Source organism: Sander lucioperca, chromosome 11, assembly GCF_008315115.2.
Source record: "Sander lucioperca isolate FBNREF2018 chromosome 11, SLUC_FBN_1.2, whole genome shotgun sequence".
Taxonomy (NCBI): Eukaryota; Metazoa; Chordata; class Actinopteri; order Perciformes; family Percidae; genus Sander; species Sander lucioperca.
Window position 1 is genome coordinate 11652822 of NC_050183.1, and position 288358 is coordinate 11941179.

Here is a 288358-nt window from a genome sequence, read left to right on the forward strand (position 1 = left end):
TAATTACAGTTTTTTTCAATTGCTTAAGCACAATTTTGAAAGCAGGGACCGTTTTTTTTCAAAACACTACACACAATTAGCACAACCCCACACCCACTTAGCAGAACACCTCAGATCCTTTGCAAATATGAAACACTCTTGCAAAAACTATACACTAATTTATAAAAAACATATTTTGTTACCATATGAAACATACGTTTTATTTGACTTAATTATGTTTGAACCAGATACACACTGCTGTTGCTAACCTAAAACACTTTTAGCAATTCTACTTCTCAGTGATTAGAGTAATGAACACAGAGAAAGTGCAAAAGAGCAAATTTACAATAAGTTCACCAAACACTACACAAGATCAATGCTGCAGACTGAGGAAAATATAATGTATTTCTCTCCATATACCCAAATCAGTCAACATGTCAACATGGAGAATCAACAACAAAACATGTCCCAGTTTTCATGCTACTACAGTAGTGTGCATAACACTGTTAGCTCAGCAAACAACAGACAAACATAAAATACTGTATCCAGTACAGGTTACAATCACAGAAAAACAACAACAAACAAAAAAAAAAGATCTGAAAAATTATGACATTATCTCTTTGCCTAGCTGGATCTGGCCAGAGAATTTCATCAACATCACAGGCAATATCCTCATTGGCAAGACAACGTGGGAAGAACCGTCTTGAATGTCGAATCCATCCCAATCCACAGCTGCGGCGTCGACTTGGTCACAGGTGTCCTCCAGTGCATGAATGAGGGGTACCTGAGCCTGGGGCTGGAGATCGTAAACCCTCCACCGCCATGCAGAGAAAACCTCTTTGATTGGGTTTAGAAACAGAGAGTATGGTGGAAGGTATATTACTGTAAACTGTGGATGGTGTTGAAACCAGTTCTGGACAAGAGCAGAGCGGTGGAATGACACATTGTCCCAGATGACAATGTGTTGCATCTGGTGCTTTTGGTTAACTGCTGTGACGATGTGCAATCGGTCCAAAAATGCGAGAATGTGAGGCGTGTTGTAAGGGCCCATATTGGCATGACAGAGGAGGACCCCGTCCTGTGTAATGGCAGCACAAAGGGTGATGTTACCCCCACGTTGCCCTGGGGCATTGATTATAGCCCTGTGGCCAATGATATTTCTGCCTCTCCTTCTTGCTTTTGTGAGGTTGAAACCTGCCTCATCTATGTATATGTATTCATGCAGGATTTCTTCAGCATCCATCTGTAAAACTCTCTGAAATACAGTGAAAGTTTGTTTAGTTCAGGATGGATCTAGTATACAGTCAATGTACATGTAAAAAGGTCATGTGTGCAGTATGCAACATCACAGTGCTAAAGTGAACAATACATACGTCTTCTTCTGACTCCTTCCATTTTGGTTGAAAGCAGGTGAACTTACCTGCTGCATTTTATATAGTGCTTAAACCTGATTGTTGTGTCTACAATTAAGCAATCATGTGTTTGCGTACCTGGTGGCTGTGTTTAACCAATTGGTTCATGGGTGTGTTCATTTGAAAGCCTTTGCTTTGAAATAGCAAGGAAATGATATCATGATAAATTTCTGTGTCAAATCACTGTGTGTAATGTTTTGCAAAAAGTGTGAAGCTGACAATGTGCTTACATGGGTGGGAAACTTAATTGTGGGAAAGTTTTAATTTTAGTGTGTAAACAATTGAAAAAAACTGTAAAAGGCCTGCATTCATAATTTGAATTATATATATATATATATCTCTTACAGTTTAACTGGATTCTTTTTACTGATGCATTTTAACTATAACAATTCATCTTTTTTATGAGCTCATCATTGGGTTTGTGTTTAAATTTGATAAATTTGTAGCTATAGCTTTATATATATATATATATATATATATATAGTAAGTAATGAATATCCACATTGCCCTTTTTTTTTTTTAATTTATTCTCTATTGTTATTCTTTTTTTCTGTTTTAGCCTATTATAAAACATAAATGAAAAATTGGTCACATGCTGCCTTCAATCCTCCCAAGTGGGCTTCTTCTCCACCTCCTTCCCTCATGTCTGTCTTTATGGATAGAAAAGGGCACAAGCCCTGAGCTATCCTCCACGCACAAGAAAAAAACCTACCTAGCTAGTACTTCAGCAGGGTGGATGTTTGCTGAGTCCAAGTCTCCTGGTCTAACCTGGGGCCAGAATGGCTCCTCTGCCTTTTGCTTCTTATGTCTGTATGGAGATCTTTTACATTTTGTGTCTCCTGTGTTTTGAATGCATTAGCCATTCAATTTACCCTGCCACTTTTCCACAGTTACTCGTCATTTGTCATATTCTCCTGTACATGTGTCTGTGAGTCATGACAGCATACCGGGATAAGTCGTTTGATGTCCATTAAGAAGGAACATCCAGGTTAAAACCTCTCCACTACTGCACATACGTCATCTAGAGGAAGAAGGACCCATGCACCTGCCTTGACTGAATGGAGCTCAGTACTACTTAAGTACATCAGTAATTACATTAGAGGATGTGAATGGAGCAGTGGAGTGTGTGTGTGTGTGTGTGTGTGTGTGTGTGTGTGTGTGTGTGTGTGTGTGTGTGTGTGTGTGTGTGTGTGTTCTTGTTTAACTATATTCGTGGGGTCCTAAAACCGGGAATACAGTATACTTGTGGGGTCCGGACAGCTTTGTGGGGCCAAAATGCTGGACCCCACAACTTTAAAGGGCTGTTTGAGGGTTAAGACTTGGTTTTAGGATTAGGGTTAGAATTAGGTTATGGTTAGGGTGAGGGTAAGGGTTAAGGTTAGGCATTTAGTTGTGATGGTTAAGGTTAGGGTAAGGGGCTAGGGAATTCATTATGTCACAAAGATAGTGCCACGCACTATGTGTGTGTGTGTGTGTGTGTGTGTGTGTGTGTGTGTGTGTGTGTGTGAAGTCAATGGGCTTATGGATGGTCTCCATACATTTGTGAAAGCCTGGCACCGAACATATAGGTGACAGCAGCACAAGAGCATTTAGTAAGCACAGTGTTGAGAACCAAAGTGTTAACAACCAAAGCCAGGGGTCCAGTCAACGCAGATTAGGTTTATCAACACAACGTAATCTCTTCATAACAGCTCTTGTGCTGGTATTATTATCCCATCCATGTGGGGGTGACATTCCTGACATGGTGAAAGAAGTTATTGCTGGCTTATGGGCAAGGAAATAAATGGCTGGTTTCCAAGGATGGTCACTTGTATCATATTTCACCCTTATTTCTTTTTTGTAGCTGTGTCAATGTGTGCCTGGATTGCAGAGGGAGAGCTACCATACACACGGGCCGGGAAACCAGCCAGCTTTAAGGTCATATCACCAAGGATGTTTTCAACAAAACAATTTAAAAAAAGATACAGTCCATGCCATCACAGATGCATTACTATGCAACTTTTACATGATTGCCAAACACATGCTTATTGTTATGTCCAGCTATTGAACTGTAAATGTTAACTTAACCACCTGTAACATAAACAAACAATACACTAAACACAAGCAAACCAAACAAAACCAGGTTGGGTGCCAGAAAGGCAACAGCCTTCCAGGAGGGAGAAAGAGCGAGCCATCTTGGAATCAGCCAGCTCATATACAGTAGACTCCCAGCAGGTAAGGCCAATCCCTTAACGAGGTAGGAGGAACCAGTCAATCAGGGGCGACTAAGAAAGGGAACAGAGACAGGCCAAATCAGGAAGTCATACAGCCCAGGGCCATCACAATCAACACAACGTAATCTCTTCATAACAGCTCCATCCATGTGGGGGTGACATTCCTGACAAGGTGAAAGAAGTTACTGCTGGCTCATGGGCAATTAAATGAAAGGCTGATTTCCAAGGATGGTCACCTGCATCATACTGTATTTCACCCCTATTTCTTTTTTTTTTTTAGCTGTGTCAATGTGTGCCTGGATTGCAGAGGGAGAGCTACCATACACACGGGCCGGGAAACCAGCCAGCTTTAAGGTCATATCACCAAGGATGTTTTCAACAAAACAATTTAAAAAAAGATACAGTCCATGCCATCACAGATGCATTACTATGCAACTTTTACATGATTGCCAAACACATGCTTATTGTTAAATGTAAACTTAACCACCTGTAACATAAACAAAGGATAAACTAAACATATTCAAACCAAACAAAACCAAGTTGGGTGCTAGAAAGACAACAGCGTTCCAGAAGGGAGAGAGAGCGAGCCATCTTGGAATCAGTCAGCTAATATAGGCTGAATCTCACTTCCCTTATTTGATAGCTCCTCGCTCCTCGGTCCTCCACTGAATTGGAAGTTGTTCTGCCCCTCCTTCTTGAAGGCCCTCTCAAAGCTCTTATTAATGCCTAGAGGAGCGAGGAGCGAGCATCGAGAAGGGGTCTCCTAAGGAGCAATGATCGAGGGTACAGGAGAGCAGCCTTCCTGGAAGCCGTGCAGCTGAGCTAACGCCACCTACCGGTATACAGCTGACAAATTAACATGATGCTTCAGAGGAAAGGACGTCTCATCCCTCTAAGGGTACATCCCATGTCCCTTACTTGATAGCTCCTCGCCCCTCGGTCCTCGGCTGAACCGGAAGTGTTTCTTTCCCTCCTCCGTGGAGGCCGTCTCAAAGCCCTTATTTCTCTCTTTGAGTTTGTGAAAAGCGCTATATAAATTCAATTTATTATTATTATTATTATTATTATTATTATTATTATTATTATTATTATTATTATTATTATTTCTACCCGAGGACCGAGGAGCGAGCATCATGGAGGGACACACGAGAGCAGACTACCCAGAAGCCGTGCAGCTAAAAGGGTTGCTAACTCCGCCCATACAACTGATGAATTCATGTGATGCTTTAGAGGAAAGGACGTCTCATCCCTCTATAACACATTTGCTCGTTTCCTCTCTCTTCCCATAATTTCCTTGCGTTGCTCCTGTGCTTCCTCGGTGGGAGGGACTAAGACGCGAGTAAGGGAGGCAAGTGGAGGAGTCGAGGATGCAATTTAAGCGACATGAGATGCAGTGCATAACACATTTCCTCGTTTCCTCTCTCCTCGCATGATTTCCTCCGTCTCTCCTATGCTTCCTCGGTGGGAGGGACTAAGACGCGAGGAAGGAAGGCAAGTGGAGGAGCCAGGGTTATGGATGTTTATGGATTATGGATCCCACTGCAGTTCTAGGCAAGACCTGCCCTACGAAGCAGCCCGATTGGTTGAAGTTAGGCATTGACCTTGAGTAGTTAAGGTTAGGATAGCTAATAGTAGCCCCGCTGTTGTTTTGGTGGAGGCAGTGTGATGGTGTGGGGCGGCATCTCCCTCACTGGAAAAACGAGGATTGTCATCATTGGAGGCAATCTCAATGCAGAGAGATATAGAGATGAGATTCTGCAACCTGTGGCAATCCCATATCTCCACAGTCTGGAACCGAACTCTATCCTCCAAGATGACAACGCTCTCTTTATCAGAGACTACCTCCAGAATGTGGGAGTGGAGAAGATGGAATGGCCTGCCAGCAGTCCTGACCTCAACCCCATTGAACACTTGTGGGATCAGCTTGGGCGTGCTGTTCGTGCCAGTGACCAACACAACCACGTTGGCTGACTTGCGACAAATGCTGGTTGAAGAATGGGATGCCATCCCACAGCAGTGTGTGACCAGGCTGGTGACCAGCATGAGGAGGAGTTGCAAGGCTGTTGTGGCTGTGTATGGTTCTTCCACACGCTACTGAGGCTCCTGTTTGTGAAATGAATACATTGTTAAATTGCCAATATGTCTTGTTTCTTCAAACTTCAATCATCCAATCCACCAAACACCAAACGAGACAATGGCAGAATAAGCTGTTTGGCAGAGAAGATTTGGCACATTTTTTATGGGCGCAACCCACATACTCAGCGCTGCTGCTCATCCCACAAATGCATGTTCCTTACAAATGGGGCACCGTTTGAAAGGGAATTAAACAGGCTTTCCAACGGTATAAGATTTATTGCCAAAAAGCATTGTTACCACAGAGAAATAATCTACCAAACACAAATTTCCTTACTTTTTGTGCTAAATTTATATCATTTAATTAGACAGAGACAGTTTTAGAAAGAGAGTTTTGTTGATTTTCACCACCTCTCCACCCCTCACCCTGGGGCATTGCAAAATGGAACAGTGCCACGTAAGTGTGGAGTTACATAGTCCTCTGATAAGCTACTGATAACTGTGAAACTCATTAAGTTAACCTCATGACAGATCAATGACATTGACGAAACAAGGGCAGTGGGTTTTCAGTGGGGCCAGCTCAAAGGTGAAGAGAATGTCGTCAGCTTATGGCCTGTGAGGTCTGAGACAACACACTACTTATGTGACCTCAGATCATCCGTATTATGTATCAAGAATCCAGCCTGTAATGTTCTGTAAACGCATATGATCTGTGCTCATCTGTTTTTTAATCCTGACAGTTCAGTCCACACTCATAAACATGCAGTACTCTTTTCTCATTGAAGAACTGACCCTTTAATTTGAGATGGCAGATGGACATACTGGTTCATAGACAATGACTGAGACACAGGCTTTGCTTTCCTGCAACTAAATGAGGTTTGAATTCAGATTCATACAGTAGACCAATCTGTTGACATCAGCACTTTTACAAATTCATTGTGTCACCCATAAAGTAATAACATGGTCCTAACACACTTTGAGTTACAATAAAATGACATCTTTTCAGATGTTGCATCAAACTAAATGTGGCATAATAGGTGCACTAAGCTACCAGTTACTGTTAGATAATAAGTTACAGATAACACCTTCTGCTAACTGATAACTGTGATTGTGCAGACCCACAAAGGCTCACTGTAGTCAAACACGCTCTCTAGTCTTTCCCACAGATCTTTGCCAGGCGCTCCTCTCGTCCCCACAGAAGGAAGAGTCACAAGAGTGTCACAAGAGTCTAGCTTTCTGTCCCATGTAAGTAAACAAAATCTCTGTCAGAAGCTCTTTTCAAACTTTCCACCCTCCTGTGGTCTGTCCCATTCTAAGGATGTGGGTCAGTTCAGTGAGAATGGAATGGCTAGATTTTGTTGAAATAAAAGACTTGCTAAGCGGCAAACTGAGCTGCTATCTTGACCTTGTGTTGCATTGATCTTCCTGGTGGACACTGCCCAGGTGGACATGAAATGTGACCTAGATAACATCATAGGTCAAACTTCAAGGAGTTCAAACAGGGACACACAACTCAAACACATGTTGTGTGCACATGCATTTAGGCAAACGCACAATCACACTCATCTGCACACACACAGTGGCTGTTGGCTATCATCAGTGATATTATGTTTAACCTTTAACCAGTGTGCCACCAGAGAGGAAGCCTTGCATCACTTTGCCCTTAGTCACATGTATCCATTTATAGTTATTGGAAAACTCACCATAGCTGTGGTACCTTTTTAATCCCAAAAAGGCAATTACTTTTCACAAAAACAAGCAACAGAGTAAAAACCTCCAGCGTTGTTTACACAGATGGATTGTAGAAGATACACAGTCCATTTTACTATCTCATCAAACTGCTGTAGCGGCACATTAGTAGTTGTACCTGAGATTCACTCTTATCAGCTCAGCTGTCCGAATTAATCAAGGTCACCGCAATTAACTGGAACATTTTAGATTTTCTACTGATTAACAGAAGAAATGACTGGATTGCTTTTGGCTCAAAACTCCACTTTGAAATGTGTCGGTCTGAACATTTGCATCAATGTCCTTTTTAGGGCAGTTGACCTTGTTTCTATATGCACTTGTCTCTTTAAAGTTAATTTGGGCTGCAGATTTCATTGCGGCTATGAATTTTGAAAATTTACTTTTTTTGCAGTTTTTATACCTGTAATGATACTTGAACATGCTCCATGCTTGCTATTGTTTGAATGCTTCACATATAGAATGTCTGATCATATTCACCTTTGTTTCTAGACAGGTTGCCTCTTAGAAGTTTAATGAACTTTTCCAGTAAGTGCTTAATCTACTTCTTTCTCAACTTTAGTGTCTGTGTTTGTTAAATTAAATGGAGGATTAACTGAGCAGACAGATGATGGTGAAATCCATCCCCAACTGTGCAGTGCTGTAACAGGAGAGGCCATGACATTTACAGACCGTGCTGGAGAGTGTGAATTAATTGTGCAGTTGTGGAGAGACTGGAGTGCTAATGCATGTTGATAGGTATGTGGTAGTTATCTGTCTATCTTTTGCATACTGTATGCATCACACAAAAACACACAGACACACACACACACACACACACACACACACACACACACACACAGTATGCTTTGAGCTACTTGCAGATCTAGCTAATGAGAGTAAACAGACAGAAAGAGAAAAAAAACTGGAAGAAAAAAAAAACTGGCATTGATGTTTCCAGTTTAAATTCAGCAACCCAAACAGAAATTGAGACAGTAGCCTTGATCATAAATTATGTCTGCACTCTCTGCTCACTCAAGTATATAATGATGAGACCATGTGCTTATTTTGTGGAAAGTGTGCAGATCATCCTCTGTGCTGTTGTGTTATCCAGCAGCTTCTGTTTTATCATTGTTGTCTGTGATATGTTTTGTTATGGCACCAATGACAAATGTCAGCAGGCATTTATGCCGTGGAATGACCATAATATTTACTTTAGAAATTGGATCCATGGCTGTCTCGCTCCAGCATCACATATGAAAATACATAATTGAACATGGCACAACAATGTACTATAACATTCAATTTAGAAAAATAACATATTGCACAATATATGCACAATATTATATAATAAACAATCTTTATAATATTTAGCTTATTTTAGCTGTAAAAATGGCAAAAACTGGCTTGTGGAGTTGAAGTTAAAGGACTGGTGAAGTTAAAGGACAGTAAGACAGAAGCTTGATAAATAAAAAATTGTATCAGGTGTTACACTTTTTATGCTTTTATTGCTTTAAAGAAATGCCTTTCTTTCCATAAGTGTTGTAGATGGTTTTATGGTTTTACTCTGCAATGCTGTTCCTTTTAAACTACTTTAAGTTATTATGTGTAAATGTGCCTGTGTTTCTATCTGTACATACTGTATACTAAAAAAATTATTTTTTTCATCCCTGAAAGACACAGCTGACATTACAAGCAGCATGCAAATATGAGAGAGTTTTCGGATTGTATGCTTGTGACCATTCAAAAGTAAAAAAAAGAATTGTGCTCAGAATGAATTAGAGTTGAAAAAGAGCCAAGGAGAGTACTTTTTTCGTTCAAAGCATTCAGAAAAAAGAGTAAAGTGGATAAATTGCAGCAAGACAGCAATGTGAGGTGCTTCTTAAAATGAATATACAGCCTTTTTTGTAGATGCATTAATAATGCATCCGCCTTAGATGGAGTGGCTTCTTAAAAAAGAGTCCCGTATTGTGGCTCGGTTCCACGTGTATCTTGTATTTTCTCAATGTCACATTCCAGTAGTGAAGAGCAGTGTTGATATTTTGGCCATGATCTTGTGTTTTGGTCCAAAACAATGACTCCCATTGTGACAATCCTTTCTCTGGCCTTCCTAAAGGTATCACCAAGCTGTTTCATGTTAAACAAGGAAGAAGTGATGGCACCCTGTAAAACATGATAGTTCAAGCTGAACTCAACTCAAAGACTGTCACCTGTCCTCAGCCTCACAAAGAGGATTGTCTTCATTTTGTCTTCGTCTTCTATTTAATGAAATGGTATTCGTTAGCCAGTTTAATACAGTTTAGTGCTTGGAGAAAAATTGGGAAAACCATTTTGTATTGGTTGAGCTAAAATGGAACTTTTTAGCCTCTGACTGCACAACGGATGCAGCACTGATGACTGCAGGCCACAAAGTAGCAATGGCCCCAGTCTAATGTGTGTTCTCTAAGAGGTGTTCACTCCAGTCTACTCTACATTGTTTATTGAAATTATACGGAATAGACACATTTCTGGTTCGATTTAATCCAAAACCAACAAAAGGCACATTTCGTTTGAGAAACCTCTGCTGTCAATTTTCTCAATCACTGAATATTAGTAATCTTCTGCCTTTTGCATTGCTATGCATGTACAGTAGATGCACTGCTATAATGCGAGCTTATCATTTCCAATAAATGTTGGAGAGAGATAACTGCCTTTTAAGTTTTTACCGGAAGCAATTGTGAAACTGTGAAAACAGAATTGGACAACAAATTTAATAATAGGGATTGCAAATCAGCAAAAAGAAGAGATTACATAAACCAGAGTTAGACCATTTTGCTTCATGCCAGGAAGAAAGAAAGTATCACAAGAGGAATAAATAAAATGTAAACACGTGTGATAGATAGATATTCTTTTTTTAGTTTTGAGTGCACCTCCTGTTAAGTACTGTACCTTGCAGCCTATGGCACATGCATCACCATACAGTAAAAGCTCAGCCAGTTCAGAAACAAATCTGTGCATTTAACAGATGTCCAAGGTCACTATGATATACTGTATAGTACAGCATATCTACCGTGAAGGGAATATGCTGAATATGCTGTAGGAATGTTGTTAATGATTCATTTTTGTCAAATGAAAACAAAACAAGAGATATCATAGGTCACCTGCTTCAATAGGGCGTTAAGCATTCAATCTGTCACACCTACCTGCACACACACACACACACACACACACACACACACACACACACACACACACACACACACACACACACACACACACACACACATACACGTTTGTTTCACTATCTTTGTGGGGACCCGTCATTGACATAATGCATTCCCTAGCCCCTTACCCTAACCTTAACCATTACAACTAAATGCCTAACCTTAACCCTTACCCTCACCCTAACCATAACCTAATTCTAACCCTAATCCTAAAACCAAGTCTTAACCCTCAAACAGCCCTTTAACCTTGTGGGGTCCAGCATTTTGGGCCCCACAAGGCTGTGCAGACCCCACAAGTATACTGTATTCCCCGATTTTTGGACCCCACAAATATAGTAAAACAAGCACACACACACACACACACACACACACACACACACACACACACACACACACACACACACACAAACACAGATACAGCAGTCTGATTAGGAAAGCCCTTGACATGACCTTGTTGATACCTGATATGCCTTTCTCCACATATAAATCTACTCACTAGTCTATATCACGGTGTTACCATGGTTAAGTATACAGTATTAGTAACTCAAATCCCATGCTGCTGCAACAGTTTGAATTTCCCCATTGTGGGATAAATAAAGGATTTTGAATGTTGAATCTTGAATCCCATACAAATGAGTTATTGTGGTACCATTGAGGTAGACAGGGTTGATATATACTGTATATATTTCTCTTGCAAATACAGTATGTTGTGCTATTTATTTACTACATTTGCTACATATTCTACAACATGTGTGAATGCGTTGTTTTGTTTTTAAGCATGCTTCTATGTGTGAGTGTGTATGAATGAGTGTGTGATACTGTGTGTGGGTTTTTCTGTGCATATTTCTCCTAGAAACTGATTAAATGTGCCTTTTTCTCTCGAATTGGTCAGACACACATTATAATACCAAATACCACAAATGAAGGACATACTAATCATATAAAATGAAATTATAGCATTAATTTAGATCAAATAAATTAAACTCTTTTCTGCCTCCCCACCAGGAATTTTAGCTATAATGCAGATGTTGTTTTCATAATCCAGTGCATATGACTTTACTGTCAGATGTTGGATAAACTAGGTAACACCATAACTAGAAATATTTTAATATTAAACTTCTTAAGAACAAAGAGTTTTTTTCTAAATGTATTAAGGCCTAATACTAGTTTTCTATTAACTTTATGGATTTCTTTGACACAGTTGCCAAAACAGACCAGCAATCTTTAACTAGCACACATGTTAATGGTTTCCTCAAGGAAAATTACAAGCAGGTATAAGCCTATTTTAAAACAGTCAAATTTGACCTTGGAACACAATTGTTTGTCACATTTTATTTATATTCAAACCAGTGGCATAAGTGTAACAGTAACGTGTAATAATTGTAACTGACAACAATTAGCTACCTAGTTTTAACAGGTGCAGTTCTGTCATCCAAATACTAGCATAGGTAGGTGCAGCTAGCTAACACATTTGTGAAGACACATAGCATAGTTAAAAGTTCGTATATGAAGATAGTTAATGACTTTAACTGAGTTGATTTGGAAATAAAATATGTTTGGCCATAGTTTTATAGTGTATATTTATAGCTGCAGCTAGCATACTGTAGCTATTGATACTAATTAGCTACAGGAAGCTAGCACATTTACTGTAGGTTGTGATTTTGTTAGTGCTAGCTTTCTTCCAGAACATAGAAAATGACCATAGGGAAAATTACAAGCAGGTAACCTCATTTTAAAACAAATAGAGTAAAACACAATTGTCCTATTTTATAGCAACAACTTGGGAACCACAGAGCTAGCTCACTTTGCTGTCCATTCATTTTCTATTGTGAATGTATATTATTTTGACTGACGGATAAATGTTTAACTCTCGTTTTTGAATCATATGAAAACTCTGTTGCTGGTAATGTAACATTATCTCAGTAGCCTAAATGGTTTGAAATTGTTCCATTTTAGGCCTAGGTATCTTTTGAGCTCCTCATGATATGTTCAAACATGGATATGTTAATGAAGGAGGTATGCAAGCAACCCAAAATAAATGTCTCACCTTTTACTTTAATGTGCATATCAATCTTTCTTTTTTTCCCTGAATGTGTATGATGTTACTCATAGTTTGATCAATTCTGTGACAAAAAGTATTGTTATGATTCCATTAATACACGGTAGAGTATTAGAATAAAGCACTACAAAATGGCAGACACTAAATTAGAGAACAAGTTTGCTTTGCACAGAGCAACAATTCTGTGGAGAGGCTGTAATAAAATATGTGGTCAAACTAACAATAATTAAAGCTAATTATTAAAGGAAGAGAGATGTTCCATGTGCGAGCTTGTTTATTAAGTTCCTGTTCAACTGTAAAAAGCCTGTATTTTCAAACATTCAGACTTAGGATTTTCAAACATACTCTTATGTAAGATAAACATCGATGAGTCAGCTTCCTCAAGGCCATAGGAAGTGAGACTTACTGATGAAACTCGTCTCTATTTTTTGACTGATGCTTCCTTGTGAGGGGGTGGCAGTTTGGAGACATTATGTTCCCCACACCTTCTGTCAGGCGAAAACTTAGTGGGCTTTGAAAGACTTCATTGTCAGAAAATCCATTGTGATTGTGGTAGAAGTTCCTTGAGTGGGATAAGGTCAGGAAAATGTTTTGAGAAAAGGGTTGTATGGGAAGAGATAAAATCTGCTTTCCCATGATCTAGTGCACATGTGTCTACTTATTGTTTTGTATCTTGTGTGTGTGAATGAGAATTTAGCTGCCTACATACAGGTGCGTGAGTTTACGTAAAAAGGAGAGAAAGAGACAAAGCGATAGTTGACCAGACTGAGAAAGACACACAGTGTAGGCTATTTATTGCATAATGCAGCCATTTGTAGTGCATGTCCTCCCACCCTGCGTCTCTCTTTTCTCTAAGCTTTTACTTTATTTTCTACAACTTAAATCCCTTCTCCCTTTCCATCATCCCAGCACTTTATTGTTGTCATTATTTGCCGGTTTTTGCTTGAAATTCCACTGTTCTTTTGTCCCTTGATTTCCACAGAAACTCTCTATTGCCCACACATGCTCGCTGTGTGGGAAAAAGGAAGGAAGACATGGAAAGATGTTGGCAAAAGGAAAAAGTGGAGTGACATCAGCAATAATGGTAAGAAGAATACAAGGAAGGGGATGGGATGGAGACAGAGAGATACATAGATAGATAGAGTGGAGAGTATCAGAAAATATCAGACAGTTCATCAAAGTTTTCTCTTCTTCTCTTGTGTGTGCTGCAGACAGATTGGCACACAGACAATAGCCAATTGCCACAGTTCGATTGGTCCATTTAGCAGAGCGGTAAAGGGGGAAATCTGTAATAACCCTGATAGAAACAGTCAATAGTTACTGGGCAGTACTATAGCCTCCTAACAGCTTTGGTATTACTGTGTGTCCATTTCCGCTGTGGGATTATACTTGGTGGATTTGTGTTTGTTTTTTTCTGACAAATCCACTGTCCCCAGAAAGCAGCAGTGACTGAGTTTCACAAATGCCTTGGTTCTGCAAATTACTGTTACGTCTGTATACCTGTCGCTTTTGTGCCACACTCGCAGGCAGGCAGGCAGGCAGGCAGGCACGCATGCAGACACACATACACACACACACACACACACACACACACACACACACACACACACACACACACACACACACACACACACACACACACACACACACACACAGTGTAAAACTCCATACATCATCCTTATATTTCAAAACCACAATGGTGTCTATATGAAAATGTGGTATATTTTTATCTTTTCAACAAAATCTGTATACCCACTGAAGTTGTGTAGTAGTCGATGAAGGTCATGTTCTTCTGTGGCGGGGGGTGGGGGGGTGATTCACTGTAATGGCTTAATCATGCATTTATCTTACTTGGCCTGTTAGCAGTAGTTTCATAATTGTGGCCATGGCAACCAAGGCAGTGACAGCCGCAGTGAATTGGGACAAACAGGTACCTTTTCCAATGTAAACGAGCCTTTAGACCTTGCTGTAGGTCACGAATCATGTTGTTGCTAACAGTTTTTTTGTAGAGTTTTCTCTGACTCTCTCACCCTTATTCTCTGTATCTCACTTTCACTTTCTGACACGCCTGTACACTAATTACATGCACACACACGTACGCACACCGTTCTCGCAGAGTCTGTGTTCACAGTCAGTGAAAAACCAAAGCCTGAATGAACCATAATTATGTCATCAGCATTAACAGTAGCTTTGAAGGGAGGAATGTGCAGAGCAAATACAGTAGTAGCCGAGTAAAGAGAGTGACAGAGAGAGATGCAGTCTAGACAGATCCAGTTAGATCTGAGTCTGATAGAGAAAGAAAATCTTTTTTTACTCATCTGTCTTTTCCATTAGACTACCGACTACACTTGAGTAAAAAACGCATTCAGAAGTCAGATGTCCTAAATTCTCTTTGTGTGAGGTTAACAGTGGTTTGTGCCTTAAAGTTACAGACGGTAGAAGCCACATACTGAATGAAATGTCACATGTCACATTTTCTAATACTTTTTTAAAATATTTTTTTTTACAGTCTACTGTTCTCTCCTTCTCAGTACTTTCACTCTTTTTTCGTCATTTACAAACAAACTCCTGATAAACTCCTGACAAAAATAGCCAAGGAACAAAGCAATGTTTTCATCACTGATTGTGTGTGACTGACGTGAGTGGGTGAGAAAGAGGATCAGAGAGTCAGAGAATGGGGACAATTGTTTGTGCACACAAATGTTGGTATTCGCGTGGTTACCCATGTTTAAACTGTACAGTGTGTGTTTATGAAAGTGGGAGACCCAGAGTGTGAGAGAGAGATAAAAAGAAAGAATGGAGAGGGATTACAAAGGATATGTTGGTGTGCACAACCAGTGAGCCTTATTGGCCAGATGAGTTGTGTTCCCTACAAAAGAGTGATTTTCCCGAGATGAGCGGCAGTAAACCCAGGGATTAGGTCTGTTGGGCAACAGAGCACTACGCCCCAGGACGGGCTTTCTGGTTGGCTTACTGGAGGAATGGAGCCCTTGTGTCATGTGGCTCATGTTTGTGAGCTAGAGTCATGCTTGTCCTGTAAGGCTGTATTTTTGAGGCGGTAATTTGCACTTTACCAGCTAGCCTTTAGAAAACTACCAACAGAGGCAGAAACACACACTCACATTGGGGAAAGAAACAGTGTAATGTGGTTCACCTGGCATATATATACAGATGGATTACCTCACAAAATGACCACAGACATATGCAGAGTAGCTCACACTAAGAACACACACACCTTTTCTAGCACTTTCTCCCATCCTGGGTATTTTAGAAAACAATTGAGAGAGAGAGAGAGAGAGAGAGAGAGAGAGAGCAGGAAATGAAAGATGATGTGACTGCTAGAGGCAGAGAACGGTGCAGACATGAAAGTTCTTCATGTAAAACCTGTATTGTGACCTGAGTTTCTCACCATTTCCATCCTGTCATTACCTCAGCTGTCTTCCTTCTGAGAGGCATTTGTACACCACTCTTGAGTGACAAATAACTGTATCACTTAGCAACACAAAATGCATTAACTGTATGTTGCACTCTCATTGATCTCTCTTGAGATCTCTTGCTTTCAATGACTTTGTCTATTGTCAGCACATTATCTTTATTGTGCAACCAATACATTATGTCATGTATAATAAAGACTGCAGGAATTACAATTTTAATTTCTATTTTTTAGAAGTGCATGATGGTCAAAGTGCATATGTTGAAAAATAATTTCCAATCTGTACTTTTCCCTTCCTAGCCTGAAAAATAATGAAATCCTCAGGGAAGATGAATTGTTCTTTAGAGAAAATAGGCTTCTTTCCTCTTCAATCTTTTTCTGTAAGTGTAGAGTCACAGTGGGGTTTGTGACTAAAATGTGTCATTCTCCATTTCCTTGTCTCTTCACTGTATTATCCAAAAACTACTGGTAGACGAAGAAGAAAGTTAGTCTCATGTAAGTTTGCGAAACGTGGGTTGAAATTTGTTGCGCAATGAAAAAGGAAGTTATGTAACTATAATGTCAAGTCCATAGAATTAGTTGGTTTTTGTCAGGTTTGGTAACTGGGGAAACTGCCTCAAGCCAGTGTATTCCCGCCAAGCCATCAAACCTTTCCGGAGAACATAAACAAACCAGTCCTCTAGCATTTTGGTTTTAGTATGACAAGTGATGCAGTGTTTTCCCCAGTACCTGGATTAGCAGTCACAGGAAGACAACCTAAAAACCTAAGCAGAAGTACGTACAAGTAATAGTACAAGTCATAATAAAATTGAACCGAAAACCAGTCAAACAAGTACTAGTAAGATCCGTGCCTATTAATTAAGTAAATCATTGATTCATTGTCTTTGGATAAAGCTGTGGTAGCCTTGGTGGTTGCCTTGGGACAGTGTTTGTGCCAGTGAACAAATATCCTGTTCGTACAAACTGTTCAAGTTCTACAGTATTGATTAGAAAGTAAATATATTAGATATAGCAATTTCTCATTTTAAACAGAATATTGGAGGAATGAATGCCAAATGAAAATGTAATTTTCTATTCTAATTAGGTATTTTGCTACCAGTTGATCTAAATACCTTGCTGTAATGATGAATGATTGATGTCTTCTTTCTACTTAATCATTTACACTTTTCTAGTCAAAAGGCCAAGGTTTTTTTTTTTGTTTTTTTTTATCTCTACCTTCGTTCTTTAGTAGTTCTTCCCCGGTTCTACATTGTATGCTTTAATTGTGTTTTTCTGTAACAACTGTTTTATGTATACAGATTAATAGCTGTAATTTTACTTTCACTGTTCTAAAAAAAAAGAAAAATGAATGAGCACTGACTTGACTAATTCACTGTCTGTACAATACTCTGTAGCTCAATAAAAAGAAATAAAAAAAAAAAAAAAAAAAAAAAAAAAGGCCAAGGAGGTTCATTTAAATGTGTACCAGCGTATCTGGGTTGGGATGAAGAAATGTACCACCTTCACCTGAACTCAAACAACTTTATCTTCCACTCCTGATAATTAATCTCTTCACTTTGGCAGAATTTAATCTGTTTACCTTGAAAACAAGCAATATGTATATGTATCAGAGAGACATATTCAGCTTGTGTGTTTGACAAGTAGATATACTTTTCATACAGTTCTTTAAACGCTTCCTTCTCTCTGTCTGAGATTACTAGTACCTCTCCACCTTGTTTGTGGATTTACAGTATTTCAACAAACCTACTTCTGCAGATTGCCTTTTGATGAGTGTATTATATTGCTGGTTTGCCCATAGTAGAAAGACATGATACTGTGCAAATACAATTATGTGAAATGAGTTCGCGAGAGCGTGAACAATCCCTTTATTATTTTTTCTTGTATGAACTTGTTAGGAACAGGATGCACCTTCAACAGTTTTCCTTGAACAAGTCATGGTTTATTTATTTTGAGAAATGTGTTGTGTAATCACTGCCTGCATTCTAGATTTGTCATGGTGCATTTTATAAAAGCTTTAGCCTCCCTATTTGTTTGCCATGCAAAATTCTCATCAGCAGATGCTCTCTTCCTACATCCCCTGAGTGTGTTTTGGTTAGTGAGGTTTGGATTCTTATTTGAATGTTTCCGTGCAACTTTCCATCCACATCCTTCAGTCCTTCAAGACCTGGTCAAATTACCTATGAAAAAAGTCAGACACTTCCCTTGTCAATGCCAATCATTTTACATAGTCATTCATTGCTATGGCAGTCCTTTTTATATGCTCAATCTCTTTACTTGTCTGTTATTTTATATTGCCATGATCTCACTTACTCAGTTGTAGGGCCGTGCAACAACAGCAATATGAGATATCAGTGGTGTACTAGCCCCCCCTAGTGCCAAACTATGCTAATTGGTTGCAGTTTATAACGATGGTGCGAAGTAAAGAACAAAGAATGTTTGCAGAGAAATCAGCTACTGAGAACATTTTTTTTTTTTAAAGATTATTTTTTTTCGGCATTTTAGGTGTTTATTTTTATAGGACAGCTTAGACTTGAAAGGGGAGATAGAGGGGGAATGACATGCAGCAAAGGGCCGCAGGTCGGAGTCGAACCCACGGCCGCTGCATCGAGGAGTGAACCTCTATATATGGGCGCGTGAGCTACCCAGCCGCCCCTACTGAGAACATTTTAATAATAGATTTATGAGAAAGATTTTTATTTTTCCAGTTATTATTAATACAATGATGATAACAATGTTGTCCTGGTGGCCTAGACATACAAACTGGAAACTAAATAAGAATGATGATATTGATGCCTCACAGACAATTCATAATCAGGTAGTACTGTCAGTTCCAAACAACGATCTATCTTACCAGGAAATCATTCCTTTTTGGACTGTGGATGTGACATTACTGGTTAGATCTTGATTCAATATTTTATTTCTTGATGATCATAGTAATTTAAGGTTTCTATTCTTTGGTGCAAAGGTATGCCAAACCCATCAGAAATATCAGAATATTTTACACAGTTTTGACAGAACTATTTAGGGCACATAACATATGGTAAAGGCAAAAAAAATATTTTGTACTTACAGATGTGCATGAACACAGTCTCTCAGACCTCTTTTGTGCTATTCCTCATACACAGAAGAACCCTGCAACTTGAATACAGTTGAACTTTGAATTAACATCCATCATAACTCTAATACAACCATAACATTTCTGATATTCATCAGCAGTTGCTCGTTGGTGCTTAAACTTCAAACAGATATGGATTGAAATAAGATGTTAAATTACCAGGACAACTTCCCAGCCCATTCCCTTTTCCATACTGACACTGCTTTGGTTTCAGGGTGCTGATATCATAGACTGTATAAAAAAAAAAAAAAAAATATATATATATATATATATATATATATATATATTATATTATTTTTACAGTCTATGGCTAGTATAGACCTTTTTACAGCAGACATTTTGACTTGAATTATGGCAACATTTCATTTAGCCATAATTTAACATGACATTTAGTATGCATAATAGACTTTTCCAACAACAGACATTAAGAACAGGTGTTACTAATAACATTAACAACAGCTCCATTCTATTTAAGTGTCCCAGTGAGGGGCAGTGAGCCAGCATGCACAATACCAGGACCCTGAAATCCAAGCAGCTAAATGGAATTCAGCTATCATTAATTTGATTATTTACACATGGTGCTTTTCCTACTGTGTAAGGTCAAAATGTCTTCCGTGCAAAAGGCCCATAGCATGGCTATACTTGGAACACCTAAATTGCGTGGAGCTGTCGTTAATCTTGTTAATAACACCTGTGCTTTTCCTACTATAACAAGTCAAAATGTCAGCTGTGAATAAATGCCAATGATTGATGCTCTCAAAAAACTTAAGGCTTACTTGATAAGTACTTGTAGGTGTTGGAAACTTTGAGGATGTACCCCAGCCTTAAAACTGGTCAGGAGGTTGTAGTATCCCCTCGCCAGTTACTGTCTGTGGAGTCTCTTCTCGAACAAGCCAGAGCAGGCTAGTACAAGATTAGATGGAGACCGGGATTACTGAAAAGTCAACAGGAAATTACATTTGCATCTTTTAGCCAGAAAGATGTGATGGGCTGGATAATTTAGGTAACTGAGTGCTGAAATCATCAGTGAAAACTGCTGAGTAAATTGAACAGTAATATGTTTCATCATACAAAGACAGGCTTTCAGAAGTATTGTTGCCTGCAATATTGCTACTGATACTTGATATTGGTTGTATTTGTGTCTAACTAACTACATCCACTGTGTTGACTTTCAAACAGTGTAAAAAGTACTCATAACATTATCAGTCTTTTACTCTGTTGCACTGTTTAACATTGTAATGTGCTTTATTTATAAACTGATCACATGTGCTTCTAATGTCAAATCTTAATTTTAAAAGTAACAAGTAACTCCTGCTGTCTGAGAAATGTAGTGGAGTAAAAAAAAATCCAATATTCCTCTCTAAAATGTAATGAAATAGTAAATGGAAATGCTTAAGCGCCTCAAAGCTGTACTTAAGTAATACTTGTGTACATATCCTCACTTACTTTCCACCACTGCTTTTGAAGGACAAAATGTGTACGTGCCACTGTGTCCCAAGGGGGAAAATATATGTATAATTTAAATCCATTCATTATTAGTTATTTACTTCCATGTTTCACTTTTTCTGTTTTTTTTCACTCATGTAAAACTCTTTGCTAATATTGATGCAGATTGTTATTGTTGGTGTTGTGTTTTGCCACCTTTTTTTTATGAACTTACAAAATATCTCCTATCAACACTTTTTAACGATAGTGGTGTAGACATCTATTCCTATTAAAACTCTTCAGTATACTGTCCATTGCACACTACATACAAAATGTGCTTTATGTTGTAGGCAATTGATTGTGAGGTCAAACTACAACCACCAGGTGGCGGTAGAGAGCTCAAAATCACTGAAGAGCTGTTTTTTGATTGTCCTTGTCTCATACCAGCTTGTCTCATGCATAGGATCAGCATTTTAAACTATTGCTTACTTTCTGTCCGAGTTTTATGATTCACAATAGTTCGACATTAATTGCACTTCTAATAATTTGCATGTAATCGCTTCAGATCCATAATTGGTTCTCGAAACAAAAACAGTGAGAGCTGCAACACAACAAGTGCATTACTGGCATGTAAATCCAACAACAATACACATTTATGACCGTATATTGGCTCACGGGAAACATGGCAGCCGGCGCTGCAGCTCTTTGTGTAACGCATGGATGTATTAAGAGACGCCGTAAAGTAAATTATACGAACACCCGGTCCCTCGAAGTCACCAAAAACATCTCGTCCAATCAGAGCACCGCGATTCTGCATGGGGTAGTCTGCGCCCTGAAGACTTTCTGCCCAGCTGAGAGGTGGTCTTTGTATGACAGAGCTGAACAAGGGCTCCTGACTCTGCAGACAACAGACGACAGGCACTGCTGCAGCTGCTGGGAACGCAGATCAGTTCACAGAGAAGTGAGTGGCTGCGACTTGTGCGCACACAAACTGCAGAAGAAGACGCGCACGAAAACTCAGAGATTCCTACATTTATTCCGTTTTATTTGGCTGATGTTGTACCCTTTGTAAGTTGTTCTAAATACGTTCCAGTCCATTTTTAAGAGCCCGATGTCTCTTCCTTTATTTCGAGACTCACCCTGAGGTTTAACTGGCGAGAACAAAATACTCAATAACTTTGCTTGAGAAGCATCTTGGATCTGAAATGGGCAGCAGGTTGGTGTGGTTGTCCCTTGCGCTGTCAGTGGTGTTTTCCGCCGGGCAAGACACAGGGACCGGGACCACAACGGAGGACATCCCGGAGGGCGCATCCACCCTGGCATTCGTCTTTGATGTAACCGGCTCCATGTACGACGACTTGGTTCAGGTCATCGAGGGCGCGTCCAAGATTTTGGAAACATCCCTGAGCAGACCACAGAAAACTCTGTATAACTTTGCCTTGGTCCCCTTCCATGATCCAGGTAATGTAATGAAAGCATGTGGAATGAAAGTCTGATTCTACAATGGTCACTTTTTTACGCGTGACATTTTTGTTTTAGCTTTCTTTGTAATATGTCTGCACACGTTTGTGATTAATTGGAGTTTACTCTCTGCTGTGACCACAAAAGCACACAGAAAAGTGAGAAATGTAATAGTTTGCTCACAATCCGCCCTTTGAATGCCTAATGTCCCTCACACCTCCAGAGGAGGGACTCTGGGGGATTTTGTCTCTGCACACAGATGTTCAGCCTGACGGTCACTATCATTAGCATTCCGCCAGGGTTAGTGTGTGGCGTTAGGTTTGCAATGCAACTTGATGATTATCATCACCCCTGGGTGCTCTCTCATTCTGAACAGCTAATAATGCCCAGACAATATATCATTGGGCTATATAACAGTAACACTGGCATGTACAGTAGGTCAGAGGTGCATGGTCTTGTAAAAATAAGAAGTTCTGTGTAATTAATGTTAAATATCCAGGACTAATTTGATTTGAGACCTCCTTGGCAGTTGTATTGTAGTATGGTAATGAAAACAATGTACATTCAATGTAACTTACATTAGTTATATCACTTTCAAGTAAAATGCATCTTTACCATCACAACCACATTATTGAAGTTGACGTATAAAGTTTAAAAGTTTTGGTGATGTAAAGTCTTTGTGTACACATTCTAAAGTCCCTGTAATTACTATTTTCTGAGAAGGAGGAGAGGTCACTTACCTGCTTGCAAAAGCACCATCAAAGGCTGCTGTGATGCCATGTGAAGGGGGTTTGTTTGCTGATTCGGAGGTGAGACATGTTAAATGTCCACCTGTGAAAAATACTCCATCAAAAGCAAGAGCAGCCAGAGACAATTAGTGGCAGAAATGACAGAGGGAAAATCAGAGTGTGTGTTGCACTCAATAGCAAACTTTTTTGTAGGGTACTACCTATTTCAAACATTTCTTACGATAGACTCTTTTGAATTGTTTTGTAGTATTTGGGACATATCCTGCCAAAATGTGATTTGGGTCTTTTTAGATGTGCTTCCCCTTTGCTACTTCATGATATATATATACATTTAAAATATACTTAACTTGAATACACTTAGCAACTGCAGAGAGAAAGAACGAGATGAATCGACAAAGGTGATCTGTGTGTTGAAGAGACAGATTCCTTTTCCAGATGTTTGCTCTCCTCTGCTAAATTTCAGCATGTCACAAATTCTTATGAAGCTCAATTTCTCCATCACAGAGTCTGTGCCTAGAATAATAATTATATTCAAGGAAGAAATATGCTCCGTATACACAAGTGTAATAAATGATGAATTTATTATTGTGTGCTTCAGGGGGTAAAAGGAAATCTCAGATCATTAGCAGATGATAAAAGAGCTGTGATGCATTGTATGTTGGACAAAGCAGTAACAGTAAAGGAATTATGTGATTACAACCTGTATCCAACTTCAACAATTGATTAATAGCAAATGTTACTACTATACTGTCACTAGGAAGTAATTATACAATTCTCCTCCTACAGTAAACCAAAGCTGCAACAGCTTGATTCAGAAATTTGGTGTTGACTTCTCTTTGTGTTTGTCCCTCACCAGCAAGTGATGTTCGTTTGCTTCTTAAAATGTTTACGAGGATGTCAGAATGTGTTCTCCAAACCCCCCCCCCGGGAATAGAGGAATGATTAGCAGAGCACACTGCAAGCAGGGGTAGCTTAACATTTCTGCAAATGTTGTTCTACCCTTTCCTCACTTTTTGTCCTTCTCTGACAATTTCCCAGATCCTCAGAGAGAATCAGCTTTGTTTTCATAAGAACTTTTATTTTGGGTTTGTTTCGTTCTGACACTGATCCATTTTCTCTATCCGACCCAGTGCGATAACACAGTCCCTCCTGTTTGATTTGGCTCTTTTTAAATCAGAGGCCGGAGCTTCCCCTTTATTTACACTGCAATCTGACACGGTAAACATTAGAGTGTGTGTTTGTGTATCTTTGTTTCTCTCGGCCTGTGTGTGTGCGCGTGTGTGTGTGTGTGTGTGTTCGTGAAGCGAGAGTGTCAGGAGGATGCCTGGATATTGGGGTCAGGCTTGTGTGGGAAGATCAGTCAGGAAGCCTCCCCCCTTCCTCCATCCTGCAGGGAGAGAAAGAAAGAAAGCAAGAGGATATTTTACTGAGGCACAGGGGTTGTGTATTTAGCACTATAGTCTGAAAACACTTTAATAAAACAGTGGTGGGGTTGAATTGTTGGCCAACCTGTTGTGTTATTATTTCATACCGAGGTTACTTTTGAAAATAACATTCACTTTATCAGAGAATACCTTTTAAAATACCGTCCTAATAACCGACCTAAGAACATGAACATCTCTCTTAAGTAGCTACAGTCCAGAGAACAATGACGTCTTTAAGGAATCCAGTCTTAGGCTGGTGGAGTCAAAGGTGTATTGCAAGCAGACTCTCTGGACTTATGGACCATTTATTTGAGAGTTTACAGCCAAATAAACTTCATTTCACAACACTCCTACCATTACCAAGCCAGGAAATGTAGCATTATCCCGGAATTAATGTTAAATTGTGCGGTTTTCCGATTAACCATATAAAAAAGACACTGTGTGAATAATGTGCTGTAAGGAGTTGATGTGAAATATAAAGAGATTGTGTGTCCACAGATTTGTTTCCTGTGTCCTCAGAGATTCTACGTTCTTCATGGCTCTGCTGACGTCCTTACATACATGCTCGTCCTTGTAAATACTACCTTGCTGTGAGAGGGTGTGTTTGTGTGCCCTGTACGTGTTCGTGTCAATGTTTAATTAGCTGACTTTGAGATGGTTCAGAACCCAGTGCCTTGGGTTAGCGACACGTTTTTGTTGTGTTAGCTGTGCACTCCAGCATAATGGATTTCAAATGGAACAATAAGGTTATAACCTTATTGCTCCATTTGAAATCCTTCAAATGCTTTAATTTGAGGGTGTTTGCATCTACATCAAAAGTGGCACATTTTTTCCTTTTTTCCATAGTGGTTAGCAGTGTAGTCCTCCAATTTTAAATGTCCAAAAGCAACAAGTTAACAAAAACTTAAATAAAGTAATTATATTTAATGTTTGGTTGCGAAGCCTTTGCAGTCAGTAAAGGTTTGGACCCTTTCCAGGATGCAATCAATCACTGATGTCTTGAAATTGTGCCATCTTCAATTATTTGCTTGTTTTGATTTTTGTTCTTCTACATTGTCCTATGCATGGTAACCTTATAAAAGGTGAAGTAAAAATGTGGTCCTTTTTCAGCTTTGCTCTGAAGCAGTGACACAGTGGTGCTTGTGCACGTCCGTGTGAAGGTCGGGGCCCTGAGAGCAGGGGGAGGGGTTGGATGGAGCCCGAGGAGATGCTACTTTCAGATCTTGCTAGCTTTTCAACATAACCAACTATGCCTTTAACAGATATCTGCATATGAACACAGATAAATAATCAATCACTGACAGTGACAGCTTCTGTTTTAAGTATTTGTTTCAGTTATGAGTTCTGTAGATTGATTACGCTGAGTTGATGGCCTGCCTTGCTACCTTTTTCCAGCCAATTAACTTACGTTAGAAGGAGATGGCCCAAAGCTCTGGGTGTGGAGTGATGAGAGGAGGTGACGGGATAGCTTCTACCTCCTCTGCATGATCAAAGGCACTCATCTCAGGGCTTCCTTTGTTGGTGTTCAGCGTCCTTTTCCACCATCCCCTTTTCCCTTTGTTTCCTTCTTTCCAGAGCAGCATTTTTTTTGTCTGAACCGACCCGCCCGTGTGAGATTACAAGGAGTCTGCATTTAGCTGGACAGAGTCAATAATGATGCTATTAGGCAGGAATGCCATAAGAGAGAGGTGGAGGTTTTTGGAGAATTAGAGGAGAGAGGAGTGTGGTGGACTACAGTGTGTGTCTTTGTGTTTCATGTTCAAATAGACCTGCCCTGGAATATTAAAATGGCCTTTAATTTTTAGGACTGTACATGCACCTTCTGAAATGCCCCGTGGTGTTCTTAGCACAATAATTTCAACTCTATTTAGCTTTGTAATCGGTGCTCAGAGGTTGTCCCCCTTTCAGCTTGAAAGGCAGCACATACCTGAGGGCTGCTAAGTCGCTTTAAACGTCCATTTCTGTTCCCTGTTTACAAATGTGTATGTATGACAGCTTTAGAGAGTCCGAGGTGCTTAGAAAAGTCACAGGTAGCTGACCTTTGAATGCAGTGGTTGACATGAATGACCCATGTGTCAAACGTTACGGTACTTTGTACTCTCCACCATGTTGGGTTTGTTTCCCTCCAGGCTTTGAAATTTGTTTTCCAACCTCTGTTGAATACCTCATCCTGAGGTCCTGAGGGTTCCTGTGCCCTGGTCTTGACCTTAAGGGCTCTTTGACATCACTGTCTGGGCTCTTATTAATATCCTCTTGATCTTTTGTTCCTGGTTTTTTGTTTGTAAACCAGCATCTTTCAGGTAACTGTCTGAGCATGGAGGTGTGAATGTTGGACAGGCTGCAGTAGTGAAAAAGTGGAAAAACTGACTTGGAAAGTTTAGATGACACGTAGCTATAGGGGTGAAGACATTATGCTTCATGGCTGGAAGTGAGTTAAGGCTTAAAGTAGAAAGAAAGGAAGAATGGGAAGAGTGTATGCAATAAAACTAAATGTGTTTTTCATCTCCCCAGACTGTGGAAGTTAATTATGTGACAGAATCATTTAATGATGGAGGCCTTAGAAATGCCTTGTACATTCATCTGAATGAGGCCACTCTGTTGGCACAACATCGGTGCCAACACTGAGGGCACTAGCAAAAACATTAAACCTGGCTCAACTTTTACCGCAATGCAATATGATGTCATCCAAGACGATTGCAAGCTTACGGTACATCCCAGGTTGATTACTTTATAACATGAATGCTGTATTTCTACTGTTTACCTGACCAAAGATAGAATGATTGTTACCGTGATAACTTTCCAGACTTGTAACATCCTGTCTCATACTGTTATAAACCGTTTGCATTTCGTTGTCTCACCGGTATCTTGATACAACACACCACAAACTCAGCCCTTTGCATTTTTTCTGAACGCCCAATAATATTATTATAATATATTAATGAACATGGAATGATTATTTAAATGTAAAGGAGTCAACAATGTACTAAATATTTTATTTGGACCCTGTAAACCCTACGTCCCCTTAAGCTTGTGGTCCAGTTGTCAAGCTTAGAGTATAATTTGCCCAATTAAAATGTATCTGCATCGAAAGAGCGAGAGAGAGTGTTATTTAAGATGACAAGTTTAAAAAAGAACAGTCTTTTGAAGGCAGTTTACTATGTCACAAATGCCCGTTTTGCTGCATGTCTGAGATGTGTTTTCCCTTTCCTTGGGCAGACATGTTTACCTGACCTATCCCTAACTCTTACCATGTGTCCACAGCATAAGCAGCCAGTCACTCCAAGTCCATTCATCTAGGAGAGCTGAGCACCCGAGGCAAGTCAGGTGATTTTGATAACAGCTGCCACTGGTTGCCATATGTTGGCGGGAGCGCCTTTTAAATGCTGTTCTTGCAGTTTTGTCCACTGCTGTGCAGTGGCTAGAGAAGGCTTAAGTCACATAAAGCGTTCCGCTTCAAATAAAGTTGTGAATAACATATTGACCCATTTTTCATGCCTTTACAACAAATGTTTGGGTCCTCTTTCAAAATCACTACCCTGGAATCCAAGTGGATAGTTTCCAGCTTCTCATTGCAGACATGCAGACATACATACACTATATTGTATTTAGTAGTATTTAGTGCTTTATTACTCATGATAATAATAAGCAGGACCTCACTTTTACTGTTGCCCCTTTAATGAGGGCTTTCCTCAAATCAGCGTTTTTATAGTCAGTTTAGACTCTACAGATTGATGTCTAGACAATATTATTAAGAAAGCATTTTTCCTAGCACAGATTCATTTGATTTCATTGTTTTACGTCATACTTTTGGGGTCTGGAGGACTCATTTGGAACACATTAGATTTGCGTCCATATAGAACTGGTGCCAGAGTTGAACATTCCCATGGTTTGGTATGGCATGACCTCATTTTCTTTACTGTGTAAGCTGTTTATGTACATTTTAGTTGAAACATATGTAAAGTTTCAGCAGCTTGGCGGGTGTGTTCAGAGTGACATTTACTGCCAAACCATTAATACTTGAGTGATGTGCTCCTTCCCATAGAAACAGAAGACATATTTTTTGAGTTATTCCGTCTTATGCCGCATACAGGCATTTATTTGAGCTGGATGAATCTCAAACACATGCCATGTACATTGTGAATGTGCAGGACAGGAGAATAGGAGGGGTACAGCTTGTCTCTTGATTTTGTGGCCAAACTTAATTTTCCTTTTTTGGTACAGATTTGAATCCGTAAAGCTGCACTTATCAATTCAGTAGCTCATTGTGACAAACCGACAGAGAATTATCTGTGAAGTGAACAGTGAAGCGTTTAGCTGCTAAAGAGATATTTCAGATATATTTCAGATATTTCCCTCAGCAGTTAGTCTAGACCAAAACAGTGATAAAAAGAATGTGAATATTGGACTTGCATGTCAGTTTGCCTGAGACACAACTCCAAATGAATGTTGACTGTTTGCTAACACGTTCACCGCTTTACGAGGTGATAATATGTCAGTGTTGTTGCCAAAAAAGTCAGTTATTGTTGCGTTAATTAAATTCTGTCTACTGGGCCAGCTTTGCTATACTGGAATAGACCAAAGAGGGCATAACTTCCTTGTAAAACTTTAATGATCTTTTTATCGCAGGACAATAGGTTTACAGCCATACGAAAGCAGGACGTTTTCAGTGACAAGATGTACTAGATGAGTTCATGGGTCACTGTGAAAGAAGTCTTGTCAGTTTTGGCTCAGTGAGCCAAATCTCTCTGATGCTTTCTGTTTAATTGCATTTTTGCAGGTATATTCTTATCATTTATTAGGTCTTCTCATCCTCTTATTTCTCTCTTCCAGAAAAACCTGAATAATTTACTGAAAGGCTGCACAACTAGTGACATGTCTATGTGTCTGCGCTAGAGGAAAGGACATAAAGATAGAAGCAAGGGATAGAAGTAGAAATGAAACAAGGCATCTAAGAATTTTGATTGACATGGAGGCCTGTGTGATTTTTAATTGTGGCAAAAAGTGTTTTGGGAATTTGAATTACAGGCTGCAAGGCTGAAGGTCAGGCTGTCAGTGCCCTCTGCCCCTGCCTCTGAGCAGTGTGTGTTGGGGGAAGACATGTATCATGAAGACCCCCTCAGAACAGCGTTTCCCAACATTGACTTTGCCATAGCCCACTTTCTATGTTCCAAAAATCCCTGGGCATTCCATAAAGTATTTACAAATTACAAAATACACGTTTAACTCTGTTCATTCCCTATAAATATAGTATAATTCTGTCTGAAAGCTGAGCTTATTTTGATGAACCTGGTATTCTGTGTCAACCTGATGACAAGCACATGCTGGGCTCATGGTCAACTGTCATGGAAACCTGAAAAGACTAAAATAATCTACTTTTCCATATAACCATTTATAACTTTAATTTTAAATTCAAATCACAGCACATCTGAGCAGTTCTTAAGGCACTTTTGTGGCACACTGGTTGAAAATCAGGGCCTCAGACATCTGAGTGTGCATCTGTGTGTGGTCGGCAGTGCTGATCTGCTCAGTGCGCACAATTAGAATTTCCTCAGTAAAACAAGAAAAGGCACACAACACAGAAAACACCACCCAGTCACTTTTGAGCTATTTGGGATTACACCATCACTCATGAAATACTTGGTCATGAGCTTAACAGTTTTGTGGTTGTAGTATTGAGGTTGTTGCCATTTATTTTAAAGCCTTCTACTTCATTTTTGAGGCAAGTTAATGCAATTAAAAGGCCACACTTAATTGTAAAGATCATTTTTTTTCTGAGAGTGAATCATAGAGTCAGCCTCAGCCAAGTCTCAGGGTTTTGGCCTGTATTTCTACAATGGAGACCATATGTAGAAACATCACAGCGTTCTCTGTGTGTTTGCTGCCCGTGCCAGATTTTGCCCTTTCATTGAAAGGCATTTAGAGGCTTTACAGAGACAACACTACCTGATGCCTCTCTAAGCCACAGCTTTGTCTTTTTCATCCTCTTCTCCAGTCCTCCGCATCCTTAATATGTTGTCAAGGCAATAGAATGATCATCTGTCTTACCTCTTTGCTGTGATGCATTACGGTTAAGGGATATGTTGCACAACACAACACATCAGGGGTGGGGGCAGTCTTGTAAGCAGTTTGGTTTTGTAAGATGTCGTTTTAGTGATACAAAGGTGTCACCACCAGTACTCATGACCATGATTTATATGTTTTTGAGTTTTACATTTTTCACAGGTGAAGATGATGAAAACATTACTTACTGCAAATAAGTGAGGACTGTGTAAATTCCAAGTAATCTCAAAATATACCTTGATTGCCTACATAAAGTTGTATTCAAAGATGTCAAAGAGAGATAAACTCAAACGATAACCAACAAAACCTGACCTAGGATGTCAGATTGTTAACAGACTGTGTCGTGCTTCAATGAAGCGTCAGAAAAGACAGTGGAGTATAGATTGTTGAATTGGGGATGTTTGTTATGTGAAACATCTGCTTTCAAAAACTGCTGTGACATACTTGGCTCAAAAAACAAAATCCTTAGTGAGGTTTTTTTCTACAGTACAGTGAACTAGAACTCTAGTCTAAACTTAACTAGTACTAAAAAATAAAAAAATAAAAAAATCTGAAATAGCATAAAAGCTAAACTAATGTGCTCTAGGTGGATTTATGTAAAGATTACTCTATCCAGACCCTTTACAGAGTTCAATAGCATGTTTATCAGTCTGTAAAGGTCAAAAGTCAACCTGAAGACAGGGTCAGACCGGGTCTGTTTATTTTTATATATATATATATTCTCTTGTTGCTGGTATTCAGACATAAAGTCTAGGCGGTCACCCAACCACGCAGACAAGATTACATTCAACGCTCTCTTTTATGTTTTTCTTTGTAGGAATTTCCAATTCCACACGTCACATTCAGTCATATAGAGCTTGTAGTGAGAAGGCTCTGACTGTCGACATGTGATAATGTTTATATGAATCCTAAAGAAAAGACATCTTTGTTGGTTCCACTATGATTGCCTCCACCCTTTCCAAAACCAGATGTAAATGGAGCATTAAAAATATGCAGTTAACAAGTTGAAATTATTATTCAATTCCTAAACTTAACTGCCTATGTTTGAGTTAATGACGTCACCACGAATTTTTATGAAGATCACCGGGCGATAATAGCACTCAGATGGCCGTGTTGAGATATTTTGCAATCTTTGGACGACCACAACAGTTATTTCCTCAGATAATTTTAATAAGATACTGCTGTCAGGGGCAAATAAAAAGGATGGTGGAGGTTAAAGTAAAATAATGGTAGTTTGTGGAGCATACCTCACCAAAATCACGTCTCAACAATTAACATCACATATTGCCTGTTCAGGTCATTTTATATTATTTAGCATATTAGTATATTATTATATGAACAGTATCATGTTGACTTTACTTTAAAAACCATTAACTCAGACGTTTAGAATTACTTTAACCCTATTTCTGCTTTCTTGGAAAGAGGACAGTGACAGGAAAAATAGACAGAGACAGAATATGAAAAGCAGCATTTCTTTCTTCAGCATTTCATTGTCTGATATTTATTTTAACACCTATACACAGTATAGTAAATACACACGTAACATATACACACACAGGCAGAAGATATCCATTTACTGCAAGGTCACCATGTTTCTTTGGTTGCATTAATGGCCACACCACAGAACCACACGTCCCCATAAATGACAATCATAGATTTACACACACACACACACACACACACACACACACACACACACACAGACGTGGCACACACTTAATTACTGTAAGACTTACCCTTAAGAGGTTGCATCCTCTTCTGTGTTCTGTCTCCGGCACCAGTTATCAAGTGGAATTGATGACTTGTGGAGGGTTCAGAGCTGTCATCTGTCTCTGGAACACGCTCCCCCATCAGGCCATGCATCTGGGAGGGATTACATGCCTGTGTGTGGTGTGTTCATCAGTTGGGTCTCACTCTATGTTTATGTGTGAAAGGCTGTGTGTGATCATTTGAACTCATGAGTGCCATTATTAGGGATCTGTGGATTTGTGGCGCATCGTCCTGAGAAACATCCAATTGCGTAGAGCGAAATGAAACAAGAGAGGCAGCGCTGCAGCTAGCAGAGTTTAGCTGCCTGGTGGTCCTGCTCTCTCACTCTGTCGGTTGTGGGAAGAAGTTTCCATCACAAATTCAAGTTTGTGGTGGTTTGAAATCAAGCCTGTCGTCAGCCCTGGGCTAAACCGCAGTCATTAGATGGCAGCTGGTGAAGTCAGGCAGGGTAAAAGATGCAGTTTAAAAGAGCAAGGGTAAGGAAGAAAATAGGGAGAACCAGAAACATACTGTAATAAAGGACAGAAAGAAAATGTAGTGAACAAACATAAAAGAAAAGATGAGATTGAGCATGGATTTTGCAGCCTCGTAACCAAGAAGTGTCCTCCAATCCAGAGGAAAGAGTAAAAGGAGAGATTTTGAAAACAGTCAGTTTACATCAAGCCAAAATGTGATCTTTTTATGGTCTTTGATGCATTACGGAGAATATACCTGACAGTAGATGTGACAGGAAATGAAAATTTGTAAATCGTACCCTGTCCATGTTGGAAGCAGTACTTGCTCCTTAAATTACCTTTCTGCTAAGCTACATTTGAATACTTTATTTGTTGAATTTATTTCAAACGTCATACTGCTAGAAGAAGAAGATAAAATTAAAATGTGTATGAGTTGGGCTCAGCGTGGTGAAAGAACACATTTCTGATCTGGCACCATTACAAGTGTGGCTATTGTTCTGTAGCAGTGAGGAGATGGACAACACCAGAAATATTGACTGTGTTTTAAATAAATGGAGATTATTATCCCATAAGAGAAAAAGAAGAATTAAAAAGAAAACAAAGGAATAAGAAGTTACCAATGGATAATAAAGTGAATAATTAAAAATGGAAGAAAAGGACAGCAATTGCAAAGGAAAGAACATTAACAATTAAGTGCCACACATTGTTTGGATGCAGTGTACTCAGACCTTTTTTAGGGGTCCAAGCCCGAGTCTGTAAGAACGGGCAATAGCAAAGCTATGCCGTTCATACAGCAGGGCTGTAGAACCCTATTGTTTTGCTACTGATTAATCATCATCATCATCATACATTATTTTTATTTTTCTTCCCCGCCTAAAACTCCGACTACAGCCTAAACCGTACATGGTGGGGGGTTGGCATTTTCAGTAATGGTCCCAAACTCCGCAAGGACCTCAGGCGCAAAAATAGACCCACTTCCACCACTAGGTGGCGCTATAGCAGAAAAAACGCGTTTGGCCCTATAACTCCCACACCGTACACCTTACATTCAAAAACCATACATCCCCGCGTTCCATGGATCCAACTGAGTCACGTGATATAGGCCACGCCCATTTCCGCCTAAACTTTTATGCATGAAAAATCGCGATCGCACAAACAAATTTGTGTAGCTAACTATGAAAACACCAACTTTGCCATATCTCAGCCAAATGATTTTTTGCCTTTAACTCCCACATTACACATCATACATTAGAAATCCTTACATCTACGTGTTCCTTGAATCAAGCTGAATCAAATGATATAGGCCACGCCCATTTTTGCTTAAAATCTTTTTCGCAATATCGCACAATGCGCAAAACCAACTTTTTCTAACTCCTCCTAGGCCGTGCGACGGATCAGCTCGAAACCTGGTAGGTAGCATCTCCAGATGGACCTGACCAAAAGTTACTCAAGGAATTTTGCTACATTAAAGCATGCGCATTTGACAACCAAACAAATTTTCATAGCTAGCTACCACACACGTATCATATCATATCTCGGCCAAATTAAATGTTATCAGCAAGGAACTTGGGAGCAACGTTTATTTGTTTTGGCCAATAACTCAATGCATTTAAATGGAAAATTTGCATATGCAATATCTCTGCCACGGTAAAAGCAATCACCACAAACCTTGTGGTGCTCGTTTGGCATGCGGCTCTGAGGCTCTGTACCAAATTTGGCGAAGCTCGGCCATTAGGGGGCGCTATAATCAACGTAGACAAGTTTTGGCCCTTTTACTCAATGTTAATGGGATATTTGCAATGGAAATGTACCACAGACCTTGCAGCCCACACTTCTCAATAATTACTGATGTTTGCCTCCTACCGTTACATTTTGGTTTTTACTTTTGTGTGCTACCCTGGTTTTTTACAATAAAAAAACTTCTTAACCCACTTGACAAAGTTGCTAAACCTTCACAGTGGACAAATGCAACTCTTTTCTCTCACTTTTTCAATCCAAAATCAACACCATTCATAGGAGCCGATACCGTGCAATTAAACATTGCAGTTGGTGCTAAGTGGAGAGTCTGTCATAGTGTGATTGGTTATGTTGGTGTCATTGATTCTTAATTTCCCACGAAGCACCCACGGAGGAAAACATAAATCGGTGTCTATGACGCCCTTTGCAACAACGTGACCACCTCCCCTGCTCCTTCAACCACCACACCTGCCAAAATCCTTAGTGAGGTTTTTTTCTACAGTACAGTGAACTAGAACTCTAGTATAAACTTAACTAATACTAAAAAATAAAAAAACAAAAAAATCTGAAATAGCATAAAAGCTAAACTAATGTGCTCTAGGTGGATTTATGTAAAGATTACTCTATCCAGTCCCTTTACAGAGTTCAATAGCATGTTTATCAGTCTGTAAAGGTCAAAAGTCAACCTGAAGACAGGGTCTGTTTATTTATATATATATATATATATATATATATATATAAATAAACGGCGACGTACCGCAGACGTCGCGGCTCTCGCCTCTGGATGTTTACCGACGTTTGCCTCCCCGCCGCCCGGCTTCGGGTTCCGCTTTCGCGCGCTCCCCGGGACCTATTCCCAAGAGAGACTTAGCTTATGTGCACACTCTAATAAGACTGATGGCTGCTCATACTGAGGCAATTACAGAGCACTATGTTGTTTACCTTTTATCCACCGCATATGTGTTTGTGCATTCATTTATATGTCAAGAGTGTAAATGGACTTGCGTGCCTTACCTACCTATGCTTTGCAAACATGTTTGCTCCATTGCATGCAGTATATATAGTGCTGGTCACTTTCCTCACTGAGGCACACTAATTGCACCGTGTGCTGTTTCACATGTGTTTTCTCAGTGGGGCTGATTAAGTGAATTATGCCTCATAGCTGACGGTCAGAATGACAGCCACTCTTTTCCTGGCAGATTTTACCCTGAGTCAGCAGAATGACAGAAAGCTGTGTCTGTTTATGGCCTCTGTTGCTGTTAAGTACTGTAACAGCTACATGTTGTGTAACCTGTTGGATATTTTTGGATGGGAAAAGCCATAGAAGCTCCTTTATCTGATCTTTATTTAAGTAAATATATACCAGTAACATACAGTGGCTCATTAAACTAGTTTGATAAACTGGGCACTTTGGGCAAATTGCATTAATAAGAATCTTGAACCATCAATGAACTGGTGGCTGTAAATAGGAAAAAAGAACATAACCCTTTGTGACTGTGTTGCTGCTGGTATTGATGAACTGAAGGTTCAGTTTAGGGGTTCCTCGGTTGTTGTTCACTGCACTGGTTTTATGGAGCTTTGTGATCATGTTTTTATAAACCAGAGTAATTGTAAGTTAGAAACATCCTGGTCTTTGCCTTCATGAATGAAAAAATGACAGTAAATGGGCGTAAATAAGTAAATTGGGCAGCATGGTGGCCCAATCGTTAGCACTGTGGCCTCACAGCAAGAAGGTTCTGGGTTTGAATCCAGGTCGTTCCGGGCCTTTCTGTGTGGAGTTTGTATGTTCTCCCCATGTTTGCGTGGGTTTCCTCCGGGTGCTCCGGTTTCCCCCACCATCAAAAAACATGTACTAGGTTCTCCAGTCTGTGCCCTTGATCAAGGCACTGGCTCAGATCTGGAGTTGGTCCCCGGGAGCTGTAAATGGCTGCCCACTGCTCCTTTGAGGGATGGGTTAAATGCAGAGAATGAATTTCGCTACATGTACAGTATGTGTATGTGACAATAAAGTACCTTTAAAAAAATGTGATCACTGCCACTGCTATATAAACTCTCCAATGTGGCAGAAGGTCTTGTAGGCCAGAGAAACTTTCCAAAGTGCCAAATCATATCATGGTCACAACTTTGAAGTAATGTCAGTACAATGACTCTTTCAATTGTCTGTAGTGGCTTGTGAAGCTCTCCTGTCTTATGTATTGCTGCCAAAATTCAGAATATATTTGGTTGGAAGACGTTAACGGCTGTGACCTTTCATTGCATTGGCCTTGAAATTCCTTGCTGGTGATGTTGTAAGGAAAGAGAAACTCACTTTGCAATGAATGCATTAGTGATTCCCAGCAAATTACTTTAAATCTGAATGTCAGCGGAGGTGAAACTGAGTCTGTCATTAGACAGTTTCCCAGTTCGATCCCATTAGAATTTCTGTGCATGTTTAGGTTTACACGTGATTTGCAGTTGCATGCTTTTACAGCCGGCATTACGGATGAGTGCTGTGAGAATATCAAGGTTGTTTTGATCATTTATTTCAAGTCCCCTTGTGTCAACAACTTACACAATAGATACAAAAAAGAGGATGAGATGCAGACCTTTATCTTGATTTGTTTTTGTTTTGGTCATTTTCTCTCTTGTGTTACTCCTTCCTGTCAGACTTTAGAGACTTTTGAGTTCATTCACTTTGTCATGTTCATGCCGCTTACAGTATGTGCTCCGTGTTAAAATAATTTCCTGTGTGGCAGCCAAAGGACTGCCTTGAGATTTCCCTTAAATGTGTTGTCATTTAAGGGGAGTTAGCATCCTATATCCTCAATCATGTTTTATTTATAATATTCAGGTTCTGATATTTTGTGCAGGGAAGGAACCATTGGTTTGACTCTACAGACCTGCAGGCAAATGTGTTTTTGGAAATGAAGACGTAATGTAATTCATATGGTGCGCTTGGGCAAGGCACTTAACCCCCAATAGTTCTAGTGGAAGCTTCGGGAACGTGTCTATGTTCCCCGGGTCCCATGTTCCCTGGGTCCTATGTTCCCCTCTTTGTATGAGACTGGTCTCATACAAAGGTCTGTTACTTTTTCCACCATTACTGCCAAATTCCATGGCTAACCCTAACCCTACCGTAAAGATTGATAGATTTCAAGGCCAATGCAATGAAAGGTCACAGCCGTTAACGTCTTCCAACCAAATATATTCTGAATTTTGGCAGCAATACATAAGACAGGAGAGCTTCACAAGCCACTACAGACAATTGAAAGAGTCATTGTACTGACATTACTTCAAAGTTGTGACCATGATATGATTTGGCACTTTGGAAAGTTTCTCTGGCCTACAAGACCTTCTGCCACATTGGAGAGTTTATATAGCAGTGGCAGTGATCACATTTTTTTAAAGGTACTTTATTGTCACATACACATACTGTACATGTAGCGAAATTCATTCTCTGCATTTAACCCATCCCTCAAAGGAGCAGTGGGCAGCCATTTACAGCTCCCGGGGACCAACTCCAGATCTGAGCCAGTGCCTTGATCAAGGGCACAGACTGGAGAACCTAGTACATGTTTTTTGATGGTGGGGGAAACCGGAGCACCCGGAGGAAACCCACGCAAACATGGGGAGAACATACAAACTCCACAAACATAGGACCCTTTTTCTGGAAAAGGGTCCCCCAATAGTTCTAGTGGAAGCTTCGGGAACGTGTCTATGTTCCCCGGGTCCCATGTTCCCTGGGTCCTATGCTCCCCGGTATGTATTGCTACAGGGGAACATAGGACCCTTTTTGGGAAAAACGGGGAACATAGGACCCGGGGAACATAGGGATGACCCCGAAACTTCCAGGCATGTTAGACTTTGGTGCTGGCACTGAAAAGCATAGGTTAGGTTTACGTCGTCTCATGCTGTTTAGATCTCATGAGCACTAGCTATGATTTTTCACAGTGCTGGTGCAAAGACAGTGGCTGTGGTTAGGATCACCGTAGCCAAACTAGTCTAAAGAATACTTACAACAGCCATGGGAACTTCTCCCATAAGGAACAGGACGTCAGCTTTTCCAGCTCTGAAAAGTTTGGCTCGAGATGCATGTTCCGTTCAGAGCAGCCAGACACATTTCCATGTTAGTTTTAGTTTGTAAATGTTCCTTCGCTCCACCTTGAGGATTTACATGGATGCCAAAATCTGGGTCATTTGGAAAAAGGCTTCTTGCTTCTTTGTGTATCTTATAGAAATTGAAAGTGCTTGTGGAGTGCTTTTCAAGAAGAAATGTAAGGTAATGCTGGTGGCGAAGAAAAGAACATGCTTCTGATTCCTCATTGTATGCGGTGTAAAGTTATGTCAAACTCAAAAACCTTAAATCTTTTACTTTACAAAATCACTTGAGACAGAAAGAGAATAGAAAGTCCTTCATGATAATTCTGTTTGAGAAGTCTTGTCACTGCACTAAATTTGGGCCCTGGCTTCTAGACAAAGTATAAGACTGTTGTAAAACAGTTCAAACAGTAACCTTTTTCAAAAGTCATGGATGCTTTGTAATTGTCCTCTCTTCAACAAGGGAAACCTTGTTTTACAATATGCTTGCATGTGCAAAACTGCAGTGTGTGTGTGTGTGTGTGTGTGTGTGTGTGTGTGTGTGTGTGTGTGTGTGTGTGTGTGTGTGTGTGTGTGTGTGTGTGTGTGTGTGTGTGTGTGTGTGTGTGTGTGTGTGTGTGTGTGTGTGTGTGTGTGTGCGTGCGCTTTTTGCAGTCCCTCATCAGGCTCATTCCACAGCACAGCTGCAGTGGCTGAAGTCACACAGTTTTGACTCAAGAAGGGGCTTAGCAGCTCATTAACGGATAGAACAAAGTAAGCTGAGAAACAGCAGTGACTACCAACCCTGGGAGAGATGGTGCTCGACTTTCATGGTACAGTTAAAAAGTTGGTCCAACTTCAGCCAAATCCTAAGCAGACACTGACACAGGAACATTTCAATAACCGAATTATAAAGTATTTCGTCTGCAACCAAAGAAGAGCCAGTAACACAAAAATGGCAGGGAGGATTGTTACGATTGGTCAATTAATCAATTAGCCTCACTGACTTCCACTATATCTAGATTCAATTCTGGTTCATCGCAGCTTTTGTGCATCAGTGACAGAATGAATTGGAAGTCTTTCAGAGCTCACATGATATCAGTACGTACACCTTCAAATTTTCATCATCATTATATCTGTCTTGAGAAACATTTTAAGACTATAATTCCAACCTTCCTTGTCATTCCTTTTATGTTTTTTTCTTTATTATCCATCAATCTATATGTCACGTATCTTTCTCACATTTCCTCCTCTCCCTTTTTCTGTTGGTTAAATATATCTCCTTTCCTGAACTTTTTCCTCACTGCAATTCATATCGTGACATTATAATCTGGACATCCGTGCTAATCTGCCAAAAGCAATATTTGGCTAAGGACAAGAATTTAAGAAACAAAAAATGCTTCAGCCTGTGGCCCTATTAATCACAAAACCTCTTTCTGTTGTTTCTTTGCAGAGATTGGACCTATAACAATCACAACAGACCCCAAGAAGTTCCAGTATGAGCTAAGGGAGCTGTACGTTCAGGTGGGTTCAAAGATCACATTCATCAAACCTAGGAAACAGCAGCAGTAGCCTTTATGCTATAGCATTAGCATAATGTCATCTGGCCTTGATAAAAGTGGCAGACTGTGGTCATACCAGACGTTTGGGTGGGAACGTTTGTTAGCTGATTAAGACCAAGTCTAATGGGTCAGTCTACATTGGATGATGAAAGAAGTTTTAAACAATAGTTTATTTTTCTTTACTTTTAGAAGAGACATGCCATTACTGTTCCCTGTTTTAGTGGGGTCTCATCCTTCATATAATGTAGCTAGGTGTTCTAACACTCATGGCTTTGGTCATATGGTGACCTTACTGTTGTACATAAAAAGAAATCTTCATCCCATGTTTATTTGACTTCCTGCACCATTACAAACAAATGTATAAACAAAAACATACAATGGCTAGACAGCTAAACAGAGAGACAAGAAATTGTGCACAAAGCCTGTTCTGTAGCAAAGCAGAAAAACTGCAAATCTGGTACTCCTTATGTCTAGCTACAGTATGATAGACAGAGACAGACACGGCAGAGATAAGCAGCATTCAGAGGTCTGTCCTTTGAAGAAAAATATTTTGGCAAGTGTCTGTGCATCCTTGGCATGTGCTACAGTTGATCTGGTGTGCGAGCGTGTTGTGTGTAGAATGGAAGAGATCCAGTTTCCTCTCACTTGCCGCTTCATTCCTGAGTCTGTTTTTCCTCCCCTCACCTCTTCACCTGCACACCCCTGAAGAGGTTTTGGCCAGAACGCACGGAAAAGATACACTTTGGAATTGACATTTTTCTTGAAATTTAGATTCTCCTGCCATGAATTGTGTTTAAGGGTGAAGATGTTAGGCAACACTTCATCTTTTTAAGCCACAAGAACAAAACTGCACAGAGGGTTTATCAGGCTTAATGTTAGGGGCAATGGGGGTATGGGGGAGTGCATTTTTGTCCAGAGGGGAGATGTTCGTGTTCAGGAGACACAGATGATTCCTGTCTCTTCACCTCCCCCCCTCCTTGGACTAAAATCATGGGTCACTTCATTCTAGATGTTACTCTTGGGGGTGATACTAGCTAGATGTTGAAGATGTTGATGTTAGATGTCCCCCCTAAGAGAATGACAGAGGATGAGAAAGACAGATTGAACATTCACATTCACACCTACGTCACAATTTTTTTTAAACTATGTTTGTTGCTTGTATGGTTAAAAAATATTGTTTTTGCATCCTTTTGTCTATTTTTAGCGGCATATCTTTAAAAGCTACAAAGTTCATGGATGTGATATTTTTACCACTAGATATCTTTTTCAAGATGTAATGTTGGTGCTATTTATGTATTGCTGATTGGAAAGTCTGGCATCAAGGACTTTCACTTAAAGCCGGCTACAGGGCACCGCGAGATGACGGTCCTTTCAGGGGCTGTGGCAGTTAAGTTTAACTGACAAAAAGTGAGCGCTGACAGTTAAGTTTAGGCACCAAAACGACTAGTTCAATTTAGGAAAAAGATTTTGGTTTGGATTAAAACACTCCAGAGGAAAGTCTTTTGTTTTCCCCGGGAAGTAGAGCCAGGATCGGGCCGAATTTTTCCGTCCGAACCCGGCCCGAGCCCGACAGAGCCGTGACCGAACCCGGCCCGAGCCCGTCAGGCATTATGATATTTATGTCCGAGCCCGGCCCGAGCCCGACACAGTTAAAATCTCGTTGTTTTTTTTCTCATACTAATGACACATGTACGTGTGTTTGTGTGGAAAGCCCGCTTTTATTAAGCAACTGGAAGGCATTCGGAAATGTCAACAGATGAGCGCATCAGCGCACACGGGGGAACAAGCTCACGTTAATAAGCTGTTTAATTTAAAATGTTCAATGTGTTAACCTTTCCTGATCGCTTCGATTCCGACCGTGATCAGAAAACCAGGGGAGACTCGTTACCTCCAGGGCCGACGTTATATAACGTTGGGGTTAAAATCCCGTTTCTGGTGAGCAGATGAATGAACTTGGTTAGGTCGGGTATCCAGGCCTTACCAGGAAGTGAACTCCGCTCCCCGGCTTGAAAGCTCTGTGTTTTATACAGCAGCAGTCAGTGTGGTGCAAACAGCAACAAATACGTTAAATACATACAAATCATTGTGCTTTACTTTTCGTAGCTATATGTACAAATGGTTCATGAGAACACCTGACTTGAATAATGCCTATAATGTTCAGTTTATGTTAATAATTGTCATTGTACAGGTATACCTAATGAAATGGCCATGTATTACCTTAGACTGCATACTAACTAATAATGACTAAATAAATCAGAGAGCTGTGTTGGTTGATCACAAACTCACACATACATTTATGTACATACACACCATTTGCTGATGATATCCTGCTCTTTCTCAGGGAGGTGGGGACTGTCCAGAGATGAGCATTGGCGCCATTAAGATTGCCTTGGAGATCTCCTTGCCAGGATCCTTTATTTACGTCTTCACAGATGCCCGTTCCAAAGATTACAAGTTGACTCATGAAGTCCTGCAGCTTATTCAGCAGAAGCAGTCACAGGTTTGGATATTACTGCAAAAAATAGCATATTGTATACAGGTTTAACATACAGGTAAATAGAGCACATGTATATATGTATATATATAGTTATATATATATATATGTTTGTGTAGGTGGTGTTTGTGCTGACAGGGGACTGTGATGATAGGACTCACATCGGCTACAAGGTTTACGAGGAGATTGCTTCCACCAGCTCTGGGCAGGTCTTCCATCTAGACAAGAAACAGGTCAATGAGGTAAGAGCATTACTAAACAGAAATGTGGAGCTGCACTTCTGTTCAAGAAGAACAACTTTCTGGTAAAAGACGTGCTTTGGTCACAGCATTTACATCATTTCAGCTTGGCCTGGTTTCAACTCCTAAGCTGTGTAAATTAAATGGCAATAGAAGGTTTTACAGCCGCTCTTATGTCTTTTGCTATGCCCATGTTCAAGTCTGGACTCCAGATCAAATATGCAGGAAACATTCAATTGAATTATGGATACTGTAGCTTTTTCAACCATTCCAAGAAGTGTAAATCAGCAGTCTTGGACTGGGCAGTAAGTCCAAGCCTGTAGTTTGAATAGCATTGCTGTTTTATCACTTTAATATAAGAGTCAGGGTAGGGGAAGAATGAATTCTCGATTTTGAACAATTTTCTATAAGACTGCATGAGAGTCCTTCGATCCTTGTCTGTCATTTTGTTAATACTCCCATTTCTCTATTAATCTATTTTATTTACCTTCTATGTCTCTCTTGGTTTGTCTTATTGATACGTTTGCTAATCAGCAGCGTCATTTTCACTAAAAACATTTGCAGGATAACTACAACCCTCCTTTTACTATTTGTGCCACTAGGGCTGATTTCAATTAAAGCAAGGATGTAAATTAGAAATGTTGTTTTATAACTAGTTTTGAGAAACACTAGCATCAAATATATTGACCATGTTTGGTCTGTTTGCAGTGATTATTCTAAAAATGTTTGTAGCTTTCCACAAAATCCAGAAAATTTACTTTTATGGAGCATCTCAGTACATTTGAGTCAAACCAAGTATTTTTCCCTGTGCACCCAGCTTTACCCTGAGACTCTGGATGTGCTATATCACATTACTCTCAAGCCACAAATGCTTGTTTGACTTTTAATGGGTTAAATAGTGTGTGGGTCTCACACAGTAGCTGTTGAGTTCTCCATAGGGACAGGGGGGAAACAGGGGGGCAGGACACGGGGGAATGTTAGAAACTTCCTGATGAAAGCTTTGCACATGTTGAGGGGATGACCTTGTGTGCAGCTGGGGGGGTAATGTATGTGTGTGTGTGTGTGTGTGTGTGTGTGTGTGTGTGTGTGTGTGTGTGTGTTAGTCATTGATAATGGACTTCCTTTAATAATGTTATTTTCAATTTGTTAAACATTGTGGTCTTAAAATAAAGCACCTTATCTGACAGGTATACCATCATAGAGACAGATTACATTTCCCACCCTATAAATGATGTGTAATTCCTACATTCTTCACATTTTCTTCCCTTTGCTTTAGGTTCTGAAATGGGTGGAGGAGGCGGTGCATGCATCCAAGGTCCACCTGCTGTCCACTGATCACTTCACTGGTGCCAGCAACACTTGGCAGATGCCCTTTGACCCCAGCCTGAAGGAAGTCACTGTGGCCCTCAGCGGCCTAGCACCTAACATTGAGATAAAGAACCCACAGGGTATGATAAGTGTTACCATACATAAACAGGATTGCCAGTGGGATTCCAAAAAATCTTAATTTTTAGATTGATGTTTATATATATATATGGTTGACAAAGAAAATAGAAATAACAGCGGAGTCTTCTGTATAGGGTATGGGGGCTCATTGAATGGTTTGTTGAGCATGAAAATGATTGAATCATATGTTATGGACATCTAGGGGAGATTTGTAACACAGCGCTCTCCACCACATCATAAAAGATGTCGTGGAGAATAAATACTGTACCTTTTGGAAAAATGATCTTCCATTGCTCGATTAGAGCAGTTCAGACTTAAAGACTATGACAAGTAGCATGGAAACTGTTGTAGCTGGTTGTGGTGATCCCAACACCTTATTAATCCACTTTATGTTGTGTTTTATGTGTTGTTTATCTATATATAAACTAACTTATATATTTATTGCACATTTATTTGTTAAACTGATATTGTGTAAATTAGCTTTGATTTCTGTTAGCTTTCTATGAATCTTAGGTGTTTCCATGTGTTTTTGCACGTAACTGACAAAAGAAAGTAGTCTTTAGACTTTTAGTTTTTCTAGTCTTTGTAGGCCATTTTCACATAAGAAAGGAAAGACCACAACATTACAGCAATTACAGTACATTTTCTTTATTGATACAAAAATAAATCAGTGTAAAAAAATTATTAGTGGTTATTCCCTGGTCTATTATGTTGTTTGCATAGATAATAATACAAACTTTGAAAATGCAGCATCAAGATACTTCCAGTGCAGATACAGTGTATTTGAAAGCAGACAAACTATCTAAACACCGAGGTGTAAACTTTAGGTCTTGGTGTCAGTCTCGCTAAATCAAAGAGAAGCTTTTTTAAGACTATTTTGGATTAAGATTCCACATTCATACAGGAAGAGTTTGAAGACGAGGAGAAAATTTTACTTTTTAGCAAGTGAAGCTCACTGTAGACGCTGAAGTACACTACACAGACCAGGTCTAGTTAAAGTGAGTACACAGAAAAAAAGATTTCTCTATCATAGGGCTGGATGTATTCTAACATCATCTGGGGTCCACTAATTTAGCACATGTTGTTTAATGCTAAAACCATATCCTGAGTCTTTATATGTTGATGACTTTTGTAACTTGAAGCCATGCATTAAAACGTGTTAAGAATTCATTTGTATTAGTCATAGCTGCAGAAAAGGTGAATAATTGTCTCAGTGTTCATGTTTGGCCTCTAGGGAAGCTCGTGGGGAACAGTGACGGCCTGACGGAGCTCTTGCACATTCCCAACTCTGCCAAAGTTGTCAACATCAAGGACCCACAGCCTGGGATGTGGTCTATCAAGGTAAACAATTCATTCTTTTTGGGAATGTGTGTAAAATTGCAGGCTTTTCCTAACAATTCCCAGGGCTGAGCAGTCTTTAAAAACACAAATAGCTCAGTAGTATAACCTTCCCGAGCAGGAAACTGTGCCCTTGAAGAAAGTTCTTAAGTTGAATTACTGCAGTAATATATCAGCATGTTGAGATACACTGATATGTAATCAATTTAACATGCATGACGTCTGGTGAAAGCATCTCCAAGCAAACAAAAAAACATGATCACAAAGACACATTTGAGCACTGAAATGATTTTTAAGACAGTCCTGGTAGATGAAGATAAAGTATGTTCAAGGCCACTGCTGTCAACACAAGCTGCTACATTTTTGTTTGGGGCACTCTTGCTGTTGTTTTCCCCTTGCCGAGTTGAAACTGTTGGCACCCTGCTGTCAAGGTAGTGCAAAAAAGGTCACACATTTGACTGCCTGCACTTTCGATGCCAGATGTTGGGAAATGGCGAGCATTTTAACCTGAGTGATTTGTTGAAGGGGCCTTCTGGGACACTTTCCCTCATCTCTGCATAGCTGTGTAATGTGTTAGCACCGATTTGATTTACAGGGGAAGAGATTAGATAAAAACATTGTCATCTCTATGTTTCCTCTCCAAGAAAAGTGCAGTTGTGAGGAGATGAGGATGTCTTAAGGATCGGATTTCCCATGATTTGTTCTAGCACTTCTACACTTCTAGGCTCTTTTTATTCTTGTACAACATGAAACTTTTCTAAATACGACCCTGCGTCTCTTTCTTGTTGTGCCTCTTCTTCTCTTCTTCTTGTCATGTCTTTTAATGCCTATGTAATCATCTCTCAGTGGGCAGTAATGGCATTACGGGCATTATGGGAGATCCATTGTCTCGATGTAAAGGTAACTCAAAAAAGTAACATGGATGTGGAACGTACATTCAGTCAGTAATGCATTTTTTGTTTTTTGGACTGAGGTTGATTTACTGTATAGGATGAAACAAGCCTTTTCCAGCTGTGTCTGCACTTAACCCACATGTTAATCTCATGCTGTGGTCTGTCACTAAACACCGGTGTAAGGAGCCCTTTCTCTGTTCACATAGAAAAACTGGCAGGAGCTTAACATTTCTTACTGTAGCATTACAGGCTTTTTTCTCGTGTGTGATAACCCTGTGAAAACACTCCACAGTATGTTGCATTACCTCTGGCAAACCTTTTTCAGCTTTTGATTGGTTGTTTGCATTGGATTTTTGTCTTCATAAGACCCTGTTTTCTGATTGGGGGAACTTGTTAAACAAAACTTTGGGGTTAACAGATGCTTAACTGCATTAATGTGTGTTCTGTTTAATTTCAACTTAAACACCATATCAGAAGTCTTTGATTGAGGCCTTTGCTTTCAGACTTCAGCCAATTAATATGGTAAGGAGCCTTCCGGTCATGGCGGCGTAGAAGTCACACGCGGTGAAATCAGCTCCCGTGCAAATTCTTAATTCCTAACCCTATTCCAGTGAGGATACGACACATTCTCCTTGCTCACGTAAGCTACAACTATGAATTTAGTTTTGAACCCAGAAAAGGGCCGATCATCTTCTAACCCCAAAACTCTAACCCAAGCAGCCACGGCACTAAAAAGAGAATTGGCTGACTCAAACTGGTAGATATTAGGAGGGAAATTAATAAAACGCTACGTGAGTACTCGTTCTACTCACATGCTCATAAGAGTTACTCCAGAATCGATGTTTTTCTTATTCATAGTGAAAAAATCCACCTTATAGATTCATGTGAATACCTAGCTATGACTCATTCAGACCACGCTCCTCTCATGCTTCATATGGCTTATAAAAACACCTCAAGGAGTTTAAGACTATGGCGATTTCCCACACACCTGCGCAATGACACAGACTATATCAAATGAATCAAGAATAATATTGCCAGCTTCCTAAGTACAGTACAAATAAGGGGACTGCCTCACCATCCATTGTGTGGGAATCCTTACAGGCTTAATTGAGAGGTGTGACCATAAGCTATGTATCATGGAAAAATAAGCATCATCTGTTAAAAACCAAGACACTCAAATCAGAGATTAGGATCCTTGAGAGGGAACATTTTCAGACTCAAAATCGGGATACCTTCAACACTCTAAATAACAAAAGGATTGAGTATGACATGCTAACATCACAAGTGGTTGAAAATGCTATGGCCAGAACCAAACAACAATATTATGAACATTGGGACGAATGTGGAAAAATGTTAGCCTGGCAGATCCGAAAAGAGGATAGCTCAAGATGTATCCCCTCAATTAAGACTAAGGCAGGTGTCACTTTAGTCCACAAACCTAAACTAATCAATGAGGCCTTTAGGGACTACTATGTGGATTTATGCTCTTCTCAGGGTGTGGGTATTTGTAAAATTGATAATTTTTTGGAGAGAATTTCTGTGCCGGGGGTGGCTGGGGGGACACGGGACAATCTCAGAGATTACTAATCAGGAAGTTTTGAATGCAATAGGAAAGCATTACCCCCCTGATGGACATGCTCAGACATGCAATTGAGATTAACCAGCTACCCAAAACATTAGAAAAAGCCCTGATCATAGTCTTGTGTCACCTTTTTCAGCCCTTCTGAGTTTGCAGGTATGTGATTTTCAGTTATACTATATGGCTGCCTAATCTAAAGCTATTTGGACTTGGATCAAAAACCTGGAACACCCTCCAGCATGGAAACAAATTGAACAATCCCGTACAACTGAAGCTGTTTGCATTGTACTTTTTGCTGTACTGATCTCTTTTGTACTGCCCTCTATCTCTGCAAGGAAAGAAAATGAAAATAAATAAAGTGTTTAAAAAAAAATGTAATATGGTAAGCTGATCCATGGATAGTGCTCATAAAAGTGATGAAGGATATCAAACAGACATACTGAAGAGAAATTGCATCCTCCTGTTTTATTTCTGTCCCATATTTGCATCTCGTTCTGCTCCTGTCTCATCTTCCTTCATGAATCTCTCTCTGTCACTTTTCTGTTTCCTCATACCACCCCAACACATTTACTCCTCTAATTATCTCCCTCAGAGAAGCACAGGAGGATCTTCTGTTCTCTCTCTCTCTCTCTCTCTCTCTCTCTCTCTCTCTCTCTCTCTCTCTTTGGCACTAATACATCTTTATCTTAATACATCGTTTTTCCCATTTCTCCTCTTGGACACTGCCTTTTCCAACCTCATCTGGCTTGCAGACTAAAATATCTCCCTCTTATCTGTAGCCTTGTTTCCCAGGACATCGAAAAAAATGTGGATAAATACTTTAGGGGGATTTCTCTGTTCTGCCATGCTGGGTTTCAGTAATGCTAATGGCCCGTGACACCCCAGTGTAAGACCCAGGCCATAGATTGTGTGTGAAAAGGAATTTGATCCATTTTAATCTGCCTTTAATTGGATGTTGTGGCGAAGTGTAGAAGGTGGGCTCACCCCACTATCACCCCCTGCTTCTTCAGTTTTAAAGGTCCAGTGTGTAACGTGTTTAGTTGTTCATTATCAAAACCTGTGTTGCCCGTTCACAAACTTGTCCTTTTTCATGAATATTTACCACCACCATCAATTCCAAGTATTCCTTTTGGCTTGAAATTTTACATTTGCATTCGCAGGAACCGGGGTAGACGCTCCATATTCATGCGCCATCTTGAAATACGTTAGCCGGTAAGGGACATACAGGACATACTGTTCCGCCTTTCGCGTTTTCGCTGTCACATGATAAACTCACAGGTGCTGCTAATGCTGCTAATGGGTATCGTAGCTTCCCGGCTCCGGCAAGTTTGAAGAAGGAAACATGGAGGACCACACGTATTCAAAATCCAAATTTCAGGAACAGGAGTCTTCTTCTTTGCCCAGAAAAAGAAAAAGGATATTGAAAAGAGCAAGAGACCGGCTTTTTGAAGCATGAAGGCTACCGTAGCTGTAATACGTACTTTGAACTGCGTGGTGCGAGAGAGTTGATTGCGATATATGATCTCAACGCTAGATGGGAAAAATTCCTACACATTGGACCTTTAAACCTTGCCGACCTACCTTACATTTAATTTGTGCTTTGTGGGACTATAGTGACTGTGTGTGTAAGTGTTTAAATATGAGTCATCTAGGTCAGACTTCTTTGTGCTGCAGTGACATCAGCATTGATGAGTGCATTTGAAGGTTTGCATGAGTACAAAGAATCACATCAGTAGGTGTTATGAGTTATCTCATCCCAGCCACACGAGCTGATTGAGCTGAGTGAGGGTGTATCTGAGACATGGGTGTGAAGTTGGCTTTAATGACAGGGATTCTTCTTGTCTTTGGTAAGAGCGTGACCTTTAAGGGACCTCTCCTCTAATTATGGCCTCATTTACAACCAACTAATGACCCAGGATAATTCCATGGTGGCCATTACGGCAGGTTTGATGACTACTACATGTATTGTTTTTCATGATGTGCAGGTATTAGCATTTAAGGCTGTGCCCTTTGTCCTGGCATTACCTCGTTGTTTGAGCAATTTCACCTCTAGCTGTGGTATGCGTCTGTCTAAATGCACTGCTCAATCCTGTTGGCGGGTTTCTTTTAACAAGGATTTAGGTTTTTATCAAGTAGAACTCAGTAATTGCAAAATACAGTAAATCCACGCATTCTCTTTCATTTCAGGCAATTGCAAATGACAGTGTAGGTTTGCATGCCTCACTCTGCATCATGAGTAAATGTCTGTGACACCTCCAAGGTGTTTTACCTAAGATGAGGAGTTTCCACCTCTCTCCAACCTATATTTTATTGTAATTACTCTGTCTCTATTTCTGCAAAGCTTCAAAAGACTTCCACACGAAGAAGACCCCATGATTATAGTGGTCGTGTTTGTTTAATTAAAGTATGAATGTCAGACTGAATGGGTCATCTATGAATTGTGGATGTTTTATAAGCTTTGGTGTGAGGCATCTGACAGTCCGCCTTGACTTACTTAGAGTGGCTTGTCTATACATGCAGGGATGGTTGGCATACAAAAGACTGTTACACAACAGTCCCAGTGCTGTGTCTGTCATTTAGACCACTTTGTGCTGCTGTTAATGCAACAACTCTTCTTTCTTTTGTTTTCATAAGTTATAAAAAATTGTTAGCCGGGGTTTTTGACCAAATCAATTTGTACCAAACATCTAATACTACAGCACTTATCAAACAACAGTTGTAAACAATAAAGATGTGACCGCAAAAAGTGCTTGTTTTATATAGATACTGATCTTTCATAGGATGTTAAGACAACATATTATCATTCAGATTAAGCCAGAAACATGGATGTATTAACCAGTAGTTCTAAGTCACATTACCCGACATACAACACGAGTCCTGGACATATATAAATCTACAGTTCCCCTTTCATTGATACAGACCTCTAGTGAAGGAAGACATTCAGTCCGTATCTCAGGTCTCAGCACCATTGACTTCCGAGCCGGGTTTTCCAGAAAGCCCACCCTGGACTTCAAAAAGACCTCCAGTAGGCCAGTTCAAGGTCAGTGAGGTCAACCATACCAAATTGTTAAAAAAAAAAAAAAGGACTACAGCTGTTGTTGCTTTTTTCACCTGTTGTGTTCACCTACAGCCTTTTGCTTTGGTACATTAAAGTATACAGTATGAATTTGACCATCTTTCCAGGCATTCCCACTCACATCCTTCTGAACACCACCGGGCTCTCACCGCCTGCTCAGGCTGACAGGCTAGACCTTGTGTCAATCAAAGGCGAAGTGATCAAAACTTTGCCAATCCGCAACTACCCTAAGCGCGAGCCATTTGGCCTCTGGAACATCACAGAGTTCATTCCACCCAACGAGGCCTTCTTCCTGCAGGTGACAGGATATGACCGGGATGGTTTCCCATTCCAGAGAGTCTCCAGTGTTTCCTTCTCCAGCATTGTACCTGGTCAGTGATACAGGTTGTCACCTATATGTATTGCTTGGTAATTTGATTAACTGCCTGATATGAGTGATTAACTTTGTTTGCTGATTTCCAATCTCTCTCATAGATGCCCCTAAGGTGCTGATGCCAGCCACAAGTCATGGATACTACCTCCAGAGAGGGGTTGTCCACTGCCAGGTAGAGAGCCTGATCCCCTTTACTCTGCGCTTCAGCAGGGATGGGAGGCGACTTGGGGTGGACCAACTCTTCAGGTGAGCAGGGTTGGGGAGAACTATGCGTGTCAGTTTAGACACTGTCTTTTAAAATCAAGTCGTTTCACATCAAGACAATATTATGTACAGTATATAGCCCGATATCACAAATTTGCCACAAGGGAAGTTACAATCTGTACAGCATACAACACCCTCTATCCTTAGACCTTCAATTCAGATAAGGAAAAACTCTACCAGGACAGAAGAGGGACTCCTTCTCTGGTGCTCTTCTTAAATAAAAGTCACAAAAGTCAGATATGAAGAGGAAAAGCATTGCAGTAAAGTGCATACATCTGCCAAAACTGTAGTAACAATGTATGCCAGTTGCACGTGATGTACTTTCACCATAAGGTTTTTTTATCCATATCCCATTTTCAACCTGTTTAAAGTCAGGAGATTCACACATTCGTATGGCTGTTCCTGAACTGTGACATGGGATACATCTTTTAAAGTCTTAGCCACCGTTTAAGCATTTCAGAAGATTATTTCAGCAACATGTGTTTGATCAGAACTGTATTTGTTCAGCGGCTTTATGGGTTGCCGTTCTACTACCTTACCAGTTTTGGAAAGCCATCACTCATTTTCAAACTGGAAATGAGCTCCACAGATGCACTGCAATGCATGTTGTTAGATGGGGCCGATGATGAAGCGGTTGCTCCTTCTTCTCTCTGCTGAGAGTTTGATGATGATACGATCTGTTCAATCATTACATGCTGAGAAACCATATCACTTACCCCTTTGGCCAATGACCAGTCATGCAAATCTGCAAATCTATTGATAGCTTCTAAGAGATATCTCTCCAGCAGGCAGAAAGACAAACAGAATGGATCCAAACTATGCTTCCTTCCCTCCTTCCAACTTGGTTTGAGCTTAAAACTTGCATATTATGTTTCCATCTCTGCACTCCTGTGTAAATAAATCTGATTGGATTTTCACCAGATCAATGGATGTAGTAGTTAGTAGGAGATCGAATGAATTCAGCATTATTCTGAAGGAATAGTGAAGCTAAAGATACTGAACATTCTTCCTTTTGATTCTAGTGAGTCCGACAATGCATTGTGGGAAATAGCACAGGTAACTCTGAAGGATGAGGGCTACTACGAGTGTATTGCAATCAGCAGTGCTGGGACAGGAAGAGCTCGCACCTTCTTGGATGTATCAGGTAAGCACAAGACTCATTCACCCTGTCACAGTTTGATAATAGGCAATTTATTCTATCTATTTGGTGATTTACTTGTAATGCAATAATTCCATTAAAATCATAATTACAAGCAGACACAAAATGCTGAGGTCCTCAGTAAAGCTAAACTCTCTGTCAGCACAAATCAACTATGTTGACTAATACAATGACATTAGTAACCATATTGTTAAAAGAAAATAACTGAAGCAAAATTAATTTGAAGAATATGAGACAAATTATGTATTAAGGCACTATTACAATATGTCAGAAAGACTCGCTACATAGACAGCAGTGTTGACTTTTGTCAATGGACTGTAATACTGTAATTTATGTTAATTAACAGTGTATTGTGAGCTACCCTCCATCACAATGTGTAATGAGCCAGGACCGTCGGACAGAAATGCTTAGGGGCTGGCAAGCATTAGACTGTCAACAAGTGTAATTGGTGTGTGATGGATTGATTTGCAGGGCAGTGAGCAATTTAAAGTCCAACTGAAATTGAATTGCATTTTTTGTCTGCACTTTTTTGTGTTCTCCTTTAAGAAAAGAATGTAAAACCAAAAGAGAGATTTTTTTATTTTTGGTTTCGTAGTGGCACCCCATAGTTTTGCATTAAATCAGCGAAATACTGTTATCCGGTATCCGTCTATATAGCTGTGTTCCTGTTCGCTGTCTGCCCCTGACATGTAGGCTGCAGCGCAAAGTTAGTTTACTTTGTCTCTCATTCCCTACGGTGTAGCATTGGCACTCTGGCAGCCTGCCAGCTGCTGTCAATCAAACACAGACACCAACAAGCCAATCCAGCCATCTGAGACGAAAAGGAGCAATTCTGATATTTCCCCAAAGACCTTTTTTCTTCCATTTATTAATAAAAACTGTTAACAATACATTTAAAAAGCATGTTGACATTCTTTTTGACAACAAAAAGGGATGGGAAATGTGATTTCCCTTGGACTTTTAAGTATCATTGTTTTTAATGAACTGTATCATGTTTGGAAAATAATACTTGTATAAAGACACAAAATACCTTGAGTGAAATGGTGCCACAAGAGGACGTTTATGTCATGCTCAATAGGTTTACATACACTCTCGGTCCCACCAAATCATACACTTACACTACTTATGGACATATGTTTGGAATCCATGTGCCTGTTGATGTGGGTTGAATTTCATAGGGTTCAAGGTCTCTTGCTGTGCATCCCAGCAGAGAACTTGCATGATGGCAGAATTAATGTAGCTTTAAGGAAAATTTGAAAATATGGTATTTTTGTGTGCCTGATTTGTAAAGCAATGGGCTGTAAATATGATGTAAGCTGAGAATACATATAAAGCTGTAAATAAATTCCAGGCTGTGCACAAAGAACACAGTGTAGTGATAGTTTAGGTCGGTATACTGTTGCTCGTGTGCACAGTTTCAATACAACAACAGAGCTTAAATACTCACAGGTCACCACCATAATAAATGCATAACAATTTATGCATTTTATATTTTCCCACTGAGAAATTCATAATCTATCTAATAAATTACGTGGGAGAGTGATTTTGTGATCATCATGATGTCAAAGCTTTGAGAACAGACAAAACCAGTGGGATCTAATGATTTACACCTTTAGTTTCACCACTGGGCAAAAATTTATATTTGCCTATTCAAAAATCCTCTGTAGTGCATTTATTTTTCAATCTGAGCCCTTTCCATTATGAGACCCCAGAGCTGACACCACATAAGTCCTAATGCAGTCAGTAAAAGGCTCCTTGTCCAATTTTTGCTTTCCAAAAAACGTTCTGCTTTGTGAAATTCACTGGAGTTCCATCAACATGATGAATGTCAAGCCGAAAGGAAAAAGGTGGAGCGCAGAGAAAAAGAGAGCGTGAGGTAGTTGAAAGACACTTTGTGAAACAGAAGAAGGAGAAAGGGAGCCAGGCAGTGATCTGTGTAATGTCTGAGCGTAATTTATTACTATAACTCACCCACTATGTTTGCAGTACAAAGGTGCAGAAGGGGACTTGGTTTGTTCAGCTTTTACCTCTTACGACGTCTCTAAAATTAGATGAAAAAAATTCACCTCAGCCACAACTCCAACCTTTGTCATTGGGTCAGTGATATTTGGAACAGGAAGACAGGCCTCCACAGTTTAGACTTGAACACAGAAACATACACATAATACCCACTCAGCTGCCAAATTTATGTCATCCTAATCCCGAGGAGCTGTGCTGAAATCCCCAGCATCCTTGTATCAGAGCCAAAGCCTCTGCTACCTCTCCTCGCCCTCATCTACTCTTTCTCTCCCCATTTCCCTGCTTTGCTCTGGCTCACCCTTGAAAAAGATGATTGAAGACACACTGAAAGATTGTGTTGAGAAGAAAGACAGAGATAGTGGAGATAGCAAAGATAAGATACATGTAATACCTTTATTAAAAGTTAAGAAACACACCCAAACACACACTGTAGGTGACAGCAGAGCATCATAAAAGGGTTAGACAGACATCAATATGCTGATTTTGGTGATGAAATATGGATAAAATAACATTGTATTTACTTTGTATGTTAGTATTTTACTGTCATAAAGTTGGTCGACTTGTGAGAGACAGATTAAATAAATAATGGTTAAATTGAAGCCATAGATGCAGAGATATCAAATCAACATTATACAATGTCTAAAACAATGTTTTCTCAGGCTGAGCAGTACTAATGATGGTAAACTCACCTTTATGTATAAAATCAGTGGAATTCCCCTTTTAAGAATTCCTAATTTAAAGGTGCCGTAGTTAGGATTGCATAGATCCAGGACTTAGCCAAAAAATTTGAACATCGACAACTTCTCAGTCCCTCCCCCCTTTCCGCTAAAGCCCAAAATGGTCTCCTAAGCCCCTCCCCCCACAAGAGAGAATGAATGCGTGTGCATGAGCAGTGATTGACACGCAGTTAGACACCCCCCCCTGGCCCTGTTTGGTGCATCTGAACAGGGAGCGGTGGATTTTTGCAAATCGCACTACAGGCTGTAGGTGGTGCCAGAGTAGCCGGATTGTTTTTAAAATTACCTGCTTCATGTAGTTCTACTCGAACATAGGGTCAGTTTCAGCAAATATATAGTTTTATAAGGCTTACCTACTGCACCTTTAAAAATTTCATGCGTGAGATTCACCTACTATTGAAAACTTTGAGGTGAGTTTTTGTGTCCAATGGTCTAAATCAATGTTTCCCAACCTTTCTGGGAAGTGGCCTTTTAAAGTGAAGTAATGTCTACTTGTGACCCCTTGTCACAATTTCAAAATGTCCAAATGTCCACAATTGTGACAACAAACATAATTTGTGTAGCAGAAATGTTTTTTCCCCATCATCTCCTAACCCCTCACATTTACCTTGAAAACTGTTGGGGTCCTGACCCACAGTTTGGGAACAACTTGTCTGACTCAAGCAGAAAGTCAAGTTTTGGCACGAAGAAAAATACATTTAGGGTAAAAACAAATGCTATAGACTTCTAAAAATGAAATGAAAAAATGCTCCCCATGACTGGAACATATTAGATGTCTCTCCATACTTAAGTGTTAGCAAGAAAGTAACTACTTGCTCTGAATTCCTGTCTAGCTTTCTTTATGGTGTAAAGTTCCTGGCAGCTGTCAACAACATTATTCCCTCATCCTGCAGAGCCGCCTCCAGCCATCACAGTTGAGGGTAATGTAACTGTGTCTCCTGGCTCCAGTGCTGTCCTCACCTGCCATGTCGTCAGCACGGTCAGCTTCAACCTCACCTGGCTAAGAGGAGGTCAGGATGCCCGTTTGGACCCACGGGTGCACATCTTGACCAACCTTTCGCTACAGGTGTCCGCTGTGACCCCAGATCACTCGGGCTGGTATGAGTGCATCGCTATAAACGAAGGAGGGGTGATGGCAGAGCGAATCTACCTCACTGTGCAAGGTGAGGAGTGTGTGTTTATATCTGCATGTGTTTAATATGATTCTGTGGTGTAAGATCAGAAATGTGTGAGAAGTGTTATTGTATATAAGTTGTTGCCCGTGTTCAAATACACATCGCCTTTCAAAAGCTCGGACTCCCTGGCTACAGTTGAACTTTAATCTTGTTGCTGGTGTATGTGTGTGTACTTATGTACTTACGTGTGTACTTATATGTTTGTGAGACTTCTGAGTGATTTACAGCCTGGGGGAACAGGACTCTTGCCAAACACAACCCCCTTCCCTAATACATGATCATCTCCCAAGTGCCCCTACACTTCTTTCCTCCCCAGCTCCCTATAATTCACCCTAATGCTTTATGGGACGTGTGAAAATTATTTATGCTTGATACTTAGGCAGCTCTAAAGTACAGTTTTTCATCTTCAGACAGCTCTGATAGTCCTGTTCCTAAAATTTCACTGACACTGAATCAGGAACACTTTTTTGTACAGAGTATTGCTGGCTATCTGACCAGCACCACAGAGTAGCGCCCTGTGCTTGGCCAGGAAATGCTGATGTATTACAGCCACTCAAACTATAACTATAATCCAATCCAAATGAACATCCAGTATTTACTTTGTTATACAACCATCAGTCCCAGAGTCAGTCAGAAGTTAATTCAAAGACCATATGCTGTTTACTGTCGCCTAAATTCCTCCTTGTATGTGTCTTGCCAGGTCTTGATGCTTTGAAGCAAAAACATGTTATTCTTTCACTTTTAGAATAAAAAAAGAAATTATTCCACTTCACCTTAAACTGACTATTTTTCTTGACCTAATTTTGACAAATTGGAAAGTTAAGTGTGATTTTGGACCAAACAGTTGCCTCTGCAAAGTAAACCTCAATGACACCAATTAAAAAGTTGCAGGTTTAATACCAGTGCTGCAGACAGGTTTGAAGGGCGAACTCTGTCATTTGGCTTGTTTCACTGAGTGATGAGTTGAAAAGTTGACCCTTAAACATTTCCCCTGGTATAACTAGACATTTTTCTCTTTTTATATCTCCTCAAAAGTGCATAGTTTTTCATATTTTATCACAGCTTTCTTTGTTATTCTTTTCTTTAACCAATTTCTTACTGCTTCTTCATTATTATTGTTATTTTTGGTCTCATCTCTTTCCCTCTCTAATCCAGCTGTCAGCAAGCCCTTGGGGTTTCCTAATTACCCCCTGGTCATTCTTTTCCTAGTTATTAGTCTCACTTTGAAGTGAGTAAAGTCTGTTGACATCTTACAACACTTGGACGGAACACAGTGGAACCACATGCCAACAGAAATATGATGAAGTAGAGGTTTCTAGCTGACTTTTTATTAGACAGTACAAATTGACAGAAAGGGGATAGAGAGAGGTGATGACACACAGGAAAGGGCCTCAGGTCGAATTTAAAACCCAGGCCGCTGCCAAGAACTCTAGAACTACTAGGTGAGCTAAAGGTTTTCCCTAGATGCACAAAGTTAATGAAGAGAAAAGGGGGGATAGGAGGAGGATGCATTGTGAGTGGGAGTGAATGCTTGTGAGTTGGAGTGAATGCAGATGAGTGGGGGAGGAAGAAATAGGGAAAATCCGAGCAGGTGATGAAGGGAGTGCTAAAGACAGGCTTCTTCCTGCTGCTACTCAGGGTAGAACAATGTGTCTTCCCTCTCAGGAACCTCCTTGTTCCTGAACTCTGAGGTGTCCCTGCCCCCCTCAGGGCAGGGTGATCTCGCGAGTTGTCTTGTCGTACTATCAGCACAGTACATCCTTAGGCACTGCTAAGAATCATAGATCAATACAGTGGCAAGTTGAGGTATTTCAATTTGTTTCAAGTCAAGGTTGTAATATATCAAAAGTATTACCTGTAAATTTATTGTCAGCATTTGGTAAATGCATTGTGTTTCTTTCAAAACGTGGCATCACTGATGATTGAAGTTGAAGCATCAGTACAAAAACTCTAAATATTCCTTCTCACCTAGTGTACTCAGGTGTGTCAACCTTTTGATCCCGTGTCTACTGGCCTTCTATCACCACAGCATTTACTCAGTCAACACAAGATCACTGTCATATTTTGGTTTATAGATGGCTTGCAAGGAATAACAACTTTGACTTACTGTCTTCCTTCTCGTTATAGGAAAAAAGTAGATCCCTCACAATAAATCCCTCACTGGCATCTTAGATATACACAAATCGGAGTTTTGTTGTTTTGGAAGTGTTTTTCTTTATTGTTACAACTAGTTCTCACATTGTATTTTCTACACTTTGGAAAGGTCAGAGACTTGGAGATATTTCTAGCAGTGGGAATAGAATAGAGAAAACACGCCCTTGAAGTGATGAGTTACAGTACACATCATGAATCAATTGGAAAATCTTTTCAGATTCCACAGCTTCTCCTGGTCTGGATTCAATAGTCCTCCCTGTTTTACCAATGAAGAGGAAATGAGGGTGAAAGATATGCTGTGAAACATTATTAGTTGTAGTAACAGCCACCAGCCGCCTCTTCTTGCTACAGTAACAAAAGTTTATGCTCTGATACATCTTGTGGCTGAGCCTAAATTCATTCAGGGTTATGGAAGAAGTTCCTCACTTGCATATAAAGGTCCAAATCATCAGTGACATCATCTTAGGTTTACTAATATGTAACAATATTATGTATCTAGATTTTATGTGACATTTCTCAAAGCCAATCCTTAATGATGAAAATATTTTATTAAATATTTTCACATTGAGAAAAGAAGCCCCAAAACACCTTTATATTACAATATATTAAGTGAAACGAGTGACTGAATTAGATGGAATATTGATTAATTGATTAATCTGGCAAATTTGTATTTTTGATTCCCTTCTCTTTTCCTCTAGAGGTGCCCAGAGTTTCAGTAGAACCTCAGAATCAAACCTTTACAGCAGGAGGTGAAATGAGGATCAGATGCTCGGCCAGGGGCTACCCTCCACCCCGTCTGGTCTGGACCCACAATGACATGTTCATCATTGCATCCAGCAGGTGAATTCATCTTCTTTCACATGAATAGATTTGAGGATTTTATGTATCGTAATTGTGTTTGTGTTTTATGATGCGTTTCACTTCTTCTCTCTCCCATTTGTCCACTCCCACTTCCATTTGCACTTTTTGATCATGCTGAAATGTCATGAAAATACTGAATTGTGTATCTTGTGTGTGTTCAGACACAGGATGACGCCTGATGGCACATTGGTTATAAGAAACATGGAGAAAAAGGATGGAGGAGTGTATGGCTGCCTGGCCAGCAATCTGGCTGGGACTGACACAATTACCTCCATCCTCACTTACATTGGTGAGTGCCACAGTGCAAATGCATACATCCATCCATCCATCCATCCATCCATCCGTAAGCTCTATCCTCTTATCTTTTAGAGAGCCTTGGAGGGCTATAGCCAATCCCAGGTGACATTGGGCAAGAGTACACCCTGGACAGGTCTCCAGACAATCACAGGGCTGACACATAGAGACAGACAACCATTCACACCTACAGTCAATTATTAGAGTCGATAATTAACTTAACCTTTATGCCTTTGGAGGTGGGAGAAAACCGGAGCACCCAGAAAAAAAATAATAAAAAATAAAACAGACATTAACTTTAGCTGCACTATGCACATCCATACAGTATGTACTGCATTTCAATTTGCACTCTTTGTCATACTGATTTTCTGTCTATTGTTCCATAATTCTCCTTCCCTAGAATCTCCTGTGGTGACAGTGGCTTTGAGTGATATTCTCATTGGCATTGGAGAAACCACAGTGATGGCCTGTTCTGCGTCTGGAATCCCTCAGCCTAACATCTGGTGGTACAAAGGTAACTGTGAAGGAAGGAAGTACAACAACAAAAAAACAACATTTGCACGTGCTGGACAAAAACAAAGAAAAACCATGAACAATTATTAAAAGTTCAGTGTAGAGCTATATTTTCATAGAAGGATTGCGTAGTTTGCTCACATAGCCTACCTATAACACTTTTAATAACCAAGCTGATCACAATCCACTGTTGCATTTGTTCTCATTGCTAGGTGATGTCCAGTTGCATTCATCATCATTCTTGGACGTGGATGCTTTAGGAGGTACATTGACAATCAAGGAGACCCAGGATGTTGATGCTGGAGAATACATCTGTGTAGCTGTCAATGCTGCTGGCAGCTCGTCGGGAAAGATCTCTCTTGATGTAGGAGGTAAGAGTGGCACCAAGTTTAGTTAACCTGTAACAGCCCTAATCAGTTTAATGAACCTATAATAAGGACAGAATAAATAGGAAGATTGCTACTTGTGTAGCCTTACCATAGCTGTGAATGTGAGTTTGGTAGAAATGGAGTCATTGCTTATTTCTTGTGTTGCAAGGTAGCTGTTTCATGGAATGCATCTTAGACCCTTAAACCCTAAACGGTCAATGAAATGGGTGTTATGGCTCACAGTATACACTAGTGTGTAATGTCTGTTTATAATGAAACAAAGGCTGCTTTGGTGTAGTTAGTGAATGATGGCGTTGCAAGGCCAAGGACAGAACGTGTCTGGTTTACACCTAAACAAGGTTACACAGGGGTGTGTCAATATCGTGTGCAAGCTAGACTTTTGCACATGTGTAAATATATCTATATAATAAAAATAACTGAAATATATAACACAGTACAATGCATACCCAAAGGTCTATATATCTGTTGCAAAGACGACATTTGCATACTTCTGCCGAATCAACACATATAAAACCCCAAAATGTTCAATATTAAATTAATAAAAAAGACATTGTGAAACAAATAATCACATAAATAAATAGTGTAAAATATATACATGGGAACACACCGCCGGCGAGGCACCGTGAAACATAGAGTTGTAGTGAACAACCAAAGCTTTTATGATGGACAGCTTGATTGTCCGCACTTTTTTATCTTTTCCATCTTCAACCTTGATTGTTCCAGCCGAACCCAAGTTCACCCGAGAGCCATCAGATGTGGCGTCAGACATCGGCTCCAATGTGACCCTGCTGTGCCTCGCCCAAGCTCACCCCGAACCACAGGTCACCTGGAGGAGAGAGGATGGACTTCCAATTTTCAACAGGCCCCATACACATGGCATTATTACACAGAGCAGCGGAGCACTACATATCAACAGTTAGTTTTTTAGTGGAATATGTGCATACACATTACACATGAAAATGCTCTACATTGATGCCTAAATACATATTCCTTTTTCTCTCAGACCTGTGGGTGGAGGATGAGGCAGTATATATCTGTGAGGCTCACAACCACTTTGGCAGGATCCAGGCACAGGCCAGAATCACAGTGACTGGACTGGGTAAGTGCAACATTTGAGAAGTCTTGCTTCTCTGACTCTCTGTCAATTTGTTTTTGTCTATTCCTCTAAGATCAAAAAGTAGTGTCACTTCAAATGAATGCTAGTATTCAGAACACCTTTATTTCTGAAATACAGCAGGCATTGAAATTTGCTTCTGGGCTCTCTGTGATTAATTATTGATTAATGTATTAACTTTTCAATCCCTAAGAGGAAATTGATAATGCTTTGAATGTCATAAGTTTAGTGGGAGGCGAAGGAATGCCGAAGTGTAGCTGAACTGAAAAAGTGCTCAGATAGGCATACCTTTAAATGCTTTTGCACTTCAAAGACCTGTGGAGCACAAAATGCATTTACACACTCACACATGCTTACATTACATTTGGCTGAATTTGCAGTTTACTGAGTTGTCCAATCAAAGAGCATATCTACCTTCCATGTCAAGTACATTTTCTAAAACAATATACAGTACCTTTGAGTGCCTACATCTGTCTGTACTGTATGTCCTTGTGGATGTGTGTGAGTGTGTGTCTCCGTTTCAGTCTTTACATATAAGTCTGAGTTAATTAGCACATTTCAGTGGGTGTGTTTGAACACATGGGCCTTGTTAAACACTGTTTCTATTTCACCGTTTTCTTTACAGTGGAAACACACTGAGCTCTTAAATGTGGGCCAAAGGTTAGAAACCACAGACCCACCCAGATGACATATATTACTGCCCCACTGCCCCCATTTCCCTACTGTGTGTGTGTGTGTGTGTGTGTGTGTGTGTGTATGTGTGTGTGTGTGTGTGTGCGAGTGCGTTCCTGTGCGTTCCTGTGTGTGTGTGTGTGTGTGTGTGTGTGTGTGTGTTTGTGTGTAAGGTTGTGTTCCCAGGCCAGTCAGGGTGGTCGTCAAATTCCCCTTGACGACACCGTTGTCTATCTATCACAGCCCCCACAGATGACATCAGCATTATGTGTGTGGTGTGAACACAGTCAAACCATAAAGACAAATGTGACCATTAAACGTATGTACAGGTATTCATATGTCAGGGACGAAAGGGGTGTGATGATACTTTTAGCAGTTGTGGAAAATGTATACTGCATGCTGTATTGTTGATGTCGAAGTTTTAGCAACCAAGCATTCCCAATTCATCATGTGTGTGTCTGTGTGTGTGTGTGTGTGTGTGTGTATGAAAAGGCTGCTACCCACATAATGTACATCTCAACAGTATCAAATAGCTTAATAGGATTTTTTTCAGCTCTCTGATATATATATATATATATATATATATGCTTAATCCTTTTATTGAATACTTTCCTGTCATCCTTGCATGGTGTCTGCAGTCTCGCCTGTCATTGCGATGAGTCCGACTGTGCTCAGTGTGATCGAGGACCAGCAGGTGACTTTGCCCTGTGTGCTTTTGGCTGGGAATCCGCTGCCTGAGAGGCAGTGGCTACATGACTATGGCTTGGTGAGGACACAGAGAGAAAATGTACAGTATTTAAATGTCTTCTATGTCTTCATTTATAATAGCCATGGTTTAATTTGAACCAATATTACCTACAAATCTTTCAGGTGACCTCAGACCAGTTCGTGACAGTGAGGAAGGACGGCAGTCTGCATATTGAGAGAGCCCGGCTGGAGGATACGGGTGACTACACCTGTTTGGCTGAAAACGTTATTGGGGCCACCAACCATACCACCACTGTCAACGTCTATGGTAATGTACATAAATGTACATACAAACTAACTATAAACAGAAATGCATGTGCATGAAAATGAATATGGAGAAAATTCTGTAGTTTAGTCTTTAAGGTATCTTGTGGAGTTTTTGAGCACATTCTGTGTGTTCTATCAGCACACTCACCTGAACAATAACGTACTGTATGTGCAGGAATTGGGGAAATGTATTAAATGTAATGGATTGTGCATACTGGGACACTTAATGGAACTGAGCCATGGTTAATGTTATTTATCACATGTGCTTTTTCTTTTTCTGCTATGACAAGTCAAAACATCTTCTATGAAAAAGGCCTATTGTAAATGTTTTATTATAATTAAAATGACCCCTCTGTTTTTTCTATTTCTTTTATTCTCTTGCCTCATCCATTTCTGACTGCCCCGTCTAAATGTCTCCATTACACGGCAGAGCGCTCTTAACCCATGAATAGGATTATCTTTGAGGTTGCATTAAAACCAGGAGCAGCTGAGGGTAATGGCAGAGTTTGGAGCACAGTGAGAGGGGGAAATGTGTTCTCCATTTACACTAACGTCAGCCATTGCTAGATTCTACCAACTTAAATAGGAATTGTACGTAAAAGAACTGACTCCCTCATGAAATTAGGTCAGTCCTTTTCAGCTGTACATACACAACACACTGAAAATGTACACCATGTAGGTCAGTGTATAGTTACATTTGTCATAACCCATGAAAAATACTTTCCATAGAGCCGACATCATGCAAAGTACATGCAAAGATGCAGATAGAAGACCACCATGCAATACTTCATATTGTGTACACTGTGGGTGATTTTGTTGTTGAGTTAAATCCAGTTTTTCATCTCCAAGAAGATGTTCCAAGCCCCCCAGGGCTACTCTTTTCTGCAGATTCCCGGGATCATGACAAACAACAAAAACAAGACAGATAGTGAACAAGAGAGAGAAAGGACAAAAAAGTGAAGAATAAAATAAGAGACACACACAGACAACCAAACACACACACAGAATATACAGAGAACACTCGATTTTGTAAATACTTTATGAATGTATGTATGCACAAATAAAAAACATTAGACTAACTGCGTCTTATTTTTTCCAGTAATTCCTACCATTCAGTATGGCCCTCAGGTGTTCAGCACAATTGAAGGCACACCCATCACTCTGCCCTGCCGAGCCAGTGGAGTACCCACCCCTAACATTACCTGGGCCAAGGTATGTATTGGCATTACCTCTCAGAGTATAAAGTAAGCCAAAGTAAGAGCCACTACTCTGTTTGCGGTGGTGTGCTATTTTCCTGACACTGAAGGCTTTCACACTTTTTCTCTCCATAAATGGCAAAATAATAAGAAACCCCATGAAAAGTATGTACAGTAGGTGAATCAAGAAAAGAAATGTTTCATCACATTTTGGCCAAATATCACCAGAAGAGACTCCACAACATGCAGCAATAGGAAAGCTCTATTACCAGCAATGTCTTGCCATTCCAAAGTCATAATTTCTTTACTGACAGCAAAAGGCATGAGGCACTTTATGATGTCTTAACTCACAAACTCCCACTCATCCACAGATACACCTCTTGACTCTTTACTTGTAAATTAATGCTGTTATGCAGCTCATTTGGAGTGGATATGTGGACTATTTGTCTTCATGTAGTGTGGCTGTGTAGTTTTGGGCAGAGATAAACTCAACTTAAAGTCCAGATGCGCTGCTTCAACTACAACGGAATGGCTATATATTTTTTGTACAATACTTACTCTATTAATGGGCTCTGGCAAGACAATGGCACATTCTAGGAATATGTGTATACATGAATGTGCCTCATGTGCTGCTCCATGAAATCAGCTCTACCTGTGTCCACTGGCCTGGACAGTGTGCTCACTGTCTTTACATGTGCCCTTTTGTGTGTTAGTGTGTACTATAAGCCACTGTGTGTATGTGGAAAGCTCCTCCCTGTTTTCCATCTTTTACACTAGTTTTCTCGGCGTTGTAAAAGCGATGCTGTTAAAATGAACAGGGCTACAGGGACATATAAAACTAGACCCTGCTAAGTTTTGCACCAGCTCTGACGATGTGGTTCTCTCTGATTCCTTTGCTATTCTCTATAACATCAGTCAAGTCAAGTCAAGTTAGTCATATCAGATCAAAAAGGACAGTCCAGAGATGAATCATGATGCACAGACTTCACATTTGCTTTGTGTTTTGGTGTATTTGATTGTATACATATTAACATTTTTATTCACAGCCTTTTCATTCAACAGCAAAAAAAAATGTTACTCAAATCATAAATTTAAGAATGTAGGTCAAACCACACATCCTACTGTACCTTTTTTCTTGGACACCATGTCAAGTTTTAATAAAGCTGAGTTAATGAAACAAACTGTGGCCCCTGCCCTTTCCCTGCTGTGATTTGTTTTGTAGGGTGGGGAGCTGCTGTACTTGGGTGGTCCAGCCTTCTCCCTGGATTCTGACGGCAGCCTCCTCATCACCTCTCCCTCTGGAAATGAGACTGGAGAGTTCATCTGCACAGCTACCAATGCTGCCGGCTACGCCTCCAGGAAGGTCCAGCTCACTGTCTATGGTAAACCTCATCACTAGCTGAAGTCTGTACACAGATAAAGGAGATTTAAATAGCATTTACATCAATCATCAACAATTTGTTACCAAACTAATTTTAAGACATCATAGTATAATTACTATGATCAGGTCTTGTCACTGAGTCAGATTTTGCAAGAAAATGACTTGTCAGCAGAACAGCTTAACACTACAAATCAGGATCTAATATCCACTATTGTGGCTTAATGATGACTGAATTGTAGTTTACCTTGTCCATGTGCAGATCCAGTGTCCTCAAAGACAGTTTTTTAACATTTTTATTTACAATACACAGTCACTTCGATAGTATATGTGTATAGGTGTGAAAATGGGCAGAGTTCCAAGTGCTCAGCAAGTCATTGGCTCCACTTTCCTCACAGTTCTGCTTGTGCTTCTGTTTAGTGCTCAACCACTCTGATCGCCTTTGTGTTGGCAGTGATGGAGCAGTTGAAGGTGGCTTTTTAGAAAATAGGGGCACAGATATGTGCCATCCTGCTTTCCATTTTTTTATTTAACTGACACAGCTGGTAGAAATTGCTGTAACCTATGTGACAGCTATTATCTGTAGCCCATTTATCGACCACTTTTACCAACTAACTTTTGCTTGATAATGCCCATCTCACTCAATCAATATGATCACCACCTTTAAAGTTAGCTGCTTTAAAAAAATATATAGAAAATGGCTTTTCTGACATCATGGGCAGCATCATAGGTTGTATGATTTTGTCCTTTTGAATATGTAAAAGCACATAAATGCAGTATGAGCAATAGCAGATAATAACAGACAATACTAACACACTCATTGCAACAAGAGGCAATTTTATCAATATTCAACTCTTTGTTTGCATATTTTTACTTTATTTATACATTGTATGTATGTCCAGTCCGTCCTAGATCCAATGTTGGCGGTGCCGGAGGCTCAGCAAAGCCAATGAGAATATCAGTGATTGAGGGTGTGGATGCCATTTTGCCATGTGAGGTCCACAGTGTCCCACCTCCCACCATAAGCTGGGCCAAGGAAAGGCAGCTCATCTCCCCGTTCTCTCCCAGGTGAAACCCATACAGAACCACACACAGCACTGATGATCCAATTTCACTAAAATCACCCCTATTTCTTTCAGACACACTGCTGCCTTAATGTGCTCATATTATGCTTTTTGGCTTTTTCCCTTTCCTTTATTGTGTTATATATCTTTTTTGTGCATGTAATAGGTTTAAAAAGTGAAAAAGCCCAAAGTCCATCCCAAAGGGACTCAAACGTGAATTATACTAACCGCATCCAAGGTGGCGCGCACCATTGTGATGTCAAAATGACATAATATCCTGCCGGCGCGCCCGATTTATGGCGCCTGAGCAGAGGTCGTGCACGGCTCTTTTTTTCAGTGGCGCGCGACAAAGCGGAAACGGGAGGCCTGAACGAGTTAGGCGACAACCGGATGCCAGGACTCTCAGAGTGACTGTAAGTCTCTCTTGTAAACTTACTAGGTTAAGATGAGTTCTCTTATGGCGAATGAAAGGCTTGATCCCACCAAGTAGCTCATCCAATCAAATCGAAGCATTGACGGCAACGCTGCTGCCAGTTCTGCCGTTGTTTACCTTTTTCTTCTTCTTCTAGTCCGTAGAAAGAGCAACGTCGGGAGCCTTTGCTCATTAGCGCCACCTCTGTTCAGGAGAAGACTGCAACTAGTGTCCCAAGCACCAGCGCGGGTATAAATAGTCACGGCGATCCCATGACGTCACATTTGCACGCGCCAGCTGGGCTGCATCTAGTATATAAGAGCCTTTACCATCTCCAACAGAAAGCACTGTTCATGAACTGCTCCAAACAGCTCTATTGTATTCCAGCCTTTACTTCCGTGACAACACACAGGGTGAAAAGAGGAGCTGCAGCAATGTGCAGTACAACAAAAATATGGTGTTTTTTGAAAATGAAACCATGTAAATCTATTCTGATATAACCTCTAAATATAATTATGAACCTGAAAACTTGCATAATATGAGCACTTGAAAATACACCCCATGAATAATATTGTCTATTAACTATTAATAAACATTTGATAAAATCATATTATCCTGGCTGTAACCTCAAAGTTAGATTTGTAGTTTTAAAAAACTAAGAGAACCTCAATGCTGTCTAAATTGCTGTGCTCTGTCTCTGGACTGTTCAGAGCCTGAGGATATAGTTTATGGTTTTATAAGATGACTGAGTAATCATACTCAATCATACATTCTCTGTGATCTGTTGTACCTACTCTGCGCCTGCCACAGCAGCTGTAATTGTGGTCGATGGTGGATTAGTAAGAATTACTGGAGTATCTGTTTACAGAAAATACTGAATAAGCCATTGAGTGGAAAAACAATCAGTGAGTGTGTGTGTCTGTTTTGTACTTGGATGCTTTGGAAGACTGATTTTTACTTAGACTTTCACTTTACAGTTGAGTTTATTGCCGTTTTTGTGTGTATGTGTTCATCCCAGGCACACTCAGCTTCCCTCAGGCTCTATGAAGATCTTGGAAACCAGAGTGTCAGACAATGGACTTTATGTGTGTGTTGCCTTGAATATTGCTGGCAACTTAACACAATCTATTGAGCTGAACGTTTTGGGTAAGTATATCATAAAGACTAAAAAGATAAAATACTGATATTATCTGTGGTAATGTAAGAATTACTGTTTGTCTACTATGCCTACATGTAAATGTAAATGTACTGTAAATGTAAATGTTGTAGTACTATTAAAAGATTACATAATAAAACGTGCAATCATTTTGATCAAAGTTGCTGAGTGAATTTATAAAAAAGATTTTCATCTAACTGTCATGTAATCAAAGGTGCAGGTGCAGATGATGTTACTAAAGCTTATTACATCTTCTGTCCTGCAGTGCCCCCGAGTATTCAGGCTGGCCCCAGGGTAATGAAGGTACAGGTGGGTCACCCTGTGGAGCTGCCCTGTGTGGTGAGAGGGGTCCCACAGCCCTCCCTCTCCTGGACAAAGGATGGTAAGAGGTACCCAGTATCCCCTGATGGTAGCCTGGCATTGAGGAATGTGGGGCTGGCTGATGAAGGAACCTACACCTGCACAGCCACAAACACTGCAGGCAGAGATGAGGCCCAAGTTCGCCTTCTTGTGCAAGGTTGGTTTCAAGGTCTTCATCCCACAGACTTGCACTGTGTTCATTATACTTATGTGTGTTGAAATGTTTTCAGAGTTGTATATGTCCCTTTAAGTTGGATTTTTGTTGGACAAAAATAAATGTCTGACTGTTGTGTGTCTTTGGTTTTTTTTAAAAAAAATCAGTGTTAATGAAGCAACTGTAATTTTAAATTATTAGAAACAATTAGTGTATGGATCAGGCATCTGCTGCACAAAACATTGTACACATGCTAAAGTAAGACATAATGTACTGTATGTTTAGTTCAGTTTGTAATTCTTTGTTTGAATGACAACTGATTCAATACAGTATAAGTTTCAAAGATGCATGCTGAAAACAATTGCAGATGCTTTGTAGTTAAAGTGTATTTTGTAATGTGTTTGTCATTGATTATGTGTTTGTGGGTTCTCAGTGCCCCCTGTGGTCGAGGTATTGGAGCCCCCCTTCAATAGTCCCCTGCAGGAGAGAGTTGCAAACCAGCGAATTGCATTCCCCTGCCCTGCCAAAGGTAATGGAAAATTTCCAACCAGACACTGATATTATGAAGAAGAAGATGATTGATCATTTTGTTACCCTGTGCAGAAAAACAAAACTTACTCATACTCCTATAATAAGCAATGTTTAGTGAGACGTTACAAGTTAGTTCTGCTAAAAGTATGCACTATACTTTCACTAATAATGATGACTATGTCAAGTATCACATGTCATTTTTTAATTGCAATGGTTTGGGTTTCATTAACATCCTTATCTCTTTCAGGTCTTCCCAAGCCAGTGATTCGGTGGTTGCGTAATGGCCAGGAACTGACAGGTAATGAGCCTGGTGTGTCCATCCTGGAGGATGGTACACTGCTTATTCTGGCCTCTGTGTCACCGCTGGACAACGGAGAGTATGCCTGTGCTGCTGTCAATGATGCTGGATCCACTGAAAGAAAGTACCAGCTCAAAGTTAATGGTGATTGACCTGTTCTCTGGTTCTGACCTGTGACTTTGGAATAGGTTTACAAGACATTTGCTGACACATCACTGAAACATTACCTTCTATCTTATATTTTGCATACATTTGATTCCGTGGAAACTAATGCTTAAATAAAGCTCGGTTATCACCTTTGAAACTTCCACAGTGCCCCCAGTTTTCCGTGACAGGGAAACACCAGGCAACGTGTCTTTGGTCCTGAGCCAGTCCACCAGCTTGGTGTGTGATGTCATAGGAAGTCCGACCCCTGTCATCACTTGGTACAAGGATGGGGCTCCTGTAGGTGAAATCCCATTGAATAAGCTGTTAAACTGTATTTTATACAAACACTTTAATTTACGTTTACAACTCTAAGATCCAGTTTTTGTACAAATGTTACTTTTAAAAGTAAATACACACATCAAAGACACAGTCAGAGTGTAACATGCTGCCATTATACAATTATAAGAATTGTATAATTATAATTAATAACCTATACTTAAACTGTGGTCTAGTAAGTCATATACGAGGATTGGATCACAAAATTTTACAAGCATAAAAGTAATGAGAAAATATAATGACCTTTCCTTTCATTTACTAAGTGCTCATAACGTCTGAATGAGCTCTGATCACAGGGTACACTGTCCAAGAGAACAGACCTGAAACCACCGTGGATCCTGTGTGTGTGTGTGTGTGTGTGTGTGTGTGTGTGTGTGTGTGTGTGTGTGTGTGTGTGTGTGTGTGTGTGTGTGTGTGTGTGTGTGTGTGTGTGTGTGTGTGTGTGTGTGTGCGTGTATAAAAAAAGACCAGACAGGCCAGCCATGGTGGCAGCAATAGTCAAAGCTGTAATGACAGAATAATTATGATTGATGTGAGAACAGAAAGTTAGCACACACTTTGCTGTAACATCCCAGTGCTGGCTGCTTTTTGTTCCCTTGGCGGCCTTACAAGTTATTTCAGCAAGGTACAGATAGGAAATTCAGACCGCTTACTTTAATCTGATAATAATGAGCAATCTAACGATGGATGTTCTGCTCTCTGAATGTTTTTGACTCTAAGCAACAATTTAAAACTTTTAATGTTTTGTAAATTGTATTTCTCAGCTGAATAGATCTTTGGCTTAGAGTTTAGATCCTTTTATCATGATGTCTTACAATACGCCCCATAATTACTGTCAGACAGTATTTCCCAAACTGTAACTTATGCTGTTTTTGCTTTTGTGTTTGATTTAATTTACTTATGTTGATCGACAGGTAGTTTCTAGTAACAGCATCCAGATTCTTGACATGGGAAAAACCCTGAGACTACTGAAGGCAGCCACAGCAGACGCAGGCAGCTACAGCTGTAAAGCCATCAACATCGCTGGCAGCACAGAAAAAGACTTCTTCCTGGATGTACTGGGTGAGTAAGGGCAGTGTGTAGAGTAGTTGTCTATGGCAGAGGTTCTTTCTTTCTTTTTTTGCAGCCAAGGACTCCTTAAAAGATAGAGAATATAAAGGGGACCCCCTCATGTATGTCCCTTGGAATAATTTGACGTAGCCTATTTTTTACACTTCTGTAGTCTTGGTTATGTGAAAGAACAACACAAGAAAAATGTATTAAAAATATACTGTATATGATATGTATTGTAACATATGTAACACCGATTCTAGAAGTTCTACATTTGTTAGATTAGAACATTATCTACGATCTATTATAGATTAAAAAGATTTAAATGTTATTTGTTGAACCATGAAGCCTTTTGTAAAAACAAAAAAAACATAATCATTTAAATCAATTTAAATTAAAAAATAATTATGGACCCCTTAGCAGAGTGCCACAGGGTCCGTCCTAAGGGGCCCAGGATCCCACTTTGAGAATCACTGGTCTATGGAAACTCTAAAGAATTACGAGGAAAGAGCTGTGTGCTGACTAGCAGACATACAGATCTTGAAATTAATTCCACATCATTGGAAAACCCTTTAAACCCTTTTAATACATAAACGCTGCCACATGTGTAGGACTCTAAACTTCTTGGGCTTTCTCATTTAATCAGTTTCTAGATGAGTCAGCTAATAAGCACTCTTTCTTTGTGTCCCAGTCCCACCGACCATTGTAGAGTCAGGCTCTCCTCGAGATGTTTCAGCCATTGTCAAACAGGAGATCAGTCTGGAGTGCAAGGTGCAAGGAGTGCCCTTTCCCACAATCCAGTGGTACAAGGACAGGAAGTAAGTGCCTTCCAATATTAGAATATTTACTATTAGGGTAAAAATAATCAAACTAATTAAAAAAAACTGAGTTAAATTTCTGTTTTTAGGCTGGTGTTTCTTGGTGATCCCAACGTAGAGGTCACCAACAGGGGTCAGGTTTTGAGGATAAAAAGTGTCCGTCTTGGGGACAAGGCACGCTACCAGTGTAGTGTCATGAATACAGCTGGCAAACAGTCCAAGGACTTCAACCTCAGTGTCTATGGTGAGTGTGGATTTTGACAGATCCTAGCCAGTCAGGCGCTACGTAAAAAGGCTACTCTTTACATGTAACCTAACATGACTAAAACAGCTGAATTACGGATTTCAGATTCATAATTAGTGTGCCATTGTTTCAGTGCCCCCCTCCATCAAAGGTGGTAACATAACCACAGAGGTCACAGCCCTGCTCGACACGGTGGTAACACTGGAGTGTGAGGCACGCGGAGTGCCGCTTCCTAGCATCACCTGGTACCGAAATGGAGAGGCCATACTGTACAACCGACAGGTTCAGTACGTTGAGCGAGGCCACTACCTGAAGATCCCTCGGGCGCAGGCGTCCGATGCAGGCCAGTACGCCTGCAAGGTGACCAGTGTGGCCGGGAGCGCTGAGAAGAGCTATGAACTGGACGTCTACTGTAAGAACCTGACATCTGACACCTGATCATATACACGCATTTTGTTTTTTTACTGTGCTGTGTTTAGCTTGAAACAAAAGCTTTTAGAAATTCATCACTATGTGATTTCCAAAATTCAGAGCGCATTTTCACATTAAATCAGGTTTTTGAACTGAGGAACTATTGGAACATAAGTTTCCATTGTCTCTGCATTTGCAATCCTTCTTATATGTTTGGAGATCTGAATCTTATTATTGTATTAATCAGAGCTTTAAGGCATTTGGTTTCACTCACACAGCATGAAGACTTTTGCATCAGACAGGAATAATTTCAAACAGCTGTGGATAGTCAGCAAACAATTTATTGTAAAAATAAAATCCTTGAAGAGCAAAACACGGATACAGAGTGGAGGACTTGATGCATAAAGCAATTTTACATGTTGTTGGCTGATGAACGCCTTGTGTGTGAAATGTAAATAAGAAATCAGTCAAGCAGAAAAGTCCTCGAAGCTTAACCCTCCTTTTGTTCCGTTTCTTTTTAATGCATCTTTCCCCCCCAGTGCCTCCTACCATTGCAGGGGGTGATGATGGGCCAACTGAGAGGAAAGTGATCCTCAGTAAGTCTCTGATTCTGGAGTGTGAGGCTGGAGGACACCCTCCCCCCTCCCTCACCTGGCTGAAGGATGGAGTTCCTGTGCGTGATGGTGAAAGTGTCCGTCTTCTCGAGCAGGGGAGTAAAATAGAAATCCTCTCAGCCACGGGGTCAGACTCCGGACGTTATGTCTGCGTGGCTACGAGCATCGCTGGAGAGAAGGAGGTCAAATATGACGTCAGAGTTTTAGGTATAGAAACACACAAAAATAACTATATAATATACTGACAATGACATGCACAGCACATACACACACTCATGCCTCATTGTTTTAATTATTACATTGTCACGGTCTGGCAGACCCAAAGTAACGAGACATGATGACAACAAGTGGGCTATCTTTATATTCAAAAATGCCTACTGTACCTTTTTTATTTTTTATTTTATAAAATATAACTTTTCTAGGATGTCGGCTTGCTTTTGTTTATGCATGTTGTGGCCTTGCTGTTCTATCCATGTCAATTTCTTTGTTGTTAATGAAAAAAAAGAAGGATTTCTCTCCATGCCTATCATATGAACAGCAGTTGAAGAAATAAATCAAAGCCAAACATTTGATTTAGCAGAGTTTAGTTTAGTTTAGCGTAGTATATAAAAAGACATCCGAGAAGGTTGTTACCTGAACTGGCCACCCGGGTACAAGTGTTTTATAGCTGCTTAGAGCCAGGATATCTGTTGAGGACTTATGTTGGTCCAGGTTACCTAAGCCATACTATAATATGTAGAGCCATGTGGCTTGAGTTGTCATCATTAATCATAAACTATCCAGAAAACACTCTCATCAGGCTCTAAGTTGGATAAATCATGTAAGTAAAAACTTGATTTGCAAATGTGTATTTCAACCATTAACTCTTTCACAATCAGTAAATGCCAGAGGGAAAGGCAGCGCTTTCTTCTTGGTATGAGACGGATGGAGTTGTCGCAATTTAGGAACAACCCTCTCCTGTGTTTAATCCCTATGAGCAAACCTTATCACTCCAACAACTTGTCATGTTTAGTTTATTCTTTAACAGTTTGTGCCAGCTGGAAAATTATTGTGCCGTTGTCGGCAGGATTTGAACCTGCGCGGGGAGACCCCAATGGATTTCTAGTCCATCGCCTTAACCACTCGGCCACGACAACCTGCATGAAATCTGAGCTGATACTGTTCCTTCTTGCTGAGGCTGTTGCTATCTGCACCATGTGTGCATTGCACATGGGAAATAGACACCTGCCATTTCCCTGCAACCAGAAGATTTATTTTCAGAGCAAGAGACCCAGGCAGAAGATTCTATCTCTACATTCCTCATACCATTTTTACTGATCTTTTTTGTTATTGTTACTATCAGCAGCAGAAATAGAGGAATAATAATAAAAGTAATGGAATAATAGTTTGTTTGTTCATTTTCCAATTAAAAATGTCAAAATATAAGAAAATATCATTTTTAAAATAACATATGCATTTATTGTGGTTTCCCAGAGTTGAATACATTGGAATATTACTTCAAAACATCACAGCCTTTTTTTTTTTTAAATCCTAGTTCCTCCTTTCATTGATGGAGCCGATGATGTGACAGACAGCACGGTGATCATCAACAGCCCTTTGGAGCTGGAGTGTCACGCCACTGGAACACCTGCACCTGTCATCACGTAGGATCTCCATCTCATGCATACAGATAAACAGATTCAAATACACATGCATGCATACATACACACATATTCACTGTAAAATGATTATTTTCCAGGTGGTATAAAGATGGAAAACCAGTCAGACAGGGTGAGGGGTTGAGGGTGGCAGCCAGCGGACGACGGCTGGTCGTTTCCCGCCCTCAAGTGTCTGACACGGCTCGTTTCCAGTGTGTAGCCACTAATGAAGCAGGAGACCACGAGAGGGACTTCAATGTGGTCGTCCATGGTAAAATATTAAAATGCTTTGTCATATGATTGCACTACAATGTATTGTTTTCTGACATGCACTATAATTGAGATAAATGTACAGTAATTTGTGCTTTAAATGCAAGTCACAGGAACGCTCCCACTTTCTGCCTTTTTGTAATGTCCTTTTTTCCGAATTTGCTGCAAAGTGTTTTTAAGAGAATAACTATCCTCTTCATCTCCCCAGTTCCTCCATCCATTCGTACCACCGGGCCTGCTGAACGATCAGTGGTTCTCCACAAGCCCATTAGTTTGGAGTGCATCTCCAGCGGCATCCCTCCTCCCAGCATCACCTGGCTTAAAGGTGGCCGACCTGTCGACACAACACAGGGGCATCTTAAGGTTGGTTTCCTGATTGACTGATTATTAATTTGTTCATTTTTAAATGGCATACCACTGGAATAGGCACAGGGAAACCCTACATGCAGAATGATGCTGCTGAAATGCACCGATCAAAAACTGTCGCTGAATTTAAAAAACACTGTTTTGTTTCAGGGTGGTAACTTGAATCTCTGCAATGCAACACAAAGAAAACAATAAGGCACTGTTCTTTTTACCAGCTTACAATTACAGTTGACGTTTTGACTTTTGCCTGTGATGTGTTTTTAGCAGGAAATGACTGCATATAGGGTTATGCTTAAAAACACAGAAATACAGCATAGGATTAGTTCTGGCAAAGCACTGAAGTCACACCTGTATTGGCTGATTGGCATCAGCTGTTTGATTCTAAAACTGACAAATTCTTCCGACATGTAGAATATACTCTTATGATCCCATTTTAACATATGAAGAAGTTACCAGTCTGAATTCTGTGTGTCCTGTGTTTGTTTGTGCTTGTATCTGTCACAGCTGGAGTCGGCAGGCAGAATGCTAAAGGTCATAGAGGCAAGGCTAGAGGATTCTGGGAAATACACCTGCCTGGCCACCAATGCAGCTGGTGAAGCCCAACATCACATACAGCTCAGTGTCCATGGTAACTTAAAGATAAACACTGCACTATCTCTGCATGTTTCTGTCCATTGTCTCACTCACCTCCTGGTTTCTGTCAAATATACTTCTCTCTGCTTTCTGTGTCGAGGGACTAGGTGGAGACAGAAGAGTATCATCTGGTAAATTATAGTTCTTGTGTGTGTCCCTCAGAGCCTCCCAGTATCCCATACTCTGGAGACATCATCAACCAGACCATCCTGTCAGGCTTTCCCACTGAGCTTGAGTGCAAGGCCACAGGCAGCCCATTACCTGGTAAGACGGCTCACTAACTTCCCCCTTCGCCCTGCTGTGCTCACTTGCAGGCTACAGGGCGTAGTTGTCTCTTGACGGCTGAGTTGGAATTGGCTGTACTGCTGCTTTACTTATCTTTAACCATTAATGGAACAGCGGAAAATTGATCTCAGATGACTCCCTACAGGCAGCTTCACTCTCTTCCCACTTTCTTTCCAGTGTATAAATTCAGTATAGATAAGAAGACACATTCCAGTGTAATTGAACACTCTTTTCTTGGGATGTTTCTGCATTTTACAGCATGTGTTACGTCCAACAATCTGATATCTGTGAAACCATGTTACATGTGAAAATACTTTTTTAGAAATCTGTTTTAATGTAAGCTTCTTTGTCCTAAGCAAAAATATAGAGCTCTGGTTTGTCAACTACTTTGCTTGGTTGATTATTCAACAAAAAACATGAAAAAATGCATACGTATAAATATATACAGTATATATAAATATAAATGTTTATTTCTCAATGTCTTTATACCCATTACTGTGGGCTCACAAATTTCACAATCACAAGTAGTCAAATAGTGAATTCTATTACTTGTTTATGAAGCACTAAATTGTAAAATCAGTCAAAATATTCTGATCTGCTTCTGTGTTCCCAACTCTCGAGACCTTTAAGGTCACCTGGAAATGGTCTGCTTACTTTTTTAAGGGTTAAAACAAAACATTGCGAAGCAGCTTTTAGCTTCTATTCACAACATATCTGGAACAAATGTACACATGATTTCAGATGTGATCCAACCCTAAGCTCAAAGCTAAAACACAAGGCTAAAAACATATCTGCTTTTTATTGAACTGTGTGTTGATTCTGCTCTGTAACTGCACGCCAACCGTTTTTCCTTTATTCTGCTTTATCTATTATTCCTTTATTCTATATTAATTTTAATTTTATTTCATTATGTACAATTTTTTTTATTTATTTTTCTTTCTGATGTCGTTTTTTGCTTCATGTAATGCGTTTTGAATTACCCTTTGTGTTTCAGCTATCACTTGGTACAAAGATGGCCGGCCGCTGACAAGTGCCGCTGGGGTGACCATGCTGAAGCGTGGCCAGGTGCTGGAGATTGAACGAGCTCAACTGTCTGATGCAGGGATATACAGATGTGTAGCGGTCAACCTGGCTGGAGTTGCTGAGCTATCCCACAGCCTGCAGGTGTACGGTGAGTGTCTTTTTATATGACATGCAATAAACTGAAATTTGCTAATGTATTATGAAATCAGATAAGTGGACATCATAACAATGTTTCTCTATAATTAGGAGATGACTAAGTGACAGGGTTAAGATATACTTCAGTTATCCACCATATCCAACTTCTTAAAACTCCAGCAGCAATGTAGACTTTTTCTGTATCTGACTATATGTCATGCATTTATGCAATCATTTCCATTTCCTTCCTTGCAGTGCCTCCAATCATCTCCAGCCGGGGTGGTACAGTAACAGTTGTGGTGAACGAGGCTGCCAGGCTGGAATGTGAGGCCACCGGTGTTCCTCCGCCCAGCCTCACATGGCTCAAAGATGGCAGCCCTGTGGCAAGTGTATCACATGGCATACAGGTGTATACATATTTTTGAAACTTGTATCACTATCATTATGTCGATTTGTATAATGAGATATGTTGATTTTTTGATGATTATATTTGTGTGTGTGCTATGATCTGGTCTCTGACCTGTTTCTAACTACCCCCCACCCCCTACCCCCCAGGTGTTGTCTGGTGGCAGAGTGCTGTCTCTGAACAGTGCACTGGTTAGTGATACAGGCAGGTACACCTGTGTGGCTGTCAACGCTGGAGGAGAACAACATAGAGAGTACGACCTGAGAGTTTATGGTGAGTAAATCAGCATGTGTCGGGAGTTGTTACATTAGTGATTTTACATACATTCAACGATTCAATCTTATGTTTTGACTTTCACTGGTGGGTTTTCCCTTTTGCTCACTTTGCTCACCCTTTTGTTGCTCACTGGCTCGTAGATTGAGCCCTTTATCAGCCAACAATGACATCATTTTCATCGTCATCATGAGCAAGACTTAAAAAATGCTGCACGACATTACAAATAAAGGCAGACCTTAGAGAAGAAGTGTTTGTTTTTTTTTAAATTGTGATGCTTTGAAATGAGCAAGAATTTTAACATTAAAGTTGTTGTAAAACAGGCACTTTTCCTTGTTTCTCTTCCGGTTTTCCTGAGTAATGCTTATGGTCGATTGTAGTATGTCTTTCATCAGAGCACCAGATGCAGCACGAAACCTGAGTTAAAACACTTAAACATTATTTGAAAAAGTCCTCAAGCTAAACATGTGCATGGAAAGGAAGTATGATGTGACTAAGTTTAGCATTTCAATAAACCTTGTCAGTTTCCTACACAGAGCTGAGCTTGATGGCAGATCAGTTGTTATACAAGTCTGATCAAAGCTAATGTCGCTGAGGTAATAGGAGTAGTAGTTTACATATAAAGTATGTGCTTGTGTGTGTCTGTCCCTGTATGTCTGTTTGAACATACGCATGCAGAATACAAACATCCACATGATGTGTGTTTCCTCAGAAAGATCAAAAAGAGCTTGTCCAGAGAAATAAAGGCAGATGTGTTGTGGTAATTGCTACCACTCTTCTGCAGCTTCCTGTGTCTGGCCAAATACTGAACTGAGGGCCTGTTTCTGTCGTTCCCCAGTGACCATATTGCATGGGAAATTGGCCAGCAGTCATTTTCTAGACCAGGCCAGATTCATCCAAAAAGGGAGACGGTCCTGTCTAAATGAAAACTGATAAACAGAAGCTCAGATAATAATTGCCACCTGAAGTAGAGTTATATTTAAGTAGTCCAGTTTGTTGTTAGAATAGAGACATTGTCATACATGGGGTGGAGACCTCCAGACATTTCCTGAGTTTTTGCACAAACTTGTTACTTTTTCCCACTGTTTGCCCTTCCCTGACTCAGAAATGGGTCCAAGAAATGTTGAAGGAAATCTAGTTAACCGGTCTCAGCGACACCCATCTTTGGTTGTGATTATACTTAGATAGTCACAGGGGAGTAAAGCTTAGATCGGTCCCAAAAAATCAAGCCCGACCCTACCCGAGCCCATGCACATTGTGTCCAAGCCCAGCCCGGCCTGACACATTAACTGGAATTATGAGCCCGAGCCCGATTTAAACCCGACAATTTTTTTATACGTGGGCCGTTATAACTGACGTTCTCAACTACAATTCCTTTTACCTGTGGGTAACAGATCAAGGCAGCAACATAATTAAAGCCCTGGAACCATATAGGAGACTTTCTTGTCTCGATCACTACTGTCCTTCGGCATGGTCTGCATGCCGATGCACTGGCCGACAACGCGCCGGATATAGGAGAGACCATATCTGCTGCTAAAGGATTTGTGAGATATCTAAAACAATCTGGCCTGGTTGCGTAATTATCGAAGACAGTGCTACAGATGGGGGAGACACGATTTAGCGCAGTTTACCTCACACTCAAGTCAGTGCAGGACATATACCCAGAGCTACGGGAGAAGCTGGAGAGGCATAGCTTTCTCCCCACTCATTTAGGCTAATAAAGTAATGATTAAAAAACACAAATGCTTGATGAAGGGCCCGGCCCGGCCCAAGGATAGTGGTGGGACATATCGACCGAGTTCGGGCTCGGGCAGAGAATCTAAACTCTACAGGGGAACAAAAACATTCTTGTGGGAATTTCTCTTGAGTCATTATGTATTTCAGTGCATGTTTGCAATTTCCATGGAAATTAGGTTTCATGAATTCCTTGGAAATTAAGCTACTCTGATTGTTAATACCACAAACAAATGTTGAACTGGTTTAATGATGCTGTCATAGCCCAAGATAGAATAATTACTTAAAGAGCACCAGCTGCTTAATTTAACAGAGCCTATGCATCTCAGGAAGCAATCAGTATTTTTGCTAATGAGGTAATGTGAAGAATTTACAGCATTTAGAATGGTATAGCAGGCTAACTTTCAAGTTCAGTTTATGTAAAAGAGCACATGAATAGTGTGCATGCTTACCTCATGTCAAGTGTCTCATTTTGTATAAATGATTCTCTTTAATCTGTCAGAGAAACATTTTCAGTAGCTTGCCTTCATGTCTGCCATAGTGCCACCGAACATTAAGGGTGAGGAGGTGAATGCCACTGTGATGCTCGGTCGTCCAGTGGAGCTGCACTGCCAAAGCGATGCAATCCCTCCACCTACGCTCACCTGGCGCAAAGATGGCCGTCCGATCTTCAGGAAGCCTGGTCTGACTGTCTCAGCGGATGGTAGTTTGCTCAAGGTACAGCCAGAGATGGAGATTATAAAACTATTTTCTTAATCTTTAAAAATGATAGTGAAAGATAGTGTTTTGAGACAACTTGAAGTATTCACATAGGTGTTATATGTTTCTGTTGGTCCTCCTAATTAAAACCTCTGTACTTTTTCAATTCACCTCTTGTTTTTATAAAATGTTTATTGGCTTTAGAGTTTAGAGTTTGTCAGTTATTGTTACCAGTCTCTCATGATTTGTCTATATATCTAATTGTTAGGTCGATAGTGCCCAGGTGCAGGATTCAGGCAGGTATTCCTGTGAAGCCACCAATGTTGCTGGCAAAACGGAGAAGAACTACAACCTCAATGTCTGGGGTGAGTTCATCTTAATTGTTGGTTCTATTTGTTTGTTATTCTGTCCATAAGAATATGTTTGTGTTCGCTAAGATGTTGATTCTGACACAAGTAAAACATTCAAGTTGTTAAATTATTATGCAGAGCACTAATGAAGCTGAACCCACTATGGAAGACTGCATGGGCCTGTTACCATACTGTAGTTATCTGTGAACTGACCTGAAGCCTGTTTTATGATAGCAGCAATGGCTGGGCATAAATTTGGTTTAAGTTCTATATAAACATTTTCTAGGTACCTATTTACATTGTTCTCCCTTTTAACATCAGTTAACCAGCACCAGCATGTAACTTGAATAAGACATGAGCGCCTCCTTTTGGTGTCCTGTCATTATTACAGTTTCTCCCAGTATCCGCGGCTCAGAGGAGGTGTCTCCTCTAATTGTGATTGAAGGAAGTCTCATCACTCTGGTGTGTGAGTCCAGTGGCATACCACCTCCCAGCCTTACCTGGAGGAAGGACGGTTAGTGTGTGTTTGTTTGTAGAGACACAAATACACATATATGGGCATTGTATGATGCACTGAATACTGTGTGGGTGACATGTTTGAACACCATATCTAACCTTTTGTGTGTGAACCAGGTTCTGAGCTCAAGTCGGACCAACGGCTCAGGGTTTTGTCAGGAGGTCGCCAGCTGCAGATCTCCAGCGCTGAGAGGACAGACACAGCCTCCTACACCTGCACGGCCTCCAGCGAAGCCGGCACCATTTCCAAGGAGTACAGCCTGCAGGTTTATGGTACGTGTGTGCCGCCAGATTTGTGACATTGAGTGATCAAAGACATTCTGTCGTTGTTTTGCCTTTTATAGGGATTTCACTGTCAGAAAAGTCTAATCAGTTACAGGGTGGTAAAATCACTAAAACCTGCTTTGAATAGACAAGGGGAAATAATTTGTGAAAAATTTCCTTTTTCTAGTATTTTGGACCAGGACTTAAACTGAGGGGATGCCAAAACAAATTACACATTTATAAATACATGTTTGTATTATGTCACCAATTACTGAAACACAATTAAGATAACTGGATCTACTTACACTGTGGCTGACAGTTTGACAGAAAGGTATATATTTATGCAACAAATGGTTATAGATAGAGAGCGTGTGCACCAACTCACTTGCTTCTCTCACTTCAGTGCGCCCTTCCATTAGACGCAGTGAGGGCGACACCGATGACGTTGCTGTGACAAAAGGAGGTGATGTGACCCTCCAGTGTTCTGCAGAAGGCGTGCCACGGCCAGCCGTAACATGGCTGAAAGATGGGCGGCCTATCACCGGTCAGCATGGTGCCAAGGTCCTGAACGAGGGAAGGCTTTTGCAGATTAAAGATGCTAAGGTGTCAGACACGGGACGCTACACCTGTTTCGCTGTTAATGTGGCGGGACAGGCTGACAGCAGGCATGATATCAGTGTACATGGTATGAATTATCATGAATTATAATTTTTTTATAATTTTTTTTTGTCTTTAACTATTTTTGTTCTTCAGTTTGGAGAGTTACGGTCCATCTCAAGGTCTTAAATTGTCTTTCTATCCCTTCCCCTCATTTCCTCTCCTCTTGTTCAGTCCCACCTAGTATAATTGGTCAGGTACAGTTGCCAGAAAATGTGAGTGTTGTGGTGAAGAACCCAGTTGCTTTGAGCTGCGAGGCGTCTGGCATCCCTCTTCCTGCCATCACCTGGCTGAAGGATGGTCGGCCAATCAAAGCTACGAGCTCAGTGCGCGTCCTCTCGGGTGAGTTCCTTTTTGACTTTCTGGACTTGATAACAAGTTACAGAACTCATAAAATATGCAGTATTTCAAATAGAATTTTTTTAAGCTTTGCCTCTCTGTGTTATATATCATATCATATCATATATCTTCATACATCTATATCATTCGTTCTTAGTTTAGTGTCCCATTCATTAAGGAACAGACTCAAGGAGTGCAAGCTACCAAGAACATGAATGATAGTCTGAATTTTCAACGGAGTAAGTTGAACTATTTTGCTTCTTAGCTGGGTTTCAAAGGCCAAGCAGTTGCAATACATCATCAGTAATAAGATGTAATAGGATCATTGCAACTGGGGCCAAACTCAACAGACAGAGATTAGAGATCTGTGAAACAGGAGCAATTGCTTTGAATTGTGTTTTTAAACATTTAACAAGATGTATTGGGTGCTTCCAAATTAATCCGTGGCCCCTAACCTTAAGCACACTACCTAAAAGGCTTATACAGAATAATCTGTACCATTCTCTGCCGAGTTCACTCATTTGGTTTTTGACTTATTTACATTTTGTGCATGAGCTCAGGATAATGGCAGTTATTTTTTGGAACCAATTAAAGGTCATTGTTTAGATCTTATGGAGGTTAAGTCAGTGCACTGTGGAGTTCACATTGTGTCAGTGTTTGTCACTTGTTTTCTCAGGAGATTCTCATGAACCCTGTTAAGACAAAGATAGACAAATGCAATTAGCTTTAAATCTCCATAACGTGGTTTGTAAATGTTTTAACAGCTGTGTGCCTCTGGGTCTAAATTCCTTCTGTTAATCGATTCCAGTTTTCAAAGAGGGGTGATTTACTTTCAACAGGCTTTAAAGTGTTGTTTACACATCCATTGGATGTTTTACTTATCTGAAAAAGGGTAGCTGACATAGCTTTTGAAAACATTCCATGATGACAATAAATATATGACAATAATTGGCCCTTTAAATCTCTAGGGGGCCGGAGCCTGCGTCTAATGCATGCTGCAGTCGAGGATGCTGGGAGGTACACCTGTATTGTGTCTAACAGCGCTGGAGAGGAAAGGAAGAATTTTGACCTCGACATCCTCGGTAAAGATATTAGAAACCTATTTTAGTATTTTGTTAGATGGCATCATATTGAATGAAAACGTCTTTGACTTCAGTGTAGAGATTAAAATACTATTTAAAAGTCTGTTTACATTTATACTGTTGGTCGTTCATTTGACATCAATCAAGAGATGTGATGAGCATGTATTTTATAGTGAATGAATGGGGAGACAGTGAGAACCATGTAATTGATTTTCAGTCTAATTCGACAGTTCCACCAAGCATTGTGGACGAGGGAACTGTGGTGGATACTAAAGTCAAGGAACAACACAACATTACTCTCACCTGTGAGGCGTCAGGTAATTGACATAATAAATACATATCTGCATTGAAATCTAAATCACATGTTCTTCTAATGTAAATTCTCTTGATCAACCCTTAGTGTAAATGATGACTACTAAATGACAATTAAAGATACAGTAATCTCTAACCTCACCTAATCATTTTCCAGGTAACCCTGTACCAGAGATTAAATGGCTGAAGGATGGACAGCTCTTGTTGCCCGACAGACGCCACCAAGTTTTGTCTCACGGCCGTTTTCTCCAAATCTTCGGGGCCCAAGTTGCAGACACCGGCAGGTACAGCTGCCTAGCATCCAACAGTGCAGGGGATCGCAGTCGGCACTTCAACCTCAATGTCCTGGGTACAAATACAACTCTTTTTAATCATTTCTAAAATGAATCAGACTATTTGAGATGAATTTAAGAAATGTTCTAGATTTAATTTCTTTGCTCTTTACTCCTTTTTTTGCCAGTTTCTCCCACCATTGCTGGGTCAGGTCCTGACGGTTCTTCAGAAGAGGTGACAGTAACTCTGAGCAGCCCCACCTCTCTGGTGTGTGAAGTCCAGTCCTACCCTCCTGCTCTCATCACCTGGCTCAAAGACGGCACTCCGTTTGAGTCCAGTCGTAACGTCCGAGTCCTTCCAGGTTTGAGATCACACGCTCATAACAATATGGTCAAACTGAATAGAATACAGTAGTATAGTACATCTTTTGTCATTCGTCACCCATGCTTTTACAGGTGGGCGCACCATGCAGATTCTCAATGCTAAAGAAGAGGATGCTGGGAGATATACCTGTGTGGCCACTAATGAGGCTGGAGAGAAACTGAAGCACTATGAGGTCAAGGTTTATGGTGAGATTCCTGCATCTTTGAAAACATGCTGTATCTTTCTTTACAAGAAAAGAAAAGTAGAGTACAGTGTAAAGCTTGTTATATGGCAAATCTCAGTTCCAGCATAGCCTATTGCATATGCTCACATGAACAAATAAATGTAACTAAAATCACAGATAATAATGATTTTTTTTTTTTAACACTAATTTAACTTGTGACTTTCAATCTGTAATTTATTGATGTTGGATGAAGGGTGATCTTATAAACATACCTATATAAATTTGTCAATGTAATCTAAAACATGTTTCTTGACTCCAGTCCCCCCTCAGATTAATAAGAATGATATCCCAGGGGAAGGACTGGCCCCGAAAGAGGTTAAGATCAAAGTAAACAGCACACTGACCCTGGAGTGTTCAGCTCAGGCATTTCCTACCCCAGCACTGCAGTGGTACAAGGACGGAAAGGTATAAATCTAATTTAATTTCAAGGGAGATTATGGGAGAAAATAAGAAAATAACCTGTAAAAGCTAGAACTTCTTTTTTCCTCCACAGATCCTGCGGGCAGATGACCATGTGTCCATAACAGCCAACGGTCGTATTGTTCAGATCAAGCATGCTCAGGTGTCAGACACTGGCCGCTACACCTGCGTAGCCACTAATATAGCTGGAGAGGATGAGAAGGACTTTGATGTAAATATACAAGGTGAACTGGGTTGACTGATGCCGATGTGTTAACTGAGACTATTTGTGCATTATATTGGCTCAAAGAGTATTCTCAAGCTGTGCCTTTTTATTGTAATACTAAAAACTGCACATTGAAAATTGTTAATAACTGCAAAAATAATTTGTGCTTTTTAAATAATACCATTCATTTTGAAGTCAACATCCTTTGACAAAAATGCAGAGCCATAGCCTTGATTGTGTTTCCAACCACACTTTGAAATAAAGTTTCCAAAAATGCTCAAAGAAGAGTTTAAACATTTTTCCTCTTTTTCTTTTCCCCTTTTCAGTTCCACCTCATTTCAACAGGCCTGGTGGAGTTGGTGATACCACGTCTTCCCCAGGCTTAGGAGGGGATGTTCGAGATGTGATTCTTAACAATCCCATCTCTCTGTACTGTGAGACCAATGCTGTCCCCCCTCCAACACTCACCTGGTTCAAAGATGGACATCTGCTGACCTCCAATGACAAAGTTCTGATCTTGCCAGGTGAGTTGACAAATAAAACAGAGAGAAAGAGAGGGAGCAAGACAGAGAATGAGTTCATACTAACATTTGACAGTGTTATTCTCAGGTGGGCGAGTGTTACAGATTCCCAGATCCCAGGCGGAAGACTCAGGCAGGTACACGTGTGTGGCTGTCAACGAAGCAGGAGAAGACTCCATTCAGTATGATGTTAGAGTGTTATGTGAGTAAAAACACTTTTCTTTGTGGTAGAAGTATCAGTCAGTTTAATCGAGCTGGAGGGAAAGTATTTTTACATAGAGCAGTTTGTTATTGTGAATTTCTGTCCTGCACCAGTGCCCCCAACCATACGGGGAACAGACAGCGATTTGCCTGATGAGGTCACAGTGTTAGTCAACAAAACTACCCAACTGGAGTGTGACGTGGATGGAAACCCCGCCCCCAAGATTACCTGGTTTAAGGACAGCCAGCCAGTCAGCTCTGATGGGCCACATAGAATCCTGTCTAATGGGCGAGCACTTCAGGTAACAACCAGGAAGCACAAGTTCTCTACATGTTTAATGCCATAGCCCATTTGTGTATTAAACGATTTCAAGTTAAAGTTACTCTAATATACCAGTTGCCTATAAAATCCACAGAAAATAGAACCCCTTGTAAAATGTTATGCAGTCCATGCAATAAATTCTACATTTGTGAACAACTTTCTAAGGTCCAGATAAATCAAACACACATTGGGAATATCTGTCCCGTTAAAAAGAAATGCTCCATCACTCAAATATGGTATTATTCCGTCTATGTATAGTAGACCTCTGCTCTTACTGGATTCCATATTTCTCCATCTTTCCCAACCTTCAGGTGTCGACTGCTCAGGTATCTGACACAGGGCGCTATGTGTGTGTGGCTGACAATGTGGCTGGAAGTGCAGAAAAATCCTTTAACCTTAATGTTCATGGTGAGTCACATGTAAAATGGAAAACACATTTACATTCAAAATTGTCTTATTTTATCAATTTGTAAAAATATAAGAGAGTCATCTGCATTTACTCTTATGTTGAAAATACTGCTTTTCACTTAAATTTAACTGTTGGAAAAAAAACTGGAAAAAGTTTTGACGCATTAAAAGCATATTTGCTATACTGAATGTTTTATTTTTCCTCTCAGTGCCTCCCACCATTATCGGCCTGAGTCCTGAGACTGTGACTGCGGTGGTGAACAACTTTGTGTCTCTCTCTTGTGAAGCTACTGGTTTCCCTCCTCCCACCTTGAGCTGGCTAAATAACCGGGGCCCCATTCAGGCCAACACCAATGCACTCATCATGCCAGGTACTGCAAATTTGGGTCACATGTAATAGAATGAACATTGAGCAGTGGGTGACAACAGAAGATATTTTGCATTAAAAGAGTAATTATAATATCTGGATATGAGCATGCCATAAAAATGATCAACAACAGTAGATTCTGAATGTGTCTGTGTGTCCATTTGTGCCTTCAGGTGGTCGTACGCTACAGATTCTGAAAGCAAAAGTATCTGATGGAGGAAAGTACAGATGTGTGGCCATGAACGCAGCAGGAGAGGCTTACAAACATATCTATCTCACCGTTTTCGGTAAGTCCACATTCACACTTTGTGTACTGTGCACTGAGCGCCTGATTTTACATCATAAACTTACTGTAAATGTTTTCCTCTACCCTCGGCCTCTCAGTTCCTCCAAGTATCCGGGACAGTAGTGGGGACTCTCCTGTTGTGGTGAATGTGCTCGTTGGGAAATCAGTCACTCTGGAGTGTGAGTCCAACGCTGTACCTCCTCCCACCATCACCTGGTACAAGAACGGCAGGGTGGTGACAGAATCAGCAAACCTGCGCATCCTCAAGCAGGGACAGATGCTTGAGATCCAAGGCTCAGAGGTAAGAGATGAATGGATGCCATGTTGTCTGTTCTGTTTCTTTTTATTGATAGCTGTTGTTTTTATTGTTTTTTGTTGTTGTCATTTTTTTTTACATCTTTCTTATATGTCTCCTCTTTTCTCCAGGTATCTGATACTGGACAATATGTTTGCAAGGCCACCAATGTTGCTGGACAAGTGGACAAGAACTTCCACTTGAATATCTATGGTAGGTCATTATAGATATTAATTTATTGAGAAATGTGAAAATTCATAAAACACATCATGTTTTCAAACAATGCTTAACATAATATTGAAGAATTATCTCTGTCTCGTTCTCTCTTCAGTACCTCCAAGTATTGATGGCCCAGCAGAGGAGAGTGTTGTGGAAACCATCAGTAACCCAGTCACCTTTGCCTGTGATGCTACTGGAATCCCTCCTCCGAGCCTCACTTGGTTGAAGAATGGACGACCCATAGGTACACCTACATTTAGATTTAAGTGAGCTGCACTGTAAGTGTTTTGTTAATCACACAAACTACAAAAAAAAATGTTTTGTCAATTGTTAATGTCCTCCTGGGAAATGATATTCATTATTCATCTGTATCTTACATCTAAATCAAATTACCTGTTGTTTCTCAACAAATTTTACACAGGAAAAAAAAGTAAAGGTGGTTGAGGCAAAGTGTAAGGGGTAACATTACATAACTAGGTGCAGTAGCTTTGTCATTGTCATTTCATTTATACCAAACATATGAACTTGATATTTCTGTAGAGAACTCAGAGTCTCTGGAGATGCACATCTTCTCAGGAGGAAGCAAGCTGCAGATTGCACGCTCACAGTTTTCTGACAGCGGCACTTACACGTGTGTGGCTTCCAACGTGGAGGGCAAGGCACGCAAGAGCCACCACCTCACCATACAAGGTACATGCACATGCATAGCCTCAGTCATTATAAAAAAAGTTCGAACCCTTTTCTAGAGATCAGTTTCAAATTAAAGGAATGCAAAAGCTTGTTTGTTTCCAGAGAAGCCCCATAGAATATTACAACATATTCTTGTCAGGCTTTATGTGTCGACCGTAACCTGTCAAGCTTGTCAAGGTTATATGTTATCATAAATAAATGTACTGTATTTGCCATTTCATGATTTCTCATGGTATTGATAGGCTTGTACTAAGACCAGTAATTCTTTCTTAGTCCCTCCCAGTATCTCTGGATCGGAGCTGCCCAGTGAAATGGGAGTTCTGCTAAATGAAACCATCCAGCTGGTCTGTCGAGCCCGGGGAACTCCGACTCCAACCATCCAGTGGTTGAAGGATGGGGAAGTCATCAACAATACAAGGATCGAGGGGCTCAGGTAATGCTTGCCACACAAAAGAATAACAAAATAGAAGAAAAATGGGGATTTGACAGTACGCCAATCCAGTGATAAATGATTCTATAATGATCATAATGATGATAATGATGTAATGCTGCCTTTGTGTTCAGGATCAGTCCAGATGGCAGCACACTCACTGTGACTGGAGCTCACACCACTGATAGTGGCAAGTACACCTGTGTGGCTACCAACACTGCAGGAGAAGAGGACAGGATATTCAATCTGAATGTGTATGGTGGGTTTATTTCATTTTACTACATGTATCGTCCAGTACAAACAGTCTGAGTCACTGTTTTCATGTCACTGACCCTGCTTCCCATTTTACTTTTCCAGTGCCTCCTGTGATAGACGGCAACAGTGAGACAGTTGAGCACTTGACCACAGTTCTGGACAGTTCTGTCAACATTGAGTGTGTTGCTGCAGGCTCTCCTCCGCCCCAGCTCAACTGGCTGAGAAATGGCCTGCCTCTGTCAGTGTCCTCCCACATACGGCTTCTTTCTGCTGGGCAGGTGCTCCGGTAGGTCAGTGGACAGGGCTCAAGAGGAGTATGTTACACACGGTGCTGCATCAAGAACAACTTCTTGTGCATCTTGTGTATGGGAAAATGCTGGTCAGCAATTATTGCAAATCATTGTGTGAGATATAGGTGTAATTCTTTATCTGTATTTTGCAATTTTGTATTTTCCTACTATTAAATCAGTATGGAAATTCACCCTGCATAAAACAATTTCACTGTAATGGGTTGCATTAGAAAGTGGTTTACTATATGCTGTTTCAAAGATTTCGCTGCTCTACTAACAATAAAAGGGTTAAAAACAATGGTTTGTTGGTTCTTTAACCCCTAGTTAAAATGTAACGGGATACTTATATGTTGTACCTTTTGCATTTGTCAGGATTACACGAACTCAGGTGTCCGACAGTGGCACCTATACCTGCGTCGCATCAAACAGAGCAGGAGTGGACAACAGACATTATAACCTACATGTGCATGGTGAGTCTGAAAACATTACTTGCTTCTAAAATCTGAGGAATAAATCACAGCAATAACTAATAATCATTTGTATCTTTTATTACTCTCCTCAGTCCCACCCGGTCTGGATGGGGCAGGGAGCACAGAGGATGTGACTGTAGTCAGAGGAAACTTGGCTTCTCTGCTGTGTACTGCTGATGGGACCCCGATGCCCACTGTGTCCTGGCTTAAAGAAGGGGTAACTCTAATTCCTGACCCCCACCTCAAATTACTCAACCTGAATACCACTGTGCAAATCTTCCAGGCCCAGGTCAATGATACAGGACGCTACACCTGCGTGGCTAACAACACCGCTGGTCAAGCAAGCCGCCACTTTAACCTGAAAGTGCTAGGTGAGTAAAAGCATATTATAGCTCTTATTTTCCAGCTTTTGCTTTTGATTCATGGATGAGAAAATAAATATAGTTTTGTTTTGTTTTCTTATTCAGACCCTCCACACATCATGGGCTCTGGTGTACCAGCAGAAGTATCTGTTGTGGTTAATAATGTACTAGAGCTTCATTGTGAGGCCTCAGGTATACCTACACCCTCTTTGACCTGGCTAAAGGATGGACGTCCGCTCCCACAGACAGACAGTCTGCGCCTCCTCCGGGGAGGAGAAGTGCTTCGTGTGGCCTCGGCACAGGTCAGTAAATAAGGATTGCAACAGTGAAATTTAACACGTTTCTATAAAATTTAAAACCATACTTTTGTGTACATAGTGTATATGATAACATAATTGTGGCGATTATGTTTGGCTATTGAGTCTTTTTCCATATTTTCTTTATACTTTTCTTAACTTTTACTCAGTTGGAGGACACAGGCAGATACAGCTGCTTAGCCCACAGTCCAGCAGGAGATGATGACAAGGAGTTCCTAGTTCGAGTGCATGGTGAGTAACACAGATGTGTAATACACATTGCAGTGTGTGTGTGTGTGTGTGTGTGTGTGTGTGTGTGTGTGTGTACATAACATGTGGAAACAATCTTTGGCTTGAGGATAATTAGATTTAGTCAATATGTATTTAGTTAATAAACATATTTTACTCATATTCTTTTTTCATACTTGTCTAGACAATTAATAAATAATAAGGTGAGATGAGATTGGGCTATAAAAATCAATGTCAGCCCTGGTCTCTTTCTGGTTTTTCGGTAACAGTTCCCCCTAACATTGCGGGGGAGAGCACACCTCAGGACGTGTCAGTGCTGCAGAACAGACAGGTGACTCTGGAGTGCAAGTCTGATGCCGTTCCACCTCCAACTCTGACCTGGCTCAAAGATGGCCAACCATTGCAGGTCAGAAATCAAACAAACAACTGTCCACAAAATGCTATGAATTCTCCTGAAATGCATTTACAAATTACTTTTTACCTTTGTGTAGGCCTCTGCCCGTGTGCGTATTCTGTCCAGTGGCCGTTACTTACAGATCAACATGGCTGAGCTCAGCGACAAAGCTCAGTATACCTGTGTGGCCAGCAACATCGCTGGCAAGACCACGCGACAGTTTAACCTGGCTGTCAATGGTACAGTTACATCTTTTATCTACAACTAATGTAAATATAGAGATACTGTACTGTATATCCTTTCTTATAGAGCTGAACAATTCCATCTGTAATTAATAATAGAGCTGAATTCATTACCCAGCTACAAATGAGTAAACAAATATGTATGTGTCACCTGTCCCCTCAGTGGCCCCAACTATCAAGGAAGGCTCCCAGACAGTGTCAGTGCACATCAACAAGCCAGCAGTGCTTGAGTGTGTTGTAAGTGGAGTGCCACCGCCACGCGTAACCTGGAGGAAACATGGTGCCATATTGGCAGGAAACAACCAAAGGTAAATTAACGTCATAAAACAATTATGTGTTTTTGCTGTTTTTATCTCAAATGAGTATTATTGTCATTATCATACAACAATTGCATATACAGTTCTATTTGATTAATATCATGTATTAATGGTTTCCAGGATATTAAATCTAGATTTTAATATTTTAGCACAACTCAATTATGGGCATTTCCTCTGTGCTGTACCTTACCCAGTTTGTAAAATTGTGTGCAGGTACACATTTGCAGAGGATGGGTCATTACACATCCACTCTGCTCAGGTGACCGACACTGGACGCTACCTGTGTATGGCAACAAATCAGGCTGGGACACAACACAAGAGAGTGGATCTGCAAGTATATGGTGGGTGGTAAATATGTGCATATAAAACACATGAATACTTTCAAACTGTCTCAATCACCCGCAAACACAGTCATCCAATAATTTTATGATCCTCGGTTCTCATCTTTCAGTCTCTCCCTCCATCGCTGAAAGCCGCACCAACGTGACGGTTACAGTCAACGTTCAGACCACACTGTCTTGCGAGGCCACCGGCATACCCAAACCCACCGTCAGCTGGATGAAAAACGGTCGCGTCATTAATACTGACCAGAACGAGAATATGTACAGGTTGATCCAGGTTTTCTCCCTCTCTGTTTTCTCTCACAAAGACAAAACTGGAATTTAAGACCACATTAATTAACAGCTTTATTGCTTTAGCATTTCATTGTAAGATTTACTATATATATATATATATATATATATATATATATATATCATTAATTTTGCCATTTTTAAAGCGTGGACATCAAAGTTAAACTACTCTTCAATCCTAACTTTTTTGTTATTTCCAGATTACTATCATCAGGCTCCCTGGTAGTCATAGCACCAACAGTGGAGGATACAGCAGTGTATGAATGTGTGGTCTCTAATGAGGCAGGGGAAGACTCCAGATTCATCAACCTCACTGTCCACGGTGAGTAACACAGCATTTGTTTACAAATTGATCATTCTTTTTACGCTATGTTCATTGATGTTGTGTCATTATGTGATTGAATTTATCTTTCTGTTGTAAACGTTTTTAACATTTCATTTCAAGATAATATATTGTTCTTACATTTTCTATCTAATGTCCCTCTAGTTCCTCCATCTATAGCAGATGAACCCACAGAGCTCGTTGTAACCAGACTGTCCCCGGTGGTCATCGCCTGCACTGCATCTGGCGTCCCAGTGCCCACAATCCACTGGAGCAAAGATGGCATGAAGCTTCCCAAAGAGGGACAGGGCTACAGCATCCTGCCCACAGGTTAGAATCAGAATTAATGTAAATAGTACAAAACTTTTATTTGTTACAACTTTTCAAACGACCACCCAAAATTCTGTAATTGCTAGCAAAATATGTTGTCACATATGACATATATATCACATACTCTTTTATTAGTATTAATAATGTTTTTGTATTCAGTTAATTCTTCAACTGGTCTCAAAATATACCTATTGCTGTGATTCATCTAATACAGCAGTTAAGATTATACTAAGTGATAAGTGTTTCAGGTTACTTTATTAGCTTTATTAATTATGTTGATTGGGTGTCTGTGCTCAGGACCAGTAGAGATCATCTCAGCTGAGCTAAGCCATGCAGGACGCTACTCGTGCACGGCCAGGAATGCTGCAGGCTCCACCCACCGCCATGTGCAGCTCACAGTGCAGGGTAAGAACATCCTGAGAAACAATATATCAAGAGACACACTACTGTTTAGGGGCTGTGTAGAGTGCAAAAAGCCCAAAAATATGCATTGTTTACAACTTAACTGCATGGTCAGTGATAAAAATAATACAATGGATGAACTTTGCATTAGGCTATGACTCTGACGTGCTTTTACTTCATTTTTTCCCATCCCTCTCCTCAGAGCTCCCAGTGATCCAATCTCATCCCTCCACCCTGGATGTGATCCTCAATAACCCCATCACTCTGCCCTGCAGGGCGACAGGCTTGCCCAGACCGACCATCACCTGGCAGAAGGAGGGCATCAACATACCCACCACAGGTAATTAATCCTGTCTACGTGTATGTGTCAGTAATCATAAGTTATCAGTCATAACATCATCGTCTCTTGCTTCATGCCAGATGGAAGTTTCACAGTGCTGCCTAATGGAAGTCTGCAGATCACTAAGGCCTCTGTGTCGGATTCTGGGACATACATATGTGTGGCTCAAAACCCTGCAGGCACTGCGCTGGGCAAGACCAAACTCAGAGTACAAGGTGGGGCACACATTCAAGTCAAAGTAACTTGACTAACAGATGTATTATGTAATTACTCAGCAGTTGTGTACAGGGATGTAAGAAGAACACCTTACAATCAATGGTATTCTGATATATTACCCCTGCATTAAATGCGACTTTTGAAAAAATAAAAAAATATTTCAATTTTGCAACATAAAACAGAACTGACTGTCTTGAATAAATTCCCTTTATCCTGATACCGTAGGTAACAGTTATGTGTCTTACAAGTTCGAACATGCACTCCCTTCAGGCATCTAAATCCATGTTTAGCAGCCTAATTGCTTATTTTGCTAATGTTGTCAATACATTTAAATGTTTTGACTCCATGTGGTTTTTCTATTTTCTGTGTCCTGCAGTCCCTCCAGTGATCAGCTCAGAGACTCAAAAGTATCTGGCACCTGTGGACTCCTCTGTGACGCTGCACTGCCAAGCTGATGGTTCCCCACCCCCCTCTGTCACATGGCATAAAGACGGGCAGCCGCTGACTGAATCTGTACGCCAGCGGGTGCTCAGTTCAGGATCCCTGCAGATCTCCTTCATCCAGCCAAGCGATACTGGAGGATACACTTGCACTGCTGCCAATGCAGCGGGCACTGTCAGCGTTGTGATGAGCCTCACAGTACAGAGTGAGTTTCAGTCAATACAGTATTTCAAGCCACATCACTAAACACCACACACTATGTTTGTATAATAATAATTTAAAACCACAATTCACATGAAACCTAAAGTACCATTTCTCATTGAAAAGATGATGTTGCTACTTGGCCCACCACATGCACTTCACTAGGTACACCATCTGTGATTGCAAGGAATTTTTTGTTGTACAGCATTTTCCTGATCTTAAATTAGTGATCCAGCTAATTTGTCTAAAAATGTAAAATGTAGTGTACAGGGCATTAGGGGCTGCCAATCTCCTCTGTGATTGTATATTTTATAAAACCATAACAAGACTAATCTTTAAAAAAAAAAAAATTGATAATGACTTCCTTTGCAGTCCCACCTTCCATTCGTGGTGGAGAGCTGGAGGTAGCAGTGGTGGAAAACAGTCAGGCTCAGCTGGTGTGTGTGGCGGAGGGGGTCCCTCAGCCCAGCCTGTCCTGGGAGAAGGACGGTAATCCTCTCAGTGAAAGCACAGGGGAGTACACAATCCTGCCCTCTGGAGAGCTGATTATAGACATCGCTCAGGTAAGGGAAACATAGGGAAAACAACAAATAATCTTTCTGTTTGTTAATGTCTGTAGATTGCTGGAAAGTGAAATTGGCTTGTATTAAATTTAGTTTACAGTAGGTGGCTTAAGTGGCTTGTCTTGCATCAAAAAGATGCATTTAAAGATTTTCTGAATGCTCCCACTCTCCTCATCTCCCCTCCCTCTGTACCAGCCTGACGATGCTGGAAGTTATACGTGTGTTGCCACAAATGCAGTCGGACAGGACAGTCGGACAACGACCCTGTCTGTTCATACTCACCCCCTCTTCACTGAGCTGCTCGGAGATGTGGCCCTCAACAAGGGAGAGCGCCTCCTACTGGCTTGTGGCGTCAGTGGCATCCCCCCACCTAGAATCACATGGGCCTTCAACAACAACATCATCCCAGGTATATAGCAAGGTCCCCATTGATTAGGAAAATGTTTTGAATCTTATATCCCCCCCCAATTATGTGGCTGTATGTGATATATTAGATGAAAGACTTTTAACTGTGTTTTTCTCGTATTGTCTTTTGCTGCCTTCGGTTAATGCTTTAGTTCACTACGACCACGTGAACGGCCACACTGAGCTGGTGATAGAGAGAGTGAGCAAAGACAACTCTGGCACCTACACCTGTGTGGCAGAAAACAGCGTAGGAACCATTAAGTCACTGGGCTTTGTCTATGTCAAAGGTAAAACCACACTGCCATGAAACTATTTCACTCAGCTTCATTTTACTGATGTCCCCCTATTTAGCATTTATAAGCAGTGTATAAACATTTATTAAATGGTTTATAACACATTTAATGTAGTTGTAAGCAGATGTATGTAATGTATTTGTTAACAAATACATTATGTGGGCACAAAGTGGATGCTGGTCTATAAACAGTTAATGAATGACACTATAGTTACATACATTACAACTTAAAAATGTCCTTATAGCTGCATACAACTGCGTTATAGTGTGTTTTAAGCCATTTATTAAATGTTTGTATGCTGTTTATAACTGCTAAGTAGGGGCATTTAAAGTAAAAAGCTACCATGTAACTCACAACTCAACCCTAATCAAGTGATGTGAACTTGTTCTGTCTGTCTCCAGAGCCTCCTATCATCGATGGGGACCTTCACTCCAACCGTATTGAACCCCTTGGTGGTAATGCCATCCTGAACTGTGAGGTCCGCGGAGACCCCCTGCCCACCATCCGGTGGAGCAAAAGTGGGATAAATGTCCAGATTAGCAACCGCATCCGTCTGCTGGACAACGGCTCTCTTGCCATCTATGGCACAGTGGTAGGAAAACACATGAGACTGAGACCACTTCTGTGTAATACTCTATACAAAATGTTGATAAGTAGTTATTATATATATATATATATATATATATATATATATATATATATATATATATATATATATATATATATATATATATATATTGGAACTTATTTGTAAACATATTATGATAATGAACTGTGTTTTCATTTAATTTCATACAGAGTGAAGATGCAGGCAACTACATGTGTGTGGCAACAAATGATGCCGGGGTGGTGGAAAGGAGTGTCACCCTTACCTTGCAGAGTAGGTGTCTTTATTCTGTGTCAGTCCTATTTAGCATAACATTTAGCATTTGCTACATAAACAACGTGAAAGTTGTTATAACCTAAAAGACTACTCCAGCGATTTAGTATTGCACCTTAAACAGTGAAAGCATCAGTAGCTGTTTTCTTCGTGCTCTAGTAAACTGGTTTTGATGTGTGACAGCATTGTAATTCCTCCTTAAAGGGTTTAATCAAACAGATCTGCCTTTCTTCCAGGTGCACCCACCATCATAGTGGAGCCAGTGGAGACAGTGGTAGATGCTGGATCCACAGTTGTGCTCAACTGTCAGGCAGAGGGTGAGCCTACTCCCATGATAGAGTGGTCCCGCCAGGGGCGCCCCCTGCTGGGCAACGACCGCTTCTCGACTCTGTCCAACGGTTCCCTCAGGATCAGCAGCGCCCAGAAGGAGGACACAGCTGAATATGAATGTGTGGCCAGAAACTTGCTGGGATCAGTGCTGGTCAGGGTCACTTTTACTGTACGAGGTGAGCTGGTGAGCTTTGTGGGGAATCTTTTCGTTCTGTGATATTTTTGAGTCAACTTCCATTAAACAATATATTCATTCTCTTCTATAACCTCCTCAGTGAAAGCAAAAACAAACAATCATCTAAATTGACAAGTTAAGTTTACCGTGCATTCATTTGTTTTTCCAGTTCATGGGGGCTACTCAGAGTGGGCAGAGTGGGGTCGTTGCAGTGTGTCATGTGGTGTTGGGTCCCAGAAGAGGCTGAGACAGTGTAATAATCCTCTACCTGCCAATGGAGGACGTCACTGTGCAGGATCAGACACAGAGACACATAGTTGTCAGGGAAAGCCCTGTCCAGGTGAGAGTGTTTTGATAAGTCAGTACTTGTAAAAGAGACTGTGTGCAAATAGCACATGTGGTAACAAAGGGCTGTACCATTTTCCCTCTGCAGTGGATGGGAACTGGTCAGAGTGGTCTCTCTGGGAGGAGTGTTCTCGTACTTGTGGTCAGGGCAACAGAACCAGGGTCCGGACCTGCAGTAACCCTCCAGCTCAGCATGGAGGCAGGCCTTGTGAGGGGAAGGCAGTGGAGGTCATCATGTGCAGTGTCAGACCTTGTCCAGGTGAGTGACCAAATACCTTTTCTGTAAATGCAGCAGAAGACTGTCAGCTGTATGAATAGATGGTATGATGAAGTGCACCTGGCAGGAATGATTGTCTAATCTCAAATGGATGTCCCATACAAACATTTGTTATCTAAAAATCTCATATTTGTATATTATTACACTTTTCTCAGTTTCTAAATACTAAAGTCAACTGCCCATAATAAATTGCACATTTACCATAGATGTCGAATAAATGTTGAGGTGTAAAAAGTATAATATTTCTCTCAGAAATGTATTGGAGTAGAAGCATAAAGTGGCATCAAATGGAAATACTTACGCCAAGTACAAATTCCTCAAAATAGTACTACTAATAGTACTTTAAGTATACGTATGTCATGTGTAACGATAGGCCTGTATACATTGACTGTCTGTTTCCACTCCTGCAGTGGCGGGTAACTGGGGGTCTTGGCTACCATGGAGCCCATGCAGTGAGACCTGTGGTAAGGGCATGCAGTCCAGAATCCGCCTGTGCAACAACCCCCCTCCAGCATTTGATGGGCCACAGTGTGAGGGCACTGACACCCAAACACAAGTGTGCAAGGAGAGACCTTGTCCTGGTAAGGGCTCAGGGATTGAACTTTGCAGTAAAATCAGATAAAATCAGATTGAAAGAAATTTCAAATAATTAAGTCTAAGTGACTGATGCTCCCGCTTCTTCTTCTCTTGTGCCCTTCAGTGGATGGGAAGTGGTCCTCCTGGGTGAGCTGGGGAGCCTGCAGTGTTTCATGTGGAGGCGGGACCAGACAGAGGACACGCCTCTGTGCCAGCCCCGCCCCTCAGCATGGTGGCAGGCAGTGTGAAGGCAACGACGTGCACATTGACTTCTGTAACAGCGACCCCTGCCCCAGTGAGTCATACTAACTTTTATTCAGTCGTACTGGTTAGATTTTACAAATGCAACATCTTTTACTTTACAGGAAAAAAACATATCCTCTATATCTGTATATTTATCTGTATATCTATTTGTAAAAATGTCTTGTTTCTTCCCAGTAACGTACCTGCTCTTGTATGTCTTTTCCGTTTCTGCCTTTGACATTTTGACTTTCTTTCTCTCAGTCAGCGGTAACTGGGGTCCATGGAGTAGCTGGGGCAGCTGCAGCAAGACATGTAACGGAGGTCAGATGAGGCGCTACAGGACATGTGACAACCCCGGACCTGCCAATGGTGGGAGAGCATGTGCAGGTGCAGATACACAGATACAGAGATGCAGCACAGCCAACTGTCCTGGTGAGTCAGCATGTTTAAAACATTTTTTAGATTATCCCAAAAAGACTAAATTGCCTCTAAAACTCAGATTATGAGGTAATTAAAACCGCCCTGCTGTGTGTCTGTTTTACGATGATGATGTTTGTTTTTGGGGGTATATCATTGCAGTTGACGGTAACTGGGGCTCATGGCAGCCGTGGGGAGAATGCTCTGCTTCCTGTGGGGGCGGAGAGAGGACACGTGTCCGTCTCTGTAACAGTCCGTCTCCTAGCAACGGTGGTCGGCCTTGTCCAGGAGACTCCTCTCAGCTGTCCAGGTGTAATAGTCAGGCCTGCCCAGGTGAGGCATTTTTGTAAATATATATAGATTGTACATGTGTGCAGTTGAGTGCAGTTCTCGACACGTTCTCAAATACCATCTTTTTCTTGTCAGGTGGACCCCAGAAGGCACGAGGAAGCATCATAGGGAACATCAACGATATTGAGTTTGGCATCGCCATCCTCAATGCCACCATCACAGACAGCAAGTCTGGCGGCAGAATCATCAAGGCCACTATTACTAATGTACCAAGGACATTAGGTCAGTTTTCCAACAGTTTCAGATGTTTAAATATTTTACTTTTAGATGAGATGTGCACCAAATAATACCTGTCTCCATTCAACTAGTGCACCTAAGTTGTTCTCTTGAACTTTCTCATATAACTCATAATAAATTAAATATGCCCTTCTTTTCCCTTTAATTTCAAGGTCCTGCAATGAGAAAGCTCATCTCAATCTTGAATCCTGTCTACTGGACCACTGCACAGGAAGTAGGAGAGGCTGTCAACGGCTACACTCTAACAGGAAGCATCTTCAGACGAGAGACACAGGTGGAGTTTGCCACAGGTAAGAGTGGACAGGACGGGGTGCTACTGTATTATTACTACAATGTGAGCTATTTATATAATACACATTGTGGGTTCAAGCTGGTGCTTGTTGTGGACTGATGGTTTTGGATGTGAATAATGTTAGTAGGGGGAAATGTGACAAAGATCTGTGGTGTAATCTTGGTAGGTGAGATTTTAAGGATGACCCACATTGCCAGAGGCCTGGACTCAGATGGAGCTTTGTTACTGGACATCGTAGTGAACGGACACATCCTGCAGCTCCCCTCACATGCTGACATCAGCATCAAGGTAAATAAATAATCTATGCAGGTGATTAGACTTTGTGGCTTATTGGTAGGTGTTTTTATTACTTAGTTTCTTTAGATTAGATTTCATCTTGTATAAAATCAAGGGGAACAGCAGTAAAAAACAAACATAACTCTATTTTAACCAGTTTACTTCAAATCACATATATTACATCACTGCATAACCTTTCATAAACAATGCCATATTGTGGAGCTTAGCTACAACATGTCAAAATACTTTAAAGCTGCCTCACATGTACACTTTGTTTGACTCAGGACTACACGGAGGATTACATCCAGACAGGCCCAGGCCAGCTGTACGCTCTGTCCACCCGCATGTTCAGCATCGACAGGGAGAGTGTGCCCTACTCGTGGAACCACAGCATCTCATACGACCTGTCAAAGGGCAAGATGCCCTACCTCGTAGAGACAATGCATGCCACAGCCATCAGTGCTAACTACCACCCCCTGGAGGAGATGTTGGAGTATAGCATCCAAGCTAGTATCGCCAAGGGTGAGAATACTGGTCTGTAAAAGGACTGAATGTAGGAATAATATTTTGATTATGGGTGAGAGATGGACTGAAAAAGGCTACTAACTTAATAGGCTCAGTATTTTTCCTCTGTTGTTGCTTAGTAATCCAGTCAACCTTTTACATCTGATCTTTCTTTTTTCCTACATATTTTTGTCTCAACGGTAATTTAAATTAATGATGAAATGTTTACATGATTCCAGGTGATCGCAGTAACCAGTGTCCTCAGGGATTCACCTTGGTGTCTGCTGGTCCCTACTGTGCAGGTAATGTTTATCACAACATATTATGCTGTTCCTAACTCAGTAAGAATCAGTTAAATCTACAACTTTATAGTCTATGGCTAGTTAATAATAGTGGTATGTTGAGTTAAAAGTCTATTTCAGAGTTGCTTTCAAAGACACATAGTGGATTTAAAAGCACCTTTAAATGAGTTAACATCTTAGCCTAACATACTTAGCAGAACTTCCTCATTGTTTGCTTAAATCTGTTCTGATTGTTGCAATATTGTTGTCAATGTATCATTTATGTGCTGTAGATGAGAACGAGTGTGAGGTTGGGAAACCTTGTTCTCATGCCTGCCACAACGCCATGGGCACCTACTACTGCTCTTGTCCCCGAGGCCTCACCATCTCAGCTGACGGCAGGACCTGTCAGGGTACATAACTCACTTCTGAATCAGTGCTGTCAACATTAATATTAAACACACAGGTCCTTGTTTAGATAATTCAATGCTCTTCATTCTCGTAGACATTGATGAGTGTTCACTGGGCGGGAACGTGTGCCATGATGGACAGGACTGTGAGAACACTATTGGCTCTTACCGATGCGTCATGCGCTGTATGCGCGGCTTCAGGAGAACAGCCGATGGTCTCAGCTGCACGGGTACACCAACAAGCTTTATTGATCAGCTGAGCATTTGTTGTGAGTGTTGCTGATGTGGAACTTTTTACGATTGTCTTATTTGTTGCTCAGATGTGAACGAATGCCAGGAGTCCAATCCGTGCAATCAGCACTGTCTGAACACGATTGGCAGCTATCGATGCGCCTGCGAGCCGGGCTATCAACTCAGGAACCGACGCTGTATAGGTAAGACAGCTACACCTCTCCATATAGTGCTTTATCTGTATTATTCATAATAGAAGGTTACTATTTTTGGCCTTTTTATATAATTTCATTGCTTGAAAAATACAGTCAGATGCCCTCACCTAAAATCATTTCCTTGAAGAAACTTGTTCTGGATTTGACCTCTTCTCCCTCTGATCACCCCAGATATAAACGAGTGCAGACAGAGGGTTTGTCGATCAGATCAGCAGTGTAAAAACACACGGGGTGGTTACACCTGTATTGACCTGTGCCCCAATGGTATGACTAAAGGTGCCAATGGGACATGTGTAGGTGAGTATTCACAAACATACAGTGTTCCTTGTTAAGCCAGAGAGCATTTGCTGAAGTAAACAATATTAATAATGTACAGACTGGGAGAGATTTTAGTTCTGCACCATGATTTACTTCTGTATCCTTTGTGCTGTAGACATCGATGAGTGCAGAGATGGCACTCATCAATGCAGATACAATCAGATCTGTGAGAATACCCGAGGCAGCTACCACTGCACATGTCCACGTGGCTACAGATCTCAGGGAGTGGGACGGCCCTGTCTCGGTACGTACATCCTTTATGTCTCTCATAAACATAACAAAACATGCATCCAAATTTGTATGACATTCAAAGGGCTTCATTTGCAGTGATCAGGCAGGTGATACTTCCACCAAACGGTGTGTAATTCTGTTTTAGCTGAGGATATTTGTCAAAGCATACAGCATGTTAATCAATTAAAAAGTGTAAAACATTTTTGCAATGCTCTTTCCTTACTCTTCCAATCAGTTTGTTCTGCCAGCAAACTTCTCTCTTTGTGTCAGTGACTCACTCCTGTTGAAACTTAAATAATAAATAAATAAGCTGTCATCTGCAACGTAGCACGGACATTCTGCCAGTGCTTTCTTGCATCTCTAAAATGCTGCAATTAAAACCGCTGACTAACACATAACATTAAAGACCCTGCAAAGATGTAATGCATGGTATCAGGTCCTCTAAAGCTCTACATTAATGCTGTGTCTTCTTACACTGTCAGATAAGAGTATGAGAAAGGGTAGGAAAGGACTACAGAGGAAGGGAAAAATAAATGTCTCCTTCTTTGATGCATCAACCATAAAAAGACCAGCACCATGACCTCACCGCTCTGTCTGTCACTCTGTTTCCCCACTATCTTCCAATTTTTTTTAAAGTTTCCTTTATGTTTGGATCTGGCTATTTCCTGGAGTTGCTTTGTAATGGCATACATTCACCGTTGCCCTCGTGACATCATTAACATTGTACGCTGATGCCTGTCTTTGTGAAATATTCATCTGGCATGTATTGGATTTCTTACCTGGTATCATATGTGAATTATATTTAATATCATTTCTTCAGATAAAAAGTTAAATAGTTTCAGAATTGAGATTTAAGTTATTATCTTCAAAGCGTTTTAATTTGATATGAGAGAAAATAATCTCAGTCTCTCATTCAAATTAGACAGATGTATTTATAGTCTCAATACATTTCTGTCTTAGGGACATGAATATGTATTGTTGTACAGTGGGGTGATTGACATATACCCTTTTTCCCCCCCTCATTCTCATCTCCCTCCTCTATTTTCATGGCCCCCACCACCTCATTTGTCCTTTTCATCCCTCTAAATATCACCTTTTCCCGTTACTTCATGCATTCTTTTTGCACCTTTTTCTCCTTTTTTCCTATCAATCTGTCTTCTTGTTTTTTCCTGCTGCTGGTCTTTCTTTGTGCTGAGGGCAGACATAAATGAGTGTGAGCGGCTTCCACAGCCCTGTGCCCACCAGTGCATCAACACGCCTGGCAGCTTCAAGTGCACCTGCCCGCCAGGGCGCCACCTTCTGGGTGATGGCAAATCCTGTGCTGGTCTGGAGCGTCTGCCCAGCTATGAAAGTTACTCATTCGGCTACCAAACATCACAATCCTCTCCTGAGCACAACTCCTACCAGCGACTGTACCACAACTTGGCCTCTCAGAGCTACCACTCCTACGCAGCCACCGCAAGGGGGCGCAACAGGAGCCAGAGCCGCAGAGAGACTCCCGTACATTCCTCACAGCAGGGCTTCCTCGCTTGTCAGCAGGGGTTTGAGTCCAGGGGTGGCTCCTGCTTAGGTAACAATAGAGGACAGGCAGGGTTAAGATTAGGGAGAGTATGAAAGTTATAGAGTCATAGAGAAACTCTATTTGCTTTGCTGCTTGTGGGTTTAGCTGTAAATATGGAACTGTGAGCTTTGAAAATGTATCTTAATGTGTCATTTATGTTCTCTGATTTCCTCTCTATCATTCTGTGGCTGTTTGTGTGTTTGCGTATGTGTGTGTGACACCAACAGACATCAACGAGTGTGAGGTGAGGGACACCTGTCAGCATGAGTGTATGAACACACCAGGGAGCCACAGGTGTCTCTGTCCTGCTGGTTACCACCTCATGACCAATGGCAAGACATGTCAAGGTGAGAACCACCAGCTGCTCCCTGTTTCCTTCCATCACCATCATTTTGTGTTCATTATAGCATGTACTGTAATGATGATAAGCTGTTCGCTGTATCGACAGATATAGACGAGTGCCTGGAACAGAACATCCAGTGTGGAGCGAACCAGATGTGCTTTAACATGAGAGGAAGTTACCAGTGTATTGACACACCTTGTCCACCAAACTACCAGAGGGATCCAGCCACAGGGTAAACATTCACCTTCACAGAAATACACTCAATTAGGATAACCCATTAAAGAAAATTAAAGATTGAAGATAAACCGTGACCACAAACTATTTGTTTAATTTAAGGGATTTGCAATCATGGAACAGTTTGTATTTTTAGATCCTTTAAAACTTTAAAGCATCAGTTAATCAAAAAACATTTTTCACGTAGCCATTGTGGTACCATATCATGCAGAGAGTTTCGGATTTAAAGCTATAGTGCGTAGTTTCTGCCCCCATGAGGAATTCTAAGTAACGACAACAAAACTGTCGCCGCGTCCACATGATACAAGCCTTACGTGACTGCGCACATGTTCAAAAATAAACCTTAAAGCTACATTGTGTAAGAATTTCTCCCATCTAGCAGTGAAATTGTATATGACAACCAACTGAATATTACTTTCTAGCCACTCCCATTCCGAACGCATTTTAACTCCTACAGTGGCCGTATTATTCCAAGAAGTACGACTTCGTCCGTGAGTGTTCCTTCCAGTGTAATAATAGTTTTACGTTATTTTGGTACCATTTCATTGCTAACATCAGTTATCAGGTTCCCAAACATATGCAAGCTAATGTTAGTAAAGCATCAGTGCTATCATTATTCTGTATATTGTACGAGATTAATAGTGTAAGGCAATGTTTACAGCGTAGGAGAGAATCAACGGAGGTTTATGTTTTTAATATATTTCTCTGAGCTGAAATTAGCTCTTTATCTCCATTGTTTACACGCAGCTGTTCTAGCTGTAGCTAGTCTGTGTTAGTCTCCATTACGTGAGTTGTCTGCCAGGGAAATCACAACACATATGATTACGTTTATGTTACAAGGTAGACAATCCTTTTTCATCATTGACGCGAGGAAAAATATCCTAGACGTCGTTCTAACCATGCTATAGTTAGCCAAGCAACTATAAAACTTTGAATTTACACAAATAGGCAGAATTACCTTTTGAGAAGAAAGCAGGCAACTTCGGCGTCCCTTTTTAAAATCCTTGCTCCTTATGAGCTCTTTCCATCTTGGAAAAGCCACTCCAATATTAACTTGGATCTTGTTGCTTTGCCTGTCGCGTTGTCGTTTTAATTCTCTTTTTAACTTCCTTGGCGACTCCATTATCTTCTCCCCCTCCCTGGCATTCGTCACGGTGCCACTGGGTGTAAAAGTGCAAAAGGCGGAGGTATGTCCCTCTTTGGCTAATGTATTTTAAAGATGGAGGCGCAACATGGCTGCCGTCATTCGAGCGACTCGCTCGTATGTATTCAAGGGGGTAAGCTTCTCCTCGGACCGCGAACCTCCTATGGCGCCATTTTGATGCTACAAAGCGATCACCCCCCGTTAGCATCCCATTGACTGCCATTCATTTTGACGTCACTTTGACAGAGAATAACTTTACATCTGAAGCGTTTAAAGACTCTATTTGTCCATTGTTTATTTCTAAAGAAACACGACAATGTATAAAAGGCTCCATTACCTTGTACCTCACGTTATGGCTCCGTAGCAGACGTTTTTGTAAAAATAGGCTAACGATTGTGTCATAACCACGCGACTTACTGTCGCATAGTAGAGGAATTACTGTACAGTACAGGAGAAGTGCGCAGGCAGTTTTGTCTCACATTAGCTGTTTAAGTGTAATTACTAATGTTAACTAGCATTTTAGTTAGCAATAATTAGCCTGTGCCTATGTTATCTCCTTACATATACCTACACTCTCCGTCTCTGTAAGATTGGGAATGATTGAGATTTCTCTTGGCACAGCTACCAGAAGACTTACAACTTTCAGACACGTTGCTCACGGCACATTTACGTCGTCTCTCTCAGTTGGAGGCTGCGCAGTAACGCTCAGCGCTCACCGGAAAAGTGCTTCTAACGGCCTTCACTGGTCTCCGTCCAGAGCAACGGGATCTGTTGGTCCATTCTTATATACAGTCTATGTATGTATTCTGAATGATTCTGAATGGCAGATTCTACGCGTACGAGAATACTTTGATTAGTTGGTGGAAGTAATTACACATGAATGAGCATATATTTGTGTTAGAACAAAGGGGGTTTTGCTAAGAATCAACTCAAAATATTACGCAATGGAGCTTTAACTATAAACACTAGGTAGGCACTTGCAATTTCCCTTTACACAATAAAGTCACTCTAACTATTTATCTATCTAACTTAGACAATATTTATTATTTTTCTGCTTTCCCACAGTATACTCAACTGAAATCTGTTGTCTATGTTGTGTCTAGGTTTTGCCTGAAGAACTGCCCACCAAATGACCTGGAGTGTGCACTGAGCCCTTATGCCCTGGAGTACAAGCTGCTGTCTCTTCCCTTTGGCATTGCAGCCAACCAGGACCTCATCAGGCTGGTGGCCTACACACAGGACGGAGTGATGCACCCCAGGACCACCTTCTTGGTGGTGGACGAGGACGTCACGTTACCTTTTGCCCTGCGAGACGAGAACCTGAAGGGAGTGCTGTTCACCACTCAGGCGCTACGAGAGCCCCACACGTATCGCATGAAGGTCCGTGCCCTCTCCTACAGCGAACACGGAGGCATCGAGTACCAGACTACCTTCATCGTCTATATCGCTGTCTCTGCCTACCCTTACTGAGAGCACTTTAAATGACACGAGACAAAGGTGTGGTGATGAATTTGCGTCCTAAATGAGTGAGTGGGTGTGGTTTTTGGAAAAGCAGCAACATCAGTAAACAAACTGAAAAAAGACTCTCAGTGTGAGAGAGGCCAGTGAGTACATACAGCCCTGAGGACGTAAGGAAGTAGATTTAAAGTGGATACATTACATACCACTAGAGGTTAACAAGTGGCTTGGATAAAACTGGCTATTTATTGGCTCTAATCCCTGGAATCCTCACCTCAGTTTGTCAGAACTTTCTCAGTGAAACATCTGATATTTTTGCCTTGTTATTTTCCCCTGCCCCTTCAGATTTATTTATAAGATCAACAAGATTTTGTTCCTCAAAGCCGAAGCGTCCACCGCTGGCTGGCTCAGAAAGTTAGCTTTTACCCTACTCAAGAAATCTTAGCTAGCCTTTTATTTACATCTACCTATTAGTAAATTATTGGGAAGTGCTTGAATGAGAAAATGGCCAGTTCCCACCTTTGTTCAGCCCTTGTGTCATCAGTCGCCAAAGTGGAGTTGTGACTGTTCAGATACGGTGCTCATTTTGGAGATTGAAAACTTGACTGTCACATATTCTACATCCTCAGGTAGCGGCCTATCATTCGCACAAGTGCATCAAATAGAAACCCTATCTAATTATTACACTGATTACATCATCAATGTGCCATATACTGCTCCTTCCAATAGTTGATACCAAGATGTATTTTATTTTTATGACTTGTACATATGTTTTTTTTCCGCATAATGTATTGCCATACTGTAGTTATTGTACCCATTTTGTAATAAAAATGTATTATATATATATATATATATATATATATATATATATATATATATATATATACACACACACTGAAATTAAGCATTGTGTATGTCTGCAGCACTACTGCATAAAACAGCCCTGATCTTTTTAATTAATGAGCAGGTCACATCTGGGAATAGTGTGAGGAACAGGGAATAAGACAAAGTTATTAAGCTACTTACAGAAAAGTGTAAGAGGAACATGTATGCTCTGGAATAGCCAATCAGAGACAAGGATTTACCCTGTGTCTGCCATATTGTTCTTCTTTTTTATCCTTGCATTTGTTTCTGCAAAACAAAATTTAGCATGTGAAATTAACAATCATAATGTATAAATATATAAATAGGGATGAAATAATTGGATAGAAGGATATTTACTTTTATCTTTCACTTACATTACAGAGCCCTTCACTTTTTTACATTTTAAAATTGAGTGCCTCCTAATTCTCCTGATCATCTCTGAGCTGAGTCTGAGCTTACAGCTTGTTTGGAGTCTCACCTGTGGTTAATTCAATTGATTGGACATGATTTGTAAAGGCAAACACACACCGGTCTGTGGAAGGTCTTACAGCAGACAATGCAAGAGCCAAAACTAGCCATGAGGTTAAAGGGACTACTTGCAGAGCGCATAAACAGGATTGTGTCGATGCACAGATCTGGGGAAGGCTACAAAAATAATTTCTGCTGCATCGAAGGTTCCCAAGAGCACAGTAGCCTCCATAATTCCTAAATGGAAGACGTTTGGCACAACCAGGACTCTTAGCTGGCTGCACAGACAAACTGAGCAATCGGGGGAGAGGGGCCCTGGTAAGTGGGGTGACCAATAAACTGATGGGTCACCTGTGTGGAGAAACTTCCAGAAGGCCAAACATCACTGCAACACTCCACTGATCTGAGCTTTATGGCAGAGTGACCCGGGGGACTGGTCAGGGTTGAAGGGAAAGCTAAACGGAGCAAAGTACGGAGAGATCCTTAATGAAAACCTCAGGACCTCAGACTACTTCTGTTGATGTGATATGTCAGTGTCAATTTAAACCATTTTAGCATAAGGCTGCAACATAACACTGTAAAGATAGTGAATACCTTCTGAATGCACTGTAAATCCAAGATTTCAGTTTTAGCAGTAATAACTACAGACCCTGACTTGTATTCACCATACTTTGTGTGCATGTAAAACATCAAAATTAATGACAAAGTAATGATCAGCATTCATACCTTATTTATTTTTGTCAAAAAAGCACAAACATAAAAAAGTAATATCGAGTAAGGCAGTTTGTACATCAGTTTATGTTCCCTCGTCCTCAGAGGAAGAGCATCTGGGACTAGAAATACATGAAGAAATCAGGCCGTTCTCCTTTTGTTTTCATGTAAAACTAGACTTTACTGCATTAGAAAAGGAATCTAATGTCTGGATGCATCATCACTGATGACAGTATTCAAACATGAAAACCCATGTTTCAATAACAACTGGTGATAACTCTTGAGTAAAACAACTGTGATGCGTGTTTTAGAAAAAGCAACATCCATTGGAAAACTCCACTCAGTGTGTGATTGGAAATGAGCAGCAACAAAACATTATGCTGGAACTGAATTCCCCTAATCACTATGTCAACATAATATTTTCAAAAGAGCAACTTTTTGACCGTTACACTTTCCTTTAATGTTCATTTATACTGTTTATAGTTAGAACTCAACCACTTTGTTATAAAAATTCTTCTCTAATACACAAGGGCAAATAATTCATCAATGTAAGCTACAATATTTCCATGAAAGCAAAATAAGTCATTTGGCAACAGACGTAATCTACCTGATAAGGCAGATAAAACTTTTACATTTCCAGTTTTCCTGCTTGGGTTATAAAATGTATGGAAATAAAAAGCATATACGTGGTAGTAACAGCATGATTCCTATTGCCAGATATATCCACGTGTAGAGGATCTGTTTGAATCAACGAAAGCAATTTGAAACTCTGATTCAAAAAAAAAAAAAAAAGGTTCATTTTTCAGAGACCCATAACATAAAAAGGACAGGTATGAAATGCTTGAGAAAATACTCAAAAGTGGGATCATGCAAACAATATATTTGTTTTAAATCACATATAATTCCCTCTCCGTTTTCAGAGAGACAAAATATTCATTATCTTAACTTAGTCTTTCCTGCAAATCAAGCACGCTGCTATTGTCGAACCTTTAAAGCAGTGTTGTTAATTTCGATCAAGTAGGGATTTGGCCTTGAAGCAAAAATCACTACTATGAAACAAAACCAAGAGGACAATGTTTAATCCTAGATTATTTTTCTGTTAAATACCAAAAATAAAAATAAAACTATCTGAGAAAGGATTCTCAGGGAGACATGTCAGAAATAAATGCAGCTCCTAGAAACGGTACCAGCAGAGCCACGACGCCCCGTACAGCAGCAGAGGGTGCATGAGAGTCCAATAGGAGGGATGTGAGGAACAGTAAAATGGGATTAGTAAGAGTGGCGGTGGAGATGCATCGTGGGTAATAATCCTTAACCGGGGCAGCAGGCAGCGTGAAAGGATGGATGGATGACACCCCCTCCCCCTCCCTTTCCACCCACTCCACAGGGTAAATGGTGACCCCCACGAGCAAATCCACTACCCTCCATCTGTGACTGTGCTTTTTAAGAGCCCCCCACTGCTCAAGTGTTACAGGGAGAGGCAATGAGAGGATATACCAAGGCTTTTATTCCATCGGAAAGTCTCTACTGTAGAGACAACACAAGAGAATGATGGAAAACAAATGAGTTTTTTCGGTGTGGAAGTCAATGGAGGATACATTGCTAAGAGTCACACCTGTGATTGAGCACAAATGTGTTGTTCATATACGAGTGTGTCGGTACAGTACTGTGTACAGCAGTGGCTCCCATCCTCTTTGGCTTGTGACCAATAAGAGGTAAAATGTTCCAGTAATTCACAAAAAAGCAAAGATTAATGGAAGGTCTCACATAGTTTTCCTGTAGTGGGAATGTGGTTTTTTTTGCATTTGTTCTACGATTTATCTCCTCTAGGTTGAGAACCACTGGTGTGCATAGAAATGACATGGAGAGAAAGCGGGATACTGTGAGTAGATCAGGGAAGCAGCACAGACACATGGGATATGAGGTTCTCTGTAGCACCCTGTGAGAAATACGATTTAGTCGGCTGTGATCATTAATGGGAAGAAAGAAGAAAAACTTTTTTTTTTTTAACCTATTGTGACCCAGATTTGATTAGATTTTTTTTAGCCTTGAACACAGCAGGATCACATTGGGGTGAAAATCAGTTTTTTCCTTTAGTCCCTATGCCATCTGTTATGATTACATGAACAGTGTCCTGTATGTGTCAGTGATGCGGAGTAAACTGATACCCCGCTCCTCTTTTAGACCGTCTTCCTTGCTGTTAGTACCCTGACGATGCTGCCCACTCCTCCAGCTGCCAGGGCCTGGAGACACAGGAAGAAAAATATGGTGAGGCTATTTATTTATTTTACAGAAAACGGAGTCTCTGGTAGCTCATGCTGTACGTAGAGTTGTGGCCACAACTAGTCCATCTCAAACTGGCCTGTACAGTCCCACCATGGCCTCAAACTACAGACCCCATACATGCTTTTTAAAGAAACATTCATATGTTATACTTGTTAATTATCATCATTAATCTGTCACTGCTTCTAAACATGTATCACTTTTCTTTGACAGGTTAGAGTAAAAGTATTTCTAAAGCAAAAGAAAACATCGTCACACACTGTTTGAACCACTTCTCATTCTCTCTCATGTCAAAGGCACTATGTCTTCAGACCTCAGGCTTGGATTGTCCTGGACATTATTTAATTTAAATCTCGCTCATCTGCTTCATCTCAAATGTCAACTTACTCCCTTACTCCACTTGACTCCCTAGGCAAGCCAGTGTTATATACAAAATCAATAAAGGATGCAACAATCAGATTATTATCAAAGCAAATACTGACTTTGTAAAGCGGATCAGTCACTGATCTATGTTAAATACAGTTTTTTTGACTTATTCATTTTAAAATTCTTTGGTTTGCTCAAGTTGAATGCATTGCATTATAACAGTTTTTTTATGTTTAGAAGAGTATAATTATATACAATGTTTACAAGCCTAAAAAGAAAAATGGTCAGTGAAAATCAATAGTTTCTCTACAGTTTTTTTTGGAAAGATTCCCCCTCACTTTACCTTTTCATGCCACTGCAGTAAGACCGCGCTGCTGTTTTCTGACGGCTTCTCGAAGCCCTTGTAGATATATTTCATCAGCAGGTCAACGCCGTTCTTGTCGAGGGACTGCACCCCCTTCTCAATGTCACTGCTCTTAAAGGCGCTGAGCACCTTCAGCACCAAAGCCTCAGCACGATCCTGTGTGAAGACGCGAGTTGCTAAAGAGTTATTTACTAGCCTGGTTCCAGACATCTGTATCACTGCCCGCATCTCTCTACTGTATATGTCCAAGGTACCTCATCTCACAAATGTAATTTAGAAGTTTCATCATTTAAAAGTCTAAAAGCCTCCTTAAATGATTAATTAGAAAAACAAGAATGTGGCATTATTGACCTAAAAAACCAAACCCACCTTGACGTTCTGGTTCTTTGTGTTGATTGGCGGGTTCTTCAGGACTGCTTGTAAAGCCTCCATGACATTCCCTGTGCAGGGAGGGTTAAGGATGCAACACACAGGGACCCACCTCCTAATCACAATATTGGTTACAAGCCCAAATGTGATACATACGCCCAGTGTCAAGACATCACTATTCTGTGTGTTTATGACTCTTAGCTTCTGACTTCAATCCAGTCAGACCTCTCAGGTCATCAGTTGGTGGGTTTTCTAACTGTACTTAGAATAAGATCCAGACTCTCCCTGATGACCTGAGATCTGTCACACATGTCTCCACTTTCAAAAGCGAACTCCTCAGGCTTATGATCAGTTACTGTTGAGGTGTGTGTCTGTGTGATTAATGTATGCAGGATGGCTGTGGGGTCTTCGCTGTCCTTGGTGGGTGTTTGCACATGCATTTCAATGTAAAGCACATTTTAATTTACATGTAATTAAATGTGCTTTTATACAATGCAAATGGCCACCTTAAAGGACAGGTTCACTTGTACGTCTTAAAACAATACTCCCATGTCCATATGTATATTAAAAGAGTCATTGCTATATCTGCTATATAATTCATCCTGTCCATACTGCCTGTAAAGATATACCATCTTAATCCAACCTGAATGTAATTGATGGAAAATCCAGTCCTTGTACTGGCAGAAATACATGCCGACAGTTCAGCAGGAGCTAATATATAAGGATACAGTACTTCAGTTAGACAAATCACGTACCTTCCACAAAAAAACGTCGTTTTAGTTTCTGTGCTCAGATAGTAGCACAAAGAGTGAATTTGTACTCTTCACAGCCAGAATAAACCAGTAGGAGCAGCGTGCCATATGGGATTGTACATGAGGACATGTCGCTTTGGTTTTCATGTTCATAATTGGAATATTGTTATTGTCACATTGTAACATAAGGTGGGAGGTAACTGTCTTATTCTATGAGGAAGTGCTGCACTTTCTTGCCTTATAAGGTCTAAAAGACTGAAGCTGCTGGCTACAGACTTTACAGAAACACTTCCAACTAACCTCTCCATAAACAATTATACCCAAAATCTAACTGCTGTATCAAAGAGAAAACATATTTTAGCACAAACCTCTGCGTCTGCAACACTCATTTTACTAGGCTAGCCTGAAGAAACACAAAGTTGCACCAGTATTGAAAGACAGTGGTTAATAAAGGCTTTATAAGATTTAATGGTGAACTTGTAGTTATGCAAATGCACTAGCTTGCAGTTAATATACATACATCAAATCCTGTTCTGTCTTTGAGCAGAAATCCCTGGAATGCGACAACCAGGCAAGTCTGGACAGTGACCGGCCTAATTGCTAAAAACGCCCATTCATACAAGCAACAGAGGAAATATGCAGATACATCTAATGTTAAACCCAAAATACAAACACAGACTTGTCGGTTGTTTTCCTCAGAAAATCGTGCATGCTAACAGACAGACTAGCTTATCATTTAAAGGATATTGTCTGATGAGGGAGTCCACCTCTGCCTCGTCGGGACCCAGCTGGTTTTCTCCTCCGTCCTCCTCGTCCACAAATTTGTTCTCGTCGTACTCATCCACGTCCAGTCGCCTGAAGCGGGCATACACAGTGTTCTTTGACATGTCGGCGGCGGTTTTGGGAGTCGAGTTATAACTGAGAAGGACGAGAGTTCAAGCTCAAGTCCGGGCCTTTTTTTTAACAGTGCTTTTCTTTGATACGGCTGTCACAAACAGGCAGCTTCCTGACTTCCTCCCTTTTCCTCTGAGTGGTTTTTGCTTCCGTGTACACGACATCGCCCCCTAGTCTAGTGGACAAAATGTGAAACTGCAAGTCGCTGTGTGTAGTTCCCATTTGTGGCCGCCTGAGGGCGACAAAATATAAGGAATGTAGTTTCAAGTTTTAACATCTGCAGAGAAGCAGTCGTTGGCAATGAAAATCTTGCCTCCAACAATGTTCATTGGATATGTATAAAAAGAAAATCACCCAAGTAAAAAAACGAATTTAAGACATAAAATAGTGCAAGTTATAAATATATATAAAATATAACATGTTAAATAAAAAATATAAATGTATGGTAGACTGTAATTGCAAATGAATGTAGCCTATATGCGTAATGAAATGTAATAAATATAGAAATATAGAGGTGTAAACAGTTTGTAAAACAGTAAGTAAAAGGCAAAGTAATGGTAATAGGAATAAAAGTAACCACTGTCTGTGAAAGCAGCACACTGGCAATATATCAATTTAATTCGATATCATGAGTCAACACATTTATGACCAAGTACCAAAAGCATTCTGTAATATTCTCTACATATAAAAAACCTCAACATTTCTGTTATTTCTTTATTAATGCTACTTATTTGTTATTGTGGTCCATTGTGATTGTCTTTAAAAAACCCTCCTTGTGTTTGTTGTTGTTACATGTTCAAAAAAAAATGTTATATATACTAATGTTATATATACTACAATACTCTGGTATTGACAAACAAGCAAATACTAAATGATTAAAGAATAAAATCTCATTTCAATTCAACTTTATTGTCATTTTACTTGCATAAAATTAAACATAGTGATTATTAATCCAAGATAGTGCAACTTGCTAAAAAATATTAATTACAAAGAAATTATTAGTAGTTGTGTGCAAAATTATTTTAAGATGCAGGATCATTAGTAAATCGATAAAGAAAAAAAAAAAGAAAAAAAAGATGCTAAAAAGTTTGACCGTAAACCTTTATAATAATCCAGAGTCTACGTAAATGTTTCTTTCAAGTTTTAAAGCAATTTTTAACAGTGTGTTTGACCTGTCAGTGAAACTGTCTCTCCATGCACAGAATATCCACTTTTTGGCGGCAAATGCTACAGCCAGCCAGTTTTTGTTATTGTTGATTGGTTATTTTAAGAGTAGCCTCACTAAGATCAATATCTCTTTCAAGAAAAACCTGTGTGCATCTTAAATTTGGGTATGCTTGTGTTATTTTTATTTATTTTTTCTTACACTATGCCTGGGCTATTCAAGCATACCTTATATATGTGCATATACAGTATACTGTATGTTTAAGTTTAGTATATGACAGTATATGATATACGTGTACTTTTTTTCCTTTTATCTGTGCTTTTTCTCTCGGACACCAGTGTTGGGTGTAACGCGTTACAGTAACGTAACTACTTTTTCGGGTAAAAAGTAGTGTAACGCGCTACTACTGAAAATTTGGTAACGAAACGTTGTTCCTTTTTCAATTCGGCGCAACGTTGTCCCCAGGGACAGATTTGACAGCGACACTGCCTTCTCAGCCTTCTGACAGAGGCTGGTAGCAGAGTAATCATAGCAAGCGAGAAGCAGCCAACGCTAAAGCGTGTTTTACACTAGACGCATCCAAGGTGGCGCGCACCATCGTGATGTCAAAATGACGTAATATCCTGCCAGCGCCCAATTTATGGCAAGTGAGCAGAGGTCGTGAGCAGAGGTCGTGCATGGCTCTCTTGTAAACGTATTAGGTTAAGATGAGTTCTTTTATGGTGAATGAAAGGCTTGATCCAATGAAGTAGGTCATCGAATCAAATCGAAGCATTGATGGCAACGCTGCTGCCAGTTCTGCCGTTGTTTACCTTTTTCTTCTTCTTCTAGTCCGTAGAAAGAGCAACGTCGGTAGCCTTTGCTCATCAAGCGCCACCTCTGTTCAGGAGAAGACTGCAACTACTGTCACAAGTACCAGCGCAGGTATAAATAGTCACGGCAATCCCATGACGTCACATTTGCACGCGCCAGCTGGGCTGCGTCTAGTGTATAAGACCCTTAACGCCGATGACCTGCTGATGTGCATTCAACCCACGCTGGACTCATTCATAATCAATCAGCCGTCACTCTGTGAGGAGAGAATCCAGTCTGCAGTGTAGTTCAGACACTTCACTGATAAACCAGAGATTGGCTTTATGGTCAAAGATAGTTTTTGTATAATTAACTTCAGTCTCTGCCAGAGACGCCTGCTTTTAAAAGTAACGTAAAAGTAACAAGTAAAGTAAAAAGTCACTTTCCATAAGGGGTAACTAAGTAAAGTAACAGATTATTTTTTTAAGAAGTAACGACGAACGAGCAAACACTACTTTTTAAAAGTAACTTCCCCAACACTGTCGGACACAAATACAGTATGTTATAGCATCCAAGCATATAATTTTTATTTATTTATTATTATGTATGTTATGTTTTGTGTGTCACTGTGTGTAAAGTTGTTAGTAGTTTTGTTTTTTTGCTTCTTTTTTTTTAAAAGAAAGAAAAACCTGTGTACAAGGACACACATAAACTGTATAAAAGCATAGATATATTGTTTTCAAGTCTACAAATGAAATAAAGGTTGTCATAGACTAAATAATGCACACTCCCACACACTGGGGGGCTGTAAGTGTGTGATAAACCTGCATAACATCTATAATTCACCTCTACAACTGCATGAGCATTTAGTCCCAGATGCAACTGCTGGAATCCAAACAAATGATCTTACCATGTGTGTGTGTGTGTGTGTGTGTGTGTGTGTGTGTGTGTGTGCGCGCGCGTGCGCATGTGCACACGTGTGTGCGTGCACGTGCTGAGTCACTGCATCCACTGACCATTTCACCGCTGTGGTACAAGTATTTATTTAAGTCAATGGCAGACCACCGCGTCAGCTCCGTGATGTCAGGGTTTCCCTGCGTCACATCAAGACGTATTCTTTTCTTTGCAGGAAGTAATGAACACTTCCCATGTGAACAAACAATATATTGTTTTTGTAATCATTTGATACAACTTAAAAACAGAATTAAAAACACAAAAAGACATATCTGCTTGTCAAACCACAAGACTAATGGATTAAAGTTTCGGCACCTTCCAACCTTTTCATATGAGCTCATGTTAAATTATGGCTGGGAGTGCCTGTGATGTTGCCATGAGTAACAGGCACACAACATGTGTGTGGATCCTGACCAATAGAAACTAGTTCATAACACACAGGCCTTTTCTCGGAAGTCAAGAAAGTGGAATTTTTAATTTCCTTATCTTATCTGCCCTCTTCAGACTGCTGGTCCTTTGCCTCAGCAACCAAAAGGATAATGCCTATTTCCTGAATTTCCCATACCCTTCAATAAAAAACACATCACATATCTGACTCAGGAATGCAACTGGTCTGTTTCAGGAGAGTGAGAAAGTGTTTCTCACTACACTGGAAATGTCTACATAAATGGAAAGCTGAATAACAACCAGAATAGCAGGATATGTGATTGTGCAACAGAGGAGTCTCATTCAATGCCCCCCCCCCCAACATTTGTTTTCCTTCCACTCCCACTCTCTCTCTCTCTCTCTCTCTCTCTCACACACACACACACACACACACACACACACACACACACACACACACACACACACACACACACACACACACACACTCACTCACACACATCCTTGCGTGCATTGGTCATGACTGTCCTCATTACAGCCTTTGTGGAGTGCCCCAACCCGTCTGTGCTATGTGAATGACTCAGCACATCAAAAGGCAAGGATACAGGCACATACATGACCTTCACGTGAATGTGAAAATTAACAAGCCCTGGAAAACTTCACTATTGAGACTGCTTCCCCTCTCCTACTGTACACTGCACACTGAGACAGATAGGCACTGCAGAGGGGATGAAACTTAAAGAAAGCCTCTGAGGAAAGGTTTGTGTATACTCCAGATTTCATGTCTAATCTGCAGGGCGCCGTGCCAGGTGCTTCCGTGCCAGAGAAAAGGACTAACACCGTAGAAAAGTATACTAAGCACTTAATTAGTACTTCCATAGAAGGGAAATATTGCCCTTGGATGATGATTTAACTGGGGAATGTAATGAATTAGCGGGTGCTGCGTTGGAGCAGGTCTCTTAGGCTGGGAGAGACTGTGGGTGGCTTTCTCCTTTCTGGAGGTGAAAGTGGTTATGTTGTGTTGTTTTGTAACATCACATCACAAGTTTAGAGCATGTTATGATTATCATAATGGTGAAGCACATGTTTCTGGCTTCGAGATTTAAAATATTAGTATTTGGAAGACATGCTGACTGAATATGAGGCAGGCTAGTAATGGTTTTGGACACACTTACTGACAAAAAAATACAAAGAAAATGTTCTTTCTAGTGTATAAAATACACCATATCACAGTAACACATGTATCTACATATAGATAGTTTTGGTTTTATTTCCACAGATATTGAGATATCCAATTTTGAGATTTAGTGCTTTACAGCACATGCAATGCACAATTTAATGTGCATTTATAGGTTCAGTGCACCCAAAGATTGTTTTGGTTTTATTTGTCCAGTTTTGGATTGAGTCGCTGAGATTTCTGCCACCTCCCTGATACAGTGGAGGTGCTTTGTGATGGTGATTTGACACTGCCTGAAGAAGATCTCAGTTAGATCAAAATACTATTAAATTAAAACAGCTGGGAGCTATCAGTGCAGTGTGTGGATCTTGTGTAAGATATTTCCCACACCGTCATAATAACATAATAAAAAAAGGACTTTGTGTTGTTTCACATGCTTGTATAATTAATCCCAATTGAATATGAGGCAAGCTTGTATCTATCAATAATAAAAATAGACTAATAAATGTGATCAAAACAAATGTTCTTACTTACCTGTACTGGCATCTACCCATGCAGATAACTTTGGTTGTATTTGTCCAGGTTTTGGAGCATTATACACAACTTTTTTTGCATGTCTTTTGTTATTAGTAATCATCCAAGGAAGTTCCATTTACAAATCAGTGATTTAGGCTAAAACGACATCAAAAGACAAACACTTATTTACAAACATAGCAGGATAAGACAATTAAGATGCCGGGAAGGCCAATGTAAAAAGGTGAGTTTTGAGCCTGGCTTTGAATATCACAATTGAAGGGGCACTTTTGATGTCTGGTGGCAGTCGGTTCCACAGCTGAGGGCCAGCAACAGAAAAGGCTCTGTCACCTTTTTGCTTAAGCTGGGACCGTGGGACATGGAGGAGGCCTTGGCTGGAGGATCTGAGGGACCTGTGAGCTACATGGGGATGAATGATATCTGCTATGTAGCTGGGGGCCAGGGCATGAAGAGATTTAAAAACCATCAACAGTATTTTAAATTGTATCCTAGACTGGACTGGAAGCCAGTGCAAGGAGGCTAGGACAGGTTTAATGTGTTCACGCTTTTTTGTGTTCGTGAGCAGCCTAGCTGCTGCATTTTGAACCATCTGAAGCCGTGCCACCAGAGTCAGAGGGAGACCAAAGTAGAGAGAGTTACAATAGTCTAGGCGGGAGGTTATGAAGGCATGGATGACTTTTTCCAGATCATTGTATGACAGAACAGACTTGAGTTTGGAAATTATTCTTAATTGGTAAAAACTAGTCTTTACAACAGATGATATTTGTTTCTCCAGGTTAAGATGGGAGTCGAAAATAACACCCAAGTTACGTGCATGGGATTTAACATAGGGGGCAAGGGGACCAAGGTTAGCAGGGATGGCAGTTTTGGATTTTGAGGGGCCAAAGACAATAACTTCAGTTTTGTTATCATTTAACTGAAGAAATTGTTAGCCATTTTAATTTCTTCCAAACAGTCTAAAAGAGGCTGCATGGAGTTGCTGGATTTAAGTGGGATGTACAGTTGGGAGTCATCTGCATAGAAATGGAATGAGATATTCAATTTTCTGATGATGTTACCTAGGGGGAGCATGTAAAGGCAGAAGAGTACTGGGCCCAGAATGGATCCCTGGGGGACACCATAAGACACAGGGGCAGGGGATGAAGAATACTGGCCTATGGATACTGAGAAAGATCTTTGATGGAGGTAGGAGTGAAACCAGTTTAGAGCTGTACCCTTGATGCCAACCCACTGTTCAAGACGCTCTAGTAGTGTACTATGGTCTACAGTGTCAAATGCAGCGCTAAGATCCAGTAGGACCAGAATGGCATTATCACCTGAGTCAAGAGTGAGCAAGAGGTCATTTGTCACCTTTAACTGGGCTGTCTCAGTGCTGTGACAGGCTTTGAACCCAGATTGAAATGGCTCTAGGATCTCTGTGGAATTGAGGTATGAAAGCAGCTCTGTTAACACCACCTTCTCCAAATTTTTAGAGATAAATGGCAGTTTAGATATAGGCCGGAAATTATTACGACATTTTACATCTAGGTTATGTTTCTTTAGCATAGGCTGGACAACCGCATGCTTGAAACATGTAGGAACGGTGCCGGTGGCAAGGCAGGAGTTAAGAATAAATTGAATAGAGGGACCAACAGCATCAAAAGCATCTTTGATAATCTGTGAGGGGATGGGATCGTGTGGGGTTGTTGATGGTTCCATGTGCTTTACAATGTCCCATAGTTCCGTGTAGGACACTGCTTGGAATTGGTCAAACATAGCTGTAGCTATGGGGAAATGTGGTGGGGTGTCAGATACAACAGGAGTTAACTGTGCTCTGATGTGGTCAATTTTCATAGTAAAAAACTTCAAGAACTCTTCACAGCTATTGATGGATGCTTCGATATCTGGAGAGACTTGGGGGTTAACTTAGTTTATGGTATTAAATAAAATTCTAGGGCGATGGGAATGTTTGGTTATAATGTCTGAGAAATGCTTAGCCCTGGCTTTTTTTGCTGCATCTTGGAAATTGGCCAGGAAGTTTCTGAATATTTCTGAAGAGACTAGGAGGTGATCTTTTTTCCACTTACACTCCGCTCTTCGACAAACCTGCCTGAGATGGCGGGTGGAATCATCAAGCCACCTTTGAGATTTAAAATTTGGGCGTTTAAGTTTAAGAGGGGCCACAGTATCAAGGATAGCTGAGCAGGATGCGTTGAAGGAGGATATTAGCTCATCAGGGCTTAAGAGGTGATCATGGGCAGTGATAGAGGCAGTGATCGCATTTCCCAAATAACATTCAGAGAACTCATTTGCAGTAGAAGAGTTAATATGACGAGAGTAGTGGCCAGAAGATCTGGCTGTATACAGTGAGTTAAATAGTATAACATTGAACATAATAGGCATATGGTCAGAGAAGGATGCATCCTCAATGCTTATGTTATCAATGGAAAACCCATGGGATAAAATCAGATCAAGAGTGTGACCCTGAACATGGGTCGCCTGATTTATGTGCTGGGTGAGGCCGAATGACTCCATTACATGACAAAACTCACTAACCAGGGGTTTACCTGGGCAACAGACATGAATATTAAAATCACCCAAAATCAACAAACGGTCATATGATGTTGCATAATGAGACAGAAAGTCTGAAAATTCTTTTATTAAATGTTTATCTGATTTGGGAGGCCTATAAACAAGTGTGCACATCAATGGTGTAGTAGCAGATTCTACTTTTACGCATTGTACTTCAAAGGAAGAAAAGCTTTCAGCAGAGAGTGTTTGTACCTTAAACCAATTTTTAAAAATCAAAGCCACTCCTCCACCTCTTCTCGACCTTCTTGGAGTGTATTTAGGAAAAGTTGTGGGTCAGGGTCAAGTCAAGCCGTTCTGTCCTTCCCTCCTCCTGGTTCACGTTACTCACTGCGTCGATGCAAGCGTTTTTTTGGACTCAACAGGTCGGTAAGTGGGGCGGCAACTACTCTATGGGTCGCACAATGCAGAAGCAGTACCGATCATCAATTTTTGGTTCCATGATGGCTTTATGCGCCACTGAGCAAGTCTCATAGACATTTTAACCAGAGATGGTTTAGAACTGAAATGCCCCAAGTCATTTTCTGTATCTGTGTCACGTGGGTTTCGCCACTGCCACGCCTCTTTAGGAGAATAGATTATGAGTAAGTAAATATTGCACCCATTTTTCACAAGCCACATATCTCCCAAACATTCTGATACTAAAATGGCATTTTTCAGACTGACAAATCAGAAAGAAAATTAACTTTGTTCGACAACTGTTTCTGAACATACTCTCGTGAGATCTGGCAACACAGAAAAGCTGAACGCTTTGAACGTGAACGCCCTAACAAAACAAATTTTCATAATGCTAAAAATGGCTTTTAGATATGTAAATATCTGATGTTAGCAAAAAAAGTATAAATCAGTTATGCAAATATAACTTTTCATCCGTTCACTACACTTTCAAATGAGGCCACGCCCATTTAAGAGACAGGAAGTGTGTACTGTTTCTTATCATCAACGCAGCATGTAATGTGCTATTTTTAGTTATAGAGAATCTTTGTTTTCTAAACTTAACTAAATAGTTCAATAAAAAGTTGTCGGTGCGTAAAGCTAACCAAACTGCTACCGCTTCACAACGATAGTGACGAGTTTAAAACTGCGACAGTTACGTTCTGAAACTCCTAGGCTATAGGTCGTAGTAGAAGGAAGGAATAAACAACATGGCTGTTGTCTTATGGTTTGGAGGACTTGTTGGATAACATCACTGAGTGTCTGAATATATTAGTCAGACAGCCATGGAGACAAACACTGATATATTGGGAATTACAGTCCAACACACACAAAACATTTCATATGGTTAAAAGATCTGTCTAAGAACTATCTGTATCTATACAGACCAATTCTGCCACCCAAATTTATTAATATTAATATATAAGCCAAACAAAAGGAAACAACACACTGGAACTGTGACCCTGCACTTTTTTCTCTTATCTGCTGTGTTAGTTCAGGAGATGTCTCACGGATTAAGGAAGAATATAAAGTATTTTAACAGAAAACATTACACACAAAATAAATTCTCTCTTTTATTATCATCCTTTTTGTACGATGCACATAAACATTATGCATGTCGTGCTTTGCCATTTATAATACAAATAGTTAATGATCACATGAAGTATTTATGTGCACGTCTTGATTCCCTAAAACTGACCGTTAAGCATCTGAAACATTTGTAAACATTGTCAAAGATCATAAAAATGCAAAATGACAATAATATAAGAAAATAAAATTGCTACGGCTCGTGTATGCTGTTTAATTAGGCTAAATAACCTTATGGTACGAAGAAAAATAAAGGTGTAACATGATAGCTCACAGAGTTTTACAAGATGTCAAATACATCGATGAATGCTTGTTTTGATGCTTTATAAACTTTGTCTTAAAGGACTATTCCAACATTTTGGGAATGTGCTTATTTGCTTTTTATTTTATTTTTTGTGTGTGTTCTATCTACACACAAAGAGACTTATTAAGAAGCCTACAAATAAGACTGCTCTGCATTCTTAACTTGGACCCGTGCTTTATCTATGGATGTCTCAAATATACTCCAGCCATTAGGTTGAGAAACGACAAGATTGTAGAACAGACGTGACGTCATGACTTGGCTCTCTGTAACAAACAGATACTGTATAAGAGTGGTATTGAATAAAAGCAAATAAACATATTCCCCAAACTATTTCCTAAAAAAAAACATAAGGCAATGCTGTAAACTGAAGAAAACATAAACATGCAAAAACGGATACAAATAATCTGCTAAAAAATCGACATAAAGGAAAGTTGCAAAGGTTTGTGGGTCATGAATCCCTGCAGCAAGACTGCAGAAAGCCTTTTTTGTTTTCTCAGTTTCTTCCAAACCAGCAGGGCTGAAACATGATCATATAGGTATTGGAAGTGCTTCAGTGTGAAATTTCACTGCTCTGTGTGCAGCCTTTGGGTCCCTGCAGGTATAGGTGTAGTGTGTCAGATTCCAGGCCTGCACTGCTGTAGGTGTAATGTGTAAAATTCCAAGTGCCGCAGAGAGCCACCTTTTTCAGCTGGGAGCAAGTCTCGTGATCACACTCAACACCACCGGCACCCAGCCTGACCTCAGCCACTCCTAATTGTACAGGGGCGTTCAGGGAGTCCTGCAGCGAGTTGGCTTTGTTGGAGGAGAAATTGTTTGTCTTTATCTAAAAGGCAGCCTGAAACAACATGATCAGGAAAATAAAGACACATAGATAGAGAGAAAGAAAAAAAAGTGGGACTGTTTCTATAGCATCAAGTTTTGTTTTTCCAAAATGGTGGCTTTAATATGAGACACTCCCTACATGGGATCAGGGAGTGCTCCTTCCCTGTAAGTTGTAAGCATCATTGAGATGTTTGAGGTATCCAGAGGGGTGTGCTTGGCCTGTTTAAGAGTTGCCATCAAACAAAGCCAATGGTTACAAGCTCCTCTTCCATGTTTTCGAACAGGATTTCATGTTTAGACGAGCAAGCCGATGAAAGAAAAATGGTTATTTGCATGTTCTGTAGTCAATATGGAAAACAGCTGACAAACAGTTACAGGTAAAGGAGAGGTTTCTTACAGTGCATTCACACAGCTCCACAGCTCCAAGCTAAATTTAGAAATAGCTACATAAAAAGTCATAGGAAAGATGAAAATGCAGCTTTGCCCTAGGCAGCATGAACTACAGCCAGGAGGTGTCCACATGAATTAGTGATGATGATGATTTAAGTGATGTAAATGAACACATGGATCTGAGGTGGATATTTCTTTTGCACATGAAGAACTAAGATATAGCATAGTTTCTCAGTTAATATCAAAAACAAAAGAAAGGACCCACAAACAATATCCTGTTGTTTGTGAAAGAGCCAAATGTTTGCTGTAACAATCCAGTCCCTCATATTGTTAACTAAGTGTCGATTCTTACCATCCAGTCTTTTTCACGGCTAGAATGAATCAGCTGTCAATGGTCAATAAACACCAATAGTTTCCCAGCAGTCACATTTGTGCAAATAAAGCCAGATGAAAATTCTCATTCTGTTGTATATGTGAATGCTATCATAATGCTTTTACCAGTAAACATTAAAGTTAGGTAAATTATGATTTAAGTATACAGAAAAGAGATCAACATAGCATTTTCCAAAAAGAAAAGACTGAATCTACAAAAATCCCTAAAGTCCACTTTATGCAAAGTCTTAGATCAGGCTACTGGTTATTATTTTCCAGGAGGTTCCAGGGATTTTCCAGAGCATCTCTTTTGAGAAACTTCTTTTTCGGGATTGCACTGAGGGAGAAAGGAAGGGAGAGGCACGAGGGATTCTCCTTCCGGGACACAATGCAGTCCTTAATGGCTTCTTTAATCACCTGCAGGGGACAAATACAGGGTTTAAATTAGGGCTTTCAGCATTAACGCGTTAATAGCGATGCGATTAAGGGCCGAGCATAACGCGTTAATTTTTTTAAAACGCATTAATCGCATGCCGCCATTTATTAATGTATTTTACACTTAACTTGGCTTTGCGTCATGCCTAACAGGCACAGCAGAAAACACAATTCTGAATGGCGCTTTTTATTTTCCAAAACTCCTGGACAGCTCATTAGACAAGTCGAAAGCCACATGCACATTGTGTAAATCAAAATGTCACTGAAGCACGTCAAGCTTGAGCTACCACCTACGAGCTAATTAACGTGACTCAGGTTGATGCTATAGGGTTCAGGCAAAGCACTATTTTGGAGAGTGCTACTCGCCGACCTGTTGATGAAACTAAATCTCAAAAAATTACTACAGCTCTTGCGAAATGGGTGGCAACTAACTGCAGACCTGTCAGCATCATAGAAGACTCGGATCTTAAAGACATACTACGGTTGGCATGTTCTGACCTGTCTCGTTGCCATCGAGGGGGACAGTAGTTTCACACATACACAGCCTGTACGACACGGAGAAAGCAGCCCAACTGGAACTGCTGCAAAGTGCAAACGTCTCATTAACCGGTGATCACTGGATGTCAGTGAGTAATCAAAATTATTTAGGAGTTACTGACTCTGGTAAGGATAGGGATTTTTAGTTTTTTAGTTAGGTATTTGGAGGAATTGTGCAATAATGACAGATTCACACATTTTTCTTTTGTTTACAGTAAATAAATAATAAACAAATACAAATCTTAAAGTCAAGTTCATAAAGTAACTTTCTTTGCATTCATTTGATTCTCAGTCAAGATACACTGGTAAGAATTGCTTTCCATTGTTAATATGTACTTAAAAACAGTTCTGAAATGCAAAATAATAGAATTTTAATCATGTGATAAAACATGCGATTAATCGTGATTAACTATAGAAATTCAGCGATTAATCGCGATTTTAAAAAAAATGAATCGTTTGACAGCCCTAGTTTAAATCCAAAATACCATACTGCATCAATCAATATTGTATCAATGAGAAAAAAATTATGAATAAAATGTTAACTCAAATCCATTAAGCTATACTTCAGGTGGTTCTATTGTTTATTAGAAGTGGTATTTTGGTTCACAGGTGATTTCAACATCATCCCACAATGTTAATATATAATTATCCAAACCAAAATAGCGATAGATTACTATCCCTAGCATGGCTTGAAATGTTGACTGACACCACTTTAAATATACAAAGATCCGTATGCACAAATTAGTTTGAAGTATTGTAGTGTGGAGTGTTTTTATTTCATGCTGCGTAAATTGCCAAACTTTGGTGTTGCTGGGCAGATTTCTCATATGTTAATACGATTTGACAGATGTAACTTCAAGCTAGATTGAGTGCATCTGCCTAATGGTGCTTAAATCTGCAGAGTCAAGGCATCTACTGTACTGATAGTATAAGTCTGTCATAATGAGCTGACCATCCAGTGAAAAAAAATAATTCATTGCATCACATCCTTACCCAGCAGTGACTCAGATACAGTCAGTCAGTCTGACCTCTTACAGTAACACACCTACTGTGAACTAGTCTAAACTTGTACTATCCAGTCTTAGGGATTTGAAAATGTTTGATGTTGCACAACAAACTGATATTTGGTAGTGACGATGCAAAAATTTAAACCCCCTGCCCCCACCCACCAAAGAATGAATTGGTGATGAATTGGAATGATGGAATTAATGAAAATAAATTGGAATCCCTGTTTAACCCTCTGATGACATCACTATTGTTTCCTGTTGTTTGATGTCAAAACCTTTTGCATCCCTCCATGTAAACATCCTGTAGTGAAATCATAAGGACACAACTGACCTCCAGGTTGTTGAGAGTGTTGAACTCCATGAGGTCATGGAGTTGGGTGAAGGCCTTGTTGGAGTACTGGAAGTTAAAAGTGGAGAATGGTGACTCGGGGTCGTCAAAAATGTCAAAATCCGCCAAGTCCTTTTCCTTCTCAGTCTCTCTGGGAACACCTGTAAGTAAATTAATACGTTTAATACTTACTTAAGAAAGTAAAATGCTTTAAGCTGGAGTCTTTGATCATTTCACATGATATTCATCTGCAGAGGGAATTGTTTGTCAGGGAATTGACACTTTTTGAACCTCTCTTTCATATTGGTTTAAGGTTGAGATTAGAAGTTCATTCTTGACCTTGGGAACAACTAAATATATTGGTTTTGATTTATTTGACTAGTTGATTGATGAGGCCAATTATGAACTTAGAAACTCAACTTTTAAGCCAACATGAATTGAAAACTCCATTAAGTAGTTAGAAAAAAATGTAAATCTTTGCAAACTCCATCTGCAGATGAAGCTCAGGAGATGTATATGCATCTCCAGAAATGCTAATACTAGACCATGTTGAGGTGGGCTTGTTTGTTGTTTCCACTGCTTCAAATTTGACATTTTTTGTTTTATTTTGTACAACTATGAACTATTTCTAAGGTTAAAAATAAACTTTCCTGCTAAATATTCAAAATAGATCCATTATTTACTTTTTGAGTAAAAATGTAACATTGATCCTAATTACTGGAGTAAAGATGAAAGACCACATGCAGAAAGAAGTTGTGGTTTGGAAAATGCACACATATAGTAGTGAACCGACTCCATAATGGCCTGAATAACGTCCTCAAATGGGAAGTCCATTTATGGTGTACTTCCCTCACATGTCTTTTGGGTTTAAGCGTAAAAAGCTTATGTAACGTCCATAAACAGACTGTGGAAGTATGTGGGCTGAAGACCTACTGAATGCAAAGATGCAGAAGTGCAGATGAGGTGGAGATGTGGAGATAGTATGTATTTGTATGGCTCATGATATATGGCCTGTTTACACACAGAGCTCTCCCACTAGAGCTAGAGATTCCTTAGCGGCACCTGGCTCCTTAAGGAACCATAATTCACCCAAGCAGCTTATAAAACTGAACACACTGTGGTCCACATCTGTGCGTGTGCACACTCACTCACACTCAGTAGACTGCAAGTATGCTTAAAGACAGACACACCATTTCCACAACGAAACCACAGAGACCCTAAGCAGAGACTTTGTTTATTGGTGTCAGTCAGATCAGGGGCCCAACTTTAGGCTGAACATAAAAAACTGTCTGCTGCTGGCCGAATAATTACAGTGAGCCATTTCGAGGAAGAAATGCCTCATGTGCCATGACGGTAAGACAGCATTATTATTATAATACAAAGAGCCTTGGCATATTTTCCTCCTCTCACATTCTGTGGAAACCTTCATGCACATATCGTACTTACCAGGTGCCTTGAATGTCCTAAAGTTGATGTTGACCAGGACAAAGTGGATGATAGTCGGGCAGTTCTTTTCGCCTTTTTTTGGCTTAAAGACGTAACATTCCTTCAGGCCCTCGCGGTCGAAGACTTTGGGATCGATCTTGGGGAATGGAAGCTTGTTCATTCGAGCCCACTTTTCTGCCAACAGGAGCTCCTGTGGCATACATTTACAAATGAGAAAAATATGTTCATGATTTTGCACAAATAATTTTTAGCAATTCATGACTGTAAAAAGAGTTTAGACGCTGACTTTGAATGGGGGGCTGGTGTCGCTGGGTCGTGCAGAAAAGTCAAAGGAAATAATGAGGTTGACACCGCGCTCTGGCCGCAGGATGAGAGGGTAGGGAAGGTTGTAGGTCAGGCCACTGTCCACTATGTGGATCTTCTTGCTCTTCACATCAAGAGGCTCGTAAATGCGATCAAACTCATCTGGGTCTGAGAAAATCACAGTAAATCAAATAAATGATGCAGGAACATGATTTGGAAAATGTCTGCAGCCAAATTTCATGCTACACGCCCAACCAGATTCAGATGCAGATTAATTTATTTGTCATAGTTCCTTGTGTACTTACATACATAAAGAAAATGAAAAGACAACAATCATACAGACGTATGTAAGAAGACATAGACTAAAATATGTAAAACCAGATAAAAAAAACATTTAAAAAACAATTTAACTGTGTAATGACTCACCTACAGTGTTGCCACAGTTACTTTGAAAAAGTAACTTAATTACTTTACAGATTACTTGATTTTAAAAGTAACTTAGTTACTTTACAGATTACTTGATTTTAAAAGTAACAAAGTTAGATTACAAGTTACTTTATTAGTTACATTCAACAACTGCCGACAACACCCCCACAGCCTCAACATAAAAATGACAACCGGTTCACTGTGAGGCAGCTCGGCATTGCCAGTAGTAGGGATCTATTATGGCACGAAAGAGAGCGAGTCAACAGTGTTAAGGGCAGCATTTCCGCTACAACATACTGCCCGATCAACTTCTTCAACTCTCCCCCACTTACTGGTTTTGCACTGAAGTCCAGCTTTTGTTATTTGGGTGGTGGGGGACCTCCTGCTCTCTGCTTCGCACCACCTGGTGGGACTTGCTCTGTAAGTTTGACTGCAGTGCTGCGACTCCAAATGTTTCTTCAAATTTGACGTAGTGTTTTTGTAGCTAGATAGCACTTTGTCGCCACCAGCACAGAGTGTACAATGAACCTTAATATTGCTGTCTTTAGCTGACACAAACTCAAAATAGTGACTGTATTTCCAGCTAGAAAACGTGCATCTCTCTCCTCCCTCCATTGTACTTTACGTTTGTGTCGCTGCGTGGTACAAGTGAACTGTCCACATGCTGAAAACGTGACTTGTCGCATACGTGACTTCACTCCCCGAAACGCAAGAATAAAGCAAAAATATATATTTTTACTAAAGAAAATGACAAAAATAGTAACGCACAGTGACTTGGATAAGTAACTTTAATCTGATTACTGGTTTGGAAAAAGTAACGCGTTAGATTACTCGTTACTGAAAAAAGTGGTCAGATTAGAGTAGACTGGCATCACTGCTCACCTATAATGTTTGATGGAAGTAGGGCTGGGTATAAAAATTTGAAAAATGTTCTGACCACACCTGTGTTTCAGTACCAGTAGCAAAGCTACCTTACTCTGCCAAATATAAATGTTTTCGAAAAGAAATGTCTTCTTTTTTAATTAAAGCTGCACTAATCAATAGTTTTATATTAAACCTACATTGAGTAATTTTTTGAGTTGATTCTTAGCAAAAAACCCTTTTGTTCTTTCACAAATATGTGCTCTTTCATGTGTAATTACTTCCAGCAACTAATCAAAGTATTCTCGTAAGCAGGAATACATACGAGTGAGTCGCTGGAATGATGGCCGGCATGTTGCGCCTCCATCTTTGAAATACATTAGCCAAAGAGGGACATACCTCCGACTTTCGCCCTTTTACACTCAGTGGCACCGTGACGAATGCCAGGGGGATATTACTCGCCAGGGAAGCCAAAAAGAGAATTAAAACGACAACGCGACAGGCAAAGCAATAAGACCAAAGTTAATATTGGAGTGGCTAGAACAGCTGCGTGTAAACGATGGAGATACTAAGAGCTTATTTCGGGTTCGGCCACCGTAGGAGTTAAAACACGATCGGAATGGGAGGGGCTAGAAAGTAATATTCAGTTGGTTGTCATATACAATTTCACCGCTAGATGGGAGAAATTCTTACACAATGTAGCTTTAACAATGGGTTAAAATGACTGCATGCAATGTAAAAGAAGTTGCTTGTAGTAATTAACCCACAGAGAATTAACACAAACTCTGCAGATCACCTGAGCTCTACCGAGCGTTTTGGCGTCTTCCAGTTCATTGTTCCAGTTTTCCAGGCTACAACTTTACTGTTTTGTTTCACTCTAACTGCTCTCATCACCAACCGCTGCTTGCAGCAAAAAAGCTCTGCACCTAACACATTGCATCTACTTGCAAATTAATTGTTCTTATCCATTTCCAAATATTTCGATATAATTTCATATTGGTTCTGGATACAGTTCCATTAACATTGCCAGACAGGATTATCAATAAACTGGAGAATCAAAACCACAATATGTTAAATAATCATGTCCTGTCGTTTTTCTTTTTCTTGAAAAATTAAAGCTGGAATAGGCAGTTTAATGAAAAAAAAAAGCTCTTCTGCAGCTCTTCTCTCCGTCCTAAGCCCCTCCCACCAGACGCTTTATACAGTAGCCCATGCAATGATTTCCATCATACTGATCATGATTGTAATCCTGATGCTGTCCCGTTTTCTTTGCAAACTTGTGGGCCTGACATTTGACTTTGGGATGACATACTGTGATTCGGGGCTCAAGCTAGCTACACAGACATGAACTTAAATTAGCGGCAGCTCTGAGCCTTTGGCTAAGGTTAGCAGAAGGCGCAACTGTTTGCAACATTTCCTCTCTATCTCTGAAACGCTTCACAGATATAGAAACTTTTTTGTATTGCATTTATTATCAGACTCTTTTAGACCTGCTTTTTGATGAGTCCAGCTTTTTGTGTTGCTTTGCAGTGTAGACAGTTGTTGCCAATGTTGAAAAAGCAACTTTTTCTGCAGGATTGTCTGTCATTGAATCAGGCTTTCATCATCTGAAAGGACATGCACGCACAACTGCATGTGTAGAACACCCAATAGGAACGGTTTCCCTCTAAAATGACTTGTGATTGATTGGCCAAAGTCCCTCCATGGGCTAGATTTTTTCATTTGCCCAATGACGCCAAAATATAACTGCCTACCCCAAGCTTTAAAAGCAGTTGATTGTGACCATTCTTCTTACCTGTGACAGCGTCCACCTCCTCCTCAGGTATGGGGGCGTGGCATTTGACCTCACTGTCCGGAGAGAACGGGATGCTGGTGTTCAGATTTAGGCCCAGCATGAAATTATGCACCTGGCAACAGGGTGAGATGGGTTATGGAGAGAAAAAGATTGTTACAGAAAAAGTGAAAAAAAAAAGAAATGCAGCTAGAGCACATGCAGTGTTTAGTGAAGTGTTACAAAATTGTATAATTTCGTGATGAATGAACATATTGAGTTACCTTCCCGGCCCGGCCCTCTCTTGTGTTGAATAAGGATGAGTCACTGAAAAGTGACTTGAACATTCGCTGAGTCCAGCTAGCCTTAGCAGTGCGATCGTCTTCTCCATCCTGGTTCTCTGTCCCCCCTGAGCACCAAAATGATGACAGAGAAAATACTGTAAAATCAAATGTAGCAATCTTTGCACACGTTTTAGATCAGTGATGGTAAAAATGTCTAGACAAACACAGTTACTGACTAGCTGGTGAACATAGTGGAGCATAGCAAGATATTTCCCTAAGGAGTTGGTAGAGACCGAAGAGCTAAAAGAGAGTTTTCAGGAGCTATAAATATGCTGTGTAAAGTTGTAACAAAAAAGAGCCGGAAGCAATTTTATAATTAGTTTCTTAAGTTTTAAAATATATTTTTGTCACGCTTTGTACAAAGATTTTTTTTATTCCATCTTCAAGGATAATTCATTTGCAACAAAAGTCACTCATTTTACAGCACCCCTTCTCTTTCTTTCTCTCTACCTCTTTTTTTCTGTCTATAATTAACTCACAACGAAAGCTCACATTTGCAAAGAAAAAGCATCAACTTCCGAAAATTCAGCTTATACATTTTTATTAATAGGATCATGAAGTTGCAACCCCCATCAGTCAACATGCGTAAACTATAACGTCTGCAAACCAAAGAGTTCCAAGTAAAAGCTAAATGTATTAGCACTTCTTCCTCCCCTGACAGAAACCCCAGTAGCTATTCCGATGTAGATGAGTCATGCTAACACACACTGTAGACATGGCAGCATTACTACAGACAGAAAATAAACACATTTATTTTAAGAAAAATGTGTTAAGGTGTTGACTTTCCCTCAGACCCAATGTGTCAAAATAGTTGTTGACACCATTCAGTCACACATGTCTATTGCACCATAAAACATTTAATCATACATACAATCTCAAAGTATGTATGTAAACTCCTTGTATGAATCATGCATATCTTAGCTCACCTTTACGTGGCTCTTGGTCATTGTCCAGACTGTCTTCTCCAACGATGTGCTGTGGTTTGATCTGCTCTGTAAGACACAAGACAGCTTCACTCATCAGGTTACAACTTCAACAGTAGGATGTTAATTTATACCACATACAGTATCAATACTGTCACCGACAGAATGCTTTTGTTCAGTTATGTGACATTATCAAATTCACTGTCTATTATCTCTTTCAAAATAAGTCCTCAGAGAAATGCAATACACCTGATAGAGTAAAGGATTCCTAAACTGGGTGGAGACATTCTTAACACTTCCGGACACCCAATGCATTGTCAGAGTGTCTGAATGTTTAAAGGTCACCCCAAACAAATGCGTTCAACCAAAACAAACATCAGATGAGCTGTCGGAATATTCACAGGAAAGCTGACACCTTCCCACTGTTGTGGTAACATCACACACACACACATGTTGGCTATTTTTAAAGGTGTGAGGATACCAACGTGTAAGAAAATAATTCTGGCATGAGATAAAGCGGCAAGGAAGTACAGACAATAGGATCTCATTCAGGCACAACTGAATGTCAGTTTCAGCAGAAGTTGGTTTATCAGCAAACTATGGCATTACCAGGAAACAAACACCCATACCCACTTACACAAATGAACATGACTAAACACATATTTCAGATTATGTTCAAGACATGTTCGAGAGCCACAATTTCCCAATATATTGTCACATACTGAAAGTTTGATACCCATTTTAAATATGTTTTGAACACTGGAAATACATTTTCTTTTATGCAATAATTAATTTATTGGCAAGTTCATCCAAGTATATAAAATATGTTTTGGATTAACATAAATATAGATATATTTACAAGCCAGAAATAGTCTTTTTTTTATTCACATTAAATAAAAAAGACTGCATCATTGTGAATCAATATTTTAATGCTTATCTTTTTTGGTTCATTGTTTTATTGATTGATACCAAAATGATTATTTAGCTGAAACTGAAATTTCATTTTATTTCATTGGTCAAGTGGACAAAACACTCTTATTACGTAAAGGGTCCATTTAGTTGCTGTTCTGAAGCTTTTATTCATATCACGATCTTCCTCAGCAAGTCAAGAATTGACTTTCAATCACAAATCTGAAGCCAACATGGATGACAAGTGCTTGGAAAAATTTGAAATTTGAACATCTACAGTTCCCTGACAACTGAGCTAACTCCATCTGCTGATAAAGATCATGTGAGATGATCAATGGCCACTAAACAGCTACTAGATTGACTTAGTGGTGAAATTGTTTTGTCAATTATTGGATTTCTGTGCTGTTCCATTCAATCAATGGAATGTATTTAATGTAATTTGCACTTAACCTGCAAAGAAGTACGTTTTATTTAGGGCTTTACATCTTTAAATCAGAACAGTGCAATTCAGTTCAGGACAAAACACACATATGAAGAAAAAGTACCTAACTCCTCCTCCATGGTGCTGCCACCAACTGTGTCTTTGACTCCCAGCACTCTGTTGAACAGAATGGAGAAGGCGCTGCCCCACACACCTGGAACAGTGAAAACATACTGTTAGTAGTAGTTAGTAGTTAGCTTCTCTGCATTGGCTTCCTGTAAAATCCAGGATTGAATTTAAAATCCTTCTCCTGACCTACAAAGCACTAAATGGTCAAGCACCATCATACATAGAAGAGCTTTTAGTACCTTATTGTCCCACTAGAGCACTGCGCTCCCAGAACTCAGAGCTACTTGTGGTTCCTAGAGTCTCTAAAAGTAGAATCGGAGCCAGAGCCTTCAGCTACCAGGCTCCTCTCCTGTGGAACCAGCTCCCAACTTGGGTTCGGGGGGCTGACACCGTCGCCACATTTAAGAATAAACTGAAAACCATCATCTTTGATAAAGCTTATAGTTAGGGAGTGAGGAGTTGCAGCATAGTTGAGTAGAGTAGAGGGAGGCAGGAAGTACAAGCCCGTTCCGGCAGGGGAGAGTACGAGCCCGGTCCAGGGCCCCTCTCTTTAGCCTGCCTCTCTTAGTTATGCTATTATAACTCTAGACTGCTGTGGGAAGCTCCTTCCAAGGACACAATGAGCCGCTCCCTCTTCTCTCTTTTCACTTGTCTCCTTTTGTGTGCATCTTAGTCCCAGAAATGCCTGTTACTAACCTAGCTCTGGGGAGTTTTCTCCCCGGAGTCCCTTTGCTTCTTCTTCACCCAGAACATCGCCTTGGAATTGGGTGGCACCTACACCGGGGTCCTGGGTGCAGCTGACGCTATGGACTTACTACACCCTGCTACGCTCTGCGTTTCCCCGCAGTGTCCGACTGCGTCCTGCCGCGTCCAACCGCGTCCACCCAGGCTGCTGTGCCACACTACACCCCGTAACGCCCTGCTGTGCCCTACTATGACATGAACTACTATGACTACCATTGTGATCACTGCTTCACTATCTTTATTATGACTATTATTGCCACCATTCACCACTCCCCCAACTGGTGCCGTCAGACACCGCCTACCAAGAGTCTGGGTCTGTCCGAGGTTTCTTCCTAACAAAAAAAGGGAGTTTTTCCTTGCCACTGTCGCAATAGCTACTGCTAATGCTTGCTCTTGAGGCAACCACTGTAATAGTTGGGGCTTCGTAAAGTACAGAGTTTGGTCTAGACCTACTCTATCTGTAAAGTGTCTCGAGATATCTCTTGTTATGATTTGATACTATAAATAAAATTGAATTGAATTGAATTGAATTAGTAGGTTTACTAATGTAAAAGGGTCTGACTGTTTTAGATGAAAACATCTTTCTCACCCATCAGAAAATGTATTGGGTTCTCCTCGTATTTCTTGACAACGGTTCCCATGAAGAACTTGCTTCCAAACAAGTCAGGGGTCATGAAGGTGCCGTACTTTGCCATCCCAATTTCATACGGGCTGAACTCCACCCAGTCTGCAGGTTAAAACCTCAGTGTTAATGTAATAGAAATGTAACACATTTTTGGAACCAATATGAGTACCTGTCACTGACTAATACATCCTCTCCATGTGCATTTGTACTGTACACTAGAATTACAATGCAAAACAGTCGGTAAACAACATAAATGTAAAAATATTTTGCTCACACTGAGGCACTGAATATAAAAAAAATCTGCCTTGGAGGAGATGGCCACTTTCAATTCAATCTCCCATGTGCCAAAATGCATTTCTGGAGGGTTAAATCTGAATAAAGTCAACTGGACTAAAAATCAGATAAACAAAATTTGAATTTAAATGAGTGAAAACTAATTTGGAATTATAGTCAGTGTCTACAGTTGTCAGTAGTAAACAACAGTAGGGGACCTTTACTCAAGTACTGTACTGCAGTTCAATTTTGAGGTACTTGTACTTTGCTTGAGTCTTTCCTTTTAAAGCTACTTTATATTCTAATCCACTACATCTCAGAGGCAAATGTACTTTTCATTCCACCACATTTTTGACAGCTAAAGTTACTAGTTACTTTGCAGGTTTAGATTATTAATACAAAAGGGCAATAATAATCGACTAATATAATATGTATTATATTAGTATAACTACCCTACAGTATATAAAGTACCTTTACCAGATGCAACATTAAAGTGATGAACACATTAATGCATCAACAATTATAATCCAGTAATATAATATATATAGTTCTAAAATGGCCCTTTCTGAGTATTTTTACACTGTAGTATTGCTACTTTTACTTAAGTAAAAGTTCTGACTACTTACATAGTACATAATATCTACACAGAGAGTGGAGGGAACTACAGGGGTCAAAAAGATCATAATGGGATTATTTAGGCCCTGGCTACGTTTCTCTCTACACCAACTAGTCATCAGGTCGCACTTGCAACAGCTTTTACAGCAACAACAGCTGTCACATACACACATACACAAACACTCAGGCATGAAAATAGTCGCACAAATACACATAAACATACACAGAGACAAATGCACATTCAATAGAACTAATTGCCTCTTAAATGCGAAGAGAATTTCACAGCTGTCTTTTGATAATATGGTATCTTCCATTGAGATGGATCATAAAAAAACTGGGGATTTAAGTTAAGAGGAGAGTTAAGAAAAAACCGAAGGACAAGTCTTGTCTATTTTATTACACTTTTTGAGTGTCTGCGTTTTGAAGGTCGGTTATTTTTAAGTTTAGCTGTGATTCTAGTTTAGGATTGAGTGTGGCATATCAAAGTGACGCTGCACAACATTGACACTTCATCAGGCAGAAATAACAAATAGCATACCAGTTTTCTATTGTCGTCACAATTGTGTGGCAGACATATTTCATACTGAGTCTCCTACACCCCTAAGTGACATATTATCAAAGTGTTTTGTTATCACTGTTTTCTTTGGCTTCAGGATCTTTTGTCAGACAGACTTTTGTCAGTCTCCTATTCATTGTTTACAGAAGAGCTCCAGAAAGTGTCTCCAAAATACAACACCCACTTGAGTCTTACTGTAATACTATAGTTTTTGGTTTTGAAGCCAGTAGATAGTGTATATATTCACTGATCTGTCTGAGATCACTGGAGATTTTTGCTGCTTTAGCGTGCTGTTACAGTACTGTGCAGGCTGTATCAACTATGAGGAAGTACTGTACATGGGACAAACCCTATAACCTTTGTGCACACTACTTAGTTCCTCGATATACCACAGTTGCTTTCTGCCACCGTCACTAGATGACAGCCCACCACGCCATGACACATCCTCTCTGTGGTGGCGGAGCAGCATTACAAGGAAACAAGTACCGCTTGGTTGTTTTGCATGTGGCCAAACTCATCATCTCTAGTTACTCATTACATATGCAAAATAGTTCTATGAGGGACACAATGTACATGCAACACACCATTCAACATAAAGGCACATGCAGGTACTTACAAAAAGACAGATATTTACCTGCAAACATGAGCTCAGAAACATCTGGCTTGACATGCAGACATGTGAAGAGAGGAAGAGGACTCTGGGCCTGATTTATTTTCTCCTGAATGCTACTCAGTTTGATATCCATCCTCTGGTGGGAGAGAACACAGTTTTTGAGTAATTTACACTCACGCTCTGCAGGTAGTAAAAGTTTAATCTCCTCATGGCTATCATGGTTATGTGGAAGTAAAATATGGATGGGAAGAAACACAGCACAAAATTAAAATAACAAGCTTAAGGCTGCGTCTCATTTCTCTGTCTTAACCCTTCCCCTTACCTGTATCCCTTAGTTTTGCGCGCTCACGTGAGCTGTCCCAATACTCAATTTGGTCGAGGGGTAGGGCTAAGGGGAAGGGCTATATACCCCTTAACGCCAAGCAAGGACGCGAGCTTACTTGAACAGCAAGGGGTATCCAGATACATTGCGCAACAAGGAAAATGGCTGCCAGGTCGACCAGAGAGACCCATAAATGTAAGTATGTTTGGCTTAAAGAATTGATTTAAAAATTACGACGGTCTTGTTTGTGCTCTACACAGTCCTGTACATATATATTTGCAACCATATTTGTAATTGAAACGTTTTTAAAAATCGCTAGCTTGCTATGCTAACGCTAACGCTAACGCTAAAGTTAATGTTAACGTTAGCTACATTGCTTATTTGCACAACAGTCCCGCATTTCTCTGCCTTGAATGGACTCCATGCATGTCTACAGTGTTAACTAAACTCCATTAGCAGCGAATTTCGTTTGATATCAGTGTATAACACTACTTGCTTTGGAGACATCGATACGTGCTTTACATATACCGTCCTGTATCACACAGGGACGCCGGAGGAAACCCAGCAGCTGATCCACTTTCTGAAAACGAGCAGAAGTTTCTGCGTTCATGTTGTAGCCATTCATTTTTGTATTGGTACTGTGTTATTGTAAACATGTGTAATTCATTCCTGTTCATGCACCTGTACATTGTTGTTGGTTATGATACAGGACACTAATGAAAGAAATGGGGTATGGAGGGAAAGGTTACTGGCCAACAGGCATCAGACTGGGGTCTGGAATTTCAGAATAGCTGTAGTTTTTTGTTTGTTTGTGGTCTTGTGTGTCTTTTAGTTTTATACATTTTAGTGCCTTTTTTATATGTGTGTGACATGTAAGTTATGGTTCTAATAGTTGTAATAATGTTTACTTTATTGGGCAATAAAGACAGCTTTTTGTTAACAAATACAGTGTTTCTGAACATCATTGACATTCAAAACAGTGATAACTGAAACATATATACAACACACCATGCAGTGTGTATACAAATATTTATTGCAAACAGACGTTAGTATGTATGATGATGTAACCAAGTGGCGTCTCATTTCATAGGGGTGTGTTTTCACCCCTATCCCTTACCACTCGTTTTCGAGGGCCAAGGGCTAGGGGTAAACTAAGGGGTAGGGGTAAGACAGAGAAATGGGATTCAGCCTAAATAAGGCATGTATGGGATGCCAGTTCAAGAGAAAAGAGGGAATGAATCATGAACTGAAGGGAAGAGGAGGATTGGCATATTTCTGAGAAATAAGGAGATGGAGAAATAAGGAAATAAGAAAAAATTAAGATAAACAACAGAGGCGGCTCTTACCGCTGGTAGAAGCGTCTCTCCTATGAGCATACCAAAGATATCGGTAAAGGTAACAGGCTGCCCGGCAGCCTTTTTGGTCCAGAGGGCATGGATGTAGTTGGTCATGTGTTGGGGCAGCAACAGCTTCAGTGGGTTACTGCTAACTCTCTTCATCAGCTCTGGGTTGATGTCCTTTGGGCCCTTATTTGGAAACTCTGGGTGGGAGTAGAGAGTGGACATGTACCTACAGGGAAAAAGAGAATTGTGCAATGCAATGTAAAATGCTGTCAGATCAGTCAATAAATATCACTTTGCTCTTTACAAGATTTATGAAAGAGGTACTGCACTTGTAAGGAAATTAAATCCAATAAGTCACTCTACAAATATGAAGATGGAGACTGAAACAAGCCAGAGGTGCTCGCTTGATGTGACAGCTTCATACCAGCAGAGGAGGGCAGAAAGGTTTGTCAGAAGGGAAGAAAAGGGGAAAAAAAACAGCAAAACGATAAAATGAGAGAAAATGTCTTGAAATAAAAGGTGTCAGAAAAAAAAGAGGAGATGAGGAGAAATAAAAACTGACCATGTAGATCCGGAAAGGCCAGCGACATATGTGGCACAATCTAGCACCCCAGACTCAAACAGAGCTTTCATCACTCCTGAGAAGCCGACCATGGCACGAAAACCACCTCCTGAGCCCGCTACGGCTATCACCGGCACCTGCAATACACACACACACACACACACATACACACACACACACACACACACACACAGACAGTCATAATGTGAAGAAGAAAAAGATAAAGGCATGCTTAATCACATAATTACATAGTACACAGTTTAGAGTATTAGTCTCGCATTCATTGTCATTCTTTCAAGTTGAGTAACTTCCCTCCTGCGCCTCTATACAATGAGGGTGTCAGCTGCATCACATCTCTACAACATTTTTTTGTGCCTTCAGATTTTCAACTATTTCATAATTCTCATTGTGCAACATCGCTTCCTTTCTGCAGTCTGTGGTCAGTTCTGAATATGCTGGCAGACATAGTATTTCCACAAGAGTCCTCCTGGATAGGGCGTTGAGAGATGTTGTAGCATAGTGGAAGGCAGTAGCTGTTATCTCATTCCTCTGGAGCTTCCGGGCACATGTTGAAAACATGAGCAGGCCTGGCTGGAGATTACAGCCAGCCCCAAGGGCATCTAGCCAAAACCACACCAGTGTGAAAGAGCTGCAGAACTTGCAGGTTTGTGAGGCTAATTGTATGGTTTGTGAGAAATATCAGTGTTATCATGAGCTGAGAACACATTTGTGAAAAAGTGCATTACAGTTTTGAAATTTAGCAATTCTGATTACATTACTTAAGAACAACAGACCATTTGCATGATTTTTCTTCGTAGGTTTTCTTCATCTTAACTAGTAAGTGCTACAGATAATAAGTGAATCTGCAAGAATGAGAGATGACACAGTAAGCACACATATCACGCCCATCATTTACATGTAATGTTAAGAGGCTACAGCAGCTACAGCTAACCATGGAATGTATTACGGTATTATATGTAACAGCTGTGTAAAATATGTACAGTGTAGGTATTTGGCATCTAGGCTCTGACCTAATCACTGCCCACAAGAAAACTTGGCACAGTAAGGAGTGGGGAGTGATAATATTAACCTCCCCCCCTTTGGAGAATGTAGATTCAGAGCCTACAGGTGGATGCTGGGGTTGACGTGGGGCTTTTGAACTGCTCTATAAATAGCAGCAGTAGCAGCAAACAACAGCATAGCTTTTAGGTGAGTGGTGTTGCAGCAGGCCTCCAGAGCATTGACAACTAAAGTTCACCACTATAATGAAAAATGTGATAGCTATACAACGTGTTGCAAAGTGAGAAAAGGGATCTTTTATTAAAGAAATAGTTTGAAATTCTGTGCAATAAGCCTATTCGTTTTCTCGCTTTAGAAAAGATACCAGTCTGTATGCTAAACATGAAGCTACAGCCAGGAAACTGTTAGCATAGCTAGCATAAAGACTGGAATCAGGGGGAAACAGCCAGTTGCAGCACACAGCAGCCTCGCAAGTCTAAAAATCTTCAATACTGTAGCATTATATGTTCTAAAACTAGTTTTAGCTGTAAATACCAACAGTTGCCATGTTAACACTTGAATTTGTTGCTTTTTTCCCACCTCCTCTGGAGAGCTGGGGAGGAAAAGAGGCTTCTCCATGTCGAGCAGCTTCTTAATGCCCAGCATCACTCTCTCTCTGCGGGTCTGTCTGAACTGCTTCTCTTTGTCACACAGGGCCCGGCTAAACCGCAAGTCCAGTTTGGTACTGCAGCAACAAATGACAGAAATAAGGTTTACTGAAATCTAATAGTGAAAAGACAAACAATAACTCATGTTTTACATTTTCTGCTGAGAGGCAGATAGAGAATATTATCTCTCCCTGTGTAAGACTACTGATGATGCTGAAATTGAGCTTTAGGTCAGAAAAGATCTGCCTCTGTCTGTGGATGTGTGTCACACCAGACCACCCAAACAGTCCTGACCTCTCACCCTTTACTGCTCCCCTTCTCATGATTACAACCTTCAAACAGATATGGCATTGCAAAGTCCTCCCACTAACCCCTATGTAATGACGCCACAGGAATTATGATTCATTTTAACCCTATGTTCAGTATGCTTACACAAGTATCCTGTTTGAGTCTAATTTTAGTTTCCTTCCTGAACCTGTGACGGATTGTACACAATTCTTCACTCATACATAACCAGTATCGCTATTTCACAAGAGGGCCTTTAGGTTGATCATAGAGTGAACTATGCTGAGATAATTTTTGATTTCAAAGGGAATACATACCAGATCTCCAGCGTCATCTCTAAGTATACTTTGGTTGCCTGTCAAAACAATGAAATATGTGATTATTGTCCAGTAAAGGAGCAGCTGACTGTGGTTGGTAATTCTGTCAATAGGCAAACACAAAGTGTCAAAACAAAATCTATGAGATGAAAAAAGAAAATAAGAAGGAAAAAGACAGGAATGGTTAATTTAAAACTTTTTGGCAAACATTTTTTTTGGTACACATGCAGTATATCTTCAGTCGGCAATATGTAATATTATATCGTATGTAATATTACCTTGTAATCCATCTTCACACATTTAATTTCTTTGTAAAACATGGAAGCTTAACTAATATTTAAAGGAAGCTCCTGTAAATGTAAGCAATGTTCCCCTGCACAACATGAGTTTATAACTGCCTGAGTCTGCTGGAATTGAATGTCTTACTTTTCCAATGAGGAAAGGCTCCATCTTTGTCCGGCCTACGGTGAGCTTGGTGATGTCATAGGTCGTGGTCCCAAGTGTCTCATCCATAACATAATTTGCGTCCATTAATGTTACCTGATTGAGATAAACATCATCAGTTAAACGGTTAAATAGCCTAGAACCAAGAACCATTCATTAGTTATTCTGGAATGTGAAGTCCCATTCAGTTTTGTCAATAAACAATGATCAATGTAGACTTTCAGAAGAGGCTAAATTTATTTATTTCACCTTAGATGACCCTAAACTACCATGAGTCATTTTGATCCTAGTATAAATACTTAAAAGACTTGGTTGAATGAAGCTTTATTTCAGATCTCACCTAGGTATTAGAATTTCTACCACAAAGCTTAATTACTCTCCTCTACATCCCTGCTTGTCATCTTTTACTGGTATAGACTTTGCTAGACAATAAAATGCAGGTCTTAACCTCCAGGACGTTGTGCAGGTTAGGGTCTAATATGAAGTGAAAGGTCTCGTTCCATTTTGGGTTGACGTCGTTGTCTATGTGCTTGGTCCTCTTTCTGCTCTCTGGGGCCGTTGGGATGAACAGCTCCACATATGGATCTGGGGTGTCCACTGTGCACACACATTCACCAGTGTTAATGAAAAGCAGAATCCTAAAGTCAAAGTACTTTAGGATACCACATACTCAGCATAAGCACATACACAATTCCAGTTACAATAACACAAACATATAGCTACTACGTGCATGCAGCATGTTCTGAATAATTTGCAGCAACAATTGTTTGAATGTTAGAATGACATGAATGGGGGGGGGCTGTATTAAGACTCACACAGGTCACCCAGCGCTCCCTTGGTGACGCTCTCGGCTCGAACCACCGTCACTATAAATTTGTGAGAAAACTGCTGATCCACCTGCAACGTTCATTCAGTTTAGTTCATTGTCTCATGTGTGAAAATCCCTCCAACCACAATGATAAAAATTACAATGATTAGAATCACGCATGGTAGGTAGGTTCATAACCCATACTGCATGATAAATCTAGTTACAGTATAAAATATGATGTTGGCAGGTTCCCTTCAGATTCATCATTCATCTGTTAATCAGTAAGAACATCTTTTGGCATGTTGACACTGGCCGTCACATTCGCTGTGAAATTCTCTAGTTCAAGGTTCACTTCCCAGCTGTGTTCACACTGATCAAAAAATACTTTCTCCTTGCAATTGGACACCAAAATACTCAATTTTAAAACATGTGGTAGCACAGCCTGGGATTTACAGTGTAATTTTGTTGTATGAGTCAGGTGCCAATACAAGACTTATGGGCACCCACTGGTTCTTACATGTAGGCCCAGTGGAAGAAGAATACTATCAGGAACAAGGGATTAACCACTGGACAACACTTTATATTTTGTCAGGTGAAAACAAGCTTTCCTGTTGGTGAAACCTTAACTGGTAACTGCTGCTGTGTGGTTAGCACTGGTAGGTCAGAACCCCGGGTGCCGGACTATGGCTGCCCACTGCTCCTTATGAGTTAGGATGGGTTAAATGCAGAGGATACTGTACATTCCTTGTATGTGTAAATGTACTTGGCAAATAAAATAAATACATAAAATATATAATATATAACTATAAGAACAGCACCTAAACTGTAGTCAATCCAAAGAACATAAAATGTACAACAAGTAGCCTATATTGCTGTACTCCACAAATGATTGTCAAGTTTCTCATTATTCCATGATTTGTACTTCTTTTCTCCGAGCTTCATCATTTTGAGAACATGATCCATACACTTTATATGTTTTTCAATAACTAAGAGATTTCCCCAAAGATCATTTTCGTTGCCTTACTGTACCCCAACAGTTTTGGTAGCATATCGTTATTGTGAGATATGTATATAAAGGAAATGTCTCATTATTGTAACACCATTTTTCCCAAACTGCAGGCTTGTTCCCTATTACTGTAACCGGTAGATAACTAGCCTTTACAAAAAATACTTTCCTCTAAAATTTTCAATTGTTACTTCCTTGTTCCTCATAGTCAAGTTTTCTTCCACTGTACCTACATTTAAAAGACTGTTTGTTATCTTAAATTATGCAGGAGAGAGAATTTGGTTTCACTTATCCATTTATAAGTCTTTAAAACAGTGCTGTGAGCCTTCTCACGTATGTAAAATTGTCCTACAGTGCTGTGAATGCAGCTATCACACAGATTGCTAATTTTTGCTGCTGAAAACAACCTACATTAACTTGCGTCACCTGCTGCAGTGCCAGTGAAAAAGGCCTTGCTGTTGAGGTTTTGCTTCGTAGCATAAGAGTGAAATTCATTCTACTGTACTGTTGAAAAACCAATAAACTAAGGCCTGCTATGGAATGATTTGCGCCGTGATTAAAACCACTGGAATCTCTTTGTTTCTGTTTCAACTTGGTTCGATTTAACTGTACATTTCAATACTCACAACTATATTGGAAGCCATTGTGTGTTGTCAGTTGAGTAATTTTAAGGAAAACCTTCGTCAAAATGTGAACTTTAACTCAGGACAACATCTCAGTCCAGAACTGGAGCATTTGGAAACTGGAAGATGAAACAAAAACGTTTAATATCAGTGCAAATGCAGGAGTGCAGCTTTAACAGACAGACAACATTTACATATCACACCCCCACAACACAATCAGGCATATTAATGAAACTTCATAAAGGAGGATACTCTCTTATAACAGTCAAAATTGCTTTAGAAATATCAGTGACGCCTTTTGCATCTTGACAGGGGCATGGGGGAAATGTGCTGAACCACAAACCCCTGATAGGAGGACTGGGCCAATAGCGACCATGCCCCTCCCCTTTTCATCTGTGCCTGAATCTTGTTTTGTTTTGTTTTGTTTGTTTGTCTTTATTCTATCTATCTATCTATCTATCTATACCCTGTAAAGCGACTTTGAGTTCGTGAAAAGCGCTATATAAATTAAATTTATTATTATTATTATTATTATTATTATTATTATATAGGTGTAAGTACACCACATACATATGTAGAGAGAGTGAGAGAGAAAATGTGTGGATCTCTGATGCCAAAGGTGACTGATATGACGGACGAAGATGGTGTGTGTGTGTGTGTGTGTGTGTGTGTGTGTGTGTGTGTGTGCGCGCGCGTAACATACTGTACAGTCTGCTGTATACAGTAGGTGGGTAGCATTAAGGCTTTCTCTTTACAATGTTTGAACATATGTTGTTAAGAAATTTGCATGTAGTGTGTGTGTGTGTGTGTGTGTGTGTGTGTGTGTGTGTGTGTGTGTGTGTGTCTATATGTGTGATAGCATATCAAGGTCAGCCAGCCTTTTCTCAGCGGTTCACCAAAGCGTATCATTACTGAGGGGACTGAGAGCACGTAGGGAGTCTGTGTGTTCACAGCACTGGTCACGTAGTTAGCATCAGTGGTCCAACTTTTGCAAGTGCCAGTTCACTCTGCCCTTGTTCTGCAGTGACAATGAGTGCATGCAGGCTGCGGAATCCTGTGTGTCTGCCAACATAACCCAGACCCTTCACAGCGCTACATTTTCATATGAGGATGCAAAAAGTGAAAGAGACACACAGCAACCAGCCATGATGATGCAAAACAGCTGCAGTATATTAAAGTAAATATCTTACTGTACAAGTATTGTCCTACCTGAGACATAAAAGGTAAAAAGAAATCTCACTTGACTGAATCACTATGCATTTACCAAAAGAATGATCACAGGGGATCTCTTATCTGAATAATAGGCGTCTTACAAAACGTGTTAGGCCCACTATAAACAGGTTTTGCCTGATTCTGATTAGCTGGGGAGAATAAGGTCAGATCTGACAGGTCTGCTGGTTTGAGTTTGTAACATGGAATGATGATCGCCACAGATAATGTAGACAATGCAGATGATAGTGTAAGCTATCAATCTGCAATTATGTAAACATGAAACAGGAAATAAAAGGAAGCGTTCATTCTTTTATATGCAACTAATGGCATCTGTGCACTATGATATGCCATAATTAGCGCTTAATACAGGCTGTTGCCAACTGGATTCAAAAAGTATTATTGCTCTGTAGGTGTTGGCAATAGCGCGTTTCCTTATCCTCTGTTATGCATTACTGTAAGGGAACTTTCTGACGAAGACCCTAGTTAAACCACCACCAGTAACAGTTGTCCTCCCTCTCCAAACTGCTGTCTGCTATTTACGAAAAAGCCATTACACTGTAAAAGAAAGAAAATTGGAAACTTACCTTAACCGTAGAGTAAATCCCGAAAAATATTTCATGCTGATCGAGAATATCGTTCAACCACTGCAGGACTGGAGAAGAAGGAGGTGCTTATATCGGCAGATAAACAGTACGCAAACCCGGCAGTCAGGAGGATCACAGCTTGAGGGAAAGTCTAACGAACCCTAAATACAAGTAGAAGACTGAAAATGATTGTAATTTTAACAATGTTGATTTAAAAAAAAACTGGAAAGAGTTACGGAAAACTCTTAACAAGAGTCAGACGTTGACTCAGCGGGGAAATCTGACTACTGCTCTCCAAATACGCACAAGTGCCCAACGACGTCCACATGAGGGCGCGTAATACTGTGTTGCGAAAATAAATGCTTTTTGAGAACATGATGAGTGAAGCATATTAGTAAAATATTCCTTTTTGGTTTAGTCTCCTGCTGGTCATCTCCAATGTTTTAAGCCAAACATTGATTAGAAGACCCTTTGACACAATTTTAATTAAATTAGTGTAAAAAAGTGTCTCTTTCTTCATGCAGTATGTATTGCAATCAAATGTTCTCAAGAAGCACTGTTATGCTATTATTTTATCATTTTAAGTAGCCTAATAATTCATTCAGACAATAAAAAGAGAGAAAGTTCTGTCTGGACTTGATGCCAACAGAGACCCGTGACTTTGCAGATTTCATACAGGCTGTCAAGTAAATTTAATCATAGGTTATTCATTTTATTATCTCATCTCTTAGAGAAAACACATTAGCAGGTAAATACTCATTAATCAAAATGTACAAATGCGTTATATATCTTTATTTCCATATTGTCTCCATGATGTAGACAGATTTCGTTTGTTACATGATGATTATGTTACATTATCTTGAATTAGAGTCATCATCCTGTGGAAATGTGGTCTATATAATTAGGATATTCGGGGAAATGTGTATTTTATATCGCAAAAGTGGCCGCTTTCTGTAGTATTTAATAATTAAAATGTAAAAAGATAATACTTTACACTTGCCGTGGAAAGAAATACAATTTCAATTCAGGCTTTTTGTTATAAATAGTTTTTACTAAAAAAAATAATTCCATTGAAAAAAAAGTAAAAGGAAGAGGGAATCAGGAAATTGCCAGTAAAATCATCTTGGTGCCAAAAACCCACCTTTGAAAACACACATCAGAAAAGAGTAATTGAGAAAGAAAAAATATTCCGCACATAGCCAAGTCTGTATCATTCATTAAAACGGAGGACTGTGCCGTGACGTCACCGCGTTCTCAACGATATAAGGTCCTCCCTGAGCAGGTTTGGACATTCAAACTTCCAGCGTAACCGCGACATCACAGCGGAGGAAAGGAGAGGACAGAACGAGATCCGACGAAGTATTTCAAGTAGCTATGAAGACACTCACGTTTGCGGGTTTGCTCTTGGCGCTGGGGTTTCTTGTCTGCGAAGGGGGTAAGTAAGAGAAAATTAGATAAGAAGTTGGCGCTCTTAAAAGTTCGGTTTTAGATGTCATAAGTTTTGTATTTCCTTTTTGATTCATTTTATATATATATATATATATATATATATATATATATATATATATATATATATATTGTGTATCTTTATATTAGACATTATTAGAAACCACTCAATTTGTTGATATGGATTCTATAGGAAAAGTAGCCTATAACACTAAGGTAAAAAAAAAAAAGATGATGTCTTCATTAGCTCAGACGTTTAATAAAGCGTAACGAATATTGTAGTGTTTTTTGATAATTTATATTTTGAGGCTTTTCTAACAGACTTGTGTTGGCATCTAAAGTGAATTGTTAGTAACCGCAAAACATCGTCTGTCACAGGCAATCCATGTTGCTCAGAGCCATGCCAGAACAGGGGCGTTTGTACAGCTCTTGGAACAGATAATTACGAGTGTGATTGCACACGCACAGGATATCAGGGACACAACTGCACAACACGTAAGTATGAATGGCACACTTGAGGTGATTGTAAAATGTTGATATATTTTGTTGGGGTCATTTGATCATTAATTCACTTTTCTCTCCTGGCTTGTACAGCTGAATTCTTCACCTGGGTCAAAATATCCCTGAAGCCATCACCCAACACTATCCACTACATTCTCACCCACTTCAAGGGCTTCTGGAACATCATCAACAACATCTCATTTCTCAGGGATGCCATCATGAGCTATGTGCTGACATGTAAGTGTCTCTAGCTGAAGGCAAAATGAAAGGATGGATTGGCTTCATAACACATTGAATAATTTGTACAGCAGCTTGTAGAGAAGCATTTGTAGCATTTATACTAATACTGAAATGCTTTTTTTCTCTCTCTAGCTCGATCCCACCTGATTGATAGTCCCCCAACTTACAATGCGGATTATGGTTACAAAAGTTGGGAAGCCTATTCCAACCTTTCCTACTATACGCGCACCCTCCCCCCTGTTCCAGAGGATTGCCCAACACCTATGGGAGTAATAGGTGAGTTATACTCTCTCTGCCGTTGGAGAACCAGTTTTCTCAGATTCTTTAATACTTTTACAACAAAGGAAGTGCACACATTAAAATGATGATGATGATGATGATGATGATGATGATGATGATGATGATGATGATGATGATGATGATCCGCTGGATTGACTGAGTGAAAATGTGCCAAGGGAGCACAGAAAGACCTGCCCCAGCAAGCCAAAACTAAACCACATTGAATGTGTCTCAGGAATTTATAATGACAGTTAACCTTAGTTATAGCTTTTCCTACAAGTAAAAGTAAATCAATCACATTTCAATCACTTTAACGTGTTTTATCCAAATTAAATTGGCTTGGTTCTGTGGTATAGTGTTGTACTGTATGCTTACTGTTATGTCCTTAATTGTTTCCCCAGGTAAAAAGGAGCTACCTGATGCTAAGCTGTTGGCTGAGAAGCTTCTAATGAGAAGACAGTTTATCCCGGACCCACAGGGGACCAGCCTGATGTTTGCATTCTTTGCACAGCATTTCACTCACCAGTTCTTCAAATCTGATATGAAGAAAGGACCTGCTTTTACCTCAGCTAAAGGTCACGGGGTAAGCACAGCAGATTTTTAAAGCCTCATCAGATTTTAGTCAGGAAAGAGAGACAAAGAGATTTGTGAATAACTAACTTGTATTAATGGTTTTGTTATTGCTTTCAGGTGGACCTAAACCACATTTATGGAAACGACCTGGAGAGGCAACACAAGCTCAGGCTCTTTAAGGATGGCAAGCTTAAGTTTCAGGTATGAGAAGAGACAGAAGTAGTTTAAACAGCAAAATGCTTCAGACCAGACAAGTGTCTAACAGTTGCTTCCTCTCTTGTGTAACTCTGCAGATCCTGGATGGAGAGGTGTACCCCCCAACAGTAAATGAAGTGGGCGCTGACATGCACTACCCTCCTCATGTTCCCGATTCTCACCGCTTTGCTGTGGGCCATGAAGCATTTGGCCTGGTCCCCGGTCTGATGATGTACGCTACCATCTGGCTACGGGAACATAACCGGGTGTGTGATGTGTTGAAGGAGGTCCACCCGGACTGGGAAGACGAGAGGCTCTTCCAGACCACACGGCTCATTCTAATTGGTGAGTTTATGCACAACCGTTTTAAAAGCATTTGCTGTAACATAGCAGGGAAAATAAAGTCAAAACAATAACAAAGACATGTGATACACTTGTCATAGGGTTAGTGTAGTTACCGTGTAATCACAAACCAGCAACCCTGTTGCACACAGTAAAGCATTTGAGTTCTACCGTGAGAAACAGGAATTACTGAAAGATCTGAGATAGAGGAAATGTTTAGTTTTAAACAGTTGTATAAAATACCCTGCTGGAATAAAAATGTGTGTCTAATATGGATTTTCCACAAAAAAGTACCTAGTTACCTAGTTAAAAATTCATAAAACCACAGCTACTTCTTCTCCCACATTGAAAAATACAGGATCTATGAATGTGCAAATATTTTTATTCAAAAGTTTAACTGCTGGACAAGATGTCTCCTTATTCACTGAAAAGTCATTTTTAAGTGGAGGGACTTAAACATCTCTAATATCTGTATTATATCAACTATTGAATCCTCTGTTCTGTAGGAGAGACCATCAAGATTGTGATTGAGGACTATGTGCAGCACCTTAGTGGCTATCACTTCAAGCTCAAGTTTGACCCCGAGCTGCTGTTCAACCAGCGCTTCCAGTACCAGAACCGCATTTCATCCGAGTTCAACACCCTGTACCACTGGCACCCTCTGATGCCTGACACTTTCCACATTGAGGAGAAAGATTACAGCTATAAACAGTTTGTCTTCAACACCTCCATAGTGACCGAGCACGGCATCAGCAACCTTGTGGAGTCGTTTACCAATCAGATTGCGGGACGGGTAAGAACTGTTTGAGCAGCATTTGGATTCAGATTGTAACACCACTGTTGCTTCAAAGCTGGTTAACTGACTTTCCATTAATCTTTTTAGGTTGCTGGTGGCCGAAATGTCCCAGGACCTATCATGTACGTGGCCATTAAGTCCATTGAAAACAGCAGACAAATGCGCTACCAGTCTCTGAACGCCTACAGGAAACGATTCTCCATGAAGCCCTACAGCTCTTTTGAAGACATGACAGGTGAGACAGATTCACCAAGCCTAATACTTGCAGGTGGAAAGGATGGCATCAGAAGATTAGTGAAGAAGTTATTATCAATATGAAGTGAAAGAAAATGTTGCCTCAGGCCAAATGATTGCTGCATTGTCATGAACTGATTGCAGGAATTAAATGCAAGCTTGTACAAAACGCCACGCTACAGATCAAAGCTTATATCATAGGTTATTTATTATTAAAGAAATGGTGTGGACTCAGTTTTAGTTCCCATCAGCTTTGGAGGTTAGGAATTTATTTCCGTGACTCTAAGAACCAGATGTCCACTTCTTCTTGAGATAATATAAGCAGATTGTCATCACAGAGAGCATGACATAAACAGACGAGAGAGGCCTCCTGCTTCAGATGAGATTTAAATTCCATAAGGAAAGAGGATTTAATCTTTTTTAATTAAAAACCAAGTGTGATGTATGATGAGAGAAAAATATCAGTGTGTATGTGCTTATATTACAGACAAGAAGAAGAAGTAAAAATGAGGAGCGATCATTATTTAGTCAAAACACTGAGCTCATATTTAGAGTAGCAGCAAGCTTTGCAGCTGCTGAGCGAGTGAGAGAAGAGAAGCCAGATTAAGTCGCTAACTAAAACTATGTCCTCCTTTGTGTTACTCAGGCGAGAAAGAAATGGCCGCAGTGCTTGAGGAGATGTACGGACATGTCGATGCTGTGGAACTCTACCCGGGTCTGTTGGTGGAGAAACCCAGGCCTAACGCTATCTTTGGGGAGACCATGGTGGAAATGGGGGCCCCTTTCTCCCTTAAGGGCCTAATGGGAAACCCCATCTGTTCCCCGGAGTACTGGAAGCCGAGCACATTCGGAGGCAGCGTGGGCTTCGACATCGTCAACACCGCCTCCCTGCAGAGGCTCGTCTGCAATAATGTCCGGGGCCCCTGTCCCGTGGCATCCTTTCATGTGCCCGACGTTAAAGACACGGGGTCCATGATCATTAACTCAAGCACATCCCACTCACGTGGAAGTGATATCAACCCCACAGTCATTTTGAAAAAAAGGACTACTGAGCTCTAATTTTTTTATTTTATAAGGTTATTTTTTTAGTATGTATTTATGATTTGATGTATGTATTTATTTATTATTTATGTATTTATTGTATTCTATTTATAAAATAACTGACATTGTTTTTATATGTAATTTTGTATGGACCATGTGTAAAAAAAAGTATGTGGCTATGTTTATTTATTGAAAAGATTAATTGTTTTATAAGTTATTGTTTGTTTTGTTCTCAGTTCCTGTTGACTTGTAGACTTTACAATAAATGGAGCACATTTCTCAGAAATCAGCTGATATTGTTGTCATTTTCACTTCTGATTGTGCTCTTATATAAACTCTGATTGATGCTACGGGAGCAAACAAGTGCTCAAAGTTGGCCAGTTTTCCATGGCGAGAGAGAGAGCAGCGGGAGTCGAGCAAGCTAGAGTGTGAATGAAGAGAGGGAGCGACGAACAAAGCAGAATCAGAGGAATAAAATGTTATTTTCTAAATGTTTAACAGCGGTTACGGTCTAATGCACAAATTAACGCACCCACACCTCCACGGGAAGGTGCCACATTGCAGGATTTTGTGCAAATGCAGAGCTTTATCCTGTCTGTATGTGTCTGTCGGTTAAACTTGTATTAGACGCCAAGGGGCAAAGCAACGGTTGGGGATGACACTGGCTGCACAACCTGCATGCTGTTATTGGCTCAGGGTTACACACCAACGTGGGGCCCAAAGGCTCTTTGCTGACACCTATAAAGGTCCTTACCTTGCATGGCAGCTGGATTCTTGTGATATCATGAGATCACGTGAGAATCGCTGGATCAAATATCACACGAAAATCCATCTTGTCAGGCTCCACTTGAATGCGTTAAGTAATTCCTCCCTTTTTGTTTTGTTTTTTTGTTGTTTTTTTGCTTAGGTGATTCTTTTCTTTCTTATACATTGACAACATTTGTATTGAATCTACTGATGTATATTTTCTTTCCCCTACAATAGTTTTGTATGTTGTTGTGTTCGTGTCTGAAGCAGTGCCGGAAATGAGCCTGAACTCACTGGTACTGAGTACCGGTACTTCTGATTTTAGTCCACATGAGTACCGTTACTTCTTACTGAGTACCGCCACCTCCTGCGATAAGTAGGTACACACCCATAAACTCCTGCATAACTGTGTCTCATAGCAGCTTAATGCTGAGAAAAAATAGCTGAAAATGTCCTTGGTAACATGGATAATTGTATTGGATAAACATATTATTTTAACCTTGATCGCTAGTGTAGGCCACTGTGCCACCGCCCAACACAGGAGGACACCTGTGATCCATTGCGCAGCCCGCAGCCAGAGCATGATCTGTCCACTTGCAGGATTGTAACAGAAGTAGAGATTGCGTGCAGAAGGACGACAGACTTTCCTCTGTGCGCCCAGCTTCTTGTGACCAGCTGCTGACTATGCTTGAACAACACGCAAACGCGCGCTCCAAACCACTTACAATTAATCTTCTACGCCCCTGCACCACTTATGCAACAAGAAGTTATACTCTTTTAATGTCTGTGTCTTGATCAGTTACAAAAAGGTCGTGTTAGAGCCTACACTTCATGTAGTCTTGATTTGGGTGGTCATTTAGCTACATTTAAAAGGGTTGTAATTCTAGTTGTTCAAGTGTAACTGTAGCACACCACAGTCAACGTTAATCAAATAAAACTATAATATTAATAATAATGTAATTTCCCACAAAATAGTGGTTAGTAAAAATGCTGCGTCACTAAATGTGGAAAACAACTAGTGGCTGGTGAGTAAAAAAGCTAATGTCAATCCCTGAATGTATGTAGACTAATGAAATAAAAACGCGTTTTAAGTGATATATTACCAAGACGCGTATAAATATATCCAAGACACATGCGATGATTATGTCATGCAACTTCTTAATTAGAGTACAGGTACCTTTTTTGGTCCAATTCAGGCACTGGTCTGAACAACCTGCTTACCGATCAGCGTCAGGTGAGTAGTCTTGCTTTTCCAGACCATCCACACGCTGCGGAGCGGAGGAGGGTCTGGCTAGTTGTTGGACAAAATCAGAGTTCTCTCAAAGTTCGTTTTTACTTGCAAGTAGAGTCAGTTTTACAGCACTTCAGCGCAAGTACAGAAAAATGACTTTCTTTTTAAAGAAGTTGGCAGTCAAGTTAGTTATTCGGTTCATGCAATCAGTAGCTTTTCTTCTTATCTCTGGTCAGGCCCGGTATGTCCTCCACATTATGCGCTCTGCCCTCAGGGATACATCCTGTGCTCTTTGCAAGGTTTCATGATTAACACATGAAAGACAGAAATACTAAAACAGAAATACTAAAACAGCAATTTGGACGCAAATGGTTTAACAAAGAAACTGAAGTAAAACCATTCTAAGCATAAGGACTGTTCGTCATTTATTTCAGGGGCCACCGGAGGTGTTCTTGGACCTTTAGGCTAAAAAGACTTGACCCTCCCCTCACCAGTAATGATTTTTCTATGACCCTCTAAAACAATTTGAAAAAGAGGTATGACCCTCCCCAACAACACGTTGATGCCTTGTGTGCTAGTTTGCACTTAGCAAAGATGTACAGATGCCCTTTGATTTTTTACAGCCATAACATAGATGAGTTAACCTTTGCTTTCTGATCTCACACATCACACGCCTCTGTTATGGTGTGGTGGCCATTTCAGTAGATTTACTCACTAACATTGTTGTGGAAACACAATAAGCATGGAAACTAAATGCACACTTCCTGCATTACTGCATTACTTAAAATACTAAGTTAATCCTCTAGTAAACTAGTATTCACATGAAATAAAACAATTAAACATTGAGACCATTCAGCAAAGGACACTGGGAAATAACCAATTCAACACTGGTTGCTATGGACTCGTCACTAGGCTTCCTCAGTCGTATATTTAGCACATAGGTAAAGCTGCCAAAGCTGAACATTATATTCCAAAACATGTATGTTTATTTTTAAAGCAGATTTTAAATTACATTGTAACAATTCAACAATTCGCCCTTTATGAAATCCAATCGCGGCACGGCTGTCTTGGAACGCAATAGACAGACGGTGGCGGAATGCCCCGACACTTAAATTCAACTAAAAACTACTAAACTAAAACACTAAACTACTGATACGGACTGTTATAAAACAATTCCATCACGATTGTTCATATCCTATCATCTACTGGCTTGACCTCTGTGAGTTGATTCTGAAAGCATTAACAGGCGCTCTGAGAACAAAGTGACACGATCAGGGTTCAGTTTACACTGTTTTAAAAGGTTTAATGAGACACACAAAAATAGATACATTTTCTAACAATCGCTCCATTCCCTTGGATGATGTGAGAGTAGATAGTAAAGAAAGAGGCACCAGAGGAAATGAGGATTGGTTCAAGGTAGGTTCACGCAGGTACATTTTCAGGAAGGGAAACAGTGTAAGAATGTATGATACAAATGTATGATACCAATTACTGTAAAACTGATGAGAGAGACTATGTTCAGAGTTTTCACCAAATGGAATGTAACTTTTTCTTAGCACGGACTCCACCACACACTTCTAGTGGGTCATAAGTGATGAGAGGGATTATTTGTATTACTGTTGTCTATACATTGTTTAAACAGTCAAGTAAAATACTGCATATTATACATTTAATGATCATTGCAATGCAATACTTTGGCACTAATTATTTGTACTGCTTAATTAACTGTAAGTGCCTTGTGTGTGGGAAAAAAGCGTCAGTATTTGACGAGTTGGGGGGCGGTCTGTGAGAGCCATGTGGAGGCAATCCCAAACCAATTTTCTTCTGAATATCGAGTACAGCCCATTTATTTATAACTTTACAAAATTCAATGAATTAAAATAACATGAAGATAGATAGATAGATAGATAGATAGATAGATAGATAGATAGATAGATAGATAGATAGATAGATAGATAGATAGATAGGGATGGCTAGCTGGGAACTTTTTGTGATGTGTTTGCATGTTGTCCTTGTGCCTGCATGGGTTTCCCTTTGAAGGTCTGTCTGTTAATTAAATAAAAGATTTTATTACTTCATATTCCTGAGGCAAAGTAAGAGTGTCCATGAGTAATACTACTAATGTATATTTCCCAGCAAAAGTTTCTGTGTACTGCTTGTGTTTTGATACTTTGTGTTGATTTTAGATTGCTAACATAACACATGCAACATGGCGTGTATCAAAGAGGAAATGACTAGATGACTATAGTAGAGGCTTCGGTATTATTATATATCCCTAAAACTTTCCATTACTTAATCTACATTCTGCCGGGAAAAAATGCAGAGGGACTGTATTACTGTATATGAGGTGTGAAGATTAGCACCCAGTCCAAAGGCTTACAGGAAACATTGCCTCAGCAGTATGGCTAGCAGTGCAATGGAGGAATAAAGTTCTTGTTCGAGGGTACCCATTCCAAAACAAACATGGTGGAAGGAATGTTGACGTGACTGGCGGCACAGAGTGGTGAGTCAGGCCGTCGGGCATCATCCCATCTAAACCCAGACAATGACCAGCTAAATTTTCCCATCCATTTACACACTTCTCACAACCGATACAGAGAGCACATTTACTCTCTCCCCTCACACTGGGCAATTTAAGCTTTAAACACAAAACCACTCAGAAGCGAGGAAATTACATTAATTAACTCATGTGCATCAGTTGTCATCTCAACCGAACCTGATGGACAGTTCCTCCTCCATCTGGTAATCTTTGTCCTGTACTTCAAAGGACCAGGCGTAGGATTCCCCGCCAGTGGGACTTGGCCCATCACGGCATGAAAATTACCTAATTGTGTGTCACATTATGTGCCCAAGGGTGGGTATTATTATTTCATTAAGCATCAATGTGTGGCATGCTCAGGACCCGGTCTATGAGATCGAGCAAGGGAGCATATCTTGCTTTGTGTGGGTGTAATGAGCATGAGTAGATCAGGAGACTTCTGTGTGTGTTTTCCCTCTGACCGCTTCTGGACCTCTCTGGAACCAGACCCAGTGTGAAGGCCGTGATCCGAGACCGGAGTTACGTGATGCCTTGCAGGTGGCAGGAACTAGGGTCAACTGGGAGCTGGCGCCGGCCACCTCTGCACGTGAAGCACTGGCACCGACCCACCAGAAGCCAATCGTCACTTACATAGATTTAAACAACCAAATCACAAATGTAGATCATCTGAGAAAAGTTTCTTTTGATTTTATTCAAAATCAAAAGAAAATCATGATTCTGAAATCAATGTGTTAAATGTTACAATCTTTAACTGTCTGGGGCAGAGAGCTCTAATGGTGGAGCTTAGCAGGATTAGAATACATTTTGTCCTGTATTTAGATTAACCCTCTGATGATGTTGGTGTGCTCTGATCAATCAACAAATAAGCAGTATTTTGCAGGTCACATGACTTTTTTTGTATTCAGCACAAGTTCATCTACAATAATATCTAAGTTGTATGTATTTTATGATTGTACTTAAAAAACAACTGGTAGTAAACAAGCTGTAAAAAGTAGTTTTAGAACTGGGCTGGAATTTGGGAAAAAACATTACCCATACTGAAACTAATTGGCATGTGAATAGATTCAAATACGGGGGGTTGGGTTTGCGCTGTCCCTATGAAATGTTACCTACTGTGACTGAGTAATGTGAAAAGTTTGATCTTTTATCTAATTTACGTAATTTTAAAAATCGCATATTAGTTGGCAGTGGAATCATTGGAAAGTGTAAATAATAAGGTTTCTGTCAATATTTTTGCCATGCTTGTATGCAAAAACTTGTGAGGCTATTAATCTCCAGTAGATATCCATGTGTTGTTGCTTTCACACAGAATGCTAATGTATAAACATGCATTTAAAAAAAGGACACGATCCATGCAGCATGATCAAAGATTTCGTCTTTAATTTTACGCATTCTTCTTCGTTGTCAAAACCTGCGGCCTGCATTACCCACAATGCAACTCAATTGCCGACAGTTCAATCAGAGGTTTGGGTGTGTTATGCTACCCAGTGGCTGGGTAAAATTGGTGGAGTTCCACTTTAAGGTCTTTACACATCAACAACATCTGTAGACCAATGCATATTTTGTCTCTTAACAGTGTTTAAGAAAATGTGCTTATGCAATTGAAAAAATAATTTATAATTATAGCGTAATGGTAGCTGCAATTTAGCTGAGCCTGGGAGGTTTTTTTAAGCGTATAACCTGATATCTAATGCTGAGTCTCTACCATGATGATGTGAGGGGTTTTGCTGCTCTGGGGATACTCAACCGCCACAGGGAAAATCTTAATTTGTTATTTTCAAAGATGTCACTTTAAAAATGATGAAAGTTTCACTTGACTGTTGACATACTCACACTAACAACATTTCTTCCATACCGTCATGAGCATGCAATAGTTAAAGTCGTAGTGACAGTAAGGAAAAGCCTGGGGCATATGAGATGTTGGTCGGGTAAGGTTTAAAAAAAAAAAAGAAACACACACACACAAGGACAATGAAACATTGTGCAAGGGGGAAAGAGAAGGTAATGATTCATCCTCATCTACCTGCGTGTTTACACCCATTTGCTTTGGATTGATTTTGATTTGCTCAAGATGACATTCCTGACAATCAGGTGAAAATGATATAATACAGAATTCTGATCAACAGGAAATCATGGAAATGCACCCCTTTTAATATAAAGCCTTATGACTAGTCTTGATGAACAGGGGAGCATTGAAAGTTTTTTTAACTGATTATTTATCAACATTAAATCAGGAATGAATTGATCCACAAGTTGAAAACAAACATTGAAGATAAGGTGTCTGCGCCAAGAAATATAAACAGAAGAAAAAATAAAGGAAAAATGAAAAGAAAAAGAAAACAAAGGACAGAAAGAAATGGTTTAAAGAAACAAAGAAAGAGAAAGGTAGATTATACATATTTAAAAAGTGAGAACAAATCTGCCTCTATTGGCCTCGTATTCGGTATGTCTCTGTGACTTTCGGTGTGGAGGAATGCCTGGCAACTGATTGCCTCCATTTCCAGTCAACCTGCATGTTTTGTCTGTGGTGTACAGCACAGGAAGGTCCTTAAGACAGAAACTACCTACAGTATCTCTATAACAGAGCCTTTTAAGGTCGCACAGGGGGTAAGAAGCCTTCACCATCTACAACACTGTGTCACTGTGTGACAAAACAGCAAAATAAAAACACAAAAACAGCTGTTAAACTGTCAGGGATCACATGAACATGTTGTCATATCATATCATCGACACATCATAGCACACACTTACTCATCTATCAGACATACAGCACAGACACATTACTGTTATACTGCAAAAGCAGACGTAGTGGATGACACCACATACCAAAGATGTCAGAGATGATCTTTGTTTATCTAACTCCACTCTCGGATCTGTACTTAACCTGATAAGAATCACTGAAACCTGAAACACTGGAATTGGAATTACCTCCAGCCCCATTACCATTCCCACATTCTGACATCATACATGACAGGTTCACATTTTTTCAAGCCTATCTTAAAACAATGCCATTATGTACATTAAAAGGGTAATTGGTTGCTGGAACCATTCAAGTGACGGGGGATTAAATCCTGAGTCATTTTGATGTTAAGCTAAATCTCGTACAAGGCTTCAGCAGTCCAGGTTTGACAAAACAAGTAGGTACAGTATCTCCCAAAGTTACACTCTTTTTAGCTTTAAATTCCCTCTTTTTGCTTCCACAGACAATGTTTCATTGCTAAGCCATGGCAGAGGGATAGTAACACAAAGGGGGGTTTTGGTACTAAAAACACTAACTTTGGAAGATACACACCTGATTTGTCTAACTGAGATTGCTGAAGAATAATATTAGCTTCACCTGAATTTTAGAAATAAAGTATGCATGGGAAGAGCACTTTGATTTAGTCCCCCATCACTGAAATTGAAAATGCATCAATAATGGATCTCTTTGTGGACAGTATGAGGCACCAGGCACAATTACAGCAACTAATAACACTTTTAATGTATATATGGGCATGGGAGTACTTGCATTAAGATAGAAGTGAAGAGTTTGCCTTATAGTCATTGTCCTGTTTTACTCAAACAGGCTGTGTTCTGCCTTTACTGTAAGAGCAGAACACAGTTATTACTTAGATGTGGTTCTTGTCTGGTGTTCATATATTACATCACACAAACACACACACACACACACACACACACACACACACACACACACACACACACACACACACACACACACACACACACTGTATGATACCACCCATGTGATTTACAGATAAGAGAAAGCAAGCAAATCTATACAACTAATCTGGCATAAATCTTTTCTGCTTTCAAAAGAATAAAACCTTTGTTATTGGTTTCATCTTGTTAACCCCTGGGGGACTATCAAGCAATTTGATACAGGGATCCAAATAGAAGATAAAGATTCTTTTCCACCAATGTTGTAGTCAAAACCACCTAAACCGAGATCAAGTCATCACCAAGACCAGAGTGTTTCGAGACTAAGACAAGACCAAGACTTTGAGGGGCTGGGACCAAGACCAGACCAGTGCGAGTCCCACACTGCATGCCATGATAAAATGTGGAAAATGCTAACCATAGGCACTCCTCAAATTGATATCAAAGATCCACATTCCCATAAAAACACCCACAGAAAACAAATTAAGATTCACCTTTATTGAACTCTTTTATTGCCATAAGTGTATCATGAGAAATGCCTTGATCAAATAATTAAAAGGCAGTTGTGATTTTGACCTCTTTATCTGAGACTGAGACAAGACCGGGTTAAAATGTAGTCGATTCTGAGACAAGACCGAGACCGATCTTGAGTCTGACAACACTGTCTCCCACACACACACACACACACACACGCACGCACGCACGCACGCACACACACACACACACACACACACACACACACACACACACACACACACACACACACACACACACACACACACACACACACACACACACACACACACACACACACACACACATTTCCAAACAAACATTCATGCCACCAGTGTCACTCATAAGGGACTATTACCTGTTGTCATTCACAGACTTCCATTAGTATCGGTGTTGCTCAGTCGCTTTCTCACACATCATTCTAGTGACTAACAGTACGTTATTGACTTGTAAAAAAAATTCTAGTGTCTTAAAAGCGTTCCCATGTTAGTAATAGGGTGTCTCGAGCTCTCATACCTTGACACACCTTGCATATTATCTGTCTCATCTTCTCTACATTCCACATACAGTGTAATACTTTGAACACATTTTTCTAAAAACTACAAACAAATATCATTGTAATGAGTTATGGTTTAGTTACTGAGTTTGGCACCTAGCCCAAGTGGAAACAAACGATACCGGTGCAAGTGGAACTATAAGTCATAAAACCTAAATGATATCAAAATCTACTACAGATTGATAACATTATCAATTTATAATGACAAATGTGAATCACATAGATTCACATTTGTAAAAATTCAGTAGATTTATTCCTGGCTAGAAAATCTTTCAGTATTTTTCCATTTCAAAGAAAAAAACACATGTTTCTCATTTTACTCTCTCCCAGGCCATTAAGATGAAATTAAGTGTTTGCATTTGTTGGAAAGCTCCGTGAATAAGACTCCACAGGGATCCAGCACTTGGCAGAACAGCCGTAGGAAACCCAGAGACTGAGCACATTCAGCAAAGCAATGCTTAATTGGTGTACAGAATCAGCACGTAACTTGTGCGTGTATGTGTGTTACATTTGTGGAAATTAGGGCTGCAACTAACGATTATTTTAATAATCGATTAATCTGTCGATTATTTTTTCGATTAATCGATGAATCGGATAAAAAAACAAAAAAGCATTAATTTACATCAACTCAATACATACTTACATACATACTTGTTGTTTTAGTTAATAGTTGTGTAAAGGTAAGTAACCCAAAGAGTAGATACAGACAACACACACACACACACACACACACACACACACACACACACACACACACACACACACACACACACACGTTCACTTGAAGCTTATTCATTAAATTACTACCATCATTGTATTAATTGCAAGTTAAGTTCATTTGTACACATTTGAACAAATGAACATTTGAACATTTGTGTTCATTTAAACACAGCTTAAGATGGCCAAGTGCTATAAAAGAACTTTAAAATGAAATTAAAAAGTACAACACACACAAATATATTTGTCAACAATAACTTATATGGGACAAAGCACAGAATATATACATGACAATAGATTGAAAATGAATGGGCCAAAAAAGGCGAGTGAATAAAAACGTGTCTTTAGTCCTGCCTGCTTTACTACTGTTATTAACGAGCTAACGCTAGCTTGTCATGCTTGTCAAACTGGATAACGAGTAAACACCTTGCAATTAACACGTTTTCGATTTATTTAGTGTGAAATGTTCCCACACGTTGGATGACTTAGGTCGTACTGATTTCTCTGCCTCCGCCATGTGTTTCAGAACGTTACGGGTCTCTCCGGTCTCTCTCCGTATTTCCTCTACCCCCACTCTGCTCTTTTTTCTTTTCTTTCGCTCCGCTCCGCACGGCACTCAACTCAGTTGCTTTTATCTCTGTGACTGAGTGGCGTGTCGCGCGACACAATGAATTGATAATGAAATTCGTTGCCAACTTTTTTAATAATCGAATTTTATCGATTTTATCGATTCGTTGTTGCAGCCTTAGTGGAAATCTAGCAGCCCGTTCCTTCAAATTCAGACTAGCTATTTAAGCTGACATGACTGCTTAAGTGGAAGCAAAGTATCTAACCCTCCTAACCCCAAAACCCGCCGGCTGGTTAGAAAAAGCATGTTTTGTTTAAAAGATTTCCAAAGAAAAGCCACTTCCCCTAGAAAGAAGCTGAAAAAAAACAACTGTTCGTCGGATTCTCAAGATTCCGACGGTCCCTGAATGCGCCTCGGATGATTCCACCGACACTTTGTAAAAAGCTCCAAAGTTAGGCCAAAAAAACACTAAGAGGATAAAAAGCTCACATAGAACATATCCGATTTCAAAAAATTGTATCAAAATCAACCATTTGCATGATCAAGGAGCTGTAAAATGCATAACATTCTACAGCTTCTCAGCTACGTGTAGGTAGCCATCTTTGTTTACTTACATGCACAGCCACGTGACGAAAATTCATCCAAACTTAATATAACATACTTAAAGTGGTCAAATTATGCTCATTTTCAGGTTCATAATTGTAATTTGAGATTGTATCAGAATAGGTTTACATGGTTTAATTTAAAAAAAAACACCATATTTTTGTTGTCCTGCACATTGCTGCAGCTCCTCTTTTCACCCTGTGTTCAGGTCTCTGTTTTAGCTACAGAGTGAGACCTCTCAACTTCTGTAACGTCTTTGTTGGCAGTCGCACATGCGCAGTAGCTAGCTAAGGATTACATGAGCTAGCTAGCTGTTTCTCCAACTTCGGCCGGTACAAGGCAGGATTAGCCGGGAGACTTCTTCTAAACGAGGGCGCACTTCCAACTTTGCGTGGAGTACCTGCAGAATAGGGACATGTAAGTAGTTCTATACAATTTATTTTGTAGATTAGGGTGAATTTGTGTGTGTTGTAGCAGTGTTTTGCTAGTGCTAGCATGCTAACGGTTAGCTCCCTAGCCCCCTCGTTTCGGCTAGTTACGTAGAAAGCCGTGCAGATTTTGAACAGCTCACCCGGAGACTGAAGGCAGGACACATTCAGAAACCCGTATCTCACTCAAAACAGTATGGATGTTTTTTTTCTTCAAAGTTTGTATGCGTGTGGAAGCACCAGAGACACAAAATAACACCCCAAATCCCAGAAAAAGTGATTTTTCATAATTTGGGCACTTTAAAGGGATGGTTCAGAGTAATTTCACCCTAGGGTCCTTTGCATCATGACCTTGAGCCAAACACCCCCCCCCAGAAGCTTTTTTCCCTTGGTCTAACATTGGTTGAGTTAGCGCTATCAGCCGAATGGCTTAGTGCAGGCGCTAATGGAACCACAGGTGTATTTCGTAAATTACCCCACTAATAAAACCCTCACTCATAAAACAAGGCATTGGAAAGTTTGTAAGTACACCAGGAGTTTATTTAAATAACACTTGCCTGATGGCTTCTACTCTCTGCTGCTACCGTTCCGCTGCGTCGACGTATATGTTTATGCCATTATAACTTTGTTATACTGCTCAAAAGACATTTAGGAGTTATTCATACTTCTGGCCATGGTTGCGCAAAACTTGCAGATAGAAAAATGTGCTCACAGTGAGTAATAATGTGACAGGAGCAAAAAACGCTAAAAAATGGTTTGCGATTCAGAGGGTTAAACAAACTTGTGTGGTGGAAGAAGTTTGAGATCCTTAAGTAAAAGTAGAAATACTACACCATACTGTGAAAATACACCTCTACAAGTAACAGTTCTGCATTCAAAACCATACTTAAGGTTGCATTTCTTCAGCCTGATTTCTTGCTTATCACTGTTTATCATCATCAATAGTGAATTTGTGAGACCGTTACAGAGGAAAGCTATCATAATGATGATGTCATTTACAATCATAATCCTCTGTTTAGACATGATTGTGGTTTCTAAGAACAGAAAGTCATTAGCATTTCTTTATGCTCTCATTGTGGCAATACATAGACTGTCCTCCCAAGCTGAATGACAGCATCAGTCATTTCAGCAAATGGTTGTCAGAACAAAACTTGCTGTCAAAGTTTCGATGTGTAATCTTTGTACTGTGTTGTCACAACATGTTGGGTGACAGGTGACAAGGAACTCAAAGCATGTCATTAGCACAAAAATGTACTTCCTTGAGTTGCCTTGGATTGTGACAGAAGGACGTGCCCATGTGGTCATTCATGCGTTTGAATGGGTCACACACTGGGGTTAACAAACAGAAGCCTATCATTATGACAAAGTCAGGCATGTCCTACGATTAGACTAACAATAAACTAACATAAAGTTTGTCCATCTCCAAATACTTTGACTCAGCCCCAAACTCATTACTTCCTACTGAAGACATACATCTTAAAAACAAACTCACTTATATATTGTTACATTAAAAATAGGCAAAATTATTTCCTAAAACAGCTGGGCACTGTGGTTTTTAGCAAACGTTGCTCAAACAGATAGATAGATAGATAGATAGATAGATAGATAGATAGATAGATAGATAAATTAATGCACAGTAGTGTATTTATGGCAGCAGGATGGTGTAAGTGGGATTAACTCAAAACAAACTACAGTTCATTATAATCAAGAAACATATCACCCAGTGGAAAGTGTGGCTTTTGATGTGTTTTAGTAGTTTTTGGACAACAATGGAGTTATATATAGCACAAAGGAATAAACTGTATTGTACCTTTTTTTTATATTGCTCTGAATGTGGCGACACACAAAAATAACCACTAACAGTATCCTATTTAACAGACAGAAAATCCATAATTTCTCTTAGTTCTTCTGACATGTGGGTGTCATTTTTGAATAGTGTTATTTAAGTTATGTGTGTATATTTAGACAACATCTACAGTGATTTCGAAAGGAGTTCCTAATGATTTAGTCGATGACATAATGTTAAAGAAAACATATAGGAAACCCCCAGCAGCTGTTTGCATGCGTATGTGGAGGAGTCATCGTAGGAGACTGCATGTAAACACATTAGTCTGAAGAGGGAATGAAGGCGGAAGCGGAAGGGGAGTGGTGGGCAGTGAAGCATACAGGGAAGAAGTAGACCTGAGAAAGGACAACTGACTTCTGTCCAGAATATGGCAAAGTTCAATCAAAAACCGTAACACTAAAGATATACCATTTTCATCTGGCATCAGGGCTCCCAGACTTGTCTCAAAATTGCAGTCAGAGACGTGTGGACTACTGACACAGCTTGCTAACAGACAACCTGTCAGTGAACTTGTGGCTGGTTTGATCTGGTCTAAACCAGTCTGAGGTGGTTACTATATTTCAGAAATACAGAAGTACTCATCATGTCTAATGATCCAATGGGACGTGAAACCACGAAACCACATTCTGTATTTATTTATTGTAACTTAGCATTTGATTTTTTGATTCAGTACACAGTAAACTTGTATTTTTTATGTATAACCTCTACTTAATTTCCATGCTTCATATTGTATGTACAATATGCTCATCTTTATATATATGTATATGTATATATACATAATTAAAGAATTGTTTCAGAAAACTTTATTTCAGCAATAGTTCCTTTTCAACTTTATCTGTATCATACTACTCTGATAGTATTACCAGAACGCAGAAGCAGAATGGATGTCAGGGGAAAATGAAAATTACAAATTAAAAGTAAAAAGCTATTTTTGTGTATAGCTTGAGTACAAAAATAATAACAAAAAAAAACATTTTCCACAAAAGGTTAATTTTACCTGGAATTTGTGATTAATTTAAAACTTTGATAACTGATTCTTTTTGTCTTTTAAATCATCTCTTGACAGCTCTCTAAAAAAACACAACATAACGCATTCATGTTAACTTTTGTTTTACCGCTTATTAGTTTTTATCTTTTCAGGAACTTGGAGTTGATTTTATCTGTTCCATTGTTTTACCTTCATGTTCCATGTAAACAGATTTTTTTCCAGTTATCTTTTTTAATCTCTTTTTTTTTATCTCGAAATGTCTTAATCTTAATTTGCTCACCTTGATATGTAATTTAATGTATAGGTCTTCAATATCAGCATTCTTTTACTTGCTGATTTATAACATCGCATGAACTTGACATCCCATGTCAAGTTCATTAGAAAATGAATGACTATTGTAGTCCTCCCATTATCACCTCAGACCTGCTGCCTTCTGCTCACTGACTGACTGTGATTGGGGATTTTCTTGTGGTGTGCTCCGTGTTCCTGCAGCTCCTCCCAGTGGCTACATGTATAACACACTACAGTACAATGTTTTTAAAGTGTGCGTCACTTTTTCCCTCTGAACTTGAAAACAGTCAAGAGGGGCCTCTCGAGTTGAAAGCAGAAACACCAACATTGCTGTGGGATTACTAATATTTATGAATGGGTTGTGATAGTAGCAACCGTTGCTGATAGAGGAAGTGGGTGACTTTCCTCCTCGTCACTCACTCCCTCCCTCTCTTACACACTACTCGCTGAACCAGCTTCAGTGTTGCACAATAGACACTAGAGCTGAAGATCTTTGCCCGAACCCGACGGGACCCGACGGGACCCGACGCCGGTCGGGTTCGGTCTTCATTTCTATCATGTTACACGGGCTCGGGCCGGGCTCGGGCTTGCGCTCCGAGTTGCGCAGTAAACGAGCGGTCAGGTGAAGGGTAAATGGGTTCGGGCTTTTAAAAATCTGTCAATCAAAATGTACTTGTCGGGCTCGGGCCGAATTCTCTCGGGCTCGGGCCTTGTCGGGCCGAACTTTTAAGGCCCGATTACAGCTCTAATAGACACACACACACACACACACACACACACACATGCAACACACACAAAAATGCATATAGAGTGAATAGGGGTCTTTTTTGGAGATAATTTACCACTAAACCCTTTTTCTCTTAAATAATGACACCCATATCTCATTCAAAATTATTATTCTGTAGTCAGTGTAAGTTAATAGAATAAATAAAACAAAGGAATTATCCTCCTTATCAATTGATTGTTTGGTCTATAAAATGGTGAATAATGTCCTTCACACGTTTCCAGAGTACAGAGTAATATCTTTAAATTGCTTGTTTTGTCATACAAACTGTACAAATCCCAAAGGTATTTAGTTTTACCATTATTATGAGACAAAGAAAATCAGCAAAAGTTCATATATGAAAAGTTGGAACCAGTTGCATTGGTCTTGCTAAAAAAATGGGGATGGAAATGTAAAAGACTTGAAATATAAATAACAATAATCACCTATCAGATCAGACCTGAAACTGCATCAAACCTTATTATAAAAGCTTTCATCTAACATGCATTTAAGACTTCAAGTATCTCCACAATTAAATCTGCACATATGACTTGTACTCTCTTATTTTTGAGAGCAGTTTTTATCTAACTTGAGTGATAAATTGACTGGAAATGTAATATATTTATTTATTTGTATGTATTTAATAATTGTAGATTACAACATCATTGAAGGTGTTTCCCTTTGAGCACAGAAAAGGCTTCACAAACAAAATATGAATTCATTTAATGTGAAAGGACATCTGTTCAAGGTCTGCTATTGCGATCTTCATTTTGCCCCGACTTTGTTTGCAGGACATTCGTGCCATTTCACACGCAGTGAGAGAATTTAGGAAAGAAAAACGTTTACCCACAATGAATCACTGAAGAAACAAAGGTTATTTTCTAATTTTCTCCGTAAGATCAGACGAGTGTCTGTGCATTTCCAGTACCCACATCAGAAACTGAGACAGATACACACACGCATAGAGACATAACATCCTTTTCTTTATGAAACCATATGATTATACCATGCCATTGATTCATCCTCGTCTCCATTGCCTTAATCTATCTACACATCCTCACACTTTCCATCTTTTTGCTACAGAAATAACATGCACTCAGTGCTTTTGGCATTCACTGTACATTTACAGTAAGTAAAGGCAGTAGAAAGTAAAGTATGTAAGTGCTGGGTTCATCCACTTCATCACAGTGTTTTCACTTATCTCTAGTGGTAACTAGCCATGCAAGTAGTTTTGTTGTTTAACTTGTCCAGGTTTTGAGATACCTGTGTCTGAGATTTCTCCCACCACCACAGCACAATAGAGGTGAATGGAATTCCAATTGTGGTGCTCAAAACATTGAAAAATAGCATTACATTTTCAAAATCTTCTCTGCCAATGCCAAACAGCTTATTCTGCCATTGACTCGTTTGGTGTTTGGTGGATTGGATGATTCTGCCTACGGCAGTTGGATCATAGGGTCAAAGTGTGGAGAAGACGCAGAGAAGACGCAGAGAAGACGCAGAGAAGACGCAGAGAAGACGCAGAGAAGACGCGGAGAATGCTATGCTGATTGCTGCACCGATAGCGTAACACCCTTTGGTGGAGGCAGTGTGATGGTGTGGGGTGGCATCTCCCTCACTGGAAAAACGAGGCTTGTCATCATTGGAGGCAATCTCAATGCAGAGAGATATAGAGATGAGATTCTGCAACCAGTGGCAATCCCATATCTCCACAGTCTGGGACCGAACTCTATCCTCCAAGATGACAACACTCGCCCCCACAGAGCGGGGTTTATCAGAGACTACCTCCAGAATGTGGGAGTGGAGAAGATGGAATGGCCTGCCAGCAGTCCTGACCTCAACCCCATTGAACACTTGTGGGATCAGCTTGGGCGTGCTGTTCGTGCCAGTGACCAACACAACCACGTTGGCTGACTTGCGACAAATGCTGGTTGAAGAATGGGATGCCATCCCACAGCAGTGTGTGATCAGGCTGGTGACCAGCATGAGGAGGAGTTGCCAGGCTGTTGTGGCTGTGTATGGTTCTTCCACACGCTACTGAGGCTCCTGTTTGTGAAATGAATAAATTGTTAAATTGCCAATATGTCTTGTTTCTTCAAACTTCAATCATCCAATCCACCAAACACCAAACAAGACAATGGCAGAATAAGCTGTTTGGCAGAGAAGATTTAGCAAATTTTTCATGGGCACAACCCACATACTCAGCACTGCTGCTCATCCCACAAATGCATGTTCCTTACAAATGGGGCACCGTTGAAAGGGAATTAAACAGGCTTTCCAACGGTATAAGATTTATTGCCAAAAAGCATTGTTACCACAGAGAAATAATCTACCAAATATAAATTTTCTTACTTTTTGTGCGAAGTTTATATATATATATATATATATATATATATATATATATATATATATATATAAGAGGCACTAGTAGAATTTAAGTGGTTAACTGTATTTAGCCAGTAAAATTAGTGTACCAAAGTAGTGATGTGAGGAATGTAGAGAAAAGAATTTGTGGAGACAAAGAACACCTGTCTGCACCTGGCTGCAGGAAGTGGGCGTGGTTTGGGAAACATTTGGGAGAAGACAAGATGTCCTGCCCTTCTGCAAAGAGTGTATTGGTCTTCAATTCATGTCATGTTTGTTGCTCTGTAATTCGCAGTCAGATGGGAAAGCCATAGGAGGTATCACCTGACAGTCATTTCAAACTGCAGGTGTTGCAGTGAGAGGTGGTGTGAAGTCCCCCTCACCGCCAGTTTATAATGTCTGCCTCATTGAACTGAAAGTGAAAATTCCTGAGTCAGAGCAGCAGAAATGTGTTGGCTGGGGCCGCAAATAAAGCAAAGCTGGACTTTTGGACCACCTCTCAAAACACTGTAATAGCCTACTGCTGTCATAACTTTGGAAGACTCACAAGGGTGATTAAAATCAGAAGTCAGAACGAAAACCACATCTAGGTCTGAGCCTGGCCAGCCTGAGGAAAATTTCTGTTCATTTTTTCCTTTTTTACAGACCAGAAGACTAGGCACAAACTCATCAGGCACGTCTGTCATTGATTCTGGAAAGGTGTGGTGTGTGTGTGAGTGTTAGAGAGAGGGGTCAAGAGAAGGGCAGCTATGGGTAGATGTTTAATAGTTGGACTTAAAAGGAATTGTAAAGGGATTACATATTTTTTTGTCAGGAGTAAGTGAGTAGGCTATTCAAGAAGTTTGTTGTTATAAGAAATGACAGTGGTTTCCTCTTTTGGTTTTAGCATTCTTCACTCTGTCAGTTGCAATCAACCCATGACAGGTTTAAAAAGAAAGAACCTTTTAGAAATACATCTTTGTTAATCCGAATGAATTATCTGACGTAGAGTGACATTACTTCAAGAGCCAAATGACATTGCGCCCAGCCACACATGGCGAGCGCCTCATAAGATTAGTTTGGACTGGCCACCTGTGATTTCCTACAGATTCAATAATTAACAGCCTCAGGGAAAGCTATTGCCTAATTTAGCTGCTCCCGACACCATCACCTCCTCTATGGTATGCACACATGACTGAGTCACCTGAAGAATATGAGACAAAAAAGGACTTGCCTATTTTACCTGCAGTATAGCACGTGAGACAGACTAAAGATATATTACAACACATTGTTTCTCATGCATGAACACAGCAGCTCTGAAAATGTACATTATGTGACCCAAAGCTTAGAAAACCATAGCATTTTCAACCCTCAGCATGGATATATGGGAAGCAGTGACTGGTAGTAATTTCAGGCTTTGTGAAATGGTGTAACTCTATACCTCTTAGTTCGACATACAAAGACGTCATGGAGCGTATGGTACATTTAAGAAGATCTGTCCTTCTAAGTACTTGTAAGCAAAGTTGACGTACACTTATTCACACACACTTCATTCACTGTAAGTTTCTCCTGGTATCGTATATCTTTTTACTAGTTTTCCCAACTGCCAATCTCTCTTTTTAGTCATAGATACTGTGAGCTATTCAGATTGGATACAATGGTTTTTTGAGTTTATTGTCTCTGTACTCGGAGGAGGGGGGGGGGACGTGCTGGTAGAAGTAAAGGCATATTTATAAACCAAACAGAGAAATACTCTTGTGTTGGTGAGTCATAAAGAAATAGGGAATAAGAAGGTATGAGTTCAACATTTCTTTTCTTTCATTTTACATACTTTGCACATTTGGTCAGTCTAAATTGCTTGCATCACCAAGGAGATCATAGTGAACTAAATACTCTTTCTTTCTCTTTCTTTTTTTATTGAAGTGGTTAACAAAGTAAAATATTACACTTCCTGTTTTAAGACATAGAGCGAGAACACGGCAAAAAATATTCTAAATAAAAAAAAGGTTTTAAAAAAAACATCAACAAAAAAGGTGCAATTTGTTATACTGTATCCACTGCAGAATACAGAATAAATAGTAAGTTGTATATTTAAATCACAAAACAAATAAGTTAGGTTAAGTGATTAACTTAATATAATACGTTAAAGTGGTTAAATGAGTTGATATGTTATTTAGTCAACCTACACGTGGGGATGCAAGAAGATACTGAAATCCTTGTGTTTACAAGCTGTGGTGTATTGAAAATCTACTTTAATGTAATATGAATTTAATAGGATTAAACCTATAGGAGTAAATATGTTTAGTTAGATGTATACTTTACAAGTAGCTATGCCTTGGGTGTTAAGATGTTACGGTCTGAAGTGGATAAGCTGGTATGTCAGCCAGTCTGTGTCTGGTATTTTAACTGTAAACCCTGTAAGGTCCTTGTGTAAAAGTTAAAAAAGTTTTATGAAACTCTTTCTACAAAGGCATAATTATTCATAGGCCTAAATCACAAAGGCACAAGGCTGACCTTTAGCTTTTAAAAGAGGTGTAAGTCCGAAAGCTGATCTACTTTCACTCTGTTGTTCAGCCAAGTGATCCAATGATCATGTAACAAAGCGACTCTGACTGGGGCACAGACACACAATCCTCTGTACCCATAGAGACACTGAAATGCATTTCCCATGCAAGGCTTCCTTTAAGAAATGTTTCTTCTTGGAGAGATTGCTCTAGGCCATACTGTTGTTGCAACAGTGTGTGACTTGTGGCTTAACAAATACATCAGTTCTTTGAACATATAATTACGTGAGTTCAGTTAGATACTTAGCCAGGCTAATATTGGACTCTAAGCAGTTGCTGAAAGACATTTTTAGAACAGAAGGTGTTAAATAATCTGCTACATTTCATTTTAAGCAACATGTGCATACTGACAGACACTAATAAACCCTACCTGACATGCTCTGTGTACCTGAATAAAAACAAGTCTAGTAATCCTTTAAGCCAATAAATACAGGACGCCGCAACAAACATGAAGGACAAAAGTCAAACACGGTTGTATGAGCAAACATGTGGGAGTGGAGAGCATGTGCCGTTCCTATTTGCACTGCTGTCATTCAGCACTCAGCAAAAGGAAAGTTTCAATGGGGCATGTAGGGAAAGACAAAGAATTTTTATAGACTAAACTACCCAACTTGACAACATTAAAATGCTGCTTACATGTCAATGAATTAGTGATAATACTCCAAACATTTATGATATATTACACTCTAAAGGGGCCATTTTGCATTGTGAGTAATTTTACCTTTAATACTTTAACACATTCTGCTGATAATACTAGTAATTTCACATCGTGGTATTACTTTTTTTACGTAGGCATAAGTAAAACATCTCAATCAAATCAATTAATCAATCAATCAATCAATCAATCAAAGAATTACAACTTTTTTATATAAACTGGGCTTCAAAAAAGAACCTTAATTATTTCATAACTTAAAGAACAATACCGTAAGTGCCTCACATATTTAATTTAATAGTTACATTTATTCTAGTGCAATTTACCATGTTATGTGCTATGCTCTTGATATGTTTAGTATTTCTAACTTATTCACAACCAACATGATGCACAGATGCTCCTATTTTCTGAAATGTGTGAATAAAAAAAAAAATCTTCTCCTAACTTTAAAGCTATACTTGTAACAAGTATGGAACAAACATCATAGTTTAAGAAGGGTGAAGAGACTGCAGTGGGATTACTGTGTTTAAAATAATCAAGAAGCACATGATAACACATCACGAGGCTGGCAGCTATGCCTGGAAGAACTTCCAGACAGCTCAGACAGGGTCATATAGTACCCTTATTTGAATTAACTCTTAATGTGCTGTTTATTATAGTGAAATGCAACACAAGAGCTTTTGTGTGCTCCTGAATAGAGTAGTACACAAGATTATTGGCTAGTGATTTAGATTATCCTCATAAAAAAAGAAATGAAAGTTTTGATGTTTTCTCTCTCTCTCTCTCTCTCTCTCTCTCTCTCTCTCTCTCTCTCTCTCTCTCTCCCCCCCTCTCTCTCTGTCTCTCTCTCTTCATTGTGTGTAGTCGGGCCTTTATCAAGTAGAGGCTTCTAATTCCTGAAGTGAAATCCTCTTAGGATCTATGCTCTATTTCTGTCTATGTTCTGGTCTTTTAAAATCTCCATTAGACCAATTTCATTGGCTGGAAGTGACACACGCATACACACAAAAACACACACCATCCAGCAACAGATAGCTCAGTGAAGTGATCGAGTGTAGACCAGTGCAAGGTTAGCTACTGACACAAAGGGAGGACTTCACTGTGACTGTGGGAGGTAAGAAAAACTCTATTGACATCTCTTAGTTTTGGAAACTAATGAACTTTTTTTTGAGCTAATGAAATTTTGGAAGCTTGGACTCAGCTTAAACTCGTGTTCGTAATGTGTAGAAATGGTTTAGTTTTGAATGGATGTAATAGGAGGTAAGTTATTCTTGTTATCTCTATTATGTCTTTATGTTTTTACATAGCCTACATTTATTTGGGGACCATCATGAGTTATTTATGTTTTCATGTACACTATTTTACCATTTTAGGTATCATATATAGAGGTATTACCAATTTTAGTTTCTTTTTTGTTTTAAAGTAAAGGCTTCTGCACAGAATAAGAACAAAAGATTTCTTTCTTTCTTTCTTTCTTTCTGGTACTGAATTTAGTCATGGGTCTGTGTCTAATTGAAAGTCAGCTGTTTACACTAGTTTATTGTCTATCGCTTGCTCACACATACAGAGTTGAAACACTTATGTGACTTCATTTGCTCATCCTGGAACTAATTATGGCAAATCTCGACTTGATTACACTGGATTTGGGGGTTAGAAAGGTAGCCACAAAGATCATCAGACCAGATCAGCACTGTGACTGCACGCAGGAAGGAAGACACTAATTGAAACACTGAATAGGCTATTTTATCCAATGAGATATTGGCTCTGCCTACGTCACACACATCAACTGGTCCAAACACTGACCCCATTACAAAGCAGTGTGAAACCCAGAGTGTATTGAAAAGTATTAGTAAATTAGTAAAACTAAATAATTACATTTAAATGCATTGTACATTTTCTATATATAAATGCTAAACAATCACATGAAATCATACATCAAAGTAAAGAACATGAAATCATATATTCATTCATTTATTTTGGTTATCCTAAATAAATGCATCTATTGTGTTATGTACCCACATGTATGTTTCATTAAATAATGTCATCATTGTTGTTGTTCATGTTTTTAGTAGCCAACCCCTAAGGGCTAACAACAAGCAGTAGAGTGATCTGTTGCAGATCAGTAATCCTCTTAGACAGCATTAATTTAATTAAATATCATGGGACTCACTTGGTATAGCCTACAGTAGCTCTGTCACAGTGCAAAGATTTTAAATCTGTAGCGATACATTTACTTTTGAGAACAATGAGAACATTCAAACATTGAAAGCCTCCATAATGCCCACATCATTTGAATTACATCCTTTAACTAAGTCCCTTAACTGATTTTCATGTTTTTATCTTACAGGTAGCAAACAAGAAAAATGTCTGACAAAATGATTGATTTGGAAGAGACCGCAACCCAAACAGGTGAGTAGAAGCAGTGTTTCCAAACATGATACAGGAACTGAACATGTTTACAACTTGGTGACCAGTCTTTACGTTTGTGCTATCGGCAGTGGGTCTGGTTGATCTACTATATCATTGCAAACATACTGTACATCTCAGTTATTAGTCATTAAGAAGCCTTCTATAGAAATTACCTTACAAACAGTAAAGCAAAAGCATTGATTACAGAGCAATCTGCTCTAAACGCATAACAGGAAGACCAAAGCAAAGTACAGTGGAGTACAGATCTGTAGAGCTTCGGCAGTTTACCTGGCACTCTAATCTTCTTTTTGTTTAGCAACAGTGGTGCAATGACTTCACTTCCTAGAGGGTTGAGATGAAGCTTTAATCCCTAAAGTAAAACAGGGCACAATACTTACCACTGACTCGTAGCTGCACACTATCATTTTACAAAGGAATAAGTCATTCAGCTTGAAATCCCACATATCATTGATTATTTGTACCTCAAGAGTAAAGTTTGAGAATGCTGCTTTTTTTAAACCACAACCAAGTTACTCTTACATATAGGATTGAATTGTGTCTGCAAACAAAAATGTCTTCCTTCTTTCTTGTCTCTATCAGCATTGCAGTCTTACTAAATAGTTTTAGATATACACTTATAATAATAATAACAATGATAATACAAAGTGTATTTATATAGCACTTAAAGAAAATAGAGTTACAAAGCTAAATAAATAAAGAATTTAAAATTATAACAGAATAAACATTTGAATTAACGATTAGCATACAAAAAATAAAACCAAACAGGATTAAAACATAGTTGCAATTTAAGACCAGGCTTTCAGATAAAAGTGAGTTTTAAACATGGATTTAAAAGAAGCTACAGAGTTGGCTAGCCTGAAATACACTCATCATCACTACCCTTTAAAAACTAAATACAAAATGCTGTTTGCCTTCTCCATAGGTCCAAAAGGAGTCATCAATGACTGGAGGAGGTTTAAGCTGGAAAGTATGGATCAGGAAAACTTGCCACCTGCAAAAAAGGAACTGCTGAGACAAATGTCATCCCCGAGCAAGCCAAAAGATGACACCAGATCAAACCTTAACCGCAAGGTACAACAAAACAGACCACATCATTAGGAATTGCAAACCATAGCCAATATAAATTCTAACTATTGTTTGATATAATTTTTTCAGATGAGTGTCCAAGAGTATGAGCTGCTTAAGGAGGAGGATGAGGGATGTCTAAAGAAATACAGAAAGCGGTGCATGCAGGAGATGCATGATAAACTCAGCTTTGGGCCCAGGTTTGAAGGTGTGCATGACCTGGACAGTGGAGAGGCCTTCCTAGAAGTCATTGAGAAGGAACATTACAGCACAGTGGTGGTTGTCCATATCTACAAGGTTGGGGTCAAAGGTTGTGAGGAACTCAACAACTGCTTTGACTGCCTGGCCACTGAGTACCCCACTGTAAAGTTCTGCAGGATTGATGCTGTCGCATCCGGTGCTTCCGAGCGGTTCTCAGATGAGGTTTTGCCTACGCTGCTGGTGTACAAGGCTGGAGAACTACTAGGAAACTTCCTGGCCTGCACGCAGCACCTAAACGAGGAGTTCTTCGCCACTGATGTGGAGGCCTTCCTCAACAGCTATGGCCTGCTGCCAGAGAAAGAGCTAGCCAGTATGGAAGATGAAGAGGAAAACGATGTAGAGTAAACAAAGAGTTCGCCTGCTGAGGAAGAAAAAAAGCTGTCTCGGAGGGCTGGATAGAGAGCAATGAAAGACAATTTATGACATCAGACAAGTTGTTCTTTTGTAAAGAATAGTTCTATAAAAAAACTATAACATCTCCACTAGTTCACTAGTGTTTGAGAATTGATCTCTAAAGGATATATTTTACATCCAGTTGTAAAGAAACCCTGATGTCCCACATATGGGTGCTCTCAAATATGAGTGTACAGTAAGGTGAGAAGATAGAGCGATTCTTTTTGAAAATATATCACAAATTCCCTCTCCACCACCCAAAGAAAAGCCAAACCAGCTAACTGTAATTTAAAATAATTACAATATTCTTTTTTGTAACAATAGACAATATTACATGCTTATGTATATTATAATTATAATATATATATTATAATAATTATATATTATAATATTCAAATACTTTTTTGTAGCATTAGTTTGGGTTGATCTGTACAAAAGTTATTTATAAATCCAGGGTTTGTACAGAGTGAAATCCTCAAATGTCATACAATATTTAAACACATGTATACTGTGTAGGTCTCTGTGGTGTTTTTGCCATGATTTAAAAAAATAATAATAATACTTTAACGGGCTAAATAGGACAGGGACTAAGAAGAGGCAAAAGCATTCTGGATGTGGAAACATTTTTGTGTAAACATGTCTTCCATCTGTCCAGTACAACATACACTTGCTTCTTAAGCCAATGTGGTGGGTGGTGCATATTGTGTCTGGAAAAAAACATTCATGAGCCTCTGGTATTTTACCATCATCAGTGAAACATCATCAGTGAGGAGTTCATCCATGTCTGTGTATTCCCTATTGTGAAAGTGGGAGAAAGTCATGGAAATATACAAAAAAGAAATCAGTCTTTTTTAGTCTTTTTTTAGTGACTCAGCACACACTGTAAATCCGAATTCGCTAACTCAACCTAAAAAAATGTTGGAAACGGCTTGCACTCAAAACTTTTAATTTAGTACAGTATGGTAACATTAAAGTTTTGAGTACACTAAACATAAAATAAATGTGTCACATTAGTGTTATCTGAAAGGAAATTTATGTCAGTTTAACATAATTTTTTTAGTCATGCAACAAAAATAATTAGTGTTTTCTTAACATATTATTCTACGTTATATTAACATTGAATGATCAGGTTACTTAATGTGTATTTATATGTTTATTAAACACAAAAAGTGATGTGTCATAACTTGTTAATTTTATGTACAAACAACAATTAAACAGTGAAAACAACATTACCACATCTATAGCGGAGATAGCATGAGTGTTTGGGTGTGGCCACCCAAGGACCCCATGCTAAATAGGGGCCCCTCTAAAGCCGCTGATCTTGCATCACTTTACACAAAAGGACCACTAGTGAAGTGACACACCGCAGCTTAATGGCTGAAGGAACCCTATTACTGCTCAAAGTCTAATGCTGCAATACTCCAGCTCTTATCAAACGTAACAGTCACTTAACTCATGGTTACAAATGTAAATCAGCACAACAATGACAATTACCAGGCAACAAAAATTCTAAGCAGACACGTTTAATAAACGGAATTCATAAAGTTATTTGTATTTCGAACAAACTGCAAACTTTTCAGCAAATTTTAACACAACTCTATTTACCGCCTTGCATCATGGGAATTGACCAGCCAATGAACCAATTGCATCTGACTGCAGTACGATCAAATCAAACATAACACAAATTGTATGTATCCTTTCTATTCAAACATTTTAAATTAGACAAACAAAGAAATGGAAGTTGTTCTCAACCTTTAAATTTAACGTTGCTTTGACTAGTTAAAACTTAATTATGTGTACTAAAACATAATACGTTTGTAAAAACACAAAACATTGTGGCAGTTTTATGGTAAAACAGCACAAAATATTTGTGTTCAGCATAACTCTGGAACTTATGTTGTAATTATGTGTTTTTGTTGTGTTAAGTGAACACAATATTTTCATTTTGTTGGACATGAAAGTGACCGCTTGTCATATGCACATAAAAACATTGAGTACGTATTTTGACAACCATTTTTAGGTTTACTTAACTATCAAAATATATGCTAAGTGCACAGTATATGTGTTGTTAATTGGCCTTGAACTAATTATGTGATGTTGACGTTATACATTTAAGTAGAATGAACTCAAAAGTCAGAAATTGTTGACTTAACATAAAAAAATTATGTCAACCTCACATGGGATGATTTTTTGTGTCAAATGAACATAAAGTTTTTAGGTTGTTTTGACAATCCTGAACATTTGTGTGGACGTAACATTAAAATTTTGTGTCATGGATGGATTGGGGTTTACAGTGCAACAGTCAATATCATCATCATCATATTTGATTTTGTTAAGGATTTGTTAACTGCGTATTGGAATATGTTGAAACATAGCCTAGTATACATGTTGTTAAGAATAGAAAATAATAATAATAAAATGACATAAAATAGTAAAGTTTTGCATTGCATTTTATTGATTTATGATAGACAGTCTGTTGATTAAACAAACGAGATACAACGTGTTCACTACAGAGCTTTAAAGGTGCTGATAGGTGGAATTCTTTTACCTTTGGACAGCGCCAGGCTAGCTGTTCCCCACTGTTTCGAGTCTTTGTGCTAAGCTATGCTAACCAGCTGCTGGCTGTACCTTCATATTCAGCGTACAAATAGGAGAGTGGTATCAATTTTCTCATCTAACTCTTGGCAACAAAATAAATAGGCCCCGTGAGGCAAATTTGTGTACAATCAGTGTATTCAAAATCAAAAGCACCATCAGAAGAAACCTGCAAAATACACGGATGCATGCAAGGTTACATACCACTGCAGAAGCTGTCTCTCTAATCTCATGTTGAAGCAGGCTGTCACATGTTAAATAATCTCATCTGTTAGTCTTGTAGCAGAGACTTGACTCCACTGTGACCCCAATGAGCTGCAGGCATGCCAAAACCACAAAATAAAAGCCAATTAAGATTTTTAAGTAAAGACTTGCAATATTAATCCACAATCTTGATATGTCGTGAATCAAATTAACTTGCCTCATACTGTATATTTGTACTGAAAATGCCACACACACATCCACTGCTACTGTAGGACACAGAGGTGTGTTATGAAGGTAGACTTGATGATAACAATGATGATCTCTTCACTTACCAGGCAGTCAAAACAGTATAATTGTTTATTTTCAGTTTCCTTTTCTCTTCAACTGAATTAACAGTGAATACAATGATACAGTCTCCCTTTTACCATGCAACATAGGCATAATATCAGATAGCAGCAAGTAATGCTTCATCAAAGAGTGTTATTTGATGCGTAGTGCAGAGATTTATGCTGAGGTAATCAGGCTAATCCTTTTACAGGATTAAGGTGGTAGCTTTGCTAGTAAGCCTAGCAGTATACTGACTGCATTCACACCTGTTCAGGTCCAAAGACAAAAAAAAGGGTTATAGTCATCTCAATCCCACTGTTAAATTGAATAATATGAGGTTACACAGAGTATGCCATCTTTATACCTTTGCAAAGCACTTCAAAGCATGATCTTAGTTGTCTACTTTTATGTGGTTTTATGTAAATTCCAATAATCTCTGACATGTTGCCTGCAAGGAACTCTTGATTTCTAATTACTCAAAATGTAAGAGCTAGTGAACTATGACACGCTAACACATATTTCTCTGAGGATATACATGTGTCTCTGTTTTCACAGCACCGCATCTGGCACTACTAGAATAGCCTCTAGCAGGAAACACCTAATTTTCTCACAGTAGCGTGTCTAAGATTTATCAAAACCTTTTGGATACCACCCACAGGAGCTTTCTGAGGAGTGAGAGGTTTTCCTGAGGTGCCCAAACATGTCAGCCAGACTGGCTGCTGCTGACCTAGACTACAGCACTGTATGCAAGTTGCCAACTAGCCAAACACTCCCATTCTGACTCTTCAAACAGTGCATATGTGCCACCACTGGCCCACAATGTTCACCTCAACTAAAGGAGCTTCTACAGTACCCAGGAATATGCCTTCAAGCTTCAGCCACACTTCACAGAAATGTACAGTACTGTACGGGCTGCATTCTTCCAACAGGGATGAGGGTTCAGTGAGTGCAACACAAGCCACAAAGGTCCAGGCAAGGGTTGAGAGAAGGTTCACTTTAATATAAGATGACTCATCTGTAAACTCAGAATAAACAATAAATCATTAAGAAGTGAGAAGGTGTATTTTTGCTTCAATATTCTGTAGAACATATAGGCTACATAAGCATAGGCATATTTTAGCAGGTTTACTTTATCTGGATAACTATGAGCAAAATTTAGAACAGCTTTTGTGTGTTTCAGGTTTTATGCAGCAAAGTTACCCAGTGACCTCAGTGAACTTGCTCCTTGGAAAAGGCCACAGAAACGAATGTTTACCTCACTGTTTAACCCTGCAAAGACCACCTGATCCCACCCCCATTTCTGACGTTTTGATTCCCTCTTTGTTTATGCTGCTTCACTAATTGGAGAAGTTTTTTGATTTTTGTGTTTGGAAAGCCCAGCTGCCACGCTCTACTTCACCCACATAAAAAACTATTTCACTGAGGTGATGTCATGACATGGCAGTGGAGACCTGGTTTGAGGCGCGCATGGCCCCTGTGCCCAAATATGGACAACGGATGTGAGTGAGATAACATAACCACAAACTGTGCTCACTGGCTGTCATCATAAATGTAAACCTCTTTCAAGTTACTTTGTTTAGATATTTGTAAGTTCATCATGACTCATTGTTTTGAAGGGATGTAAATGTTATCCTTTGACTCAATTTCTCCTGATGAGATTTAACATGTACGTAGTTAAAAACTACTTTTCATATGAGTGGAATGAGAAGATACAATGCAACCACTACATCAACCCAGAATACTATCGTGTTAATGCTAAAACAAAGGTGGAGCGAGCAAACAGTTAAAGAGAACAAGAGGGAGGATGTAAGAGATAAGAATCAGAAGTATGAGGATGAAAAAACAAAGCTGTAACCACTGCAGAAAATAAATTGCAGTGCACATACCACCCCCACATCAAAAGTTCACATTTGGGTTGGTCTTATTGTCATTGTCACGCTAGGCTGACTGGACAGATAAATGAACTAATGCAGGGATGTGGGAAGGGATGGGTGGAGGGATAAAACTGTCGAAATCATTACACATCTAAAGTTCTTGTCACTGCTGCATTTGTTTGTCGATGTAAAGAAACTTGTCAGCACAACTCAACTACCTCAAACACCATATTGCAGGGTGTCTGTGTCCATGCTTCTAGGCTTCCCTCTCATGACAAGTGCTGACAACAACCAACATGGTTGACTCAGATTAAGAGGTTTGCACAGCAATGTGGCTATAGGTTAATGTACATGTTGGTATCCAGGCGTGACTGCCGAGTGTAATAAAAATAGTCTTGCTGCCTTGTTCGTGCCGGATGTATCACCTTGGTTATGAACCAATAAACCACTGAGGTATTTGTCAAAACTGGTCCAGACAGGGTCTAAATACCTACCAGGTATGTCACCAGGGATGCAGTAAATAAATGACTGAAACTGAGGAAGTAATTAAAGCCCACACAATCCCACTTAAGGCGTATCAATATAACTAAAACTATTAGTTGCTAGTTGCTGTACACATGAAAAGAAAACATGTTTGATGAATTTTAGAGAATCACTCTTCAAGAACCTCTTAGGAATTTAAAAAAAACATTCTCTGCTTTAACATTTTTCACATGATCTGCTGTTATAGCCCTAAATTGTACAAAAGTGCACTTTTTATATTATAAATCATGTTTGAGTATGAAGCTTTAAAGAGGATGAAGACAAGGTCAATAATTTTGAAACCCTTCAATGACAAAATTAGAATAATCATATGAGAATATATTGGATGCGTTCAAAGCCAAGATATTAAAACTGAGGTCATTAGTCCAATCCCCAGCCGCAGCCACCAAAAACAAAGATCACAAAAGAAATCAACTCAATGTTGTGGATGGTGAAAAGTTTGCTACTGTGGTTTGTGCTGTGCTGTTTTGTATTATATTGTTTTGCACCTAATTGTAATATAACTGGAATCTGCCAAAGGTTAGTCTGCTTGGTCATCTCTGGACTTCCCAGGAGTGCACAACTTAAGTTTATCGAAAAAAAAAAAACCTTTGCAGAATTACGTCCTCCTTCTGAGTAACACACACACACACACGCACGCACACACACACACACACACACACACACACACACACACACACACACACACACACACACACACACACATACTGATACTGTATAAATGCATGCCTGCACACACACAGCTGTCTTTAAGTAGGTGTTGGCGCCATCTGCTGACCATCTTCGACTGAGGCAATATTCAGTCAACACCAGACGCAAAGGACAAATAATATTAATAAATGAATGGTTTTAATCCATAATGATATTCAACTAGTTATGTTAAAACAAATGCCGAGCTACAACTGTTTTTTAGTGTATTCCTGACTTTGGAAACAGTACTTTAACAAAAAATATGAATCCAACCCGCTTACACTTTCTTTTAAATAACAAAAGCTAGTAGGAGCTATCTCCATGACAACTGAACAAACTGGATACAGTTTAGAAGAAAAAGCTAGTAGGTCCCAATTTAAATACTGTAGCCTACATGAACTGAGTCTTACAAGAAAGTCCCTTAGGGAGAGACTGGAGTCATGTAGGAATAATGCAATGCAGGTATTTTGCGAGACTTTTTAAGATTCCAACTGTATATCACTGATGTTTCCCTATCATATTTAATCATTTTGATTATAAGAATCTGCACACTGCATTGGCTACACATGCTTGTTTCTGAAGTTTAAATGTAAAAAATACAACTCCCATAATGCTTCAGGAGCATTCAGAACTCAAATCGGAAACTGCGCCTGCTCGAACTGTTGTTGTCGGAAAAATGGCGGCACTGCTGCTGCAAGAGTTGGAAGGTTCCGAGATATCTAAGCTACCAAAAACAATTCAAAATAAACTCGAGAAGATTTTTTCGGATCAGCAGTATGAAATCGATTATTTGAAAGCACAACAGGAACAATTTCGGGTTGACAGCGGTATGATATTTTCTGGTATAATGTTGCCTAGCGATGCTTGTGTGCTAGCTAAATGTTTTACTTTACTCATCATGCCGGTTAACGGAACACAGTTAAAGTTTTTTTGTTGTTTCTTTGAACGTACTAGCTAACACATTATAATTACACTGTTAATTGTCTTATGTCTTTTAACGGCTTTAGGAATTTGGACCAACGCTAAAGCTTGGCAGCACTGCAGGTTAACCACAATTTGACGCTAATGAGCTAACGTTAACCTACTGAGCTAGCTAGCTAGCGTTAGCGTTGACAACGTGACATTGAACAGTAATAGTTACTGTATAAAGTATTAACACTAACGTTAGCCAATTAACCGTTTCATGTTTGTGTGTTTGCTGACCTTTTACAGAGCAACACTTCTTTGAAAAAGTTAAACAACTTGCTCAGTGTCAGGAAGAATTTGTGTCCCAGACTCAAGAACATCTTAAACTGAAAGAGGAGTTTACTAAGCAAGGTAGAAGTGAACTTATTGCAATATTATACACGGATTTAACTTGACTTAGCTTCTCTGGTTTGTATTAATTAATGTTATCGGCTATCTTCAAATCTCCCCTTTTAGAGGAGGATCTTAAAAGTGTGCGTCAGAAAAACAAGGAATATGAATCCGCACAAGAGAGGCTATCTTCAGAGCAGGTAAGGCAAACAAAATCAGCCATCTATTCTGTGTCTACCTATTACGGATTTTGTAATTAACACAAACTATGTCAAATGTTGCAGGGATGCTTACTTGTTAGAAGAAGTAACATTAGTGCTGTTAAAGTCACAGATGTCTACACTAGACTCAATTAACTTATCTGGTCATTTTAGTGCAGCTTTTCTGTATATTTCAGATGTAAGGACTTGCCTGCATTAGTTTGCTATATGCTTTTTGGAAAAGTAAAAGCATGCTAACATGTCAGGTGTATTTGGTTTTTGTGTCTTTGTTTGAATTGCCTACATTGCACACATGTAGAGGAGAATAGTTTGGAAAATGTTAAATAAACAAACATGTTAAGTTGGGGAATGGACCACATTTTTTAATTGGCTAGTTAGTTGAACTAGGACTAGTTAGTTAAACTAAGGGTCAGGGTTGGAAAAAACAACAATGGAATGGTAATCTATTTAGTGACTGGTAGATTTTGGAATCCACCAGCCACAGTGGTAGGTGGACAGAAAAGTTAATTTGCAACTCTGCTAAGGGTTATATTGATGTCACCAAAATTCCTTATGAGATATTATCTGCAACGCAAGGAGCGCTTAATTTGTATGCGATACCAGCAATTACTATGGTTAAAATAATGCTTCTCTTCTTAGACTTTGCTGTCAAAAGCCAAAGAGGAACTTGAGGCAGAAAAGCGAGAACTTGTACGAACACTTGAAAGGAGATCCTTGGAAGTGGAGCATTTAAATGGTATGGACAGATGGATTAGTCTGGAGACCTTTAAAACTTTTTATTTCCGTTCATACATACTAACCGTCACTTCAACATGGCACTTGTTGTTTCCGTTGCTCCACTAGATGACTTCCGGCAACTCAATGATAAGTTGGTGGAGGTCAACACCTCTAAGATGGCCCTGCAGATGAAATTGGATGAGCTTGAATCAGCTGAAGTCAACATAAAAGTAAGCTATGTTGCTATTTTAACATTGATTGAATAATATCTTGGTTTAATAATTTAATTTAATAATATCAGGTTTGTCTTTCGAGGAAGTGACTTTGAAAACAGCTATTAGCTTCTGTTATACTGCACATGTTTCCTTATAAACAAGTCACTGAATAAAGTTTGGGTGGTTTGCCGTTACAGTACAAGGAGAAGCGCATGGAACAAGAGAAGGAGCTGCTGAATGGCCAAACATCTTGGCTGAACGAGGAGTTGAAGGCTAAGAGTGAGGAACTACTGTCCTTGTCCCGACAGAAGGGAAACGAGATCCTGGAACTGAAGTGCAACCTGGAGAACAAGGAAGACGAGGCATGTCTCTTTTTTGTTTACATAAAGATGTTTATAAAGCTGAATGACATGGAGAAAAAAGCAATGTAAGCAGCAGCAACAAATACAATGATAATGATAGCATGACTATTTCATTTGGCCAAATTATATTGCATTATATGTAGAGCTAAGGTGTGATGTACCAACCATAGACCAATAGTTGTAAATAGACATGGTACATGGTGGATGCAGTCATTTACTGCCCAGTTATGAATGATTACCATCATCTCCTATGGTCATTACTTAATACATTTTTTGCTTGTGACTTTCAGTTGAACGGACTCCAAGACCAAGTGGCCAGTTTGAAGACTTCAAATGAACACCTTCAGAAACAGAATGAGGACATGATCAGCAAACTAAAAGAAGTATGTGTTTGATAATTCTTACAGCCTATCCCAAGTTTTCATCCTGTCTTGGTTTACACAGAAACAATAATTCCATTGTTGTCATGTACTTTATATTCTGCAACAAAGTGATCAATATTGTACACTCTTTGCTCATTCTAGGCCAAGGAACAGCAAGCTACCATGGAGGAAAAGTTCAGAAACGAGCTGAATGCCAACATCAAGCTTTCCAATCTATACAAGGTATGTATATGTATGAGAGCAAGCCGATGTGATGCAGTACTTTGTACCACCAAAGCACTTACTCCCAGGGATTAATTTCAGTTTACGTTCATAGAGTATCACTGTTTCACATTTTCAGAATATGCCAGAGCATCTCATGTCTTTTGGCTCATTTGTTTAGATGAGATTTTTAAACATAGTCCAAGACAAAATAAATGCTACATATTTCTTTCACCTGGGATTTTATATTTACCATTACTGAAATGATGTACTGTGTATTACATAGTTCCTTTGCCGTTATTTTGCCATCTCTAACGTTGTTGTGGTGGCAGGGAGCAGCAGCGGATTCTGAGGCAAAAAGTGAAGAGCTGAGTGGGGCAGTGGAGGAGCTGCATAAGCTGCTGAAGGATGCTGGAGAAGGTGCGAGGCAATAACAGAATGACCACAACTTCCATTTTTATTATTTAGTACTTGACTTCTTCCTAGAGGGGGAGAGTCTGAATATGCCTAATTTAGTTCCCAGTTGTTGGTTATTCCCTCACGTTTGCTCTGTTTACTCTTTCCGCCACAGCAAACAAGGCCCTTGAGGAGAAGTTGCAGGAGATGAACGGTGCCACAGACAGAAGTGTTGCTGAGCTAAAGGAGAGGATCCAGGGTCTCGAGAAAGAGCTGGACAATGCCTATGAGCTGCTATCAAGTTCTAAACTTAGAGGTCTGTTGGGTTAATTCTGGTACTTTCTTGAATTTAAAATAAGCCATTATCAAGTCTGGTAGGGATTTTCTTTAAACGACTTGTGATCTCTCTACTACTTTTTGAATGTCCAGGCCCTGCTGGTACTTCTATGCTTGCAGAAGAGCAAATGACAACAATGTCTCCAACAGCAGCTGCTGTATCCAAGATAAAGCCCGGGATGAAGCTGACGGAGGTTTGTGCAACTGATTTTTAACACCACAATTACTTTATTATCAACCTTATTAGGATTTGGAAATAGGTCTGAGGGAATGCCTTGTGACAATTGGTTTTATGTTGATGAGGTGCAATGGACTGCCACAATAGATTTCCAATATTATTTGATGTAATGCAGTCTATAGACCATATTAAGGTCAAGCTTTTGTTTGGTTTTATTTTAGAAACACCACGAGTGCTGTTAGATTACACCATTATGGGACTGTTTTTTCACAATGTTTGTTATAGACTTGCTTGTGCTAATTAATTAAGTTGTATTAAACTGTTTGAACTAACAGTGAGCCCAGTTGTCTGCACTGCTTTTTCCTGGACTATTTTGCTCTCACCTGTATTTTCAGTTGTACAGTGCATATGTAGAGAGCCAGGAGCAGTTGCAGTTGGAGCGATTGGAGAACAAGCGGGTCAACAAGTACCTGGATGACATTGTGCAGGAAGTGGAAGCAAAAGCCCCTATCCTCAAACGGCAGAGGGACGAACATGAGCGCTTGCAGAAGTCAGTGGCCAGTCTTTCTGCCAAGCTGGAGCAGGCTGTTATGGTTGGTTATGCAGACAGGTTAAATGTATATTCAGTGGAATGTGATTTTCCTTTAGATTACTTTGCTGTTTTTCCTCCATTATGTTTATATTATTGTGTTTACTTCAGGAGGTGCACCGTCTGCAAAAGGATGCTGATGAAGCTAACAAGCGCTCCTCTGTTCTGGAAAGGGACAACCAGAGGTGTGAACTGCAGCTGGGAGACATGGCTCAGCAGGTGGGTGCTCACTCTCTTATTCCAGTTTAAAGGATAATCCTGGTCAGATTTCTCCAAATTGTTATTTACCATGCCAACCATGGTCTTTCCTGCCAGGTGCGCGTCCTGCTGATAGAGCTGGAAGAGGCTCGTGGAAACCATGTGGTTCATGATGAGGAGGTGAGCTCAGCTGACGTCAGCAGCACATCGGAGGTGATCAGCCAACACTTGGTGACCTTCCGTGGTGTAGAGGAGCTGCAGAAGCAGAATCAGCGTCTTCTGGTGGCCCTTAGGGAGCTCAGTGATGCCCAGGAGAAAGAGGAGTTTGAGGCCACTGGCAACAAGTACGTTAGAATGTGTGCTACTGGGTTCTTTTAGTTTCTTCGTTCTTTTGGTTCTTGTAATCAACAACAGAACTGTAAGTGAGGTAACTGGCTTTTTTATGTGTGATGTCTTGCTATCCAAATTCAGTGATTGGTAACAACATTGGGAGGAAACAGTGCTAAAGAACAAGAGTGCCAAGCATTAAAAACACCAAAACATGCCATCTCAACTTACATTTATATTCATACATTTATTATTATAAGTAACCGAAGATGTCAAACTGTCAGTTAGGCTAAGAAAGATGATCTGTTACAGACGTGGTGAACTGGAGCAGAGTTTGGAGAAAGCCAAGGTTGAGCTGGAGTCCCTGAAGGAGCAGCGCGGGCAGCAGATTAAGATGACTGAGTCCATCGTAAGGCAGAGGGACATGTACCGCATGCTGCTTGCTCAGGCAACCGGAGTCAGCTTCCCTCAACAAGGTAACAGACATGAGATAAACCAAGGGATATACTACTGACACAAGACAGGATATCCTGTACATGCACATTTAACTGCTTCCATTATGGTAACAAGCAATTTTTAGTAGTTCAGTTTCAGTCCCATGGCAATGGCTTAAACAGTGGTTTTCCTATTTGACTGAACTTTTGAGTGTTTTTCCTTAAGGTACACCACCTGAAGAGTTCTCCCTGGCCTCCACCCCCCGACGCTCACCTGCAGCCATTCCCACCCCAGGAACACCCACTGCACTTGTCTCCATGGCAACAGAGTCTGCTGAAGCCTTGGAGGCTAAGGCAGCTTTGCGACAAGTGAGCAAACCACGATATAAGTTTATTATCTGAGCAACACAACAGTCTTGTCAGCCCATGGTGCATGTCAAGCAGTGCCCAGCACATGACCCATGGGAATAACTCAATTTTAGTTACAGGCATTATTTTGCCTGATGTTTACTTTACTGTAAAGCACTCCATATTCAGATTTCTCTGTATCAATGAACATATCAAGGCTATCTGTGGGTCAGTGTTTATGGACATTGTCACTCACTACAAGCACAGACTCTACTGATGAGCTTCGCTCACTCGTTTTCCATGACTGCCACTAGATGACAATGTGTCTATATTGATAGATCTGCATTTACTACACATGCTAATGATGCTAGAGAATGAATTGGAGTGAAATGACCAAGTGCAACAGTGCCAAGTGGGCAAACAAGAAAGAAACTAAACTGATTAGGATTTAAGTTTATTTGGTTCTTATTTTATTAAAGTCATCAGAAAATGTAAGTGTGTATGGCACTACAGTTGCAGACCAAGATTTCACTGATGACTTTAAAGAAGTATTTTACAGCTGGAAAGAGGGCCTTTAATAAAACTATATTATCTTCTATGCAGTAGAATGGCGCAAACATTTTTTAAACAGGTGCTACAGAGAAAAAGGGGCTGTGGCGTGCTATTCCCTTTGGCTCAACAGGTAGAAAACCTACAACTACCAGAATGTGCTGCACTGCACCAAACTAATAAACGCTCCTGCTGGTGGGTGATGTAATGCGTTAACGTCACAGAATCAATATGGCGGCCGGCTGGTAACAAACAATCTTGTTTGACAGTTAAACGGTAAGGCGAGAAATAGGCAATGCACTAAAGAATCTTGGAATATATTTGATCAGCGCCTAGTTTTACGATTTATCTGAGTTTTGTCAGCCTCCGTTTTCGCAACAGGAAACAGTATGGTGCCCACTTCCTGTTGACAAACTGGCGTGAAAATGGTATTTCTCAGACGATAACTAAACTCTGTTGATAAAAATGTCTGGTTGCAGTTGCAGGAGGTGTTCTCCACCTATAAGAAGGAACATATGGAGAGTACGAAGGCACTGACGGAGCAGAACGAGAAGCTCCAAGATCAGATCTCTGACCTTCATTCCCAGAATGCAAAGATATCCACCCAGCTAGAGTTTGCCTCAAAGAGGTAAGTTTGAAAAACCTTCTTCTGGTTTACTCAACATTAAATGTGTTTAAAGAATACATAGGAGAGTACATACAGCACTAAAAAGGATGTCTGTCTCAACAATATCAGGTATGAGATGCTGCAGGACAACGTTGAACGCTACAGGAAAGAGATTGCTTCCCTCAGAGAAAAAGGACAGAATATGGCCGCTGCCTCACAGAAGCATGAGCAGACCATCCACACTTTGAATGAGGATCTGAAAGCTGCCAAAGAGAAACTTACCATGGCTGAGGTTTGTCTTTGTTCCAGCAACCTTTATCTTTTTCATGGTGTTGTTTGTGCCTGATTTTGTTTTCTTTGCGGTTTATCATCACGATTGCAGTGGTGCTTGATTTGGTTTTGGGACTGCTTGAGGAATAGTAGAGCCATCTAGACTTATCTCCTCCTGTCTCTTAGGGCCATGCTGAGACCCTGCGTAAGGAGAGAGACATGCTGAAGCTGGTGGAGTCCAGGCTGAATCAGGAGAAAGAGTCAATCATGAGCCAACAACAGAGCCAGAGCCTGCTGCTGACCAACCTCCAGGCCATTCAGGTAATCTATAAGTATGACATTTGTCACATTGTTTCACACACATAAACACAGTTCAAATTGATAACTGATTTTAACTGTGTTCTTCTAGGCCACTCTTGAGCGTTCAGAGACTGATACACGTCAGCGTCTAAACAGCCAGTTGGAGAAGCAGGAACGAGAGATCTCCCAGCTGCAGAAGAGGCTGGAGCACGAGGTGGAACAGCGCCACCTGCTCAGCAGAAACCAGGAAGTAAGCATAAAATTGATTGGTCTGCTTTCTGCTAGTATACACAATTGTTTCCCCTCAGTTATGTCTGCCTAAGTTATGTGCAAAGGTGTTGTGGTGTACTGATAAATCAGTACTGTTTACTGGGTTTAAAGAACTTAACTTCCAGTTTAATCTTGAACATACCACCTTTACAAATGAAACAAATGCATTACAACCCAGAACCAGACACATAATAATAATAATAATAATAATAATAATAATAATAATAATAATAATAATAATAATAATAGCAACAGAATAATAATTTGCTTACTTCTCGATGTCACTGATTTCTCACAGATCCAGTTGCTGGAGGCAAAGAGGCAGCTTGAGCTACAGCTACCATTACACCAGAAGACCAAGGAGTTGCTGAATGCTGCCGAGTTGGAGCTTAACACACTCCGGCTGCAGTTAGGCAGCAGCGAACCACGTCACACCCTGAGCTCCCCCACCATGCCCATTATCAGAGGTTAGCACAACAAACCCACACACAAGCCAGCGCATACAAGCAGACGTACATAACACGCAGCACAATACACAGAGGAATCCCTACATGTACACACCTAAATGTATAGCATTTCCACTAGTTGTTATCAAATCCCATGTGACCACATAAATGTAAGCAAAATAAATCCTAGGTTAACGTCACTGGAAGTCAATTCGTTTATGGCTTCTCGTAAAGTCCCTGTCTGTGTAATTATTGTTTTAATTACATGCTAGTTTGCATTTTTGGGAATTTTATAAGAACACAAATAAATTGCTCAGATTTTTCACGTTCTGTCTATTTATCTTGTCAACTTGACCGTCTTTTTCAAAAGAAATATGCTAGGATGCTATGATTTCAACTCCTGTTGTTATAACAATTTATATGAGACGGGATCCAGTAAAAGAGCCACATTTTTAGACATTCTAAAATGTCTGAGCCACACTCTTTCAAATGTTTATGGTTTTTTTTTAATCAGTCTTTTTATTGTATTTTCACATACAACAGATACATAACAACCCACATCCCACCCACCCACATTGCACCACTGCTACAAAGAAAAGCAGACTATAAAATAAAAAATTAAAAGAAGGGGGGAGGACAACAACATTCACATCATACAATGTCATTAGTGTTCAACCAATGTAAGAACAGGTTGCCAGATATTACTGAATTTAATATTATTACCTTGTAAATAATAACGAATTTGTTCAAGAGTTAAATAGTGCATAACGTCGTTGATCCAGTGTTTAAATACAGGTGGAGACTTATCCTTCCATTTTAATAAAACAATGCGTCTGGCCAAGAGAGTTGCAAATGCTTTCACAGTTCTATCCCATTTGTCTATGCCAAGTTCTTGTGGTACTACTCCAAAAATGGCAATGACTGGTGATGGGTCAATATGAGTATGCAATGCTCTAGAAAGAAAAGCAAAAATCAGCTCCCAAAACAAATGTTTATGGGTTTTAAGTACAGACTTCTAACAATGTACTTAGTCCATAATCCACCCTCCCTTCCTAAAAGCATACTATTATTACTTTTGTCCAATTTCATCACTCATTTCTGCCCCTGATGCTTTCTGATTTCAGGCCTGCCGGGTTCAGATCAAGACAGAGAGGACCTACAGTGCCGCCTGCGGCTGGCTGAAACCCGGGCAGAAGAGCTGGCAGAGGGCCTCAGGGCAGCCACCTCCAGCATGGAGCAGTACAGAGCCATGGCTCAGAGCCTGGAGGAGTCCCTGGATAAAGAGAAACAGGTGCAAAACAAACCCAAACTGCCTGTCAGTGTTCCACCTCTCATAAAACCATTGAATATAACCATACTCAATTTTCAATTAAAAACACCTATAAATACTACTACACCCCAGGTAATGATCTGACAAAAAATACAGATCGTAATTAATTTGATTACACTGTAAGATTTTTGAAAATGCGATGTTGAGAAATGCTGCAATTTCAATAAACTGAATTCTAATGTGCGGAAATTTATTGACACCACTTTCTATTGGATGATTTAATTTTCATATGCAGCTGCCTACTATTACGTAGAACCTCGCAGAATTAAACAAAAGTTGTCAGCATGCCTCTTGCCAATTAAGCAAATGACACAGCTATTTGTCAAAAAATAAATAAAAATAGCCCTGCTTGAATTAGTTTTATTCTTTACCGCAAAGGTCATGGCATTTTGTGTTGGCTAGAATACAGATTTTCCTAAATACACACTTTTTTATTTTTGATTTTAAAACATGGCAAAAACAAACATTGGTACATTTTTTAAAGATTTAATGAAGGTCATTGTTGTATAAAATATTTATATTTGCAAATGCCAAATCACCAGGTAACGGAGCAGGCACGCTCATCCATTGAAGCTCGTATAATGGAGGCTGAGAAGCAGCACCGTAGGCTGGAGGAGAAGCTTCTGGAAGCAGAGAAAGACAAAGACAATTTAGAGGAACAGAAGAGGAGAGCCCTGGCCTCTCTGGAGGAACAGGTATATTAAATCCCACATTATTAAGCCGGTTTTACACATATTGATTCAAAATGCTATAGATTTTCCTTGAAAAATAGCAGTTCACTTTTCACTTTTTTCTTTTTGTCATTTTTCCCTTACCACATTTAACCTTCTAAGCGCTGTTTTGGTGTTCAGTTTTATTCGACATTATACAAGTAAGGAACACTGTTCATTTTTAATTTGCTGTGTGTCTGTTAGATGAACAGTCTAAGGAACAGTCTCAGCAGTGCCCAGGCAGATCACCAGGTGGTGCTACAGCAACTGGCAGTAGCTGAAGCCCAGCAGCAGCAAGCTCTACAAGACAGCCAGGAGCAAGTAAGCAGCTATCACTGTTAATGATAATCTAATTAAAATCAGCGTACCTGATACTGACCACCTTTTGGTTCCTTATCTCATCTATCTTTAGAGAATGTTCCCACAGAGGAAGCTGTGCATAAGCCACCACAATGTTTTATGTCAACATTTTACCCCCCTATATTTAACATAATATGGATTTCTTAAAATATCCCTCTGTACAATTAGTTATATATTAAATAAATAAATAAATATAGTTATATATTTAAAAAATGATTTGCTGTTTTATCAGTAGAAGAGATTAATTACATCTTGTTATATTCTGTCAAATTCTATAAAAATCTGTGTAGGTCTCCCTTCTCTAAATACCTCCCTGAGTGATCACAAACCAAGTTGAAACATCAAGTAATGTCAAAATCAGCTATTTCAATATCTCTTACACATCTAGTAAACCAGACGTCATGGTGATCAGGCAGTGAAAAGATGATCAATATTACTTTAACATGCAATGATTAGCTCAAAACGTCTTTCCAATTTCCTAGGCTAAGATGGCAGCCGAAGCACAAGATAAGTATGAGCGGGAGATGATGCTGCATGCAGCTGACGTGGAAGCCCTGCAGGCTGCTAAGGCTCAGGCCCTGCAGGCTGTTGGGCTCAGACACCAGCTGGATGAGAGAGCCCAGAGGGTCAGCGCTGAGCTACTGGAGGCCAGGGTCTCCTGGGGGGAGCAGGAGAAGATCATCAAGGTGATTTGATAGACAGGATTAGATATAATAACATAGTTTAAAAGCATTTATTTGGGGTTTGATTTAATCATATATTTACTCAAGGTGGTAATGACTACTTTCTCCAACCGCTTGTTTTTAATAGGAGTGAGCAATATGTTTTAAAGTGCCCATATTATGAAAAAAATCACTTTTTTGTTATTTTGTGTCTCTGGTACTTCCATACGCATACAAACTACAAATGCTGCTAGCGCTAGCTAGTTCAATTATGAACCTGAAAATGAGCATGATATGGCCACTTTAATCCTAATTTCTTTGCTCATATTATAGGAAGAGATGTCGAAGATGGAGAGCCGCTATGAGGAGTTGCAGAGGCAGAACACCCTCCTGCATGAGCAGATCCAGACGATGAGCAGCAAGATGGCTGACAAGTTGCAACATGCTGCCAGTGAGAGTCCCATGAATATCTCCCTCACTGAGGAGGGCAAATCTCAAGACCAAGTCCTTGAGATTCTCAGGTAATGCATGTTTATCTCAAATCGCATTCCTTTTGTGTACTCAAGGAACCTTGCCAATATCATTTATTGTATGTTTATGCTGCTTCATGTCATTTGGAAAAAAACATCAAGGAAATATTCAGCAGAGGTTGAATGCCGCAATCTTTACTAGTATGCCTTCCCATGGTCTTGTTCTTGTCCTTTCATGTTCTTCATCAGTTTTGATATCCTTATTTGTTTTCCATCACAGGTTTGTGCGACGGGAGAAGGAGATCGCAGAGTCTCGTTTTGAGATTGCCCAAGGGGAGAGTTTGCGTTATCGTCTGAGGGTGGAGCACCTGGAACGCGAACTGAAGGAGATGCAGGACAGCTTGAGTGCTGCAAAGGAGAGGATGCAGGTATGTTTTTATGCTCGTTTTTATTTATTTTCTTCTCCTGTCCCCTAGGGCTGCACGATTATGGCCAAAATGATAATCACAATTATTTTGATCAATATATTGATCACGATTAATTATCACGATTATTTGTTGATTTTAACCAAAACAAATTTTATTGTCACATAGGCTAATTATAACTGCTTTCACACCCATATTGTGCTACATTCCTCCTTTGTTGAAGGATACTATGAAGGAGTATGCCATTTCAGCTGTTGTGCGACCGCTTTCCAAACATGCGCGTTTGCTGTGAAAAGATACAGGCAACACAATTTTCTGTTCACGTTAACGGATGTTAAAATCCGGTGCCAATAGGGCACCAGTGCTCGGTATCTACCGGACGAAATAGCAACGCGGATTACGGTGCCACTTAAATGTCTGCGTTGCGCTCTGATGCTCCAAAACAGACGTTAGAGGCAACAGAAACATCGCTGCATGTCATGCTAGTAAACACTAATAACACGTTGCACAGCAGGTAACGTTAGCCTACCATTAGCTACAGTAAGTACCTGGATTAAACACGGCTAAAATGCTGACCGCTAAACGGTGTAGTGTGTCTGTATTTCATTGTAGAGGATTCCAACACCGGGACGTACAACAGTCTGCCGCTAAAGCTATGAGCTAAAAGACTCAAACTAGCACTGGTCACTGCTGTTGTCTGAAAAACAACAGAGACGGGACAAAATTTTGCGTTTTACTGGTAAACCTCGTGACGACTTATGACCGACTGCTATCTGTTGTGGAATTTTCCTCACGTTACTCTGTCCTCTGTGACTGTCTACATCTAAACTAAGGTGCGCTGTGCAGGGAACAACTCTGACTGGCTCATGGAGGCACGTGATCAGAGAGTGGAGCTTTGGGGGAAAAAAAAAAAAAAAAACTTTGATACAGAGCGTTCTATGTGTGACTAATAGCCTAATGCTAATCCTACTCAGGTGACAGCAAAGACCTTGTCTCAGCATGATGAGCTGATGAAGAAGACGGAAACTATGAGCATCCTGATGGAGACCAACAAGATGCTGAGAGAGGAGAAGGACAAGACGGAGCAAGAATTGCAGCAAACCCAAGCTAAGGTATCATTTTTGTTTTATAGAAAAAATGTAGGTGTTGAATTTGATGTGCCCCCTTTAATATGCTATGCGCCAATGATATAATCTATTTTGCCAAATTAAGTAAAAGGACATACTCCTGTTTTTTGTACACCTTTTAACCACTTCACTCCATTATCCTGGGATTATAAGCTGTTACATTTTCGTGAAGTATTCCTGAGTAGGCCTCCAAATTAAGACGTTTCAGCTCATCTTTGTGTTTCAGGTACAAAAGCTGGAGTCAGACATCATGCCACTGCAGCAGGCCAACTCTGAGCTGAGTGAGAAGAGCGGCATGCTGCAGGCGGAGAAGAAGTTATTGGAAGAGGAGATCAAGCGCTGGAAAGCTCGGACCCAGGTAAGGGAAAAGACTACAAAGAAAGAAAATACATAATGCTGTTTGTAAGAAGGGGAGAAATACATCTGTCACATTGTTATCACACCACTAACGCAAAACCTTTTCTCATGTACTTTTAGCATTTGGTGACCCAGCAAAAAGATTCCGATCCGGAGAAGGAGGCCCATCTCAAACGCATTCTGCAGCTGACTGAGGATGGCACCAGACTTAAAGCGGAGGTTCTCAGGTGAGGGATTATAAATGAACTATTGAATTTAATTGACCAGGATATTAAGTGTCTTATTTAATCCCACCAGTTCCTTTTCTGCAACTTTAGTATAATTTTCACAATCCCTTAATTTCTCTCTATAGGAGCAATAATCTAACGACATCTCTGCAAAGCCAGATACAGAACTTGCGTGACAATGTTAGTAAGATAACTGATGAGAGGAATAATCTGAGGAGGGAAGTGGAGACCAAGAACCAGGAACTCCAGGAGAAGTGGCGAACTATTACCCAGGTCAAGAAGATTGGACGCCGCTACAAGACTCAGTATGATGAACTCAAGGTGGAACACGACAAGGTAAGAGCTCAGTAGCTGTTAATCACACTGCCTTCCAAAGCATTAAAACAAAAAGGGCATGGTTGTATTGATCGTTTCAATCCATTTTGAATAGTTGCCTAAAGCCATCCCTGTTGTGCTTGTTTGAGCATAATTAACCTTTTGATACTGTGTATCCTCCAGTTGGTAGCCGAGGCTGCAGCAGGTCCATCCCAAGAGGAGGAGGCTCGTCAAGCCTCGGTTCAGGAGCTGCAGAGCCTCAGAGATTCTCTGAACCAGGCCGAAGCCAAGACCAGAGAGCTGGAAGGACAGCTGGAGAACATCAACAAGGTTAAACCACACGTCGCACAAGTTTCAGCCAACGCCTTCGACTGAACTGTCCACTTTTCAGTTAGACTAATGTTCTTCTTAGCCTGCTGTCAGGGAGGCAGGTCGTGCTTGTCGTACACTGATCGGGTTGCAAGATCATATAGCCTGCGTAGTTAACCTTTAACATCACTGCAAAAATGTTCTTGAAAAAAGTCTTATATAGACAGTGCTCCCCCAAATACGCTTGTTTTTTCTACATGCATAGATCCATTAGTATCATGTCTTCCTGGCCTGTGACAGGTTGTTACAGAGCGCGAGACTGAAGGGCGTAATGCCCAGGAACAGTCCTCCAGGCTGCAGGCAGAGCTGACCAGGCTGAGGCAGGAGCTGCAGGATAAAGCTTCTCAGGAGGACACGCTGAGACAGCAGATGACTGAGAAGGAGGAGAAGACCAGGAAGGCCATTGTTTATGCCAAGCAGAAGATCAACCAGCTCACGAGTGAGAGGCTGTCCTTCATATAACAATCAATGGACCCATAATACATGCCTCTTCTATTTGCCCCTATTGTAGTGTTGCATGTTTTTGGGTTTTTTCTGACCTAAATGATTTATGTCCAGGCACCAAAGACCAGCTGCAGAAGGAAAATGAGGAGCTAAAGCAACAGCGTGAGGAGCTGGAGGTGCGGGTGAGCGCTCTCAAGTCTCAATACGAGGGCCGCCTGAGTCGACAGGAGAGAGAGCTGCGAGACCTGCGAGGCCAACAAGAGAGACAAGAGCAGAGAGACGAGCCACCTGAGGCAGGTCCCAGCAAGGTGAGAGAGTCTGCTTTAAAGTCTTCACAAGCCACACATTTACATTTTTGTTTAATTTTACAGAAAATACGCATCTGAAGTTTAACACATGCAATGGGTAATTTGCTAAACATGGGATGTCAACATGGGATGTATCAGCAGTGTTATTGTTTACAAATAAAATCTTCTTTAGATGTTAGTTTTGTCGGTACCTTCCCATAAACTCCTAGAAACATCAACTTTTCAGCACTGTAAAATGTAACTTACATTTTCAGGTTTGTTTATGGAGTCAAAGATAATTTGCAAAAAGTTAGTTACTTCCACATCATATGAAACAACTAGGAGGATCGTCCATGGGCAATGTCTTGAATACATAATTGATAAGTTAATTAGATTGGATCAGAGAATGGCAACTTCCTGATGTCTAAAAAAAAAAAAAAAAAGCAAGTGGCATTGTTAAAAGTTTGGTGAAACTACAGTATCTTGACTCTCAGCATCTTGTTGGTTCCCATCATGACTTTTGACTTTCTGTCCTGATTTTCAGACCCAGGAACAGCAGAGGGGCACAGAACAGAGACAGATCAGTCTGAAGACGACCCCAGCGGCAGACAGGGGCAGGTATGATACACAACCACTAAAAAATCGTTTCCACTGTAATACCCCAACATGGGTATATAGAAGTGAACACATCATAATTTTTCCTGCTGTTCTGGGATGTTTTTTAGTACACTTGCTGTGACTTGGTCAAGTCTTTCTTAAAATAAATGTACATTAGTAGGGTCATTATTCATGTCCTGATCTTTGTCTCTGTCAGTGCCAGCACATCTGAGCCTCCAACTGCCAACATTAAGCCAACACCTGTGGCTACAGGCAGCAAGCAGCCTGTCAATCCGGGAAACAAACCCACTCCGAGAGCAAGCATCAGGCCAATGATTACCCCAGCTACTGTACCCACCCCAACACCCACAGCTACTGTCATGCCCACCACACAGGTGGAGACCCAGGAAGGTAAGTCTAGCTTCAGACATGAGCTTCCAATGTAGGAAACCAGCCTTAGGACTATTGCCCCTAAACATGAGGGTCAAAAGTTATTCTAGTAAAGGACTTTTCCCTGTGCGTGTGTTAAGTCTTATTAATGCAGCTACAGGCTCAATGGAAAGTTAAATCTGTTTTCCACTAACTTAAAATCATCCACAGCCATGCAGTCTACTGAAGGCCCACCAGTGGAGCATGTCACTGTGTACGGCAGTGCCAGCGGCTCAGTGCGCTCCGCCAGCCCCAACGTCCAGACCACTTTAGCAAGCCCCATGCTGACTGTGCAGCAGACCCAGACACAGGCCACAGCATTTGTCCAACCCACTCAGCAACAGAGCATGTCCCATGCAGAGCCAGCTAATCAGGAGCCATCACCTGTGGTCATTGAGGCAACCCCTAGCTCACAGGCGGAATGGCCTTCAACATCCTCCACTTCCTCTGTGTTTGGCACTGGTGAGAAACTAAACTGTTAAAAATTAAGATAATTGTGGGTTTTTATATGGAATAGCAATACACATTTATATTAGTGCTGTATTTTGGGAAGATATTAGTTTATTAGATGTACAGGAGATACAGCAGATGGGTGTGTGTGTGTGTGTGTGTATGTATGTATATATATGTGTGTGTGTATGTATGTATGTATGTATGTATGTATATATATATATATATATATATATATATATATATATATTATATATATATATATATATATATATATATATATATATATATATATATATATATATATATATAAAAATAAATAAATGCCTTATAGGATATTTAATTCATAGATTTTCAAGCTTCAAAAACAAAACATTCTGCAGGGCCTACATTAAATTGTAAACAGAAATAATCGATTATGGCCCAGCGATTATCGATGCAGCATCGTCCATGTCCACGATTCGATGCATCAATTATTTGATTAATTTCAACACCTCTAATATGCATATTATAATAAACTTATTTGATAGTTTGATTTAACACCTAGGCTCCTGTTTTGCAAATTTTGGAGTGAAAAAAATCCAATGTAGTGGTGTTGATGTTTATACAGATGCTCATTTTTAGAGATAAAGATTAAACAATGATAGACATGAGTGTAGGCGCACGTTGCTGGTACAGCTATCCAGTGTAAGCCACACGGAGTTCCCATTTAATTTATTATTTGCTGCTAAAAAAAAATGTTTTGATTAATCCACCATTTAGACATGGGGTGGTTTTTAAAAGTATCATTTAAGAAGGGAGAATTCTAAACAATATCCATGCCTTATCTCTAGTTTCAGCAACGCCAGGTACCTCCTCCATGTCTAAGAGGCCTCGAGAGGAGGAGGAAAGCGCCACCATGGTCACTGACACGGAGTCCACCCAGGAGGATACATCTAGGGCTCCTATACCTAAGAAGCTACGCATCATCCAAAGAGTGGGTCCAGAGGTGAGTAGGGGGGTTACATAGACATCTTAATAGGTCATTGTTTTAAATGATCTGCATACTTGTACAGTTATGTCATGTAGGTGTCGTGTGTTCTCCTAAAGGAGGAGGTGCTGGTGGAGGACAGTGCTGAGGCTGAGGGGGTGGCACCAACAGACAGTCAAGACGGTGCAGAAGCAAGCCAGGTAGGCCATCACCTAATATAATTAATAATAAATCCCAAAGACCTCATTGCAGTAACAACACTAAGCATTTCTCAACATTATCTTCACTTTTGCTGTTAACCACATTGTTTTGTAATGCATAGAGTATCTTCAGTCAGAGTTGGCAGTTTTTTCTTTGCTTTTCAGAAAGGATAAATATGCTGCAAGTGTTTTACATTTCCTGTTGCAAAAACATGAACATTCTTTTGATGCTGGAGAGTTATGGCCCGCTGCATGATTTTTGTCATCAAGAAATCTTAGAGCTATAGACTCACCATGAAATCTTATCTCCTTGGAAGGAATGTAATTGTATACAGTGTAACAGGCAGGAGTAGTTAAAGCAGAATTAATATGGTAATTACTTGTTGGAACTACATGTATCAAACCTTTTTATGGAAGATATTACCTTTTCCAAAATAGTGTAAATGAGCAGACTGCATGTTGTTTATAGTGTCCATTGTTCTGCCCTGCAGACAGAGGAGTTTCCAGTACTGGAGGAAGGAGATGAGGGTGCAGCCTCCCAGTCCGTCACGATGGACCAAGAGGTTAGCCTGACCCAAAGTGACACACCTGAACAGCTGCAGCACGAAGTGATCGTCATAGTAACAGACACAGAGAGTGAGGATGACCAGGAAGAGGAGGATGAAGAGGAAGAAGATCAGGTAGGGAGTTTCTGTTGAGCATTTTAAAAGGCAATATGTAAAGTGGCATTAAACACCGGTCGCAGAATTTGTCTTTTAAAAAAACACTTGGTTTCCTGCCATTAATGATGTGACTGCTCAATGTAGGACTACGATGAGGAGGAGGAAGAGGAAGAAGAGGAAGAGGAAGATGAAGAGGATGAGGAGGAAGACGACGGAGAGATGGGGGAGGAAGGAGAGGACAGTAACGAGGGGAGCGGAGATGGCAACGAGGCTTACGAAGGAGACGACACAGAGGTTTATTTAGTTAATTGACCTTTCAGCATTATCACAGGTTCATAAAGACAATTGTCATTAAAAACACAGAATTATTTTGCCTTTACAATATGACGTCAATATTAAATAGGCCACAACATAATGAATTTAAAAATAGACCCAAACTTAAAATCGCAATTATCTAAGCTAAAACTGATATCTCTCTTATCTGAAATCTAAAATCCGCTGTCATTTAGGAGTCTGCACATATAGGGGATTGGTGATCTCCTATATCTCAGTCTGACATCTTGGGATGGTCTGTTTGTTTGTTTGTGATTTACAGCAGTTATCTTAAAGTGGAGTAGCACTCTGCCAGGGGCCCGAGAAAAGTTTCCAGGTTCATTGGCTATATTATAAATTTGGCTTCATAGTTCAACAATAATATTTAAATTTTGTAATCTAATAGTTCACAGATTACTTTCTAATCTAACAAATCTATGCTCTTGTGGTGTTCTTTCACATAACCAAGACTATAGAAGTGTAAAACAAAAATGGCTATGTCAAATTATTCCAAGGGACATACATGAGGGGGTTCTGGTATATTCTCATTAGCCGCTTTCCGACCGGAGGGATTTTTGCATATCCTAGAACATAAAATTCCTAGAACCCTTTTTAGCTCGTGTTCTGACTGGACCAATTTGGGGAAAAGTCCTTCTGGCCACAGTTCCTGTAACTCTTTCAGCTCGTACTTCAGGGCTGGGTCTTTTCTCTTTTCCCTTTTCAGCATATGAACCTAGGTCAACGAGGGTCAGGTTTCTGGTACAGACAGACCAACAATGGGACAATTTTCGCCATCTTATTCATCACTAATTTCGCTTCTGACAACGTTTTAGGCAAGAAATTAACTGTTTAGATTTCGAATATAGGCAGTCTTGCGAAAATTGATGCCGAATTGACAATTTGCTTCAAAGTTTTCTGAGTTGAGAAGCTCCATGAAGGGAGGCGACAGCCAGCAGGCGCCTGCCCCGGCCGCCTGCTCGTCGCTCGGCCGTGACTGCCTCAGAGACCCCGCTGTAAGCTGGAGGTCTCTCAGACCGGCCTCGTAAATAAGAGGCTTTTATTTTGCCATTTACGGTTCGTTTGTTTAAATATCACAACACATGTCCATCATAAGATTAACAGGAACCTGTGGTTAACTGTCTTTTCGGAGTTAAACTCCACAAGCGTGTCCTGCGGCTGGCCGGCCGTCAGACACACACACACACACACACAGCGCAGAGGCGGGGGAGAGAGAGATACCCGTTTCTCTTCGGGAGACTTGTTTAAATTATGACACATATGCTATATACATTAGATTTAGTTCATGCTTATTTTTGGTGTATTTCTTTTCTGATTTTAACGCTATGAAGACTGTTGCCGTGCTTGCGTCACTCCCTTACCCCTCCTATTATAGGAGGGCTAAGGGAGTGAGATATAGGAGTCCTATAGTCCCTATGGCCACAAAAAATGGTTTTGGGGGAGAGTAGTTAGTAGATCTGTTCAGAAGTGGACTTTTCCTATAACTACGTTCCTGTAACTACTTGGTCGGAAAGCGGCTAATCTTGTAAAGGTTGGCTGAAAAAAGACTGATCCACAGCATCAAAGGCCTTGGCAAAATCAGTTGTAGTTGGTGTGCACACTGAACCCAGAACATCACAGGCCTTGTACACAAAGTCCATCAAACTAACTAGATTAGATTAGAAGATCTAGATTTGGTACGATGTCATATAGGATCCAGTGCGCAGCAAACTGTTTGCATATTTCTGAGAGCTGAGCTGTTAATGAGATCGGCCTCAGTTTCATCAATGTTTGGAGGGAAAGTTTTTGGTGTGGGGACAGCTCCCTCATCAAACGAACTAGGTTCAATTACCTATGACACATAATGTACTCACAGTTAACATTTTTTATACATCCACACACAGCTTTCACATCCAGTACACCATGTTAACCTTTCCCACGCTTTCAGTCAAAAAATTTACGTACCTTTTTTAACACTCTCATTTGACTTTCACTTGCATTTTGCCCCTGTGTTGTAACTTTCTGTCTGTGTGAAAGCTGTGTATCGCTGTGTGTTGACTTTAGTTCTTTACCTTTTTTACTCTACTCTTGGTTGAATATGTTCAGTGGGATGAGTCAGTGTCTGCAAGGGACCGTCAACGGTCTTTCACTTGTAAGCTACATGTGGGGAATCTGTAAACCACTGTTGTGTGTGTGTGTATGTGGGAGGTTTTGACATTAAATAATAAATTAATTACTTTTGAAGGCAGTTGGTAGAAGAAAAAGGGCCATACCAGCTGTATTACCAAGCAATTGAAATATGAGACATTTTAGAGGCATTAGAGGGGTCATCCTGAACAGTTTCGAAGTTGTTTGTAGTTTTTGATTCCCTGAATCCTGTAAACCTGAGTGGAAAGTAAAAAAACAAACTACAAATTAGAAATAATCACTGATTAATTTAAAGCTTTCTTGTAATAAAATATATTTATTAAACTATGAAAAAAGCACTTAACACATTAAATTATGCTTACATAATACGCAAATTATTGGGCCACTCTTATAGTCGAATACATTTAAATCTAACAAACATGCTCTTTTTATTTTTCCAATGTGTTGATCTTTTTGGGTGAATCTTATTTATAGTCAATGGGCTGCAAAATCTGCTGATTTGCTGCATGTATTCTTATATATCATACCATGCATGACAACAGTGTGCTCTCTTTTTAAAGGACACATCATATTGTTTCCTCATGGTGATCATGTTTGGTGGCCCTATTTTTTACTTTTGGGATCCATGTTGGCGTCATGATTAGATGGTTTTCTGTTTTATTGTTTGTTTATTTCCTCATCTCTGCAGTCAGGTTGGAAAATGAATTTACAATATTGAGAAAGAAGTTGGAATAGTATTTTGAATACAAATAGAATATCTACAGTATCTTTGTGTTTTGAATACAAATATAATAGCTATCTTTGTGGTTTACAGTTAATGATTGCCAATACCAGGTGTGTCTGCTAGCTTTAACAAATGATAATTTTTTTAGAGGCAGCAGCACAAAGCAGAACATAGAATTTGAGAAACTCCAAAGCCCACTGAGTCCCAAGTTTAATAAAAATGCATGTAAAATGTAATTAAACAGTCAAACAAAGCAATAGAATATGATTTAAAATGATTTCACATGACAAATAAAATGATGAATAAATAGAGTGACAAACTAATGGTTTTGTCCAATTAAAAATGGTGTATTTGCCTGCTGTCTGTGGGTTCTGTGTGGGTCCTCAACATTTTAAACTAATGCACATATGGAAGTATACGCGTGTTTACTCATAATCTTTGGCCTTTTCTGAAAGGCGCCCTTGTTCCGTATAGGGAGAAAATGAATCATAATCTGTATCCTGAGCTCTGCCAGTATACCCTGGCATCTATAGTGTGTGGGAACCATCCATAACCTGCTTCTTCCAATTCTACCCTGTTTTTCTTTTCTACTCATTTCCTCTTTTTTTCCTCACTATACATTTTAACTTTTAAATTCTCTTTGTGGTTTTCTTTTTCTCTTTATTTCCTTTTGTTCTTTTCTTTCTCAGGGAGCTGATGTAACAGACCCGGGCACAGAGACAGAGGAGAGTTTGGGGGCGTCTGACTCCACCCAGAGGCCAGCAGATTCCCAGACACACAGCTGTAAGATCCAGGAAACCCTGTCAAACGCACATACGTAGATCCACCTCAGACTCTCCACATGCGCTCACAAACTGTCCCGCCATCCAATTATTATCTGACGCTTGACGATGACTGAGAAAGCTGTAATGTGTTGTTGTCTGACTGAACGGAAGTGTTGAACGTGTGTTAGCCAAAAATAAAATAAAAAGGTCTTTAACAAGGGCACATAAAGGTTGCTTTACTTTGAAAATGAATCTAATGATTCAAGTTATTTTAAGACCCTATATAGCTGGGGGTCAACGTTAAACTTGAGTACATTAGACCAGTCAGGGGCCCATGATTAGAAAAAAACACATAATACTACTTCCATTAGGGAACCAGCCAGATTCTCAAATGTAATACTTTTTTTGGAAACACTAACAATGTTTAAAACACATGGACAAGCCACACATTTTCAGTTCTTCCCTACATAAATGTACCCCTTTTAAAAGAAATACAAGAATTTTAGTTTGTTTCTTGAACATGCATAATCCTCTCAAATCATAATGACTTTCTCTCATTTTAGTAACTTTTGGATACTTTCAAGTAATTTGTTTTTGATTTGTGCCGTTTAAAAAATCTTCCAAAAATCAGAATTTTAGAGCCTATAAATAAAGCGTGGATTGGTTGGGTTTTTATAATTTCTTTTGTTCACAATTCTTATTTATTTCAAATAAAATGGACCTCTGCTTATTTGAGCATTTCTACTGTTTTAGTTGAGGGCAGTACAATGGAGATGTACACTACAGAACAACCTATCACAAGCTCTGGTATACGGATGCCCCAGTCACCACGGAGACCAACACATCAGCTTCCTCCTCGCCTGAACATTGCCCCGACATCAGAACTGGGACCACCTGTTCAGGTATAAAGGAAGAGTAATTTGTCCTTCGTAAGGAAAAGCAGAATCTGAATTTAAAAAGAATTGTTATTGTTTTGAGTTATTCATGTATCTATTTTTTTTATCTCTATGTGTAGATCACAAGCTCTGATAATCAATTTTGTAAAATGTAACTCCACAGCGTATGCCTGTTCGTCGTCAGTCAGTGGGCAGAGTCCCTCAGCTCACTCCCGCGGTGACGGGCAGTTCTGTAAGTCCTCTATAACATCAGAGATTTGACAGTCATTACATTATTTACAGAAAGGAAAGTGTGAAACCTTTTTGTGTGTGTTTGTTTGTATTCACCACTTTTCTACCATCTCTCTCTGCAGCAGCACTTCTTTGATGATGATGACAGGATGGTTCCTAGCACTCCCACTCTGGTGGTGCCACACCGCTCAGATGGTTTTGACCAGGCCATTCAGTAAGTCTCACACACAATGGACACAGACCAGGAAGTAAGAGTGGCGAGGAAACATTTGAAATGTTGTGTTTAATACTAACAAAAGCACTGGTACATGATCTGTTATTACTGACATTATATGGTGTTTGGTTATTATTATTATTTTTTAGAGTAATTACTGCATAGATTTAACTTTTATACTTGTACTGTTGGTTGCTTCTTTTAATTAAGTACTTTTAGTTTCTATTTTGACATCACTCAAATATAAAAAAAACTTTCATACAGATCGCTATGTGGTCTTGACATTTATCCCTCCATACACACATATACATATACATTCATACATATACATACATACATACATACATTTACCTTTTTTAATTTTATAATCGGAGGTTAAAGTGAATATTTAGATAATATTGATATTAAACAGTAAAAAGTGGGGGAAAAGGACCTACTTGGGACTGCCGTCACTCTGCTGTTTTATGCCACTGAATGACTGTTTTTTGTTTGTCAGTTCTCCCCAAGTGGCCGGTGTGCCTCGCTTCAGGTTTGGTCTCTCAGACGACATGCCACAGACCAGTTCCTCCTCACACTCTGACCTGGGACAGCTCTCGTCACAAGGAGGTACTCTGCCGCCACATGTTGTGCAGTCTACGTAAAACGGCATTAAACACCCCACCAGCTAACAGCAGCAGAAAGATGATGTTTTTACTTCTTCACAGAAACGTGAAAACTTTTTTTTTTGACTTGTCTTCAGGTCTTGGGATGTATGAAAGCCCCTCGTTCCTAGCAACTCACGAAGAGGAGTCTGGTGGACGCAGCGTTCCCACCACACCGTCACAAGTTGCAGCACCAGGTAGCCGTCTCCGTTTGTCTCAGTCAGTCTGATATAAAGCTGTTCTGTTTATCTGTAGACCGACCCTTTTCATCAACATACTTAACATAGTTTACGGTTTCTGAAAGTAGTCAGTGAGCTGGATGGAAAGCGTCAAATTTGGGAGTGCTATCAGATGCTTCAAGAAGATCAGTGAGTCATTAAGTGTATTTTTTTATGTATCTTCCAGTAACAATCTTCTCAGAGGTGGCACAGTCTGACACCGCTGAGCACTCCTCCCAGTCGGTTCCCATGGTGAGCACGTCCACACCAGGCCTGCCAGCAGCAGCCACTACAGGGGAGGATAGAGACGACGCCTTCCTGGAGCCAGACACTGATAGGTAAGGCTCACTCTTCTCTGCTGTTTGTTTTTTTTGGCTGCTGTTGGAATTCAGATGTCTGGCAGTCAGCAAGCCCTGCCCTTTAACTGCAACATTCATTATTTGTTGCCATGCGGGCTTCATATCAGAAATGTGACCTTTACTGTATTCACTGATAATATGTTGCTCTCTCAACTGTTAGTATCGATAGCTGAATCAAATATCAATCTCTACTGACTGTAAAAGTTAGCAGGTTTATAATAAGTGCATCTTGTGATTTTTTTATTTTTTATTTTCTTGCATTCATGTTTTCACAGGTCATTTTAAGACTGCATGAATGTTTATTTTGATCAGATCCCAAGCATGTTGTGTGTGTGTGTGTGGGTCTGTTTATTCCAGGTCCAGTGGAGAAGTGTCAGTAGATCCAGTGGTCTCGCAGGGAGATATAGAGGAGCCAGGCCAGCAATCTGACAAGGCCAGCCTTCCCTCCACCAGTCAGGAGCCCTCCTCTAGCTCTGCAGGTACAGTGTAGCCACACGACTGTGCAGATCCCTACTATGAATGGCAATTTAGCCCCCTATGTATCTTAATACACTCCACTGGCTCCCTGCTCATTTTAAGACTCTGACTACGCCAGAAAAATATTTACTCGGCCCCAATACATAGTATGTCAAATGCTATATCCCAAAAATACCAATCCAAGTACAAGTCCTACTGCACCTGATCAGATTTTGCAGTAAGCAAGCCAGCATGCTTTTCTGACCCACAATCCTTTGGGCAGCATATATGAGCAAGAGGCTCAAAGTTCAAAGCGCAAGGTTATGAGGAAATGGTATGTCCCAATTGTGTGCATGCTGCATGCAACAGTACGTACTTTGTATGGGCAGCTGCAGAACGTACTAAAAGCACTGCATGGATTGGCTCCCTTTTTGGGGCGGCAGTAGCCAACTCCGTGGGGACCTGGCTTGTGAACCGGAGGGTTGCTGGTTCAAGTGTCCACATGGATCAAGTACAGAGTGTGCACTGGTAGCTGGAGAGGTGCCTGTTGAGCAAGGCTCCAAACCCCTAACTGCTCGGGGCGCCTGACCATGGGCAGCCCCCTCGCTCTGACATCTCTCCTGTGTGTGTGTGTGTGTGTGTGTAATAAAAATAACAGAGTGAAGAAATTGAAATTCCCCAAGAGGGATCAATAAAGTATACATTTTATTTTATTAATACCTATCTGACCTTTTAATTCCCTATTACCCCCCCCCCCTTGGTCACTTAGGTCCTCTGACCAGTCACTTCTGGTCGTCCCTTGGGCTCGGGGGAAGCTCGGGGGCGACCACGTCTTCTCAGTTGCGGGCCGCAGTCTGCGGAACAAACTGCCCCATCACATCAGATCTGCCCCCTCTACTGAGTCGTTCAAAGCACAGCTCAAGGCCCACCTCTTTTCTTTGGCATTTGAATGTACTTAAATTGCCACTAATAATTGGCATTTTATAATGGTCCAATTTTTTTGTCTGCAGTTGACCCGCTTTATTCTGCCTGTTTGTTAAGCACTTTGGTCAGCTAAAAATGTGCTAAATTTAACTGTAAATTTGACTTTACTTGACTTAATTAGTGCTTAGTTCTGAATGCTGTTATTTTTTTTTTTTCTAGATACAAGCAGTGCTCCACCTAAACCCTCTAGACTTGGACACAACAGACAGCTGCAGCGCTGGCCAGAACACCGCGGCGGCCGCATGAAGAGAGGAGGTAACATGAAAGCATACACACAAATTGGGAGGTTATGGTGCTAACGTTGCTCATGAGCTTGAAACTGTTCCAGGGCCACGGTGACTTTGTGTATTTAGTCCATGGCTCATTTTCAAGGTTTGGCAACATAACAAAACATTCATAAAAATCATTTAAATCCTATCTGGCTTACTCCAATGAAAGCCTCACAAATGGATTATAAACATCTCGTCCCACGAGATCTTGCGAGATTAAAATGTAACGAGACTTCTCGTTGAGGTAAAAATTGTCTTGTGATATTGGTCACAAGTGCAGAGCAGCAGCCAGTAAACGGACTCTAACCTGGTTGGTCTTATAATACATCCAGCCTTGAAGATGAGACTGGCTTGGACCTCTAAATTAGCATAAAATATCCCCCGCCTGTTCGCAAAGTTGACTGTTAGTTCACTTTTGCAGAGAGGTAGCGGAGTTGCAGTTTTAAAAAGCTGCCTATAAAACTCAGCGTTAGAACGTAGAGGGTACGGCCACTCTCGCACTCACTCATTCGCACCTGACACACGGACTGCAGCATATAGTTCAGTGTGGCGCTGACTGGCACAAATCGCTCTCTTTCTGTCTATTTTTAATGAGTCAGAAGCAGAAAGCAAAAGCTACCTTTACTTTTAGTGATATTAAACAAAGAAATGTTCTCCCCTCGTCTTAAAATGGTCTTAAATCAATCAAAGAGCAGCTTACTTCCTTGTTTACTGCTGCAATGAAACGCTTGGTTACATTGTAACCTTGGTTTTCTGAGTCTTTTTTTCCAGTCATATTTTTTTAATTGAAGTTTTCTTTAAAATAGTGTAAATATCTCGTCTCGTTCTTGTGAGCCGAGTGTCTCGTCACATCCCTAACATTTGCTCATGATATAATATTGTGATTTAAGCAGGAATAGTTTAACAAAAGGATGCCCAAAACATGTGGATTACAAGACAACGACGTCTCATTTTCTCGTCTATCTATAGATATAGCATTTGTTTCATTTGAATTACCAGTCATAGCATTTCATATATATTTGGTGTAATTCAGTTTATTGTTGATGAGAATAGCAGAGGAAACAATTGTCTGACATTTCATACACGTCATACAGCCAATGTACAAAATCTTTACATCAGTATACAGGCTTTGTTTAAACAAAAAACATTTTATATCCCAACAGGTCAGGGATTTCCTTCTCGAGGTGTGCATGGGAGACGATTTGCGAGATGAAGCACGCGTCTTGACAACGATGACTTGTCATTCCCATCAGAAACACATTACACATTTTCCAATCAGCGTGTGCAGATTCTGTATTCAACCTTGATAATGTTCTGAAGCCTGTTTTTAGTTTTGCTTTTTTTTTTTTTTTTAAATCTACCTTTTTGTAATCAGTCCATGCTGAAGCAGTGTGTTTTATGAAGAATGTAATAAACTTTAAAACTATGAAAAATATTTATGAGACAACTTTCTTTCATCAGACTGTCTTTTGGCATTTGAAAAAGTTGTTGCTCTCAGGTGACGCGTTGGCTGCAGGAGTAGCAATGACAGGATGTTTACTATCCAGCCTCACATTGTAGGATTTGGCTGCAAAAGAAACAGAATGGTTGCTTAAGCATTTTAATTAATACATGGTATTCAGGATGTACTTTTTATCCATGTTAATGCCAGTTTCCATTTTAGTAAACATGAAAAGTGGCATACAACAGAATCTCTTGCATCTGCCAACGGTCCTGACCTCAGAGTTTTCAGGACGTTAACTTGGACAGCTTTTGGCTACAAGGACATGAATCTTAAAAGCTGTAATGTTTCTTGAATGACAAACAACTAGACACTTAATGCCTCCTGATGATTAAACTGAGTGAAATCTTTTACTCAGAAGGGGAATCACAGTATTCTTCAAACTAGCTATAATAATTAAAATGGAATATTTTACTGTGGTTACTCTGTTTGAGCCATAGGTGAATGGACACCACCCTTAATGACCTTAACATCTGCCTAATACCCCACCACACCCTGACACATGGTCCTCGTTAGGCATGTCAGACATGATGTGAATGAAGCTAACAAGTCTTAGTGCAGACAATTGAAGGGTGTTCTTTTGAAGATTAGCAATTAAATATTGTAAAGGAAGACATCTTTATAGACCAGTTTTACTTTTTATTTCAGTAACCAAGAATTGTGGGGAGCTAATCCAAAATAAGGCAAGGAGTTTTTTTCTTCTTTAATGACCACATTTGGGTCTTGATGTGCGGAAGATAGAGCTTGAAAACTTTATTTTCCAACAAATTTCTTTAGTATTAGACTGATTTTAAAGAAAAGAAATCTTAAAATAAAACTATATCCACTCCCAAAACCTGTTCAAAAGAGAGAGATGACTAGAGCACAGGTGTGTATGGATGACTTACATCTTGAGAAGACGTAGTATTTGAATCCCTCTGGCTCTCTGTTGCTCGGGATGGACACAGCAGCTGTGATGGTGGAGGGGAAACCTCTCCAAGATGTCCTGATGTTGACAGCCTGTCCTAGAAGAGACACTGGAAACAAAAGAGTAAAATGAGGGAATTCACATAATGGTTATTTATGTAATATTTTATTTTTGACATTCTTTTGTTAAATATCACAACCCTTAACAGTTACAGTCCCAATAACTGTACACAGGCAACTTATTTCCCATTGTCAGTTATTTACAAGATGGACCTCAATGCCCCTTTCACCTCCACAAAAGCATGAGTCACGTTTTCAGAGAACTGCATGTGTTGTAACTCAATAAAACATGTTTATGTAAGTTCAAGTAAATCTGTTAAAATGCTCAGCAAACGCCCAGTACACTCATTATGGTTACATTTACACAGGACCACACAAATTAGGAAAATAAAATGCAATCCATGTCATTGTTGAGATGAATCTATGTAATACAGGTTAAAATAGTTCTTGTCCTGTATGGATTTTTTAGTTATTGGATTACCTGCTTGTCGAGCCATTCGGTTGTGGGCTGTGTAAACATGCTGGACTTTCCTGCCACATGTTGGACTGGTGCCAAACTGGTAGGAATATTTCTGAACAAATCCCCCTGGAAGAATCAGTCAAGAACATATGCATGATAAACACAGTATTTAAATACTTTTATACTGTGGAAAAAAATACATTAAGACAAATGCAATAAAGAAAATAATTAGCTTGACTCTGTAACAGAAGTTTATCACCTCTCTTGAAGAAGTAAACTGACTCTCTCCTGCTATGGTACTGAGGCACAGACAGAGCAGCTGTGATGTGGCCCCGAAGCCCATCAAAGCCTGTATCAATGACCTTTGGATAGTTAGGGTCCAACACATCATTTTCAAATCTCCAGTACTGGGATCCCTGCAAAGATCACAACCCAAAATATTAAAACCTTAGAAAATAAGGAGGGCTCAAGAGGGAATGTGGCATCAAAGAAGAGCCACGACTGTGTATTTAACAGCAGAAATGCACCCTGATATAGTCCGAAGGGTCTCAGTAATAAAATCCCTCTAATTCAGATTTGTCGAATGCACTCATTGGTTTGGATGAGATGAGTGAATGTACCCTGAAAATGTACGTTTTGCCTTGGCAGTTGCAGCGGGTGAACACAGTGTCGATGGGGGAAGGGACGCCCCACACTTGTGTGATGCCACGAGCCGGACCAGGCACCATGTGTCTGTCCAGAATCCAGAAGTAGTGTCCTAAAAACAATAACATTTCTACATTAGTGTGGTCCAATCACTTAAAGGATTACCATCAGAGTAACTTCAAAGTTTGTTGTATTTTTTAATTTGTGTGAATTATGTATTATATTGTCATGGTGATATACATTGTTTATTTAGATTTTTAGATACCTCAGGTCATTATTTTTTGTACTTTTCATACTCTTGCAGTGGTGGAAGAAGTATTCAAATCATTTACTTAAAAGTACCAATACAACAATGTAAGGATACTCCATCATAAAAGTCCTGCATTCAAAATTTAAAAAAGTACAGAAGTGTTATCAGCTTAATGTACTTAAAGTATCAAAAGTAAAAGTACTCTTGATGTAAAACAATGGTCCTTGTGATATTTTTATTTATTAAATTACTGATACATCAACATGTATGTAGCATTTCACTGTTTTAGCTGGTCCAGGTGCAGCTAGTTTCAACTATTGTTTTATAGACTTTAAATACTTTAGTCCAGTGGTATCCAACCTAGGGGCCGGGTCTCCAAGAAAGGATCACAAGGTAAATCTGAGGGGTTGTGAGATAATTAATTGGATAGATTTTTTTATTTTATCTCTTCACAATGTTTAAATGGAAATCACTTTTTGATGGAACCCCTAACAACTCATACACACTGTATTGTATTTTAAAAACTCATCATAGTTTTTTTTTTTTTTTTATGTAAAATCTTTATTTCAAAATAATAATATTGCTATGTTGAGTTCTTGAGGAAATATACTTTCCATCACTTCTCTCTTGTTTGTTAATTAACTGGTATTTGGCTTAATGTGTGATACCATTCTTGGATCAGCTGCCTGGCTGCCACTAACCTCTGAAAACCACAACTGTGCCGTTCCTCAGCGTAGTGACTGCACTGACCGGCCGCCCACTACACAGATTTGTATCGTTGCTGTCTTCTGTGAAAAAAAAAAAAGACATTTTGTGAGAAAAACCATCTGTTTGGATAAACAAGCAATAAGACAAAGAAACCATGCAATCACAGACTGAGTTACTGGGTGTTATATGTAATGTTGTGCTCCAGGAGCTTTAAGGACTTGTTTCCATTCTTTTAAGTATTTGAGCTTTATTTCAATTTTAAAGGGTAATTTATTTAGAGTGGGAAAACAGCCACCATTGTCATTTAATATATTGTAGCTACGCTTTGAAGGAAGCTCTGTTCACCCAGAGGCATAATGAAAAAACAACCAAGCTCATAGGCAGGCTGAGAGCAGTAATAAATATGTCCCAGAAAGGCCTCCATTTATGCAATAGTGTTAGACTCACGTAAAATAAATTAGATATCAGCAGAGACTACGGGAATGGAATTTCGATACTCGCACTGCAATTTCCCATTTCAGAGTCACAGAATTAATCCTTCAGGCTATTTGTTTTCACTGGATGTTATGTTGAGAATCCAGACCAATGGACATTTCTTACCTGCTTGGTAGTTTACGGAATTATCTATGTTGAGAGTTTGTGCAGTGTCCAGAGGCTTAGTCTCAGGTTTGGAGCTGGGTTTAGCCAGGGTAGGTTTAGCCGGAGTCAGTTTAGCCGGAGTTGGTTTAACTGGCAATGGGTTGTATGGGTCAGGTTTGTCCTGGGGTTTTAAGGTGGCTTCAGGTGTTGTGGGTTTGGTTGGGTCTGGAGTGACATTTAGTGGTTTAGTGGTTACTCCTGCTGTAACTTCATCTGTCATGTCATCCTTCACTGCTTCTGTGGATAAGGGAATTTGGGTCACTGGGGCTTCAAGCTCTGGCAAGTCCCCGGGCCCTGCAGGAGAAACACTGGTGGAAGGATCTTCAAGGTCTGCCAGAGAAGATGGAGGGCCTATTGTGACGCTGTCTGTGTTTTTCTCAGTATCATCTGGCCTGGCGTTTAAAGTGGTTGCCTCTGGGTTGGGTGTCAGGTCCAGCGTTGAGGCAGAGATGGTGGTGACCTGAGAGTTTTCCAGGACTGTGAAAGGGCCCAGTGTGGCTCCTGTGGATACTGGGGCCACAGGTGTGTAGGAGGCTGTGTTGAAGGGTAGGGTTGTAACAGCTGGCTCATCAGAGGAGGCTACTGTCGGATCATCAGGAAGAATGTCACTCTCAGGCTGTACCTCTGCCTGCCCCGCTGTCTGGAGCGCTGGGGTGTCGGCTGTAGGAGAATACTCAGTTTGGGGTCCTGAGGTTGGACTAGGGTGGCGGGAGACATGATCAGCTGCTGTTGTGGGCTGAGGGAGAGTTGTTCCTGTCTCAGATGAGATGGTAGGATCACTGGCATCTGGAGGAGGACAAACATGATTATGAATTCAACGGTAGTAAGAAGCATGTTAATGAATTATTGAATTAATGACAGCTGTACAGGTGGCAAAGTAAAGGAAAATGTGAATAAATGAGTAGATAAACATACATGTAACAAATGCATATGGAGAATAATTCAAAATGCAATTATTTAAACCTGTCGTAAAACATCACTGTACAGTGGAAATATGAATTGCTCATACCAAAGACAAGTATAAGACATTAGCCACTAGAAAACCTTCTAGTAGCTAATGTGGCTATTTTTAAAAAAAAAGTTTAGTTAGAATAGGAGTAGTGATAGTAAGAAAATGGATTTCTTTTAAACAATGATTTTAATAAATAATTAAGGTATTTTAATGTAGTATGGCCCTTGTAGTCACTAGAATTGGAGACCTATAGGAGATTTTGGATCGAGATGTAAGACAGCGCTCTCTGCCACCATCATCAAAACATGAGGGAATGAGGGGAATATCTTTTTTGGAATAATGGTGTTTATCTTCCTGTATAGTTAATAGTATTTGAGAATATATGCAGAAGAGCTTTGAAGCTATTCTGGCAGTTTGTGGTTTAACACCATTTTACTTGGGTTTTTCGTGTTTTTCCCTTAATTTGCCACCCATCTATTTGTGCCTGCCAGGTAATCCCTGGACATCACATACCTGTGTTCTCAGTGGGGGCTTTCTCGATGATGGGGTAAAGGGTGGAGGGGCTATCATCGGCCTGTGTTGTTTCGATATCTGAGAGAGTCGTTTGTTTCTGAGAGAAGACTGTAAACGACTCTGTACTGAACTCCAGAGTGTCTGGACTTTGGGTGGGTTCAGTAGAAATTTGATCCGGTAGGTCAGCTGTAGACGACCCATAGCCGCTGGTGCTCTCTGGGATTGGACTTGCCTCCGGGTCCTCCACTTTATTGTTGGAAAACTCATCATTGGAAAAAATCTGGCTGTACATATCTAGAGAAAAAGTGAGAAAAGGTGCACACCTGGTTGTCACACTCGTGAAACTTTACTGGGGGAAAAACGTTTAGCTAGATTTATTATCCATGCACATAATTGCTCACCATCACTGGGATCATCTTGTGGATATGATGTTGGACTGACCAGTGGAATCAAATAGTCATCTGTGAGCAAATAAGGCAAAGTCAAATATAAATGTTAAGAATTGCTTTTGTTAATTTTGTTATTAATACTATCTCTATTTTTACTGCATTTGTTTTCTGAGCATGTACATCACTGACTCTGAATGTCTTGACATTCCAGACGGAAATGTCACGACATGAGAGAAAAGTAACACGGATGTAAGAGAATCTCCACCCACAAAACTATTCCAAGCCAACTAGTGAATTAAAACACCTAAGAAAATGTTCTGTCATCCTTTCTTGGCTTCATTTTGTGCTTTCCTCTCTTGTGACTGAGCCTGTGCCCGTAACCCTCCTACACACTCATGGCAACACTGCTTCCTTGTGTTTCTTTTGGCCAGTGGGGCTTGTGCTCTTGGCTTGGCTCCCAAAGCAAACCACAGCAGCAGAGCCACAGTGTGGCAGTCACCCGTAAACATATTCCTGCCGTCTTCCTGACATATGCCTTATTAAATCCACTGAGTTCAGCTCATGATGATCATTTAGGTAATGAGCATTAGTTTCTGTCATTGGAGTAGCAGTTATTCAAGATGTGAAATAAAGATTTGGAGCTTTCTTGAGTATATTTCAAAAGCATAGTCACCTGCATTGTTTTCCTCGCTGAATGTAGAAGGGTCTGTTCCTTCATTCAGAGTCGGCTCTGTGGAAATATTCACGAATAAAGGTTTGAGAGTTAACCCTGTAAAAAACAGTTTGCCTTAAATCCTAAATTACTCAAAATGTGGAGCGAAATCAACCTAATTGTCAATTTAAATATACCTTTTGGTTTGTTATCATTTACATTATTGCATGAATTAGTCTTCACTGGTGCTGTTGCAAAGGCTGCTCCACTGATTTCTTCTGTGGTAATTAACCGAGACAGAAAATATTGTCAAATTTAACCCAATGCATTTGTGCAGATTACTGCATGCATTGCATGCTACTCCGCATGCTGGTGGACATGCCATGTCAGATTAATCCTGGCTTCACTTCACCACTCATGCATAAATACTAATCTGAAATGATAATTATTGCATGACAGTGCAACAGAGAAAGGTGAGGGCTGACTTTAACATGCAGTCATGTTGTCACACGACCATCACTGTATTTGCTGATCATGTATCACCATCATGACCACCAAATATCCAAAGAAGACTCCAAAGATGTGTGACCACTTTAAACTTAATCAGGATAGCAAATATCATGGTAATGCTACTGAGTGTGAAACTGTGAATGACATCTGTCGAGGTTAACATGCAGAAAAACTAACACAATCACGCTGACTTTGTCGGACAAGGCTTACCTTCTGCATCACAGTGCATCTTGTGATCTGAACAACACTGTTTGTACTTAGCGCAGTCAGAGTCACAGCTACACAGCCGGCCTCTTTTAAAGCCTTCTCCACACCGTCCTTTACATGAGTTTTCTGTTGCACACAAACACAACAGACTCGTACAATAAAACTACACAGGGATATACATAATTATTTTGTTATTCATATGGAACATTCAGGCAGTATATGAAAGGTAGCTTAGGAATTAGGGATCAGGAAAATTAGTAATAAATTGACATAAAAACATTTGATGATTATAAAACTCTCACTTGTGGTGCATTGGGATTCAAAGTCTTTGCAGCACTCTCCATAAGTCAGGCAGCTATAATCACACTGGCACATGTAACCCCTGTAGTACTCAGCACCACATCGACCTTTACAGCTCGCTGTTTGTGAGAAAGAGTACATGGAAACAGAAAACAAGTGTCAGAGAGGGACATAATGGCATCTGTGCTTTTACATTTTGCATCATCTTCTGTCCCAAAACATTGTCTACTTGAGGACATAGTGTGTAAATAATACCACTGTGCCAGAAATTGATTTCTGAAGTAATGACAAATACAGAGACATACCTCTCGTATTAATTATTAACAGAGTAAACATGAATGAGTACAAGAACAGAAAACACATTCCAGGAAAACCCTTCATTAAAAAACAAATTTCTGGCAGTTGGAATACTGAAAATTGCAATAAAGCTAAATGTTTTTCTATGCAGAAAAAATGTCACACACATAATACTTACTTTGAGCAGCACTAAATGTGAAGACACATGCCAGCAAAACAACAGCACAAAGTACAGTGGAAGACATCCTTCTGTAAATTTGAAATTAAGCATGAGACACACAAAAATAAATAAATCAGAGGGCATTCATGATAAGGACTGAAAATCCTAAGAGAGAAAAGAGGAAATAAAAGGTAACCTACCTTGTCTGAGCCTCTGTCAGAATCCTGTTGAAGGTTTGCCTCGGCTGCTTTTAAAAGGCTGAGAGAGACCGGCTGACTCCCTGTTAATTGACGGATCCGGTCTAATTAAAAGTGTGATGATCTCACAGGCTATAGGGAGGATCCTCCAGTCCAGACCAGACCAGACCAGACCATAGGTCCAGACATCATGATTCCCCACAAACAGCTGGAAGCACATCAACACACATCTGTGCCAGACAGACGGCTGACTTCACATACTTCTGAGCAACAGAAAAACAAAATTGGTTGACTTGCCATTCAGTCACAAAATGAGTGAAGTGGACACCTTCACATCCTCACAGACTTGGTTTGTCAAAACAGTACCACATGGACAGTCGTGTAATTTCTTTCACTTCAACGGTCAGCAGGGTGTTTTATTGTTCACTCTTTGAGAGAAAAAGGGTGCAAAAAGAAAGATGATGAAGAATGATTTTCTTAAATAAAAGTAGTAATAACACACTATAAAAATACAAAATTACAAGTAAAAGTATTTTTTAGTACAATTAATCTTGAACTGTTCTGCCTTTCCCTTGGTTTTCCCCCGGGTTTATTTAATTGTTAGCGTCCTTTGCCCCGTAGACACGATAGGGACGTAACACATTCAAAATTGTACCCAAGTAAAAGTACATATTATCAGCAAAATGTACTTTAAGTATCAACAGAAAAATAATTCATTAGGCAGAATAAGCCCCGTCAGTTTTACTGTATATTATCATAATATTGATGCATGAACATGACAGCAGTACTTTTATGTTATAGCTAATAAAGTGGAGCTAATTCCTACTGCTTTATATACTTTTGATCAGATTAATCAATAATAATGCATATCTTATAAACTGATCATATCTTTTTTGTATGTAAAAAATATATGTCTGAAAAGTATCACTGTTAAATGAATGTAGTGGAGTAAATGAAATGTGTCTAGAAGCTTAAAGTAGCATAAAAATACTCAAGTAAAGTACAAGTACTTCAAGATTGTACTTAAGCACAGTACTTGAGTAAATGCACTTACTGTAGTTACTTTTTACTGCTGAGAGGGGCGTTGTATTTGGGCTATTGACTGTAACTATATTTGAGGTGTCTGTCATGAACAAATATTTTCTGTTATGGTATATAGTCAATGAGTTTACGTGCACTTAAGTAACCTGGTTACTGTTGGCTATATGCACTAACCCTTCAGTACAGTATGACCTTATGGCAACCTGTTTATTGACCCTGTTTGTTCCTGAATATATTCACCACTGCAGCAATTACAGCTATTGTGTGAGTTTTAGTGTGGCACATGCCTGTTTTATTCTGTTTAAAGAATATGGAGGTATCTGTCTGTCTGTCTGTCTGTATGTCTGTCTGTCTGTCTGTCTAGTACTTTACAGTATTTCTACAAGATATTTTCACATATAGATTAACTACATTTAGTTGTGATTCGTTCTAAAGTTGACAGAATTACTGTAGGGCTTGTTTCATTATAGGGGGACAAAAGGCAGGATCCCTTTTTACTATACAAGACGGAACACTGTGTTTGTGTACTTTTATAATTTAGGGCTGGCCTGCACTGTGGGCATTTTGTGGTTCGAAGTGCTGATGGACCATATCATGCCTGTGGTATTTTCCTATCATGTCATGGTCCAATTAGAGGAAAAGCGCTCATTAGTGCACTTGTGTCAATGCAATAATCATAACAGGATCTGGTTGAAATGACTGGGCCTACCAAACAGTCAGGTAAACACAAGCACTAAGGGTCAACAACTCCGCCACTACAGCACCAAGAAAAGAGGAAGTATCAAGCCCTTGGTATTTTAAGTTGAAAAACACTGACCAAGAGCTACATGCCACACTGAGAAGTTGACTGGGTCATGTTGAAAGTTTAGTCAATAGAGTAGAGTCAGTGCGCCCCCTTGTGTTTACAAGGTTGTCTGAGTTTGATGTCTAAAAGCTCAAGAGAAAAGAGTTTCTGCACACAATCTCTTTGCAAAACCTTTAACTGTCAAGCTTTTGGTCCCAATTTGACAATTAAAAGTTTTGCAATTTGGAAGCTTTCTTCTTTTTCTATAGGCTACTATTGTCTCTTTGGCCTCCCCTTAAGTGTGTGCAGAAACTGCTGTCTAGTTCAGACAATTTAGAAAGTAAACCTGCTGTGTTGTTCCCCAGCGCATGACATGGCAGGCTTAAGATAAGAGAAACCAACTTATGGTCCATCTGGATAGAGAGTGAATGAAGTGTGCTCCCTAATTACAACTTCCCAAATGATCGAGGGGTGAAACTCCTATATATATATATATATATATATATATATATATATGAAAAGGAGTCCTGATGGTTCACAGACATGAGCAGTAAGCAGTATTCCTAATCATGTCCCTGCAGGCCAACAAGCCCACAGAGGGCAGACACCTGACACAGAGGGACAGCCAGCAAAACGCAGTTATATCACTGAGACAAGGCACAAAACCCTTATTACCACAGATGGATGTAGTACACACTGGATCTCCCGGGGAGATGAGAGGACCCCTGAGGGGAAAGTCAGCTTCTTTTTCTTGATCCAAAACTGTGTATGTGCTTTGTCAGCAGTGAAGGCCATCTTCTGTCTTGGCAGCTTTAATCAGCCAGCCTGCAGGGAGCCTGATGAGAGGCAGAAACACACAGACATACAGGAGGAAGGGTGATTCAGAGCATGTGGGTGTACACATTGGGCCTCATTCAGTAGATACATTTTGCTCTTGCCATCTTCCAAGTTGAATAGAGGCTCAGTAACCTCTGCAAAAATGAACATGCAGAATTTGAGTTCAAAACAGGAAATAACAAAACAATCATAGCCTGCTTTCATCAGAGGACAAGCACAGCACTTTGTCTTATGAAACTCTTTTTCAGTTTGATTCCTATTCAATTTTCTATAAATTTGTTCTTAACATGCTTAATTAGACAATCAAAAGAAGGCTTACACAGCTGTGAAATGACCCAGCCATGTAAGCCCTTCATCTGGCATCTGCGAAATCTAGATGAAATAATGAAAATCTTTGTCACAATAAATTGTTTACAGTGTATTGATACGATGAATGAAACATGATCACAAAGGACCTTTAGAGGGAGACAAATGAGAGCGTATCGGCTGGTGTATGAAGCAACACTCCCGCAGGATAAGAATAGGAACACCAACAGGTGACGGGCACTGATTATACATAATTCGACAGCTCATTTCATTTTATTTGGAAGATTTTTTTACCATGGATTAAAGGCTCATCCTCCATTTCATTTGTGTACAAGCAGATGGAAGCGAGGGACACTGCCAACAGGCTGTTTACAGAAAGATAGAGTTTGTATATACCGACCCAGCTTGCATTTCACCCTCCTGTATGTGATCTTACACTTAACATATGGATAAGTAATACTCTAGATGATATACATCTTGTTTTGTTCATGTCTTTTATTAATTCAAACACTCATAGATAACTTAGATATCTTGCCTTGTGACTTTGTGGAAAAAATGTTGTCTTCCTGGCTGCAGCTCAATGCAAGTCTGAAGGTGGATGTTGATAATCTAATCTAACCATCTCAATTACTTCACAGGAAATGTATTCTTGCTATAACCTTGTGCTATGCTACCTCACTGTCTGACTGATTTTCTTCTGCTGCACTCTGTCTTGATTTTAATATTGCATCACATCAAGCATCGACACCTCCAGCAGAGGCCTCTCACTACTCACGTCTTTGATGTGCAAGAGCACCTGAAACTACATGTGAAGCTGGAATCAGTGAGTAACAGCTGTGCTTTTGTCAGGGCTCTCAGCGCCAAGACCAAGACACCAGTTGCATGTACCCACATAGATAAAAAAAATGCCCACATTTCAAAGTCCTTAGTCTAAAAAAACTTAATCTGTAAGTTTTTGCAGAGATATTCAGCATGAACTACTTCATCTAAATCCACTACATGGTTGCTAGTTGAACCAAATACAACAAAATGTCCATACCTTTGCACAAAATTGAGCTACTGTATTTTCCTTTATTATTTATGCCAAATAGCATAAAACGCCGCTGATCAGTTTTTGAGGCTTGCCTTTATTATCAACAAGTCTTTATCCAATGTTGATGCTCTTTTACAGTACTTGTCGAGGCATGGATGTTAAAACAACTTCCACTTGGGGCGACCTCTAGCTCACCCAGTAACAGCGTGCGCCCCATGTAGGCTGAGGCCTTTGCAGCGGCACAGGTTTGAATCTGACCTGCAGCCCTTTGCTGCGTGTCATCCCCCATCTCTCTCCCACCTTTCCTGTCTATCCACTGTCACTCTGAAATAGAAGGGGAAAAAGCCCCAAAAAATAATCTTAAAAAAATAACTTCCAGTTTCCTAATTCTGATTCATAATCAATCTTATTTTTTCTTTTGTTACAAAGTCATTATGTAAGGGCTCCACGTGTGAAGCACAGCACTGAGAGAGATCTGCAGTACGGCTTAATGGATAGAAACAACCTTGTCTTGTGCTGTCTGCTGAGACATTTAGACAGACTCAGTACAGACTCAGCGGTTGATGCCAAGGCGATGACACCCTGCACTGCACCATATGCATGTTACAGGCTTCATTGAAGGACTGATGGAGAAAACTGATTTATTTATCGCTATCTCACTATCAATCAACATGCACCTCACCAGTGCTGCTGCCCTAGCTTCCTCCAGGACTACTGTCAGCATCTTAACCATCTTATCTGATACGGATAAGGAGTTTGGCCTGGAGGTACATATTTCCCTGTCACTCATCCCCTGAAATATATGCTGTACAAGTATGGACATGCTGTCTTATTATCCTTCAAGCTGCAATTCTATCATATGCATACATTTGGTGAATTGCAGGTCAAACCCCTTATTTTACGCTACTACCTTTTTAACATATGTACTACAGCACTTTAACACATTTTTCTTGGCCAGACATATCGACCTACACAAATCATTAGCTGTATAACTACAATTATTCAGACTGAATGTGGCATTATAAAAGAAAGCAATACTGCAGCTATGTTTTATAACTTTTAATGGTGAGGTAGTGAGGTACATTTCTTAGTAAAGAGTGGCTGAAGGACAAGTCTTTCCCAAAGACACAAAACAAACAAGAGATGGTGTTGTGGTTATAAATTACAGCTGTTGTAACTGTATGCAAAAGGTATATGCACGTCTTTCTGTATTGATGGTAAATAACAGGGTTTATTTAGTGTCCCAAGAGGCTAGATTTGTGGGAAATATACAGAATGATGCGCAAGACATGTATATTTCTATATATATATATTTCTATTTGATGGAATGGTGCAGCCATAAAAAATATTTTGAATAAGTGTAAAACATTTTTTTTTAATTTATGTTAGTTTATTTAACAGGGAAAATACGGATAAACATTGTTACATGGGATTGCAACAGATGGCACACGGTTGTCCCTGCTTTGGCTTTTGAATTCAGATCAAAACCACTAAATTGTGGCCAGGTTGGTTCAGTGGGTAGAGCAGGCGCATATATACTGAGAGGTTTGTGCCTCGATGCAGAGGTCCAGGGTTCGAGTCAGACCTGTGACGATTTCCAGCATGTCTTCCCCCTTTCTCACCTAGCTGTCCTGTCAAAAATTAAAGGCAGAAAAGCCCAAAAAAATAATCTTTAAAAAAAACTAACAATTTCATAAAGCAGTTTCAGGATAAAAACAACAAAACAGACTGTCTGCATGAAGCCTTCATGACTGTGTTTGCATTGACATATAGGTCTTTGAGTAAGTTTAAACGCTCTGAACACCCACACAGGCGTTTTCAGTTAATCTGTCTGATTAAACCTCTTCCCAGGACTGTGTGGGTGAGTATGGACTGTGATTAATTGACATCTTCCGGAGTCTCCTGTTTGCTTTGTTGCACCTATGACAGTAGGGTCAGAACAAGTGACACCTTTATCGTTCTTATTGGTAACATTAGATGAAGATTTGTGAAGTTCTGGCCCACCTTCAACAACACTGAGCAGCGGTCTAATCAGCCAGAATAACTGAACACACCTGTGCTGTGTGGATGTTTAATGTGTGTATAGCTATATATGTATGTGTATGTATGTATGTATGTAGCTATGTATGTATGTATGTATGTAGCTATATATATATATATATATATATATATATATATATATATTACTAAACTTTGCTTACCCTTTGTTTCTTTTCCCAGAAATAAAAGGCATAATCATACAGAAGCCACGTCCTTTAGGTCCCTTACATTTCATTTATACGTTCTGTATTTTGTGGGCGTCGTCCTGGAAACAAATACCCAATAGGCTGCTAGTATTCTCGTTAAGATCCGCCTTTTCATGGTTGCTATGCCTACTACGCGTTTCTCTCTGATGGACGGACTGATTAGCCAATCAGCGTCGAGCTGGGCGGGAGTTTGCGCGCACACTGAAACTGCCTGGTGAAATTTCTACTACTATGATCAAACCGCTCAGGGTGCATTCAAGAGTCGGGCTGTGGCTACCGAAAGGACTGGGGATGGAAAATGTACAATAAACGCTATTGGAAAAGTCTATACAGGTAATGCATTATTCCTTGTCTTCTTTTTACCTAATTCTGTTACACTAATATAATTCAGAAATTGGCTCGAAAGACTGAGCTAATGCTAAGCTATTAAAAATATCGAGTTGGTCATGCATGGCTGTGACATTGTTGAAAGGAAACTGGCAGCAGTAACGTTAGTAGACACGTTTGTTTGACATATGAACGGAAGGAAATTGAGCTGACATTGGACGAGAAACTTAACGAGAGACAAGTAAATGCATGAGCTTAAAATATAACGTAAATCCAGAATTTAAACTTTAGTAGACCAGTGTTTACTTTCACAAACCAAAATATCTTTCCATAGATGGATTCAGAGTTAGCATCATATGCCAAGCTGGGATAGTGTTTTATTGGACTGAATTTTGATATTAGTCCTACTGACATGTACATTAACTTGACACTGGCTCCCACTCAGGGGATATATCTGTCATCTGATGTTAACTTAGAGTCATTTTTGGAGCTGGATGGGGGATTTGTGGTCTGTCAGGTCTTGTGCGACTAAATAACACAGGTGGTAATGGTCCTCCTGCATCCTAAGACATATTGTCTTTTGTAATGGGGATATTTACTAGAGAAGTTTGTAAAATCACGTGAACCTATGACTTGAGCCCTGCCAATACATGATTTCTGAGGCTTCTATCCATACTAATATTTGAGAGTTTAAAAAACTTGCTAATGATGTATTAGACTGGACATTTTACAGTTGACAAAAACTCACCAGTGCTTTCCTGTGGACTGTTTAGAAATTATCTCTTTATATCTTTGGCATTTCTGTACTGCAATGTTTTGTTACTTAATACTGAGCTAAGCTAAGCTGAAAGTGGCTAATACCTCATGAAAGTGGCTGATACCTAATTATACCTTGGAAAAGTGAAAACACTGACTTTTCAGCAAGCCTAAAAACTGAATCAGAACCAGTTATGGGTTTACTGCTGGAGATCAAAGATCATGAGTCCCATGATGGGGTTTCTAGGTTAGATGGAGAGAGCTGCTCATGCCTCCAAATATTAACTGGTCTGTCCTAGATATCCTATGCCAATTCTTTGAGGTATGGCAGGTATTTGTTTGCCTCTACTGGAGAATAGTACTCAAATTTGAGACACCCTGGTCCAGGTATTGTAAACAACCTCTACTCAGGAGGGATCAGATTAAACAGAGCTTTTGCTAAGAAGTTGTTTATCTCTCTGGTTTTTATATGATGACTCAGTTTTATACTATCTTGAATTGAAATGTAGTATCTTGCTGTAGTGTTTTGAATTGACAGCAATGCAGTGGTGCCTTAATAACCGTGCAGTATCATAACGGGCATGTCTTTACCAGATAGGCCCCACGCACTCAAATTAACTGAAAGGTCTTTTAATATGTACCTTAACAACAACCTAAATTGTTAATGTTTTCAGATATCAGTAATGTTCGTTAACAATGGAGTAAAACATGCTTACATTTTGAAGAACACTCAAAACGCAGATATTCAATTACGAATGTGAATATGCCTCAAACCTTTATGGTAAAAATACATATTGGGGGTTTCACTACGGCCTACTTGTCTACGACCACAATATCCCTTATTTCCTTTCTCTCAGCATTTCCTGTCACTCTCTACTGTATGCTATCAAATGCAGTAGAATGTGATAGAAATCATCTTTGAAGAATACAGATTGTATATCATTTGTCAGCCAGTAGTATGATTCCACTTTGCTTGATTCTACCAATATTTTATTGGGTAAAATATCTTCAAAAGCGAAAAGTAGGAACGATCATTTTGGTGAGTTTAGGGTTTTGAGGTGGGAACACGCTTTATTGCATCACTTTTAGGAGGTGCAAACTGTCCGGTTGCACCAAAGCAACCAGACTGGAATTCCCCTTTTGTCCAAACAGTTATAACATTAGCAATAGTATTTGCATCTTCACACTGCAGCACAGCTGTCTTCTTGTGCTACAATGGCCTGTATGCCGTGTTGTTTTTTCTCTCTCTGCATGCCTCAATGGCAGGAGTTGAGTTCTTTCTCTGGTGCCTTGTCTTCAAGGAGATAGACCTTTTCCTTACTGAACGCTCAGAAAGTGAATCAGGATGAGTGGGATGGAGAGGTGGGGGGGGGGGGGGGAAGCAATATAATTAAATAAAGAGAAGTGCACCAGTGTTGGGAGGAACAGTTGTTTTTTCTCACCTCTCCTCAGTTAACAGGCTCAATCTTGGCAAGTCATATTTGCTGCTGGATAGTTCTTGACGATCGATGGTCATTCACTGACCAAAGGCTGTTTTCTAGTGTCTGTCTGTTGAGGCTCAGTAGTAATGCATATCCAAAGGTATGATTATACTAAGACTACAAGTTAGATCTCAACCTAGAAGAACATTTTGGCTTGAATAAAGATGCTTTGCTCTAATTTTGTAAATTTCCATAAGCTTTTTTGCTTTATTGATTATGCCTTAATGCTGCTGAGATACAGACATGTTTTTTTTTTACCTACCATAGTTGTGTGCCTCTATAAATGGTAATTTAGTTATGAGTCTCAACAAATATTACATTGATTGCCATAAAATTGTCTTGGAGATTATGTCGCCTGAGTGAGCTCTGGGCTAGATGCGAGCATTCTATACCAACGATTATGATAAATGAATAAAAAAGTTCAACAGTGACCCCACACTGTGTGACATGTTTACTGGATTCACAGTAGTGCAAATTTACATTGATGACAATGTGATAATGTAGATGGGGAGTTGGACATTCTGTAAAAGCACTTAATATCTAATGTAAAGCGTGGATATTTTCAGATGCCAGTGTTAACATGTTTTTATTTTGGATGTGCTAAGTGGTAGTCATTTTGAATTTCAAACCCAGGATTTGACAGCTGGTGAATATTTATGCTATGATTCACTGGTTGTTTTTTTGTTTTTTGTCTTAGTCAAATAGTGAAATGTTTTTGATCTGCAAGATAATGATGCTATCACAGCAAAATTAATAGAAATGCTTTCTGAAACCATACTACCTGATGACTCCTCTTTCCCTCTCTTTGACCTACAGATCTTTTTTCTTTTTCTTTTTTTTTTTAAAGATGATTTTTTTTTGGCATTTTTAGGCCGTTATTTTCACAGGACAGGGGGGGGAGAGAGAGAGAGAGAGGAGGAATGACATGCAGCAAAGGGCCGCAGGTCAGAGTCAAACCCGCGGCCGCTGCGTCGAGGAGTAAATCTCCACATATGTGCACCCGCCGCCTGCTCTACCAACGGAGCCAACCCAGCCACACGATAGGGATCTTTTTACTACTTACTCCTGCCTCCCTCCTCCCCTATTGGCTGTCCTACAACACATTATATGGTGCCAATGACAGATATTAATTATACATGTGTAGCTTCTCATATGTAGGCTGGAGTGCTGCAAGGCCTTCCCTCTGCTTTGCCAAGCAGGGCAGAACCCAAAGGCAGGAAATATGAGGCAGGAAACAGTAAATCTACCCTGTTACATAATGAAAACACAAACAAAACTCTTAATACTTTCAATTCAAAGCTCTTGATTTACAGCGCAATAGTTTTCAAGTGCAGTTAAGATTATGCATCTAAAAGTTGAGGTGACAACAGGCCTGCTGTGAAATCGTGTACCTTGTGTAAACCATGACCTGTGCCTGAGGTTGTGAATAATCCCAGCCAAGATCTCCTCATGACAGATGGGAGGATCCTGGGGCAGAATGGTCTGTGATCGATGTTTCTGGGTTACTGGTTCTTGTTATGCTCTGAAGTGCCAAGCATGATAAGGAGAGGTGAAAGAAAATTATTTTGTTGATTTGCTTAATATCAGCATTGAGGGTGATTTCGATTTGAGATTACTTTAATTAAAAATGAATCTCCCACAGCGACCCACTTTTTCCTACATTATTCATAGACCAAAGCTGAAAAGATTAAATAATAGTAAATTAACCAATGGACAGCAAATGAATCTGCAACAATTGTAATAATAGATTAAATTTGCTTCTCAAATAGGAGGATTTGCTGCTTTTCTCTTTTTTTACATCACTGTGAACTGAATATCTTTTGGTTTTGGATGGTTGGTCGGACAAAACAAGCAATTTGAATACGTCAACTTGTACTCTGAAAATCATGATCTGTATTTTTCACTATTTTGGGATATTCTATTGATCCAAACGATTAATCGGTTAATCAAGAAAACAATTAAAATGCCGTCTGATCGTTTTTTCCTTATATTAGTCATATGACAGATATCAGATAAGTACAGCTGGAGCAATTGGTCATTAAAGAAAACTAATCTCCAACAGTTTTGATAATCAGTTGATCATTTAAGTCATTTATCAAGCTAAAATGCGTAATATTTGCCTGTTGCAGCTTCTAAATATGAGCATTTGCTGTTTGTCTCTGTTTTACATCATTTAAATTAAAGATTTTTTTTTTTTTTGGAGTGTTGGTCAAAATCAGCGACAATTCTGCTAATCGATTAGTTGTTTTAACACAACACACGCACCTATTCGAACTGGCTTTCCAAAGCCCGGCCAGCTGGCCCAGGCTCTAACTATCGACTTTGACTTTGAGTACCTAGAAAAGGGCTACTGTATATACATTTGATGTATTATTATTATTATTATTATTATTAGGTTACTTTTCAAGCAAAAATGGCAACATTTATCCTCATTCCAGCTTCGTATGTGATAGTAAACTGAAAGTGTAAAAATGAGAGGGAAAATTTGTCCTCCGTCTCTCCTCCGATACAGTAAATTGAAGTGTTAGACTACGCTCTGTCTTAATTCACAGCTGCACTGCTGCATACATGCTCATCTCTAGTGTGTCAATCTCTAGCTGTGTACGGACGTCGACGTGTATTGTGAGAGTGTTTGCAGCCATGCTGCGTGCACTCTCACACAGCTGGTCATGCCAGGGCTTGGAAGTGATGCCCGCCTGGCACGTTGTCCTAGAGTGGACTGGACTGTGGCTGTATGCTGCAGTGACAAAAAGCACATTCAGGCCAGGACAATGGGGAGCTGATAGCCTGGGTTGTGTGTTCTCTCTCTCTCTCTCTCTCTCTCTCTCTCTCTCTCTCTCTCTCTCTCTCTCTCTCTCTCTCTCTCTCTCTCTCTCTCTCTCTCACACTGCCCTCCTGTCTATTGTGTTTGCTGTCTCACTATTTCTCTCATTCGGTCCCATTCACTGAAGGCTCGAGCACACGCTCACCCAGCAACCTGTTTATCGCTTTAAGAGAATAAGCTCTGCACAGTGTTGTTTCTGAAGCTGCTTTAGTCATTAAATACAGGGTGTAATTCTGTTATCAAGTTGGCAGTGATGTGATTGTTGGTTTCAGTTTGTCATCACTAAAGTGCAGGCTCTGGTTTTAGTGCTTTAGTGTTTTTGTTGACGCATTTGGCTTTGTGGGCTTTGCCAACAATTTGGGGGTGCTGGATTTGTCATTTACGATTGTAGCAATCTTTCTCTTCATAATAGACACACACAATGAATCACCACCAGGATACTGCATATCGAGTAAGATCAGGGTCTGATGCAGACGGTTGATCTGTATTTCATCTTTATACGTACGCTTATTGACTGACTTCTGTTTTTTTTGATGATTTTTTTTTATTTATAAGATGGCAGAAATGTCCCAGTTTCCAAGCAGATGTGTTCAAATTGCAGTCAAACAGTCCAAAACCCAAAGATATATATATATATATATATATATATATATATATATATATTAATATATTAGGGCCGGGACTCGATTAAAAAAATGTATCTAATTAATTAGAGGCTTTGTAATTAATCGAAATTAATCGCATTTTAATTGCATCGGTCGGGCTAACGTCCACGCTAACTCCTATGTGTTTTGCGTTGAGGTGATATTTGAGGCTCGATGTGCTGCGGTGATACGCAAATTCCTTGTTGCATAGCTTGCACACAACCATGCTCTTGTCGACGCTTCCATCCTTTCGTTTTTTAAAACAAAATTTCCCATCCACGGGGCCAAGCAAAGCGGTCTCATCAGCTTCTTCGTTCATGTTCACTGTGGTTTGTTGTTGTCGGAAGTCAAGAACGCTAGTTGGTGCTCCAGTATAATCGGTCCGTCGAAACTCATTCATTGAAAAACGTTCCGCGGTGCAAAAATAAGTGTGGTTAAAATTATGTTATGTTATTTATTTTTTGCGTAATTAATTAACGCGTTAAAGTCCCGTAATTAATTAATCTTTAATTAACGCGTTAAAGTCCCGGCCCTAATATATATATAAATAAAAAATAAATAAATAAATAAATAAACCGAGAAAAGCAACAAATCCTCACATTTTACAAGCTGGATCCAGATAATGTTTGGCATTTTTACTTTAAAAAAATGACTTGAATTGTGGCCGGGTTGGTTCAGTGGGTAGAGCAGGCGCACATATACTGAGAGGTTTATGCCTCGACGCAGAGGTCCAGGGTTCGAATCCGACCTGTGACGAAAAAACATTACTTGAATTATTAATTGATTATTAAAATAGTTTGGAACTGAACGCTTAGTTGATAGACAGAAGACTTTTCTAATAATCGAATAATTGTTCCAGTCATTTTTCAAGTAAAAATGCTAAACATTCTCTGTTTTCAGGTTCTGAAATGTGAATGTTTGCTGATGTTCTTGCCACCACTGGGATATTATAATGGGATTTGTTCTCTATTCCCTGACTCTTTATAGACTAGAAAAGAAAGAATAATCTGCAAATCAATTGATACTAAAACATTATTGTTAGTAGGAACCCTTAAAGTGTTGTTTATCATTTTCAGACAAGGGTTTATGATCTATCCCCCACGTATGACCACTTCTTATCATAAGACCAAAAGTTCACATTTAGGTCACGTGATGCCTCCTGAGCCAACTCCGTTGAATGAAGACCATGAGATGTATTGAAAGCTCTGAATCATTTGTAAGTTTTTTGAACTTCACCATATGTTGTCCGCAAAGGGCAAGCATTTCACTATCCCCTGATCCCCCTGGAAGTAATGTATTTGTCCTTACAGTCAATGGTGATGATGCAGACAGGTGAATTGAGTCGTTGACAGAGATAAGTTTAGAGAATAAGTGTGCAGAAATAAGCTTTTAGTTGTGCTTCTTTTGTGTCAAAAATCTATTCTGACAAATGGAAGGAGAAACTCAATTGAATTAATCCAGATGAATTGAAACACCATATTGGAGCTTGACTGAGCATATAAACTCACATTCATGAAAGAAACTACTAAACATCCACAGTGAAGTCTTGCTATAAAATTACCAGCCACAGCGGTGAGTCATCGCACGCTGGTAGATGTGGCAGAGGAGTGCAGAAAGTTGTCTGGTGGCAGTGAAGGGGAAATTAGGCCTGACACAAAATGATCTCTCCTCCACGCTTCGCTAAATCAGGTTTAAAACTAATATTGAGGGACAGAAGAGTCGATCTGCAGTGCAGTAGACTTCTCTGTAAGCCTCCAGCTGCTCTATAAATTCTGTCTGTTTGTCCTTGTCCAACCTCTCTCACACCCGCACTTGAGAAGTAGAAATCTGACTGCATTGCTGGAATTCTTTATTTTTTTAAATTTTATTTTTGGCATTATAGGCCTTTATTTGATAGGACAGCTTAGATATGAAAGGCGAGAGAAAGGGGAAATGACATGCAGCAAAGGGCTGCAGGTCAGAACCAAACCCACGGCTGCTGCGGCGAGGACTGAGCCTCTGCATATGGGCATGCACTCACTAGGTGACTCACTAGGCTACCCAGGCTCCCAAAATCCTCCAAATTTAGAATTGGATGAATAGTAATCACTTTGGTTATCTTTTCATTGAGCTCCATTATCAGATCAAATTTTTTATTTGACCAATACTTTATGACCAAAAAACTAATGACACTCCCAACATGTCTGGGGTGAATCTGCCTCATGTTTTAGCGAAGACATTTTATCCATCTTATTTATGCCACAGCAACTATGTCGCTTCACTTTTTGTCTCCTCTCTTCATCTCGTCCATCATCCTTTTGGAGGATTGTTTATGTTTACCTGTCTGATTCTTCAAGACGGCTGTTTGTTTTGTCTCACCATTCACCTCACCTCACTCCTCTATTTGTCACCTCTATCTGTCCTTTTCCTTTTTTGCTCAATTCTTTTGTGTCCTTACTGTCTCCCTTCTGCTTTGCTCCCTGAGCTTGTGACAAAATGTACCTGTTCAGAGGTTAGTGAAGCATCTTTATTCCACATTTGGCTGTGTCATTACATTTAACCCAGGTCTATTTTTATTTTGCTCTTTGCGCCAGAGGATGCTGTTCTTCGGCGTTTTCACCGACAGCGTTTGCAAGGGGTGCAATTCCTGTCCAACCTCTCACCTTTTCTCCCACTCAAATGAGTGAGACAGGCAGGTGGAGGTGGTGAGGAGGCAGGAGTTTGTGTTGACCTACCTTCCTTCCCTTCCTCCAAAGAGGCATCTGTTGGTAGATTGCTCTCTGGCAAAAGAAAGAGGAAAGGGAAATAAAAACAAAAATGCTCAATTTGGGCAGAGAGGATGCACCATTTATTTCCTGCAGGAATTAAATGGGATGTGGATAGTGTTTGTCTGTAAGAGACCTTCTTTCACTCCTCCATCTGCTTTTACTAAGTCCTAACTTTTTATGGCAGCCATCTGTGTGTTGTCAGGCAGTGTGAGGGTGGCAGAGAGCAGGAGAAGAGGTTAGTGTGTCTCCATTGATAAGGCTGATTGCCTTGTATCTCTAACTGACCCTACTGTCTGTCTGTTGATGATATGATCCTTAGCTTAAACCTTGTGTTTCTTTTCTTGCTTTACTATCTGTGTGGCTGTGCTGCTCTCTCTCTCTGCTGGCTCTTTGACCTGTTATACATGATCATCTAGCATAAAAAACAAGGATGGTCAAGCATGATTGAATGTAAACATATTGGCAGGGAAACAGGATTACAAGACATGTATAGTATGTAATTTCCATGTAGGCTTGTGTGTCAAAATAGCTGTTTCTAAACCAAAGAAAGTAAGATTTCCCAAAACATGTTCTCGATTTATTTTTTTAAGCCATGCTAGTGGCGTGGTTGTAGAGATGGCAATGTTGTTCTGTTATTCCAGCACTTTGGTCCAGATTGAAATATCTGAACAACTACTGGATGGATTGCTATGAAATTTTGCTATGAATTCTACAACAACAATCAACAACAATCCTCGCCTTTATGTTATTATAAAATATCTATTCAATCTATTTAAAATTTAAAAGATTACAAAAAAGGCTAGATGATAATGAGAAAATCAATGTGGGCCGACTATTAAAGTTGGAGATCTCTGTGTTTAGGAGTCTGTTCTTCACTGGTCCCAGTTTACTTCTGCATCGCTGACCAGACTAATTTTCTAAGAATCGTGGTTCACTTGAAACAACTTTCTTGCCTTTTCTTAAGACACCATGGCTACATCCCAATAGCTGTAATTTATTCATTTAGAAAGTCTTTTAAGAAATTCATGAAGAAATCTATGAAGCACTAAGTTTTGAATTTACCAGTTTGGTTTTCCACTCTTAGTACAATGTTGGTAACAAGTCGTAGTTAACAGAAGAAATGTCTTTTTTTTTCTCTGACATTCTACTTTCTCTTTTTCTCCCTTAAAGTGCTTACACGCAGCATTGAACCTAATATGAATGTATCTGTCTGTCTGGGTCCTGATTACACTTGCAATGTTCATTTGCACTCACAGAATACCTGCAGCTATGGTAAGAAAAAGCTCCAATTATCATCTGAAATTACAATATTGTAACAATAATTTAATTTTCTCTTTTATCTGAGAATAATATATAGGCCACTAATTTGTATGGAGCATCCCTAATTACTGTCATTTATAGCAGCCACTGTGGCACTGAGAGCGATGCACTGAGGCAACTCAAGATGATCCCATATATTTATATTTATTTATATATTTAAGTCTCGTTGTCTATCTGTTTAGGTTTCTCACAGTTTACCATAGTGCCTGCAGTAAGTTGAGATTTGATGCTGTGATTAAACCATATGTGCATGGGGACACACAGCAAAACCAACATTTGTGCGGGCATTTAATTTCTGAATAAAAAATGATGTTGAGCCCGAGGAATTAAGGTCACAGTGTGTCCCACTTCTTCTCTGGCCTCAGAGCTGATTTTGGCTGAATGGTTAGTTGGAACCAGATGGAGAATACTGGATGTCCCACCGTGGCTGCTATCCACATGGGGTCCCAGTGCACACCTCATTCTCTGTCTTTGTGTTTCTGGATCGTGCTGAGTCTAAACAGTCAGGGTTAAAACAAAATGACTAATAACTCCAATCTATAGTATAGTAGCTATATGGCGCGTCAGGCTGTCAGAAGAAGAAAACAAGAGGCTTCTATCATCCCTCACCATGGTGTGTCTGTTTTTTTGCCAAATTATTGTTGAGTTATTGTATAAATATTACAGTTGGGCAACAAATTGAATGTATTGACATCATATATCTTATAGATTCACTAAATAATTTGTCTGAATCCCATATCATTTTATTAAGAATATTAGCTACAATAACCAGTAATATATAACCAATCAATCAATCAATCAATCAACCCATAGTCCAGTCCAGAGATTAAGAATCTATTGATGGCAACTGTATTAATTACTGTAACTGTATCATTACCTATAATTTCCTATATGTTCTGTTTAAATTACCTCATGTTGACAAGGTTGTCCTTGGTAAAACATATTGTGGTGCACAGAAATGTAACAATAAAATAAAACAATAATAATTATTATTATCAAACTTATGCATTACATCAGACAAACCTTTTCACACATTTAAAACTAAAACTTCAATAGCTAATTTTGTTAGTTTTTAATTACATTGTGCTTTGAATAATTAATTTGGAAAACTATCACAGGATATGATGATGTTGTCACAGTAATATTTCATTAAAAATCAATTAATTGGGATATATTATCACCGAGGTCTGCTCGATAATATTTCAGTCTTTTTGTATCTTTCTCCTGTGCCGAGCTAACCTGCTCTGCCAAACAGAATGCTGTCTGCAGGGGCCTCCAGTCCCACCGCTGAGCTAATTAACAAGGTGTAGTAGGTCTCGCTGTGTTTGTTTCTGTGTGTTGCAGCCTAATGCCAGGTCACCCAGACTGAGCCGAGTCTGTGCCAGTGCAGGGAAAGGGTTGTTGTCAACACACACACACAAACACACACACACACACACATTCAGCAAAATAACAGAAAATCCTGTATGAGGGCAGCCCTGGGAAAACACATTATGGATTCTCTTGGAAGGGGCAGGACAAAATTCCATTGCTTTTGCATGTGTGTGTATTGGGTTCTCCGTGTGTTTGTGTGTGTGTGTGTGTTTGTGTGTGTGTTTGAGTAAAGAGTCAAAAGGTGTATGCTCAGCTGCTGTATTACTACAACAACAAAAATAAGATTTTTTTATTTTAGTAGTTTGAATTTATAGTAAGTATAAGTATAATGCGGGGCCTCGTTTTTTTGTTGTTGGTGCTATGCATTTGCTGCTGTGATGTTTTTGCACTCTTAATATAATACATACATAATAAGATAATAAATAAATGCTAACTTTTCCATAAACAAAGTATGAGTATTATTACTCAGTCAGCCAATATGAAAAATGCCACAGATAGATGAGCTGATCAACAGCAGCATGGGACAGAAGGTGACTCAGCCAATCAGAGCAGAGTGCTGCAGCCTCCAGTTTCACAAGCTGTAATCAGCTCCTCTGTGGCTACCTCCGCCTCTTCTGCCTCGTTCCTCCATCGATTTATCTCTTCTTTCCTGTATTCCCTCACCTTCCTCCCCCATCTCCCCTGTCACTCCTTCTCCCTGCTTCCTTTCTCCGCTCCCTCCATCATGTGAGTTTATCCTTTTGAAGTCATTTGTTAAGCTCTCCTCTGTTCTCCCTCTGGAGCTCCCTTCCTGCACTATAGGTGTCCAGGGAATTTTTATAAAGTCAGGACTCTCTGGAAGCTTGTTTATGTGTACTTTGCAGAGCCTTTAATGCTGCATTTTCTTATCAGAGGGCAGAGAAAAGGCTGAGCATAAACATTTGACCGATTGTTACCAGGAACCCAATAGGCATCCTTCCAGGTTATTATCCCAACCACTTAGACTGTGATGTAGAGAAAATGTCAGGCAGATTAAAAAAAATGAGTATTAATATCACATCCTGCTCTCTCATACTTCTTCTCCACCTCTTTTACAGATTGCTGTGAATCTCTGAGTGAAGATGGCCTTTTTTAAGAACAACTTCTGGGTAAGTGTTGAAAACACCTGGAAAAGAGTCAATATAGTGACGAAGATTATGTAGAAAGACACATGCCTATGGTGGCTACATTGATCATGTTTTTACACCTTGAGACACTCATATTACTTATTCACATGTTATAGCTGAATCACAAACATGAGTCACTGAGCTTTTCATTTATATTCTCAGACAAGCAGCCAAACCTCTGGCTCCCTGCTGCTCCTCAGATAGGCACAGGAAGCGCTGGCTGTTTCCCTCCTCCGCTCACTTGCAAATAATAGAGATTGATCTTGTATTCAGCAATCTGCTTATTTTCTGCCACATGGAGAGCAATGTCATTCAGATAAGTATTGTAGGCAGAGATGATGTCACACTCTGCAGTGTTATTAATGTAAAAGGCTTTTTGTCTGTAGTTCAAATGCTTTTAACTTGCTATTACTTATTTCAGGGAAATTCTTGAAGCTTAAGACTGCATTAGGGCTGCAACTAACGATTATTTTCATAGTCGATTAATCTGTAGATTTTGTTCTCGATTAATCGATTAGTTGTTTGGTCTACTAGTGCAGTGCCCATTGAAAATGTGCCTGTTTGGAACAGGATGATTGCTTGGCCTGTGGTATTGCTGCTTGTAGAATTCTTCAAAACCAAATTGTACCCCAAAATGACTTACAGAAGGACCCCAAACCACTTCATATGCAACTCCACTGTATAGCCTACTACTCATCTCATAAAGTCGACTCTCAACTCATAAAGCCCCGGAGTAAGCCTGAATTATTTTTTTTTTTTTAAAGATTATTTTTTTGGGCATTTTAGGCCTTTATTTCCACAGGACAGATGAAGACATGAAAGGGGAGAGAGAGGGGGAATGACACGCAGCAAAGGGCCGCAGGCCGGAGTCGAACCCGCGGCTGCTGCGTCGAGGAGTAAACCTCTATATATGTGCGCCTGCTCTACCAACTGAGCCAACCCGGCCACATAATGCCTCTAAAATTTGCTTCACCTTCTGTCTGAACACACAGTACAACTCTGACAATGCATTCAATGTCAACTTACCAATACGTGTCACTTTTCAATAGTCAATGCTAAGGAGATATTTCCATCAGTACTCAGTTTGTCTGTGGGAAGTCACAATTTTGTAAACTCAAAAACATAATTTAAAAGGAAGTTGATACTGGCACCAGGTGTTCCCATGTGTCTTAGCCCCCCCCCCCATATTTCCTATGTATTAATATTCTAACTGTATAGTAGGGTTGGGCAGTATCCAAATTTTGATACCGTCAAACCTCCTCCCTATTTTACCGCGGTATACAGTATTACCGTGACTAATTAAAAATTATGACTTAAGGCTCAGGCGGCGTCACCAAACTGTTGGCTTGTGCACCGTTCAGAAACTGAATACCAAACACTAATACTGAAACAATAACATAACAACAACTTACAAAAAACTACTTTCTCCTCCACACTGTCACGTGATGACAACCACACATAATTACATAAATGATATTTTGTGGAGTGCAAGCGGGGCAGACGTGTGCTGGGGGGGCAGCAGCGCGTGGACAAACTGCTGCCGGTTGGCGAGGAAAATCCTGTCTGCCTCCACAGCCAGCGCCCGATAGTCTCTGGAGGAAGAGAGGGGGGAGCAGGCCAGTGCGGTGCGCACGGGTGCTGGAAGCTGCCACAGGACGGCTTGCTGTCGCCAAGGCCGTTCAGGGACAGCAGGCGGTCTGCTTTCTCCAGCTCCGACAGTTCAAAGAGTTCCAACAGGAATGTTTTGAGTGCGTCGTACTTTCCGTTAGCTGGAGGAGCTTCTAACAGCGCCATAGCCCTGGCTATTGTTGAGGCATCTAAGGCCGATACCACGTGGAAATACTTTTTAACGTCCTGTGTTATTCCTCTCAGCTGGAACTGGGCCTCGATGTGCTAAAACCATGGCCGTGGGTTGTGCTGCCAAAAGCCCGGTAACTTGATGGTGGCCGCGTAGATAGCACCGACATTAGCCACGCCGCTAGCAGCAGCCAGCGCCGCCGCAGCAGCAATAGCATTTTCACCACCGTCAAAGTTTGACATAATTCAGCCGTTAACCCGGAACTCGTATATCATAACACCTCTCCCTTAAAGGTACAGTACCTTGGTGAATGTCTCTTTCAGTCTTACTTGTGGGTCACCACAATTTAATATTTAATCCTTGTCTCCTATATAAGTGCATTGCATTTTTTTTAATGACGGTATTGAAACTGATACCGTTGCTATTTTTAGACCCCGTGGTATACCGTATTACCGCCCAACCCTACTGTATATTAAAAAATGATAGAGAGGAATCAACCTCAACCTATGTAGTATCAACACATAGCTGTTCATTACGAGCCTTGCAAAGTTAGGATTTATATTATTGTGTTAGAATGCTTTAGATTTTACAAGTGTGCCTAATAATAAACTGGTAACTCATACTACGTGATACCAGTTAATTATGTCATTATTTAGATTCATTTGTGCAGTAATTGATAGCCTCATTTGCAGCTTTCCTCAGATGCGTAAAGTAGGAAAATCTCTTTACCCCCTTCTTCTCTTTCCCTTATTTTCTTCTCCATCCTCACTTTCTTCTCTCTCTGTCCCCACACATCTGGTACATCTATTTCAGGTGTGCCCTATTTCTTCTACCTTGCCTCATGACACTTAGAAAAGTCCTCAGTAATATTTTAGCAGTAGAACAAAAATTCAGACACAGAAACGGGATTCAGGTACGACAATGAGCACATTTAACCGGGAAGGTATTAAAACATTCAAGGTTCTTGTATAAAAAATAAAAAAAATGTTTTCCATTATTGATCCAGTATCCAAGTTTTTGTACCTGGGGCAAAGATCAGAAGGAGTGGTTGCCTATTGATCATTCTCTTTCCATCCGTCAATGTCAGCATCAAGCATCTTAAAATTAAGCTGATTAGATAGGTGGAGGTGTTTTATAATTAAAGGCCAAAGCATTAAACTTGATAATGGTACTCAAAACTATTGGTTTGTAGATATGCATGTGCGTTTTAAATGGAAGAATAATATTGTGAGCTTAGTAATTGTGTCTGTTGGTGTATTTTTTGGTGGTTTTTTTTGCCTGCTAAACATCCATCTATGATCCATGGATATTGCAGTCTTTTTGCTGTGGGCAGAGAAGCAGGAAGAGAGGCAAGTGGAAAAAGCAAGAAAATGAGAGCAAACTGGCAGCGAGGGAAGCATGCTGACAGGGAGTCAATGCAGCAGGATTTTAGCCAGGCAGGAAGATGAGTTCGGAGAACTGCTATGCTTCTGTATCAAATTTTAGCCTTCGTTACAGTGCCTACCTTTGAAATACAGCTACATTTTCTTGATCATTTAAGCTAATATGTGTTATTTGTGTGCCTGCATGTGTTTACATATTCATAACTCCGTTTCCCACCCAGCCTGAATAGCTGTGTAATACAAATCAACCCTTCAGTTAATTAGACAACACAGCCACAACAAGTCTCACACACACACAGAGCCTCGTCTTGTTTGGCTCAAGAACATTCACAGCCGCTCACAAAGCCTCCTCATAGCACGCTTTCCTTTCCCATTAACTACATATAAGCTGCGGTCATGGCCCACAGGGGGACTATCAGCTATAATTAAGTACATCATTAGTAATTTAAGGCACGGCTAAGTCTTAGGAATAGATTTCTTAAAGGATTTGTGCTGCTTAGTTGTTCTTGGAATTTAGATTTTTCAATTTCAAAAATATTTTATGCAACACAACAGAATTTGTTTTCAAGAATAGATAACCAACCAATATAGCAGGCAAATGCCCAGGGCCCCGGACTCTTGTGGGCTCCAAGCCCCAAGTTTACTGTGGTGTAAATTAGTTTGGGGTTATTTGATTGAATATGGAATTTGCTGTGAGCCTGGTTTCATACCTCCTGAATATGATTTGTTTGTCTGGTGTTGTGCCCATTAACGGCTGCTTCCTCTGGCTGGAAAAACAGATGACTAATCGGCGCTTATTAGGCAGGATTCAGAATGGAGATGTCTTCCTGTGTAGATAACTAGCTACCTAGCTACAGCCATGAAAAATTAGACCGAAATGTTGACAAGTGTGTATGGGATCGATGCAGCTGAACAAGTTGTAGAAATACCTTTTAAATTGACTAACCGCTCTCAGCAAACGCTACTCGGCTTCTGTGTCAACTAAAAATGCCACTGGCGAGTCAAATTTGGCTAACATGACCTCAGTGTCAAAAACGGAAACAACATGGTCGGTCTCATTATCCAGCTAATCTGCCATTTGCACTGGTCCTGTTGGGTCGTTAAAGGCCACAATATGTAGAGTATACAAAATGCAAAAAAATAAAGTCCATAGCGGCCACAACTCAAATTTGTCCTGGAGCTTCTTAGCAGATAAGTCTGGCCCTGGTTCTAGTAACATCATACCATATCAGTATACTGCACTGTTGATTTAGTTTTATCATGCCCTTTTTTTAGCAAGCAAACATGGCTATAAGATGATCCCATCTCAAATCACAAGTGCTGTGTCCCAATTTCATACTACATACTAGTTGTATACAGTATGGACTCTAAGCTAAGTCTAAGCTTTTTTATGAACTAGTTTTTGCAGTTTAGTATAAAATAATTCAACATACTTAACATTGTATACTAACAGGAAATTATACAATACTTGTTCCATCAGATTTCAGTCAAACTGCAACTTTAGTATGCTGCTGGCATGTTAACTTAAGAAAGAGACAACAAATTGTCGTAATTATTACTGTTTATTTTCTCCACAATTTTTGATTTTTTTTTTTTTGCAGTTGTGAGCAGCTCCTTCATTTCTTTGTGCATTGCACTGTGGGATAATAGTATCCATCAATGACACACTCAAAACTAAAGGAATTCTGACTGTTTTGACATAACTTTATTAATACACATACATACATACATGCGTACATACATACTTAAAACTAGCTTAGAATAGTATGCTTGGAATTGGGGTGCCACATGAATGTGAAGCTCACTCATCCACAGAAAGCAAGAGAGATACTTGATACACAAGTATAGTATACAAGTAAATAAACTACTGCAGACAGTGGTGGAAATGCCGCACAAATGAAAAAAAGTTTGGATTTATTATTAAGATGACCTGTAGAAGGCTCTTTGATAATATCCCCATCTCTCCTCTCAGTACAGACAGTACAGACTGTATTCTCTCTCTGCAGGGGTGAATAGACCATAAAATGTCCTTGGTATGAGTCTGCAGGATATCCATGGGGATTTAAATGAACTATTTCCAAGAATAACCGTAAAGATCAGGAAGCTGTTCTGTTTTGAGGCTGTACAGTATACAGTATTGTTTTCTTTTTTCACTTCTTAGAATCAGCTCCTTCTTTGCCCGCAGATACAAGAGTTTGTGTGCATAGAAACACACACAAACAACGCCCAGTGGGTTTTTATTATTGCCTGCTTCTCAGTTTAATGATGCCATCGTTGTTGCCCTCCTCATCACTTTGAGTCATGGGGTTTTTCTCTCGGGGTGAAGAACAGTAAACACACAGTGTGGAATTTTTTCTCCTTCCCATGTGTCCCTCCCTCTCTTGCCTCTGCCTCTTCACTAATTTTATCTCTCCTCCCCTCCTCTGTTCTTTACAGCTGCCCTTTTTGAAAGAGACAGAGGAGTTTCTATATTTGTGTTCATGGTCCAGTGTGTGTAAAAGTAAGAGGGAGTATAACGAATGAAATAGGATACTTTCAGCATGAAATGATTCTGGACACCTTCGTCACATACAATGTAGTGAAATTCAATCTCTGCATTTAACCCATCCTAAGCATTAAGAGCAGTGTACAGCCACACACAGCATCTGGTGAGCAACAAAAACGTGTCATCTATCAGAGAGTTTGCTACATGTGTTGGTTTACCTTTAAAGTATTTTATTCACTGGATCAGTCAAAAACTGACATTCGTGTGAGGTTATTTGATCTATACACTGTTTCATGATATATATCATTATCATTCAAATGGCGCTAATGGCGTTCATTGCATGCTTAAAAAGTAACCATTTCGATTTATCAATGGCGCACAGATTGATTTTGCGAATGCAACTGCAGGTGGACACTCAGGCTGTCACTTTTTCCCCCAAAATCATCAGTTTGGATAGTTGTAATTGGGTATTTCCTCTGGACAGCATGCACTAGGAGCAAATGCCTGAATATTAATTAATGTTTCACTGTCGACATCGTCATATGCCAATTCGGTAGACATAGCCAAACCCTACCAGGAACTATCCACATGGCCTATCCCCTCCCCTGGAAACCCAGGAGCATCTTAGACCAGCAGAGGTGAATTTCTTAGACTGGCCCACACAGCAAATAAGTCTAGAGCTATCAATGGTGCCAGGCTGCTGCTACCTGCTCCTGATGTTATTGCCACCTCTCTGCTGTGGGACTGTTCGGTCTGCTCGACCTGCCCAGTCAGCAGAAAAAGTTTCTGTGAGTCAGCGAAACTCGCAACAGCACTGACAGACCAGTCAGTCGACTGGCTGGATGGAAGCAGGGGTGGATTGTTTTTAGCTTTACTTTTGACAGCTTCCTGATTTATTGCAGCTACATTGTGTGGCGTACTGAGCTGGATCATATGTAATATGTATTATGATTAATTTGCAGTTGCAATTTTTTGCAGGAGACTTAATCAAGCAACCTCTATTTTCTCTTGAAAGACCATTAAGGAGGTATCCTGATTTACAACAGTGTCGAGATGTAAAACAATGCTTTCAAACAAAACGGCAAACAATAAAAACAGCAATGTATGATAGTTTAAAGTTAGAATACAGGATAATGAACATGCTATGAATTAGATAATAAAATAGAAGAAAGAAATACAATGCAGTATGAAATAGAAACAAATCAATTCTCAATTTCTCAATTTAGTAATCAGAGTGTTAATATGATGCTTGAAGTTAAGATTATTGTCCAGCCAGATACCAAGGTATTTATACTGTGACACTCTATAAATATGCCATTTGCCGAATGATTGTTAAAAGATTCGGTATGAGTAGCCTTGGTGAACAGCAGCATCATTTGGTTTTGTCTTGAGTTAAGAGTTAACCTGAAGAAGCTAAATGCACACGACGTTAACTCCCAAAAATCTTATCTTGGGCAGTTATTCAAATGTCTTATGTGCGGTTAGATCTGAACTTCTAGAACAGTCATCCTTAAACAAATTAGATACAGTATGAGCAGCCATCCAGAATTGAGTATAAAGCCCTGCGCTGTGAATGTGTCCTTTCATACTTCATACTAGTTAAAGACTGTTGCTGCCTTTACATGTTGTGTGAATTCAATCTTTGTTTGTTTTTACAAATATGCTGATTTGTCTTTGCTAATAATATGTTGGATTCATGTTAATGTATATTTTCAGACATATTACATTTTTTGGAAAATCTTACTTTCAAAACATTTGCAAACAATAATTTGAAGGTCCCCCTGCAGTAACTCTGGGGACCCCCTACGGGTCGTGGACCCCATGTTGAAGAACTCTGCCAGCTCGGCTGTAGATGCTCGCAGAGAAGCAGACGCACAACTCTCCAACTTATTGTATGGCCCTATGGGTCAAGCAGGTTGATTCAACTCTGATTGGGAGGGGGCAGGTTTGAAACGGAGACAAAGAAAAAAAGTAAACGTCACCCATATTATACATGCAAGTATAAAAGAAACATGTGGACATCTCAGTGACCACCGTGCGTATTTGCACGCATGTGAAGCCCAGAGAAGCATAATTCCAGCTTTGTCTTTTCTCTTTTGTTCTGGTCAATTCTGCTCTGCACCTTAGTTTCATATGACTGAAGGACTATATTACAGAGCAGGAATGTCCTCAGACACTGGATCCAGTCTCAGTCAGTCTGTAAGGGCAGATTTGACAAATAGCCAGAACTAAAAGCACAGCTAGACTTTGGCAGAGAATAAAGCACTGTATCATAAATCCTGAGCCAAGCTGAGCAACACTTCACTTTCCTGATCACACATATGTTGAAATTGGAAGAAAAAACCCGAGCAAAACATCTAAAAAAGTCTAGAAGAAGCAGCTTTTTTTTCCACTGGGAACGGGCAGTGGTAGAGGAAGTGCTCAGATCTTTAAATGAAGTAAAGGTAGTATCAAGTCCTGCAGTCACAATTTTATTTAGGTAAAAGTACAAAATTAACAGCCTCAAAACTTACATACACATACATTATACAGAATGGGACCAAGGGATCAATAAATATAATATTAAGAATAATGAATATTAAGTGATAATAATACATCATAATTTATTTGTTGACTATATTTTGTATTAATAACCAGAATCTGCAAAGTATCTCTAAAGGTATCACATAAATGTAGTTTCAAAAATACTTCAAAACTTAAGTACAGTACTGGACTAAATGTACCTAATTACTTTTCACCACTGGCAATGGGAGAGGGGTTAGATAAACTAATTTAGTCTGCATCCTCAGTATACTGCAGCGACAAAACATATTCTGATGATGAATGTTTAGAGTTTCTGATGCAATAAAAACCAAACGGTTAATATGACGAGCATTACCAACTTCTGTGCTGCAGTCAGCCGATTTACTGGTGCACATACTGTCCTTCAGAATCAAATTGATAAACAGGTTGTGCAGGTTTTTTTGAATACCTAACGTTTATTCCCTTTGGATGTTGGAGAAGAGACGTGCAACCCGTTTCCTAATTTGATTTTCATTTATGCTTGTGCTTGTTTCACGCTTGTCTGCACCTCGCTTTGTGTGTGTTCTCAGAGTTAAAAAGTACACACTGCCCTAATCCGTCGGGTAAAGTCTTCTATTTCAGTCTGTTCTGTTTGTACTCGCAGAATCACTTTTGGAGCGTTCTTTTTTCTTTATTGTAGATGCATTTGTCTTTTTCATTTTGACGTGGCTTTTTCTGCCTCAAATTTATTCAAAATCAAATTTTTGGTGGCTATTTTAGGAGAAATGTGATGTTTCTGAAAACATCAATCATATTTTTCAAGTGGTTGGTTTGCTTTTGAAAATCAGAAGCAAACCAACCACTGAGAGCTCAGTGAGTAATGTGTTCATCCAGTCAGGTGTAGAAAGGTGTTAATGCTGATGAGCAAGAGACAGCTATGAGCTATAGCCTCTATTATTCAGAGCGCAAATGCCCATTGTATTCATAGCACAATGAGGAAAGCAAAACTTGTGGGCTGATGTTGATGTCACAAGTTCCTTGGTTCTTGTTATTATGGATAAAATGTTGGCAACAGTGCATTTAGTTCATGAGGAACCTTGAGCTCCTTGAGATCCCTTGTTGCTTTCTAGGCCCTTACTCCTACTGTCTGTAGTCGACCGCACAACTCAGACATTAAAGGCAAACATGGAGATAAATATATTTTATTTGTTGTAGTGAGGCAGCTGTGATGCAGGCCCTGAAGCACAGTTTAGTTCAGCCCAGGTTTCCTCACCGTCTGTAATTAGTTTCATACAAGCCTGAGGGGAAGTTGGAAGATGCATCTAATTCAAATGAAGTGAGAGCAGTTAGACAGGCAAAACTCTGGAGAGGCATAAAACACACACACACACACACACACACACACACACACACACACACACACACACACACACACACGTAATACAATGATTGAGGTGGAAAATTGTGGCAGTTGGCTCTGATGATATTGTATAAGAAGCTTTTTCGATCAGTTATCTAAAATACTGCGTGCCAGTATAGTAGCAGCATCAATCTAATTAATCTTTGCAGGCCTTGTTCAGTTTTACACATCCCTGCTGTAAAGCTTTGAAAACCTTTTTTTTTTATATTACAGAGAGCATGTTACATTTTATAATCTTTCTTTGAGCAGCAAGTTGATGGTGTTGATCGAAAAAAATGGTGGCTTGTTGGCCAAATGTGGCTTTTGATCTAAATTATTTAGGTTGTTAGTAAAATCAGAAATTTTCCTTAATTGAGATGCATCTAAATGTTTAAGCATGTTTTAGAAATTGACTCATGCTTTTCTTTCACTCTAACAAACATTTTTTTTTTCCTCACCATTTTCTAACAAAAAAGAGAATTTGGTGTCGGACACAAATGAAGGTTGGCTTACATTGGAGCTGGGCCATATGGAAAAAAATCAAATATCACCATATTTTTTTTATGCCAATATTGTAGGGTTGACTATTGGTGCTTTCATAAAATATTAACACAATAAGAGTTTTGATAAATAATCACCAATAATGTGGATACAATGTCTAAGTGGGTAAAGGCAAATAATATAACAGCAGTACGTCTGGTAAGTTCAGAAAATGACATCACTTTACGGTAAAAACTTTACGGTTTAAAACCAGGAAAAGACAAATATATCACGATATTACGATATCCAAAAGACGATATGTAGTCCCATATATTGATGTCGATATAATATCGATATATTGCCCAGCCCTAGCTTACATTATTTCCAAATAGCAAAAAAAAAACACTTGCCAAATAATAAGGTAAACATTATTCTTATATCTATTCTTCTTTCAAACTGTTCATTATTCTGCATTTTGCACGATTTTGAGAGCAACATGTTGTCTTAATAAGGAGATGCTGTCTTTAACAGTAATAGATGGCTTAAAAGGAGACCTCATGGTTACTGATCAAAGGTATAGTCTCTAGAGGTGGGAATCACCAGAGGCCTCACGATACAATATCATCACGATACTTATGTCACGATAAGATATTATTGCGATTTTTAACATATTACAATATTCTGCGATATATTGCAATTTATTATCTTTTTCCAACTTCAAATTTTTCCCAATTTCAAATGATGTCCCCAAAAGGAAACTTTGTCAACATCTGTTTTATCTAAAAAGATACATTTCTGTTTGTTTATCTCACTTCAATTTTATTGCTGCAAAATGGGATGGTCAAGCAGACATACTGACCAACACATACATAATAAAAGATCAATACTTGGCGTCTGTGTATCGAGACAGTATTGCCACGGAAAATATTGCGATACTATGCTGTATCGATTTTTTTTTTCCCCACCCCTAATAGTCTCCAATTTGTCAGGGTCTTAGATGTATCAACAGTAAGAGAAAATGTAAGATGAACTACTGATCAGGCCAAGTTTGCACTGAAGCTATAGCAAAATTAATTCAAACATTAGTCACAGTTCTTTAAATCAAGATTTGTTTATTTGATTTGATTTTGTTTTTGCAGAAAGATACAAAAACAGCTAAAATAGTGTAGAATAAATATGTGTCTCCACAACACATGTAAGCCTGCAGTGTCTCCAGCAATGAACATGCCTGAAAGAACTGACCCTGGGCTGAACCTAGTTGTTGACCCATGTTAATATGTTTTTTCCTAAAGACCTTTTGCCAGGGCTTGAATAAGCATTTTTAAGTGTTTTGGAGTGGGAATGCTTGGACGTCAAATATACTGAAAATGTTATGTGTCGAAATTTGTTTTGCTTTGTGATTTGAGGGTGAAGATCAGCACACCTGTTTTTAAAGATCATACAGTTCAGTGGCCCTGACAACCATAATAATAAACAGTTTGAGGAAGGCAGGAAAAACCAAGGATCCTAACTTCCTAACAGAGCAATGTTGGCGTTTGATTTGCTGAGATAAAATGATAATTTCCCTGCTGCTTACCATCCCCCTGAACAAATTTCAACAGATCCCCCACAGCTTTCAGTGGTCTTCAGAAGTCTTCATGAGAAAGTTGTCCCTGTACAGATTTTACACCTCCCCGTACACCCCCACCCCCCACCCCCCCTTCCCATTCCTCTCTTCTCCTCTCCCATCATTCCCCTCATTGTCATGGTAATGGACTCCATCGTGCGTGACCAAAACGGTCAACTTAATTGATGAAAAAGAGATCACCAAGAGGGGAGAGAAGAGGGGGTTTGCATATATCAGACATGAAGGATTTTTATTCACTGAAGGCTTAAGGAATACATTACGGCACTTGAAGACACTTGAAGAAGACTGTCAGTGGGTTTGCTGCTCTCGTTATGTGCTATCAGATTGTTAGCATGACTCAATGTCCACAAGTACCAACTTCTGTATCAGAGAAGAGGGACTTGTCAGTGTGGTCACACTCATTTCAGTTTTATTGCACCTTCCAGTCTAAGACATGTGTTCCCGTACAATGAGTCATATTATAAAAGCTGATTGGACTGTTCTGTCTCCCTCAAGTCTTTGACCTGCGGCAGTCCATATATTCTTTTAAAGTGAGTTATTCATAAATCTGTAAACAGCATATTCATTGTTGTTAAAAGGTAAGGCTGGTGAGATTCTATAGTGTTAGGTTTTTGTTTAAAAAATCCCAGCACGAAGGCACCAAAACCAACAGTGGGTTTGTCCATCTCTCAATACTTTGACTTTCGTACCCTTTTGTCTGTGGCACTCAGCCCCAAGCCCATTTATTACGAATGAACACAAAAATCTTTAAAACCAGGACAAAATATATCATTTAATTTTTTTTAAAGGCTCAGTTATGTTATAAAACAGCTGGCCACTGTAGGTTTTTTATTTTTTTTTTTTTAGCAAACATTACTAAAACTGGAGTAAAAAGTGCATTTGTTGGGTACTATTTTCTGCTGCAGACTGAACAGAAACATTTGGTTCTCTAGTGAGTATTTACAGCAGCAGGACGGTGTATGTGGGATTGGCTCAAAACAAACGCACGCAATCATTCAACGTTTTAAAATCATATCATAATCAGTAAGTGAAAGTTGCATTTATTTTAGGGAACAAATTAATGATGCAAGTCATGTAACAGCAGCAGTAGCACTATCAACAATTGCCATGGACCACACAATTAACTGAGCGAACATTGTAGTTCTCTTGTATACTTCCCAGTATTGGATTCATCAGTCCTTTCCTGAAGAGATAATTGCTTGAAATGTTTGCCATTAAATTACCATTAATAATGAGTTGTGGGTATTCCTATACCTCAACAATGTGTTTCTTCCTAAAATATGCTGCTTTTTATGTCAGAGTTATACTAGACAAGAAGTGGTTTGTGCAATGTGTTGACTATGTCAGAAATCAAAAGTGTTTATATTTGTTTGTATTTGTATATTTATAATGGCCACACTGACTGACGACTGCAGGTAAATAGACGGCCATTGTTGTGAGGGGGGAACACGATATTGTTTAAATATGGGAAGAACATTGCACATGTTCACATGCGCATGTCTCTCCTGGAAGATCCTCAGTGTTGCACTTGGTTGTTACCAGGAAGAGTGGCAGAAATAGTTGTGTAGCGAAAGAAAAAAAGAGACGGCGTGAAGTGGGTGTGAATGTTGGACCCCTCCCAATCCAACGATGGAAAGGTGTGGGGGGAGGGTGTTCTGAACAAAGCTATTTGACCATCTGACAAACACTTCTGATGAAGTATTCTGGCAGCTTTAGGGGTGTCAAAACTGGAAACTTGACAGTGACATTAAATGGTGGTTGGATGTCAACAATTAGAAACTACTTTATGTAGTCTTTGTGAGCAGTTTTCATGACAAGGTCATTAGTAAATATTAAGAGCATTTGCAAAAGTAAACATATGGTAAACAGCTAAAATTCTACTGCAATAAAGTTACAGAATATTGCTCAGAGCACAGACTGCTTATATTTGTTTTTTCAAATATTTAACAAGACTTCTTACTGACTTATCCTTATCAAATACTGTTTGCAAAACCATTTGAGCACTAATTTTAATCTTTGATCTGTGGCAAGCTCTATTTGCATACATCCGACAGACTAGCCTGCTAACAGCGGTGGACAGGTGCTGTGTCTAGCTGGGGAGAGGCGTGCGTGCATGCATGCGTGCTTGCTTGCTTGCGTGTGTGTGTGCGTGTGTGTGTGGTTTAGACTGGCAGCTCACCTTTCAGTGGTGAGGGTAGAGTTTAAACAAAAGATGTCTTCCAACTGCCCCTGCCAATGAACAACACAATACTGCCTGCAGCACGCCCGTTGTATAACCTCATGTCAAAGCATTCAACTATTGTGTAATAACACAAAACCCTATCCTTTTGTTAAGAAGGGGAGATTGAACATGAATTAGATAGAAAACATGGTTCTGTTTCAGAATGATGTAACTTGCCTCCCTCAACAAATAAGATGTCTAGCACCACCCTGATACAATTGTGATGATTAGAACTGAACTTGTGATGCTTACAACATTGAAAATGACATTTGATAAACTCAACTCCAACATGTCTTCCCAGAAACATTGTCCAAATAAAACACCTTTCAGTAAAATGTACCATGTATTTTGATAACTGACCTTTTTAAGACAGCAGACCAGATCAGTCTCAGAAGATGCAAATATTCTGCCCAATGTGACATTTTCAGTTTGTCTGACAAACAACCCCAAACTGAAAGATATTCAGTTAACTATCACATAAGAAAAAGACATGAAGAAAATCCTCACAATTGAGAAGCTGTCTTTTTGTTTTCAGAGCTAATCTGCACACAGGATTGTAAACTTTATTGGACTAAATGAAGGCAAGGTTTCTACCCCACCGGATCTTTACAGGGGCAAAAATATTGTTGGAATGTTGCCTTTTCTCTGTGGAATATGCTGTCTATTTTCTTATACATTATGGGATAAAGCTAAGTCCTAAATCTGACCGTCATTGTCAGCAATTTTGCTTCAAAGGCTGAGCTTGCTTGGTGTTGTGTTTTCTGTCAGATCTTGTCATCAACCTGTCTGAGACGCCTCCCAAAACAACCGTTTCTCTTCCTGACCACTGGGAGTTTACAGTCCAGTGACTGTGTCTCTGCTTTGCATGCTAACTGTGCAGGTAGTCTGTGTGTGTGGTTTAGGGTGGCTCTTCCTTGGCATTCCAGCCATTCCCCTGGTACCTGGGAAATGGTCTGTTCCCCCTTCAACATGGTATTTTTAGGTCCTGAGAAGCAGCTGTCTGTGTCTCTGTCTGCACAGACGGCCCGGCCGTCTGTTGCCTGAAAAATGCGGCAAGGCTCAAGAAGCAAACTGGTCTATTTGTAAAAGTGCTGCATCGGTCAGGCTCTTTTTCGGATTATGAAGACTTAAGTTAACAGATGTGTAGGTTTGTGTGATTACGACAGCTGTAGTCTGTGTTAAAGCTAAACAGAAATTGCAGGGTTGGCAACTTTTCTATGAACAACAACGCAGCACTGTGGTTTTCTCACATTTTACTGAGTCCTGTTGGCCTTTAACAGCGAGGTCATTTCCAATGGAGTGCAGTAGTTGAATCTTACAGTAAAATATCAGCAGAAACCATGTTCTGTTGGGTTTCATCAAAGCCATTGTTTAAACCAAATCTAACAAAATGGCAAATGCGCCAAATATTATAATAGCAGAACATAAATGGTCCTTTGGTTTAGTGATATTTATCAAACCAACATTTAGATAGATATTTTTACATTAAGAGAGCCAGTTAATGTTGTGCATCAGATACCCAAGGTTACCAGGCGAGCATGTTGACACTGGATAAATACGACATTAAAAAGCCTTTTAAATAAAAAAGAATAAAAAGAAAAAAAAGGAAGAAAAAGCCTTTTAAATCACCAGAATGAGTGTGTTCTTTCTACAAAAGGGGTAGGTACCTATCAGCACACAAATAATCTGTGTCAGTATCTAAACAAAACTGGTACTGTTGTTGATGAGCAAACGCTACTGTTTTACTGTTCCTCAGTTCCTCATCAGTTCCTTATGATATCATACATACATACAGTAGATGCACTATTTTTTGCCAAACAATGTAGGTTTTTTTTCACATAAGAGATTTCTGCTTATTTATTGTCTATAATCTTCTGTCACAACCTGACACTTGACGAAGAAAGAGGAATACACGCGGTTGTAGACGGAAAAATGAAATGGTCAAATTTATTTGCAAAAATGGAAACAAAACTCAATGTGTGTAATGTTTCAGTAAATCAGTGGCGTCTATTTATGTATTGGTGCACCCATTCTCAGCCTACCAGGATGTAAAAGGAGACACAAATACACAAGCACAAGATGCTCTTGCTCTTGATTAATGATAGCAAATGAGGATTTTTCCTCATTTTAACTTTGATTGTTGCTTATTTAGACGTACATTTCTCTCTTTATTAAGTGCATAAAAACAAAACAGAAACTAAAACTGTACTTGGTTAGTGTTTGTAAGGGGGTGATGATGGACTGTGTACTGATGACCTACTTTAGCTCAAAATCTGTATATTGTTGTGTGGTGTGACAGTGTGTGATGACGAAAAATGTAGCACAGACTGTGCCAAGTTACCTATAAAGTTAAAGTATTATTATACAGCTTTTTTATTTATTAAAACTTTGTTTAAAACTGTGAAACAGGCCTATATTTTCAATTATGATCAGCTGAGAAAGACACTGCAGGAAAAAAATTCTTCTTTCTTGTACTGGTCGATTTCGACATTTGGGGCTATTTTGCTTCCATAATATTTTCTTTCTATTGGAAAGAAAACAACTAAAATACACATTTCTGTGTTAATGTTACTACACTTTATACTTATATTGATATATATGATACAAGGTATAGGATGCTAAGGATTTGATCAGATATTGTGTCTGTAAATAGTGGTTTCCAATAAAACTATATAGAATTTGACAATACATATCTTTAAAGGCCATTTTCTTGATTTTTTTTTTTTTTTCTCAAACTACTCTGAGCCAGAAATCTTCACTTCAGTAGCACTTACATACACCAAACTTTCCAGTTTATTGATACAGTATCAATAAATCTATATTATAGTGTCTATAGTCTGACAGTTTTTACAGAGGGGTTTGTTCATAATTAGAAAATGTCTCATTTGCATATTTAAAAATACATTTTCAGTGAACTTGTAATTAAAAAAATAATTGTCTTAATCTAAGTAATAAACTTGGGGTTCATGGTGGCATCTATTAGTTCAAAATGTTATCCTATTCACCTGTAGTGAATGAAAACTTTAATTACATGTACAGTATACTGTAGCTCCCACAATGTTTATAATAAACCAATTGGGTCTCTACACACAACTATAAGGTCTAGTTTTGATGTCAGTTTTGATAAAACTTTAATGATACCCATCTGTTTCTTGCATTTTATTAAATTATTTCCAACTCTAAATAGAATTCTAAGCTGGTTTCATATGAATGTTTACAGTGACGTAAGTGTTGAATGTGTTGAATGTTCTGTTTGTGACTGATAGTGAAATGTTTCCTGGGAGCCACTAATTAGTCTGACTGACTTTTAGAGGAGTGTCAGTGGCGAAATATAATAAGGCTTAAAGTCAAAACAAATGTAATATTGCTGTACTAAATCACCAAATGACATCACTGTCTTTAACTTTCTAAGATTGGTTTGATGTTCCTCATTTGGGTGCTAACAGACTGTGTGTGTGTGTGTGTGTGTGTGTGTGTGTGTGTGTGTGTGTGTGTGTGTGTGTGTGTGTGTGTGTGTGTTTAACTTCTACCTTGGCAGGGGGAGAAAAATGCCGGCTTTGACGTGCTCTACCACAACATGAAGCATGGCCAGCTGGCAACCAAGGAGCTAGCCGAGTTTGTCCGTGAGAGGTAAGTTTTGTGTGTATTTGTGAATATCTGTGTGGGAGATGCCGCTAGTGATGGGACTCGGGTGGAGAAATTCTACATTCTTGAGTCTGTACATTTTGAAGGAAAGATGAGACTGTGCCAAGGTGAAATGCTCAGAGATGATAAATGAACTGTTTTAGATTTCATCTCTCGCTGTATCTAACAAGGTGTTTTTCAAAGTCCTGTCAGAAAACACTTTAACAAGTCTTTCTTTGTTAAAACTGCTTCAGTCGTCCCTCTCCGCTCTGACCCCTGTCCTCACCACTGTGCTACTTTTGAAGTGCACGATCTCTCAAACACTCACACACATACAAGCCTAAAAAGGTGGATTATCCCTCAGAATCAGAGGTTTATATGTTATCTACGTTTGCATCTTTTTCCTTATAATACTTAAAATTAACTAGCTCTACTCTGCAACACAAGAACAATTCTTCTTTATTTTCATGCTTATTTAATGGGTCAAACTGATGATGATGTTGACTTTTGCATGGGTGTTGTTAGCTTTAGCCTGAGTCTTTTAGCACAATATCATGTGTGTAGCCTTCAGGTGCAAATTTAAGACCCGGCTTTTTATAAAAGAGTCAGCTGGAAACATTAAAAAGTCAACCAGAGACAGTGTTTTAAACTAACTCATTAGGCTAGCATTAGCTCAATTAGCTAGCTGGCTGCAGCTGAACAAATCTGCTAGCATCCGTTGCTGTTTCTGCCCATCTAGACCCATTGTCTCATAAATTACTGAGAATTTATTGTAAAATGTGCGAGAACTGAAAGCTTGACAAGCTCACCGGTAGTACCTAAGGGGGGCAGTCAATTACCTAATTAAAACTGTCCTCTCAAAGTGGGTATATATATTAAATACTCTGTCCTCTAATTGGGAACTTATCAGTGAGTAAATTGAGGGTAGTAATGAGGTTCCCACAGGAGTTTGTGCTCTCACAGCTGGAAGTTAACACACACAGAGCGCTCTGTCAGACCAGTGATATAATCCTGACATTGATTCAGAGCGCCTGTGCACATTCCTTGCAGAGGGAAATTCACTTATCTGCTCGGACAGCAGCAGACAACAAATCAACAGTCAGGAAATGAAATAGGGATGGGTAAAAACAAGCGTGTGATCCCACAGGACGGAGGAAAGGAAATTGTTTTGATATATTTCCTCCATCTTTCTCTGCGGCCACTTGCCTTAAAGGACGTTTTGATATAAGGCACCATATAAAAGTTAAAGTACAGCAACAACTACAACCACTTTCTCAAGGATTTCTCAGTTACTGCATGTTATATTCACTACAGTCACCCTGGTACTCAGTTTAATATATTGCTACTTCTTTCTAGTTGGGCACCATTGATAGTAGGGACACAATATACATCCGGCTTTGACTACAATGAGTTTAGGGTTGAAACAATTAGTTAATCAATTAGTGTCCCAACAGAAAATTAATCGGAAAGTAAGTTTTCAAGCAAAAATGGATTTAACATTCCCTAGTTCCAGCTTTTTTTGTCTTTCATGATAGTAAACTTAATATCTTTGGCTTTTGGACTGTTAGTTGGTCGAAACAAGACATTTAAAGATGTCCCCTTGGGCTTTAGTAAATATTATTTTGATTGACAGACATTTAATAGACTAAACGATTAATCAATTAATGGTGAAAATAATTGATAAAGAATCTAATTGTCAGTTGCAGACCTAAATCATTAATGGTACTCAAAGACCATTTTTGATAATATATTAATCATTGAATGACATTTATCTTGTTAAAGTCCCAATTGTTTGCTGGTTCCAGCATCTATAATGTGAGAATTTGCAGCTTGTAATTAGAAAACCTTTGGATATAGAGAGGGTACTTAGTAAATATATTAGAAAACAGAATCAATAAAAAGGGCAGGGGCTCAACACTGAATCCAAACTACAAATCTATTTAGATAGAAGAGGTTTGATCCCAGGTCAAAATCATCTGTTTGGGATCTGAACTTCTATTTAATTGTCCATTTAACCCTGCTTTTGCTGATGTTTTTTGGCTTCTTGGGGCCAGCAGAAACAAGTTGTGAACACAGCATTGACATATCATCACCTTTGGAGTTGATATGGTGAATAGGGGTCGACCGATACTGTTTTTTCAGGGATGATACCGATACCGATTATTGGTCGTTAATAAAACAGATAACCGATATTTGGAACTGATATGCATTTACAGTAAAAATTAAAATCTTTTAGTCAAAATTAACATTTTGGAAGGTTACAAACTCCAACACAAAAGTTTGTTTAAATGCAATTATTACAGTTTGTTTGCAAGTGTTGCAGACTGCTTATAGATCTGTAGCAGAACCAAAGTAGCGCACTTTTTAATTCATTAACTTTATCGGTCAAATAAAACAGATAATCTGCAAATTGCCAAATATCGGCCCGATCAGCGGCCAGGCCGATAATTGGTCGATCCCTAATGGTGAATATCTTTTAGCTCTGTTTTGGTCTCTACCAACTTCTGAGGGAAATATCTGGTTCTTTAGCTGCTATAATGCTCCACTCTGTCCACCAGCTAGGTACTGTGTCTGTCTGTTGTTTGGTGCTGGGCAGGAAGTGTGCAGTTGGAGCTTTTTCTTATTGAAAACTGCAGCCAAAAACAACACTATTAGAGCAGTGACTGAGAATCAAAACAGTAAAATTGTGGGCCCCATAGCTAAACAATAAGCTGAAGCCTGATATACTATAAAGCTTGAAACTATAAAGCTGCTCTGTGAAACCGAGAAGAGCTTCAAATTGGAGTGATAATATCAGTTGTAGCCACTTTGAATATATTGGTAGTTTGGAGTCAGTGTGCATGTGTTCATTTTGTAGACAAAGAATTTAAAGACATCACTTTGGGTTTAATTGATTAAACTAAATAAATAACTGTTATTGAAAAAGGAAGAACAAACTGTGAAACAAAACAAAAAAATTAAAAATTAAAATATTCATTAGCCCTTCTTGTGATCCAGTTTGAGTTCCAACACAATGTCAGGGTTGCTGCTCAAGACCGATTGTCTGTTTGTTTATGACTTTCAGTAGCAAGTTGTTCTGTTCACCCTCAGGATATTTGGATCAATGCTCCTTCCTTGTTTCCGCTTCCTTCAGGGTCTACAGATGGTTATTAAAGTTTTATGCCCAGCCTCACAAAACAAGTCCATTAATCATCTAACCGTGGCTTATTGCAACATTTACCCAACACTTATTCATCTTTATCTGGCCGACTCTGATGGTGGATGCCCAGAGTTTGGGCCAAAGTAAGCTCTAGATAGAGAACAAAATATATGAGGCCATAAGCAGAGGCAATAGTCTTGTGAGGAAGTGCTATTGGAGTACATTACATTAACCAGTCCAGAAGTTATTTAGAATAATTTACATTTTAAAGAATGCACACAACATCACTCTTCCTGTCTTGTTACTGGCAATTCAGACTTTAGTAGAGAAACAAAAAGAAAGAGACATGCATCTCCTGACCTGCTGCATGCACGCACGCACGCACACACACACACACACACACGCACGCACGCACACACGCACGCACGCACGCACACACAAAATATATGCATTAACAGGTTTAACATTTGTATATCAATGTTTTTAAGGTTTTTAAATTAAAGTTATTCTATTGGTTGTTTTGCTTATGATAATGTGTGTGTGTGTTTGTTTTTACAGTGCTGCTATTGAGGAGACTTACTCCAAATCAATGAGCAAACTGGCCAAGATGGCCAGCAACGGAAGTCCACTGGGGTGAGTAACGCCATGTAAACACAGAACAGCAAAGCAACTTCACCCAACAGTCCCTCCTCAACCCGGAATTTATACTGTTGGAAGGTGTTTGTTACTGTAATTATAGATTTAATGGTCATATGGCTGCATATGAGATATGAATGAGTACCATCTGCATCACCAAATGTTCATATTTATGATTAAAATAATGCCCCCTCCGCTATTTAGCCTGTATGGTTTAATACATATGTTGTCTTTTATATGACTTTAAAATTGTAAATGTATTAATGATATTGTATATGATATGGTTTTAATGAATCGCTGGAAGAAACAACAAATAGTGCTAATTGATTTCTGTCAAAGAGCACATCTAGCCATTAAAGGCACTGAAAACATATTTTCTTAAACTGCTTCCTACTATGACTGATGAGAGTCCTGCATGAACACACACATTTCTGCCAGAGTTAGAAAGTTTTTGGTTATCACACTTGAGAAACACACTCCTGATGAAGCAGAGTTTTTGAATGTTAATCTCTTCAAAAAACATACCTAAGGATATTTTTTGCTCATTTAAATTTCAATGTTGCTTATTTAGTCTTACTTCTCAGGGCTTTTAAATATATTAAAGGACAGCTTAAAGGCGGCAGAAAATTTAGCTTTTGCTGACCTCCAGTGGTTTAACTAACTATGCCCCCCACCCCTAACTGACTGAACTGGAATACTGTATTTTGGTTTGCCAAAGCTGTTGTTTAACAAAGTCTTGGAAAAGTAATTTTACAACATGGCCACAGTATGACATTTAGTATTAGATTAAATTTTAAATGAAGACAGAGTTTGAACCAAGCAGTCTCATGTGTGTGCTTGATGCTTATGTATGTATTTCCCAGGACTTTTGCTCCCATGTGGGATGTTTTCAGGGTGTCTTCAGACAAACTGGCCCTCTGCCACCTCGAGCTGATGAAAAAGATGAACGATCTCATCCGGGACATCAACAAGTACGGCGATGAGCAGGCCAAAGTTCACCGCAAGGTACGTACATGGGATGAGGATGCTTTACCACTATCATTGCTTGCCTTTCATCGAGCCTCTGTCATCCTGATCTAATTTATCTCACCAGGGGTGTCCATGTGTTGTCTTTTTGTGTGTGTGTGTGTGTGTGTGTGTGTGTGTGTGTGTGTGTGTGTGTGTGTGTGGGTGTGTGGGTGTGTCACCCAGACAAAGGAGGAGATGGTGGGGACAGTGGAGGCGGTGCAGGCGCTGCAGGTTCAGAGCGGCCACCTACAGAAGTTAAAGGAGGGTTACCACGCCAAGTGCTTGGAGCTGGACCGGCTCAGGAAGGAGGGAGCTCCACAGAAAGAACTGGAGAAAGTTAGCCACCACTTTCTCTATTTTCCAAAAAAAAATTCAGATTTTAAACAGAACAGAAGCTAATCAAGTGCCCTTTCAAAGAACTTGAAAGGGCTGGTTCACACAAATTGGGAAAAAGACATATCTTCTTACTTAACTGTTGTTGTGTCTAGCCGTGTCGATAGTTTTAGTTGTTAAGGTTTTAAGATATCTGCCTCTACCCAGGTACAATGAAAGAAGAATAAAAAAATTTAAAAAACAGACAGCTAGCTAGACTATCTGTCTAATCTGAGTTTTCTGTTGCACGACTAAAACAACCTTTGAAAGTTCCTTCCCGAGGCTATTTTGCAGAGGGGCCGTTGCTCCGTCCGGCGCTTAGCGCTGCCCATGATGATTGGGATTGGTTTAAAGAATTGCCACACGTTTTTCTCCCATCCCGGAATGCTGTATGGACTAGCCAGACCCTCCTCCGCAGCGCTGTAAATGAAGGTCTGGCAATGTGAGACTATTTGAATACTGACTGTGATATGATAATTTACGATTTAAATTAAGCCTGAAAGTTCATTCTTGAATTTGGACACAGTTTGCTTTATGGTCTTCATTCATAATAATAAATCAGTGTTATTCCTTTGCTATACAACATAATATTAGTACTAGTGTGCTAATTATGAAATTATTTTTTATATAAATAATATATACTATTTTATTAATTCCCCCCCACATACCCCCTCCTTATGATCATCACAACCCACCCTCAGGAAAACTGACAAAGGTTTTAACACAAATACTTTGACCATGGTTTCTGAATCTCACAACTTTGTAAAACTCATAAACCAAAAAGCAGAAATATATATGCTGAAGTCCAGAGCTACTCCATGTGTCTCCCAGTACATCTTGTGGACAGCTGGATGTCGACTGGAACTTGACATACCTCTGATTCAGTGTCCTGCATCAGTATTCTTTAGTAAGCCCTGGGATGTCATGTTTTTATTGTCTGTCTTGTGACCCTAAAATCCATCATATGCTTGTTTCTTGTTTTCCACTCATGGGACCAGAGTGTCTGTTTATATTGAGGTTAATTCAATTACATTTATCCTGTCTTGACAATTAGGGAGAACAACATTTTCTAACTTCTCTGCTTGACGTCCGCTTTGTGAATAAATTGCAGTTCTTGTTTTAAAGGGTTGGGCTGAATACTGAAGTAGTTGTAATCATGGGGCAGAAATGATTCTCATTCACTCACTGAGCTATTAATTTTTATTTTAGGTTTGTGAATGAGAGTATGTAGCTAAAGGCCATCATTTTCCTTTTCCTTTTCTTTCTCGCTAGGCGGAGCTGAAGTCTAAGAAAGCGGCTGAGTCATTTGCGCTGTGCATCGAGAAGTACAACCGCGTGGGAGGAGAGTTTGAACAGAAGATGAGTGAATCCTCGCAGGTCAGCTCTGACTCCAGCTGGGCCGAGAGCCACTTTTTTTCTCTGTTTCTCTCTTCTATCTCCCTGACTCACCCTCTCTGTAATCTACCACCACACAAGAACTCCATCTTATCCTTTCATTTATTATCCTATCATGCCTTCCCCAAAAATGAAAACCTCAACCCCTGACTCGTAAACACCCATCCGTTCGCCCAGACATGCACATCCTGCCCCCCCCTTTCCCCCTGCTTATTACCTTGTAATCACTGCCTCCACACTTCCATGGTTACTGCTGCTGTTTCCATGGCAATCTTCAACAAACCCCAATAAGTGTCTCTGTGTTTTACATTTGAAATGATGACTGAAATCCTTGTGACCAATTATCTTTTGGAATAGCTATGAGAGGGAAGATTGGTTATTAGTATGAGGGGTATGTGGTTCCTGGCCGAAAAATGTGTCAAAAGATCAAGGAAGAAAAGATGAAAAAACAAATGTATGGACCAATAACAGATCAGTAAAGAAGAGTCTTAGATGCTTTTTATCAAACATAAAACTAGAGGAAATCACAAGATACATTTTTAAGGGCATTTTAACACCTGTAATTTGGTTCATTTTGTCTGGATCAAGGGAAAATAAAAGACACATTGTCTTTAGTTTTGATCCAGCTGTGTTCATACTGGCTTTTTACAAAAAGCTGTAAACATGAAGTTACAAACCGACCGGTAACTCATTGTTTGGACTGCTTTGGCAACATGGACCTTGTAGGGAAATCGAATGCCAGTAACTGACAGCAAGTTATGCAGCACCTCATGAGTATGTTCATCTTCTCTGGCATTCACAAAGAGCTCACAAAAAAACAGATGAATGGGACAAAAAGAGTCATTATGTACCACAGTCTTACTGTATGTGAGGATAGTTACTGTGTGGTTGCTGCCTTTCACTCACTTTTTGTTTAGGGAACTACTTACACAATACAAAGTAGGACACAATCATGACACCTCTGGTTTAAGGCTTTTTCACTTTCTGATATACGGTGCATGCATGTTACCATGTTTACCAAATAATATAAATAAAAATATAAGCTATACATTACTTATACTGATTGGGAGATCGCTTAACTTAGCAGTTCACGATCATGGATTTAACAGTAATTTAATGTTTGAATTCATTCTAAAATCACATATTTACTATCACACTGTCTCTGACCCTCCTTTGTTCAGGCAGTCTTGGTCCAGTTGCACCAAATTTCAGTTGGCAGCTTTTACACCAGCCCAAAAGAACCGAACCAAACAGGCAAACGCATCCGTTTTTAAAAACTGAACCAAACAGGTTAGGTGTGAAAGCCCCCTAATACTGGTTCTTAGAGCAACAGCTTCACTGAGTTTCAGGAATAAAGAGGTTTCCATTGACAGACTTATCCAGATGTAAGAGTTTGCTGTAAAACCTGTGGTCATTTAGTGAAGAGAGTAATAATACAAAAAACATAGTCATATAACGGGCCCAATACATCTGCAAACTCTTATTTAAAGTCTTTAGTTCTGTATCAGACTAATCTAAGACCAAAATTAAGACTTGTCTAAAACTGCAAGCCAGTCTGACATGTCTTTGTGAAACTGGCCCCTGGAGTCGTGGCAGATAGCAGATGGGAATGAAGTGCCCTGCTGAAGGCTGACAGCAGTTGCAAAGAGTCAGTGGAGAATGTTTTATGTTTGCACTCTCTGCCCAGTTAATTGGAGAAAAGAAATTGGCAAAACTCAACTGCTCAGTAATTACTTTTCGAACAAAAGCCAATGGCAATATATCAAGATAATTCCCCTGAACCAGACAGCGACAAATGAGCTGGCTGAATTTAAAGCAGGATCAAACTTAAATACTAAATCCTCTCAAATTATCGCTGGTTTAAAGACCTGGCAACCTGGCGCCTCTTTTGCTGGCTAACTGCCTCTTTAGCTGCTCCTGAATCCCATTTAAAACCCATTTATCTTCATTGCATGTATGTGGAGTTTGAAGTTTCTGTTTTATTTGATTCTGGATGCTTCTCTAAATCCTCCTGAGTGAATTTAGAAAGTTGCATTTCTTTCCATTTTTTAATAAGAGTCAAAAGCACAACAGCAACAAACCTTTACAACCACTACAAAGAAATATGAACAAAACGCATAACAAAAACAAACAATAGCAACTGAAATAACACAAAATCAGCCTGTACAGACAGCAACATATCCTATACATCATCAGGCCTAACAACATATTTATAATTAGAAATAAACAAGACCTAAAAAGGAATACAAAATCCTCATATGGCATTAATGTGTTAATACTGGAAAATTAGCTGTTTGGTAAAAAACCTGTGTTCAAAATGTATCTTTTCGTCAACTTAAAGAAACAGCTGTGTTTTAAAGTAGATGTCAGCGTAGCTTTGATCCTATGTGGTTGGATTTGAAATGATTTATAGCACAAAAGGTCAGAGAAAGATGTCAACCCAAAGAGAAAGATCAAGTAACCGACAGTGGAGTTTTGAGGTTTCATAGTGTGTGTGTGTGTGTGTGTGTGTGTGTGTGTGTGTGTGTGTGTGTGTGTGTGTGTGTGTGTGTGTGTGTGTGTGTGTGTGTGTGTGTGTGTGTGTGTGTGTGTGTGTGTGTAGAAGTTTCAGGAAATTGAGGAGGCCCACCTGCGGCAGATGAAACTGCTGATCAAAGGTTACTCCCACTCCATAGAAGACACCCATGTTCAAGTGGGACAGGTATGTTGTAGCTGACATTAAACCCTGCTCTGATGACAGAGCAGCATTTGTCCTTCTCGAAAAGACAGCATTTTAAATTTCTTTATTATATATACTTCTACTAAACCTTTTTTCTAATTAAGAGGAAAGTGTATGGGATTCATGACCTCAGCGTCAAAATACTCTTGTGCCACTACTGAATCGTGCGCCATCATTACCAACAGTTTTTTTTCATCAGCCTATCCGTGGTGTAATGTTTAGTTAAAGCCAGTGTGATAACTTGGCACAACATTGGCAAATTGTAGTTTTGCACCTCCTGTTGCATGATTGATGATGGTACACAACAAGTAAGTGATTGCTGCCCATTTCTTGCAGACACATTAAACGTTAAGTGGTAAAAATCATTATTAAAATTATCAGCAGCATTTTAGTTTAAAAGTTAAAAATTTGAAATATTACTATCCACCAGGTCTCTAGTGTCAACTGAAGGTATTCAAAAGTTAAGTGCAACTCAACACTTCCTGTTTAGCACAACAGTTCCATGCTAATGTTCACCAATAGCACACTTGAGTTCAAAAGGTATTTAAGACTCAAACATTAAGCTAGATGCATCGTTATTACCCTGTTGGACTCAAATTACAACACTGGCAAAAATTAAGTTAATATTTTACTGTAAAAATGTGTTACACTTAGCTTAGATAACAAAAACAATTAATAAATAAATTTTTTATGACACCTTTTCTTATATAACATGTTTTTTTAAAGGAGCAAAATAATCATTCTTGTGCTCTGCTGCAGGTCCACGAGGAATTCAAGCAGAATGTGGAAAACATCGGCATCGATAACCTCATCCAGAAATTTGCAGAGCAGAAGGGCACGGGCAAAGACAGGCCAGGTACAGTTCAGCTAACCCAGGATGAGGTTTTTGGCTTGTTTTAAATAGGAGTGAAATAAAAGCATAAACACGCAACTTCAGCAGCTTACATAACAATACAGATATGAAAACACCCACACTCAAAACGGTATTGTGGAGGCAGAATAATTCATAGTGACAAAATACAACAGACTCGAGTAGATACGTATATTTGTGTCTGTTTTCTGAATGTTTATTTTTATTATCAAACTGCCTGTTGTCTGCAGCTCTGGTTGGTTTTGAGGAGTACATGACAGCTTTGGCACCAGAAGGTGGAAAGAAGAGTCGAACAAAAGCCTTCAGGATCCCCGGCCTCGGCAAGAGGGACAAAGAGCCAGACTCTACGTGAGTGTGTGCACAAACACACACAGAAGCAAACATGCTGTACTCTACAAGCTCCTGAAATTGAAGTTGACATTGAGTTACTACTGAATAATGAAAACAAAATACATCACATGTGTTTTTTTTTTTTTTGTATTTGCAGAGACTCAGCATTGACACCGGTGAGTATCTGATATCAATCACGCCCAAACACTACAGCCCCAAAACCGTGTGTGTGTGTGTGTGTGTGTGTGTGTGTGCGTGTGTGCGCATGCGCGTTCAGGAAATCGTGAGAGTGTGTTAATGACATGACTGACGGTGTGGGGTTTCCCAGGTTTATTCCAGTACTTCTGAGAAGAGGTTTTTGAGATACTTTGGCAGCGTCAGGGGAAGTGCATAAGTGCATACGAGAGTGTGTGTTTATGTGTGAAAGGGCTTTGGACACTTACAGATTGATGTGGAAGAGGGGAGTAAACGGCAGATCACAGAGCCACTGGTACTGCTAATTTACACTTTGAAGGGCATTATGTGTCTGACTGTAGTGTGATGGGTACTAGTAATGTTAGCAGAGCTCACTTTAAGACATGTATAAAAATATATATTGTCTTTAGATCATACAAGTGTGCTTTGTGTTTTCCCCAAAATACGTCCGTGTTTTGCAGCGGAAAAACGACGCTGATGAGAGCGTTGAGAGTAAACAGTGAAGTTGTGGGACAGACAGCTACTCAACGAGCTGAAACTCACTATAAAAGCTGTAAAGCCGAGAGGAGCTGTAGGTTTAGGTGATAATCCGCTATAGGTGTATCACTAACGGGCGAACCCTTGATTATAGCTGCCTTTTATCTGTGAGTCTAACTGTGGTTAAGCTGCTCCTGCAGTTATACTTTCATAGTCTAATCACACTAGTATACATTAACTAACCTGTTGTGAGTTTTCATAACTCTGATTTATTTCACTGTGATCTGATGAAGATAATTATTAATGGCTACAGTTGTCAACTTGACCTACTGAAATCAGATCTAATAAAACACCATCTGTATGTCCACACTCAGTCTAAAAATAACTGCTCCCATGTTGGCTGGATAAATCAGGCCTCCCTCATGTCTTGTTTTCAAGATCATATGACTGCAGCTAACATGGATCCAGACGCCCTGGCTAGAAAAAATAATTCAAATCAAACTGAAAGCACACCTGTAGCTGTATCTGGTGTTACGTTCTGTCAACCGCTCTTTGGTACGAACGAAAGAAACCGAGCTGTTCTTTTTATCGTTGTACATGACTTTAGTGTGCCAATAAAACGTTTTCTAATATTAAGTGTTCAATGAATTGCATCCAAGGCACGGCAACTTTATTTACATAACACATTTCATATCAAGGCTAAATTCAAAGTAGTAAATTCACTGACAAAGACGACACAGGATATGGCATCACCTTGTGTAATGTTTGGAATGCAGATCATTGATTAGGTCCTGCAATACGAGTCATTTAGTGCTGCTAAACCTAGTCAAAATTGAAAAATTGAAAAATTTAAGGTGGGATGTTTAAGTTTGAATTGGATCCAAATCTTTATCCAATTAATTATCCTAGTGACTATTATTTTACAGGTAAACCTAGTAAGCCCCGTCCCCTAAAAAGAAAAGAAAAAATATTATGAGCCGGGTCTAGGAAAGGAACGGAGCCATAAGATCTGGCTTCCATCAAAGAGCCATAGTTCTTATCACTAGCTGTATCAAACAGCTTTGTTGAGCTGTTGATAGTTATTCACTCACACACTCTGATAGAAGCCTCTCAGTGGTACATGTAGGCTGCATTGCTGACTTACACAGTATGACAAAGCACTTCTGTGTGTCAGATATGTGGCTGAAGTGCCATTTCTCTCTGTGTTGCTCTACTAGCTGGTCTCTGACCCCCTCTCTTGCTTTGTGTGTGTGCTTTGTGTGTGTGTGTGCTTTGTGTGTGTGCTTTGTGTGTGTGTGTGTGTGTGTGTGTGTGTGTGTGTGTGTGTGTGTGTGTGTGTGTGTGTGTACATGTTCCTGTTCATATAGAATTCACCCCTGGAAGTAGATGATGAGGGATTTGTCATCCGAGCTGACAGCACGCACAATGATATCCTTTTTTTCTGCTCACATGTTCCACCAGGATTATTCACCATAATATCATATTACAACTTTCTAGCTTTTCATTCTTTAATTAATTATCGTTTGTAATCATTCTTTGTTTTAGGTGAATCATGATACTGTCAACAGATGTTTGTTTGTGCCATGTTGTGAATACAGTTACAAAAGGGTGACAAATTAAGTTGTTGTTTTATTAGTCTTCAATGTTCCTTGGCAGAAATTCTCCAAGTCTCTGGAGCTCTGTTGGATAGATGAACATCATTCTTCCAAAAGATTTAGTGTTTTGATGATGATGGTGATCAGTGTTGGGAGTAACGCGTTACAAAAGTAACGCAATTACAGTAATGTATTCCTTTTTGCTGTAACGCAGTAATATAACGCATTACTAATTAAATTTTGGTAATATTATACTCGTTACAGTCTCAGTAACGCGAGTTACAACGCATTTTAACGCAACATTTAGTGGTGCATTGGTTTTTTTAAGAATTCACCAACACCGCGACACATTTCTTCACAGGAAAAAAAAAAAGCCGTATTATTTCCTGTCGCTGTATACGATGGTTGAGATGACTGCAGAGACAGATACATTTGCGAGATGGATATTATTTTCAGGAGTTATTACGCTGCGTTGAAGTGAGCTGTCCTGTTTCTGTTCCCGTGGTCAGAACCAGAGACGATACGGACAGCATGTATGTCCAACAGGTGACGGTACGTCAGCGGCTGACAGATATAAACATGTCGGGAATTAATATTGAGGTTTGCTACACGTAAATATCATTGCATTTTATCAGCCGTGGAGAGTAACTATGCCTGTAGTGGAATGGCTTCGAATGACGACCAAAAACGCTTGTCTTTTACTGTGACCATTTACTGTTCAATATGTTGCAGTTTTACAAACAAGAAAGTGAACAACTTGAGCCTGACGGACATGTTGCATCTCAGTAAGCTAGCAAGAGTAGGCTACACAACAGACAACGTCCGTGTAGCCTACTTCAAAATAAAAGCACTTCCTGTGACGGTTCGCAGTAAAACTAAATTACTGTTAAATAAGGTTGTGTAGGCTACCTTTTCACAAATCAGCTGTAAATCAAGTACTGTAAATAATGTAAATAGTGAGTTTTAATCACACTATAATTGAGCATTTCCTTTAGAGTGTTTTAAACTAAACAACATGAATTTCTTATTCAAGTGCTATAAACAAACATTTTACAACAATGCTGTACTTTTAATTGAGTATTTTCATTTTCTCCTAATTGCCTATTATACGTTTTACTTATCTATTTTTTATAGCTTTAGTTACTTTGCATATTTATATTAATTATACAAGATATGAATAATCTATGATGTATTAAAGTGGATTCACAAGCTAGCTGCCAAATCAAACTTCCCCTGTTATTTTGGTAAAAGTAACTCAAAAGTAATGCAAAAGTAGTGTAACGCATTACAATTCAGAGACAGTAATATTGTAATATAACTAATTACTCTCAAATGACAGTAACTAGTAATCTATAATGTATTACATTTTGGAAGTAACTTGCCCAACACTGATGGTGATAGAGAATGCTGTCCAACACATCGGTCCAAAATCTCCAATAGGTAACTGTGATGACCATACTGTAACATGTGATTCACATCTTTTTAAAGCTTTAGTGCGTAACTTTTTGATATGAATGAATGCCCGTTTACATTCAAGCCATTGCCAAATGAATTGCTACAAAGCTAATTAAGACTTTCACCTTCAGAAAACTCTGTCTGTATTTGTCAGTATGGCTGTGTTCAGTGTCCGGCGACTTTCACGCAGAAACTCAAGTCAAAATAATTACCTCTTCTTAAAGGGTCCATCATGTTTTTTTAATCCTCCGTGTCCTCCTTGGCTACTAGCAACTGCGTGGAGGAGGGGTGGGGGCGATGCGTGATCACGGGAAGGCTTGTATCATGTGGACTTGCCGACAGTTTTGTTATCATTACTTAGAATTCCTACGGTGGCGACAGAAACTACGCACTATTGCTTTAATACTTCTCGTGCCCTGTTTGGAAATGCATCTGTATTCATTGTGTTTTTACACTCATTTATTTTGTTTTTATATCGATTAATCCATTTTTATTCACCACATAAAATTGTACGGCGTAGTTTCCAGTGAAAATGTTATCCCATCAGGTTGTCCAACGTGTATGATTCATCATAAAGCAGAATGTGGCCGTCAGAGTTTGTCACCCGTCTGTATATTGCATCTAGAGTCTAATTATTTGTATTATTGATTAATCTGGTGTCTTAATTACATACAGCGTCCTATAATTATTCATCGCCATTGAAGTTATTATGTTTTATTTGTTTATCACTTTGTAGAAAACTGAGTTGACTTTAATATTAATGGGACTTTTCTGTTGATCATATTATAGCCAAATTAAATCCACTTTAATTTAATGTTGTAAACAATAAAACATGAAAACTCACAACAGGGATGAATACTATAGACACTGTATTTTTCTATGTATCATTTACTCTGTAAAGTATTAACAAATATTAACAGTGATGTCTTAAAATTGCTTATTTTGGGGGTAGCCTAGTGGCCTCAGTTAGTTTTTGTTGCATGTCAATTCCCCTTTTTTTGATAATCTGATCATTAACTACATCTGTACTGAGCTAACACAAACCTAGGAAACGCAACATCTGTTGAATGAAAACAACTACTGTATAATACATTTTATTTTATTTTTTTATATAACTATAAAAACAACTTGAGTCTTCTTTAAATTCACTACATATTTCAGATTCAATCATCTTGACTCCCTCACATGACAGATGCAGTTTGCACCCAGTTAAACCTCTTGAGAATGCTGAATTGACTCTAATAAGGCCCCTAACTGAGATGATGGAGGCGTTTTTAAATGAAGCGTAATCCAAAGGTCGGATGCGAGAGGCGTGTTTAACCAATTTATTCACACAAACAGCCACATTTATGGCCTCATTAACTGTAGAGCTCTAGACAATTCTAACGGTCTCTACCCTATTTGTTAGTGCAAATGAATCCCCCCTCATTAAATACAGACGAGGTAAACGCCTGCATGGGATATGAATGAAATGTCCTCCTAACACTCTGTGTCCTGACTCTCCAGCCCTGATCCATGTATCAGTAGCAGCTCTCAGTCCTGATAGCTCCAAGATAACAACTCTTCCGGACTTTGTCATTCCCCAATCGAGCCCCCCTCCTGCTCAGAATAGATGGTTCATGTTCATCAAGCGCCCTCGTACTGTACATGTCCCTCAGTTTCTCTGAATCTTCTAATAAACACAAGACACAAACGCACCTCATGATGTGACCCAACACTTGCAGCAGAGTGGAGTCCAAACAAAGAGGAAGTGGCAGTTTGGCTATTTGAAGCCCTGCAGCCCTCACCGCCAGCACACTCTGCTGTGCTTCTGCCTCTATTTGTGTTTTATATGTGTCTATGTTGAATTGCACTCTGCTTGCCTGCATTTTCTCTCAGGTGTCCTGAATTAAATGGTAATTTCCTCAAGATTATACCAACGGCAACAAGAACAAATGTGTAATTTTTTGCAAAAGTCAGTATTTGAAATGATGTAGATTAAGAACAACTTTTGGAAACTTTCATTTCATTTTAGAATTATGCTGTATTACTTTAAATATAGGTAATGAAGCATTAGTTAAAGTGTTCGGTCCTGTTTTGACGACAGAAGTTTATTTCAAACAGATATTTACGTCTCATAAGTTTACAGTAATAAAATAAATTTGGCTTTCAGTAATGCAACACTATAATACTGGAAAGTGAAAACAGTACAGTACATTTACACAACCTTACAGTACAGAGACAATATTCAGACATTGCATTTCTCAACCTTTACACTAATTCCTTAGATTTGAAAAACATGACAGTAGTGCTCAAGTAATCAACAATTATGCTGCAATGCTGCTCTCCTTTGTAATGTTAGAGCACTCGCCAAACAATATCACTTTTCATTCCCTGTTTACAGTATGAGCTTGTTCTCCTTGACCATCCTCTCTCTCTGTACGCTGCTCTGAGGAGAAGGAGAACAACTTTTACTCCAGTGACTCGGACTTCGATGACGAGGAGCCCAAAAAGTTCCACATCCAGATCAGACCGGTGGCCAGCAGTAATCGCAGTAACTCTGCTGCCACAGAGAAAGAGCTGAAAGCCACCATCGGGGCACTCACTCTGCCGCCCAACAGAGGCGTCCGGCAACAGGTTGTTTGTTTTGGTGTTTCTGTCACGTTCTGTATGTTTGTCAGGATCCTTCTGAAGACATTAGCATTTAACCATGGATGCAGAAATCGAAATGTCTGTGGTAAATATTCTGAATGCAGGTTTCCCTTACTTAGCTATTCCCTGACATAGATCCATTTCCTGAAGATGTTCTGGATATGGCTAAGTAGATGGACCTCACTTTAGTATATTAACCTCAGATACTGTGTCCTCAAGGTTGAGAATGAATTGCCATGCTCAAATCTAAACCTGTCCTAAATTACCATAAAGGAAGAAAAAAAATCCTGGAAATATGTTTTATTTATTTATTATTGTCTACAATTCCCATGGAAAAAAACATAACCCACCAAGTAAAATTAATTTACTAACAAGTTTTGTCGGTGTAGCCAAAGCCCGATATATCTTATTTATCAACTTGTTGTCCACAAACTATTAAAAAAAAACACCACTTTTCCACTGGGTGACATGTTCCTTTAATACGATGAACATGGGCGTGTAGATTATTTTAAGCCTTTCTGCTGTAAATACTCACTAGAGCCCCAAATGCATGTTTGCAGTTGAAAATTCTACTCCGAGAGGAGTCAGAAAGTACTGAAAGAAGGATTCATTTGTTGTTGTTTATGGGATTTTTTGACAATAAGAAAAATATAGAATAACACCATCCTTTTCTCTTACATGAGTCCACTGTATTGACCAAATCTGTCCCCCTCTCATGACTCTCAGGTGTCAGTCAAGTGGCATCTCTCCAGTAAGTTCAGTCAAATGTGTCTGAATTGTGTGTGTTTATGAAGTCATTTTCAGTGCTTGTTAATGTGCAACAAATCTCTTTCCTGCACCATAATTCAATAGGAAATATACAATAGTCTGTGTACTGTATGTAATAGTACAGACTTCTGAAAGCTGTTGTGTCTGCAGGAAACTCAAGTACTGCAGGAGGTCGCTCAGAAGAGGGCGAAGGTGCCTCCCACAGGGGTGAGTCTGACTTTAGTCTCTCATTGTTTATATCTATCTATGTGTCTGTCTGTCTGTCATGCTCTTTTTATATATTTTTGTATAGAGCTGAAACGATTAGTTGATTACTCAATCAACAGAAAATGACTGCAACTATTTTGATATATTGGAAATTGGACTCTGGGACATAGTAATGGGATTTCTTTTTTTCTGATGTTCTATAGACCAAAAGATGAATTGATTTTCAAGAAAATAATCAGCAGAAAATCGTTATTAGTTGCAGCCTTAATTTTGTACCAATCTGTACTACAATAACAAAAGATCATCAATCATGCAGCGTTAAAGACTGTCAGGTTACTTTTAATGGAGGTTTGAAGTTTCAGTCCTTTCATTCGTTCATGGCTGTAATTTGAAAAACCATTTTGTCGCACACAACCACTTCTGTAGGAATAAAGTGATTATTCTATCTGCAGCATCGCTCTACCTCCAGCCTGTTTAGCCCCCATGTTTCCCTCTAGGCAGAAAATCTCTTCATTGGCTGACCTTGCATGAACAGCCACCCTCCATTAGTCACACCCGGCCCTCTGCTCGTGCTCCACAGCATGTTTTATCACCGACAGGATCGTTAAACGCCAGTAGGTTAGGCTGGAGGCTACAACCTGCTGCTTCACAGCAGCGGGGAGTCTTTCTCGTATGTCCAGAGGCAGCAGGATTATCAATGAGCGTCTGATTAAAGCGGTTGCTCTGCAGCGACAGCAGCAGCAGTGGCTGGAGCTGAGTGAGACCAGGCTAATTGCTGGTATTGGTAATGGCTGATGGGTTTTCCCCTCATGTCTTCCGATCTCAGTCGATCTCAGCCTCCCATCAACGCTGTGACAAAGAACACCGTGCTGCTGATTAGTCCTGATTAGGGAACATCCTCTGCAGTGAGTCACTGTACGTGTGTGTGTGTGTGTGTGTGTGTCGTTACAGATGGAGAGCAGGAGGGCCTACACAGGTCCACCTCCAGTCCTGATCACAGCAGGTGAGACAGCTCTGCTTTTCATATATGTCTCTGAGCGGTGCAGAGAGGATGACATATGTGGAGGTGAAATTGCGTCATCAGTGGTGTTTTCAGCGGTTTGAGGCTCTTCAGGTTTCCTCACAGTCTTTCCACTGTCACCATCCTTGTTTTATTTCTGTCTATCTGCCAGTGTTTCCTTCGTCACCCCACTTCTCTCATTGTCTTTTCACTCCATCTTAAATTCCTCTGCAGCTCAGACAGAGCACCAACATTTTCTTTAATTTGATTTTAGTTGTTTTTAAAGAAAAACAAAATAAGAAAACAGACCAGAGCACCTTTTGCAATAGATGCAATGCATGGTCAACATTACACCCATACATGGTCCTATTGCAAAATCATGTGCATTCATCTCTTACAATAACAGGCTTTCCACATGATTTAGAAACCTGACTGCAGGAATTTGCTCTCATACAGCTCCAATAGTGTTAGAGAGTTTCATCACTGATGTTGAGTGATAAGGTCTGGCTTGTAGTCGGTGTTCCAGTTCATCCCAAAGCTGGTGGATGGGGTTTAGGTCAGGGCTCTGTGCAGGCCAGTCAAGTTTTATCACACCAAACCATTTATTTATGTACGTGGCTTTATGCAGGGGGGGCATTGTCAAGTTGAAACAGGAAAAAGTCTTCCCCAAACTTGCATTTTTTTTATTTATTTCTTCCTACATCCTTTACAACCCCCCAATTTCGTCTTCTCTCACTGACACCCACTCTTCTGTTTCCCTTTTATCACCTCTCCTCCTCATCACTCCGTTCTCCCTGATCGTCTTTCTCATTCCCTCCTTGTTTCTTCACCAGGTTGAGTTCAACAGCGTCTGGTTCAGACAGTCTGTTTGGCCCACCGTTAGAATCGGCCTTCAAGTCCAAAAGCTTTGATGGTCGGGAACAACTCAGAGAGCAGAGCGCTTTTGGTGCCTCTGAATGTAAGAATTGTTGTTGTGTTCAAAATATTTTCTTTGTCTGTTCATGTTTATATCGTATGGGCCCAAATATAAAACAATCTCCCCTTTTCAAATAAACTAGTCCAGGTGGGAAGTTTCCCTGAGAAAAAAAGAACCCTCTTCCGTGAAGCCTTGAATTTATAAAAGTAGAACATGAAATACTTAAATGAACGAAAAACATAAATCCCTCATTTCTGTAGCTTATCTGCTTCACTGGCAGTTAGACATTCTTTTTCATTTATTGCATTTTAAACTTATATAATAAGTATAAAACAAAAACACAAACAAGAGGCAACGACACACAGACCCCCCAACCCCGATACACCCACTGACATATGACATAAAACGAACAAAAGAAAAAAGGTTGCCAGAGTAGCAAACAATTGTCAAAGCATGCCTCGATATGCTGCGTCTTCATTGCTGTGATGGAAATGTCCATACATGTCCGTCATAGTCTGTTGATGTACAATGAGTATCATTTAAGAGGTAGTTCAAATAAACAATATTAAGCCACACTGAAGAGTGGTACATACATCAAGAAAACATTACTTAGTTGCAGCCGAGTGGATTTGCTTTCTGATGTAATCAATAAATGGACACCAAATCTTAACAAATGTACAGTATAAGTCAGATGAACAGTACTTAATCTCCTGCATATAAACACAGGAGATCATATCAGTGAGCCACTTCTTAAAACAAGGAGGGGAAGTAGATTTCCATTCTCTCTAAAATAATGCCTTTAGCTATAATCATACAAAACATTAAAGCCTGCTGGGTCTCGAATGGCAGTTCAAAAACAGCAAGTACACAGTCTGGGTCGATTTGTTTCCCAAGAATTTTACTTAGTAAAAGAAATATTTCCTCCCAAGCCCAGAAAAGATTTTTTTTTTTTTTTTTACATTTGTCCTATGATCCTATTAAGTCAGGTCTCCATCCCCTCATCCCAAAGCTCATCAGATAACTTAGAACCAATTTCCTTACTCCAATCTTCCCTTAGAGAATTGGAACAGATTGGAATATCAGATGTGTACGTGAGACATGTGGTCACAGGAAGTGTGTTGGAGAGGGTAATGTGTCAAACATTAACAATGTTTCTATTCTGCAGGAAACACAAAAAAATGACTCTGAAGGACACCAAATTTAGACTGTCCCTGGCTGAAAAAGGCAAATTTTCTTGTTGATAAAGAGGTCTCTGATTGTAATTCCTTTTGACTTTTTGAGTTTTATTTGGTACTTGCTCCATTCAAAGAGAAAACCTGCTTTTATAATTATATTTAAATGTATAGTCCTCAAATCTAATATGACCCCCACCTTTCCAAATGTATTATCCAGAAAATAATATTGAGTTATATTTGGGCCAATATTGTACCTTTAGTTACTGAAAGTTTAATTTACAACTCCAGATCAGTAATTGCATCTTTATGAGTTCTTTGTCTCTACTGGTATTTTCTGCGTTGTATTGATGCCCTGTAATGTGTTTGATGTGTGTGTCAGATGCTGCCTTCTCGTCCGACTCCTCCTCTCCGGAGAACGTTGAAGACTCTGGCCTGGACTCACCTTCCCATCAGCCCCTTGGGCCCTCCCCTGAGCCGGTGGGTTGGGCGGCTTGGCCTCCTGTGTCACAGAGTAAAGAGCAGACACAAACACTGGGACGACCTGCGGACCCTTTCCTCTCTGCTTTCCGTGACCCCTCTCCTGGTCGGAGTCCTCACCCGCAGGACCCCCCCGCCAGCGTCTGGTCTGTCGCCTCGTCACGTCCCTCTCGTGTCCCCCCAGATATGGACCCCTCATCTATGCGGTTCCCTGCTTTCTCCCAGTCCCTCCCCCCACCTGAGATGGAGTCGTCGGTGTGGAACTGCAAACACATTCCCCCCGAGGACCCCTTCCTCGCCGCGTTTGAGAGGACAGTCACCCAGGAGACTTTAAACTTGTCTGACGCCTGGGCGCGTCCTCCGCCTCGCCAAACTCAGGGGAGCAGGGGGATGGAGGTGCGAGGGGACCCATTCTCCATCGCCTTCGCTGACACCAAGACACTCCCAACCTCATCCTCCTCGTCCTCTTCATCCTCCTCTAATCGTAAAGACAGAGACAGAAAACGAGATCAGAGCCTCCCTCCTCCTGTTACTTCTGATGACCCGTTTGCGATCACAATGATTGGAAGCCCAACGCACCAGTCGTCAATGGCTGCAGCAGCTGGGTTGATCCCTCCACACAGCAGCAGCAGCAGCAGCAGTGGTGGTGGCTCTACCAATAGCAGTAGGCTGGTACTCGATGCTAATTCAAGCTCTTTGCCCGCAGCTCAGCCCAAGAAAGAGCTGATGCACTGGAACTCTGTCCACAACCCGTTTAGTGAAAGTGTCTTTGGAGTGCTGAGCAGCTCCAAAACACAGGAAGGAGGAGGGAAAGGAGAGGGAGGAGGAGGAGGAGAGAGGAGGAAACATCGATCATCAGATAGTGAGCCACGCAGGAATGCCCCTCCACTCACGAGGCACTCAGGACCACAGGAGGATCTGTGTTTTTCCACAGATAAAGATCAAGACTGCCTGGATCTAAACACTCAGATATCATGCAGTGTCAGTTCCCACAAGGGTACTGATTTCTTTTGTCTTTTCTTTTTTGGCATTTCAGGTTTTATTGTGGTTGGCAGCAAGTCGATTTACATCATTTCAGGGTTACAGGAGGAGACATTATTACTAAACATGGTGTAGAAAATAAGAAAATGCATAAACAAAAGAGAGATAACAACTAGTCAACAATATGATGAAATGAAAAGAAACAAGTGGTTGTTAGCAATGATTTGAAATCTATAAGTCAGTGTCCCAACAGGAAATCCCATCTACCAAACTACTACTACTACTTTAACCTAAAATAGTGTCATAGGATGCTATCTTTACCATTACATATGCATCCATTTCCAAAGCAACATACATATAAGGTACAATCCAAGCCACAGCAGATCAAGGAGTAGCCTTTGAGAAAAAGTGCTGCAACATTCAGTTGCATGATCCACACGACACAAGTGCTACAAGGCTGCAGGTGTGTGTAACACATAGATGCATAGCAAGTTACAGTTTTTATGATTAACATTTTTATTTTATTTATTTTAACAACAACATACAATTTGAAACATGAACATACACCCCCCCCCCCCCAGTCATCACCACCCACCCAGACAAAAATCAAGAAAAGATACATTAACTACAATATTCAAGGACATACAACAGCATAATAACAAAATAGACACACTATAAACCAAATAAACATATGTATAAATGACCATACATCATCAAGTGATTTGAAGACATCACCTTGGGCTTCAGTAAATTGTGATTGTCAAAAAATTAGATTTTCGACTATTTTCTGACATTTTGTAGACCAATTGATTAATGAAAATAATCATTAGTTGTATTCCTAACTGACTTGGTTAGGATTAGTTATAAATCATATAAAAAATGACCATTTCATCATACATAGCCTACATCTTTTTCTCAGGAAAGAAAAATAACAAATAACAATTACTTTAAAGTTCTTACACTCCATAAAGTCTTATTGACAAGTACATCAAATCAAAAACTCTGACTGTAAAAGAACCAAAAGAAATCCCACTCATTGTCCATTCCTTGTACTTACTTTATTAACAACTAGGGCTGTGTATTGACAAGAATCTGGCGATACGATACGTATCACAATACATGGGTCACGATTCAATATATTGCAATATATTTCGATACTGTGCGTAAGGCATTATATTGGGATTTTTTTAAAGTATAATTTTAGAAAAACTAATATTTAAAAAAAGACATGATGTGCATAAAAGTCAAAGAAGTTTACTTTAGGTAAACAATTCAGTACACAGAAAATCAAACTGCCAGTTTGGGATTATGGTTCACAGGTTCTTAGTGAACAAATCTTTCTAGCAAAAAGTCAGGTACTGCTAGGCACTGTTAGGCGAGGACACTAGTGGTGTGTCTCAGCATAGCCATCTAGCGGTAGGGGGTTTAAACACAACATAAACGTGAACCACTGTCTTACATGAATATTTTTGCACGTAAATAAAAAAAAAAATAAAATCGATATTGTGTTTTTGAAAATCAATACAGTATTGCAAAATGAAATATCGCGATACTCAAGTGTATTGATTTTTTCTTACACCCCTATTAACAACCTTCATCCGGTAAATTTTTTGGTTCTTTCTCACTAAAGAGCAAAATCTCTGAAGGATATTGAGATACCAACAGGATGCTAAATCCCTCAATTAATCCAATGCAAATCAAATGTTATGAGGTTTTGCGCCAGCTTGTATTTGGCAGCGCGTCTCGTTCAGCTCGTCTCCGGCTGCTCTGAATACGACTTCTGACGGATTTAAGAGGATGTCTGTCTCTTATAATCTTGTTTCACTGTGTGTTTTCAGATTTTGTCTTTTAGTCACTTTGTGTGTCTGTGTGTTTGTAAGGGTCCAAACACAACTTCAGACAGGACACAACTGAAGTGGTCGCAGCTGCACCACCGAGAGCGACCCGGGCCAAGAGGACTTCAGGCCGACTCAGCACCTGTGAGAGAGTGAGTTAACAGCTCAGCTAATTTAATAAATAGCTATTCTCTTCATATTATGTTCCCTCTAATACTCTGTTGTATTATTTTATTATTGTTTTATTACAGATAATTGTTTTCTGCAGGCAAAAAGGAAAACTGAAACATTACTGAGTAAAAACAAAAATCTAACTCAACTCCAATATAATAGTCTTGTAATACTGTAAATATTACCTTTCTGAGGCTTCTAATGTTTCTAAAATGTCAAAATGATAAATATCATATAACCAAATTTATGTAAACTGTATAAAAGATATAGATAAGATACATTTTTTATTGTCTGTTCACACAGAAAATGTTCTTGCATCTTCTGCTCCAACAATCAACAAATAACATACACAAACATAAAAAACATCTGTACGGTCACCCAACAAACATCTGACACACCTTTCCGTCACACACACACACACACACACACCAAATCCAAACATGTAATATTTATGATTGCCATGATTGCAGTCCAACAATGATACACAGATCACATGTTCGTGTGGGGAGAGAAGTAGGGATAACAGCCCCTACTTAATATAAATGTTTGATCCAGTAGGGGCATCATCTATATGACAATAGTACCAATATTGCCAATATTTGTGTTTCAGTCCCGGTCTCTGTGCTCCTCCCCGCTGCCGGAGCCCAGCCCTTCCCTCACCTCCTCCTCCTCCTCCAGCCCCAGTGATTGGCCTCAAGCTAGCAGCGACTGGTGGAGTCAGAACCGAGCGCCCAGTCCTTCCAGGGCAGGGCAAGCCTCACCGCTGCCCTACCAGCACCAGGACCACCAACAAAGACAGCGTAAGCCTCAGCGCATAAATAAAGTTACACCACAGGATGGATGTTTGAAAGTAGCGGCAAGGTTTCTGTTAAAGTGAGCATTCAGCTTCAAGAGAGACGGATATACTTAAGTTGTTTGAGGGTTTGGAAGATACGCTTATTCACTTTCTTGCAGAGAGTTAGATGAAAAGATTGATACCACTCTCATGTTTGTACATTAAATACTGTATGAAGCCACAGCCAGGAGAGTTATAGCTTAGCTTAGCATAAAGACAAGAAGCATGGGGAAACAACCACCCTGTACATCCAAGAAAAATCTGGCTCATAACCCCCTGGAAAACTGTGATTTCATTAAACAATTAAACAAACAAGATATAACGTGTTAATGAGCTTTAAATGTGCTGGCCTTCGGACAGAGTGAGAGTGGTATCGTTCTTTTCATCTTATTTTCAACAAATGAGAGTATTTCCCAAAATGTCGTACTCCTCCCTTAAACATGACTTAATTCATGTAAAACTCATTATATTGACACTACTGTATATTATGGATTCTCACATTTGTTCTCCACAGTGCACCTGTCCCGAGGCCCCAGTCCCATTTCCCTTAGCACACAGGAGGCCTGGCCGGTGGCAGCAGCCATAACAGAATATATCAATGCCTACTTCAAAGGTGGACAACACAACCGGTCAGTATGATGCTACTTACTAAAAAAATAAATTATGCACATCCTCTGCTCTTCAAAGGCAACTCATCTGATTTTACACAGTGTTTATAGGTCTTGCAGAGTTTTACTGCACATGTAAAAAAAAAAAAGAGCTGCGTCTGATAAATTGCATCAAGTGATGTCACTTGAATCAGCATCGGTCGAGTCTGAAGAAGTTTGAAAATGAAAAGAATGTGGGGGTATGGAGTTATAAAAAAAGTGAGTTTACCAGACCTCTGTAGCTCGCTCCTCATCTCTGCTCAAGGATACAATGATGCAACCCACCCGAATCTCCAACTGTCGCGGTGAAGTTGCATTGTGGGTAATGTGGGCGCCAGGTTTTGACAAAGAAGAAAGAGTACATGAAATTTAAACAAGTCAAAATCATCTGACTTTATTTCCAAAATGCAATTGATTGCATCTTTTGTTAGACCAACCTAACTGGTAATCGCCCATGTCTTTCAAACTCTCTGCTTCCAGTTTGTACAGGCATTCTGTTAAAAATCTGAAGTCTGAAGCCCAATTTGAGATAATTCTGATAACATCATTAGGGTTATTATCTCAGACTTTGGAAAGTCCCCTCCAGAGCCATGTAAGACTAATACAAGAGTCTCCGTCAGCTGAGTAGCACTCCTCTTGACGGGTAAACTGATGTGTAAAATGTGATGAAGTTCCCATTTAATGACATCTATAATGCCTATTTGTTGGCAGCTTCATTAACAGGATTAATTTGAGTTTCCTACTTTCTCCAGCTGTCTTGTGAAGATCACAGGCGACCTGACAATGTCTTTCCCTGCTGGCATCACCCGGATTTTCACAGCCAACCCCAACGTTCCCGTGCTCAGCTTCAGACTCATCAACATCTCAAAGATCGATCACTTCCTGCCAAATCAGAAGCTGCTCTACAGGTCAGCCGCCGTCTGCATGTTGAGTCACAACTTTGTTTTTTTACTGTAATGCGATCCTAACCGTCCTCCTGTCTCTGTCTCTACAGTGATCCATCTCAGAGTGACCCAGACACCAGAGACTTCTGGTTCAACATGCAGGCTCTGCAGCTCTACCTGCAGAGAGAGGCTGAACTCAACCCTCAGGCCTCTTACTACAACGTCGGCCTGCTCAAGTATCAGGTCAGGGTTTAAAATGCTAATATTTTATACCTATTTGGGCCATTTTAATATAATTTCTCCTTATCAGTCGCACATCTTGGATGGTGTTAATTAAAACGTCATTAAGATAATAAACATTCAATACTGATGCTTTATTTTGAAAGTCCTTAATTCCCGAATAATGTTCTAATGATTGACAAGAAGTTCACTGGAAAGAAAATAGAATTTTCCTTGAAAGAAAAGCTCCATTTAAGTAAATCTTCATACACTATTCGTTTATTATTGGAAAATGTATTCTTTATATCTGTTGAATTTTATGTTTTTTTGGAGACAAATTTTTGTAACACTTTACTTGAAGGTATCTACATATGAGTGACATGACACTGTCATGAACCCTAACTCTAACCCTAACCTTAACTTGTCATGACAAAAACCGAATGACTCTTAATGACAGAAGCGTTATGTCATAAACGTTTATGACTTGTTTATAATGTTTATGACACGTTCATGACAGTGTCATGTCACTCTTATGTAGATACCTATATATACCTATAAGTAAAGTGTAACCCAAATTTCACATTTCTGCTGTGCTCTGACTGGAGGACTCTGTGTTACCCTTTGACTTGAAAATGTTTTAATTGAACACTCTTTTTCCCTCAACTTAGTACCAAATTAAAAGGGCTTCCTTGAAAACATTTTTGGCAATTATCAGGAAATTCTTTACAAATTAGGGACCCACAAAATTCTCCAATGTTTCCTCAGGTGTCGTCTCAGGACCCGGGGCGGGCTCCCCTCCTGCTGTCCGCAGAGTGTCAGCGCAGCGGCACCGTGACCCGGGTGTCCCTGGATTACCACTGTTGCCCTGCCACCGCACCCTCCACCCAGCTTGCCGCTGTCCAGGTGCTGCTGCCATTAGACCACACTGCCACAGACCTGCAGTGCCAGCCACCCGCCTCCTGGTGAGTAATGCTGTAATATTTGGACAGATAATGAGCAGCCTCTGTTGACTGTTAACTGTCAGCCGCCTGTAACCGGTTTAGCAGGAACCTGCCCTGTTATGTACTTGAGTCAAGATTATTTGTAATGCACAAATGGAATTGAACCATGTAATCATAAACATTTTCATGACATATTTGATCAATCGCTTGTTCGTCTGATTAGTCGACTAATTGTTTCAGCTCCAGTGTACCTTCAAAGAATCTAATCAAATTAAAATAACTAGTGCTTGAATATTAGTCAACAAATCAGTTAGTCAAGCAGTGGAAAGTATTGATTACAGATGAATAATTGACTTCATTCATCAAGCAACAAGACTTGCTAACTTGCTAATGTTTAGCAGATACAATGTTGACCTTGTTCACCATCTAAGTTTAGCTTGTTAGCATGCAAACATTTGCTAATTAGCAAAGTACAGCTAAGGCTGATTGGAATGTCATTAGTTTTGCTGGTCATGAACCCAAATATTTCACAAATTAGAATGACTTGCTAATGGCGCTAGAGGAAAAGTTAGAGAGTCATGAATGTTGTAACAATTCATCCTGAGGGAGACATAAAGGTCTGTGTATGTTGTTTCCAGCTTCTCAAATGTGAGGATTTTTTTTCTGTTATTCTTGTCTGGTTTTTTTTGGGTCTATTATTATGTAAATTGGAATTCTCTAACATATCTCTTGTGATGGGCATTTTTCACTGTTTTCTGACATTTTACAGTATATACTCAAATAATAAATGGATTAATCAATAATAAAAATTATTGTAAAAAGAATACCTGCTTGCTTATCGCTGGTTACACGTAATTTAAGAATTTGAGGATGACTGTGATGGTGCAAGGTGGAGATTAAGAAGCAGGTTAGACCTGAGTGACTATTTATTTGCCTCTGCAGGAACGCTGAGGAAAGACGGCTGCTGTGGAAACTCCCCAACATCTCCCCGACCAACCACAGCAAAGGTCAGAGCTCTGCTGCTGCTCTCAGTTTGTCTGTTTGCTTTTTTTTACCCCTCCTTGAACAAGGACAGTTCAATAAGAAGAGAACAAAACATACACACAAAGATGCACATACTCACACCTTGACATCTAACTGACCGCTTGTTTTGTGTCTATCATAAGCCGCCACCTAATTCTTATATTTGCCTCCTCATTAAAATTAGTGCCAGAATTATTTTCTACTTCACTGCATTCTTGTCGGGTTCACATCTATCTATATTGTTTCAACAAATTAAGGAGAGAGTAATTAAAATCTCTGCACTCCACTTCTCTTTAAAAAAAACTAGTCTGGAGGTGCATCATATTGTTTTAACAGCAGCATTAGAATTTGAACGTGGCAGCTGCTCTCATCAACTGACAAAGGAAAGCATAAAATGCTCCTCTTTTGTGTCAAATTGAGCGTTGCTCATATTTCACGTCGTAAATGGTGCACAGATAAGAGACGGCGTGTAAAAGAATTTTTCAAAGCTGGAAT

At 39.8% G+C, this 288358-nt stretch overlaps 8 protein-coding genes, 1 long non-coding RNA gene and 1 other non-coding gene across 24 annotated transcripts in view; 6 read left to right on the plus strand and 4 right to left on the minus strand.

The window, feature by feature from the left end:
* The first annotated feature begins 21338 nt into the window (after positions 1-21338).
* Positions 21339-110801, plus strand: hmcn1 (hemicentin 1). Of its 2 annotated transcripts, XM_031313891.2 has the most exons (107): positions 21843-22098; positions 39803-39873; positions 42253-42411; positions 42525-42647; positions 43921-44092; positions 45325-45431; positions 50820-50940; positions 51084-51347; positions 51451-51595; positions 52636-52757; positions 56422-56691; positions 59556-59697; positions 59880-60007; positions 60413-60526; positions 60738-60896; positions 61638-61829; positions 61918-62013; positions 63339-63466; positions 63571-63715; positions 64814-64926; positions 66133-66292; positions 67191-67356; positions 68783-68910; positions 69186-69437; positions 69868-69963; positions 70213-70407; positions 70577-70707; positions 71661-71808; positions 72488-72614; positions 72704-72858; positions 72992-73270; positions 73809-74090; positions 75418-75526; positions 75622-75791; positions 75999-76153; positions 76661-76784; positions 76952-77053; positions 78069-78245; positions 78488-78639; positions 78788-78911; positions 81187-81362; positions 81613-81709; positions 82086-82208; positions 82328-82483; positions 82878-83159; positions 83306-83473; positions 84439-84552; positions 84783-84869; positions 85022-85213; positions 85325-85498; positions 85593-85706; positions 86004-86149; positions 86238-86388; positions 86696-86893; positions 86979-87092; positions 87206-87393; positions 87725-87821; positions 88031-88192; positions 88362-88475; positions 88573-88775; positions 88901-88982; positions 89101-89232; positions 89529-89678; positions 89952-90111; positions 90243-90367; positions 90466-90649; positions 91026-91123; positions 91216-91494; positions 91591-91787; positions 91952-92033; positions 92300-92436; positions 92522-92663; positions 92830-92974; positions 93197-93324; positions 93435-93591; positions 93816-93937; positions 94103-94267; positions 94565-94672; positions 94872-95009; positions 95090-95224; positions 95602-95871; positions 96240-96430; positions 96626-96839; positions 96988-97122; positions 97530-97720; positions 97927-98008; positions 98245-98514; positions 98683-98853; positions 98947-99117; positions 99546-99716; positions 99836-100006; positions 100216-100386; positions 100534-100704; positions 100798-100944; positions 101112-101249; positions 101418-101539; positions 101812-102049; positions 102271-102333; positions 102606-102725; positions 102818-102952; positions 103043-103156; positions 103340-103465; positions 103602-103730; positions 104919-105287; positions 105506-105625; positions 105727-105853; positions 108103-110801. In XM_031313891.2, exons 1-107 carry the CDS (start codon positions 21843-21845, stop codon positions 108467-108469), a joined length of 16875 nt encoding a protein of 5624 aa, XP_031169751.1. In that variant the 3' UTR covers positions 108470-110801. The 2 variants fall into 2 exon arrangements, with proteins under 2 accessions (XP_031169752.1, XP_031169751.1); XM_031313892.2 differs by lacking the exon at positions 104919-105287 and having other exon boundaries at positions 21339-22098.
* Positions 74938-75019, minus strand: trnas-aga. The gene has a single exon. It is a non-coding gene; the product is annotated as a tRNA-Ser (tRNA).
* A 907-nt stretch (positions 110802-111708) lies between the features above and the next one.
* Positions 111709-123276, plus strand: LOC118496333. The gene is made up of 3 exons (XR_004898895.1): positions 111709-112075; positions 119062-119065; positions 123266-123276. It is a non-coding gene; the product is annotated as an uncharacterized LOC118496333 (long non-coding RNA).
* Positions 112537-115651, minus strand: arpc5b (actin related protein 2/3 complex, subunit 5B). The gene is made up of 4 exons (XM_031313890.2): positions 115382-115651; positions 113883-113955; positions 113493-113669; positions 112537-112743 (listed from the first exon to the last, which is right to left on the minus strand). The coding sequence occupies exons 1-4, from the start codon at positions 115519-115521 to the stop codon at positions 112681-112683; spliced, it is 453 nt and encodes a 150-aa protein (XP_031169750.1). The 5' UTR covers positions 115522-115651; the 3' UTR covers positions 112537-112680.
* Positions 123277-124597: 1321 nt separating the features above from the next.
* On the minus strand, positions 124598-149248 carry pla2g4ab (phospholipase A2, group IVAb (cytosolic, calcium-dependent)). The gene is made up of 19 exons (XM_031313894.2): positions 148951-149248; positions 147158-147273; positions 145533-145614; positions 145166-145314; positions 144700-144813; positions 144274-144311; positions 143604-143748; positions 142005-142141; positions 141446-141668; positions 139799-139913; positions 137685-137822; positions 136347-136436; positions 134896-134961; positions 133910-134034; positions 133650-133761; positions 130551-130735; positions 130265-130454; positions 128822-128979; positions 124598-126928 (listed from the first exon to the last, which is right to left on the minus strand). Exons 2-19 carry the CDS (start codon positions 147173-147175, stop codon positions 126770-126772), a joined length of 2244 nt encoding a protein of 747 aa, XP_031169754.1. The 5' UTR covers positions 147176-147273; positions 148951-149248; the 3' UTR covers positions 124598-126769.
* Positions 149249-150166: 918 nt separating this feature from the next.
* ptgs2b (prostaglandin-endoperoxide synthase 2b) lies at positions 150167-154833 on the plus strand. Its single transcript, XM_031313898.2, has 10 exons — positions 150167-150385; positions 150775-150891; positions 150991-151134; positions 151270-151413; positions 151818-151999; positions 152107-152190; positions 152283-152529; positions 153033-153319; positions 153410-153557; positions 154203-154833. The coding sequence occupies exons 1-10, from the start codon at positions 150325-150327 to the stop codon at positions 154613-154615; spliced, it is 1827 nt and encodes a 608-aa protein (XP_031169758.1). The 5' UTR covers positions 150167-150324; the 3' UTR covers positions 154616-154833.
* Positions 154834-176497: 21664 nt separating this feature from the next.
* Positions 176498-180447, plus strand: pdcb (phosducin b). 2 transcript variants are annotated; one of them, XM_031313899.2, is made up of 4 exons: positions 176498-176717; positions 177951-178012; positions 178956-179104; positions 179189-180447. In XM_031313899.2, the coding sequence occupies exons 2-4, from the start codon at positions 177967-177969 to the stop codon at positions 179702-179704; spliced, it is 711 nt and encodes a 236-aa protein (XP_031169759.1). In that variant the 5' UTR covers positions 176498-176717; positions 177951-177966; the 3' UTR covers positions 179705-180447. The 2 variants fall into 2 exon arrangements, with proteins under 2 accessions (XP_031169759.1, XP_035863371.1); XM_036007478.1 differs by having other exon boundaries at positions 176601-176717; positions 177937-178012.
* A 6170-nt stretch (positions 180448-186617) lies between these two features.
* Positions 186618-214658, plus strand: tprb (translocated promoter region b, nuclear basket protein). Of its 6 annotated transcripts, none has more exons than XM_031313870.2 (51): positions 186662-186812; positions 187198-187302; positions 187408-187481; positions 188142-188238; positions 188346-188449; positions 188632-188796; positions 189087-189179; positions 189321-189401; positions 189713-189800; positions 189952-190092; positions 190206-190306; positions 190686-190883; positions 190991-191098; positions 191195-191421; positions 191717-191880; positions 192065-192207; positions 193215-193363; positions 193472-193634; positions 193799-193933; positions 194022-194162; positions 194481-194649; positions 195753-195919; positions 196501-196653; positions 196873-196989; positions 197511-197714; positions 198024-198211; positions 198441-198588; positions 199560-199697; positions 199939-200070; positions 200190-200296; positions 200422-200632; positions 200795-200941; positions 201221-201419; positions 201539-201732; positions 202256-202329; positions 202526-202719; positions 202909-203199; positions 204021-204175; positions 204277-204357; positions 204849-205037; positions 205164-205313; positions 208890-208983; positions 209718-209868; positions 210020-210092; positions 210214-210305; positions 210802-210911; positions 211045-211143; positions 211352-211502; positions 211881-212002; positions 213123-213218; positions 214396-214658. In XM_031313870.2, exons 1-51 carry the CDS (start codon positions 186662-186664, stop codon positions 214443-214445), a joined length of 7074 nt encoding a protein of 2357 aa, XP_031169730.1. In that variant the 3' UTR covers positions 214446-214658. The 6 variants fall into 6 exon arrangements, with proteins under 6 accessions (XP_035862841.1, XP_031169730.1, XP_031169733.1 ...); XM_031313873.2 differs by having other exon boundaries at positions 209718-209866; positions 210024-210092; XM_036006948.1 differs by lacking the exons at positions 213123-213218; positions 214396-214658 and adding an exon at positions 212740-212981 and having other exon boundaries at positions 186618-186812.
* Positions 214251-222882, minus strand: prg4b (proteoglycan 4b). Of its 3 annotated transcripts, none has more exons than XM_031313875.2 (14): positions 222582-222882; positions 222400-222470; positions 221921-222043; positions 221628-221750; positions 220929-220985; positions 220268-220327; positions 219867-220160; positions 218363-219187; positions 217756-217842; positions 216780-216916; positions 216419-216575; positions 216181-216285; positions 215621-215749; positions 214251-214799 (listed from the first exon to the last, which is right to left on the minus strand). In XM_031313875.2, the coding sequence occupies exons 2-14, from the start codon at positions 222464-222466 to the stop codon at positions 214690-214692; spliced, it is 2274 nt and encodes a 757-aa protein (XP_031169735.1). In that variant the 5' UTR covers positions 222467-222470; positions 222582-222882; the 3' UTR covers positions 214251-214689. The 3 variants fall into 3 exon arrangements, with proteins under 3 accessions (XP_031169735.1, XP_031169734.1, XP_031169736.1); XM_031313874.2 differs by having other exon boundaries at positions 222400-222484; XM_031313876.2 differs by having other exon boundaries at positions 221927-222043; positions 222400-222484; positions 222582-222881.
* A 6149-nt stretch (positions 222883-229031) lies between these two features.
* The window catches only part of fcho1 (FCH and mu domain containing endocytic adaptor 1), a 66742-nt gene continuing 7415 nt past the window's right edge, over positions 229032-288358 (plus strand). The window contains exons 1-27 of one of the 6 annotated variants that reach the window (XM_036007644.1): positions 229040-229158; positions 237807-237839; positions 241375-241425; positions 258876-258967; positions 262659-262733; positions 263600-263741; positions 263928-264080; positions 265389-265493; positions 268114-268212; positions 268990-269086; positions 269332-269449; positions 269589-269601; positions 269910-269921; positions 271471-271531; positions 275576-275769; positions 276511-276535; positions 276703-276759; positions 277711-277762; positions 278593-278717; positions 280230-281324; positions 283189-283295; positions 283925-284114; positions 284664-284778; positions 285549-285704; positions 285791-285923; positions 286665-286861; positions 287783-287847. In XM_036007644.1, the coding sequence (XP_035863537.1) occupies positions 241399-241425; positions 258876-258967; positions 262659-262733; positions 263600-263741; positions 263928-264080; positions 265389-265493; positions 268114-268212; positions 268990-269086; positions 269332-269449; positions 269589-269601; positions 269910-269921; positions 271471-271531; positions 275576-275769; positions 276511-276535; positions 276703-276759; positions 277711-277762; positions 278593-278717; positions 280230-281324; positions 283189-283295; positions 283925-284114; positions 284664-284778; positions 285549-285704; positions 285791-285923; positions 286665-286861; positions 287783-287847 (3505 nt within the window). In that variant the 5' untranslated portion in view covers positions 229040-229158; positions 237807-237839; positions 241375-241398. Of the gene's footprint in view, positions 229159-237806; positions 237840-240114; positions 240229-241374; positions 241426-258875; positions 258968-262658; positions 262734-263599; positions 263742-263927; positions 264081-265388; positions 265494-268113; positions 268213-268989; positions 269087-269331; positions 269450-269588; positions 269608-269909; positions 269922-271470; positions 271532-275575; positions 275770-276510; positions 276536-276702; positions 276760-277710; positions 277763-278592; positions 278718-280229; positions 281325-283188; positions 283296-283924; positions 284115-284663; positions 284779-285548; positions 285705-285790; positions 285924-286664; positions 286862-287782; positions 287848-288358 lie in introns of those variants that run through there. The other 5 variants (XM_036007646.1, XM_036007643.1, XM_036007645.1 and 2 more) reach the window with 5 other exon arrangements.

Excerpts from the sequence above, each read along its gene's own strand:
- arpc5b (XM_031313890.2), bottom strand. The coding sequence starts at position 115,521 with ATGTCAAAGAACACTGTGTATGCCCGCTTCAGGCGACTGGACGTGGAT. Across the intron at positions 113,956-115,381 it reads GTGGACTCCCTCATCAGACA|AGGGAATGTCATGGAGGCTT; the intron begins ATATCCTTTAAA and ends CCCTCCCTGCAC. Across the intron at positions 113,670-113,882 it reads CAAAGAACCAGAACGTCAAG|GATCGTGCTGAGGCTTTGGT; the intron begins GTGGGTTTGGTT and ends GTCTTCACACAG.
- hmcn1 (XM_031313891.2), top strand. The coding sequence starts at position 21,843 with ATGGGCAGCAGGTTGGTGTGGTTGTCCCTTGCGCTGTCAGTGGTGTTT. Across the intron at positions 56,692-59,555 it reads AATCTACCTCACTGTGCAAG|AGGTGCCCAGAGTTTCAGTA; the intron begins GTGAGGAGTGTG and ends CTTTTCCTCTAG. Across the intron at positions 102,726-102,817 it reads TGACGGCAGGACCTGTCAGG|ACATTGATGAGTGTTCACTG; the intron begins GTACATAACTCA and ends TCATTCTCGTAG.
- pdcb (XM_031313899.2), top strand. The coding sequence starts at position 177,967 with ATGTCTGACAAAATGATTGATTTGGAAGAGACCGCAACCCAAACAG. Across the intron at positions 178,013-178,955 it reads AGAGACCGCAACCCAAACAG|GTCCAAAAGGAGTCATCAAT; the intron begins GTGAGTAGAAGC and ends CCTTCTCCATAG. Across the intron at positions 179,105-179,188 it reads GATCAAACCTTAACCGCAAG|ATGAGTGTCCAAGAGTATGA; the intron begins GTACAACAAAAC and ends TAATTTTTTCAG.
- prg4b (XM_031313875.2), bottom strand. The coding sequence starts at position 222,466 with ATGTCTTCCACTGTACTTTGTGCTGTTGTTTTGCTGGCATGTGTCTTC. Across the intron at positions 216,917-217,755 it reads CACAGTTGTGGTTTTCAGAG|GACACTACTTCTGGATTCTG; the intron begins GTTAGTGGCAGC and ends TATTGTTTTTAG. Across the intron at positions 216,286-216,418 it reads AGTTTACTTCTTCAAGAGAG|GGGGATTTGTTCAGAAATAT; the intron begins GTGATAAACTTC and ends TGATTCTTCCAG.
- ptgs2b (XM_031313898.2), top strand. The coding sequence starts at position 150,325 with ATGAAGACACTCACGTTTGCGGGTTTGCTCTTGGCGCTGGGGTTTCTT. Across the intron at positions 150,892-150,990 it reads GGGACACAACTGCACAACAC|CTGAATTCTTCACCTGGGTC; the intron begins GTAAGTATGAAT and ends TGGCTTGTACAG. Across the intron at positions 152,530-153,032 it reads CACACGGCTCATTCTAATTG|GAGAGACCATCAAGATTGTG; the intron begins GTGAGTTTATGC and ends TCTGTTCTGTAG.
- pla2g4ab (XM_031313894.2), bottom strand. Across the intron at positions 130,736-133,649 it reads GGAGGTGGACGCTGTCACAG|ACCCAGATGAGTTTGATCGC; the intron begins GTAAGAAGAATG and ends TGATTTTCTCAG. Across the intron at positions 128,980-130,264 it reads TAGGACATTCAAGGCACCTG|GTGTTCCCAGAGAGACTGAG; the intron begins GTAAGTACGATA and ends ATTTACTTACAG.
- tprb (XM_036006948.1), top strand. The coding sequence starts at position 186,662 with ATGGCGGCACTGCTGCTGCAAGAGTTGGAAGGTTCCGAGATATCTAAG. Across the intron at positions 189,402-189,712 it reads AGCTTTCCAATCTATACAAG|GGAGCAGCAGCGGATTCTGA; the intron begins GTATGTATATGT and ends TTGTGGTGGCAG. Across the intron at positions 197,715-198,023 it reads AGCAGGAGAAGATCATCAAG|GAAGAGATGTCGAAGATGGA; the intron begins GTGATTTGATAG and ends CTCATATTATAG.